The sequence below is a fragment of the Lynx canadensis genome, chromosome C1 (assembly GCF_007474595.2).
Source record: "Lynx canadensis isolate LIC74 chromosome C1, mLynCan4.pri.v2, whole genome shotgun sequence".
Taxonomy (NCBI): Eukaryota; Metazoa; Chordata; class Mammalia; order Carnivora; family Felidae; genus Lynx; species Lynx canadensis.
Genome location: NC_044310.1, coordinates 12,316,927 through 12,601,287, shown reverse-complemented (window position 1 = coordinate 12,601,287; position 284,361 = coordinate 12,316,927). Strand labels below are relative to the sequence as shown.

Genomic DNA, 284,361 nt, shown 5'->3' with positions numbered 1-284,361 from the left:
CCAGCGGCCACCGTGATTGGCCCAGGGATTGGCGAGTAAAGGCAGGTGGATGAAAGAGGTTGAGGGGCTTGTCTGCGGTGACACGATGATCAATGCCAGTGCTGGGATTACAATGACATCTGCCTCAAACACCAAAGCACATTTGCTTGTCTGCCTGTGTGGCTTTTTTTCTCCAGATAAGGGTCTTCAGAATCTGGTCAGGCTCGGACAAGTCAGGTGCCTTGTGCATTTCAGCCGGTCTACTTTGCACAAACTTGCCACCACAGTGGAGGTGTCACCTGGGTGGAGTCTCTAATAGTGACTTGTTACTGGTGGGATTTAGCCCTGAGAGAGGGGAGCTGAGTTAGCGGAGTTTGGTGGCGAGTTACAGAGAGCCTTGGCTCAGTTCATCTTCATCCAGGACATTTTTTTTAAGTTTATTTATTTATTGAGAGAGAGAGAGAGAGAGAGAGAGCATGCAAGCCGGGGAGGAGCAGAGAGAGAGGGAGAGAGAAAGAATCCCAAGCAGGCTCCGTGCTGTCAGCGCAGAGCCCGATGAGGGGCTCGAACTCACAAACCTTGAGACCATGACCTGAGCCGAAATCAAGAGTCAGACACTTAACCGACTTAGCCACCCAGGTGACCCGATCCAGGACTTTTGCCGCAGTGACTCCACTCCCTGTAACAGACAGAATGGTGGCCCCCCAAAATACCGGGACTTCATCCCTGAAAACTATAAATTGTGACTTTATTCGGAAAAGGGTACAGTGATACCTGTAACATTGGTGCATTATCAGCGGGGAGCCCGATGCTGGGCTTGAACTCACCAACCGTGAGATCATGACCAGAGCTGAAATCAAGAGTCGGATGCCCAACCGACTAAGCCACCCAGGTGTCCCAAAGTCACATAGGGTTTTAGTCAAGACCCTCTTATCTCTCTTATGACAGAAGCTGACCCCACACCAGCCTACATGAAAACAGAAACACCTGGTTCATATATGTGAGAGGCCTGGAAACACACCTTCAGGCTCGGCTGGATCTAGGGGCTTGGGTACAGGGCAGCTCTGGTCTCTCCAGCTCAGCGCTGCCCTCCTCTGCACTAACCAGACTTTCTCCCCCTGGCAGCCTCCAGGCTCACATCCTCTAAGCTTAGCAGCCTCTTTGCTGATAACAGCCGCCAAAGTCCCCAGGTCATGTGTCCACCACAGAGCCAATCACTGTGGCCAAAGAAGATAGAGTGTCCTGGTGGTGCAGGCCTGGATCACCTGCTGGCTCCAGGGGCCAACTGGGAGGATTAGCCCCACCCACTCTGCAAGGACTGGGAGTGGGGGAGGGGGGGCACCCCAAATGGGAAACCAGGGTGCTGCCACCATAGGAAGGAAAAGTGGATGGTGAATGGATAACGTAAACAATGTCCGCTCTACCCAGGAAGTTCTGGACAGAGAAGGGCTAGCACGAGGTGTCCTGGCTCTTGAGCCCTAGACTAGGGGCTCTCAATCTTGGCTGCAGGCCAGGACCACCCAAGGTCTTTTAAAAAGTAGAAGGGGGGGCGCCTGGGTGGATCAGTCTGTTGAGTGTCCAACTTCGGCTCAGGTCGTGATCCGCTGGTTCGTGACTTCGAGCCTCGCTTCAGGCTCGCTGCTGCCACCACAGAGCCTGGTTCGGATCCTCGGTGCCCCCTCTCTCTGCCCCTCCCCCACTCATCCTTTCTCTCCCAAAAACAGATAAACAGAAAACCTTTTGTAAATAAAAGTTCTAATACCTAAGGCCTGCTACAGAGACTGATTTTATGAGTCTTGGTGCCTTCTGGACATCAGGACTTTTAAAATTTCCCTGGTGATTCTAATACGCATCACGTCTGAGATGCACAACCGGCCAGTCCTTGGAGAGGGGAAGGGAAGGGAAGAAAAGGGTCTGGGGAAGTGGGGGGAGGGTCCAGGAGCAGGGGAGCACTAGAAAACCCTATTCACCTTTGATGACTGTGCTCACTGCTCCCCCTCAAGCCCAGTCTGTGCCAGCAAAGCCCCATAGGTCCCAGCCTCACGCTCAAAGAGCTCTCAAGTCCCATGGGGCGCCTGGGTGGCTCAGTCGGTTAAGCGTCCAGACTTCAGCTCAGGTCATGATCCCATGGCTCATGGGTTCGAGCTCCGTGTCAGGCTCTGTGCTGACAGCTCAGAGCCTGCAGCCCAGATCCCGCTTCGGATTCTGTGTCTCCCTCTTCAGATTCTGTGTCTCCCTCTCTCTCCGCCCCTCACCCACTGCGCTCTCTCTCTCTTTTTCTCTCTCTCTCAAAGATCAATAAATATTTAAAAAAAATTTTTTTTAAAGAGCTCTTAAGCCCCCATCGCCCTTCCCATGCAGCCACCTGTGCCTCAGTCTACCTTCCTTCTCTCTCGGGACCCTCTGGCCAAATCTTCCTCTGCCCTGCACGAACAGAGTGCGTCAGTTTCCTGCGGATGCTGTCTCCAAATACCACACACAACGTGGCTTGGAACAACAGGAACGCACGTATTTTCACACAGTTCTAGAGGTTAGGAGTCTGAAATCAGTATCACCGGGCCCCACGCAAGGTGTCGGCTGGACAGACTCCCTCTGGGGGGCTCTCGGGGAGCCTTCAGTCCCTGCCCCTCCCAGCTTCTGGAAGCTGCAGGCGTCCCTCGGCTTGCGCGGCAGGCCTCCAACCTCTGCCTCGGCCCCCACACCGCCTTCCCCTGTGTGTGTGTGTGTGTGAAGCCCCTCCACTGCCCTCTTTCTTACAGGGACAGGTGAGGTGGCGTTTAGAGCCACCCGGATCACCCAAATCATCTCCCCATCTCAAGATCTTCTGCCTTAAATCTTTTTCAGATCATTTTTTATGGAGATGTAATTGACATGCAACATTACATTGCTTTCGGGTGCGCAACATAACGATTCCATATTTGTACACATTGTGAAATAGTCACCCTGCTTAACACACATAATAAGTCACCACACTTAGTGACACGTTCCCTCCCCTCCCCCAATGAGGACTTTTGAGCTCTAACCTCTTAGTGACTTTCAAACATACAATACAGTAGTGTCGCCCAAGGTCACATGACATCCCCAGGACTTATTTATTGCATAATTAGAAGCTTGTGCCTTGTGACCACTGTTTCTCTGTTTTGCCCCTCCCCACCCCCACCCGCCGTCAACCACCAATCTGTCCTCTGCTTCTGTGGATCTGGGGCTTTTTGAATTGTATTTTAGATTCCACATATAGGTGCGATCACACGGTATTTGTCTTTCTCTGACTTATTTCACTTAGCATAATACGCTCAAGGTCCATCCGTGTTGCTGCGAATGGCAGGGTTCCCTTCTTTCTTGTGGCCAACTCGTGTTCCAGTGCGTGTACCCCGTTTTCTTCATCCCTTCGTCCACTCAGCGGACACACCAGTGGCTTCCACGTCTCCGCTCTTGTAAATAACGTTGCAATGAACATGGGGGTGCAAGCATTTTTCAGGTTAGTTGCTGTCATTTCCTTTGGGTAAATACCCAGCGGTGAAGTTGCTGGATCTCGCAGTAGTTCTATTTTTAATTCAAGATCCTGAATTTAACCGCAGCTAAGAGTCTTTTTCCAATAAGGTCACATTTCCTCGGGCCAGGGTGAGGACCCGCTGTTGCCGGGGGCCACTGTTCAGCCTGTTACAGGGAGTTTAGACTTCCATTCTCTAGCTGAGCACACTGAGGTCTGGAACTGTTGTAGACACTGCCCTGGGTGACAGGCAGCACCATCCTCTTAGCCCAGGGAGAGGGGGACGAGGCTGTAGATGGAGAGGAAGGAAAGAGATTCCCACGAGGGGAGGGGAGGGGAGGAGAGTATGTGGGATGGAGTGACCTCTGACAGATGTCCCAGACAAGCACACTTTGGTGGGGGGAGGGGGGTGGGCTGTGCTGCCCACTGGAGCCCTGGACCAGGCTGGCGAACAGCTATGGCACCAGGACCCCGCCCTGAGGCTCGAAGGCGGCTGCTGGCGCTTTGCCACAATAAGGTCTATTTATAACGTGTCTCGTCCCTGGTGTGCCTACCGCTAGCCTGGATTCATCCTCCAGAGCCCGGGAAGCAGAGCAAGAAGAGGGGCCCCTCGGCCGATGGAGACACTGAGGCAAGGAAAGCCTCTGCGATGTCTTCAGTACTGAGGGATGCAGAGGGCGGGGTGACATGGGCAGGGCCTTTTCCTTGGCTCCAGCCCACCTGTTCCATCAGCTAGCTGCGTGACCTTGGGCAAGTCACGGCATCCGGGACTCAGTTTCTCATCTGTAGAATGGAGCTCCTACCATCGCCCTGGGAGGGCTGGTGTGGACCCTGGAGAAGATGGCAGGTGTGCAGGCTCCTGGCCCAGGGCTGGTGCTCAGGATGTGGGTGTGGGCTCCGAGGGTGGAGGAGCTGAAGGGGGCGCTGAGGCCAGTCGGAGTGGCAGGGTGGGCTGGGACAGAGGCTCTCGGAAGGCAGGTGCGGGCATCGGGACACTTTCAAGGACAGCCACCTTGGCTTCCTGGCCCAGAGGCTCTCGGGGCACTTGAGGACACTTCCCTTTCCCTGCGCCCCCGCGGAGACCACCCAAGGGCAGAGGGGTCATGACAGGCAGCTGGGGGGACACCCCGTGGCAGAACCAGTCTGCAGGTAGGACAGAGAGCAAGAGAGGGCACCCCAAAGCTGCCTGTGCCGTGCCCCGGACAACCCCTTCTCTCGGAACTGGTCTTCTGTCCCCTCTGCCCGGGCACCGATGTGGGCCCCTCTATTTAGCCTCACCTGGTGGGCTGCAGGCACCAGAACGCGCTACACGGTGGCCCTTTGGGAATGAACACTTCGGTGTTTACATGTGAGTGTGGCCTGTGTCCCTCATCTGACTGGCTGGGGTCATGTTCTCTCCATCAGACTGGTGGGTCCCAGAGAATGGACCCTTCCCCACTCCCTGATGTGTTCAACCGGCCCTTACTGACAATCTGCTGTATTCCCTGCACTGAGCCCAGTGTTGGGCACAAGCCAAGATGGACATGAAGTGCATGTCTGCCTTCCAGGCCCCCGGTCAGCCGTCCCCCAAGTACATCATCAGCATCGTAATAATCCCTTTGTAGCACCTGCTTTATGGTAGGCCCTATGTAAGCTCTTTAGATACGAGGGGTGTGCTATTTACTTCTGAATTTATACATCAGGACACAAAGGCTCAAAGGGCTGGGTGATTTGCCCATCGCACCACTGGTAAGTGGGGGACCTGAGACAGCCTAGCAGGTGGCCCGGCCCCGGGTACTTGAGGAACTGAGCGCATGGCCTGGCCCGGAACTGCCAGGGTCAAGTGCGAGTCTGAGGGCAGGGATGAGAGGTGAGGCCCGAGGGGGGCACGGAGTCCACATCCCAGAGGAAGACCGTGTTCCTGCCATACAGGCCCTGGGGGTGAAGGATGGGCAGTATAGGGAAGTGGATGCGGGGAGAGGAGAGAGGAGTGTAGGGGGGAGGCGAGGAGGGGAGGAAGAAGGGAAGCAGGGAGAGGAGACCAGCTGGGTCTGTAGGGATTCCTGGTGCCGGGGGACTGACCCGGCTCAGGGGCCTCGGTGCAGCCCTCTTCGGTGACCTTGAACAACCCTGAAGAAGGTGGAGCCTCAGTTTCCTCATCTGGAAAGTGGCCATAAGGCCGGAACCAGCCTGATTCCAAGGCCACAACCCTCCCTGACACCAGGTCCCCTCACCTTCCCGCAAGACCTGGCTTTCAGGAAACTCGCCCCAGGCCCACCAGATGTGGCCAGCAGGACAAAATCCTGCCTCTCCCAGCGTCCGGCAGCCGAGATGAACGACCAAGAGAAGGCATTAGTTAGAGCAGTTCCAGGGGCCCCTCCTCTTCCAGGTGAAGGAGCCCCCCCCTTCCCTATCTGCCAGGAGCAGAGCCCCTCTGCCACCTGCTGTTTCAGAAGAGCTCTAGGTACCTTTTATATCCTTCCCCAGTGCTTTCTGATCACCCCACGGTCCTAGGAGCCGAGAGACAAAAAGCTCCACCTCCAAGCACTGCCTCCACACGAGTCTTTTCATAAATCCTCCCCCCACCCCAGGGCTGGTGTGCAACAGACCAAACAGTGTGCCTTCCCAATCCATTTGTTGAAACCCTAACCCCCCAGGTGGTATTTGGAGAGGCAGCCAGGGTTGGATGGGTCCCAAGGGTGCGTCTCCACGGATGCGCTTAGTGCCCTTATGAAAAGTGACACCACAAGGGCGCCTGGGTGGCTCGGTCTGTTAAACGACTGGCTTTGGCTCAGGTCACAATCTCACGGTTGGTGAGTTCGGGCCCCACGTGAGGCTCTGTGCTGACAGCTCAGAGCCTGGAGCCTGCTTCAGGTTCCCCACCCTCCTCTCTCTCTGACCCTCCCCCACTCATGCTCTGTCTCTCTGTCTCTGCCTCAAAAAAAAAAAATAAATAAACATTAAAAAAAAGAGACCAGAGAGCTGGCTCTCACTTTGCTCTCTAGGCCACCCCGGGACACAGAGAGAAGGTGGCTGTCTGCAAGCCACAGGGGTCCCTCACCAGGGACACCATCAGCGGCACCCCACTCAGATATCCCCTCTGCAGAACTGAGAGAGACAAACGTCTATGGACCAAGCCCTCAGTTGTAGTATTTTGTGACCAACCTGAACGTGCCCACAAACAGGCCCTGGTCATGTCAAACCACCTGCTGCTCCTAGACATGCTGGGCCAAGGCGAGGCAGCCTCTCAGCTACCTGCACATGCTGTTCCCTCTGTCTGGAATGCCCTATCCCTGGTCCCCGCCACCCAGAGCTGACCTCATACCTCAAGACGACAACACAGCCACCACCTCCTCCGTGAGTGTCTCCAGACCTCTCCCCACCCTGCAGCCCCGGCCCCCGTGAGCCATCCTCCAGATGCCGACAGGGGTGAGAGCAAGATGTCATCAGTCCCCAATAGAACCCAGTAACCTCGGTGCCTCAGGGTGCCCACCCGGGAAATGGGGCCATGGACAGCACCCATCTCGCTGGGCTCTTGTGAGGGTTAAATCACTTAATATACAAAGTGCTGGCACATACTTAGCTTATTATTCTTACTTACTATTATTTACCTTTAAAGCCCCATGGTTAATGATTACAGAGGTGAATCGCTAGCCCCATGATACAGCTGAGGAAAGTGTGACTGAGCCAGGGCAGGGGAGGGGGGACCGTTGTGGTCCCTCCGCCAGCTGCCAGCCCCGGGACCCGGAGCCAGCGTCCAGCTGCGTCTGTAGCTCCTCGTGCCCCCAGTCACGGACGGAGACACCGAGGCCCGACCCGGACAGAAGCAGGACCTTGCCCAGCGCAGAAGTGAGATCAGAGAGCAGCCCTGGGCAGCCACGCGGGGGGGTGGGGGAGTGCTTTTCTGGAGGTGACTTCATTCACCCCTCCACGCCCCTCCCCCTGGAACAGGTGACTGAGCGGGGAGGTGATCAACACATCCCCTGACTTCCCTGAACTCCCATCCAATTTGCTGTTCGGGGCTTGTGCCAAGAGTGTTTGTGTTAATAAACCAAATGGACTTCTCAGAGTCCACCCAGAGTGACGGATGGAGGAGGCAGCCAGGTGCCAGCCCGAGGGGGGAGGGAGCGTGGGGCACAGACTTCCAGTTGAAGCCTTCTGGGATTTCCCAGCCCCAGAGACCCTCGGGGGGGTCATCTCTCCCAACACCCTCTATGCACCGGGGAGGAAACGGAGGCAAGGACATTGGTGGGACTAGAATCTAGGACTCAAGTTCTGAGCTGGGTGTGGTCAGGTCTAGGGTCTGATGGCGGTGGGTGGTGGTGTTTGGATGAACCTGAGACCACTAGGCAAGGAGGCTTCCCTAGAGGAGGTCGCTGGAGGGGGCCCAGCCTAGATAATCCACAGGACCCACGTTATCTAGGGAGAGGCCGGTGGTAACACTCAAGTGTAGCCCAAGCGGGTCCTTCCCGGGAAACCCTGTGAGACCAGGGTCCCCTCCAGCCCAGGAAGATGGGTTCAAGACCTTTCAGGTCACCACGACCCCCCCCCCCCCAGTGAGCCCGGCTCAGTCCCCACTGAGCCCTCCTGGCCGCAGAGCCGGGGTGGGGGGGAAGGGGGGGTGGGAAGGGAGCCGGGAAGGGCCCACCGCCTCCTGACCACCCACCCCTCCTGCAGCTTCAGGCAGCCCCTCTCTGCTTTCATGTCTTTCCCATGGAGAGTTTCCGTGTAAGATTGTGTTTGAACAAAGCCTCCCTCCACTGCAAACACTTTACAAACCTGTGATCCGGCCCGCCCCTTGCATTGGCCACCAGCACAGGTCTGCAGTCAGGCTGCCTTGGGCTCGAGCCCATTTACAGCACTCCCTAGCTGGGGGAGGGGGGTCTGTTCCTCTGTCCGAGCCCCAGTTTCTCCGTCTCTAAGACGGAGAACTTTCCGGGCTTGTTCTAAGAATCTGAAACAAGGAAGCAAGGTGCCTGGTACACAGCAGGCTCCCTGGGACAGTAGTGAAATTCTATTTAGTGACAAATGAGGAACCGAGGATGCGCTGGGGGGGGGAGGGGGGCAGGTATCAGACGTCTGTCTGCAAGGTGACACAAGGTCCGGGTGCCATCCCTGCCCTAGGACCCGATGCTGGCGGCCCGGCTCCCCTGCTCCCCGGCTCTCCCCCAACTGCTGCCCGCACGTCCCATGCTGGTGCTGCATCGGAGATCCTCACTGGCCCTGACGAAGTGTGAACACTAACCGGCCCCGACAGGCTTTCTAGAACGGCGTCCATAGCGGGGAGGACAGGAGGCAGGATTCGGCCAATAAGCCTGCACATTGTTCATAGAGCCCATCTCGGCTGTTACCGACGCTATTTACCATTTAGATAACGCTCTATATTTCCGCGGGGTTTGCTGCCTAGGCCTTCAGTAACCAGCCAGGGGGGCAAGACGCTGGCTCCAAGCAAGGGGGAAAAAAAACCGCGTGGAAGCAGCCTGTCTCCCCTGAGCCTCACTCCATCCAGCTCATCCATTCATGCATGCATTCATTCAGCACACGGGAGCAAAGCTTCTAGCACATTCCACGGCCTGCACTGGGCACACGACACTTGGGCCCAACCCGTGCCCTCCAGGAGTACAGTCTAGACAGGGGGACACCCAGCCTGGAAAACACGGCTCAGGACCCGTCGTCTCTGGGAAGTTTCCTGGCCCTTATACCATTGAGACAAACGTATGCCTCACACACGCCTGCTAGCACTCTGGGGGAGTCAGGGGGCAAAGCCATCACCAGGAGGTAACTGTGTCCAACTCTTGCTCCAGGCTATTAACACAGACACGGAGGACAGCTCCTCCAGCAGTGTGAGCAGATTATGTGGAGGCAGCCGGCTGCTCTCGGCCCCCGGCAGGGCCTCTGCGTGCTCCCCTCCCCCCTGCTGATAACAGCGATGGTGTCCACGGAGTTTGTGGGAGGCAGGATCGTGAAGGACCAGCATTGCCAGACCTCTACTGAGAAGCAGGCTACAGGCCTAGCCCAAGAGCAAGGTTGGGGGGGTCAGTCTGTAGCCAGGGCTGGGGTCAGTTGAAGGGGGATGTCCTCTAAAATAGAAGCTCCGTGAGGACCAAGACATCATCTGTCTCGTTCTCCAGCGTGATCCCTAGGGCGCAGAGCGATGCTTGGTGCTCAGTAAATAGACATTGAATGAATGAATGAGTGAATGAATATTAATCAAGGTTCATTGTGTCGCTGGGGCTCTGGCTCAGGGACAGCTTGTGTCCCAGAATAAGTCAGTCTGAGAAGAGGGTCGGAGCCTTTCTGTAGCAAGCATCGAGCCAGGGATCTGAGCAGAAACCAAGGATCCCCTTGTGATTAAAGCACCACCCTGGTTTCCCAGTCCCAGCTCCCACACCAGCTCCCGATTTCACTGATGCCTCCAGCCCCTGAAGCCCCATCACAGGACAATACCCATTGTTCACTGGTCTCCGGCCCATCTAACCCTTCCCCCACCCGCCATCACCTGCCCTTGGGTGTATCAGCCATACACAAGAGCTGGTACCATCAGGTGTCTCTGAACTACCCCTAGTCCCAGCTGATCCAATTGTGTTCGGTGGTCAGTACCTTCCCCCTCGTTGTAAAACCAAGGCCAGACTCCTTGGGGTGGCATTCAATGCCCTGCCTTCCTCTCTGGCCCATGCTTACCACCCCAGTCCCAGCCCAGGTTTCATGCTTCAGTGACAGTGAACACCCCGTCCTGAAGAGTTCAACCTAACGTCCCTCGTAATCGCCCTTGGCATGCAGAGTATGGTAATTGCTGTTCGTGTGTTTATCTATCCTGCCCTTTCCTTTAAAGTCTTCTTGTCACCAGCACCAAATCCCAGGCCTAAACTACATCGCCGTCGTCACCACCACCGTCTCCACCGCCATCCCTGCCATCGCTATTGATACAGCTAACGTTGATCAAGCGCTAACTATGCACCAGTTGGTGTGCGAAGATATTCACATAATTTTGGCTGCTCCGTGACATCCTTGATGAAGAGGAGGGTACTCCGTCGTTACCGCCATTGTACGGATGAAGAGACTGAGGCTCAGAGAGATTCAGTAACTTGCTCAAGGATTCAAATCCAAGCGCTTTCCTTCTTATCCAGACCAGGGAGAGAGCCCGGAGCCTGGATAATCCAAACTTCCTCATAACACAACATTCACTCTCTTCGACTTGGGGATGTCTGGAGAGGTCAACCACTCAGAAGGCCACTAATTTCTGTGGACTCGGGTACAGCCTGGGGCACCACATCCCAGGTGGTGTAAACCTTTGGGACAGGACTCTGAGTTTCCATCTGCCCCCCTCCCCTCACTCCTGGGCTCCAGCATCAGGGCTGGTTGGCCCGCAGAACCATTTACGAGGGGCCCACACCCAGTTCTGCACAGCTGTACCACGAGGCACCCAGCCCTGGAAGCGGTCAATTCCAGGCCGGAGCCGGCAACTCGGGCGGCGTGATGGATGTTCCCGGGAAAAGGAAACCTCCCAGTCCGCCAGCCAGAATGTTCTCCTTCTCTCCTTCGCTCTCGGCCGGGGAGGGATGGGGAGAGTGCTTTCCAGCTGACATCATCCTCCTGTGCAGCATCCCAACATCCTCCGGTGCCGACTCCCCTACGTCCACAAGTCTGCCGAGGCCTCCTGCCTGCCCACGACCCTACCCCCAGCCCAGCTCAAATGCCAGGAATGTTCTTCACTCCAGGAGAGTGAGACAGGAGAGGGGCTCTGCCAACAGCTCTAATGTTTCACAATAACATCAAGGCTCCCTTTCTCCCTTTCCACTGATCCTGAGCCTTGCACAGCAGGGATGAAGCAGACCATAAAAGTAGAAGCTGATGTTAACTAAGCTCTTGCTTTGACCTAGACATTGTTCCAAGGACTTGACAGGTATTAAACCATTTCATTCACACCCAGACCTAAGAACGAAGATTTCTTGTAACCTCCATTTTACAGACGAGAAAACTGAGGCTCGGAGAGGCTAAGTCGTTTGCTCCAGCTCTCCCAGCTAGAAGGTGGCAGTGCCGGGTTACTTTTGTATACCTGTTGGAGGAATGTCCTTCCCTGGTTTCCAGTCTTCTGATAATCCCGCGTCCCCCTCCCCAGCCCTCTGCTGGTGAGTCTGGGAGCGGCACTGAGCATGTGCAAATACCCCCCTCCCCGCCCCCCCAATGCCTCCACCACCCGCTTGCAGGGGAAACCCTGGGGCCCCGGGAGAGGGATAGGACCAGAGTCGCCTACTCTGCCTGGGTCTGAGCAGCTCTGTGAGTGGGAGGAGGCCGGCTGAAAGCCAAGCCACACCTTCCACACGGCTTCATCAGGATCAGGATGACGTCCGGCCTCCTTCTGTCCGACTCAGGCATCTGTTTCTCAGTTGGTTCCAAACTTGGACACAGACTGAAGTGTCTTTTGCTGCCCTCCTGTAAGCCCCAGTAATGACAAACACGTAAATAAGTAAATGGATTGTGTTCGCCCCTATTGGAATGCATCGCCTTCTAAATATATCCCCTTCCAAACATGAACATTGCCATTCTACACTGAGTAGATCCTACTGGCCCTGTTTTCGCTGATGAGGAATTTTGGCCCCGACAAGGTAGGCGGCCTTCCCAAGGGCACATGGCTGGCATGTGACAGATTAGAATCTGTACAGGGCTTGCTAGTGGCTCCCCCGAAGTTTACGTCTACCTAGAACTTCAGAATGAGATCTTATTTGTTAATGGGGCCAGCACAGATGCAATTAGTTAAGATCAGATCCAGGGACTAGCTCTTCCAAGGAGACAGACTTGCAGAGACCCAGAGAGGCAGAGGGGCACCAGTGGCGGACACAGCCGTGTGATGAAGAGGCGGAGATTGGCGTGATGTATCTCCCAGCCGAACGATGCCAAGGATCGCCAGCTACCTGGAGAATCTCAGACAGGGAAGGATTCTCTCCTGCGGCCTTCAGGGGGGGAGCATGTCCCCACCATCCCCTTGACTTTGGACTTCTAAACTCTGGAACTGCGAGAGAATAAATTTCTGTTGTTTGAAGCCACGCACTTTGCTGTCCTTTGTTACAGCAACTCCAGAAACCTAATCTGGAATCCAAATGTGATTATTCTTTTTTCTTTCTTTCTTTCTTTCTTTCTTTCTTTCTTTCTTCCTTTCCTTCTGTAGGTTTCATGCCCAGCACAGAGCCTGACACAGGGCTTGAACTCACACCCCTGAGATCAAGACCTGAGCTGAGCCAACGGTTGGACGCTTAATCAACTGAGCCACTCAGGCGCCCCGACTACAGTGATTATTCTGATCTCTCTCCCAAGCAAACCGCCTCCCATAGCCACGGTCTCACTGAGAGTCAGTGGGTGCCCGGGGACTGAGGACACAGGGAAGACACAGCCCCTCACTCCAGGGGCTCACACACAGTGACAGCACAGTTGTCTCTTGTCCTAGTTGCTTTGGCTCCTGGTGGGGGAGCAGGAGGAGGTGGGGCCTGTGTGGATAAATCTTGCTTTTGAAGGTTGGCAACATCGCTTCCCGGTTGTGTGACCAATGGTGGGTCAGAGCCCACTTCTCTGGGCCTCGGTTTTTTCATCTGTAAGATGGGGGTACTTATACCCACCTGCCTCCTTCAAAGTTGGCGAGGGATACAGAAACACTGTAGAGACCGTGTCTGGCTGCGCGAAGGGCAATACTTTTTTTTGAGATTGAGGGAGCATACCCATGCGTCCTTACACTTTGGAGATGTGAGATAAACTCCCAGTGGTTAGTAAGCAGAACTTGGTTAATATCCTTTGCACCTGTCTGTGCATGGAAATATCTCATACAAAATTCAAAAGAGAAAAAAAAAAAAGGGAGGGGCATGGTGATAGAGGACACAGGGCAGTGAGGCATCGTCCTGGATCTGTGCTCTCAGGCACCGCTTCCTCCGGGAACAGAGTCATCCTCAAAGGGCATCTTGAATCCCAAACAGCCTGAGCCACAAAGGGAAGAAAAGGCCTGAGGGAAGAAGGCGTATTTGGACCAGTCCCCAAGCCCCGCCGATGCCAGCTGGCCAATTTGGGCTCCTCCTGCCTCCGTTGCCATCATCAGCCATGCCAGGGACTGTGCAGTAAGCCCGAGATTTGTCAGAGCTGGTGTGGGACTGCCGCCAGTCAGGCGGGGGGGGAAGAGACCCACGAGATCAGACAACGCTCCTTTGAAACCCCGCTCTGTGTGGGGAAAGCCTTGGGGTGGGGGGCACCAGAGTGAGTGCCTGTGGGCTGCCTTGAGATGGGAGGATGCAGAGAACGGGGTTCTGTAAGTGCTGGGGGTTCAGCCTGCAGAGACGGCTTGGCAAGCACCTGGCACCACTGATCCAGGTCTCAGCAGGGCATCGCCCTTTGGAGCCGCTGGACCACTCTGGGCAGCCCAGGCTCCGGAGCTCGGAGCGGCTGGCAGAGGCCACGCTGCTGACTCTGCTTGGAACCTTCTCAGGGGCTCCCTCGTGGGAGTGTGACTTCACTCCCGAATCACAGTCCAAGGGAAAGATGGACACGGTTGGCTCAGCCCCGCGGGGACTCACGAAAACTACCCCCAAGCAGTCCTGGCCGAAATCACTGGGGTGATTCAATCCAATTCAACCACTGTTTATTAAAGAAACGGACAGTTAAGCGTTGAGGCTAAGAGCAGGGACTCTGGAGCCAGGAAGACCGGGTTTGAATTCCAGCTCTACTGTTTGGCCAGTCACTTGGCCTCTCTGAGCCTCGGTTTTCCCATCTGCAAAATAGGGATAACAACAGCGCTTGCCTCACAGGGCTGTCTGAGCCCGAAATGCATTAGTACTCATAAAGCACTTAGAATCATTTCAGCCACACCGTAAGCGCCAAATAAGTGCTGCATTCAAGGGGCCAGTAAATGAAGCAGTGTAGGGCAGTGGGACACACAGAAGCCTTGGATCTCCTGCAGCGACCCCACACACAGACAGCTGGGGCTGGAGAGAGGAAATGCTTCCTCTGCGGGGGCACGGCTCCATTGTCAAGGCAGGATCTGAACCTACAGAGCAAGTCCAGAGACCCTGCCCCTAAACACTAAGGTACAGAGAACCCTCTTCTCCTATTGTCCCTCCCCCCCCAACCCCCCAGGAGTCTGGTGGCAGCGGGAACCCACAGAAGACACAAGCGCTGAGTGAATCACAGTGCCCCTGCATTTGCGTAGCATCCTTTCTCTTCCTCTTGACATGACCTTGAGCGTGTGACACAGTCTGTCTTAAGTGTCAGTTTCTTTGTGCGTAAAAATGTGTGTCCGAATATTCAATTCACAGGGCTGCCGGTGAGAACCACATGAGGGCTCGATGCAAACACGCCCAGTGGGGTGTCTGACAGTTAGTCCATGTTAAATAAATGTCATCTTGATTTCGTTTCATTTCCTTGGTTCTGCGCTCAGTTCTGCCCAAGGACCCATGGGGAACACAAGAAAAGAGAAAATACCTTCTCGTCCTCAAGGACTTTACGCAAGACAGAAGAGTAGGAAACTGTTCCTTTAAAGGACAGACTACAATTAGGTGCCGAAGTAGAAATCATCTGGGAGTTCAGAGAGCTCTGCGTGGACTGGGGCAGTCTGGAGGGCCTCTGGGAGGAGGTGTTTGAAAGAGCCATCCACCTCATTATCTGCCACATGAAGGGCTTCGTGGACCGCGTCCCCATTAGGCGAGGCCGGACCAGAGACGCGGGCGAGGACATGAAAACGATGCCTCTCGGGGGGAGAGGCCGGCTCTGATGAATTCCTTCCCATCAAAGGGTCCCGGATGGCAGCGGAACCAACCAGAGAGCCGGCAGCGGGCGAGCCCGAGCGAGTGATGTTCAAAACCGCACTCGTCGGGCCCAGACATTGATGTCCTTCCAGAAAGTGCCCTGCGTGGATGTGAGGAAGAACACAAGGATGGGGGAGATAGAACACGCTCAGCTGGGAGAGCCCAAACGAGCCGGTTCCACGACGTCCCGGTCGGGAGGAAGTTGAGCATCTCCAAGGCACGCATTTTCAAGGCTGGGTAGCTCTCTGGGCCGCTCCATCCCAAGAATCCCTCCACAGCACCCCCGTGGCCAGCACCCTGGTTGAACTGGAAGGATGTTGAAGCTCAGCGGGTTTGTCGGCACCGCCCAGGCTCACGGTGATGGGCAAATGTGCAGCGTCCAATCCCCTCCCCCCACATCCGCCCACGTGCAATGGACTCCCAGGGATAGACACGCCCTGGGCCGACCAATCCAAGCCCGGCAACCCCGTGGACGCAGTCATTCATTCGGGGATAAGCTCCCAAAGTAAAGCGATGAGTGACAAGGTCTGAGACTTTGTCCGTACTATTAGGAGGGTGGGATACAATCTCTTCTGCTCCAACCCAGGAAGCAGAGGTGTCGACCTATGCCATCCCGTGGAGCCAACAGAGAAGAAGGCAGAAAAGAGAGCTGGAGACAGACGAAGTCCTGGTGGTATCTGTAGTAGTTAGGGCAATGCCAGCTGCTGTAACAAATAAACGCCCCAATCTCGGTGACTTGGTCCGATAAAAATTTATTTCTTGCTCACGTAACAGTCTGACACGGGTCTTTCAGATGATCCGGGATCCAGGATCCCTCTACCTTGTGCCTCACCTTCCCCTAGTGTCTTGGAATTCTCTGGACTCAGCCCTTGGGGGGAGATGGGGTGGAGGAAGCATATCTGTTTCTCAAGCTCTTTAACCTGGAAGCCACACCTACCACTTCCCACTCCCTTCCATTGGTGGGAATCGGTCACATGGTCACGCCTGAATGCAAGGGAGGCTGGGAAATGTAGTTCCTGGCTGGGCTGCTGCTGCTCAGCCACAGTTCTGCAGTAGGAAAGAAGGCGACTGGACCTTCAGTGACTGGCCAGCCACCTCCCTCTCCACGTCACTGAGTGCTCACCTCAAGCAGCTTCTGAAGCCTGATCTACCCTTGATCTTTTTCACGTATATAAGCCATTACGTTTCCTATTTCAGCATGGGGCAGTTTGGGCTGGATTATGCGCCATTAGTGCCCAGGGTCCTGACTATTTGATGGAGTCCTGCAGCCCATTTAGACAGATCAGGATAAAACCCAGTCCTTTCCCCATAAAGCGCCTGTCCCACGATACCTTAAAACCTCCCCTCCCCAAAACTGAGAGCTTTTTCCCTGAGATCAGGAACACGACAGGGATGCCCACTCTCACCGCTGTTGTTTAACATAGTGCTGGAAGTTCTAGCATCAGCAATCAGACAACAAAAGGAAATCAAAGGCATCAAAATTGGCAAAGATGAAGTCAAGCTTTCGCTTTTTGCAGATGACATGATATTATACATGGAAAATCCGATAGACTCCACCAAAAGTCTGCTAGAACTGATACATGAATTCAGCAAAGTTGCAGGATACAAAATCAATGTACAGAAATCAGTTGCATTCTTATACACTAACAATGAAGCAACAGAAAGACAAATAAAGAAACTGATCCCATTCACAATTGCACCAAGAAGCATAAAATACCTAGGAATAAATCTAACCAAAGATGTAAAGGATCTGTATGCTGAAAACTATAGAAAGCTTATGAAGGTAATTGAAGAAGATTTAAAGAAATGGAAAGACATTCCCTGCTCATGGATTGGAAAAATAAATATTGTCAAAATGTCAATACTACCCAAAGCTATCTACACATTCAATGCAATCCCAATCAAAATTGCACCAGCATTCTTCTCAAAACTAGAACAAGCAATCCTAAAATTCATATGGAATCACAAAAGGCCCCGAATAGCCAAAGGAATTTTGAAGAAGAAGACCAAAGCAGGAGGCATCACAATCCCAGACTTTAGCCTCTACTACAAAGCTGTAATCATCAAGACAGCATGGTATTGGCACAAAAACAGACACACAGACCAATGGAATAGAACAGAAACCCCAGAACTAGACCCACAAACGTATGGCCAACTCATCTTTGACAAAGCAGGAAAGAACATCCAATGGAAAAAAGACAGCCTCTTTAACAAATGGTGCTGGGAGAACTGGACAGCAACATGCAGAAGGATGAAACTAGACCACTTTCTCACACCATTTACAAAAATAAACTCAAAATGGATAAAGGACCTAAATGTGAGACAGGAAACCATCAAAACCTTAGAGGAGAAAGCAGGAAAAGACCTCTCTGACCTTAGCCGTAGCAATCTCTTACTCGACACATCCCCAAAGGCAAGGGAATTAAAAGCAAAAGTGAATTACTGGGACCTTATGAAGATAAAAAGCTTCTGCACAGCGAAGGAAACAACCAACAAAACTAAAAGGCAACCAACGGAATGGGAAAAGATATTTGCAAATGACATATCGGACAAAGGGCTAGTATCTAAAATCTATAAAGAGCTCACCAAACTCCACACCCGAAAAACAAATAACCCAGTGAAGAAATGGGCAGAAAACATGAATAGACACTTCTCTAAAGAAGACATCCAGATGGCCAACAGGCGCATGAAAAGATGTTCAGCGTCGCTCCTTATCAGGGAAATACAAATCAAAACCACACTCAGGTATCACCTCACGCCAGTCAGAGTGGCCAAAATGAACCAATCAGGAGACTATAGATGCTGGAGAGGATGTGGAGAAACGGGAACCCTCTTGCACTGTTGGTGGGAATGCAAACTGGTGCAGCCGCTCTGGAAAGCAGTGTGGAGGTTCCTCAGAAAATTAAAAATAGACCTACCCTATGACCCAGCAATAGCACTGCTAGGAATTTACCCAAGGGATACAGGAGTACTGATGCATAGGGGCACTTGTACCCCAATGTTCATAGCAGCACTCTCAACAATAGCCAAATTATGGAAAGAGCCTAAATGTCCATCAACTGATGAATGGATAAAGAAATTGTGGTTTATATACACAATGGAATACTACGTGGCAATGAGAAAAAATGAAATATGGCCTTTTGTAGCAACGTGGATGGAACTGGAGAGTGTAATGCTAAGTGAAATAAGCCATACAGAGAAAGACAGATACCATATGGTTTCACTCTTATGTGGATCCTGAGAAACTTAACAGGAACCCATGGGGGAGGGGAAGGAAAAAAAAAAAAAGAGGTTAGAGTGGGAGAGAGCCAAAGCATAAGAGACTATTAAAAACTGAGAACAAACTGAGGGTTGATGGGGGGTGGGAGGGAGGGGAGGGTGGGTGATGGGTATTGAGGAGGGCACCTTTTGGGATGAGCACTGGGTGTTGTATGGAAACCAATTTGTCAATAAATTTCATATATATATATAAAAAAAATAAAGTGCACTTCATTTTATACTTAAAAAAAAAAAAAAAAAAAAAAAAAAAAAAAAAAACCTCCCCTCCCCAAAGTTGCATAGTCTAGGCCATGTCCCATGAACTTAGTTACTAATACAGTAATGCCCAAGGAAGAAGGAGGCTGGTCTGCCTGGAGAGCAGAGACCAGAGGCTGTCCATCGTGTTCTCCACTATGTTCCCACGTGGGAGAGCCACATAAGAGAAGAACCAATGGGCCCCCTTTTTCTAGTGACTTGTTTAGGTAATTGTTCGGTTACCCAAAGAGAAATGCTAGAGGGGGTGAGCTTAAGGACAGAAGTCCAGAAAGAACGCCAGGAATTTTCTGCTGCCCTGGGTACTCTCAGCATCTAGGTGAGGGCTGAACGTGGTGGTACTAATATAGGCCCACAAATTCTTTAACATCCCTCCCTTCCATAGCCCCTGAGTGCGGGCCAGACTTAGCAACACGCTTCTAATGTACAGACGATGGAGAAAATGGCAGAAAGTGACCTCCGAAGGGGGGCCCTGCTGACAGCCATGTGAGTGAACCTTCTTCAAAGCAGACCCCCAATCCTAGTTAAGCCATCAGATGACTACAACGCTGTCCAACATCTTGACAACAACTTCATGAGAGACCCTAAGCCAGGACGACCCGGTCCCACTGCTCCTGAACTCTGGACCCACAGAAACTGAAATAACGAATGCCTATTGTTTTCAGTCACTAAGTTTTGGGGCCATCCGTTACCGGACAGCGGACACCCGGTACAGCTGAGTAAGGGGACAGTTGAAGGAAGGTTTCGAACCTCGATGACACTTAGGAGCCCACAGACACGTTGGCTGAGCTTCGGCAATGGCTATGAAGTAGGTACTTACAGAAATGCAAGCCGACTTCACATATCCACCCCGCTCATCAAAACGGAAGCCAACGAGTCAGTAAATCATCAGTAACAAGGTCAAACTAAAACACCCAAATTAAATGGGTTTGCTAGCATTAGACAAAGGGGAAGTTGCGTAAGCCGAGCCATCTGAAGTGGTCAATGGACAGCCATTTTTTGATGTACAAAATGATGAGTCCATGTGTTTTATCATGATCCTTCACTCTCTGAGCTTCGGTTTCCTTTTTTATGAAATAGGGGTAATGACCCTTATCATGAGGATTAAGCTGATAACCAAATCGGCCGCCTCAGAGCACACAGGATGCCCGTGAGTGTTGCTGACTCACCAGCGCCACAGAAATAAAGCTAGTCGGACCTAGAGAATAAAAGTGAGTAGTTGCCTGTTTTTCCCCACCCAATCTTGTCGTCTCTGCCTGATGAATCCTATCTTTTCCTGTCATACCAGTACAGTCATACTCTAGCGAGGGCCTGGTTTCTGATCACAGAGGGCTGTCCTCTCTTTGTTTCCTCACATGGCGGAAAGGGAGCTACCCAGCTCTCTGTCCTCTTCTTTTAAGAGGCACTAATCCCATTCTCGAGGGCTCTACCCTCATAACCTAATTACCTCCCAAAGGTCTGTTGTACCTGCCCCTGACAGTTTCCAGTAGACTCCCCTCTCCCCTCCTGTTACTTGCTTTAAACAATATACTAATATTTTACTTGGTATCATTGGGAAAAAATCAATTCCACTTGTTTTCCACAGGCCAAAGATATATAGATAAATGGACCCGTAATATGTCAATAAGAGAGGAGCTTAATTGACCAAAAAACAAACAAACAAACAAACAAACAAAGAAAAAACCAGGTAGTTGCCAACACTCAGAAATTTGAGATCTGCCCCTGGGTCTCCTAAGTGAGAGAGAATTGGGATATGAATGAAGATCCCTGCCTCTGTCTTCCCACCTGTGTAATGGAAACAATCCACTGCAAAGGTGCCCTTCTTGAGCCAGACTTGCCCTTCAGGCCCATCTCTGGTCCTTGGGAGGAGGAAGCGGGGAAGTGGGGGGGACTGAGCCCAGACAGCCTGCCCTCCATCCCAGCTAGTGGGAGGGAGGATGAGGACAGAGGGAGGCGGCCGGGGCCCTCATTGCTGAGGCAGGCCTCATCCCAGAGGCCGGATTTAGCTGGATTGTTCCAGCAAATGGCTCAATTCCCTCTGGTTTTTGTAGTACAAACAATCCCAGACAAGTCTTAGAGGGTGGGAAAAAAAAGAGTAATTTGTGTGGCAGAAAACGTGAAGCATTGAGCATGGCCTTGCAAAGCATTTGCATTTTTAAACAAGAAAAGGCTGCCGCTGAGTGTGGCTGTCACTTAGTTATCTTGTTAACTCCCTCCTGGCCCAGGCCCTTGAAGCTGCAGGCTCCCAGCACCCCGAGAATCCAGGATTTGGAAGGAGAGGCGGATGGCCGCCCTGAAGACCGGAGTTCAAGTCCAGCATTGTCACTAAATCTGGAGGTATCTTTGTGTGGTCTTCTCTTTGGCCCTCAGTTCCCCTTCATTTCTGTAAAGCGTGGCTGTTGGACCAACTGAACCATAATGACCTTTAGAAGGGACAGTCGAGGGTTATAAAATCTGGGAGTCGGGAGACCTGGATTCAAATTGTGGCCCTGGAACTAACTTGACCAAGTGACCCCGAGCTTAATGCCGAAAGGAATTTCTGGAATGAAGGGGCGCAGCCCCCAGCATCCCTGAAAGATGGCCATCTAGCCTCTGTGTCAAGGCGCTCAATTCCCTCGGTGGAGAGGAGGACACCATTCTGTTGCCAGACAGCTCCATGAGTCAGAGAACACCCTCAGACTTGAGTTCAAATCAGCTCTCATGACACCTCTTACGACCAATCGGTGCTAGAAGAGTTGGAGAGCCAGATGGAGAAACAAAATCAACTCAGGCTTTGGCTTGCATCATATCCAAAACTTAACTCAAAGTGGGTCATAGATCTAAACATAAGAATTGAAACTATGAAACTTTTAGAAGAAATTATAGGAGAAAATCTTTATGACCTCGGGTTGGACAAAGAGTTCTTATGTATGATCAATAAAACATGATCACGCTGATCAATAAGAGAAAAAAAAATTGGTAAGCTGGACTTTATTCTAGCTAAAAACGTTCACACTTTAGAAGACACCAGCAGGGGAACAAAAAGACAAACCACAGACTGGGAAGAAATATTTGTGAATCATCGATCTGATCATGGGTTCGTAATCAGAATATATAAAGAACTTTTATAACTTAACAATAAGACAAAAAGCCCAATAGGCAAAAGATTGGAATAGACATTTCATCAAAGAAGATGTATGAATGGCTAACAAGCCCACGAGAAGATGTTCAACACAATTAGTCATTAAGGAAATACAAATGGGTACCACACCACAGAGCATTACGCATCCACGGGAATGGCTTTCATCAACAAGACAGATAATACCAAGCTTTGACAAGGCTGCAAGGCTACTGGAACCCTGATGTATTACGGGTGGCAATTTAAAATGGCACAGCCACCTTGGAAAACAATTTGGCAGCTTCTTATAATAGATAAAAGTGAGTTTACCATGACTCAGCAATTCCACTGCTAGGAATCTACCCGAGACAAAGGAAACATGTGTCCACACAAAGGCATGAATGGGAATGCTCGTAGGTACGTCAGTCATCGCAGGCAAAAACTGGAAACCATCCAGCTGGCCGTCAACTGATGAAGGGGTAAACAGGATGTGGTATGTCCATTCAGTGGAATGCTCCTCGGCGAATAAAAAGAAAGGAAGTCTTGATCCACTCGATGGATGAACATGGATGAACATGGATGAACCTTAACCACATTTTGCCAGGAGGGGGAATCCAGACAGAAAACGCTGTGTGTTCTATGATTCCATGGATATGAAATGATCAGAAAAGGCAAATGGATAGACAGAGAGCAGAGGAGTGGTTGCCTACGGCTGAGAGTAGGAGCTGGGATGCACCCTAAACGGGCACCAGGTAACTTTTGGGGATGATGGAAATGTTCTCAACTGGATGATGGTGGTGATCGCAGAACTCTGTAGATTTAGTAAAACCATCGGTGGCAGGGAGACTTTGGGGCTTCCGTGTTGGTGACATTTGCTGCCCACTGCCATGTCATGAGCCCGTGGAGGGGGTCCAAGTCAGAAGGAAAGGAGGCCTTCCGGAACTGCATTGGAGTGTGGCATTGTAGACCCCAGCCCCAGGGCCAGGCCCAGCTGACATCTTAACTGAAAGGGACCACATGAGAGACCCTAAGCCAGATCTTAAGCTGCTTCTGGATTCCCTCACCCTCAGAAATTGTGAAATAATAAATGGGTTTTTTGTTTGTTTGTTTGCTTTAAACTGCTAAATTTGGAGTCATTTGTTGTGCAGTCATAGATAACTAACACAAACTATGTATATGTCGTGGTGAGCTTCACAGCCAAGTTCTGGGTAGAGATCTGTATCCCCATTATAGAGGTACAGAGACTGAGGCTCAAGAGTATGCAGCTATCAAGAGGTAGGGGCAGGGACACATGGATGGTTCATTCGGTTAAGCATCTGACTCCTGATTTCAGCTCAGGTCATGATCTCACGGTTTGAGGGATAGAGCCTCACGTCAGGCTTTGTGCTGCCAGCACAGAGTCTGCTTGGGATTCTCTCTCTCTCTCTCTCTCTCTCTCTGCCCCTCTCCCCTCTCAAAATAAATAAGTAAACATTAAAGAGAGAGAGAGAGAGCATTTAAACCAGGCCAGCCTGAAGTCAGACCTGCGTTTTACAACAGCTCCCTTAGCATCCTGAAGCGGGTACCATGGGAGACACCAGGGAAGGAGGAAAAGCCAGACCCTGCCCTGTAGGGGACACTGAGCAGCAAAGCCTCTGAGGCGCGTCCAGCAGCTGCCTTCCTGCCTTGGCTCCTCGTGGCGCCCCATTCGGTACCACGGCTGCCAAATCCATTTCATTCGGTTCTGAAAAAAGCTCCAAGCACCCCGCGTGGGGGTTCCTGCCTCCCCCCTCGAGGCAGAGAGCAGCGAAATTGGACAGTAATGTGTTGTCGTTCAAATATTTCAGCCGGAGCCAGGGTGAATTATGATGCCGCCTCACTTCATTCAGTGTAGCATCTTTCATAAGAGCTGTGTCTCAGAAACACTTTGGAGAAGGAAATAATAAATAATTGCCCAAGGGGACAAAACACGGGATGAAAAGCTCCAGGCTGGTGAGGAGGGGAGGGGGAACTCGGTGTGGAGGAGCTGGCGTGACCAGGGAGCTCAAGCTGGGCGGCGGGGCTTTGGCGAGCAGAACTTTGGGCTTGAGCGCTGGGTTCCAGACACTTCTGGGAGAGGAGGCCACAGGACCCCGCACCTCTGTGCTGAGTATCTCCATAGGAGACCACTGGTAAGGAGTCCTGGAGCCCCTTCCATCCGACGTAGGGCCCTAGATGGGGTGACTCTGCCTCTCCCACACCTGTGGTTTCTCCACTCAGAGCCCTCATTTGCTCAGCGTCACTCAGAGTCAGGCCCAGGTCCTTCTCTGACTCCCAGAGCCCTATGCAACCTCAGCCCCAACGTTTCTCTTGCTCATTCCCCTCCAGCCCCACTGATCTCCGATCTCCTTGCTGCGTTTTCAACACGCCAGGCACATGCCTGCCCTCAGGGCCTTTGCACTGACTGTTCTCACAATCTAACACACTCTTCTCCCAAACACCCGCCCAGATAATTCCCTCATCTCCTTCAAGTCTTCGTTAAACTATTGCCTTCTTGGTTAGGCCATCCCTGCCCTCGCTATTTAAAATGTGTTCTCCTGGAGCACCTGGGTGGCTCAGTCGGTTGAGCATCTGACTCTCGGTTTTGGCTCAGGTCATGATCTCACAGTTCGTGGGTTCGAGCCCCGCGTCGGGCTCTGTGCTGGCAGCTCGGAGCCTGGAGCCTGCTTCGGATTCTGTGTCTCCCTCTCTTTCTGCCCTTCCCCACCTCGTGCTTGCGCTCTCTCTCTCTCTCTCTCTCTCTCAAAAATAAATAAGCATTTAAAACAATTTTTTAAAAAATTTAATGTTTATTTATTTTTGAGAGAGAGAGACAGAGCGTGAGCGGGGGAGGGGCAGAGAAAGAAGGAGACACAGGATCGGAAGCAGGCTCCAGGCTCCGAGCTGTCAGCACAGAGCCCGATGCGGGGCTTGAGCCCATGAACCGCGAGATCACGACCTGAGCCGAAGTCAGACGCTCAACCAACTGAGCCACCCAGGAGCCCTTAAAACAATTTTTTTAAATGTGTTCTTCCTTTTTCCTCACTCCTGACCTTCCTGTTCTGCTCTGTCCGCCCCCCACCCTTAACCCCCTCACCGACTCTTAGGTTCCGTAACGTATGTATTATTAAAATCATAATTGTTCTCCTGCTGCTAGATCGTAAGGAGCACAAAGGCAGTGCTTTTGCTCCCGCATATGGTGCCTGACACAGCCGAGGTGCTCAGCAAACATCTGCCGAGTGAACACAGGCACTGCTGAGCGGGGCCTCGAGTGCCCGGGCACAGGTGTGCACTTCCTCCCCACTGTGGACCCACCTGCAGTCTGTGCACATATGTGTCCCCAGTGCGAATCCATAGTAAGTTCCTCCTTTGGGAAGAATGGTCTCTGACTTGAAAGACTGCGACCCAATATGGGTAAAGAAGCCGGGCTCCGGGCCCCAGCACACCAGGGTTTTAATCCCAGCTTTACCACTTGCTTTCACATAACCTCGGCCGGGGCATGACGCCTCCATTGCAAAGAGGGCTAATCATGATGGTTGCCACTCTGTTAGGTAGGAACTATTGATTACGTCCATTGTGTCTACGGGGAAACTGAGGCACTGAGAGGCCAAGTGAGGGTGAGATCGGACACTCAAGAACAAAATAACTATCATGGCTTGGGTATCCGCTGAGCCTAGAAACGGAAGCTGGGAGGAAGCAGGAGGCAGATGAAGCCTGGAGCCCAAACCTCGAAATGCAGACAGCAAGGCTGAACTAGAACCATTTTCGCCCCGATCACCTTACCGTGGAGGATGAATTCACCCGAGCAGAGCAAAGAGCTAATGCCAGTCATCCGGACTAAAAACACCCCTCAGACATCAGTGCAGGAAGGGTCTTGGAGATAGACCGTCAACCCCCGTTCCCACGTTCCCAGCGAGAAAGTGGGGTTCAGAGAGGGAAAGTCCTTTACTGATGATCGCACAGCAGAGAAAAGTGTGAAATGTGAGATTTGGCCTGGTTCTGCCTGCCACCAGGGCCCTCGTGCTTTTCACTGTTTGATTTCTTTTTCATTCATTCTACACGCACCAGGTGTGGCCCGACTCCTGGGTCAGCTGGGTTCCCCCGGGGTCCTGGGGATGAGTCCCCTGGCGGCCGTGACAGTCCCCCATCCTGGGTCTGCGCTGAAGGCAGTAGAGGTGACAGGGCCAGGAGGAGGGGTCCCTGGGGTAGGGGGCAGGGGGTCTGCCCACCCACGTGTGTCCGTCAGACTCACAGCTCTGGCAGCGGGAGAGAGAGAGAGCCAAAGGGCGGCCGGGCCCCAGGAACATCTGGCTTGAGGCCTCCTCACAGACATTTTTTTCTCCCTCACTCAACAGCAGTGAGTTCTAGTTGGGGGGCGAGGGACGTTTCTCGGCACAGGCTGAGTTTAAAATAACTAAAGATGTCATGTTCCTCAGGGCCACCAGGTGCCTGGCACCAGGCAGGGTACCAGGACACCAGGCCAGGGGCCGGGGGCCCACAGATGAGCACTCACGGAGCCTGCAGTCTGTTTAGAAATAGGGTGCCCTGCGTGTTGGTGTCTCAATCTAGGCATCTGTAGGTCCCTCCAGCTCAGTGCTTCTCAGCTGGGGTGAGTTAACCTCTCAGGGGACATTTGGCAATGTCTGGACGCATTTTTGGTTGTCATAACTTGGTGGGGAAGGGGGGGCATGCTGCTGACATCTATCGAGGCTAAGGGTGCTGTTGGACATCCTACAACGTGCTGGACAGGCTGCGATAAGGAATTAGCCAACCCGGGCGCCTGGGTGGCTCGGTCGGTTAAGCGTCCGACTTCAGCTCAGGTCATGATCTCACGGTCTGTGAGTTCGAGCCCCATGTCGGGCTCTGTGCTGTCAGTCCAGAGCCTGGAGCCTGCTTCGGATTCTGTGTCTCCCTCTCTCTCTCTGCCCCTCCCCCACTCACGCTCCTTCTCTCAAAATATGAATAAACGTTAAAAAAAATTAAAAAAAAAAGAATTATCCAACTGAAACATCAGCAGTGCCTACATTGAAAAAAAAAACCTGCTTTAAACAAAGAGTTTTTAACCAGGAGTTCCGGGACCCTTAGAAGGCTTGGGGATGTCCTTGCAGAAATTCAGTCACCTCCCTGAGATCATAAAGCACAATTTGGGACCTCTGTGTCCATGAGAATTGTTCTAGCATGATCATTTGAAATCTCATCCACTTGGAGGCCAGGCATGTTGCTGAGTTGTCTGACTGTTTTCTGCTCGGTACCCAGCATGGGGTATGAGCATATGGTAAGTCCTTGGTGCGCACTGTTTGGATGAATGGCAGGGGGTCCTTAATAGACCCAGAAATAGTTCTCCTCTTCTCCACCCAAGTTCTGAACACGTTGGGAAATGAGACATAGGAGCCACGGAAGGAGGCCAACATATCACCTTCGGTGTGGAGAAAAAGCTCATTTGAATAACGCAACACAGCTCTCTGTGAAAGGCAAATGGGTATGCTCAGTGAACCCCAGAATTAGGCGGACCAACCCACCTTGTCACAGACAGCTCGGGGTGAGGGCAGGCCACCCACCTCCCGGCCCTCACCACAGGAACGAAGCCTACATCTAGGCTGGCATCGTCCAACAGAAGGATAGCACGAGCCCCAAATGCCATTTGCAATCTATTAGCAGCTGTATTAAGAAAATAAAAAGAAACAGGTGAAAGTACAACATAAAAAAATCTTAATGGGGTATTTTACCTTCTTTTTTTTTTTCATACTATGTCATCAAATCCCAAAGTGTATTTTACAGCAAAATGGCACATCTCAATTCAGACTCGCCACGTTTCAAATGCTAATAGCCACATGTGGTAAGTGGCTGACATATTAGATGAGGAAGGTCTTAGAGGATCAGGAAATTATTCTTTCTCCCACTGGATGAGCTCCAAGCAGGGAGAAGAGGGGAAGGACCAGGTCCCATGAGCCTAAGCCACCAATCAGAGAAATCACACTACCTCTCCTGGGATGGCATGGGGAGAGGACAAGAATTGTGCTAATTGCTACCTTCACATGGAAGGAAATATTGGAATTGGAGATGCTTCCCTTCTGAATGGGTGGGTGGGTGATGGGTGTGTGGGTGGGTGGCTGGGAGGGTGGAAATGATGGATGGATGGATGGATGGATGGATGATTAACAGATGATGTGAAATCCGGGTAAGGCATACCACACCAGGGCAGGGAGTCAACTCCTATTTTTAAAAAGTTACGAATGTCAAACTCAAGAAAGAGAATTCTGTGTTTTGGGTAGCACTATGTCTTTGTTTCGAGAAACCAGAATCCCATCCACTTCCACCTCATCCAACCTCTGTGGGTGGAGGAAACAAGAACATCTGCGTGGTAAAGCTAAATAATGTCAGTAATAACAATAATGTCTAAAAACAGTCACCATAATACTACATGGCAGGTAATTGAATACTTTGGCAAGAGCATAAGCTATATGCAAAGAGGGATTCTTGTCTGATTGCTTACTGCTCTGTTTCTAGTACCTGGAATATAGTAGGTGCTCAATAAATGTTTGTCAAGTGAACAAATCGTTTGATTTATTCAGGAGGCTCGATGAGGTTCAGTACCTTGCCTGATGTCACACTACCACCCAATGGTGAAATCTGAATTTGAACTCAGGTCTAGTGGAGGCCAAAGCCTGTTTTAACACCTGCTTCTCAAGTGAATGAGGCAGAAAATCACACGTTCCCCTCTGTTCTTCGTGAACATGACACTTGGTCAGCCCTGTAGACTATTCACCCTGGAGAGCACCCCAGCAAAGGTTCAAGGCCAAGGTGGCTTCTTCTGCTTCTCCCACTCAAACTGCTGTGTGATGACCCTCAAGCTGAGGATACTGGGAAACACAAATTCACTTGAACTAATGTAGGTAGAGCTGGCTCACCATGGCCCATGAGAGCCGGCTGCTAAATTTTCAGGAATGCTGTGAGCTGGTTGTTAAATGCAGCCGTGACTAAAAAGTTAAAGCATATAAAGCTACCATTAAACTCAATTACATGAGGGGCGCCTGGGTGGCGCAGTCGGTAAAGCGTCCGACTTCAGCCAGGTCACGATCTCGCGGTCCGTGAGTTCGAGCCCCGCGTCGGGCTCTGGGCTGACGGCTCGGAGCCTGGAGCCTGCTTCCGATTCTGTGTCTCCCTCTCTCTCTCTGCCCCTCCCCCATTCATGCTCTGTCTCTCTCTGTCCCAAAAATAAATAAACGTTGAAAAAAAAATTTTTTTTTAAATTAAAAAAAAATAAACTCAATTACATGAAAAACAAAGCTTATAAATACTCAAAATTCATCACTTCATCACTATTTTACTCTATTTTGTCGCCATCGATGCTCTTAAGGTCATTTATGTCTGTTGTACCCGTTTGGTGGAAATGCTCCTACGATGGTGTCCGACCGAGCATCTCTTCCCAACTCTGCACTCAAAGTCCCCAGCCTGAAATCAGCCATGGTGGGAGCATTTACACCACGGAAACTGGCAAATGTTGCAAACCAGGTCCTGCTTTTATTACTGTCCTTGAGAGATTGTTATTATACATTTACTAGTATCTCATGGCTGGTTTACACTAGGATGCGGTCACAAATCAAAGAGTGTGGCTTTAAGATTCCCCATTCCACCACCGGGTAATTAGGAGAAGGCCATCTTCGCTCAAAAGGGGCATCTGACTTCAGGAAAGAGAGCAATAGACTTTCTGGGCCTTCCTGTGGGAGGTGGGAAATTCAGTGCACATTCCCTTTGGGGTCCTGTTCATCTCAGCAGAGAACGTCCAGGACCACAGGATTTAGCTGAGGGGCTTTCTCACAGACATCCAGCTTCCTTTGGAAATAGCAAAGCTCAGCCCTCTGCAGTCATTGCCAGGCACGGCAAGCAGGTCTCTTGTCTCTAATGAGCAGTTGGCATTATGCCCATGGTTTGGTCCTGGGCCCCCTGCTGAGATGAGTTGATTTAACCATATCCTGCTGTCCACACCACCCACCCTTTGTCTCTGCTTTTAACACCTCCTGTGTGTATGTCGTTGGTTGGAGTGGGGACCGTGTAAAATACAGAACAAAAGCCTCGGGAAGCGTGTCTGCCCAGCCAGCCACCTCCTCTATACACTTGGAGAATCTAGGAGGTCTTTAATTAGTTTTGCATTTCCTCCTCAGGGGAGTCGAACATTTGTTGAGTACCCCCTAGGTGCCATGTATGTTTCCGGGCATCTTCTAGATAATCGTATTTAATGCTTTAACTACCTTCCAGAGTAGGTACCCCTAACTCCTTTTACCTATGAAGAAATTGAGACCTGGGAGGTTGAGCACCCACCCCTTCCCGAGGTCAAGCAGCCAATGAACGGCTAAACCAGAATTATGACACTCTTCTCTCTGGCTGCAGATTCTCATATTTCCTACTATGCTACAGTTGCCTGAAATAGATACCCTAGAATAAACCTTAACAAGTGGCTACGGTCTCAACAATCGGGGCTGAGTAGGAGGACACTAGTGGCTGGTGGGGAGCGTAAACACACTCACGGAAGCAGGAGATGATGGGGCTCATTGGAGAGCACTGGGTGGGCTAAAGGTTTACACAGAAGAGGAAGAAGGAATTCATGTGGGTGGAAGGATATGTGGCCAGACTGAGAGGTGGTAAGAAGGAGGGGCAGATGGGTAGAAGAATGGATGAGTAGATAGACGTGAGGGTGAACATGACATATGGAGAGATAGAGGGTGCCAGGGTGGACAGTGAACAGTGAGTGCTGGACGGGGGTGGGGACAGCAAAATGGCGGTGGGTGGATGAGTGGATATGAGAAGGAATGGATGCCCAGATGGGTAGAAGAAGGAAGAGAAGGGGAAGGGAGGGAAGAGATATGGGTGAAGGGAGAACTGGTAGGTAGGTGGGTAGGTGGGGGGGTAGGAGGATGGATGGATAGACAAGGAGATAGCGAAAACGCAGACAGGTGGAAGTAAATGCACGGGTGTGTGCTAACGTGGGCGCGGGGAAAGGCTATGGGTGAACACGTGGATAGCGGAAGACTGACATGTGGGAAGGGAGGCGATAGAAACGCGGCCATGGATGGGAGGGAGAAGGGAAGCAGGTGATCGGGTGGGCAGAGTGGACAGTGTGTGAGAGTGGATAGTGTTGGCTGCATGGATGGCGGAGACTGGATGGCAGGCGTGGGCATGTGGGGAGCATGATGGAAACCATGAGAGAAGAAGGGACAGAGGGAGGGAAGAAATGAGGGGAAGCCTGGAGGGAAGGGCTCATCCCTGCACTCGTGCACCACAGAGGCGACCCCTGGGGAAAGGCAGTCACCCTCATACCCAAGAACCAACCAGAACCAGGGCTGCCCAGGCAACACAAGCAGCTGACAGCTAAGCTGCCTCGGGAGCTCAGTCCTGGGGCAGCCCCCCCCACCCCCTGCCTGCCATGCCCCAGCCAGGAGCTAGGCTGGGTTCCTCGCCTTTCTCTGCCCCTCCTCCTCCCTTCCCGCCTCCCTGCCCCTCCTTCCGCTCTCCTTCCTCACCGGGCAGCCTTGTCTTGGCAAGAGGCTCACTGGAGTCGAGCAGTGGGACCAGACGCTTTGACCTTCTCTGTTCTTGGACATAATTACTGTTATCCCACATAATCGCTTTGAAATAACTCTGTGTCATTACACACCTTCGTGCTATGTCGCCCATTTATCTGTGAGCAGGCCTGTTCTGGGGAGCAGGGATTTGGGTAACAGCATGCTGGGTTGTTTCTCCCCCCCCCCACCTCCTCCTCCTCCCCCTCCCTTAACCCTTCCTGTCACTCAACATGGAGTTCAGACAATGGTGCAGACAGCCCCTCCAGGCCAGCGTCCAGGTACCTGTGGAGGTGTGACAGGCCAGTGGGTCCAGGCATGGATGTTGGTACCTCGGTGGGTGTTCCAAGAGGCCCAGGAGTGGCTAGAGGCGGGAGGGGCAATGGAAAGTCAAAAGCAAGAGCTGAGCAGTGTAAAGGGAAAAGCCAGGGTCAAGTCTGAGAGAGAACCAGAAGGCAGGTACCAGACAAGGAGGAGCCCAGAGAGGGCTGGATGGTGGCCGAGATTATGCAAGTGTCCTCAGTTCACTATTGTGAGCGGGCAGGGCTGGGTGTGTCTGGGGAACACCGCGAGGCACAGGGCCAGGGAGAGTGGACTTGAACGAATCTGACCAGGAACGGACACATCCCTGGGGCCCAAAGAGCCGCACCTTTGAGCCAGACAAGCCCCATCATACCTCTGGGTCTGTGGACAGGGGTAAAGGTACAGACGGGCCTGGCCAAGAAGAAGACGCCAACTTCCCTTGTGTTGGCCCTGGTCCCCGCACGTTGCCAACGTTCCCAGGAAGGTGTGACCCCAGCCTGCCCGCCCACTTTCCTTCCAGGACTGGCCTGCTTGTTATGCTGCCTTTGGCGATTTCCAGGCTTATATCTGAATCCTGGCTCCATTGCAGGGTAGCTGTGTGACCTGGGGGAAGGGGCTCACCCTCTCTGAGCCTCTGTTCCCTCAGCTGTTTAGTAGGGATAATAACTACGCCTGCTCAGAGGGTGGTTGGGGGGGGGGGGGTCTCAGTGCGATCGTGCACAGAATCAGCCCATGCCCGAGGCATAGCAATCGCTCAGTAGAGGAAAATTAGAGAAACGGGACACTAGGAGGCCTCCCCAGCTCCCGGCTCCCATCTCTGTCGAGACCTCTCTCCCAGCATGCCGGACTTTGGCTCTCCGACCCTCCATTCGGCTCCACCTGTCCCGGTGGTGGCAATGCCCACCACCTCCCCCTTGGGACCCAAACCACCCGTGGGGAGGGCTTGGGAGTTTAAATGGACAAGAGGGAATGGTAGGTCACCCGGGTTAGGGCCAGAGAAGCCAGCGAGGAAAGCCAATCGGAGGACCGTAAGCCCGCCGGCCGAGAGCCACAAAGACAGAGCTCCCAGAAGCCTTGCCCCCAGTCCACACCCCAAGACTCTGGGAGCTCCCCAGCTTCTCCCGCCTCTGCAGTCCCTGCTTGTGGCCTCAGCTCTCGTCCGTGGTGGGTGCTAACACTCCAGCATCCGCCGGCACGGGCTGACTCCAGCTTCCGGTGGGTCCGCACTGAACGTTGCCACGGCAGGTGAACACGACCTACTGGTGTGGCCACTGGAGGACGGATTCGCAGCTGAAGAGCGAGGGGGCATGTTCGAGTCTAATTCCATTATCAACCAGCAGCTCTGCTGGGCGTCTTCCATCCCCTTTAACGCCCTTCATTGCACTTTTCCATCACCACCTTTAAACACGTCCTCCTGCTCTGAATGTACCATCCCTCCTGAGCTGCCTGGTGCTACTGTCCAGAGGGCGTGAGGAGAAGCGGTGAGGCCCGGAAAGGCTAGAACGATCGGCAGCCGAGATCCTCCAGGGGAACTTGGAAGGGAGGCTGAGTCCTCTGAGTCCAGCCTCAGGGCTCTCCTCCTACAGGAAGCCCTCCACGATTTGAGCTTGCCCAAAGAAAATGAATCAGAGTAGCTATTATGATTTGAGTGCTCACAGCCAAGCGCTGCGCTTGGGACTATGCGAGTGTTAACTCGCTTAAGTAATATCCCTGTCTTGAGCGAGAAAATAGGCTCAGAGAGGAAAGGGCACACAGCTTGTCGTGGTTGGGCAGGGATGTCAATCGAGTCCATGGAACTCCCACTGAGCCACACTGCCCATCACGTCTCTCCTTGATGTAGACGCTTGAGGCTTTGTAATGCTTTTCTACTGTCTTGTCCGTACGACTGGGAGGTGTCCAAGGTCCAGAACCCTTTCCTGCCTCACTAGACCGGCAGCTCCTTGAGGGCAGAAGTTGTGCCTCTCCTATCAGATTAGGAGCCGAAGCTATGCCTACCCCAACAGACTGTGACTTCCAGCTCTCCCCTCCCACCCGGCCCCTGCCCTGCCCTGCCTTCCTCTGCCCTCCATCTGGCAGACAGCTGGGGCTCCACTCTCCTTTCCTGGCATGTGGCCCTGGCACTGTCCCCTCCCTGGGTGCCCCTCCCGTGGCTCCTTCTCGTCAAGGCAAAGAGTACATCCATCATCTCACTAACTAGAGCTGCACGCGTGCCCTGCTCTCTCCGACAGCTGGAGCAGAAGGGAACCCGTCCTCCCTCCCGCAGCAGCCCGGAGCCCACATCTGGACCGGGCCACGAACAGAGGGGAGGGCGGCTTGCCTGCCCCAGCGTCACTGCCCAGAGGGCACAGGTGAGTCCTCCCCGCCCCACAAGTATTACCTCAAAAGCCCTGCTTTGGAGTTGTACCCTCGAGTCTAACTTACCAGCTGTGTGGCCCCAGAAAGCTCCCCTCTCCGCCCCGGCCCGAAAATCCCCGTCCCAGCCTCAGCCCTGCGCCCCCGTCCCCCATCTGTGAGTTTCCCCATCTGTGACATGGGAAAGACAGCCCTCCTGCCCTTTTCTCACAGGCTGCTTCTAAGAATGGGCCTGGCTGGGCTTTCTGAGGCTCCGTGACGGGGCTCCTGCTGGCCTGGGACGCCAGCCTCCCTGCATCCCAGGACAGGACGCTCCAGGACGGTCCCCAGGGGTCCTGCGGCCATCTGTTTCCCTGAGTCTTCCTTGGGCTTTGGAGCTGGACATACTTGGACTCGAACTCCACCTCTGGTGTGTGTGAAGATGTACAATGTTTATAACCTTTGACCCCCAGTCCGGCTTCTAGAATTGATCCTCAGACAGAAAAGCGCCATCACCGACAGACGTCCATCCCAGGCTGGCTACCGCAGCATCATAGGAGCGGAATCCTTGAAACAGCCAGGATGCGCATCAGGAGGGGGCTGGTTGAATGAGCCGTGGAGACCCACGCTATTGGCCACTAGAAAACGATAAACACAACCACTCACATCTGTCACACCGACCCAAGATGTGCAGAACATATTGTCGAGCAAACAATATATCGTTAAGGGGGGGGGGGTGGAACGCATGAAAGGAAAACAAAGCCGTGGAGTGCCATGTGTAACAGCACCCCTCACTTCCCCCAGCGCCCCCGTGGACGTGCGTATACGGTCGTGCGTATTCGTGAGCACGGGAGGAGATCGGAGGCGGGAGGCGATGGAGAAGACAGAGAACGAAAGAAGGTTGGGAAAGTCTAATCCTATTTGGTATACTTGAGTACTGTCTAAATTGTTTTCATGAGCCCATACTGGAAAAAAAAAAAAAATAAAGCAACGGCAATTTTCAAAACTCCCATCTCTCACTGAGTTACCAAGGGACTTGGGCACATCGCAGCGATGAGCCTCAGTTTCTTCATCTATAAAATGGAAATAACAATGTCTGTGCTTCGGGGAGAGGGTGGAGCACAGTAAGTTCTCTTCCCTCATGGGGGGGTGGTTGCAAGGGCTGGAGGGGAGGCTGCGCCCCAGCAGCCAGTGACCCAGCTCTCGGGGACACTTTGATGGGTGTAGGGGAGTTTCTGCCTTCACCCCCAGCCACGCTGCAATGCACGCTCCCTGCCCTTCCCCGCTGTTGTGAATGCAAAGCCAGCCTGCCTCACTTTGCTTCCAAGTGACCTAGAGCAATGCCTGTCCCTCTCGGGGCGCCAGTGGCCCCGCCTGGGACTAGGGAGGTGCCTCCTGCCAACCTCGGAGGTTTGTCCGGTGCACCTGGCTTTCTTCCGTGCAGCCTCTAGATGGTGAATTCTGGCGGGAGAGGGCAGAGCTCCTGGGTAAACATCGCTTCTCATGCAAAAGCTCAGAGCTCTGCCCAGCGATGCTCACCTGAGGAGATGTCTGGAAGCAGCGAAGAATCCCGAAGCGCTTTGCAAACACAACTCGAGCTGGCAGCTGCCCCTCGGGAATTGGGGTTAAATTCTGGGCTTCCGCTCGGAGGAGCCTGGCGATTTCCTGGATTCCTCCCTGTCTTCTCCCTCAAGAGTCAGAGATGAGGCACGGTTCCCGCATTCCTGCAGATCGGAAAGGACCAGCGACACCTCAAGGGAGGAGTGGCCCCCCCCCCACCCACCTCCATGTCAGGCCGGCTGATGTCTGTCTCAGTGGAGACCCCCTTGGGGACAGACACTGAGGACCAGGCGCCGGACGTGGCCCCTGAAACGTCGCACCCTGAGGAGCAGGAAGGAAGGGCAGTCCCCAGTCAAACTGAGCTTAAAAGTGGAATGACTGAATTTACCTGGAATTGCCTGAGATTACATTTTCTGCCCTCGGGCAGAAAGGGAGCTTGGGACAGAAATTCTGTGCTGTGAGAGAAAAATAAAGTTACGGTTTCTGGCAGACCACAGTACACGGCTTGAAAATTCATACTCGCTATACACACAGCCCCTAGATTTGAAAATAATGAAAAGAGCTGCTGGAATGAGAAGCGGCCCGGACCCCCACCCACTCGGCCTCTCTCGTGGCCCCCCAGGGAGGTTCTACTGGTAGGTCAGGCCAAAGCGGGGGGGCTGCCTGCCATCCATCCCTGCTCTCAGGTGTCTCCTTTCCCCCAGTTTGAGTCGTCACCCCAGATCAGAGCAGATCGGGAGCCCTGGGACCTGTCCCGGGAGCAGACCCGGAGAGCACGCATCCATCCGGAACCTGGGGGTGCCCCCGGGACTGGCAGGGCAGCACTACCCACCCCCACCCCAGAAGCCACCCAGATGCCCCTCAGGATCTCAGCTCGCATACCCTGAAACGAGCTCCCCACTTTGCCCCTACACCAGCCCCTCCCCTGGTTTCCCCACCTCCCGTTCTGGAGCCACCTTCGACCCTGGGCCCAAGAGGGGAGCAGGGGCAGGAACCCGTGGGTGTCTCCTTGACCTTCTCCCCCCCCATCCAGTTGGCTACCAGGTTCCACCAACTCAGTTCTCAAACGTCTCCCGAATCCAGCATAGCCTGCCGCCCGGGCACATGCACTTACGTCCCCAGTGTGGGCGGGCCTCCCGGCCTCCAAGGAGTCAGGAGAGAGGAGTAGCTTCACTGTGACTATTGGTTGTAGGATACTGAGCTCGTTATCCAAACCTCCCCAATCTTCTCACCTTCAAGATGAGCATGAGAGGGGCGCCTGTGTGGCTCAGTAGGTTAAGCACCCAACTCTTGATTGTGGTTCAGATCGTGATTTATGGTTCATGAGTTTGAGCCCCACATCAGGCTCTAAGCTGACAGCACAGAGCCTGCTTGGGATTCTCTCTCTCCCTCTCTCTCTGCTTCTCTCTCTCTCTCTCTCTCTCAAAAATAAAATAAAAATAAAATTAGCAGGATTATAGTACCTATCGTATGTATCTTAGAGTTGTTCAGAGGATTAAATGAGTTAATAGGGTGAAGAACTTGGAACGATGCCTGGAAGAATAAATGAGCAGGAACCGTCAGCTAAGGTCATTCCTCACCCCGTTCTGTCCGTTGTGACCCAGGTGGCCTTCCTAACCTGCAGATCTGCCTTAACCTCCCATTGTAGGCTCCCCCCTGGACTCTTTGCAACTGGGGCTTTGCTAGCCACTTGTATCAGTTATCGTTTGCTGTGTAACAAACGATCCCAAAATGTAGTGGCCTGAAACGACAAGACACATCGATCATCTCCCTTGGGGTCTGTGGGTTGACATTAAGGGCAGCCCAGCTGGGTGGCTCTGACTCCGGTGTCCCAGACGGCTGTAGCCAACATGTCAGCTAGGCTGCAGGCAACCACAGGCTTGACCGGGGTGGGTGAATCCACTTCGAAGATGGCCCATTTATGTGGCCATCATCAGGAGGCCTGAGTTCCGCCCCACATGGATGTGTCCATAGGACTGCTTGAAGGGGCAACTGGCTTCCCCCAAAACAACCGATCCAAGAGCGAGGAAGAAGCCATAGTGCCTTTTAGGACCCAGCCCCCGGAATGACGTACCCTGACACCTGCCATGTTCCATCGGTCACACGGGCCAACCCCAGGCCAGTGTGGCAGGGGATACACAAGGGCATGATACCACTTTGGAGGCTGACTCCCACACCCCTCCAAGTCACGTCTTTCCCCAGTCCACAACTTTTGGGCAACAGTCCTGGAACACATTGGTAGTGCCCACGCAGCACCTCTGTGCCTTTGCACACGCCGTTCCCTCTGCCTGCAACACTCTTCCCTCCCATCTCAACCCAGCCAAGGTGTGTTTGAAGACTTAGATAAGGATTTCATTTCTGGAAAAGTGTTTGTGACCTTACTACCAGGTAAAGTCTCTTTCCTTGGCTTAAGATTGTCATAGCAATTGAATGGCCAACAGTGACAATGATGTTAACATTTATCAAGCACTTACTAGGTTCCAAGCACTGTACTAAATGCTCTACATGTCATAACTCATTCGGTCCCCCAACAGCTCTGTGACGGAGGTCTATTTTACAGAAGAGGAAACTGAGGCTCAGAGAAAATCAGTAATTTGCCCAAGGTCATGCCGCTGGTAAGAGGTAGAGTCCAAAGCCAAGCCCAGCTCTCTGAATCTTTTCCATTATGTATACAGAGCTATGTCTCTCTCCTTGACCATGAGCTCTGGGAGGGATGGCATTTTGACTGGTTGATCTCTGTACTTCCAGTGCCTGGCCCACATCTAAGAGAGGAGAAAAGCTTTAAGAAGAACGGAAAGGAAGTTTAGAGGGGCAGACAGACCTGGGGGGTAGAGGTTCAGGCAGGATCCTGAGCAGGAGGCCTGGGTTCTCCCTCATCTGTTCCCCTTCCCCCTTTCTCCCTCTCCCCCTCCTCCTCCTCCTGCTCCTCTCCCTCCTCCTCTCCCTCCCCCTCCTCCTTCTTCACCCTCTTCCTCCTCCTCTTCACCCTCTTCCTCCTACCCCTCCTCCTCCTTCTCCTCCTCTCCCTCCTCCTTGCCCTCTTCCTCCTCTTCTCTCTCCCCCTCCTCCCCCTCCTCCTCCTTCTCTTCCTCCTCTCCCTCCTCCTCCTCCTTCTCTTCCTCCTCCTCCTCCTCCTCCTCCAAACTGATTCCCAAGGCCCAGCCTGTTCGTTGAGCCCCTCCTCCTGGCGGGAGAGGGAAGTGCTCCCTGTCTCATCCCACCCGGTTCCTGCAGACTTTTGTAGCACCGGTTCTGAATTTTTATGTCTGCTTGGCCACTTGTCCTATCAAAGGAGTAATTTAATTAACTCCAAGAAGTGTAATTAATTTTAATTGTTCATGATAATTCATTGTTTAATACTCTATTAATAATTATAAAAAATCCTAATGCCCAGTTACTGTCCTATAATAAGATAATTAAACGCTTGTATGGGAGACACTTCATTTTCAAGTGCTTCCACGTCACTTCAGTCTTCGAAGCAGAGCTTCCTTGATTCACCCAGCGGCCTGCTCACGCGGAGTCTCCCGAAGGTGGCGACTTTAAATTTACTTTGGGGAAGGACGGGCCGCTCCAGAAGTTGGCACGGAAGCCGGAAGAGACGGAACGCAGCTGCATCGGAGGAGGGAGAAGCCCCTGGACGGGTGCCCTGTGCACTCCCCGAAGCCAGGCCAGGCCCATCCCGACCCGCCACACAGCTTCTCTGTGACCTTGGGTGAGCAGGTTAATTAGACACCAATTAATACACATTATGGAGCGTTTTCCAAGCCCACTGCCTGCCATGATTCTTGGTGGTGGGGTCATGTCTGTGATCAAGACGGATGAAATAACGCCCTAGTGAAGCTCAAGTTTTAGAAGGGCGAGTTAGACCACAGATGGGCGCATGGATGGACAGACGAAGGGACAAACAGACAAAAGAATGAGTGAATTCAAGGAGCACCAGTGCTACGAAGATATGGTAAAGCAAACTTGGTATGTGCTGGGTGGCGGTGGAGGGGGCGGGAAGGTTTTTAGCTAGACTCGTCAGGAAAAGGTTTTCAGGGAGATGACATCTGCCCCAGCATCTGCGTGACGGGAAGTCAGTCTTTTGAAGATCGGTGGATAGAGTATTCCAGGCATAAGGGCAAAGGCCTGGGGCTGGGATAAGCCTGGGATGCACGAGGGGCATGAAGGACAGAGGGGGCTGACAGACAGTAAGGAGGAGACGTAAGGTGGGTGACGAGGTGAGGGGGGCGAGGACTGGATCGTGCAAGACCCTGTAGGTCAGGGGTCAGCACCCTGCAGCCCCGGGTCTAAGTCCCGTCCGCCACCTGTTCTTGCAAATAAAGCTTTGTTGGGACACGGCCATGCCCACTCACGTGTGAATCGGGGCCACTCTTGTGCTACAAAGACAGTGCTGAATAGTTGCGACAGGGACCATATGGCCCACAAAGCCGAAAATATTTACTATCTGGTCCTTTACGGGAAAGGTTGCCAACTCGGGCTGCAGAGCCTCAGATTTTATTTTAACTGTAATGGGAGCCCCTGGAGGGTTTTAAGCAGGGGAATGTCACGGTCTAATTTATATTTTTAAACTATCACTCTGGCAGCTGGGTGGAGAGAAGACCGGAGGATGGCAGGCAGGGAGTGCGGTGGGGAGAGGCTTGGCAGCCTCCGCTCAGGCTGTTGGAGGATAACAGTCGCTCCAGGCCAGGGCGGAGGCGGCAGGAGGCCACGGAGGGGCGGGGTGGGGGGGGGGAGGCCCTGCAGCCTCCAGGCACGAGGTGATGGGTCTTCAGAAGGTGCAATCGGTGGGGCTTTTTGACGGACGGAGGTCTCAGGAATCCAGTCCCTTACTGCCACGCCTGTGGCTCGCATGGGGTGCTGCCCTTCACTCGGCCTTGGTCTCCCCCCTGTGGAAAACAAGGAGGTGGGATTTTCCAACCCGGCCTTCCTGGGTCCCTCAGTCTGGAGCAGTCGTTTTAACCCTCCGTCCAGTGGCGCCTCCCGCAGCCACGCACCTGCTACAGACCCCAGAGGAGGGAGGGGCAGGCTGGGTGGGTGGGGCCGGCTGGGGTGGGAACTTGTTGGGGCGGCTGCGCCCAGATGACATCAGAGACCCAGCTGGACGAGAGGGGTCCCCCACCCAGGCCCCCCAGAAGAAGGGCGATAGACTCAGGTTCTTGGAGCAAAGTTTCTTGGAGCAAAGGCAGGAGGAAGCAGCAGAAATCCCTCTGGACCTCTCAGCTCCAAAAACCTCTCAGGAGTGGCCAGTCACTCATTCGTTCCAGAAAAATCTGTTGAGAACCTAATGTGGATAACAACAATCCCTGCCCTGCGGAACCTTACATCGCACAAAAACCTAACAAGCACCTATCGTGTGTCAGGAGCTGGGTGCTAATGAAGGAGATAAACCCCACCTTATGGAGCTTCCACACTCACGGGGAAACCATTGCCACAGTTATAAGTACTGACTTAATGCCTGAGAAGTAGAATACAGTAAGCCCAAGGGGACGTGGGGGCCCAGAGCAGGCGCCATATCACCGAGGGACCACGTGGTCCGAGGAATAATCAGATCAGCTAATTAATTAAAAATTATTTTTATGTGTCAACTCAGGCTACGGCGTCCAGCCATTTGGCCAAACACTAGCCTAGGTGTTGCTGTGAAGGCATTCTTCAGATGAGAGGAACGTTTACGTCATCTAAAGCAGATCGCCCTCCATAACGTGGGTGGGCCTCATCTCATCAGTCGAAGGCCTGGAGAGCAATGACTGAGATTTCCGGAAAAAGAAACAATTCTGCTTCCAGAATGCAAGCATAAAAAGTTGCCTGGTTCCCAACCTGCTGGCCTGTTCTGTGGGTTTCACGTTTGCCAGCTCGTGTGTGTGTGTGTGTGTATGTGCATACGTACGTGCATACTTAGGTGTGTGTGTGTATTTATGAGTATGTGTACCCTACCCGTTCTGTTTCTCTAGAGAATTCTGGTTAAGACAAGGTCCTGTGGCCCATCCTCACCTGAGCGGATGAGCCCCTAGAAAACATCTGGCCAGGATGCAGGTTGAGAAACTGAGGCCCAGACCTAATATGGGACTTTCAGATCACATGGGCCTCCCACTGCCAGAAATGTCCCCATGCCTCCTCTGTCTGGAACATATGGCACTTCATCTGAGAGTCCAGGCGTCCCCGACAGAGGGAGACCCAAGAGCCCGGAACATTCAGTAAAAGGGGCCGAGCTGCACTTGCCCCAAGCCTGCCCACCCTGCCCAGGACGGCTGTCTCAGCTCTCAAGGACGGCTCAACACTTACCCACGGGCATAAATCACAGGTGCCAGGGCCTTGACTGGGTGGAAAGTGCTCCATATTTTCCCGACCCTTGGGGAGACTGTTCAGCATTGGAGACCACAGTCGACTAGAAGAGCGCCCGAATAGGTTGGTGTTTGGGCCTCATGGTGCCCCCCCCACCTCCCAGACAGACCCCCACCCCCCACCCCCACAGCCTTGACCCAGCCTGCCCATGGTGGCTGCGGGGCAGGCCCTAAATTGGGGGCTGGGAGAGGGCTCAAGGAGGGATTCAGCGAGGGGGCCGTAGGGGGACCTGGGCCACTCCTCTAGGGGCTGGTCTGGTAGGAAGGAGGGCATGTGGGGGCGGGGCTGAGGGCACACATCCAGATACAGGCGCAAGGGGCACACAGGCAGAGAGGGACAAACGTCTTTAGACACGGAGTCAAGACACAGCCCCAGAGAAGGACACCTCAAACACACACACACACACACACACACACACGCGCGCGCGCGCGCGCACGTGTGTCCCCGTCAGCAGCCAGCTAACCTCCCTGGAGTTATCTTCCTGCCCATCTATCCCAGGCTCTGGAAGAGAATGAAGAATTTGTACCTTGAAAGGGACAAGGATGGAGAGGCCTCCAGAACTTCTAGCCGCCCTCCCTGCCCCCGAAACAAACCGAGACCCTACCCTTTTCAAAGCAGGCAACAGGCTGGAAAGGCAGGACAGGGCCACACCCTGCACTTAGGCACCCGCTTCCCCCACCTTCAGGCGGAGTCTGGACCTGGGGTGGGAGCTGGGGGTATAGGGTGAAGGGAAGGGGACCGGCTGGAGGGGGAACTGATGGGCCCTGTGGCCCCGTGGGTCTAGCGTGGCCCACTCCCCACCCTGACCCAGAGGCCACATGGTGGACACAGGGCTGAGAGAGTCAAGGGGGCACAGGACCAACCGCCTCCCAAGCCCCTCCTGTGCACCGGGGGCTGGCCAGCAGTCTACAGGAAGCCCCTCCGTGGCTCTCTTTAGAAATCCCCCAGGGAAGCCTTATTCTCTCCAGTCTGTGTACAAAAGAACCAAACCGGGGATCTGAACGTGTCGATAGCACGCCCCGAAAGGGCAACAGAGCACGAATTACAGCCGGTTCTTACTACCCCCCTTCTATTCAGTCAACCCATATTTAGTGAGCACCTGCTATATACTCATGAACAAGCCAGATGGACCCCTGGCTTGGAGCTCCACAATGCCTGGAGACGCTGCTGGTCCCTGCAGACACGGGGGCAGGAAGGGGAGGCCCGAGCCCCGAGGAGACCCTGGGGAGACTGTCCCTTCCGTGGCGGGGACAGTGGAACGCACGCCCTTTGAAGCCTCCCATCCTGACCTAGCCTTTGGGGTCAGGCACTGCCATCTCGGGGGAAGGCAAGGGGCGGGCTCCGTCCTGCCTCCAAGGACAATATGGGGGATGTCATCTGTCCCTGCCTTCCCCTAGCTGGGCCGAGCAACTCCCCCACCCCCACCCCCCGCCCCCAGCAGGAGCTCCAGATACAAGGGCCCAGAGTCTTCTAATTTCCAAATCGGAGGCGGTGAGCGGCTGCGTCCCCACCCTAAGCACTGAAATCTACAATTTACTTGAAGGAATTATACACTGCCGGCTGCTTTTAAAATCGAGAAAAGACCCCCCACAGAACTGTTTCCTTTCCTCAAGTGGCATCATCTTCTGCAGAGAATCTGCCCAATTCTCTAATTGCACCATCTGTGCTGGGGAGGGCGGGGGCTCGGCTTGGCTCCTAGTCTGTTCCCTCCAATTTAGTCTTAAATTCCACATCCCCACCTGCCGGGCTTCTGCCGGGCGGCCCTCCCACTCTGACCCTACAGCTGCCAGACCCACCCCTCCAATGGGCTGGACACCTCCCACCCCCTTGCCTGGTCTCCCCTTCTTATGCAGGGCGTTAACCCCTCAGCCCCTGTGCCAAGAGACGCCCCCACCCCCCGCCAGCCCAGATTTGGGGTCAGTGGTGTCTCTCCTGACTTCTGCTGATTACAGAATCTTCTGGAAGCCCAGCTGGGCGTGACCCGCAGGGACCTTCTGCTTTTCCCTGTAACGAGACCCCAGTAGGCTTTGACTCCAGAGGCCAGGCTTCTCCTTCCTCTCCCCCACGTTAAGCCAGGCTCCTGCGTTCCTGGCTGGGGAAGCCACTTGACCTCTCTGAACTTGGGTTTCTCCATGAGAAACACCACCCATTCCATCTTTTTCTATCCCGACCACCTTTCTCCGTTTGGATCTCGCCCCCAGCCCCCAGCCCGCCACACCCCCAAAGCAGACCAAGATTTGGCTACAAGTCAGTTAGGAAAGAGGTGATCCCATCACACCATGGGCACAGCAAGGGAGTCCCAAAGTGAGAGAAGGAAGGGAGTCCATAAAGTGTGGGCACTGAGCGGTAACCACTGTGGATACCCAGGGCCCAATCCCGCGGGGACCCTCTGAGAGACTGGGTGGCGCACTGCTCAAAACCGCCCCCCAACCCCCACCCCAAGGGACAGGCGGGGAAGCTGGGCTGGCTGAGGGTCACTCCCAGAACACTGACTCCCCAGGCATAGAGGCCCGTCCCGGGCAAGGACTGAGCCTCAGGACAGGGTGCAGTGTGCGGGGGGAGTGTCTGGGAGGCACCTATGCCCGTGACCCACCTCATCTCCTGCAAGGCAGTGCCTAGTGCAGCACCCAGCACGTAGCAGGGGCACAGCTGCCCCATTGTCCACCTGCTAAATGGCCTCATTTGAAATTCTGATCTCATTAAGATCGGGACAAAGGAAAATGGCTGGTGCCCATGTCCCAGGCCACTAGGCCTCTCTCCTCCACGGGAGTTGGAGCCAAGCCGGGCGAGGGAAGCTGAGACCAGGCCCGTAGCCCCTGAGGAACTGTGTCTCCACCCCATTCCCCCCTGCCTAGGCTGGCTTCCTTTGCCACACCTCCCACCTGCGCAGGGAACTGTCCGCGCAGCCCTCTCCCTGCAAGCCCATCCCCGATCAGATCAGCCCCTCCTGTATTCCAGCCTCTTGCGACGGCTGGGTCTCCCCTGGGTGAAGCTCCATGCCTCCCCACCCCAGCCAGCCCTACTCACAGCGGGGTCTCCTCTCACTCCTGAGCAATCGCAGGGACCTACGTGGCCTCTTCCTGGGCGGGGAAGCAGTCAGCACCTCATTGGCACCTGCCCAGGTCACCCCCCTGCTTCTTCCTGTTTCAGCATCCACACTTACTTCCCCTGGCCCTCACGTTCCCTCTTGAGGTCTGAGCATCTGAGCCCAGCTCTGGACCCATCAGTGTAGGAGAGGACTCAGGGTGAGCAGGACAGGCTGACTCACGCGATTCTAACCAGCAAAGTCCCTAAGTCCCTGCTACCTCAGCCCCTTTGAGATGCCTTGGTGTCCTAATCAAATCCTATGGGCTGGACTGTGGACACCTTCAGCTGGGGCAGGGGAGTACACGACTCAGGGTGATGTGAGGTCACCAAGAGTCCTCAGCCACGCAGGGATCTGGGGGACAAGATATTCAGGCAGAGGAAGAGGGAGCAGCACGTGCAAAGGTCCTGAGGTGGGAATGCTCAAGGTATGTGTGAGGGTAACTAGATGGGGAGGTGGACGTGTTTCGGTCTCAGTTTGGGTGGGGCTCAAAGACAATCGATGCCAATTACACCCATATTTCCATAGGAGGTGTGAGACCACCCAAGCGGGATTTGCAAAGGAGGCCAGGAGACCTGGCCTTGACACCCTTAGCTTATTTCCCACCTCTAGCTTAAAAGAGGTTGGAAAAGCCAAGAGGGGGCTGGAGATGAGGAAGGGAGTTTGGGGGCAGAGGACTATCAGGAGTTCTGAGACTTGCCCCACCAAGAGAGAAGGGTGACGTACCTGCCCTTCCCTCAAGCCCAGGCAGGGGGGTTTTCAGCAAGACCACTTGGAGAGGTGGATAGGCGTCCCCTGGGTGCTTGGGTGGCTGGGGACGCGCAACAGTGATCCGTGACTCGTTCAGGAAATGTTAAGCTGATAACATGGGGGAAGATAGAGAAGCACTTGAAACCTGGTATGTGTCAAGGCCAAGGGTCTCCCAGGGACCGATGTGGGCCCCAGAGAGAGGGACTCATCAGGGAGGGTCCCTCGAGGGGCGAGGAGACCTTAGAGCGTGTCACTAGCAGAAGGCGGGTGGGGAATCCCACGGGCCAGTCCAAGGAGCTGTAGGTGGGGGTAACTGAGGTCAAAATGAGCTCCTTAACCCAATCTGACCGGTGTCCTTAAAAGAGGAAATCAGAACAGAGGAGGGCAGTACTTGTAAAGGGAAACTGGGTAAGGACACAGAGAGAAGGCGCCACCCGTAAGCCAAAGAGAGAGGCCCCCAACCTGCTGACACCTTGATCTTGGACTCGCAGCCTCCAGAACTGAGCAAAAACGAGCGTCGTAGGTCAAGCCCCCCAGTCTGTGGTATTTCGTCATGGCAGGCAGACTATAAACACCACGGTGCTGTGCCAGCCCAACACTCCAGGGGCAGGGCGGGGCTGGGCCAGGGGGTGAACGGACCTAATCCCCAAGCCGTCTCACCAGGCTGCGTACCACGGGCTGAAGCCAAGAACCGTGGAAGCTCCACCACCTTCGCGATAAGGACAGGCGGGCATCCAAGGCCCTGGATCCGCTTCTGTCCCCCACCGACCCTCCTGGGTCCCTTTGGCTCTGGATGGAACCGCCAGCCCGCCTTCCAACCCGGGGCTCTCCTCTGCACTTTTGCGTAGGCTGTTCCCTCCATCTCGAATGCCCTCCCTTGTCTAACTCCTACGCATTCTCTCAGGCTGGGCCCCACAGCACTTCCTCCAGGAAGCCTTCCTGGGCCCTCCCCTGTGCTTCCACAGGGCTCTGGGCTTCCCTCGTGTTGGGATCAGTTTCCCAGAAGGTTACCTCTACTGGACCGTGAGATTCTAAAGAGCCGAGGCCGTCCGTGCCGTGACTGCCTGCTTTCCGAGGGTCTGATGGCGTGCTTGGGGGTTGGGTGAATGGAAGCATATACACAGAAGCAAGCAGGACTGGGGTACACGGGGGCTGAGCACCGTGGACTGTCGGAGCTGGTGGGGGCTTTGGGGCCACCTTTTCTGACCTCCTCGTTGTGCATGGGGAGGCCGAGGCCCAGACAGAGGAAGCTGCTGGCCCAAGGTCACAGGGATCAGACGCGGGTCCCAGAACTCCGTCTCCCAGCCCGGCGCTCCCTGCACGGTGGCGCATTCTCACCAGCCCCCTCTCGGCCCCTTTGACAAGTGGAGTTTAATTATTTACGACGGCGCTTTATAGCTGCGGGTGAACCCACCGTAACATATTTTGTAAAAAGTAATGAAGGCTCAGTAATGCGAGACCTCACTACAGCTCCCGTCACTAAATCTTGGCCCGGGAGTCGGCCAGACTCTGCGTAGGCATTTTTTTTTCTCCCCTTCTCTCTTTCGGAGAATTACAGGGTTTGCAGATTAGGATTGGTTGCAGCAAAGGCATATCTGAGACATTTTTTCTCATTTAGGGGGGAAAAGAAGGAGGCTTGTTGGAGCCAGAGGCTTAGCCCCCTAAGTGGGGATCAGGTCAGCTACAGGCCCCCCACTGACGCCCCCCCCTGCCCCAAGGTGTCATGCGGGGCAGGTGGGATGCTGTCACAGAGGAGCTGAGGACTGAGGACAGGCCTGGGAGTCTCTGGGCCTCAGTTTCCCCATCTGTAAATTAGGAAGAGACTTTGCCTCTTTAGTTCCTTCCGTCACGTTCCAGTCTTCTCCCCAGCAATAACGATGGTGATGGTGAAACAACAGGTTTATTCCAAGAGGCAGGTGTGCCGTGGGCGTCCCACAGGCTCTCACTGAGGACCCCCAAGCCCCCTCAGGGAGGCATTAACTCCAGCTTGCAGAGAAGAGGCAAGCGACTTATCCAAGGTCGCCATGCTGGAGGGCAACAAAGTTGGGATTTGAACCCAGGCCTTCTGTCTCCAGAGAGCTCACCTGTACAAGCTTTGTGCGGAGCACCTGCAAAGGCCAGGGGCTGACCTTTCCAGGTGCAGGGCCAGGCGCTATACTGAGCGCCTCATGTACAAGGTGTGAGAAAACACGCCTTATGTTTTCTCCTCTCACTTTAAGTGACAACACTGAGGCTCCCAGTGAACCCTGACTTGGGACCCGGCTCTCCCACCTAACGACACAACCCAGGTCTCTCCACTCAGCGTGTCTGTCATGCCAGGACTCTGAGCTGAGTTCCCTGGACTCTGGTAGCCACAGTTTGGCCTCCCCAAATATCTAGGGAGCAAAGATGGTGTCCCCAACTCGTTGCACAGGAGGGTGGGGGACACACGCATATTCAGCTTGCGAGTGATGGTGTTTTGAGCCAGACTGAAGAGAAAGGCAGGGGAGGCCGGGCAAGGCAGGGGGGTGTTTGCAGGGAGGGTGTGCCTGGAACATTCCAGCATTTGGGAGGAAGTTTGCAGAGCTTTAAATAATAGATTCGGGGATGAAAAACTCAGACGGTGAGATGGAGAGTCTGGACAGTGAGCCCCTCACGGAGAGGAGGTCTTCATCTGTGAATTCCAGTGCATAAGACAGAGTACGTGCTCAGTAAATAGGAGTCGGGGTTGTCAACTAAGATGATTTGATTTGGACCTTGTTCTGCTACTAATAAGCGGGCGGCCTTGCGGGTATCCTCACTTCTCTGGGTGTCTCCCCTATCTCCACAATCAGGCCCATCTCCCCACCACCGAAAATTCTATCAGGCAGCTACCTAAACACAAAACGCTGCAGGTGAGAGGCTTTCAAAGCTCCTTGAGAGCCAGTTCAATAAACGTACCCGCAAGACCGTGCCAGTATTTAACTGAGTGCCAGAAAATTCCGCGAGCAGCTGATCTAAATACATCCTGCTAGGTATTGGAACCACGTGCTTTTGCTTGGTCCTCGGGAGAGAATGAAACGCCAGCTGCCTAGTCCCTGTGTTGATTGCAGACCTACTCTCAGGGAAAGAAGATTAAGGCATTCATTCATTTAGCAAACGTTAATTGAACCGGTACTACGTGCCGGCACTGTTGTAGGTGCTGCGGACATATGCGGCAGTGAACGCAACACAAAATCCTGCTTTCATGGAGTTTACGTTCCAGTGGAGAGGCGCACTTGTATTTTGAAAACTGAAGCAGGGAGAAGAAAGACAGGAGGTGTGTGGGGAGGGGGGCTGCTGCTTTTTGATGTGGGGCACGGGGGTCAGAGAAGTGCTCTGCTCTGAGCAGAGCGGAAGAAGCAAAAGAAGGAGCCCACAGATGTCTGGGGACAGTGCTCCAGGCAGAGAAAACGCGAGGCCACAGCCTGTGCCCGGAGCACGCCTGGCCAGAGGGAAGATCCCTGGGGAGGCCAGAGGACAGGGAGAGGGAGGCGAGGTCAGAGCGTGGCAACAGCCACACCAGGCAGGACCTTGTGGGACCCAATGGGGACTTTGTCTTTCGCTCTGAGATGGGAACCAATGCAGGGCTTTCAAGCGGAGTGTGATGTGACCGCACCTTCTGCGGGCTCCCTTCTGCCAGCAACAGAGGTAAGAATAAACTGCAAAGCTGGGGCAAAGCAGACGGTTGCTCCTCGAAGGGACCCCGGTGAGAGATGAGGGCCCGGGGTGGTCGCTGCAGAGGGGGTGAGAAGTGGCTGGTTGGGGATGGTTTTAAGTCAGAGACCACAGGAGGTGTATTTATCGCTACTCTGACTTATCGTCCAAGGTGAATCTGAATCTGACTTTCAAAGTCTTGGCCACCAGGTCCACAAGTTTTTGCTTCCAGGAGTCCTTGGCGCTGACGTTGACACTGTCTCTTTTGACTCTAATCCCCAGAAGCTAGAAGATGCTTCCGCTTTAAAACTGTGAAGTACCTCAGGGCAGGTGCAAACAGGAGAGGAGCAGCTTGGAGGAGAAGCCAGCCCCCTGTGCCGGCCTGAGACGTGCTGTGTAACTCCTGGGGGACCGGGGTCTTCCCGAGGGGTCCACCTACATCTGGCAAGACGTTGCTACACAGCAGCAAACCCACGGCCCCCAGCAAGGCCAATAACCTCAGAGCAACGACAGTGGCTGTTGGTGCCAATGACCCCCGATTTGACTAAGTGCCAGGCACTGTGCTGAGCACTTGGCTTACAGTAGCTCACATAACCCTCTCCACAGTCCATGAGGTTCGTACTATTATGATACCCATTTTGCAGATGAGCGTTGGAAGCTCAGAGACACTAAGTAATTGGCCTAAGCTCACACAGCTATAAAGTGACAGACCCAGGGCTAAAACTCTGGTCTCTAGAACTGCTCCTTCAGCCTTTACAGGCAAAGCCTCGCTGACTAGCTCTGGGTCATGGGGCAGCCGCTCCCGAGGCTCACCACCCAGACCCTCTGATGGTCTCACGGACCTGGGCCCCTTCTCTCCCCAGGCAGGGCCGGCCCTCAACACCCACCAGCTCCATTCACACACTCCCCACCCCCACTGCTTCGTGCAGCAAAGGCTCCATGGTCCACTATTTCCCACCTGCAGAGAAACCACCTCCACTCCAAGGCCAGGCAGTTGGAGATGGGCACCATCTAGAGAGCTGAGAGCCGAGCCGTTTGCTTATTGCAAAGACAACAAACTAATACCTTGGCAAGGCCCGAGGGAACCTTTTTAATGAATATGTAATGACTAAAGTGTTAGATAAAATGACACGACCATAGGGGATTCCCCCCAACCCCCGCCCCCCAACACTGGATGGCCTCCAGGGTGGGTCAAGAACTTTGCTGAGTGCACACTCACAAAAACCCTGCGGTACAGACAGCGTTGGTGGCTGGTCAGAGCCATCTTACAAATGAGGAAACTGAGGCTCAGAATGGCTAAGTAGCCTGCCTGGGGGTGCACAGCTAACAAGGGTGAAGCGGGGTCGCACCTAGGTTCACTGCCCGTATGGCACTCTCCCCACAACCGTTAGGCAGGCCGGGTGGGGGAAGGGCGCTGAGTATTTCCTTCAACAGGTTCGACATCACACCTGCAATTTTGCTCTATTTACTTTCAATGAACTCATTCTTTTCTCCACAAATCACACATCAGTCCTGCCCTTGTCAGAATCATCAAAGGCCCAATTAACCCTGAATACCGTGGCCCCTTCTCTGCAAACCTCCCCGCCCCCCCCCCCCCAGACCCACAGCTTTTCGGGCTGGGAATGCCCAGCAAGCAAGCACTTATTCTATGCCGGCCCTGTGGGGGGAGGGGCGAACCCACACACATACGAAAACCACCCACAGCAGCTAAATTCCGACTGCCAAGCCTTTATTAGTGGTGATAAAAGGCAGCAGAAACAGCACAGGGCTTTAGACTCCCAGGTGGGGGCTGCAGTCCCAGGAATTAGTCATGTTTTGACTGGTAGAGTTATGGAATTTATAATGGAGGCCCTGGAGAAATTAAACACGGATTACGGCCAACTCCCTCCCCCTCCCCCGGCTGAATGCCTCCTGCGGGAACAGTGCCTTGGGCTCCCTCGCCCCCTCCAGGAGCCTGGTTTGCTGGCCCTGGAGGGCTGGGTGAAGGCGGAGACCCCCTCAGTGCAGGGTCACAGAGGAGGTGGCTCTCACCTGCTCCCCACCTCACCGGGTGATGTCCACCCCTCATGGAATCCTGGGCCGTAGGAGTCAGGTCTATCCTGAGCAGCACCAAGCCCCCAGCCAGGGTTCAGTAAGTCTCGTCGAAATGAATCCGTGTCTCCGACCTTCTCAGCTTTGCCCTTCATAGGTGAACGTCATTCCTTGCCCTCCCCGCCCCCCGGGGGAGGCAATAGTCGAAGGTCAGGAGAAGCGGCCTGAAGTTGGGCGAGTCCAGCGAACTCTGCCTTAATTAAAGAAAAGAGTTGCACCCACCTTTCACACTCTGCTTTTAGGGCCTCTTTAAGAAGCCAAAGATCCCTGAGAGTGGTTGTATATCAAGATCCTAACATCTTAGTGGAAAAGTTCATCAAAAGGACAGGATGAAAAGGAATCTCTGTTAGCAGCTTGCTGGAGCTTCAGGGCGCTCTTTGTGATGCCTCTGTGTGGTTGACTGCCCCTGGAGTCTTTAATCCTGGCTTTTTGTTGGCAGACCAGTGACTGGGGAGAAACTTAACCTTTGCTGAGCACCTACTACGTGCCGGGCACTATGCTAAACCACTTTATAAACATTCTCCCGTTTAGCAGATCTTAAGAAAAGGGTTCAGCCCAGGGTAGGTGTCTAATAAATAGTCACTGAATGGATAAATGACTTTAAGCCCCCATATCAGCCCTGTGAGCTAGGGCACTATAATTATCATCTCTTTACAGATGAGGCAATAGAACCAGAGAGGGGCAGTTCTTTGCCCCAGGCAACACAGCATGCAGTAGGAAACAGAGATTCAAGCCCAAGTGTCTGATTCCCAAACCTGAGCTCTCTCCAGTCTCCCAGGCCGGGCTTCCTCCTTGCTCAGCAGGGATTGGCTCCGGGATTGTGGGAAGTGAAAAGCCCAGGAGCTGTCCAGCATTTGCATTGCTGAAAGGAGAACACTGGAGCCAAGCCCAGACTCCCAGCTGGGGCAGGGCATTCTCTTGCCCTCCGTAGGAATACATCTCCCCTCTCACCTTGGAGACTGCTCTTCCCGTGTCCCACACTCTGGGCCCCAGGCTCAGATCCCCTAAAACTGACAACTACCGGACAGCTACCGGATGACAGGACCAAAGATCTGCTGGTCCCTCAAACCCAGTGCAAATCCAAGTACCACCAATACCAAACCCCCCGTCTAAGGCATCAGAGCAGAGCAGGGTCCCGGATGACGCAGAACATTTCGCCTAGAGTCTGAATGCACGCTTTCCTGATTTGTGTTATCGTTCTTGTCTGGTCTCTCTCTAGACCGTTCTCCAAGCTATGCCCAGAGCTCCATTTCTTCAAGCGACGTCATGATTCTGCTTGCAATTCCCAAGTCTTCACTCCTTCATGCAATACTCCATGTCCTTCAAGAGCTGGCCCTAACTATCTCCATCTTCTTTTGTCCCCCTCCCCACCGCTTTTATTCTCCAGCCATTCTAAGCGCCCTGTCGGTTTAATCCCCCATACCAGGTTGTCAAAGACAGCCACGGGGCTGGTAGCAGGGACAAGTATTCCAAACAAAAGGAGCAGCGCGTGCTAAGTCCTGCTCCTCAGGCCAGAGTTATCTCAGGAATCACTTCCTACGGAAGATCCTCTGGCTGACCACCTCTCCCTGTAGCCATCAGTTGCTCCCCATCCCTATGATATTTCTGTGTACAGAATGGGACTCTGCGTCATGAATCAGACAAGAAATTACCCTGCAACACTTCCCCCTGGAAAGTAAGCTAGCCCCTTACGATGTTTTATCCATTTTGTGTCACCAGCACCTACCTGCCTGTGAGGAAGTAAAAATAAACAGAAGAGGGGCGCCTGGGTGGCGCAGTCGGTTAAGCGTCCGACTTCGGCTCAGGTCATGATCTCACGGTCTGTGAGTTCGAGCCCCGCGTCGGGTTCTGTGCTGACAGCTCGGAGCCTGGAGCCTGTTTCAGATTCTGTGTCTCCCTCTCTCTCTTTGCCCCTCCCCTGCTCACACTCAGCCTCTCTCTCTCTCTCTCAAAAATAAATAAACATTAAAAAAATGAGTAAATAAACAGAAGAGTCAGGCTTTTGCTTGAGGACTTGGTTAACAGAGGCTGGTGTGTATAGAACTAATGACATCTATAATAAAAATTATGATAATAATAGCTAACCCTTATGTGTCTGGGACCTGCTCAGTGTCTTTTTATGTTAACTCATCAAACCCATACGATAATCACCAAAACCACCTGAGGTAGGCATCTCCACCAGGTCCATTTTACAGATGAGAAAGCTGAGGCACAGGAGGCCAACTAACCTCCCCCAAGGCAACAGAGCCAGAAAGCAGCACGGCAAGGATGCCGGTCCAGACAGTCTGGCTTCAGAGTCTGAGCCCTTGTCCATTTCGCCATCTGTTTCTCTAAAGGGGACGTAGAGGTGGGAGGGGCAATCAAAGTCTCTTCTACAGCCAGGAGGACACCAGTGTTAACTTTAGTCTCCACATCAGCGGACCCTAGAGCTCCCAGCGGGGTTATCTCGGGGAACTTGGCCTTCCACGCCCCACCCACACCCTAACACAAGGGTGCCAAGCCCCAGCTTTGGAAGCAGAAACTGGCAGGACAGAACCCTCACGGCTGGGAACAGCCCCCCTTGGGGCCCTTCCGGTGGCCCCCTCCACCAGCCACGCCCAGCCCCCCCTTCCCCAGCTGCCGAGACCCTGCCTCCCACCCCCCTGCACCTGGTTGCCCCTGGCAGGCAGCCCCAGACCCCTCGTGGAGGATAAGCTTCCCCCAGCTCTGAGCAGCTGCCAGGCCATGCCGGAGCCGGCAGGCATCTTCTGGGCACCACTTGCCGCCCCGCCAGGCCTGGCTTGCCAGCAGTTGTGCGTGAGGTTGATGGCCCTGCACAGCCCCACGGAGCTGCTATTTTTAATTTAATTGGAGAGTCGGAGGAGAAAGATGGTACCCAGCGAGGGAGTTTTAAAAGCTTTCGGGGTGGGGGAGGGGGGAGAGAAAGCGAAGAAAAGTTCGTAATTATACACCAGGCAGCCAGATTTGATGCTTGAACAGAAAGGTTAAATGTTACATTCAGAATAAAATGAGAAAAAGTCCTGATGACAGTTGCCCAGAGCTAAATAAGGAGGAAAAAAAAATACCCCTTGCCCATCTCTTCTCCAGCTTCCTCGTCTCCCTCATACTCGTTTCTGAGTCTCCCCCCTCCGCTTCTGCCTTTTAAAGCTCAGAAGCCCACAAATAAGCCAGTTTGGAGCACAAAGATTACCACTTACTATGTCAACACTTGATTGCCACCCCAAAGCAGCTTTCACTCGAGCCTGAAAAAAATCACACATTTTCATTTCTCAGGCCAATAAGGTCTGACAGGGTCCAGAAAACTGGGATGGCAGTCTGGCACTGTGAGTAACCACATGGGCTTTAGTACGGATGGACCTAGGTTCAAATCCCTCCTCTGCCAAGGGACAGATGGTGTGGGTCATAAACAGAAGAATATAAAGAGACGGACTCAGATGGCACACTCCTTTCATCCTTCCTTTTCCCACGGGGAATATAGATGTGATGCCTGGAGCTGCTGCAGTCATTTTGTGACCATGAGGCAAATCACTAAAAGTGGAACAATCGAGAGACAGCATCCTTGAGGATATACCACTGTTCCCCAGGACTGCCTATTTGCAGTCAATAGAGACAAATCAATCCCACTGCGTTTCAGCCACTTTTAGTCTCAGTGTTCTCAAAATGCTGAATCCATTCCTAACTCTGACAATCCCATATTGGCCTGAGCTTGAGGGTCAACTTGAGCAAGAGCATCACATCACTAAGCTTCAGTTTACCTACGTGTAAGTGGGGACAGATGTCACTCACCTCACAGTGTGCACGTGGGGATCGAAGGCGACTCCATTTCTAAGGCACAGTGGCTACTCTTGTTGTTCACAGTCCCGGTGAACGGGAAAACAATATCAAGTTATAAAATGCCAAGTCAACTTTAATTCAGTAGCACTTTCTAGTTTTCCAAGAGACTTCACTCCCTTCATTTTAGCTCATCCTCCACCCCAAATCTCTGAGGGGAGGAAGTAGTATTCCCTATTTTACACCTGGCAGCCTCAGAGAGGTTAAGCAACTTGCCCAAGGTAGCTTAGCTAATGACAGAGCCAGCCTGTAATTCTAATCAGATCCCAAGTCCCCGGGGCCTCGGCAGGGCTGGTTCTGAGCTGTTCTACTAAAGGTCCCACTTCTCCTCCTGGGAGGAGCACTGACGTCTCAGGGTTGGGGACAAAGCTGTGTCTGAGACAATATGGTTCATGTGTCAACACAAGGTGAGTTGGACTCTGGCCTTCAAATTCCTACTCCCGTCCCTGAAGCCTCGAGATTCCTTGAGCTCTAATCCCCGACCCACTGCACTTGTGACTCTATTCACATTAGGGAACCAAGAGCCCTGTTCACAAGGAGCCATATGACACAGTGGTTGAGAACCCAGGCTGGATTTGAACACCACGCTTGCCACTTAGCAGAAAAAGATATGTTCAAATTTATTTTGAGAGAGAGTGGGCGTGCGCGCGCATGCAAGTAGGGGAGGGGCAGAGAGAGAGGGAGAGAGAATCCCAAGCAGGCTCTGCACTGTCAGCGTGGAGCCCGATGCGGGGCTCAAACCCGTGAACGATGAGATCATGACCTGAGCCGAAGTCAAGAGTTGGACGCTTAACCGACTGAGCCACCCAGGTGCCCCGAGAAAAAAGTATTTGATACGTAAATAGTAAGTTCTATGAGTCAGGGTGAGCAGAACAGCTGCTGTAACAAAACAACCCCCAAATCTCAGTGGCTGAAGGTGGTCGATTTTTCCTCAGGTCCCAGGGCAGTGTAGCGGGGTTGGGTGGGGCTTGGGGAGGGGGGTCTATGTTCCATCTAGTCATTCGGCCCTCTTCCCGCATCGGATTCTCTGCGTCCTGCAGGCTGGTGGAGCGATTTTAAGGGTCAGGCACACACTGAACTGGCCAGAGCCTGTGGCATGGTCACATGACCCTACCTAACTGCAGGGTGGGGGTGGGGTGCTGGGAAGTGTAACCACACGGCCGAGGAAGGAGGGGCGGTCTCCCACGGTCCCCAGCAGTCTCTCTCAGTCTGCCCCATGGAAAGTAGACATCCTCCTCCCCCCAGATCACATGACCTTGTTACATTTGATTATTTCAGTCTCCGTCACCTCAAACAGACTTCCTCAATTACTGCCTCCGTCCCCCCGGTAGATCGCAATCTCCTCGAAGCCAGAAAACCCGGCATCTATCCCTCCGTGGTCCCCAGTGCCTAGCACATAGTAGGTCCTCTAACGTGTATGAAATAAATATCACATGAGTAGAAACTCAAACTTTAACAGAATTTCGGGACATCTGGGATAAGGGAGGGAACGTGGCAGAGAAAGAATGAGAGGCTCCAGGCCCCCGACATGCCACCCGGCGGGTCCCTAGAGGCTGCCCTGGCCCCACCTGGGTCCTCATGGACTCCCGCTCCCCGCGTCTTCCCCAGAGACCGTCCATCCTGCCGCCACGCATGACAGAAGCCAGCTCTGGTTCCAAAGAAGTTTATTTGCATATAAAACAAAACCCTGGCCATGGAGGGAGGGCCCTTTGGCTCACCTGTAGCAATTTCTCCCTGGCCAGAAAGAATGAGTAAGACTAGAAACTTCACCTCTCCCATCCCACCCCATCTGGGACCCCAGCACAAGGTCCCATCTCGCTTGCCCCAGTTAAAACCTACTGAACGGAGAGCAGGACAGCCCAAGGGAGATGCCAGCGAAAAATTAAGTGGCTACGACGGAGACCGTAAGCGATCACTCCCCTCCAAATGACAGACCACCCCCTGGAGACACTGCCTCCGGAAGCCTTCCAGGGTCGACCCCCTGTCCTCCTATGGGCTGGATCTCACTCTTGAAACAAGATAAAACCCTAGTACCTAAAAAAAAAAAAAAAAAACCCTCATGAACTCGGAATTCCAAAACCAGCTGACCCCACCCCTGCCCAGGCCCCCGTCACTGAAATTAATCCCCTCTAACCCACGGGCGGGGCGGGACCCAGGGGCCCACAGGTCACAGCCTGAGACTCTCCTCATACTCCTCCTTGGTCATCCACTCGGACCTGTAGGTAGACAGATGGGCCACCACGGACGCTCCCAGCCAGACGCTGAAGTTTCTTTTGGAACCCACCCACATGGTGGCCTTGGAGGAGGAGAAATGATCTGCCATCAGCTCCTTGTACAGGCGCTTGGTGAAGCCGGGGTACAGGGTGTTGCCCCCGCAGGCCATCACGTGGGAGGTGAGCAGCGGGTGCATGGAGGCCTCGCAGGCCAGGATGGCATCCACCACGGCCTGGGAGATGCCGGGCCCTTGCAGGTCGAACACCTGGGGGCTGAAGAACATCTCGGGGGCCAGCCGCTGCATGGGGGTCAGCTCCACGCGGGTGCCGTCGGGGAGCTGGTAGACGTTGCTGTCGTCCGAGCCGCTCGGCAGGCTCTGGCGGAAGTCGAGCGCCTCCCCCAGGTTCTGCGGCACATAGCACTTGCTCATCTGCGTGGTGGCCACCGTTTCCAGCTGAAACAGGTTGTGGCGATTGCAATCCTCCTTAAAGAGGCTCTTGAAGAGATAGGCCGCCAGATCCTGGCCCGCGAACTCCAGCGTCTTGCCGCCGGGCTGTAAGGGGCGGCCCAGATGGAAGGGCTGCACGCGGGTCAGGCCGTAGCCGGAATCGACCACCACGCCGGTCAGGAGGCCCGAGGCGTACAGGGACATCTCCAGCTGGTCGGCCAGGAGTACGGACGGCACATCCAGTAACTCAAACATAATCTGCAAGAAGGGAGGAGAGACGCTGGGTTATCCCCCCCCCCCCCCCGAACCAAAGGTCCCGATCCAGCTCTGTCTTCCCCAAGACTGAGCCACGTGCCCAGCTCTCAGAATGGAAGCGGGTGCAGACCTGTGTCCCCAAGGGATGGAGGCAGGCGGCTGGGGGGGGGCGGTGCCCAGAGGAGGTGGGGCACAGGGCCCCCCCCCCCCCCAGAGCTCATGCTGTGGAAACCAGGGAGGCTCTCTACAGGGATTCGGAGTCGGATTTGCCCTGGGGAGTTTGACGACCACATTCGGGAGACCCGTTTGGGTGGAGGGGTGGGAAGGGGGATCAGCTGCGTGTCAGAAACGGTGCTGAGGCGCTTGGCTCTGTGAGCAGCGGTGGACCCAGGGGGGCTACGGCCAAGGGCAGATCCGCCGCCTGGACAATCTCTTTAGAAGAGGGAAGAAGAAATCAGACAAGAAGCAAGTGCAGGATATCCACCACTGCCTCCAGAAAAGGGGGGGAAGGAAGGGGAGGGGGGAAGGAAGGGGAGAAGGGGAAGGACAGGGAGGGGGAAGGAAGGGGAGAGGGGGGAGGAAGGGGAGGAGGGAAAGGAAGGGGAGGGGGGTAAGGAAGGGGAGAGGGGGGAAGGAAGGGGAGAAGGGGAAGGAAGGGGAGAAGGGGAAGGAAGGGGAGAAGGGGAAGGAAGGGGAGAGGGGGGAAGGAAGGGGAGGGGGGAAGGAAGGGGAGGGGGGTAAGGAAGGGGAGGGGGGAAGGAAGGGGAGGGGGTAAGGAAGGGGAGGGGGGTAAGGAAGGGGAGGGGGGAAGGAAGGGGAGGGGGGAAGGAAGGGGGGGGAAGGACAGGGAGGGGGAAGGACAGGGAGGAAGGAAGGAAAGAAGGAAGCGAGGGAAGGAAGGAAGGAGGGAAGCAGGGAGGGAGATAAATCCACTCACCTCCTGGTAAGCGAAGCCTTTTTTTTTTTTTCACACATGGAGGCAAAACTGGGATTCTGACATTTAGGGTTTGGCAAAATCCCTAGGCTGATTTTCTCCCCCACCCATCACCCCCTAGATCTTTACAGAGCCTCCCTCCCACTGCCTCCCTAATTGCCCAGTTCTGACTGCAGCCTCATGTTTCTGACCCTACACACACAGAAAGGTGGCACCAGTGGGGGCTCCCGTGGCCTTTGGCCACACAGCCACCACTTCCTGCCCCAGCGGGCCCATCTCCCCCGCTCAGGGGGAGAGGGCTGCCCCATCCCTGGACTCAGAATACTGTCCCACCACCATCCATTTCCCAAATGGAAGCCAAGGCCCTCTTTTTCAAATGGGAAATCAAATATGAATCCCACTTAGAGCTCTCCAGGAGCTTCCGATCTATTTAGAGCAGGGGTTGGCAAGCATTTCCTATAAAAGCTAGACAGCCGGGGTTGCCAAATTTAGCAAACAAAAATACAGGCTGCCCAATTAAGTTTGACTCTCAGACAAACAACAATGTTTTCGTGTACGTATGTCCCATGCACTACTTGGGACACGCTTATACTAAAGTATTATCTGTTGCTTATCTGAAATTCAGCTCAGACGTGCATTTTATCTAGCAAACCTACAATAAGTAGGTCTTTTAGCCTTTTCATGCTATATATGCAGTCTCTGCCACAACTACTCAGCTCTGTGGTATGAAAGTAGCCAAGGACGATATGTAAATGGGTGAACATGGCTATGTTCCAATAAAACTTTATTTATAACAACAGATGGTGGGCCACTTTGGCCCACTGGCTGTAGTTTGCCAAGACTTGACTTAGGTTGAAATCAAAGCCCTCCCCACCCACAGGCTCGGGCCTATAAGACGCAACCCCTGTGACTTCACCTTCCTGCCTCCCTCTTCCCATCCTCCCTGGTGACTGAAATCACCTCCTCAGAGAAAGCCTCCCTAATCACCGTCTCCCCACCAGCCAGCTATCACCCCATTTCATTTTGTTTCTAGCAGTGATCACTCTCCGTAATTCTTAGTGGGTAACTTACTCAAGGTCAAGTCTTCCCCAAAGATGGAACATGATCTCTGAACATTTCGGAATCCATGAACAAAGTACCCAGCTTCTCCCCATCTTCATAGACTATTTCTATTTTTTTTTAATTTTTTTTAACGTTTTATTTATTTTTTAGACAGGGAGAGACAGAGCATGAACGGGGGAGGGTCAGAGAGAGAGGGAGACACAGAATCTGAAACAGGCTCCAGGTTCTGAGCAGTAAGCACAGAGCCCGATGCGGGGCTCGAACTCACGGACAGTGAGATCGTGACCTGAGCCGAAGTCGGTCGCTTAACCGACTGAGCCACCCAGGCACCCCTTCATAGACTATTTCAACTGCCATGTCCCCATCTGTTGGAGGAAACTCCGTGAACCCCATCTTGCCTAGAACAGGTGCCAGGCACACAGTAGGTACTCAGGAGACCGCGATGGGGCAGATTCTTTAGAAAACGGAGCTCCCGACCCTCCTCATGTCCAAACACAAAGTGCCAGGCCTTACCTCCAGGGTCTTCTGTCGGTCCGCGGGCTCCCTCAGAGGGCACTCTGTGACCATCACGGGGGAGTCCTCATGCTCCCGCCTGTGTTTCTCCAGGACAAATGACCAGATGTGCTCCACGCCTTCCCAGTTGAGGACGCGGCCACGCTGGATGGGGTAGCTGAAGGTATCAGGGTGGCAAATGTCGATGCCCAGACTCACGCGCCTTCGGGCATAGCTGGGGCCGGGGTTCTCCCTGCACGGGATGTAGTTCACGATGCTCGGGAAGACCATCTGGGGCTCGTTCCACCCAGACAAGCCAGCCTTCAGAAAGCCAGACCCGTGGTCGATGATAATGGTTCTCGCGGCCATGGCGAAGGCAGGGATCGTCGGGACTTGACTGTGGAAGGAAAAGACAGGGAGGGAAGTTACTTGTGAACCCATTCCAGGCCACGGTGGGCTGCTTCCCACTCTCCGCCCCAGAATCAAACCTCAGGCTCCCCTAAACCCTGCCGGCCTCCCCTTCCAAGCCTTTACACAGGCTGTGCCTGCAATGTTCCTCCAGCCCCAAACTCCTAATCATCCTACAAGGCCCCGCCTGGGAAGTCCTGCCACGCCCTCCTTCCCACCCACTTCTCCCGTTGTACTTTGCACACTCTGTTACACCAGGGGCATGCTTTCGCTCCACAGGAGTAGAGGTTGGGCCGTGTTATTCTTGGAAGCCTTGGTGAGAAGCTTTGCCCCCAGAAGCTCTCGGTGGCTGGCTGCCCGATTCAAGGACTCAGGGACATCAGCCTCAGGGGCCACCGCCATCCGGGATAACAGCGTACTAGCGACAGCATCGTGAGCAGGGGTAACGACAGTGACAATGGCCACCGGCAAAGCTGCCTTCCTGGGGTACACGCCCTCTGTCTAGCTCTAGGAGGGAGTTTGCCTGTGAGGTTGAACGATGTGAAACTGCCATTCGTGCCTGCCAAGAATGATCAAACAGCAGCAGGCTTCCAATGGCTTGAGCTAGCAACCATTCCATGTTCATACCCACCTGTAAGGCAGGTAGCACGGTTGCACCCATTCTACAGGTGGGGATAGTGAGGCACGGAGGGCTTAAAATTACTTTCCCAGGGCCACACAACCGAGAAGCAGGGCTGACACCTGTACCCAGAGCAGATCCCAAAGGCCACACTCTGAGCATTAGGCACGAGAAGTGGGTTTTGAGTAGGAGCCAGGCAGCTGAGTTACTACATAAGGGAGGCCAGGCTGTCAGCAGGTTGGCTAAGCATGATCATGGACAGTTCCAACACCCGTAAAGTGGGGGGAATAATAAACGCCATGCTGGAAAGGTAGGTGGAGTCACTATGTGATTTCCAGACTTACTGCAAAACTCCAGCAGCCAACGCGATGCGGCATTGGTGAAAGGCTATGAGGAGTCCAGACACAGATCTTCGCAAAGAAGGAGAACTGATGTTTGGCAAGGCGCAAAAACAACGAAAGGGAGGAGGAACAGTCTTTAAAAGGAACGGTAGGGAACGATTGGATGTCCACACGCCAACAAAAATGAACCTTAATCCATACCTCACACCTTATAAAAAACTAACTCAAAATGGGTCATAGATCTACATGGAAAACCTAAAGCCATAACAGAACTATTCAAAGAAACAGAGGCGAAAATCACTGTGACCTCAGGTACAGCAAAATTTTCTTAGATGGAACATCATTAGCCTGGTCCTTAGAAGAATGAACTGATACACTGGCCTTTGTCAAAATTTAAGAAATTTTCACTTTGAAAGACACCGTGAAAAAAAAAAAAAAAGAAAGACACCATGAAGGGTACAAAAAGACAAGCCACGGACTGGGAGAAAGGATCTGCAAATCGTACGTCTGATAAGTCGCTTGCATCCAAGAACATACAAAGAACTCACAAAATTCGGTGTAAGAAAAACAACCCAAGTTTTCAAGGGGCCAAAAGATCTCAACATGTCACAAAAGAAGATACACGGATGGCAAGGAGCCATATGAAAGGGCGCTGGGCATCATGAATCACCAGAAACATGAAAATTAAAAGCAGCACCGCGTGGCTAAGAGAACGGCCAAGGTTAGAGGCTGACCAGACCCGGCGCTGGTGAGGAGGTGGAGGACCGGTGCCCTCGAGCACTGCTGGAGGAAACGCAATTTAGAAAACAGTCTGGCAGTTTCTCCTCTAAAGCGAAATACACCCCCGCCATCCCTAGGATCCCCACTCCTAGGTTTTCTCCCAAAGAAATGAAAACATATGTTCACCTGATGCTCACGTGAATAGTTGCTCTATTCATAACGACCAAAACCCCAGCGACTGCCTAAAGATCCCGCGGTTGGGGAATGGATAAACGAATCTCCATCCAGCGGACTAATACTCAGCACCGAATGACTGGTACGCATAATCACACAGAAGAAATCTCAAGTGCACCGAGGGAAGGAAGCCAGACTCAAAAGGCAATGACTGTATGATTCGAATCCCGTGACAATTCTGGGAAAGGCAAATTATAAGGACAGAAAACAGATCCGTGGCTGCCAGCAGCTGGAGGTGGAGTGAAGGGGGGGCGGTTGCCCATGAGGGGTCATGGCAGGATTTGGGGTGATGACGGAACCGTGCGATATCCAGGTTGAGGGTGAGTATCACTGGATGTGTTGGGCAACTCATGCAACTATACGCTGAAAGGGGTGACTGTTACTCTAAGTAAAAAATGTTAGGGGCGCCTGGGTGGGTCAGTCGGTTCAGCGTCCAGCTCTTGGTTTCGGCTCAGGTCATGATCTCCCAGTTCGTGTGTTCAAGCCCCACGTCAGGCTCGGAGCTGACGGTGTGGAGCCTGCTTGGGATTCTCTGTCTCCCCCTTTCTCCGCTCCTCCCCTGCTCATGCTTGCTCTCTCTCTCAAAATAAATAAACTTTTAAAACAAATGTTAAGGGAAAACCCAGTGGGCGTGAGGACAAATGAAAGCGTGTGAAATCACCTCGCAGAATATGAATTGTTGCACAGACCGCAGATGCGGTGTCTCAAATGCGCGTGGGTGTTTCCTGTTAGACAGACATCCAGGAAGGCAGCTGGGCCCGAAGGTTATTTCTGGGGCTGGTATTCCACCAGCTATATGCTCTGCTTCCGTTCTGGGTGGCCCGCAACTAGGGAGCACAGCAGCCACCCCCTGGCCCCGGCCAGCGGCTCCCCGCACCGCCAACCTCGGGGCAGTGACTAGGCTTCACCGCTTTGAAATCGCTCTGACATCAGATGGGGCAAAAAGGAGAAGAGAGATGGGGCCAAGGTGTCGGCCTCCTGCCTGGCGTGCTGCCAGGCTGAGTGACGGATTCCTCACACTGCATCACCCGGTGAGGGAGAGCGGCGGGCCCGGATGGCATTCCGGGAAAAGAGCTCTGCCCCCGGGTTCCCCGCATCACAAGAGCAGGGTAACCGGCGAACGCTTCCCTGGCCTGGGCGTTTGGAATCACACGACCCCACTGTGGTTGTGAGTCAGGAGGCTGGCGGGGGGGAGGGGACTCCAGGCCGGGGGCCCAAGTGACCTGGCCTGGGAGCAGAAGGTGGGGGAGGCAGTGGGCCATTCCTCTCCTGGACCAGAACACAGAAAGGAAGTAGACAGACATGAAACCTACATACGCAAAAGCATTTTTACAGTCATTTACTCCACAAGCTCCTACTGAGCACCCTCTATGTATACCAAGAACTCTCGTAGACTGAGTGGCTCCTGCCCTCCTGGTCCTTCCACCCTACTGAGAAAGACTGTCAGTCAGCACCAGACCAGATATATCATGCCGGGGGCAGGGGATGGGGGGGGGAGGCGATTAGTACAATGAAGAAAAGTAGGGGTGCCTGGGTGGCTCAGTCGGTTAAGCATCCGACTTTGGCTCAGGTCACGATCTCACAGTTTGTGAGTTCGAGCCCCGCGTCGGGCTCTGTGCTGACCGCTCAGAGCCTGGAGCCTGCTTCAGATTCCGTGTTTCCCTCTCTCTCTGCCCCTCCCCCCATTTGTGCTCTGTCTCTCTAAAATAAACAAATGTAAAAATTTCTTTAAAAAAAGTAAAATCTGGTAAGAGGGACACGGAGAATAAGGAACACAGAGGTGTGGTGTTGTTCTCAGTGGGGCAGCCAGAAAAGGCCTCTCCATCAGGTGACATTTGAGCAGAGGACTGAAGTGAGAGAATAAGGCATGTGATTACCTGGAAAAGCATCTAAGCCGAAGGAACAGCAGGTGCAAAGGCCCTGAGGAAGAAACTGCTGGATGTGTTCTAGGAACAGCCGGGATGCCGGGATGGTGGGGATGTAGCGGGCAGAGGGAAGGGTGCTGAAGGTCTTGGGTGGGCCTTGCAGGCCTTTGTTTGTTTAGAGACGTGGGAAACCACTGGAGGGGGATGAGCACAGGAAGGACATGATCTGACTCAAGATGTCCATACATCATTTGGGCTGATATGAACAAGGGACCGCAGAGATAGAAGCAGGGGATAGAAAGGTGGTGACAGGTGATGGTAGGTAGCCTGCACGATGGAAGCAGCAGCGACGAGGGTGGGAAGTGGCCGGCCCCTGGATGGACTTAGGAAAGGCCGTTATGGTGGAGTGTGGGACCGGGAGAAGGATAAAGGAAGACGTCAAGATCTGGGGCCTGGAAAGCCACAAGAACGAAGTACCCACTCACTGAGATGGAGACGACAGCAGGAGGAGCGGGTCTGGGGCAGGGAGGGAGTCGGGACGTTTATGTTGGATGTGCGAACAGTTTGTGATGCCTGCTGGGCACGTGTGACGATGTCTGGCGGCAGAGTCTGCAGATGTCTGAGCTGGAGATATAATTGGAACTTACTGAGTGGATGAAATTGCCAGTTTTGGGGATGGGTGAACTCACGAAGAGCCTCGAGGTAGATCAAGCCCGACGCCTGCGGGTAATTTAAGGTCTGGGAGCTGGGCGTTGACAGCAAAGAGGATAAGAAGGAATGGCCGAGGGGCTGGTGGGGCGTCTCAGAGGCCAAGCAGAGAAAGTATCTCGAGAAGAGAGAGAGACTAGATGAAGACCAAGGAAAAATCTGTGGAATTTAAGCCACACGGAAGCCACCGGTAGCCTTGGCAAAACATCTCATTGGAACGTCACCAATGGAGGAAAGCCTGAGGGGTGGGAGACGGGGTCTACAAAACTGGCTCTGGGGTGGCAACAACATCAGCGGAGTCCGCAACAAAAGAAATGTTAGGCGTTCCAACTTACAGGACAGAGTCACCCACATGATGTACGTTTTCTGATCCTGGGTCACAGAAAAAAATTACCATAAAGATTTTCGCAGGCTTCCGGTACCGGTCGGGATGGAGGAAGCCCAGCACAGCCCCGCCTGCCACTGAATGTAACTCACAACATCGGATAAGATGCAAAAAGCAAAAGAAAAGCCAAAGCGGCAGATGAAAGAATGGAAACTTGGAGGTGAGGTTCTCGGCCGTTCTATTTCCCTTTTCTCTGAGGCAGGTTCCCAGCAGGGCTTCAGGAGTGGGTCACTGACAAGTAAGACCAAGAGAAAACCTGTCTTTCCGGCCAGAAGATCAGGAAAGGGGGCCTCTGTAAGTCAGAGAATGTGGAAAGAAGACAGCAGAGGAGGGATCCCCTCGTTCTGCGTTAAGAACTGGCTCAGAGCCCAGGCTTGCCTGTGCACATGAGGGATTGACCCAAAGCAGCAGAGGGAAGGCCCTACGAGCCGACCCGACATTGGAACCACTGCCCCCCGGATGGTCCGAGCCCACCTGGGCGCTGGATGTCTGTGGGCCGCTAAAACAGAACCAAGAAAGCAAGCCGATCTCCAGGGGAGTTTCACAGAACACAGGGTTTCACGGATGACATTCAGGACACCCCACACAGAAACCAAAATTACTCAACACGCAAAGAATCAGGAAAATGTAACCAACCGCTCCTTCAGGGAAAACATGTCCATGCCAACCCTGAGCTGACCCGATGCTGGAATATTCCTGAAGACATCCGAGCAGCTGTTACAATGGACGTCAAGGTAGACAGGCTGGAAGTGAATGGACAGACACGTGTTTTCAGCGAGAAGTAGATACTATAAAAAGAAGCAAGAGGTATGCATAATAGCTGGAATTTGTCAAAAAGAAAAAAAAATCTGTGCAGCAGTAGAATAAAGGCGTCAGAACAATGAATAAGAGAAATTAAGATAGCAATAGAGGGGGCGCCTGGGTGGCTCAGTCGGTTAAGCAACCAACCGACTCTTGATTTCAGCTCGGGTCATGATCTCAGGATTCGTGAGTTCAAGGCCTGTATCAGGCTCTGTGCTGACAACACAAAGCCTGCTTGGGATTCCCTCTCTCCCCTGCCCTCTCTCTGCCCCTCCCCACTGGCATGCGAGGCTCTCTCTCTCTCAAAAAATAAATAAAAATGGTATCAATAGAAATTTTCCAAACTGAAAAACAGGCAGGAAATAATAAAAAAAAGCCTCAGAGACCCATGGGACTATATAAAAAAGTCTAATATTCATGTCACTGAAGTCCCACAGTAAAAAAATATTTGAAGCTGGGCACCTGGGTGGCTCTGTCAGTTAAGCGTCTGACTTTGGCTCAGGTCATGATCTCACAGTTCATGAGTTCAAGCCCCACGTTGGGCTCCGTCCTGACAGTTCAGAGCCTGTCAGGAGACAGTTCAGATTCTGTCTCCCTCTCTCTCTCCTCTCTCTCTCTCTCTCTCTCTCTCTTTCAAAAATAAATGAACATTAAAAAAATTCTAATAAAAAATATTTGAAGTAATAATGGCTAAAAACTTCCCAAATTTGGTGAATGACATAAATCTGCCAATTCAGGAAGCTCAGCACATCCTGAAGAGAATCCGTTAAAAAGTAAAACATATGTAGGGGCGCCTGGGTGGCTCAGTTAGTTGAGCGTCCGACTTTGGCTCGGGTCATGATCTCACCGTTCGTGAGTTCGAGCCCCGCATCAGGCTCTGTGCTGACAGCTCAGAGCCTGCAGCCTGCTTCGGATACTGTGTCTTCCTCTCTCTCTCCTCCTCCCCTGCTTGCACTCTCTCTCTCTCTCTCTCTCTCTCTCTCTCTCAAAAATAAATAAACGTTAAAAAAATTTTTTTAAATAAATAAATAAAACACGTGTAGACAACAGTGTAGTCAACCGCTGAAAACAAGGTTTTCTCTTGCTCAATGCTGAAAGCCTCTAGAGAAAAAGGAAACGCATTATATAGATGGGGGAGCGACAATTAGGCTGACTGCAGACTTCTCATCAGAAAGAAATGTCAACCCAGAATTCTATACCCACCAAGAGTATCCTTCAGGAATGAAGACAAAATAAGACATTCTTAGTTGAAGGGAAACAAAGAACATTCACCCCCAGGAAAAATTCTTTAAGAAATGTTAATGAAACCTCTTCAGGTTGAAGGAAAATGATGCCAGAATCTGGAACCCCCAGAGTGAAGGAAGGACAGCAGATTTGGTAAGTAGTTGGACAATAATGTCTTCCTCCTAAAAATCGGTAGGGCCATTGAAAGCCAAAAATTGTAACAACGTGTGCTGGGGTTTCCAGTGTTGGCAGATGTCATACGTGTAACCCCTATGAGGTGGGGGAAGGGACCTTTGTGGTTGCAAGTTTTACACGCTATGTGAAGTGTTAAATATTGACTCTAATTAGAATGTTGAAGGCTAGGGGCTCCTGGGTGGCGCAGTCGGTTAAGCGTCCAACTTCAGCCAGGTCACGATCTCACGGTCCGTGAGTTCGAGCCCTGCGTCAGGCCCTGGGCTGATGGCTCGGAGCCTGGAGCCTGTTTCCGATTCTGTGTCTCCCTCTCTCTCTGCCCCTCCCCCGTTCATGCTCTGTCTCTCTCTGTCCCAAAAATAAATAAAAACGTTGAAAAAAAAATTAAAAAAAAAAAGAATGTTGAAGGCTAGGCATATATGTGGCAATCCCAAGGACAAGCAAAATAATAATAATAATAATAATAACAATAATTATAATTATAATAATTATAATAATAATACAAATAGATAAGCCCCAAAATCCAATAGATAAAGTAAAATAGAATACTAAAAAACATTCACATAATCTAAAACATGGCAGGGAAGACAGAACAGAGAAATAGAAGCACAGAGCAGGGTGGGGAGACAAAAGTAGTAGCCCTATATCCAACCATATCAACAATTACACTAAAATAAAATGTCCCAAGCCATGCCAATTACAAGACAGAGACTTTCAGTTTGGAATAACAACAACAAAAAGACCTAACTGTAGACTGTCTCCAAGAAATCCACTTTCAATACAATGATAAAGATTAGTTCCAAGTAAAAGGATAGAAAGAGATAAAACCACGTAAGAACGAATCAAATGAAAGCGGCAACAGCTACCCTAGTATCAGACCAAGTTGGCTTCCGAACAAAGACTATCACCGGGAACAAAGACAGATGTTGCATAGTGGTAAAAGGTTAGCTCACCAAAATGTCATCATAACCCTAAACATATGTGCATCGAACAGGTACTCAAACTCTTTAAGCAAAGACTAAAAGACGCGTAAAGAGAAATAGAAAAATCCACCATTCAACCTGGAGGCTTCGATCCCTTTCCCAGTAACTGAGAGAAAAAGTACACAAGCCAAGCTGGCTGTTGAGGATTTTCACATCTTTGCTCATTTTCCAACTGACGTTTATAAAGCATTCCATTAAACAAAAGCAGAACACACATTCTTTTCAAAAGCACGTGGGACACTCACCAGATAAGCCACCTTATGAGCCACAAAACAAACGTTCACAGGTGTAGAATTGAAATCACAGAAATCACATTCTCTTATCCTAAAGGAATTAAGCTAGAAGTCAAAAGCAGAATGATATCGGAAAATCCTCAAACAACTGGAAATTAAACAGTACGAGTCTAGAGAACTAACGGGCCAAAGAAAAAAGAAATAGAAACTATTTTGAAATGAATGAAAATAAAAATATAACCCATCAAAATGGGTGGGATGCAGGTAAAGTAGTGCTCAGAGGGAATTTATAACATTCAGTATTCATATTAGAAAAAGAAGAAAGCTTTCGAGTCAATAATCTAGCCTTCCACCTCAGGAAACCAGAAAAGAAAGCATGCCTTAACCCCAAAGCAAGCAGAGGGTGGAAGTGATGAGTAAAGTCACGGAAGTTGAAAACAGGAAACCAAGAGAGAAAACTCAAGAAAACCAAAAGCTGATCCTTTGAAAAGATCAATAAATTAATAAACCGCTAGTCAGACCAAGGGTGGGGGGAGGGGCAGAAAGACACAGAGGGTTGATATCAGGAATGAGGGGACATTCCTTCAAACTCAGACGTGAAAAGAAAATATTACGAACAGCTTTCTGCCTATCAATTTGACAACGTAGGTGAAATGAACAAATTCCTTCAAAGATAGAAGCTGCCAGGTTTCACTCAAAAAGTACTATATAAGCTGAATAGCCCCATGACAATGAAAGAGATGAATTTTTAGTTTAAAAACCTTCCAACAAAGAAGATGACAGTCCCACTGGCTTCACCGGTAAATTTTACTGAACTCTGCAGGAAGAAGCAAAGCTAGTTGTGCACGGTCTCTTCCAGGAAGCAGAGGAGGAGGGAACGCATCCCAACTTGTTTTGATTGGACACCCAAATCAAAAATATTACAAGAAAACCCAACAACTACCAACCCAAGTCCCTCGTGAACGTAGATACAAAAGCATTCTCAGTGAAATGTTAGCAAACCCAGCAATATACAAAGAGGATAAGCCACCTCAGCTAAATGGGGTGTATCTCAGAAATGGAAGGCTGGCTCAATATTTTAAAGTCAACAGAACTCGACCTAGTAACAGATAAAGAAGAAAGACCACTTGACTATTTCACTGGCTAAAATCCAATGTGCATTCACAACAAAAAGTTTCAACAGCAAGGACTAGAAGCGGATTTCCTTAACCTGATAAGGGGCATCTACAAAGAACCGACAGATAATGGTGAAAGCCTGGAACAGTAAGGACATCACCTCTCACCGCTCCTAATCAACAATGAACCAGAAGTCCTACCCAGGTCAATAAGGCAAGAAAAAGAAAGAAAAGGCATAGAAATTGCAAAGGAAGAAAGAAAACTCTCCTATTTACCGAAGACATAATTATCGTGGTTTTTTTTATTTTTTTTAATGCTTACTTATTTTTGAGAGAGAGAGTCAGAGCGTGAGCGGGAGAAGGGCAGAGAGAGAGGGAGACCCAGAATCCAAAGCAGGCTCCAGGCTCCGAGCCGTCAGCACAGAGCCTGACGTGGGGCTCGAACTCATGGACCCTGAGACCCTGAGATGAAGTTGGATGCTCAACCGACTGAGCTACCCAGGCACCCCAGAAGACATAATTATCTATGTAGGAAATCCCAAATAACCTACAAAAAAAAAGATCCCACAACTAATAAATGAGCTTAGCCAAATCACATCACTCAAGTTCCATGTTTTAAAAATCATTCTATTTTATGTACTAGCAATGAACAGCTAGAAATCAAAATTTTAAAAACAGTGCCATTCATAATATCATCAAAAACCATAAAAGACTTTGGCATAAATCTAACAAAATGTGTCATGAAATATGCCGAAAACTACAAACACTGATGGAAGAAACCCAAGAAAACCTAAATAAATAGAGAGAGATACCGCGTAGTCCAGACTCCAACAAATACAGCCAGTGATTCGAACAAAGGTGACAGGTAAGACATTGCAGGGACGAAAGATGGTCTTTCCAACAAACAATGCTGGAAACAAATTAAACCTCTCTCTGGGGAAAAAAAATAATAACCTCACCCATTCCTCATCTCTAACACACAAAAAAATTAACTTGAAATAGATCATGCAAACTGCAATTACAAAACCCCAAACTATAAGGCTTGTAAAAGAAACCGTAAGAGAAAATCTCGTGACCTTATCTAGGAACATCCTGATGCCCTTAGATACCACACCACCAGTGCAACCCATAAAAGGAAAGATTTTAGATTTATCAAGATTTAAAAGCTCTGCTCTTTAAAAGACACGACTATGGGAATGAAAAACATTAGCCACAGGACTGGTGGACAATATCTGCAAATCACACTTCTGATGTAGGACTTATATCCAGAATATATAAAGAACTATCAAAAATCAGTAATTTAAAAAAATGAACGTTTTAAAAAGGGGCAAACATTCGGACACTTCATCACAGAAGCCATATGGATGATATAGAAGCACACAAAAAGATGCCAAACATCGTAAGTCATTAGGGAAATGCAAAGTAAAACCACAATGATGCTATTATATACATTCTAGAAAGGCTAAATTTTTTTTGAAAAAGAACAATCCCAACTACTGGCAAGGATTTGAAGAACTGAAATTCTCATACACTGCTGGTGGGACCATAAAAAGATTCAATCAGGAAAATAGCTTGGAAGTTTTGGACAGAGTTAAACACCCATCTACCAGTCAACCCAGCAACCCTATTCTTTTTTTTTTTTTTTTTTTTTTTAGTTTTTTTAAGTGTTTATTTATTATTTTGAGAGAGAGCAAGAGAGAGACAGAGTGTGAGCGGGGGAGAGGCAGAGAGAGAGACACAGAATCCGAAGCAGGCTCCAGGCTCTGAGCTGTCAGCACAGAGCCTGATGCGGGGCTCGAACTCACAGACCTCGAGATCATGACCTGAGCCCGAGTCGGATGCTTAACCGACTGAGCCACCCAGGCGCCACTCCAGCAACCCTATTCTTAAGAGAAACCAAATTTTATGTTCACACAAAAGCCTTTACACCAGTGTAAATTACCCAAACCTGGAAACAACCTAAATGTTCTCCAACTGAGCGATGAATAATAAATGGTTATCCATCCAACTGGTGAACCAGTCAGCGGTAAAAAAGGAGAAACTATGGATACGTACAATAGTACGGATGACTTCAAAAATCAGTGTGCGAAGTGCAAGAAGGCAGAATTTCTGGGTCCTGCAAAGAAATCTGTAAGTTTGAATTTCTAGGACATTCTGCAAAAAGGCAGAAACCATAAACACCGAGAACTGACCAGTGATCGCCCAGAGTGCGGGGCTGGTAGAAAGGGTTGACTACATAGGAGCCCGGAGGAATTTGGTGGCGGGGGCGGTAGAATTGGATTATATCTTGGTTACATGTCTGCATGCATCTGTCAAAATTTAGAAGCACCCATCAGAAAGGATAAATCTTAACGGCATGCAAATCTTTTAAGTGAATTTTTAAAAAGAACACTTTGGGAACTATTGGTGGTGATATTTGAATATGGGTTGTATCTTCAATGTTAAATTTCCTGCATTCAATCACTATATTGTGGTTTCGAAGGAGAATATCCTTGATTTTAAAGAGATACATGAAGAAGTATTTAAGGTAAAATGTCATGCAATTTACTTTCAAGTAGATGGGAGGAAAAAAAAAAACAGCGTGTGTATATAGAAGCAGCCTCAAAGCAAATGTGGTCAGAAGATAATGACTAGTGCATACAGGTGAAGGGTTTTTGAGAGTGCATTGAACTGTTCTTGCACCTTCTCGAAATATGAACGCTTCTTAAAATTAAAAGCTTTCAGGAAAAGAAAGGCTGGGAGAACAGAAATCAGAGACGGCAAGTATAGACGATTTTGATGAGTTCTGCTATGAAAGCAAGCAAAGAAATACAACAATAGATATGGAGGGATATGGGGCCCCAGGAGGCTTGGAGGGCTTTTTTTTTTAGTAGATGAGAAATAATATGTTAAGGTTTTGTGCTGATGGGAATAATCCAGTGGAGAAAAAAGTTGAACCAAATCAGAACAAACGGCAGTTAATTCTGGACTCTGTATTATGAAGCTTTTGCCTGCTTTTCCAATACTATATTCTACCCTCTCCCACAGAGCACAGGCCTCCAGCCTTTTTCTGGTCCTTCCGTCCCCGGGCCATAGCCTATGCTGTCCTCCCCAAGAGCCTTGGATTCCCTTTACCTTCCATCTGAAACACCTGTGTCAGCTCTTCTGGAAACAGGTGCTTCTCGTCAGGCAAGTCTGAGCTCAAGGGTTGCCCTGTCGGAGAAGCCCTCCCCTGTCCACTCGCTCTGCTCCCAGCCGTCACCACAGCAGTGACCTTTACGAGTCCCGCAGCCCGTATCCAAGTACACACGTTGTATGTCTTCTGGCCTGTTGTCTGTCTTCCAAGTGTCACCAGAGTCCAGGCTCTAAGGCGGACAAGTTGTTGTCTTTTGCTTCCATGGTCCCACCAAATGGCTGGCATGTTTTTGTTAAATCAACTTGTGTTGAATGAATACCGTTCTTTTTTAATATTTATTTATTTATGGAAGCGTGCAAGCGGGGGAGGCACAGAGAGAGAGGAGGACAGAGGACCCGAAGTGGGCTCTGTGCTGACAGGCTGAGAGCAGCGAGCCCGATGTGGGGCTCGAACTCGTGAACCATGAGATCATGACCTGAGCCGAAGTGGGACGCTCAACCGACTGAGCCATCCAGGTGCCCCGAATGATTACAGTTTTTAAAACACATTGGCATGCTGGCAACATGATGGTTCCATGCGGACTCCGCTTCTGTATCCCTAAAACATTGGTTTCCTCCATTAGCCTCTGGTAACTTCCCTGGTCGAAACCCTCCACCAGCTCCCACTGCCGACAAGAGAGGGTGTGAACTCTGCTGGAAGGCACCAGTCTCTAGCCCCCTGGCTGGCCTCACCTCTCGCTCTCCTCCCCATCCGTGCACCTGGGGCGAGAGCCACGGGGTGATATCTGCTTCTTGAGAAGTTTACCCATTTCACATCTCTTCTCTGTCTGAAATTCCCTTCCCTGAAATGTCTCCAGCCTTGAAGACCCAAAACCAAGGCTTTACTCCAGAAAGCTTCTAGCATCAGACAACTTTCACCGGGGAGCTCCCTCCTCCACGGACTACCACAACCCAGAACACCTGCTGGGGCTTACTATGTGCCAGGCACCGGGCAAGGCACTTCCCCCATATGATCTCATTTAACCTGCACAAGAAGCCAATGACAAGGGCATTGACCCGTCTCCAGTGTATGGATACAGTCATTATAGTTGACAGACGTGAAGGAAGGCATCGGCTCCAAGACACCCAGTCCACAGGGCGCTCGGGATTCAAATCCATGCCTGCGGTTTCCAGAGCCCAAGGTAAGCGCCGCCCTGACTAACCATGTGGCCTCAGGCTAACCAGTTCACTAAGCCTTCGTTTTCAGATGAGAACAAAACTACCTTTCACGGATGCTCCAAGGACGAGCGATATCGCCTCAAGGGCACGGCACAGAACCATCACACGTTAGCTCCCGTTAGTTGATGGAGCCTCTTACTGCTACCTGTCTACCTGGGGGGTCTTCGCTCCCGCGGGGTCTGCACGCTATGTGTGCACGAGAGCCCTCCAGGGTTTGTCCATCAAGGCTCCCTCTGGGGCCCATGCCCATTACTGCGTTTGGTTGGAAACATTTTGCAAGGAACTCGGCATCTTCATCCCCACTGTCACTGGCTCCTGAGGAACCCGGTGACGTGGGCAGCGTCACCCCGGCTTTACACCCCCGCGTTCGGATACTGGCACTTGACTGCCGCTCACCCTGAGCATACGTCCCAAGATCCCAGTGCCATGCGGGCGCTTCACTCCCCATCTCGTGAGCACAGCCACCCTGTGGGCTGGCCACCAGCATTGTCCTCGGGTGTTTATTTAAGGAAACGGAGGCACAGGTAGAAAACCTACCAAGTTCCCACAGCCGTTGAGCACTGAACTAGGGCATGATCCCAGAGTCTCTGGCTGCAGAGTTCATGCCTTGAACCAGACAGCCACGCTGCTCTCAGCCTCCCGATGCTACCTACGGTCGGCACAGCACAAAGACGTCCCTGTCCCGCTCCCCCGACCTGCAGACATGTCAGCTTATGTGGCGAAGGGGCATTAAGGTTACAGGTGGGATTTGGGCTGCTCATCATCTGATCTGGGCACGTACCCCGGATTATCCAGCCAAGCCCAAGGGAATCACAAGGGTCCTTTAAATGTGGAGGAGAGAGGAAGAAGGTCAGAGTCAGAGAAAGATCTGGAGAGGCAGCAACACTGCTGGGGAGCACGGGGCCGCAAACCCAGGAGTGCAGGCGGCCTCTAGACGCTGGGAAAGGCAAGGAGATGGGTCCTTCCTTAGGGCCTCCACGAGGAACACAGCCCTGCCAACAGCTTGATTTCAGCCCCTGAGACTCACTTCATGCTTCGGGCGTCCAGAACCGTAAGTTAATAAATCTGTCTTGTATTAAACATGAAGTTTGTGGTCATTTGTCATAGGAGCCATAAGGAACTCATACAGACGCAAAAGCAGCTCACGTTTCTTTCCTGTTTGTGGCTGACCAGGCCACGGGGGACCCATGGTAGGGCCCAGAGGCAGAGCGCCCACTCCAAGCACCCTGCCCTTGCCTCCCGTGGGGAGATCCACCTGCCAGGCAATCAGGTGAAACCAGACATTTCATCATGAGGCCAGACATGGCTCTCAGCTTCTCTGCAGATCAGAAACCAAGCTGGGGGACAGAAGCCGGGGACCGTCCATGGCTCCAGACTCCCCCCTCCCAGGGGCAGGGAGCTGAGCAGACCCCGCCTCCCGGAGGCAGATGGGCTGAACCTCTTTAGAGGAAGTCCAAGGACAGGGTGGAGCGGATCCTTCCAAGGAGTAGCTGGGTTCAGGGAGTCCCTTCACTGAGGCTGGGACAGGGGAGGCAGAATGGAGAGAGACAGAGACAGAGAGAGACATCAAATTTGCATGAGGAGAAGACAGGGTTTTAATTACCCCTTTTCTTAACTCCATTGTACCTTGAGGTATTCTAACATTACTCTCCCTGGCAGGGAGGATTGATTGATTGTCTCTTGGCATTCAGAAACCCTGATTAATGTAAAACTAACCAGTCGTTCTGAACTCTGGGGAATTAATCACTTAAATGTGGGAATTACTCAATAAACCATTCAAACATGCAATAAACCAAGCCATTAAAAATTAATCGCTCGACATCCTGGCCGTGTAAACAGGGCTAATAAGATCCTGGCAGCCTACGGTGAGAAGGTGGGGGGAAGCAACGCCTTTCCCCAGGTGCCCAGCTGCCCCCCAGGATCAGAGCAGACACACCGATGTCCGGGCCACGTGTCACAGATCATTGGGGCAGGTGACCTCTCGTCCCTGGAGCCTCCTACCCTGGTCCTCGGACAAGGCCGGCACGTGAGAGCGGAGCGCTCACTGGGCTGGTAGCAGGAGAGGGCGGGGTTAGAGCTACAGCCTCTGACAAATTATCGAGCGCCTACTGTATACCAGGCACCGTGCGGGGCCCGGCAATGGAGCAGCGGACAAGAAAAGGCGGCCACGGAGCTGCCCTTGGTGTGTGCGTATGTGCCAGAGGGAGGCAGGAAACAGATTTGTTTTATAAAATATCGGCTACAAGGAAAAATAAAGCAAGGGACAGGGGGTAGGTATACGGGAAGAAATTCCTATTTTAAACAGGCTGATCAGAAAAAGCCTCTCCAAGGAGGAGCCACTTGACCAAGACCTGAGGACATGGGGACACAAAGCATGCCGGTATCTGGGGAAGAGAGGGGTAAAGGCCCCGAGGTGGGAGGGGACACAGCGTGGCTGGAAGGGAGTGACCCGGGCATGTGGGGCGGTTTCCAGTGGGGAGGAGGACTGCAGTGGGGAGCACGGAGTGCAGAGCATGTAGGGCCTGGGCAGGAAACCATAAAGGAAGATGTTGCCCCTGAAGGTTTCTGAGCAGGATGAGAGGGGTCGTGCTCCCCATCCCCCACGTTAGGAGAACCCCACTGGTGCTAGACTAAGGATGGGGGGCGGGCACAGACGGAAGCAAGAAGGCCAGCTAGGAGGTGGCCACAATCAACAGGGGCAGCCACCGCGGCCTCACCCCATCCGGTCAACAGCCCCTGCACCTGGCTTTGGCCCCACCCTGTACTTAACCCTCAGCCCAGGGCTGTGTCCCAACCCCCTGACCACAGTGACTGGTTTAGGGAAGGACAAGTGACCCGATGTAAGCCAATGACGAGGAGACACTAACTCAGGGCTTCTGGGAAAGAACTTTTTTCTCTCATCGCAGAGGGCCGCCCCCACGAACCATTTTCTGCTGCTTTGCATGCACGTGTCAGATCCGAGACGCCCACGGTCCTTTACGCGACCGCCTGAGGATAAAGTGGGCCTGGGGAGAAGGGCAGAGCCGAGAACGTCCCAGAGAAATGGGGCCAGTGGGCAACGTCATACACTTCTGGATCAAACCGTTCCTGAAGCCAGGCTCCTTCTGGGGCTTTCAGTTCTCTGAGCCAATCAATGTCTTTGTTTTGTTTGAGCCAGTTTGGGTCGGTGGGATTCCTAACTGACACACAATTCCTATGCTGGGTGTATGATTTCACCTAGGCCTTACACATACCCTTTGAGGTCAGTATTATATCCAATTTTCCAACCTATAGGTAAGAAGACGGAAAAACTTCCCAATGGCATACCGCTGGAATTTGACAAAACTGGAATTTGAACACAAATCTCACGGGCTTTAAAATCCTTGCCTTGAACTACCTCTACAACCACAGGGGCCTTCAGCGGGACCGAATAGCTGAAATCAGGAACAGCCGCACAGCACGCAGTGTCGCCTGCTCACTCCCTCAGCACACACCACGGCCAACAGGCATCACTAACCTTCTGAAGAGCCCTTCCCGCAGGGACTCTCTCCCCCCGCTTACAGCCACCTGGAGGCCCCACATGACACATTAACCGTACACAGTCCTGACAAGTTCAAGAATGAATGCTGGCTGCTGAGTCATGGCTCCCAAGCCAGCCCAGGCCCCTGCCGGGAACCCCAGGAGACTGACCTCCATGCCGAAATCCAGGAGAAGCCACCAGGAGCCGGCGGTGGCCGGGCCCCTGCAGAGAAACCACAGCCCGGAGGACAAGACCGCGGCAGCACTCACAGGGGAAGCCAGGAAACCCCACCTGTGCCCCACACTGTCCTGGGCAGGTCACAAATTTGAAAACCAACAGAAATTTCCAGAAAAATATAAAACGCCAACATCGGTAAAAGAAGAAACAAAAAAGTTGAGCAGAATAAACCATTAAATTGAAATGGTAATTAGGGGCGCCTGGGTGGCGCAGTCGGTTAAGCACCCGACTTCAGCCAGGTCACGATCTCACAGTCCGTGAGTTCGAGCCCCGCGTCGGGCTCTGGGCTGATGGCTCGGAGCCTGGAGCCTGTTTCCGATTCTGTGTCTCCCTCTCTCTCTGCCCCTCCCCCGTTCATGCTCTGTCTCTCTCTGTCCCAAAAATAAATAAACGTTGAAAAAAAATTAAAAAAAAAAAAAAAAAACAGATCTGGGGCTGGACCCACAAATGGTGAGTTCATGACCTGAGCCAAAACCAAGGTGCCCCACAACAGCAGGTTTCTTAAACATAAAAATAAAAAAGAGAGGGCGCCTGGGTGGCGCAGTCGGTTAAGCGTCCGACTTCAACCAGGTCACGATCTCGCGGTCCGTGAGTTCGAGCCCCGCGTCGGGCTCTGGGCTGATGGCTCAGAGCCTGGAGCCTGTTTCCGATTCTGTGTCTCCCTCTCTCTCTGCCCCTCGCCCGTTCATGCTCTCTCTCTGTCCCAAAAATAAATAAACGTTGAAATGGTAATTAAAGATAAGCCCCCCCAGAGGGCCGTGGCCCCACGTAAGTGTAGAGGTGAGCACAGAGGTCAGCTCTACCGAATGGATTATCCCTCGGTTATAGAAAATAGGGAAAAAGCACCGAACTCATTTTATGAAGTTGGTACAAGGTGAATTTCACAACCGAGTAAGGATATGATAAGCAAAGAAAATCATAAGCCCATTCCACTCATGAACGTAAGTGAATGTAACTCCAACTTTAATATCAGCTAACCGGGAGTGCCTGGGTGGCTCAGTCGGTTAAGCGTCCGACTTTGGCTGGGGTCATGATCTCACAGTGCGTGAGTTTGAGCCCCGCACCAGGCTCTGTGCTGACAGCTGAGAGCCTGGAGCCTGCTTTGGATTCTGTGTCTCCCTCTTTCTCTCTTTCTCAAAAGTAAAAAAAATTTAAAAATAACATTAAAACTTTTTTTTTATTTTTTTTAATTTTTTAATGTTTTTATTTATTTTTGAGACAGAGAGACACAGAGCATGAGCAGGGGAGGGGCAGAGACAGAGGGAGACACAGAATCCGGAGCAGGCTCCAGGCTCCGAGCTGTCAGCACAGAGCCCGACGCGGGGCTCGAACTCATGGACCGTGAGATCATGACCTGAGCTGAAGTCAGACGCTCAAAGGGCTGAGCCACCCAGGCGCCCCTAAAAAACTTTTTCAAAAGGATCAGCTAACCAGGGCAAGCATCAAGTTAAAGCAACTTGGCAGAGAGGCAGCACGGGTCAGATCAGGTCGGACAGCCTGGGTTCCGATGCCAACGACCCCTCCATTCCTCGCTAGCTGCCTAACTCCCCTGGATCCTGCCCTGGACCCTGGGCTCCACCCCCAGTATGTGTGCACATGCAGACATGCACACACAACACAACACATGCATACGGGCACGCTTGTGCACACACATACACACGCGTATGCGTGCACTCACTCACACGCACACCTACCCGCGTGCATGTGTGCATCCTCAGTCACTCGGCCACACGACCCAACCTCCACCCTGATGACTAACACCGTCCAGGCCCCAGAGAAGCGCGTGCAGAAGCTCCTGTTCAACATCACAGAAACGAGAGGCCACCCGAGCGCAAAGGCCGGGGACCAGAAGGACCCAGCTTTGAGGGGTGAGAGGCACTGAGCAGCAGAAGCACTTTGCTAAGAGGAAACACAGATTAACCAACATCCCAAACCTCCTCCCAGCCCCGCCCCCATGCAATAGATGCCTGCGGAACGAAGGACCGTTCCCTCCCTTCCTTCAGGCTCCCATCTGTGGGAATAGAGGCACTCATGAATTAGCCGGACCACAGCACCATTCACAGCCCCTCATGTGGCAGCTCAGGGACACTCGAAACACTGACCAATTTCTAGGACTCTTAAACATCCCAATGTGCCTGGATCTCAATGTACTAAGGGTCAAAGCATGATACTAATTATTTGCATTGGCAACTGGATGGACATTGAGGGCCAGAACTATATATATTTTTAAAAATTTTTTAATAAATTTCATTTATTTTTGAGAGAGAGACAGTGTGTGTGTGTGTGTGTGTGTGTGTGTGTGTGTGAGCAGGGGAGGGTCAGAGAGAGAGAGGGAGACACAGAATTAAGAGCAGGCTCCAGGCTCCGAGCCGTCAGCACGGAGCCCGACGCGGGGCTCGAACCCACGAACCGTGAGACCATGACCTGAGCCGAAGTCGGACGTTCCACCAACTGAGCCACCCAGGCGCCCCTGCTAGAACTATGTTTGTAAAGGGCAGATACATTCAAGCTTCAGATAATTTTGAATTTAAAAATTTTATTGATGTACACTTTGCCACATAATGTGCACAGCTGATTTTGAATTTCAGATCAAAAACTTCTAAAAGCTAAAGAAATTCTTTTTATTTGTTTACATTTAATTTATAGTTCATAAAAGTCTAATTCTGTATACTTTGTACGTAATGTTTTGGTTTTTTATCTTTTATCTCGCTGCTATCAAGAGAACACAAATCGTGTGAAAGCCTTGATTACAATAAAATGTAGTTATTTTACTGAATTGGAGGCCATGGAAGTAAGTTCTATGAAACAAATAGGTAATGTATGAATTATGTGTGACTTCATCACTCATCCAGATATTTCTGACTTATTAATAGAATACTGAAATGTCTGGTAATAATTAAATTCGGTGATCTTGGTATCTTCTGGACTTGATCTTTATCAAGGTAGATTTCTCAGGCAGGAGGGCAGAATATATTTTATTTAACCGTTTGTTAACTCGTTTTATAACTTGATTTCTAAATTGAAATGAAATTTAAGTTATATATGAGTGGGTTTTTTTGTTTCAGGATAGTTTTCACGTTTTTTTATTGAAGACAGAGTTAATACACAGTGTTAGATTACTTTCAGGTGTACAATAGAGGGATTCCACAATTCTCTACACCACTCAGTGCCCTTTAATTCCTATCTCCTATTTCCCCCATCCCCCCCACCCACCTCCCCTCGGAAAACCACCGGCTTGCTCTCTACAGTTAAGACTCGGGTTTTTTATTTGGCTCTGTTTTTCTTTGTTCATTTGTTTTGTTTCTTCAATTGCACACACAAGTGAACTCATGTGGTGCTTGTCTTAGACTTATTTCACTTAACATTATACCCTCCAGCTCCATTCATGTTGCTTATTTCATTCTTTTCATGGTTCAGTAATACTCCATTGTATATATATTTAGAATTGATATATGACTATTCATATATACCCTTTCCCTGGCCCTACAAATGCTAAAGTTGGTCCCGACAAGCTGTGCAACTTTGGGCAAGTTAATTAGCCTCTCTGTACCGTCCTTTGCCCATCTAAGAAAGGGATAAAAAAACAATGCCTTACTCAGAGTTGTTAAAAGGACTGAGTTAACATTTATAAAGCTCACGTAACCCAGTCCGGCACACCGAACTTTATAATTACTTTTATTTATTTATTTATTTATTTATTTATTTATTTAAATTTTTTTTTCAACGTTTATTTATTTTTGGAACAGAGAGAGCATGAACGGGGGAGGGGCAGAGAGAGAGGGAGACACAGAATCTGAAACAGGCTCCAGGCTCTGAGCCATCAGCCCAGAGCCTGACGCGGGACTCGAACTCACGGACCGCGAGATCGTGACCTGGCTGAAGTCGGACGCTTAACCGACTGCGCCACCCAGGCGCCCCTATAATTACTTTTAGACACGGTAGGATTTAGCACACAAGTGCGAGAATTATAACAAGAGATTGGCAAACACCTCTGGTCAAATTTGACATCTATGTTTACAAACTCAACAAGGAATTGAAGAGAATTTCCTTAACTGGATCGATGCTACATCATAAAACCTACAGCGAATGCCATCTTTAGCTGAGAATCTTAGCCCTGTTCCTTTTTATACTTGGAATAAGACAAGAAGCCTGCTCTGACTGCTACTACATTTTCGATATGGCACTGGAGGTGCTGGCCCACGCACTAGGACAAGAAGAAATAAAACATAAAATAATTGGAAGAAGAGAGAGAAAACTATCACTGTTCACATTTAAGATAAGAATGTCAGCACTGATAGAACAAAAGCCCAACAGGACTGAAACATGTTCAAAACAATGAACTTAAAAATGAACTGCATTCTTCTGCACTGGTAATAACCAATGAGACATGCTGCTCATGTTATCAATTAAAAGATATAAACTAGTTTAGAACTGACCCAAATGCTCAGGACTTGTATAAGGAAAAGTCTTAAGGTATCAAATGACAAAAAAAAAAAAAAAGATATAAATGTCATGTGACCGTCATTAATACGTTAACTCCCCAAATCAATCCAGAAATTTTAATGCAACTTCAATAAAAATTACAGCCAGTGTTTTACAGAATTTGACCAAGTTATTCTGTTTTTTTTTTAATTTTTTTTCAACGTTTATTTATTTTTTTGGGACAGAGAGAGACAGAGCATGAATGGGGGAGGGGCAGAGAGAGAGGGAGACACAGAATCGGAAACAGGCTCCAGGCTCCGAGCCATCAGCCCAGAGCCTGACGCGGGGCTCGAACTCCCGGACCGCGAGATCGTGACCTGGCTGAAGTCGGACGCTTAACCGACTGCGCCACCCAGGCGCCCCCAAGTTATTCTGTTTTAAAGTTTATTTATTTATTTAGAGAGAGAGCAAGTGGGGAAGGGGGGAAGGGGCAGAGAGAGAGGGAGAGAGAGAATCTCAAGCAGGTTCCGTGCAGAGCCTGATGCGGGGCTCAAACTCACAAACCATGAGATCATGACCTGAGCTGAAATCAAGAGTGGGACGCTTAACCGACTGAGCCACCCACGTGCCCCTGTTCAAGATAATCTGGAAGAAGAAAGTTGCTGAATCTTGGAAGAGAAGAACGAAGTCTCTGGACTCTGAGGAATGAAGAGCTATCCCAGGGGAGTGGTAATAAAAACAGCTGTAATACTCGTATGAAAACAGATGGATGGCAGAACAGTGGAGAGAACTCAGAAACAGGAGCCTCCCTCATGAGCCAAGTTGAGTCCTGATAACGGTGGTCCCTAAACTGGAGGAGAAAGCCTAAAATGCGGGCGGTGGGGGGTGGGGCATGGGACTGATTTATGGCACAAACTACAGTACAGAGAACACAGGACAGGATCCACATGGATCAAAGTCCTCAATTTAAAAAATAAAACCATGGGGCGCCTGGGTGGTTCAGTCGGTTGAGCGGCCAACTTCAGTTCAGGTCATGATCTCGTGGTCTGTGGGTTCGAGCCCCGCGTCGGGCTCTTTGCTGGCAGTTCAGATCTTGGAGCCTGCTTCTGATTCTGTGTCTCCCTCTCTCTCTGCCCCTCCCCTGCTTGCTCTCTGTCTCTCTCTCTCCCTCTCAAATAATAAACATTAAAAAAAATTTTTTTAACTAAAACTATAAAGCTAAGAGGAGAAATCATAAGAGAATCTTTTTGGCTTGGCGTAGAGGGAAGGGCTTTTTAAACACACACAATTTCTAAGGCCAAAAACAAAAACCGGGAGAGATGTAACAACATAAAAGTGATCGATTTTTATTCTGTGAAAGCACAGATGCATTTAACAGACACATATCACAATGAGAGAAGAACCCAGTGATGTCTAAAAGTGATAAGTAAGGAACTCTCACAAACCAACACAAGAAAAAGGACCAACACATGGGGCAAAGGGGAAAGCATACGACTAGCCAGCTCGGGGACAGGCAATCCAGACAGCTGGCGTGCAGACAGAGGTGTTCACCCACACGTCGCTCAGCAACACCCCTGGTAAAGCAATGAGATGTTCTATATGTACCAGATGAACTAAAAATCACCAACAGGTGCAGGGAGGATGCAGGGGGGTTGGTAAGGGAGGGCGGGAAAGAAACCTCCGAGCCCTACTGGTGGAAGAGAGCCCAGGAGGACCTTCTGGAAGGTCATCCGGGGCAACCCAGTGACTAGGCATTCCCACTCTTTGGTCTACACCCCCAGAGAAACAACCCCACCAGGCCTGTGACGGGGCTTTACAAGGACATTCCCTGAAGCCTTGTTTGCGGAGCAGGACCTGGATGGAGATGTCACCAACATGGGTGCCCCGTAAGGACAGACCAGAGTCCCGGGTGCATCCACGGATAGCTTGCTGGTCCCTGGACTTTCCAGCAACAGACGGAACTTTGAAACAGCCGCTGAGTCGAACTGGTTAACAAATGAAACGAGCTCATCAGTAGCACAATACCGGTGACATAAGTTAACACGAAAGCCTACATGTTTTATATGGCTGCACACGCATCAGGACGGACCAGAGGCACGAGCGTTCCCCTGTGGCGGGTATAGCGGCCAGGCTGGAAATGAAAGATCTGTAGAAAGTGAAACCAGAGAAGGGCCTTGACCAGACAAATGATAGAATGACGTGAACTTGCCTTACCTGGGGGACAAAAATAGAAGACTTTTTTTCAACGTTAACCTAGTTTGGGCACGTGAAAAGCGTGTGAGGAATGAGCGCGAGGCAATTATGCCAGATTCAATCATTCCTGGTAGAAATTAGGACACGACTCAGACTAACAAATCTTGAAATCAGAGCTCCTAGTAAACTCTGTGGGCCTTTCAAATCTCAATCTCCGTCCAAGTCTTTCTCTCTCTTTTTCTCTCTCTCTTTCCCTCTTTTGCTGGCTTAATGTCCTTCCCGGGGCTCAGCACCCGCCAGGTAAGCGGTTAGCGTTCCCCTGAGAGCCAGCGCTCCCTCCCCGCTCCAGAGGCCACCCAGTCCTGCCTCGCGGCATCAGAGGGTCCCCCTGCCCTCGCAGACCCCGCCCGGGCTGCCGGTCCCCACTGTGCGTGCGCTGCGCGGCTCCCCCGCCTGACCGTGAGCTCCGTGGGCACCGTGCCCTCCCCGGAGGTGGCATGGGGGTGGGGGGAAGGGAAGCCGCGTGCTACACCCTGAAGTACCAGCACCCAGTCTGTGTCGTTCACGACGAGACAGAAGGCAGAGCCGTGGCCGATTAAGTCGGCTTAGTTCCCCTGCACACTTCACAGAATTACAAGCCAATACGACCTCTGCCTTCTAGGCAGAACCAGCCTAATTAGCTAATTCTTTGAGCTCGGGAGAGAGAACTCAGGTGCCCCTAAAGCAAAGTCGTGGTGGGGGAGGAGCTGGACTGTGAATCCCTGCACCCCCCCCCGCCCCGGCCCAGGATTTGGCACACAAAAGCCTTTATGGAGAGAGGAGAATTCCCCTCTACCCGCCCACCTCTGTCCTCTCCCCATTCAGACCTGGTAACTTTCCAGGTCTCCCCATTATTCCAGGTCCCACCTCATCTCCGTGGTGCCAAGTCCTCGGCTTCTTGGACCCCCTCTGCCCCCTCTCACACCTCCCGTCTGCTGGTAATAAGGGTTACTGCTTCCTGGGCCCCCACTGTATGCCCAGCCCTGTGCAAACAGCTTCAACATCCCTGCCCCGGTGAGACACCCCCGGAAAGCAACATGCCCGGCAGCTTCCGCCCCGAGCAGAGCCAGCTGCCTGCTGGTCTCCTGCACTCACTAGCTCAGCTTTTAAAGGCCCCAGAGGGGCTCCTGGGGGCTCAGTCCTGGCAGGAAGCGGGCGTCAAGGGAATGAGAGACTCCCCAATGCTGCACCCCGTGCCAGTTTGCTTGGTGTGCAGCCTTGAAACTGCCCATGCTTGCCTTGAGGGGGAAAAGAGCGAGACAGGCCTGTGCAAGCTCTGAGAGCCTATAGGGAAGGCAATCACGGCCATGTTCAGGAACCGAAGGGCAGATGCCGTCCTTCCAAGCTCATTGGGTCCCCACCCCATGTCTACACATATCTAACCGCTAGTGATCAACATGGGACCCGGGCCCTGCTTCTTAGTTTCTGTTTTACAGCCTCACTGATTGCAGCCAAAGGGAATCTGTTACCCCAGCGCTCCGGGTGTGTGTGTGTGTGTGTGTGTGTGTGTGTGTGTGTGTGTGTGTTGCAATATTTTCTCTTTTTTATTGCTCCTAAATCTTTCCAGTTGTAGCTAAAGCTTCCCTCTTCCTCCCAAGTAATGGAGGGAAGGGAGAACTAAAAATAGAAGGAAATTTACATTTGCGCAACACCTGTTATATTTTACTATGTTCTTATTTAATCCTCTTAAGAGCCCTACAAGGTGGTTGGTGTGTTTATAGTGAAGGAAAGGGGCTCGGAGAAAGCCAGGTTTGCAGGGATGAACCCTCCCTGGAGGCTAGGCGTGGCTGTAAAACGGGTCAGTGGGGAGAAAGATGGGGGGGGGTGTTCTATCTGCAGTTTCTAGAAGTATCTTTAATGGGAGAAAGCAATGCCCTTCTTCGTCCTTCCTCCCTTCCTTCTGCTGGCTGAAATGCAGACATGTTGGCAAGTTCCAGTAACCATCTGGGAGCAGGAGGGGCTTGGGGAGTAGAAGCTATGGCATAGCAGAAATAAAGAGGAGGACTGAGTCCCCACACTGTGGGCCCCGTGCCAGACCAGGATGGACCCCACCTCTACACTTTGCTTAGGCCTCTTTTTTGGCTTTTCTGCATCAACCTTAAGCTGATATGGGGACCTATAAGATAATCCTCCTTTTGCAGACCTTATCAGCGCATTGTCCTACCACCTCAGCATTCAAAGGATTAAAGGGATTTTCTAGTATTGCTCACCCACTCCTTCCCATGAGAGTGGTTCAGTTTTCAAACACCCTTTTCTCTGAGGGGGAAGGACTAGGCACCATCTGGAAGAGCAGCTTTCTAGGATCTCTACACTGCCCTCAACTTCCCCTGTGATGGCAACGTCAGTCTGCGACAACCAGGAGAATGTTATGTAACTTCATAGGGTAGGCAGTAAGACACAGTGACATAAAAAACATTACAGCAAAGGGAAAAGTAGAAAAAATGAGACCGGGAAGGTTTATATACCTGCAGCAATTTGACTGAGCTTCCTAGCAGCCAAAGCAAAGGGGGAAACACAACTCATGGTGACTGCTGGTTGCTCAATATCTGTTTCCCAGACTTTGAGGCTTGAAAGGCACTTCTCCTGTGGGACGTAGAAGAAGTCAATGGATGACGCCAGCAACAGTCCTTGTGGCAAATGTAATAAAGCGTCTTAAGTTATAACGTACTTATTCCTTCCAACAACCCTGGGCATTAATTGTCATCCATGTTTTACAGATGAGGAAACTAAGGCAAAGGAAGTTAAGTGAGTAACCCTGCCCAAGGCCACACAGCTAGGAAATGACCCAGCTGAGATTCAGGAACTTGGACCCCAGGCTTTTATGTGAGGGCCTTAAGGTGAGCCAGACCTGGGTTTAATTCTCATCCACTGCCTATCGCTGAGCAGCCTTGGACAAGTGACTGCACCTCTCCGAGCTTCTGTTTCCTCACCTGTGGTGGGAATAACTCCATAAACCAAACAGAGTGGTTGTTACGACAAGAGAAATCTGCAGGTAACCAGTATGGGTGGGACTTTTCCTGGTGCCTTGGAATTACCCCTGAAGCCAAATGAAAGATAAGGAGAGCTAAGCACTCTCAGATTCTGGAAAGAGCTGACAAGGTACCGCCCAGAATTGAGGTCGGACTACCCCTCCCGTCCTCTGCCAGGATTTACCAGGAGGAAGCAGAACCGGTCTTAAATGCCAACTCTCCCCACACGTGCTGTGCACAGAAGGGCAGCCTTACAGAGAGCAGGGTGTTGGCCATGGAGAGGTGGCCTTCCTTCCACCTCTCCCGAGGATCCTGGGGAAGCTCGGGGACTTTCGATGGGACATGACATCAGAGGTCCTAATACAGATCAGATGATGCTCTAATAATTGCCAGGGCCCAGAACATAGTGAACATTGTCAAAGACATTAAGGTCCAGGAAAGGAGAATTTGAAGAAACCCTATTAAGGGCAGGAAGTGGAAATGTCAAAATTGTTTCCCATTTTTATCCACGAGGCGCTAACTCTCCACAGCCAGCAGGCTCCGTGGGCAGAGCCCTTGGCACAGGGCCTGTGCACATAGCAGGTGGTCACATGCGTCAGCTCCACGTCCACAGGGTCAGAGAGCCCCCATCGGCCCCTGCAGACCCCTCCCCCAACAGGGACCCCACAAGGTCAGCCCCTCGCCAGGGAAGCTGCTGGACTTGAACATTCCCACAGCAGAAGACACGGAGTCCTCCCAGGGGACCTGTCCCTTGGGTCCACCTCCTCCCCCACCCCGCTGACCTCTGTTTGGCTCTCCTTGACCTTGAGTCTGCCAGAGAACGGGGTGACTAGTGGTGGCAGGATGGGGTCCTCTGTCCTCTGTCCTCACCTTCTTGTTTCTTGGGTCTCCCGTCTTTACTGCTACTGGAGAAGGTCTTGGCAAAACCCCAGAGTCAAGCCCCGGGGAGGCCGCCTCCATGAGCAGGAAGGCAGATGCTGCTCAGCAGAGAGGCCCATGGACTCTGGGAAGAGACAGGAGCCACTGTCCCCGATGCGAGCCTAAAGGTGGGGGCAGGGCAAGCAAGGGAAGGGATGCGTAAGAAGGAGCTTCCCACCATTCACCTGAGCCCGAAGGGGGCAGAGAATAAACGTTGGACACAGACCCCGGGTCTCCACGTAGGTTTACATTCAATTCTGAGAAAGACTGGGCTCTTTGCCGTGCCCAGTGCAACAGAAAACCCTCCCAGGATATCTGAAGGCAAAGCCACGCAGTCGCACAACACTCGAGGAGTTTTCTTAAATGCCGGCTCTTCCCCACCGGTTGGACCCAACTGGCCCCAGGCCTGTGAAACCTACCTCTGAGCCTCAGTTCCCTCTCCGTCAAGGACGGTTGAAAACCCATCCCATCTGGGAAGATGGGGATAAGGTGGGTGAGGCCACCAGGCAGGGACATCCACTTACAGTAGGAGCCTAATAAGTGCTTGGGCGGCCCTTTCTCGCACTCAGACCGAGGCCGGGGTCCCGGCTTGGCTGAGCTACACGCTGCTCTGATGCAAAGGAGAGGGGGTGCCGGGGCGCCGAGGGGGCCCTGGCTGCAGCCCAGCGCTGGAGGTGCGGGATCCAAGCCGAGGAAGCCGGAGTCACGCACTCGGCAGATGGCGGAAAGGAAGGTGCCGCGAACACGCGTCTCGGCTCTCCAGTTAGTTGGGATCAGCGTGGAGGGAGCTCTTTTTTCTCCCCCCCTTCCTCGTGTGATGTGTTTCTGACACTAATCAGGGATCCGTCCCCCTGGGAGCCAACAATAATGATTAATGGTGTTAAATATAGCCAGAGACTGCCGGGGCCAAATTAGGCGCCATGCATAAAACATCACTCGCCTCGTCAGGCAGGCAAATCAGCCGGGCGTTGAGGCCCGGTGCCCGTGGACCAGCACCCACCGTCAGGAGGCCCGACCCAGCCACCTCCCCGCCACTGCCCACGGGGGAGTCTGCTGGGGACCCCGCCATATAGCGTGTGCCCATACGTGCCCCCCCTCCCCCACCAGGCCCCTGAGTTGACCCAGAACAGAGGAATTGCTATCAAAGTGGTGGAAAGAAAAAGTGCTGGGGACCCAAACGGACGTGGGTTCAAGTCCCAGCGCTTCTACTTTGTGGCTGAGTGGCCTCAGGCAAGTCACGTCCCACGGCTGAATCTCAGTTTAATTTTTGTAGCCGGTAAGGGGGTATCGAGGTGTAGGGAGACCGGCCCTTTATTTAGTGGGCACTCAGAAACTGTTGGCTCTCTTCCTCCCCATCTCGGGCCCAAACAGCTGTGTGACTGTCAACAACTAACTTGCCCTCTCTGAATCCAAGTGTCTCAGCTGCGACATGAGGTCTCCTGCCGCGGGGCACGGAAAACACTTCGTACGTGCTAACAAACACATCCGTTCGTTATGCCGTGGCTGTGTACGAGCACCAGCTCTGTGCCAAGCACTGTGCTAGATGCTGGGTTACCCCAAAGACGGGGACATCCGGTGCCCGCTCTCACAGAGCATGCAGGCCAGTGGGGAGACAGGCGGTAAGTCAAACAGATGAAGTAACTACAAATTGTAAGATCCTCTCTAAAGGACACAAAAAGGCTAAAACAAAACGTGAGTGGGATTGGAAGGGGGCTGTGCCACGCAGGGGACAAGTGAGAAGGGGCCGGCCCTTCTAGAAGCGCGGGAGAAGTTACTCCCGTCTGGGCACCCACTCTCCCTGGTCTGCCCCACCCCCGGGAGGGTCCCCCTCTTCTGTGACATGGGTCCCCTCACTCTTAGGGGTGGCTGGGGCGGCGGAAGTAGCCCATCGCCTAGGATCGACGGTCTCCCAACTTCTGATTGGGCGCAGGACCCAATAAGCATTTGTTGACAATGATAAACGCGCACTCCTTCCTGACTTGATGTACATCGTTCAACATACATCAAAACACTCCTCGAGAGGAGGAAGTGAGGATATAAGCGGGAATCGAGTTCTGATTCTGTCTCCCGTGTTCTGTGGCTCTCTGCATGTGGGATCCACATAGCCCACGCTGGTGACCACAGCACAGAGGTGGCCCGTGGCACACCAGGAAGTAGCTGGCAGACGCACCGGCCGTCCCTTCCCGCCACAGATGCACCAGGAAGGGGGGAAGGCCCCGCACTCTCCTCCACCACACCCGCTCACGGGGCTTATCGACTCAGGGTCCTTCCCCAGCACGCCTCCCCGGCCCCCTGCAGCCATTCCTGTGGCCCAGGCGGGGACCCCTCCGGAGGACAACCCTCCTGCTGTTCCTTCCCCCTCAACACCCTGGTCCTCACCCGGCTAATTCAGCCATCATCCCCGACGCGTCAGCTAAGGCAGCCCCACAACATGGAACATAGAGAAAATGATGCTCGTAGGAGCTCAATGGATGAGGCTGCCCACAGCCGGCGGCCACCTTCCTGGGGACGTGGGCCACCCCGGGCCCCTCCTATCTGTGCTGAGGGCCTTAGGCCTTGACGGTCCTGCACCCTATATCCTGACCGGGAGGCTCTGAGCTGAGGGAGAAGCCCCCTGACCGTGGCCGCCTGCTCTGTCACGCTGGTTGCAAGTACCTATGTGACACTGAGCTCCTTGAGCGTGAGACTATTTACGCCACATCGCGAGGGCTTGGCCCAGGGCCTGGCCCAGATGATATGCAGGACAAATGTCTGTTCAACTGAATTGTCATAAAAGTAAAGCAAACTTTGTGTGAGTGAGGAAGGCTTCTTTTTGTTTTTTAATGCTTTTTATTTATTTTTGAGAGAGAGAGAGAGAGAGACAGACAGAGCACAAGCAGGGGAGGGGGAGAGAGAGGGGGAGACACAGAATCCGAAGCGGGCTCCAGGCTCTGAGCTGTCAGCACAGAGCCCGACGCGGGGCTCGAACTCATAAACCGTGAGATCATGACCTGAGCCGAAGTCAGACGCTTAACCGACTGAGCCACCCAGGTGCCCGTGGGTGAGGAAGCCTTCTGAACCAACTCTGGAGACCCAGAAACCATGGAAGACAATGTGGGTGTTTCTAACCACGTATCGATTCAGAACCTCGCGTGGCAAAAGGTACCATAAACACAGGTAACAGACAACTGAGCATCTCAGGCGAGAGAAACACTCTGCAGAGGCCAGGAGAGGGTTAATACCTACACAACACGGAATGCCAACAGGTCCACGAGAAGGGGACAGATGACCCCGCACACAAACGAGCAAAGGATCCGCAGAGGCAATTCACAGGCGAGAGCGTCCAAATAGCCAAACAGATAAAAAGCCACTCAGACCCACTGCTGGTCGGGGAAATGCAAATTAAAAGCAGTGATGAGCTTTCACTTTAAGCCTCTTGACTTGGTCAAAACTAACAAGGCCAATAACGACTCTTGCTGGCGGGATCCGGGGAAAGGAGAACTCTCAAATTTCCGGGGTAAACGTGAAGTGTTAAACCTCTGCGGAAATCAGGCTGCGACGGCTATTATAATTAAAAGCACACAAACCTCGTGGCCTGTTGCACGATTCGACTCCTGGAATGATACGCCAGAGAAAGATGTAAGGACGCACCTAGGGATGTATGCGTGCACGGAGCTTTACCATCATGCTGCTTATTATGGTAACAAACAGAATACAAATGACAATCAACCCGGGAACCAACCAGTCCAATGACAGTATATCTACACGCTGGAATATTACACGGTCGTTAAAAAGAATGTGCGGGAACTACAGCTCTCCGTGGAGAAGGGTTTCTACAGGGCGTGGCTGAATGAGAGAGGGTCCAGGAATCGGAAACCATTACCATATGTCTGGGCGTGACTCTAAGAACATGGGAAAATATGAGAATATCTATACAAGATGGTCTCGGGGTGGGAGGGTTAGAGGATAAACAGACTGAAGAAAAATCACGCTAAAACGTATAACAGTTACACATGTATATAAAACTGTCTGTAAAAAGGCATCGACACGCGTATGCAGAGGGAACGGACGTATGCGCTCCCCGCGCCCCTCGATCGCTCTCGTCCTCCCGCTCACTTTCATCCCCGATTTTCTCCACTCTTCCTCATACGTCGCATAATTCAGGCACGAAAAAACAAACAGATTTCCAAATAAGCGGCTAAATGCCTTATTTATCTGGCGCCTTTAACTCTCCAGAACACAGCCCAGAACTACAAAGCAAAACAGAGATCTGATAGCCAAAACGGATTATACATTCTTCACTCGGAGCGAAGTGCTTTGGGCTAATTACTCTTATTTTATATAATTTAAATAAGCTTATTAAGCTCAGGGTGGCAGACATGCCTGAAGGTGACCCCCGATGATCCACATCATTGTGTGTTCCCCTCCCCTTGCGTGGGGGTGGGGCTTGCTTCCAAGGGACTCCTAGGATGGCGTTTCATTCTGCCTTCGCAGGCTGAAGGGAGGGGCTCTCCTGGGGGCCTTGAACGAGGCATCCACGGGGTCTCCGATGGAGAGCACCACGAGGCTGACGACGGCCAGGACCCCAGGGCAGTAGCAGCCACCAGCCAGAAGAGGGCGTACGCCCTGGGTCATTTAACCACAAGGAAACCAATTCTGCCGACAACCTGAATGAGTCTGGAGGAGATTTTTCCCCGATCGAGCTTCCCATGGAGCACACAGCCCAGAGGAGACGTTCGACTGCAGCCCTATCAGATCCTGAGCAGAGGGCACGGCTCAACCGCGCTATTTTCTGCCTCTACGTCTGTCGTCAAGTGGTTATGCAGCAAGAGAAAACGAACACACTCATCAAATTCAGAAATGAAAGGTTGAATCGAGGAAAACCTACCAGGAACTGTAAGACACGACTGTATAGCAGATACAAACCAGCTAAGAAGTGTGGGGGGGGACGCCTGGGGGTGCTCATCGGTTAAGCAACCGACCCTTGGTTTTGGCTCAGGTCGTGATCTCACAGTTTGTGAGATCGAGCCCCGTGTCGGGCTCTGTGCTAACAGCAAGCAGCCTGCTTGGGATTTCTCTCTCTCTCTCTCTCTCTCTCTCTCTCTCTCTCTCTCTGCCCCTCCCCTGCTCACACTTATGCTCTTTCTCTCTTTCTCTCTCAAAAACAAAGGAATAAACAAATGGGGCACCCAGGTGGCTCCATCGGTTAAGTGTCCGACTTCAGCTCAGGTCATGATCTCACGGTTCATGGGTTCGAGCCCCGTGTTGGGCTCTGTGCTGATATCTCAGAGCCCGGAGCCTGCTTCGGATTCTGTGTCTCCCTCTCTCCGCCCCTCCACCACTCATGCTCTGTAAAAACAAGTGTTTGGGACCATTGTGCGTCACGGTCAGGGACTGATAGCTAAGACCCCGAGGGACCAGAAGGGGGAGTGAAGAGATGGACATTTGAACTCTCAACAACCCTGGCAACAACCTATCAGATGGGTGTCTTCACCGCCCCCTGGAACAGAAGGGGTGAATACAGATCCTGTCATCGTCCACCAGCAGCACCCTGCAGAACGAAACCCCTCTGGTGAGACTGCCCCGCACGTGTTTGCTGCACTCACTGAGCACCGGGGCGGGCGCTACGCTGGAAGGGACAGACCCTCCGAATGGCAGGGATGACTCCCACCTCACAGGTGAAGAGAACAGAGAGGCTCAGCGGTCACACAGCCAGCGAGCGGCCTGATGCCCACCGCCGGCCGGCCGCCACCCCCAGGCTGTGTCTCCTCTCACTCCGACTGTTCTTAATACACCGTGCGGCCTCCCTGGGCCTCAGTCTTCCCCATCCATAAAATGGGGTGAAGCGCAGTGCTCATCTCACGGGGAATATAAATGGTTCACGGGTGTAGAGCATTCAGCAGAGTGCCTGGCGGGGTGGGGGTGGGGGAGAGCCCGATCTCTTTCCTATTATTCTAGACTGCTCTCAAAAACGCAGATACAAAGAGCAAAAGTTCGATCTCTGAATACTGACAACTCCTGGGGAAATGGGTTTTTAGAAATCATTCTTCCCGACAGGTGGTGTTTTTTCTTCCCCTGGAGGGGTCAGTGCCACCAGCCTTCCAAGGCTCCTCTGAGGCACGTAAGTGAGGGGCTATCGTCCCACATTAAACACAAGACCACAGGGTCTGACACGGTTGAGCGCTTGACCCATGTGCACAGTGAGAGGCAGGCAGGCTGGAGGACAGACCCCTGTTTAGACCTATAGGGGGGCCCGGGCCCGCCTCGGAAACCCCACGCTCCCGCCAACGGCCCGGAACATCTCTTTGGATCAGCCCGAGCCAAGAGCTTTGTCATTCCAGAATTCCAGGCCAACAGGGCCTGGGAGACACAGCCCCCAGAAAACAGAGCTTCCCTTAAAATGGGGGTGAACGCTTGTATGCTGAAAACCCCAGGAGACCACAGACACCCCCAGCACACGCTGTGCACTTCTGGGTCCCCCTCAGGCTCTCGAGAGACCAAGAGCTCACATCTAGGACATGCCCGAGGGCCACGGTTGCAGGGCCTGCAGAGGGCCAAGGAGGACGCTTTCACCTCAACTCCCAGCCAACTCAGTCTTAGGCACAGCGTGAAGCTGAGAATGTCTTTTTTTTTTTTTTTCAAGTTTATTTATTTAAGAGAGAGCATGGCGGAGGGGCAGAGAAAGGGAGAGAGAGAGAATCCCAAGCAGGATCCTCGATGTCAGCACAGAGCCTGACACGGGGCCTGATCCCACGAGCCACGAGATCGTGACTTGAGCTGAAAGCCAGAGTCGGACGCTTAACCAACTGAGCCACCCAGGCGTCCCAGGGAATGAATGTCTTAAATGACCCCTTCACAGAGAGCTGGGCCCCTTCACGGGGACCCAGCGAGGATCCCAGAAAGCATGAGAACTGGTGCCTCACCCTCCACTCTAGGCGCCCCCGCGCCCCCCAACTCGCACCCCATGCCAAAGAACGGTTTCTGAAATGGGTGCCTCAGGAAGGTGCTCTGCGCCTTAGGATTTACGACACACCTCCCCCTCCAGAAGCAGGGACCCAAAAGACGCTACAGGGATGTTCGCAACACAATTGTTCATAAAGCAGGAAAGGGAACGGGGCGATGTGTCCAAAACCAGAAGACGGGTGACGTTATATGGAACGTCCAGACAGCAGACCCCCGTGCGGCCCATACAGATGCTTGAGGGGCGTTTCTTCGCACGAGAAGGTATTAAACATTTTAGGTTACAATGTGAGCTTCCCTATTATGTGTATTATCATCCCTTTGGTGTCAAATAAAATACAGAGAAAAGGGTTCAGAAGGTCACAGATCAAGGCGGTCACGGTGGCTGTCTGGGGAAGGAGATTAAAGGGATTTTCCTCCTTTTGCTTATCTGCATTTCCTCATTTTTCCCTACCACGAACAGATACTGCTTTGTACAGCTGAACAAAAAAAGAAAAAAAGACGAAGTAAGTACTTTAGCTTCTAGAACCGGGGAGCACTTTCACCCGCATTATCTCTTATAATCCTCAAACCATAAGCAGATACAGCAGCTACACCCCAGCCTCCTAAGTGCCGAATCCGACTCAGGCCCTCCGTGCCATCCACACCGTTTCGGGCTGTTTCCTCCCATTCTGTTCTACTGAAACTCTTCCGCTCTGGTGGGGGTGCTGACCGGGGTCTCTGGGTTCCAGGGGTGGGCACACGCCCCCGGAGTTATACACCAGAGGTGGGAGTTCATAGTGGACATTTTTCTGGGGAAGAATCTGGAAAATTTTGTATTCTTTTTTTTTTAAGTGTTTATTTATTTTTGAGAGAGAGAGAGAGAGAGACAGAGCATGAGCAGGGGAGGGGCAGAGACAGAGGGAGACACAGAATCCAAAACAGGCTCCAGGCTCTGAGCTGTCAGCACAGAGCCCGACACGGGGCTCGAACCCACGAACCGTGGGACCGTGACCTGAGCCGAGGTCGGATGCTTAACTGGATTGAGGCACCCTGGTACCCTTGGAAAATTTTATATTCTTAGAGATGCCTGTGACTCCTGAGAGGTACGACCCACTGTCCTGGGCCCTCCAGCACAGCCCCTGCCCACCTCCTGTGTGTTCCAGCCAGCTCCACTGGTGACCCACTTTCCAGATCCCGCCTTCTGCCTGGGTTTCCTGTGACCTGTCCTCTGTCCTAACAGTCCCACCTGCCAGAGATGTGTCCTGCCAGAGTGCTGTCCTTTATCTTGTCCCTTATCTTTGCACAAATCAAAGCAAGCTATGAGTCTTTCTAGAGGGAAACATACACAGTGAATTTTATTATGGATCTGGGTGATTTGCACCTCCTGAAGCCCACCCACCAACGGCCCCCTGCAGTCGGTTGAAAAGTGTCCCCTAAAAATTCATATCCACCCAGAACCTTAGAACGTGACCTGACTTGGAAAGAAGGTCTTTGTAGATGTAATTACTTAAGGATCTCAAGATGAAATCATCCTGGATTTCGGTTGAGCCCTTCATCTAATGACTTCTAAGTTCTTGGGATCCTGAGAGAAGGAAAAGACTCAGAGCCACATGGGAACAGGGGACAGAGACAGAGGGTGAAGGGATGTGGCCACAAGCCAAGGAGCACCCAGGAGCCACCAGAAGCTGGAGGCGGCCAGGAACGATCCTCCCATAGAGCCTTTGGCGGGAGCATAGCCCTGCCCACGCCGTGAATTTCAGCACAGTGATCCAGATCTCAGACTCCTGGCCTCCAGAACTGTGAGAGAACACACTTCTGTTGTTCGAAGCCAAGTTTATGGTCGCTTATAATATCAGCCCTGGGAGATGGACACAGCCTCCAATCCCAGAGGGCCCGGAGGCTCCAGTTTAAACGAACCTCTTTGATGCGAGCAATAGTCACCCGGTCTGCACATGCTCCCTGGACCCCTCCCTGTGGCTACCTCTTCACCCTTCAGCCTCAGGGCGCCCCCACCCCTGCTCTTCTCCAATGTGCCTGAGGCAAGACTGGTTGCATCAAGCCAGGCTCCGCAGCTAGAACCTTCCGCCACATCTCACACCCTTCCCTCCCCTCCCACGTCCTATTAATAAAACAAAGTAAAAATTAAATTACTTCTAACACACCCCCGGTCTGCTTTCAAGAGGGCTGGATGGTTTGAAATTCTAATTTGCTTTCCAAGGTCTTAAAATAATTTCACAAGAGCCCTGGCGAAGCCGCCCCCACCCCCGCCTGCATTACACAGCGGGATTAGACTGCGGGAGCCCAATCCACAGCATCGGGACCGGGAAGTTGGAAAGGACGGTGCCCGGACAACCGGACAAACGGGAGAACTGGGGTCCACTTCCGGCCCCCCTGCAGACTGCAGGTGCCGTCTCAGGGGAGACCCCACCCCTCTCTGGACCTCCGTTCTGCCGTCTGCAATATTCCGCGGGAGGCATTCGGAGGCTAATGCCACATCTTGGCCACAGTCAGTCTCAAAACCAGGGGTTCTAATCCTTTTTGATTTACGGACTATGAGAGTCCCTGGTGCTCGGCCAGACCCAGACCCCGCTCCCCAGCTCATGGAAGACTAACTTCCCGGCCCCAAGCAGGGCCTAGAGACCAGTTCTGGCCTGTGAAGGGTGAGCAGAGGACATCAGTCCTGGGCAAAGGCATCTCAAAGGCACAGGGCCATCTCCACAGGCTGCCCCTTCAGCAGTGACCACAGAGGCCCCACGGAGAGATGTGGGAGCCACAGATCCTCCCCGGAGCTCTGAGTTGCAAGGCGGGAGAGTCCCCCAGCTGATCTCGGATTTTGCACGAGCATAGAGCTCGTGCTCTAGGCTGGTTTGTTTGAAGCCACTGAGACTTCAAGGCGTGTTCATTAATGCAGCACAGCCCGGCCTAGCCTGACTAACATCAGTACTATTTCTTTTCAAGGATCCGATGATGAGAAACCAGGGAAGAAAGTAAAAGGGACTTTCCCGAATTCGCAGACGGACGGCAGGTGCACGGCAGGGGAGGAGGGGTGGACTAACTCAAGCCAGGTGCGTGGCACCGGGCAGAGGTCGGAGACAGCTTTCTGAGGAGAGCCACCCACGCTGATGCTGAAGGGGAGGGACAGAGGAAGGAAAGGGAGACACAAGAGGGGTCAGCAGGTGCACATGCCCGAAGAGAAATCCAATAGGAAGCTGCAAAGCGTTCAGCGTGGCTGGAATCTCAGGGTGTGTTGGGGTTGGAGAGGCAGAGAAGGGAGCACCGGGGACGCGGAGGCTCTTCCGTGAGTCTATCCCACCTCCAAGCAAAACCAGCCGTGGGGAGGCGGGGGCAGGGGGGGCGCCAGGGATGGGGCCGGAAACATGCCCAGCTTCTCCTGACCCTGAAGAGGCTGTGTCAGCAGTCCCTCTGTCATCTCCACACCAGCACTTCCTCTCCGGCAGCCCCCGCGTCCCCGCCCAAGGGAGCAGGAGCGCGCCAGCTAGCCCACCGCTAGCCTTCGACCCTCAGACACACCCCGCCCGAGGCTCATCAGACACAGGCTGGTGCCCAGAACGGCCCATTTCCACAGCTAGAGCAGAAAAGGCCTTAGACCTCTGGGCATACCTCTTTGCTCTACCGAGAAGAAACATGGGCCCAGAGTGGGGAAGCAACGTGCCTAAGGCCACACAGCAAATCCATGGTCCAGCTGTGGGACTAGAATACAGACTGTACCCTGAGTGTGCTGCTCTTTCTTCTACCCCTCAGCTGCTTCTTCTTCTTTTTCTTCTTCTTTTAGCGTTTATTTATTTTTGAGAGACAGAGAGAGACAGAGCACGAGCAGGGGAGGGACAGAGAGAGAGAGAGGGAGACACAGAATCCGAAGCAGGCTCCAGGCTCCGAGCCATCAGCACAGAGCCCGACGCGGGGCTCGAACCCACAAACTGCGAGATCATGACCTGAGCCGAAGTAGGACGCTTAACCGACTGAGCCACCCAGGAGCCTGTTTATTTTTTTTTTAATTTACATCCGAGTTAGCATGAAAAAGCAATTTCTTTTTTTTTTAATTTTTTTTAACGTTTATTTATTTTCGAGACAGAGAGAGACAGAGCATGAACGGGGGAGGGGCAGAGAGAGAGGGAGACACAGAATCGGAAACAGGTTCCAGGCTCTGAGCTGTCAGCACAGAGCCCGACACGGGGCTCGAACCCATGAACCGTGAGATCATGACCCAAACCGAGGTCGGACACGCAACCGACTGAGCCCCCCAGGTGCCCCTCTTCTCCCCCTCAGCTTCTTAAGATCCCAAGGCCCTGGAGATTTCTGTTTCACCAAAAACTGGCCCTTCCCTGAACCAGCAGCTTCACACAAGAAAGCTTCAGCCAACCGGGTGTCACTTCTACTTTTCACGCAGGAAGGAAGGAAAGGATCCAGGGTCTCGGTGGGAACAGCTCCACTCGGGGTCTTTTGTGGGTTCTGGTGAGACCCAGGCCTGCACCCCTACCCCCCACCGCTCCCCACGAGCCTGAAAGGCATCCTGGGGAGCCGCCCACGAAATGCTGCAGCCCTGCAGCCCCTCCGCCCCGTGAGACCCCACCAAGGACAGAGCAAGCCCTCGGCACCACAACTAGAAGAATCTCAAGGCTTGGTGCCTGGATAAACCCTCTCTGCTCACCCCAATCTCCCAGAGCTGCCTCAGCTCCCCTGTTGGCATAGGGAGCACGCCCTGGCTTGTTGATGGTGAGGCACATGCCTTTGGATCAGCCCGTGTCTCGAGACAGAGCACTTTCTACACTGTTCCCCAGACCAGCTGGGACCACTGTGTCTCCCACCCGGCCCCCCAGGCAGCCACCGGGGACCACTACCCGCTCTGCCAGCTTGATGAGCGAGGAAAAGGCAAGAGGAGAGTCCCCCAGCCTCAGAAGGAACCTTCTAGCACATACACCACCGCTCGGCTCCCTCACTGTCATGGCAGACATCGCAAATCGATCATCAGATTCTTTCCCGCCAAGCCCAATATCAGCCTGGGATCTCCGCGCGCCCCGCTCCGGTTAGCAACGGCCACTTGTCAGAGCAGGTGCACCGGGTGAAACCACCTCCCCACACCCGCTATCGCCGGCCAAGGATCTCCGACACTGGGCTGCTTTCCACCCCTGGGCACGCATTTATCTGGTGGCGTGAGCGAAAGAATATCAGGACACACTTGAGGAGCAGGAATGACGCACTCCTGGGGCCCTGGGGTAAGGAATTTCAAGAGGCACTCGACCAAGCAAGGGGTGCTGAACACGCAGGAGGCGCTGGTGGGGAAGGTGGTGTTCCTGCGATGTGAACAACCCGTCAGCACTCTGGAGAGGCGAAGAGGTTCCTCAAGAAGCAGCACGTGGTATCTTACGTTTCCTGGAGGTTCTGACCCAGCACAACGTGCACGTTGTTTGCATTTTTTAGGAGACGGGCTCGTTCCGCATGGTTAGGTTCCCGCCTTAGGAACAGAAGACAAAGAAAAGGGACAAATGGGTCCCTCTGGAAGGAAAAGCGTAAAAAAGGAGGTCACCCCAGGGATTGGTGCTAGAAGCAGTCTTATTTAAAACCCTCGCAAGTGAGCTGAGCAGAAGAACATATAGGAGGCCATGGGGGACACATGGCAGGGAGAAGGGGACAGAGTAGCATGGAGGGGAAGTCGAGTCTGCTCCGGAGAGACAGGCTCTGGGAGAACCCAGCTGCCCAGGCTCCTGGGGACGCTGCAGGGAGCCTCTCCCCCACCTCAGCGGCGGGGAGCAGACGGGCGCAGAACAGGAGGAAACAGAGTTCAGGACCCACACACAAGTCCTGGCTGCCCGCTCTGGGCACCGAGCAATCTGACTCATCGACCCAGAGAATCCTTGCTGTCTTCCAGGTCCGTGGCAGTGCCCGTCAGAGAGGACAGCTCTCACCAGAGCCCAGGGAAGGGGCAGGATGCAGGCTACCTGGACGGGTCCTCTCCTGCCCCGGATCCGGGTGCTGCCCTCACCACAAGCTTCTGTCCACACCTCTAAAGCTTGCTATGGCTCCCTGTGGCCCTTAGGGGCAGGACTCAAATGTTGCAGCTAAGGGGTGCCAATCCTGTCCTGTCATTTACAGGCTACGCGACCTGGGCCAGTGACCCACCCTTTGCGCCCGGGCATCTCCACAGTGCAGACTATGACACCTGCTCCTAGAGTAGCAGACAAGAGATGGCAGGTGACCAGCACCCTGTGGATACTCAAGGGGTGGCTGTTGGGTTATCAGTTTCCACAAGACCTTCAGTGAGTTTTCTGCTGAGCCTCCTCTCTGGCACGCCCCCACCCCCCCCCCCAGCCCTCAGAGATTAACAGCAGTCATATAGAACCCTCTGCAGTCTCTCGGGCGTGCCGCACTCATGTCTCCGTGCCCTTCTGCCTGCAGTGCCCTTCCCTCCACCCTGCCTTAGACTCCCACGTAACTGCTTCTCTTCCAGTCTTCTCTTTGAGTGACGCCTCCTCCAGGAAGCCCTCCCTGACTCTCCCACGTAGACCAGACCCTTCCCTCCACCGCCCTGGGAATCTCCTCTCCTAGCTCTAAGACCTCCCCTCCCCACCCTGGGTTCATCAGCCCTGGTCTGTCCACCCCACCAGCCTGAGGGCACCCAGGGCAGGTGAGTGCCGGGAGGGAAGGGGAAAGAGGGACTTAAGGGAGAAGCCTCAAGGAGTTCCAAAAACAAAAGTTCTCAAACCCAAACAGGGACACGGAGTTGAGGCAGGCCAGGAGACGGAGAGCGTACCTTTCGTGCCGAATCAGGATGAGGTCTAAGGCGGCTATCAGATTTAGCTCTCATTCGTGGCAGGTGGCTCTGGCCGGGGACAGCACACTCCCGATCCAGGTCTGCAGGGGTTTCCTTTTGGGTGTCACCCCCGGGTCCACCTGGGCTTTTAAGGCTGACGGCAGAGCCCTGGCTGGACATCCCGGCCTCTGGTACCTCCGTGTGGACTTCCCTCTAGAACCTCCCACCTCCCCAGTCCAGGGCTGGTAAGGAACTTCAGGGTCACTCCCCTTGGGCCCCAGACTTCCTGCCTGAGGTCAGTCCCGGGTCTCTCCTTTGCTGGGTGAACTCGGCCAAACCCTGCCCCATCTGGCCTCAGTGTGCCCTCCTTTTTTTGAGAGTCAGACTTGATTCTGCTCCGACCTGACAAGTCCTCTCCAAGGAGCCAGTAGGGCAGCCCTCCTGGAACTCCTGGGGGAAGGCATTTCCCAGGAACCTCTAGGCCTCTCGCCTCACCCCCAGGCTCTCGGGCCAGGCCTCCTGCATACAAACAGGTAAAGGAGGAGGGCTAGAGGCCATGTCAAAGGAGAAGGCAATGCCGGACCTGGTAGATACGTTCAAATAGGTTTTGAGAGGGGACACCTATTGCCGGATACAGGACACGCATACTGGCAGCAAGATTCCAAAGAAGGTATTCCTTGGCCTCCTTCCAGCTGCCTCCCTCCGGCCTGGAGTCTGGTGCCGTCAGCTGATGGCAGAGCAGGGGGCGCTCACGGCCCTCCGGGATCCCTAGCTCCCTTCTGTTCCTCAAACACTCCAGGCATGTGCCTACCTCAGGGCCTTTGCACTTGCTGTTACTTCTCCTGGAACACCCTTCCCCCCAGACAGCCTTGCTCCTTTACCACCTTAGGGTCTCTACTTGGATGGCACTTTGCAGTGGGCCTTCCTTGGTCCCTGGGGAGTTAAAATTGCAAACCTCCCTACACAGCCTCCAGTCTCCCTGTTCCCCAACCCCTGCTTTCTTTTTCCCCATTACACTTATCACCAGCCACAGACTGTAAGCTCCATACAGACCAGGGTGTTTGCTATTTACTGAACACCTGCTATGTGCCAGGCACCGTGTCTGGCCCTGAGGACACAGCAGTGGACGGGACGGCCCAGCCCCTTACCCTCAACTCAGCCGTGTCAGCTGGTGACAAGCCAAGACGCCAGGCAGGACTGAAGACGTGTGCCCCAAACAGCCCCTGCCTGCGAAAGGGAATGAAGAGACCCTCTGGAGTCACCGCGGGCACCAGAAGACCGCCACGACGATGCACAGACACTACCCCGCCGCGCCCTCCAAACGGCCCTGCAGAGGCGGCACCACGCCCCCCACTTTATAAAGTAGAAAACAGAAACTCAGCCAGTTGACCTGACGAGAACCGGCCTCTGTGCGGCGCGGGCCAAGCAGGGTCCTACACGCTGTGCCGGGTTTCCCTCGTTTGATCGTCTCCCTAACCCTAGGAGAGAGGCCCTCTTATCACCCCCATTGGACAGACAGGGAAACCGCAGCACAGAGAGGTCAAGAACGGTGCCAAAGCCACACAGCCGATGGGAGAGCGGAAATTTTGAGCCCCTGCGGTCCCATCTCTTCTCCAACCGGACGAGACTGCCCCCCACCCCAACACGCTGCGTGAGGGAGGGCAGAACCTGATACAGCAGAAACGCTCGTTCCAGATGTGAGACTGCTAGACCGTAAAGCACAATAAATGCGTAAGTGGAGGCAGAGCCCAGTTCCCACCACACCTGTACTTGGCCATTTCCGACGCAGCCCGCATTCAACGCTTGCTACGTGCGAAGAAGGTGCTTCCCGGGCCGTCGTTCCACCGGCATGCCTCGTGTCCTCTCATTTCATACAGGAGGGACCAGAGAGGTGAGGCACCTTCCCAAAGCTCACACAGCAAGGCGTGGTGAGAGGTGAGCCCCTGACCCCCAGCCCAGTGCTCCCCTGACTTCCTCAGCTGGTGGCCGGAAGCTGCCCGAACAGAGACATTCTCCGCTTCCCTTAAACACATAAAACAAGTCCCTAATCCTTGTTATTAATGTAAATAATATTCCGGCAAAGGAAGCAAGCTCCCTGCCTCCCCAAGGGGCTTCGGGGATTATGTCTACGGTGCCCGACGCAGCAAGGACAATAACCAATTGACTCTTATTAAAACTCCAATAATGCTCGTGTGATTGCGGCTTTGATAAGAGCCCTGCTGTGAGCGGGGGTCAACCACATTAGGAAAATGTAATTAGACTAATAAATTCCAGGCAATCCTTTTTCTTTTCTTTTTTTTTCCCCCCTCTTTGCTCCAAGGAGGAGCCACTTATAAGACCTCATTACTCACATGGAGGCCCCATCGTCGGCTCTGCTGCGGAGGAAAGCGGCTTCTCAGACCACCCGGGTCTGACCACGGAAAGACCCGTCGGCTCCCGCAGCGCCCGAGCCTTTGGGACTTACTGGCCACACGGGAGAAAGTTCAGGGAGCCGCAGAGGCATGGGCGGGATGGGGGTTATTACAGACCCCAGGGGGGGGTCCCCTGAGATTCCAAAAGACCAGCTTCTGGGGGTCAGCGAGGGGCAGACTTTACCGGAGGGTCAGCCTCACCCGAGGCCCAGAGATCGTCCTAGCCCCGCACTGCAGAGGGCAAGGCCATCTTCCAGGGCGAGGCGAACCTTACGAGGAAGTCCCTATCTAGGAAAGGCCCGGCCACTCCTCCTAACTCCTGACCTTCCAAAGTGTAGTCAATTCTGCTGTCACGCGGGCTTTGAAAATGCAAACGTGCTCTGATGCGACCCGGATATCAGGGAACAAATGGAGCACTGCACAAATGTCTCGTTGGCTGATGCATCATTCCGTCCACCGGAAACACCGGGTAAACAGAAAACCACACCGGCTGAACGGAGCAGCCCGGGGACACACAGAACGCACACGCCTCCCAGGACGACGGCCCCGACCATCCACACCTGCGCTGATGATGTTCCACCCCATTTCCCATCACTTTTCCTTCTGCCGCGTCAGCAGCAACCTAATGCCCCCTCCCTATTTCCGTCCCAGCCTCTTTTGTGGTTTCTTTCGCTCTGTCCACGCTGTCTTTTTCTCTCTTTACCTCTCCTCTCTTCCTCTTGTACACAGGGTGACACGTGTGGGAACCGGGCGGGCAGCCGGCAGGTAGAGTGGGTGTAACTCCCACGTGCAAAAACTTCAGATCGTTTTCAAGATGAAGCACCACATTTATTTAGTACGTGGGTGTTTCCTGACCCTACACATGGATAGAATTCGGCTGCCTTTTCATTAGATTCCCGCCCTTTTGTGTGCGTCCCCATCGCACAGAAGGGAATGTAAAGTCCAGAGTGGGTCCGGACCCACCAGTCTCCAAACAAACTCACGCTGGCCCCTTGGTCTCGGATGTTTATGTTTATCGTGTTATCTGCTCTGTGTCTGACGATAGGCTAGGCACTTTACAGTCGAGTTTCAAGGCAAGAGAACGGGGTGAGAACCTGCTTCGGGGTTACGATTCCTGAGTTCCAATCCCAGCTCTACAAGTTTAGCTTTGTGACCTCAAGCAAGGCACGTAACCTCTCCGTGCCTCAGTTTTCTCATCCGTGGAATGGGAAGAGCTCACAGAGAGGTGGTGAGGGTTATGAGATTTAAAAAAATGTAAGAGGGCATGTATGGTTTTACGCTGCGACCTGGGCCAGGATCTGGGGCACAGGAACCACCCCAAAAGCGTTGGCTGCTCTCATGTTTAGGGCTTACACTGCACACGGTGAACTCCAGTGCCGGCCGAAAGGGGGCGGGGGATGGGGACGTTGGGTCGAGGGGTGAGGCTCTTGCGGTCAGACCCAGCTGCAAAGCCTGACTCACCAACTTCCTCCTTTGTGGCCCCGGACAGGTGACCTGGGCTCTCAGTCTCAGTCTGCTCATCCCTAAAATGGGGTAGCAGTTACATGCCCCTCATGGGGGGGGGGGTTGTGAGGATTCGTGGGATTCCCCACGGAAGTCACTCGTGCAGAGGGCCCAGCACACGAAGCAGAGACGAGGAGGGAGGTATGACCCTGGGCCACCCCCGCCTGTGGGCACAGGCCCGTCTCAGCTGAATGCACCTGTTCTCCCCATTAGACTCCCCGGCGGTCCCTCCCCTAGGCCCCCGCGTGTCGTGGCCGCACAGGTGCAGGAGGAGGATCCATGCTGGCTTTCTGGGCTGTCTGGAGGTCACCCTCAGGACCACAGACCCCCCCCCCCCCGCCCAGTGTAGATGTGTCTGTATCTCGGTGGAGAAGGTCCCTGGCTTGTGGGCCCAGACTCTGCCCCGACACCCATCCCTCCCCGAAGATGCCAGCATCCCAGGCCTGGGGGAGGAGGGCTCCCCGACATCAGACTGCTGGTGGACAGACCACATCCCAGAGGACAGGCTCCTCCCTGACCCTCCCAGGCCACCCAGCAGTCCCAGACCAGAGGCCGGGACTGTGGGGGACATGAATGAGCACTGTTGGAAAACCTACCGTCCACCAGGTACCACACTAGACGTTTTCCATACAGTAACAAATACTTTGTCAGGGAGATCCTGTACGTCCACTTTACGGATGGGGAAACAGAGGCTCAGAGAGGTTAAAGAAGCTTTCGACCCAGGAAACAGCAGAGCCGGGACTGGACCCAGATCCAGGACCACAGTCAGCAGGCAGGCCTCTCGGCCCGGACCAACCGGTTCAACGGGGGCAATGCTGGCCCCGTACACATCACTGGATTGTTCCGGAAGCAAGAAGACGGCAAGGGGCCTTGAGTATTAGGAAAAGGGACCATGGGAAACCAGGAAACAGGAACCATCTCCCCAACACCGTCCCCACTTGGCCAGAGCTGCAGGAACCCAGCTCAGACCCCACAGCCAGTGTCTGTTTTTCCCACGAGCCAGCCTCCCCCCAGCAGCGTGTCGGGGCCTTCTGGCCCCTGCTGGAGCTCTTCTGGTGACAGGAGCTCACTGTGCCCAAGGCAGTCTGTTCCAACTGGCTGCTAGAGGCCTCAGAGCCAAAAATTCATCTCCCTGTCAGTTCTGCCCACAAACAGCCGAAGATACCCCCGCTGGGATCCCATCTTCCCTGAGTGTAGTTAATATGCACCCTTAGCCCAAGTCATTTCTTTCTGGGCCAAATATTTTCCTGCCTCCAGTCCACCCTCCTAGGACGAAAAGAATAACGGCGAAGATAAAGGTAACATCAGTGACTGACATCTAATGAACGCGAAATCGGCAGTATTCTACATCAGGAGTCAGCAAACCACGGCCCGGGGGCCAGATCCGGCTCGCTGCCTCCTTTCGTACGGCCGCCCCAACACGGGTGGTTTTTGCACTTTTAAACGGTTGGGAAAAAATCAGGACAAGAAGGCTCTTTCGCGACACGTGAGAAGTATATGAAATTCAAATTCCAGGATCTATGAATAAAGTTTTATTGGAACACAGCCACGTCCATCATTTACATATTGTCTATGGCTGCTCTCAAGTCACTACAGCAGACGTGAGGAGTCTGGCAAACGGTACGGCCTACAAAGCCTAAAATGTCTCCTCTCTGGTCCTTTACAGAAAAGTTTGCTGACTTATGTTCTATGTGTTTTACACGTACCTTCTCAGTCCTTTCAGTAACCCGTGAAGAAGTTAGCGCGACGGTCTTCGTTCTGCAGACAAAGACGCAGAAGCTCAGAGATGTTCAGTAAGTTGCCCAAGGCCCCACAGCCTCACAGCGGTGGGGCCAGGATTCGAACTCGGGCAGTTGGACTCCAGCGTCTGTGCCTTACCCACTCCCCTCTTCTTCCTGGTCACTGCCTGGGACTGATAGTTATGGCACACCCCAGCCCCAGGGCAGCCACCTCCCTCCCCGGTCTCTGGGTCCTCTTGGCTTCACCTGGGCATGGTGGGAATGACCAGAGCCCCTGCTCAGCTCATTGGCCACTCTGACCCCCATATCTTCTTCGAACCCCGCTGGCTTTTTTCAAGTCTTTCCCAAGCCCACCCTAAAAAGGACCAATAAACCCATTGATCTCTGGATACTATGGGATTGATCCACAGGCACTCTCCAAACTGGGAACGGTAGCCGACGTGATAAAGTCAATAGCTCTAAACGGAGGTCTCGAAAAATTCCGGAGAGCCAATAAATCTCACTCTTGGGCTGCCTGCAGGCTTCAAATAAACCTGTCCCGCCCATGATCTTGCAAAGGTACGAAGCAGAAGTCCCTGGGTCCGCCATCCAGGTGAGGGAAATCTCAAGGCCACCCGCCCCGCTTTTCTCTCTCCGAATATACAAATCTACGAGGGGAAGAAGGTAGCATGCTCTGTTGCCATAGAAACCAGGCTAGGCTGTGTCTGCACCAGGAAGGATTAAAGACAGACATAAGAGGCAGAAGTAACCCAGAGGGACAGAGAGGGACAGGCCCACGGATTCCTAATCTGTGATTAAAGTTTCTCAAAGAGGTCTCCGCCCCGTCATTATTTCTGAGCTTAGATGCCCGTGATAAACCTCAGGCTCATCAATAAATACAAATCAATACCTCTAGAAGGCAAATAGTTGATTTTTATTTATACGCATGTTAAGCGTAGCTGTAGCTCATCCAGCTGGAGGAAACCCGAATGACCCAGTCCTGGCTTTGGCAGCTGGTGACCCCACAGGCCAACTTCAGCCCGTGAAGCTCCTTTTATGGGCCTCCGCAAATTTTTTCCCCCAAGATTTCTAAATAAGCTGCTGACATTTAAATTTTGAAATATTTTGGAGCGCAAGTCAGCTCCCTGGCTTTTCTTAAAATAATCCAAGGACCCGGCAATCGCTGCCCCACGCCAGCAATAACCGGTCGGCCCCGAGCAGCCCGCCGGACCACACATCCCCAGCACCTCTGCTCTCCCACACCTGGCCCGTTTCACACCTTTGTCTTTCTTGGTGGGTGGAGGGCCCCCGTAGGCACTTGACTTTGCAACACCCCACCCTGAGGACCGGTCCCTCGCATGTAGAAACACTGAGGCCTATAGAGAAGAGGCATCTTGTCTAAAATGCGACAGTGAATTCGCGACAGGGCTGGTGTCCCAGTGTCCAGGGCAGGACTCGGCTCAGACCCGTCTAGAGGGAAAGTCTAGAGGTTGGGTTAGTATCTGTCAGCTACAAACGTGTCTGAGGTGAAAATTAGATTTTTTCTGCTGACTCCAGTTTTGACAGCTTTGTTCCAGCTCTTTGCAGGGGGAAGGGAGGGAGGAGAAAAAAAGGAGAAATTCACCTCGGACCCGCCCCCAACCCGCCCCTGCACTGGCCACCCCTGCCCGCCCACAGAATACGGAGGAAGAAACGTGACTGGGGCAAAGGGCCAGAGCAGGTCAGCAGGCTGCCCAACTTCACAGCTGATGAGTCTGTAACCCGGACAAGGAGAGACCGTTAGCCGAGCCTGGGATCGAACCCCTTCTCGGCTACTTGCTGGCTGTGTGACCTTGACCAAGTCACTTAACCTCTCTGAGCCCCTGTCTCTTCCTCTGTGTAGTAGGGGTAAATAGCAGTGCTATCGAATAGGACTGCTGTAAAGGTTAAGTAAGCCCACGACAAAGCGCTTAGCGGAGCGTAGGTACATAGTAGGTGCTCCCCAAAGCACTCCTCCCCCCGCCCCCCGCTTCTGCCCCAGCCAGACGCCGTCACCCTCCCCAGACTGGGGCTCGGTTGCATGCTCAGTCTGCAGCTCCAGCAGCACTCCCCACTCCCTGCCAGTGACTCAGCGGCTGCCCCCACCCCCATGAAAGCCAGGAGGCCTCCCTGACTTTGCCTGAGCAGTGAGCCCCACTCAGAGCACCCCTCCCCCTCGCTCTCAAGACCACCCAGCCCTCAAAGCCCCGCCAGACCCAGCGTTGCCACAACCTCCCCCAGACCCGGGAACCTCTGTCCTCTCTGAACTCCACCCCACCATTCACTCAGAGGAATCCGGCCCCCTCCTCGAACATTCCACCCGGGACGGGCTCTGCCCTTAGCATCCTGAAGGCGAGGACAGCTCACCCATCTCTGAGATCCTTGCCGGGAACCCTGGGCCTCTGTTAGCAGCCAAGCACCTGTCTGTCCCCTCTTCTTTGGATACCGGCACCCCCAAATGCCCTTCCAGGGCTGACCGCGCCTCCAAAATGCACTCCCGGGGGGACTATTGATCATGAGGCCCTGAACACAAACTAGGACTGGTCACGTGGCCAAAGCCCTGTCTGTTAGAGGCCCTCTCTCTCCCCCCCACCCCGGACCTAGAATTCCAGCCTGTAGAATCATTCCGAGCTGACTGGGGCCACCCATCCCAGTGGGGTCTCAGAAGGCTTGCGGTTCCTGGTCTTTGCAAACTGGTCCTTCGGCCAAGCCTCCGATTCTGCAAGCTGAGTGGTCACTTCCTTTCCTGCTCATGTCAGCCAGAGCCTAGTCCTGTGGTGTGCCCCAAAGAGAGCTCCCACCTGACTCTCTAAACCTCACCTCACACACACGTATGCACCTGCCTCCCAGAACCAGACTTGCTAGAGGGACTTTGGCACAGGCAGACACGCTGAGACTTTTCCCACTTTCAGGGAAAGGCCAAGCTGCCAAGCGCTTCAGTAACACAACCGAACCCCCCACCCCCCGTATCGGCCAACGGAATCCAAGCGAGCCAGGCTCGTCTTCCCTCCCCACCTGTTTGAGCCCCCGCCCCCGCCCTGCATCTCCCCACTCAGCTTCCTGACATCACTTCCTACCACCCTCCTTGCAGGTCCTCAAACACACCTGGCACAGACCTACCACAGGGCCTTTGCACACACGGCTCCCTCTGCCTGGAATCTCTTCTGCGTGGTGTTCTCATGCTTCCTTCTAGTCTCTGCTTAGCCCGTCCCTGACCACACTGGCTAGTGTCCCCCTCCCAACACCCCGCATCTCTTTTCTACTCATTTTCCTCCATCGCTCTCCCAACCCGAATTTGTCATTTGTCTGGTTTTGTGATTTGTCTCCCCCAGCTGGAATGGAAGCTCAGGAGTAGAATGGAAGCTTGTACAGGACTGAATCCCTAATGCCTAGAACAATGCTTGGCGTTAACAGGGACCCACAAACAAGGCTGGATGGATGAATGAATGAATGAATCAATGAATGAATTCACAAGTGAACCAATGAGCAAATGGATTGATGAGGAAGAAGGAGAAGGAGGAGGAGGAGAAGGAGAAGGAGGAGGAGAAGAAGGAAAAGAAGGAGGAGGAGAAGAAGAAGGAAAAGAAAGAGGAGGAGAAGAAGGAAAAGAAAGAGGAGGAGAAGAGGAGGAAACACTACATGTTCAGGAATGCTGACTTTCTGCCATTTGCACAGCAGGAGAGACCGGAGGTTGGAGCTGGAGACTGCTTCGGCTCCAGTCTGGGCTCTATCACCTCCTGGCTCCCTGGCCCTCAGGTCAGCACCCCCTCTCTGGGCTTCAGGTCCTGCATCTGCAAATTGGGAAGCATAACCGTGATGGGCTGTGGGAGGTTAAACGCGTTCCCGCTTACAAGGCGAGGTGAGCGGCCCGGTGAGCCGTCAGGGCCCAAGGTCATGATTTTTGCGCTCATTATCGCTCTTCTCTAACGCACTTGAGCCCAGGTGGTAGAATCGTCAGAACATCCTCTCTAACAGGGCGTGTGAGCAGAAGGGATGGGAGGCAGTGAGCGAACCCAGGAGCCCCGGCTTCCAGCCAGGCCCTGCCGCTCCCACGCTGCACAATTTCGGGGAACGCGGAACCCTCTGCCCGACTGAGTCAGGGCCACGCACCGCCCCCCCCCCCCCCCCCGCTGGTTCACGGGGCTGCCACGAGGCTCCAGATTGGACCAGGGATGTGAACACAGCCCCGAGGACACAGTGCATCAATGCATCCCACTTATTCATCATAATTGCATTTGAAGAGGCGCCAGAGTCAAAAAGCCAAGGTTCAAAGGTGACGCCTCTGACACACGCCGCGAATCACCAGCTCCCTTTGGAGATGTCAGCAGCGCCTGCGAAGCCGCAATTACCAGGGCAGGGAGTGTTCCTGCTTCTCCCATTTCGGTCACAATACCATCCAAGAGCGGAGGGTTACGCGGGGGAAATTATAGTAATTACTCTGCGGGAGGGCTGGCTGCGTGAACTGCGGCTGATCTAAACCTGGGCTGAGCTCGACCTCCCTGGGAGCTGGGGGAGAGAGCAAGCCAGGGAACGTCTGCCTCACCCCAGGGCCCCGGGCAATGATGCCGATGTCGCTTAATGAACTCACAACTGTCATCAGGCCACGCGGGCAGGAGAGCCTAGTGGCTGAGAACACGGGCGTCAGGTCGGGGCAGCTGGTCCACCACGAGGCAGACCTTATCATCCAGGGCAGTGGAGACAGCACATGTACATAAGCTGTGAAGGCAGCAAAGATGATGGGGGTGTGTAAATGGCCCGGGGCTCAGAGCACACCCCTCCGAGGAGGCGAAACCTGAACTGGAAGTGGAGGGGCAGCCATGAAGAGGGACTTCCCTGGGCCTCGGTTTCTTCATCTGCCAAATGGGTGTGATCCTCGTGCCTGTATCCCGGGGCCATCGGGAGCATCTGAGGAGTTAATGCACCCAAGGCGTCCGGCATAGGGTCTGGTCCATAGCGCTCAAGCAGAGGTGGGGGCCAAAGGCAAGGAGGGGCTGTCCCGCCTTATGAAGTTCATTCCCACAAAAGTGGTGAGCCCCTCCTTCACACCAACCCCTGTCCTAGTCACTGGGAGACAGCGGTGACCTAAAGTGGTAAAAATCCCGGTCCCTGCGGACCAGGACCAGGACGGTAGGAAGTCACCAGCCATGCACTCTGCAGAGCCCCGGACTCACTGCCCTTTACCTACTGCTTTTCACGGATGGGGAAGCGTCCAGCACCCCCAGTCGGCCCCCTCCTCCCACCTTCTCTGGATCCCAACGGCACCCCTCCCACCTGCTCTCTGGCTGGAGCCCCCCAGCTGCTGCACAGCTGTCCACTGAGAGTTATGAGTCCCCAGTTCCTAAATCTGGGTCTCAGCCGTGATCCCCTGGGGAGCTTGTGACAAAGTACAGATGCCCAGACCCCACCCCAGGTGGCTAATTCTTTGGTTCGAGCAAGGCCAGGACTTCACTCGGATGCTTGGGAACCACGGGCAGAGCCCCCTCTCCATCACACTCGACCGTGAGCTCACCGAGGGCACAAATCTGCCTCCCCCACCAGGGGGTCTGGCACACAGTAGGTGTTCAGGGGAATATAAGTGCTTAGCAGAGTAAGTGAAGAAATAGTTGACCGGGTCAAAGCCCCCTTTCCCCACCCCCAAGGCCACCAATGGCCCACTATGCTGCCACCAAGCAAGACACGGGGCTGACATGCTCAGAACCCAGCCACCTGGGATAAGTGGAAGCAGGGGGAGGAACCAGCGATCGGGGCACAGAAATGCCTGCTTCTGAGCCTCAGTTCCTGTAAGTGGGATCACTGGCGCCATCTCCAGTAAGGAGCGGGGAATTCAAGACTCAGGGGACCGTGATCCTGAAAGGTGGACGCCCCTGAGACACCTCTCAGTGTCATCTGCGAAGGGTCCCCTCCGTCTCCCTGAACGACGGCCATCAGCGCCTGCTTGCCAACTCCCAGCAGTGGGACGCTGAGCACATCCACTGGTCCATGGCTGGAAAGTTCTCACTTGGGAAGCCAGCCCTGCCCTTCGGCCCCACCGCACGAGGCTGGTCCTTGTGTCACCTGAAGACACGTCACAGAAGTAGTATCACGTAAGGTCGTGGTGAGGACTGGATAAAGCAAGGCACGTGGGTGCCGAGCCCAGAGCTGGCAAATCTTAAGGGCTCAAGGCCTTCCTCTGCATCGACCAGAGGCCACAGGAGGGGAGGGGAGGACGTGGGCAGGTCACAGGGCCTTGAAAGCTGGGGTACGGACAGTGGGTGTGTCCTCAGAACAGCCATGGAGGGCCTCCTGTCTCTCCAACCTTCTCTCATGGCAGAGGGGTTGGCCAGACAAGCCACGAATAAATGACCAGGCCCCGGAACAGAGGGGCCCTCAGGGGACCCTCAGGAGGCTGAGCCGCTGAAAGACAGAGGGACCTTCAGGAAGGAGGACCACAGGGTCATCCCCAAGGCCTGCCCCACACCTGCCCACCAAGGGGAAGGACCCACCAGAGGCTCGTACACACATCAAGGCACCGGGACTTCCGTGAGCCCTGCCACGGGCCTGCGGGGCCTCTCTCGTCTGCGCCCACGTGGCTTTGTTTCCACCCACTGTCGTCTGGGTCTGGGGCACATCACCAAGAACCATGACGGGGAGTGTGGAGGACTCATGGCCTCATTTAACCCTGGTGACAGCACTGAGGTTACCATCCCCACTCAGCAATCAGGAAACTGAGGGCTCAGACTGACCATAGCTGGTGAGGCACAGAGCTCCGTCCCAAAGCCGGGTTCCCTGGGCGGGGGGTGGGGGGGCCTCCCCACCCCTCCACACGCTCCAGCTTGTCAGCCCCAAGGCTCCCAGCCTCTCATTCTTGGCAGGGGGGCGACGGTCAGGGGGGTGGGGAGGGACATTAAGGATCATTTTGCTCTAAGCCTTCTTGTGCCCAAGGCAGGCACGGGCACAAGCCCAGAAGTCCCGGGAACCCTCTCACAGAGAAGGGCTGTGGCTAACCAAGAACTGGGAAGAGGAAAATGTAACCAGCCCCTCACAACACTTCTCCACGCAGAGGAGCTGCGCTCCTCCTTTGGGGAGGAAAATCACCAGACTCTCCTCCCAGGCCGGAAGCAAGGGGTCCTGAGGGCGCCGGAGAGGGGCTGGGGTCCATCCGGGGTCCAGCAACGGGGAAGGGAGGGCAGAGTGTGGCATCAGGGGGCCCCTCGAGCTCCCTGGGGCTCCCAATGCCCTGGCCAGGAGGAGGTGGGGCGCACAGGACCCAATCTTCCCCCAAGTTTGAGATGGGAGAACCGAGGGGTGGGGGCATACGGATGTGACCGTGAGAGAATCAGGGATGCCATCTGCTCAAGGGGTCCTTCTGACGACCCCAGCACCCAAGCACCCCCTCCCCACCCACCTGCAGACATCATGAAACCCAGGCAGGGCTGAAACCACCAAAATTCCCGCCGTCCTGGAGCCCATAGGCACCTTTTCCCGGTGCCCACCCCATCACAGGACTGGGGAGAGTTCCAGAGACTCGGCTCACTCCAGCCCCAAAAGCCCCCCCTCCGCAGATGTCTCGGCCCCAGAGACAGGAGCCTGAGGCAAGGTTCACACCTCTGGGCCCTTCTCCCAGCCTGACCAGAAGAGAAGAGCGAGGAGACAGCCACGTGCTCGTTTCATTGTCGCCCGGACCCTATGACAAGCCCGTCTTATTATCCCCACTCACAGGGAGGGAAACTGAGTCCACACAAGGTCGGGGTCCTGCCCAGGTCACGCAGCCAGAGGCACGGCCGGAAGCCAGATTGTCCTCTCTGCAGCTGATGGAGTGACCAAGTCATCAGGGAGGATCCAGGGGCTGGGGACGCACAGGGAGATGACCTCCCTCGTGGGCACAACCAGGCCAGAGGCCTCAGCTTCTCATGCAACTCAGCTGCAAACCCGAACCCACAGCTCTGCCGGCCCCGCCCTCCTACCTCAGCCCCCGGCCTGTGGTTCCAGAGTCAGACACCAGGTGACCCCGGGCCCAGGGCAAACCACCACTAATCAGTCACACTGGAACCCCCCGGCAGAGAGGAAGGAACCCAAGGAGTGTTCCCTGCCCAGAGCAGAGCCATGGCGGGAAGGACTGAACTCTGATGGCTCCTGGCCACACATGTGGGTTTTTCTACAGCCGACTCTGAGGAATCAAAGTGTGGCCGGCCAAACCACGGGGGCCTAGGCATGTGCCTGTGGTTTTAAAGGGCCCAAGGGGCAGGGGGGCTGGTTTGTGCTTGACGGACAGGTGGGCAGGGGAGGCAAGGAGGAAGAGCCTGTCCATGAACAGACCCCTGGCCCAGCAGTCAGGGGACTGTGTGCCTTCAAGCATTTGAGGGTTTGGACCCTGCGAACCCCTCTCTCCGGGGGTTCTCAGTTACATTTGAGCCCCTTCCAGCAAAACCACCCACCCCACTGGCCCCCGTGAAGCCTCCTGAGTCCCAGGTGCCCCCAAAGTACAATCTTGTGTTAGGCATCACAAGACAAAGAAGGGGGTGGACTTCTAAAACTCTTTCCCCCCAAGAAAGCAGGAGCACCTGAGCCAGGTGACCTCAGATGAGCCCCTCAGCACCCCAAACCCTCCTGCCCACAATGTCTCCTCCGCACCGCCCCCCCCCTCCCAGGTGCTGAGGGGTCAAAACAAGTCAAGCACTACAGGAAAGCCATATATTAGCAGCAGAACGATGCTGGGCCCACATTCCCCAAAATCTCCCCGCCCAGTGTTCCTTTGGAATGGACACCTGCTAATTCATTGTCCCATTTTGAGGGCGAAGCTCGAGGCCCAGACCTTACGTGGAGCGGCCACACAGAGTCTGTGACAGCAACAACCCGGCCCCGAGAGACGCTGCTCTGTCCAGGAGCCTGGCTCAGGCCCCAGGGGGAAGAAGGAGGGAAGCAGGGAAAGCAGAAACGTGCATCCATTAAGCACCTGCAGTGTGCATCCATTAAGACCTGCCGGGCCTTTACTAGGCCCTCTGCATCCAGGGTCTTTCTAAACGCCACAACGACCCCCAAGATTCAAACACGGCGCCCCTCTTCTTCTTCCCTCTACAGAGAAGGACCCACCCCCACCAGCCCAACCCCCTCTTGCCCAGACAGCGATGGGGGTCTGGCTCACTCTGATAAGGACATCTGCAACCTTATTTAAAAGTCACTACTGCACATAATTAGAGGCACTTACCCCCTCAGATCCATCCTTCTCCTCCGATTGCTTTTATAGCCAGTAATAACTCTCGAAAATTCCTCAACAGATGGAAATTTTATTTGACTAATCATGGCTGTCTGACTAGCTGGGGTGCAGCAGCTCAGGGTTCAGCCTGGCAGGATGCCAGCTGAGGTAGCTGTCAGGGGGCTGGGCAAAGAGCCCAGAACCCAAGGCCACCTTGAGGGTCCACTCCTCAGAGGGAAGGCACAGGAGGGCGTCAGAAAGCGCCAGGCACTGGGCAGCCATGGCAGCCGTGTCCCAGCTTTCCTGGGTTCCGACAGGGCACCGAGACCCTTTCCCACTCCTCTAAGCTCTTAGTCTCTAGACACGTGACAGTCGGTGCCAGGGAGATACGGGGACATCCCAGCGTAAGCACCTAATAACAACGGTATGTTGGCTGCTGCCCATTGTGTACCTACTCCATGCCAGCCCCGTGCCAAGCACCTGTGCGCGTTATCCCATTCGGTCCCGCCAACAATCCTATGGAGGCACGAGAACGTTCCCATTTCACAGATTCACAAATAGACGATGGAGCAGAGCCACATGCACAAGGTCACCAGGCTGGGCTGCCACCTGCATCTGGGGAGTTAAGAGTTGGTTCCTTTGCCCCCATTCACCCAAGGCCGAGAGATCCTTCTAGAACCCACGTCGAATTTTATCACTGAAACAAAAAAAAAAAAAAAAAAACAGACCCATGGGACACCTGGGTGGCTCAGTCAGTTGAGCGTCCCACTTTGGCTCAGGTTGTGATGTCATGGTTCATGGGTCCACACCCCACATCGGGCTTTGCGCTTTCAGCCTGGAGCCTGCTTCGGATTCTCTGTCTCCCTCTCTCTCTCTGCCCCTCCCCCGCTCATTCTCTCTCCCTCTCGCTCTCTCAAAAATAAATAAACATTTTTAAAAATTTTTAAAAAACAGACCCACAAAACTCCCGGTGACCCCGCAGCACCCTGTAGGCAAAATGAGCATTTATCCACGGGATACAAACATGTGCACAGAAAGGCTGGTGCATTTGAGAATACGCATAGCAAATTATTCAGAACAGCCCCAAATTGGAAATACCAACTTGAAAATGGATGGACAAACAATGACTTATAACACACAGTGTGAGCCACTTTGCAACCAGTCAGGAGGGAGAATCCACCCAGTAATCTGAATGGGGAAAGTTCTGTGTAAAGAATTATTACCTAAACATACTAGAAGACCAGACAAATAAGGGACTGGCTAGAAAGAATTAGAGAGAACTCTAGAGAATAGTATCCAGGAAGAATCCCTCTAGGGCTGACACAGAACCCCTAAGAAGCAACAATCCCCCCCAACCTGGGCTGAATAGAGCCCCCAAGGAGGCACTCGCTACCCCAGACTGAGAGGAGCCCCTCCCCCGGCCACAAGGTTGAGACAGAACCCCCCAAGGAAGTATACACACACACACACACACACACCCTCCAGGGCTGCCAGCCAGACTCTGCGGACCAGGACTGGCTATGGCCCACCACATGGCAAGCACTTGGCCTGGTGCCATGCTGGTGGAACTTGCTAGAAATCCACCCCGGGGGACTCACCAGAAATCTGCCCTGGAGGATACCACAAAAGCCGCCGCTGGTGACACACCCCACGTCAAAACTGGCAAAACTGCCTCCAAGGTGGTGCCGGGGGGGGCTGCGGGCCGTGCACTGCAGGAGCCAGGAGCTGGGGAGGCAGAAGCCCGGGAGCACCCAGAATCAGGAAGCAGGGCCCCGTGCGGCCGCATGGGCCCCCCAGCGCCCTCTACTGACCAGGCTGAGCCGGTTTGCAGGGAAGAAATTTAAAGGGCCCAGATCCATTTCCACCCGGCAGGCAAGAAGGATGGCTTCGGGGCAGCACAGGCAATCATGGACACACAGCACGTTCCGTCCCTTGACTACTGAGCTTCCGTAGGAACCCTGCTCACACCATTGAGCTCCTGACAACACAACTCTGCATTCCCACCCAAGGAGACACAGCCATCATTCTTAACACTTCTCGTAAAATGAAACCAACAGCCCTAGAAGTCACCACTGACTGTATTTATTACTCCTCAAACCCCATCACAGTTCCCCAGGATAGTCTGTCACCTAAAGACAAAACTGTAAAGTTAACTTCCAAAACTCGCATATAAAATAAAAATGGAAAGGGGAGAGAATGGTAAGTCGCTAAGTCTGTCTATGTGTTGTAATCATTCGTTCAGGAACTGGAGGAATGACCTTGGGGCGGGTCCATGAGCCACCTGGACCCCTGTGTGTCAGCCGCCACCTTCTATCACCTGACCACCATAAGCCCCCACGTTGACCTCTGGGCCAGAGTGGCACCGTGGGTCCCCAAGAATCAGGGTTTATTCAGAACCAGTGCATAGCGATCCCTGACCTGTCTGTGTATGTCCTTTTTCCCAGTACACAGCCACCCTGGTAAATGGCCCCAGGTCCCTTTGGGGGAGGTTTGGAGGAATATTTACAGTAAGTGCTTGCAGAAATGAGAAGGCTTCTTCCTCAAAGGTACCTGGCCTCCCAAGGGATTTTTCTGGGCTCGGGAATTGACTGAGGTATAGAAACTGGAGGAGAGGCAGAGAGACTCTCCGTCACGGCGGAGCATGCCAGGTTTTGGCTAACCAGACCCAGAGCTTTTTATGTTATGTATCTATCAAGCTGCCATTTATTTCATTCCCGGGGACACTGTGATCCACTAGCCACCACCAAAGATCCCTGTGGGCGAAGGCGTTCCGATTGCCTGCACCTCCCTGCTGCCTTCGGTAGACATGCCCACCTCGTCCTTGGCAGTGATGTCCTGCCCCTTGGTCTCTGCTATTCCAGGATGCCCTTATACCTGCTGCAACCAGGGGGCCAATCCCAGCGGAGGCAGCCTCTGAGGTCACACCCAGCCTACAAAAGAGAAGCCATGCAGCGTTTCAAGGATGCTCCCCTCACTCGTGTATTTGTCAACGCCTCTGTCTCCCGCTCTCTCTCGTGGAACATTGTTGGAGGGGGTGCAGATCACACACAAAGTGCCCAGTCCAGCATTCCTGTCTTCCCACGCCTTTGGATTCCCTCTTCCGATCACGACGCTGCAGCGTCATTAACTGTAGGCCACCGTTGGGTCCAGATCTCAGCCAACCAACCAAGTAAGCTGTTTCAACCACCTCTAGTGCACATGCTAATAATCAAACCCAGAATCTCCAGTAAGTGCATGCGTGACAATTCACCAACCCAGGGTTATCGCCTGCCCTCTTCAGTCTAAAACCCTTGGAATCCACTCTTACATGGGTTCCCCAGAATTCTGCTGATATGTGTTAGTGAAGTCTTGCAATTCTTTAGGTGTGCTAGTGTGTCCCTGCCACGATGCTGAGATCTGGCCCTAGTTAGAGTCTAGTGACAACAGTAAGCAGTCTTTGTAAGCCTTGAGGAAAATGGGCATTTCCTCTCAAGGTATCTGTCCCCACCAAGGGTATTACAGGGTGTTTGTTTGTTTGTTTGAGAAAAAGAGAGAGAGAGAGAGAGAGAGAGAGAGAGAGACTGTGTCTGCACCCAAGGAGGGAAAGGGCAGAGAGAGAGAGGTGAAAATCTTTTTTTTTATTTTTTTGATGTTTTATTTATTTATTTTTGAGACAGAGAGAGACGGAGCATGAGCAGAGGAGGGGCAGAGACAAAGGGAGACACAGAATCCAAAACAGGCTCCAGGCTCCGAGCTGTCAGCACAGAGCCCGACGCGGGGCTCGAACTCACAGACTGTGAGATCATGACCTGAACTGCAGTTGAACGCTCAACCACCTGAGCCACCCAGGCACCTTGTCACAGGGTTTTTAAACAGAGGGGAAATAGCCTCAGACACAGGAGGGAAAGCCACCACCACCTACAAGGGAGGCTCAGAGCCACTGGGTTTAAGATCGTCCGTTTCATCTGGGCCCATCAGATAGATGTCCCCATTCCATGTTTCAGAACCCCTTTCCTTCCCCGTCAATGCCCTAATTTTCACATGAGCAATCTGTCAAGATGTGAATTCAATTGTGGTTGTAATTCAGCAACCGACACAATTAAATTTTCTGTTTGATTTTCAGCAATACCAGCCCTGCAGCTGCAAAATAATAATAATAATAATAATAATAATAATAATAATAATAGCAGCTTCTCGAAAGGCTGTCATGAAGGCTTTCCACTTCTCAGACCGTGACTTGAGCTGAGCCAATGGACCTGAGCTTCTCATCTTCTCTCTGTAAGCTCAAGAGCCCTCAAAAGAATCAATCCCACACCCCCATGGTCCTTATACTCGTCACCACTGCCATTAACGGTGAAGCACAGCATCACTCTGGCTCCCAAGGGACGTGCCTCGGTGGCACTTCATCTCAATCAACCACGGGTGATAGCTTGGTTAATTGCAGGGCCACTTCATGCCCTGGGTTACTAGCACCCCAGTTCCCACTGGCTCAGCACCACGTTCAAGCCCATGAGAAAACCAGTCTGGAAATCTCGTCTCTGCAGACCCACCCTCCCCCCGCCCCCCGTATCACTGCTGACACCAATTCTATACTGGTTTGGGTCTGATCAGGAAAAAGAAACCACACAGTAATTCCAACAGGGAAAGTTCCATATGAAGAATTATTCACTTCTAACAGGGGACCGAATGAACGGAGCATTGGCTAATAAAGAATAAAGAGAATTATAATTAATGTAAGGTTAGAAGCTAAAGGAATAGCCACGACCCAAAGAGCTGAGACAGAGCCCCCGAGGAAGAGACCCCACCTGGGGCAGAGACGGAGCCCCTAAGAATGCCACCCCCCCCCCAAGAACACCCCCTGAGGGGCTTTGGTGAGAGCCTGGAGGATGAGTTTCCCCACCCTACAAAGTTGAAATAAAGTTCCCAAGACCTGAGGTAGAGTTCCCAAGAAAGAACTCCCCCCCCCATGCAGGGGCTGAGACAGAGCCCCAAAAAGGAGCTTCCTCGGAAGAGATTCCCCCACATCAGGCTGAGGGAGAACCCACAAGGAGGGTCCCCTACCCTGGGGTGACGTAGAGGCCCCAAGAGGAGCCCCCACCCTGGGATGATATTGAACACAGAGCCTCCCCAAAAAGAAACCCCCTCCAGGCTGAGCTAGAACCTGAGCTCCCCCCAGAGCTGAGGAAAAGCCCCCAAGGAAGAGCCCCCACCCCCACCCAGGACTGAAGGCTGATACAGAGCCCCCAAAAAGAGATCCCCCCATGAGGCTGAGATAGCTGCCCCCCTGCAAGGGGAAACTCACACCCCAGGCTGAGATAAGGCCCCCAAGGAAGAGTCCCCTCCTAAGGCTGAAAAATCACTCCAAGGAAAAGCCCCTGAGCTGAGGAAATGTCCCCTAAAACACACACACCCCCTCCAGGGCTGCCAGCCAGACTCTGCGGACCAGGACTGGCTATGGCCCACCACATGGCAAGCACTTGGCCTGGTGCCATGCTGGTGGAACTTGCTAGAAATCCACCCCGGGGGACTCACCAGAAATCTGCCCTGGAGGATACCACAAAAGCCGCCGCTGGTGACACACCCCACGTCAAAACTGGCAAAACTGCCTCCAAAGCGGTGCCGGGGGGGGGCTGCGGGCCCTGCACTGCAGGAGCCAGGAGCTGGGGAGGCAGAAGCCCGGGAGCACCCAGAATCAGGAAGCAGGGCCCCGTGCGGCCGCATGGGCCCCCCAGCGCCCTCTACTGACCAGGCTGAGCCGGCTTGCAGGGAAGAAATTTAAAGGGCCCAGATCCATTTCCACCCGGCAGGCAAGAAGGATGGCTTCGGGGCAGCGCAGGCAATCAGTTATAATAAGCAGCACAAAATGGAACATTGCCCAGCAATGAAAAAGATACGTGGCTTAATCTTAGAGCTATTAGGTTGAATGAGAGAAGCCAGACTCAAAGCCAGCGCCTTCTGTAAGGTCTCATTTGCACCAAAGTCAGCAACAGGCAAACTGATTTACTGGGACAGAAAAGTGTTTAAAAACAGGGTGGAGAGGGAGGTGTTTTACTGGAAAGAGGCACACTGGGACTTTCTGGGGTGACGGATGTATTCTCCATGGTGAGTGGGACGGTGGTAATACAGGTGTAAACATTTGTGAAAACCCCTCAAACTGAATACTTAAGGTCTGTGCATCTCGTGGCAGGTAAATTATACCTCAATTTTTAAAAATCAGCCCCCGTGGGGTGCCTGGGTGGCTCAGTCGGTCAAGCATCCAACTTCGGCTCAGGTCATGATCTCTCAGCTCATGAGTTCGAGTCCCATGTCGGGTTCTGTGCTGACAGAGCCTGGAGCTTGCTTCGAATTCCATCTCTCTCTCTCTCTCTCTCTCTCTCTCTCCCTCTGCCCCTCCCCCACTCACGTTCTGTCTTTCTCCCTCTCTCTCAAAAATAAATAAACATTAAAAAAAATGTTTGTAATTAGCCCCTGAATTTTTGGTTTCAAATCCAGTCACTGTTGGGGGTGCCTGGTTGCCTCAGTCGGTTCAGCATCTGACTTCGGCTCAGGTCATGCTCTCATGGTCCATAAGTTCGAGCCCCGCATCAGGCTCTGTGCTGACAGCTCAGAGCCTGGAGCCTGCTTCTGATTCTGTGTCTCCCTCTCTCTCTCTCTCAAAAGTAAATAAACATTACATTTTTTTTCACATCTGTGTACCAACTTCCACACAGATATATTTACTCAAATATATTTGAGTAAATGAGTACAGGCGTGAATCACACGCTCTTTGCTTTCCTCCCATCAAACAACGTGACAAGACCCCCAAGTCACTAAGCTGCAGCGGTTCCCCCCCCCCCCACCTTACCTGCAGCATCACTTTTGGTTCCAGTTACCCACAGTCAGGCCCGGTCCCGTGGCAGGTGATTTTCCAACGCACTCCCAGGAGACCGGTAGCAGCCACTACCTCACATGCCTATGTCATTCCCCTACACTCCTCACGCGGGCATCTTATCATCTCACGTCGCCACAAGAAGGGTGATTACGGCACGTATCAGCTATTTTGAGAGACAGACCACATTCACAAAACTTTTGTGACAGTCTATTGTTATGACTGCTCTATTTATTATTAGCTGTTCTTAATCTCTTATTGTGCCTAATTTATAAGCCTTATCGTATGTATGTACGGGATAATTTGGTACCATCCACAGTTTCAGGCACCCACTGGGTGCCTCGACCTTCCCCCCACCCCAGATAAGGGGGACTACTATCTCGGCCTGCTTTCCCGCTTTTCCCATAGCTCTCTGCTTTGTGTTTAGTAGCAGCTCTTATTACGCTGACGTTAGCTTCAGAGAGGCAAAAATAATAATAATAATAATACTCCCAGAGTGACCAGCCTGTCTTGAATGTTCTGTGCCTGACCCTGTTTTCAATACTCTAACGTTCGTAACAACCTATGAAGTAATTACTTCTCTCATCCCCTTTTTGCAGAGGAGGAAACCGAGACCCAGTTTGTCTCAGCGTCTACACTCGTAACCACTCCGGAGTCAGACTGTCCTAGGTTCAAATCCCTGCTCTGCCGCTTGCTAAGTGCGGGTCTTCGGCAAGACGGCACGTCGCTCTGAGCCTTGCTCCACTCAGTCTTTGAAACAGGGATGCTACTCTTTCCCCCTCATTGTCTGAGGCGCAAGCAGGTTTACCCACATGGAATGTTTAGCACAGGGTCCGTCCCAGAGCAAGGGCTCACCGCCATGAGTGAACAGTGGATGCCACCAGTTCTGAGAATCAAAACACACGTTTTCGCGTTTGAACACCCCTGACATCGGAATGTGCCGTGCAACCAGTGACATCTCGCCATCTCCTGGGACGGTGCCAGTCCTGACACAGGGGTCAGAGCCGGGGCGAGAGCAACCCTGGTCAAAACCGTCCATGCTGTTGTCACTTCCACATCCAGGGATCAAATAGCTTTTGATAAGAATAAGATAAAAATATGATGAGCTGAGAAAGCATCATGTCACCCTTTAGTTGGCAGCTGCTTTGCCTTCTTAGAGACACCTAAATTACCGGTGTGTTTTACAGTTGATGGTTTCTTGGATTTGATGAAATGCACCCCGGTGTTGTCATCCCAGTCTGTCTTCCCTGCTGCGGACAATTGGATTATCGTACCCCATTCTTCCTGCCTCCCTGTTAGACAGTCAGACGGCCATGCCTTCATCAGGTGCCCGTAGTGCCTCCCCCCAGGGTAGAGCTTGGCCACGCAGCTCACTTTGGCAGGTCAGCAGCAGGACAGTGCACCGGTTCCAAAACAAAGCCTCAGGAGACATCCTGTGTCTCTGCCCAGCCATGGGAAGCAGACCCTGCGTTGCCACTAATACAAGGAGAGCAAGAGACACGTGTGGTCCGCCTGCAGCCTGAAGTAGAGCCACCCGGCTGCCCAACCACCCTGAGCAAGAGAATTGCCTGTAAGCCCCTGAGATTTGGGGAATGCTACTTGTTATGCGGCATTGACATCATAGCAATAGCTAATTCATCCATTGAACTACGTGTGAGGGCCAGTCCTCTGTATCTCCAGTTTCCAAACTGACCCCTAGACATAGTGGGTGTAGAGGGCACTCAGAGAGACGCTCAGAGGTGGGGGGGGGGGGAAGCAGGCTTGGGAATCACACAGACCTGGATTCAAATGTCAGCTCTTTGGGGTGCCTGGGTGGCTCAGTCGGTTAAGCGTCCAACTTCGGCTCAGGTCATGATCTCGCGGTCTGTGGGTTCGAGGCCCGTGTCGGGCTCTGTGCTGACAATTCGGAGCCTGGAGCCTGTTTCAGATTCTGTGTCTCCCTCTTTCTCTGACCCTCCCCTGTTCATGCTCTCTCTCTCTCTCTCTCTGTCTCAAAAATAAGTAAATGTTAAAAAAAATTTTTTTTTAAATGTCAGCTCTGCCCCTTCCTAAGCCTCAGTTCCCTCACTTGCGAAGTGGAGTTTCTAGATTACAGGAGCGATGGGAGGTGCAACAAAGGGGGGTTCACCCAGTGCCTTGTTCTACTGGGCACTCGGGGAACACATCACTTCCCCCTTCCTTAGTAGGTGCTTGTGAGTGAATGTATGACTGAGACCCTTGTAACCCGCTTCTGCACCCCAGGACCTGCCAGAAAACTCTCTTCCAGGTGTTGCTGGCACAGGGAAGGCAAGATAGGAGGTCTTAGCAGGAGCCAGGGGAGACATTTGCCAAGCTGCTCCAGCGGTTCACCCCCCACCCCCCGCTGAGGCCCCTGCTACCCATTGTATTCCAACCTGCTTGGCATCCAGGTGCCCGACTGGTGCCAGGCTCAAGCTTGGCAGGCTTTGTGCTCCCCCAGGATTTCCTGCCCCAGTTATTCCCTGTGATAAAGGCAAGGGTGAGGAACACGAGGGGTGAAAGGGCTGCCCATCTGGTCCACACAGGGGGCGGGGGGCGGCCAGCTCTCCTAGCAGAAGATCCCAGGCATACGGGCCCACGACCCCTATGGACCAACACATCCTAGGTCGCCCCACCATAGCCCCTATTCTGGGCCAGAGTGACCAGCAAGGAGAGCTGGATTCCTGCCCAGACTCTGTTCCAGCCTGTTGGTGACCTGAGGCAGGTCCCTTAACCTGTCTGTTACCTCCATTTCTCTGGTCCGTACCGTGAGTGTATCTGGAAAGTCTCCGTGGTTCAGGTCACAGCCTCAGGCGAGAACCTGGTGGAGCCATAGATACCCTCCCAGGAACTGTGTAGAAACATCTACGGCCCAGGCCCTTGGAGCAGGTGACCCCACAGGAGCCATCCGTTGGGCACTAGGAGCCCTGTGCTTCCTGGAATACTGGGGCTAGAGAGTCAGGAGCTTGTCCCCCGCCCAAACCCTCTCTGGTATCACTCTACCAAAGAAGACCCACAGGGCCAGGGAAATAAACCCCAGTGGACCTCCCCCCTGAACTTCTCTTCTCGTGGCCTCAGAGATACCCAGGTTCCCGGCCTCCTCCCTCCCGGTTCATTAACCATCCCTTTGTTGCCATGGTGTTTCTGAGCCTTCCTCAGACAGCAAACCCAGAAATAAGCAGCAAATAAGTAGCCAATCTTGGGCTGAAGGGTCCACAGAGGTGACCTACACGCACACACATACACACACACACACACCCTGTACACACATATCCATGCACATAAATGCACATATCTGTACACGTGCATGCACACCTACAGGGGTGCCCCATGCGTGAATGCACGTGTGAGTGCATGCAACCTGTGTGTGCATATTTGCAGACATGTGTACACATACCTGTGATCCTGTGCCTCAGCCCTGCACCACCCCGTGCATACCATGACGGCTCCAGAAGCCCAGTGACTGTCACCGCCACCGTCACATTTTCTGCCCCTCCACCCTCTGACTCTGCTGTTTTCTTTCTGGCAAAGCCTTCAGTGCCCACCAAAGTCAGTAAGGCGTCGGGGGCACAAGTAGTTAAAACTGGGCAGCTGGGAACCGTAGGATCATCAACCTTGTCACACCCTTGCTGTGTGACCTGGGTGGGGGGGGCTGTCAATGATAATATTGCTCAGGCGGTCACTGCTTTGTCACATTTCATTCAGCTTTCAACATGCGTCAGGTACTACACAGAGTGCTTACCTCAATTTCGTCCTCACAACAAACTTACAAGATAGACATTATTAATTTTTTTTTTCAACGTTTATTTATTTTTGGGACAGAGAGAGACAGAGCATGAACGGGGGAGGGGCAGAGAGAGAGGGAGACACAGAATCGGAAACAGGCTCCAGGCTCCGAGCCGTCAGCCCAGAGCCCGACGCGGGGCTCGAACTCACGGACCGCGAGATCGTGACCTGGCTGAAGTCAGACGCTCAACCGACTGCGCCACCCAGGCGCCCCAAAGATAGACATTATTATCACTGTATGTTATTTATCCACTACTGGCTACCAAATTATTCCAAAACTTAGCAACTTAAAACGACAAACACTCGTTACCTTATGTAACTTCCAAGGGTCAGGAACTCAGGAGCAGCCTGGCCAGATGGCCCTGGGTCTCCAGCGAGGTTGCAGCAGGCTGTCGGGCAGGGCTGCTGTCCCATCATAAGGCCTGACTGGGGCTGGAGAATCCACTTCCAAACTTGTCCATGCGGCTGTTGGGAGGCCTCAGTTCCTCACCAGTTGGACCTCTCCATGGGCTTCCCGAGCAGTCCCATGACATGACAGCTGGCTTCCCCCAGAGCTAGTCATCAGACAGAGAGAGAGAGAAGAAGAGAAGGAGAGGACCCAAGACAGGAACTGCAGAATCTATTCCAACCTAGTCTCCTAGCCTCACAAATGGACACCACCCCTTCTGCCGTATTCTGTTGGTCACAGACTCCAAGCCCGGTACAAGGTGGGGAGAGACCAATGAAGGGGGTAAACACCAGGAGATGGGGATCACTGGAGGCCATCATGGAAACCGGCTATCACATCCCATTTTACCGAGGAAGAAATTGAGACTCAGATGAAGTGACTTGCCTCAGGTCAAATGGCAAGTGACAGAGGGGACATTTGGAGGCAAAACTTTCCAACTCCAACATCTATACCCTTCACTCCAAACCTTCTCCTCCCTCTGACATCAAGTGCTTTCCCGAATGTTAGAGGTGTTAGAAGAAGTCAGGCTGGATTATCTTTAAGGGCTCATCTATTTAGAAAGTTCAAAGGCTTAATTAGCAGAGCGGGACCTGAATCTATCTCCCGCCTTTCAACCACCAGGCTCTTGTCTATCTCAACATAGCAGCCCTCAACCCCAGTCTCGAACCATCTCTGGGTGTTGGTTGCCTCACCCCTGCACACTTGCTAGAACTTCACAACCCCCGCCCCGGGGGAAGGACACGCACAGCTGAGTCTGGGAAGTGTGCAAACTTCCAAGAGCAAGCACAGCCATCCAGAAGGGAAAATGGTCTTGTCCCCACTTTGCAGGTGAGGAAGCTGAGAGCTGGAAAATTTCCAGCCAATGGGAACAGAGCCAGAATAAAGGTCCTGATCCTCACCCTGGACGCTTCCCACTCCTGCCCCTTGGGCTGGAGATTCCACCCGATCCTGGGTGAAGAGAGGTCACAGCCTGGAAGCCTGGTCCTGTCGCCTCCTCCATCGAGCCTGGTGCGTGGCCTTCTCCATCAGTCTGCCTCCTGCTGCTCACAGCCCCTCAGCCTCGCCGGGCTGTCAGCGGGCATATCAAAGGCAAGGAAGCCTGCCTGGTGAACACTGACCTTGTTCCAAATTACTCCGGGGGAAGGACACTCAGAATCAAGAGACAGCATTCGGCACAACAGCACGCAAACAGTTCAGAAAGAGGGGGAAAAATTAAGTCTTTGAAATAACATTAATCATGATAATGCTTTTGCTGGTTCCCTCCCTCGGTGTTTGTAGATGTTCTCTCTCGAGGCAGGCTTAACCCTGGAGGATCCGGGCTCCGCTAGAGTCCTCAGTGTCACATTCTCTCCCTCCCTCAGCCAAGAAGCTCTCCCAGTATTGTCTTTGCCCACATGCCACCAGCCCTTCGGGGTCCAGGTGTCCTTCCAAGCAAGGTCAAAACGCACGGGTGGGGCAGGGAAAGTCACTGAAGGAAGGGCTGAAATCAGGACAGGGGTTCCCCCGGCTCATCCCGGTTTGCCTCATTTTACGGCCGAAAGTCTGATGTCCCAGTCACCGCCTCTGTCCCAGGCAGACCACCCGGAGGAGCCACCCTCAGGCTGATTGCTAGCACGTGGTACCAGGGGTGCAACTGTACCCCCACCTCCATTCACATGCAGAAGCCCTAACCCCACCATGACTGCGCTGAGAGACAGGGCTCTAAGGAGGTGAGTAAGGCTAAGCAAGGTCAGAAGTAGAGGGCCCTAATCGTGTAGGGCGGGGGGAGAGACACCAGGAGTGCGCATGCACCCAGGAAAGGCCACGTGACCACCCAGCGAGAAGGCAGCCGTCCGCAAGTTCGGGAGGGAGACCTCAGGAGAAACCAACCGTCCTGACACCTTGATCTCGGACTTCCGGCCTCCAGAACAGAGAGAAAATCAGCGGTACTGTGTTAGGGCAGCCCAAACGCACCGACAGACACAGGGGAAAATATAATAGTAGCGAAAACCAATACGTAAGACCTTGGATCGCGAGGAACCTGTTCGAATGTTCCGCAAGACGAGCAGACATTTCCAATAAATTTTAACTTGACAAACGAGCCACGTCTTGCGACATGAGTCGTATGTGATGCCAAACGTCGCGTGATCACAACTGAGCCAATGGTTCTCGAAAGTCGCTTTGATACACGCGCGCTTTGGATGGCAAGCGTGTTTCCGGAGCGAATCTTGCTCTCAAACCAAGGTTTTACTGTACTTAAACACCCCTCACGGTGTTCCTGGCACTACTCTGAGTCCCTGCACGTGGTGACTTCATTGTGACCCCATGAAGTAGGTGCTATTATCGTCCCCATTTTGTAGATAAGGACAGTGAAACACAGGGTTTCAGTAACTTTCTCCAAAGACTCCAACTAGGAAAAGTCAGCGCTGGGATTTGAATGCCTTCGGACTTACTGCAGAGCTCGGCTCCTCCCGGCTATGCGAGGGAAATTGAAAAATTGCCTGATTTTCAAATGCCGGCTGCTAATTAAGGAAAAAATAATATTTATGGGCATGAACAAAAGTGTCTAACTCTCAGCTGCCAGCTTGTAATTGCTGCTCTCGGAGAATTTCAGCAAGTCAGAATTAAAATTTCGGCCACCGCCACCGCCGCGAGCTACCTCTGCCCTCCGGCGTGAGTGTGGATCTTACAACTGTGGGGTCGAGAGACGAGGAAAGCGGGGAACGCAGGAGCCCACAGGGAATTTGGAGACTGTGGCATCCAAGCCCTCCTTTTACGACTGGCACCACCAGGCTCAGAGAGGTTAAATGGATCACCGAGGTCACACAGCAAGCCAACGATGGGGCCACAGAGGCCTGTTCACCGGTCACCCATCAAGTCGAGGACAAAGGGGGTATTGTGTGGCCTCGTTCTGCTACTTGGCTTTCTCTAGGTCTCTGAATATGGCTTTCTATCCATTTGTCTGTCTGTCTGTCCATCCATCCATCCACGCATCCATCCATTCATCCCATCAGCCAGCCAGTCGACCCAGTGTAAGGCCTGCCCTGCCTGTGGCCTCCTTGAAATCAGGGATTCTGCCTTACCTGTTTTTGTGTTCCCAACTGCCACACGGTGGTTGTCCTTCACACAGTCTCACCCGAGTTAACCCCTTCCTGGCTGTAATCCTTGGAAAAGGCACCTTGCATCTCCAAGCCTCAGTTTCTCCGTCTACAAACCTGAGGGCGTAACCGCACCTGGTCCACGGTGTCATGAGGAAGAGGTAAAGTGGGCACGTGGCAGGTGCACAACCCACCCAGCTCCACACTGCTGGCTCTCCGAGGGATGGGACGGGCAGCTGGGAAGCCTCGCTGCAGGACGGGGGAGGGGAGTGCGGGGCTATAGCGGATCATAGAGAAAGGAGCGCAGGGCAAGGCTGCAGAGAGCGGACTGGAGATTCGGCACCGCGGGACGAAGCGGGCCTAGGGTCGGCCTGTCTGCAAGGGCCGCCGATCCGTCCAGGTCAGGGTCGACGCTCAGCCTCGGCGTCCTTGCTGGGACTGCACGGGCTCTGGGAGGGCCGCTGAGCCAGCTTCCAGAACCACACAGAACTGCGCCGGCTTCCCCATCACCAGCTTCTGCGGAAAATCGACTGTGATAGGTTAACGTCTGCTCCGTTGCTGTTATCGGCTTTTAATTATACCTTTTTGTTGCTGTTGTTTAAAACTCAGGGACCAAACTGGATCCAGCCACCTGAAATTAATCTTGGCATCACATGGTGGTGTGGAAAAACGGGCCATCTGCTCTCGGGCTGCGGGGGAAAGAAAGGCAAGAGGAGGCCAGAGGGGAGGTGGGGGCTTAAGGCCACCGCTCAGTGTTTCTGCCTCTGACACTCTCCATGGAGAGAGCCCTTCCTCGGGCATCTTTGATAGCTTCCTTCTTCCTGCAACTGCTTAACAGCCCCTCCTGGGCACTGTGTTCCCGCTGGGCAGTCGAGCTACAGCTAAGAACAACCTGGTCCAGTTTCTCGTCCGAGACGTTTGCCATCTGACTCACTCACTGAGAATCTTAAGACATCTGACTTACTCACTGAGAATCGTAAGATTCTACAGGACGGGGTAGGGGCAGGGGTGGGAAATGGACCATTCATAGTCACGGTTTTCTCCAGACCTATCAGCCCAAGATGTAGTGCAAGATTATGTTAATGTCCCCTGTGACATGTTATCAAAGGAATAAAAGCCACTCTACAAGGCACTCTACAAGGATCATCTCATGGGAGCTTTAGAGGGCTAATACTACACCCATTTTACAGACAAGAAAACTGAGGCTCAAATGGGACCAAAGTTGCCTCTGGGGAAGGAAGTGACAAAGCTGGGACTTGAACCGAGACCCGAATGATCCCCAAACCTGTTCTCATCACCACGAGGCTGCTCTACCTCTCACAGGAAACCATGGCGCTCCGGGTCCCTTCCCGCACCCGCATTGGACCTGAGCGTGATCCCAGAATGCCGAGGACTGGGAAGGAGTGAGTGAGGGCCAAGGAGTGTGTTGGCGGTAGTAGGGTTCAGTGGGCACAGATCTGGCTTTGGCGGGGGCAGTGCCCCCCAACTCCAATGTGGGGATGCTCAGCTCACCCGGTGGCACTTTGTTCCCTCCTCTCTTCTCCATCCTGTCACTGCTGGGAAAGGACGTTTTGTCCTCCGTGGAACTGAGGCTGAAGAAAGCCGGTGTTTGGGGATTTGGGCTCCTGGCTCAGGGCACAGATGGCATTAGGATCTACAAGGGGAGTCAGGCTCCCTGCACCACCCACCCCCCCCCCCGCCCCCAGGGAGCATGGGAGCCTTGGAGGACCATGGGAGCCCTTTTCTTGACCGGACTTCTCTCTCCCTCTTTGTGCTCTCTTTTTTCCATTTTTTGATGTATTTTTGCTCAAGGGGAAGGGTGAGGGAGGGTAAGGAGCTCTTTCCCCGGTATTTAGGGGTTTTCTTAATGAACACTCTTTTTTAGTTTATTTATTTATTTTTGAGAGAGACAGACAGAGGGTGAGCGGGGGAGGGGCAGAGAGAGAGGGAGACCCAGAATCCGAAGCAGGCTCCAGGCTCCGAGCTGTCAGCACAGAGCCCGACGCGGGGCTCGAACCCACAGACCGCGAGATCATGACCTGAGCCGAGGTCAGACGCATAACTGACTGAGCCACCCAGGAGCTGAATGGTTAATTAGACTGTGCCACCCAGGCTCCCCATAGGTTTTTCTGGAAAGGGCGTTCCTGCTCCCCCAGAAGCGGGCAGATCAGCCCAGGTCCCGGTATCCTTAGCTGCAAGAACCCCTCGGAGCAGCCAAAGAATCTGCATCCTGTGTGGCTCAGGATTCCTTCTCCCACTGCCGGGAAGACCACCATCAGGGCTGTGTGAGGGTCCCCACTGCACTGCTGGGCCAAGTTCTCCCTAGCGACCTCAGACCTCCCACTGGCCAGACAGAGCTGGCCTGGCTCGTCCTCCCTCGGCCTGGCCCACAGCACACATCGCCGAAGACCGCACGCAGTTGCCCAAGAAGGAACATTGCCAGAAAAAAAAGTCTGCGTGTCCATTTCTTGTCTCCCTGGGTTCATCTGCCAGCGCCCATCTCCAGTTTTCTTTTCGGCACGAGTCAACGTGGGATTCAAAATATGACAAACTCAGTAAATATGTTCTGCACGAGATGACCTTTAAAGAGAATACAGAATTCGGGGACGCCTGGGAGGCTCAGTCGGTTGAGCATCCGACTTCGGCCCAGGTCATGACCTCGCGGTCCGTGAGTTCGAGCCCCGCGTCGGGCTCTGTGCTGACAGCTCGGAGCCTGGAGCCCGCTTCGGATTCTGTGTCTCCCTCTCTCTCTGCCCCTCACCCACTCATGCTCTGTCTCTCAAAAAAATGAATAAACGATAAAAAATTTTTTTAAAAAAGAGAATACAGCATTAGGATGAAAATATATATAGACACTAAACTGAACAGTGGTTGTTTTTGAGAAGGAGGAAGGTTACGAACGACTTTCACCTTCTAATATATTATATATAAATTTTCACTCTAAGTAAACATTACTTTCCTAATCAGGAAAATGAAATCGAGCTGTTTCAAAAAGAGACAAGAACAAGAAACCCCTCGGTTTGACAATTGAGCGGTCTAGAAGAAAAGTCGGTAAACTATGGCGAGGGGGCCAAATCCGGCCCACCACCTATTTTTATAAATAAAGTTTTATTGGAACACAACTGCATCCATTCACTTACGGATTGTCAAAGGCCGCCTTAGCCCTACGGCCTTAGAATTGAGGAGCTGTGACAGAAATTGTATAGCCTGCAGAAACAAAAATAGTTACTGTTTGCTCCCTTCCAAAAATAAGTCTGCCCTGGTCCAGAAAAACAGAACTTTGTGAAGGAAAAATTAGTGTCCAGTGCCAAAGCGGGCGTCTAACGCATTTATAGGCTGACAATCCAGGCCTCGCAGAAAACTGGATCCTTCAGGATTCAGGGTTCATCCTCTGCCCTCTTTCCCCATAGATGAGAGTCTCCTGTGCTCTGACCAATCACCTAGGGAGAGCAATACCAGAATCACCTTCCGACAAGGTAAGTCCTTCCTTAAGTCTAACCTAAATCTTGCACGCACCTTCCCCCCCCCCCCCCCTCCAAATCCTCCTGCCTCAACAGCTCAGACCCTTGGCTCAACCCTGGGCACTTGACTGGGTCTCCCGTTGTTACTGGCTGAGTCTTGGATCTCGCTCAGTGCCCCATCAAGCCAGCAAGACCTCAGCTACCGGGAGGGAAGGTGGTACTGTGGACAGCCGGCCTCGCCCCTTCCCTTCCGAGGCTCCAGGCCCCCGGGGATGTGCAGAGGCAGGGGCTGACCAGTGGGGTCCACCACACCAGCACTAAGAGAGCGCCGATGGCTCTGGAGGCAAGTGTCACCACTTCTGGAAGAACGATTACTTTAACGCTGCATAAACACCCATCCAGACCCGTTCCACGGGGGTAAATGAAAGCATGAGAGCATCTAGGCTGATTTATCTCAGCCAGAGGAAGCCAGAGAAATTCATTTCCCCCTCTAAACGATCTGCTCCGGGTCCTAAATATTCAATAATTTCCTAGCTGGGAAATGGATTTCCTCCCCTTCCCCATGGCAGGCGGTTTGCATTCTTATGCACGACATCATCAGGGTATTAGGGGGTACACTTTATAGCAGGCCCTGGGCCGTGGCCCCTAACCCTTTCCCAACTCAGGGAGACTTAGGAGCATATCAAGACCTCAGATCCCCTTTCCCACCCCACCCCCCACCCAGCGCCGTGTCAGGGCAGCCCCACCCGGTCCCTGAGCCAGGCCTACAGTGACTGCCCCAGCCCAGCCCGCCTAGCCCACCACCAGATCAGCTCAAGAAGAGGTCTGGCTGGCCAGACCTGGAATCTGGTGGGGGCTCAGTGCCCCTTAACTGTCCATTTGCTTGTCTGTCTTTCCCACGAGGGGGTGACTCTGAGGGCAAGGATGGTCTCAAGTTCATTCCTGTATCCCCTGGTGTCTGTGCCACAGTGGGTGGGCAGTTGTGGAATGAGTGAATGGAGAGATGAATGAATGACAAAAGAATAGAGAGGTAGATGGATGGCACTTTGAATGTTATTCACTTGAGTCCTTAAAGAAAGGACTGTGGTTTATTTATCTTCCTATCTCAGTGCCTGAAACATCATAAGCTGCCCATAAATGTTCGGTGAATTAATGTAGCAGAGAATGAGCCAGCATCACTGCCCTAACCAGACTGGAGGGCTGGGCTTCCTGGCCCCACCAAGATCGGGAATCGGCTCAATGCAGACTCTGACCCTTGAGTAGCCCCTGCTCCCGTCAGGCCCTGGCAGAGGGTAGAGGCAGGACCCTGCAGTCTGGTCTGCGTGCCCTGGCCAGGGAGGGGGTTTTGCATCCACTGGCAGAGGAAGGGAAACAAATGCGTTTGGGGCTTGGAATCTGTTCATCAAGGAAAGGGATGTGGCCAGAGAGGAGAGGTCTGATAGGGCGAGATGTTTCCCAGTGTCCTAACGGGGTCAGGGGTCTAACTGTGCCTGGAGAGATGGAGACAGGCAAGCAAAGAAGAAATGGAAAGAGAACCGCAGAAGGAAGGGGTCAAAAATAAGGAGCAGAGGCAGAGAGTTAAATAAAAAAGGGAAACAAAACCAAAGAAGGACCAGAATGGGGCACGCGTGAAACAGAAGGGGCTCCCAGACCCACCACCCAGGGACAGGCCCCAGGGAAGTCCTGTAGTCGTCTTTGCTGGGGGCAGAGGGATTCACTGGATGGCCCCGAGGTGCCTACAGTCTAGAAGCTGCACCAAGGTCTGCCAAGAGAAGCTGGAACCCAGGAAACAGCTTCACCTCCCCTCTGGGCTAGGTTTTGGAGAATCCACCCAGAGCGAGTGCCGGGAGCCTCCCCCACCGCTCCTGTGCCCAGCCCCGAGCCTACTACCTGGCCTGGCCCAGTGTTTACGTCCCATCACTTTGCCAGTTGTGCGCGTGAATAAAGAGACGCTCAGGTGCCCCAGGCAGCTTTGGACCACACTTCGCAACATCGGTGCTGTGAACTGGAACACGAGCTTCACGAAGGCAGGGATCTCGGTCTGTTCCATCCACAACGGTATGTCCCAGGGTCTAAGCAGTGCTCACAGTAGGTGCCAAATACATGTCTGTTGGATGTGGGTGGATGAATGAACAGACCCCGTAGCAGTGCCAGATCTAGGAGAAGCCAGCCCGGTAGCTCCAAGAGGAAGAAGGTCCCGGGGCTGCCTGGGCCCTGAGTCTGGGGCGGCCCCCAGTGGGAGCGGGGCCCAAGGCTCTCCCCCAAAGCCCCAGATGTGTCTTTGTCTCCCCCCTCTCAGAACAGCTGTGGATGCAGGCTGCTGCTTACTCACCCCTCCCCCCATGCTCGGCTGAGATCAGCAGTTCTCAGCTCTTGACCGTATGCTGGAGCCCCACAGAGAACTTTTTCTATGCCCGGCCGCCTCCCAGATCAGTTAAGTCAGTTTCTCTGAGTGGGGCCCCGGACCTCGGCAGCAGTTTGAAATCTCCGTAGGTGATTCCAAGAGGCAGCCAGGGTCCAGGACCTAGCACCCAAATTCGGGGACAGGGGTGTTCACGCATGCGATCCGTGGACCGGGGAGAGCAGTGTTGCCCCGGAACTTGTCAGAAAGGTAAATTCTTGGGCCTTGCCCCAGACCTGCTGAGTCTGAAACTCCAGAGGGGGGCCCGGCTGTGTGCTCCAGGAAGCATTTCCGGTGATGACGCTGCAGCTCGGGTGGCAGGGTCGTGCTCTGGGAGTACGTCTCCAAGGCCCCTCCAGGGAGGAGGTGACTCACAGGGACCCCTGCCAGGCCTGGATGAGCTCCCAGGAAAGCCAGGTCGCTGAGAGCCTGGGGGTGTCAAAGGGCTATTCCTGGGGTGCCGACAATACAGGGAATTAATACTCTGGGAGTCTCAACGCTTCCCGAATAACGGTATTCTTAGATGACTAAGATCATCACAGTCCCCAGAGGCTGGGGTTCCGGTGATCCTTAAATATCAGTATTCCCAGGACACTAACTTTCTGGGGTATCAATAATCCAGTATCCACAGGAGGCCAGCAGGATTGGAACAGGCACCTCCTGGGATGGGCTTCCAGTCCCCCTTCCGTACCAGGTCTGGCGACGCCCGTCGCTTATGTCCAGGATACTTCTCTCTACTTCCTGTAGAGATCCCATCAGACGATCCCATCAAAACACTGGCTTCGTGGTGTGGGGGCAGGGTGTCCATCCCGATGACCTCTCGAAGGATTCTCACATGAAGATCAAATAAAATAACGAGCACAAACACACATACGACCACGCCTTTGGCCCGGGCCCGGGATGGGCACTTACACAGACGGACCCCTGTTCTCTCCATCGCCTCATGACGTATATTCTGCTGTCGGTTCACAGAGGAGGACGTGGGCTCAACGAAGTCAAATCCCTGGTCCACACACACGGGCTTTAAGTGGCAGAGCCGGATGCCACAAGGTCCGTCTGACTCTGGACTCCACGCTCCGGGCTGCATCGAGCCACCTGCGTGGGCCTGAGCCCGTGTTAGCGTTTGGCTGCTTTTCTCCCTTTAGCATCAGGGCCAAGTGGGTTCCTTTCACAGTGGAAGGGGTCTCCCCCACCTCTCACCGCCGCAGACCCTGACGGCCACCACGGCAGGAGGGAAAAGGAACCAGCCACCAGAGAGGATCCTGGGCGGTCCCGCTTTTCCCTTCGCTCACGTCCCGCACCAGGTCCACCACAGGCCCCGGTCTCTGCGGGCGGGAGCTCACAGTCTGGCAGTGGGCCTTGCCCCATCTCACAACCACCGCCCTACACACGGCCAGACGGAGTGCCATCCCTTCCAAGGCAACACGGTCAGTCCCTGCACTCGGGGACAGGGGACGGCACCCAATGACCCCTGCGGCCGATCCAGCCCTGAGATCTCAGACCAGCAACTCGCCGGAGGTTTGTGAAGAGAAGGCCCAGGCTTTGGGGAAATCCCCGACAGTGGTCAGGCCCCGGCGGCGGCAGCTGGGGACAGAGCTGGGAAGCGGCCAGCGGGTGAGATCACTGTGCCCTCCCGTCTAGGAGGAAACATCTGAAGGCTGCCCGCAGCCTGATAAAGAAGGCTTCTCTCGCCCGGGGCCCAGACGTGCCGTGGCCCCAGAGTTGGCTGGAGTGCGATAAGGTTATTAATTAGCCACTTGAGCCTTATTCAGTGGTTCTTATCCTTAATTGCAATCAGGGGAGGGAGACACCCACAGCACCCGAACTGGCCCGAGGGCTTTGAGGGTGTCCCCTGACCCTTAGCGGGTGTGGGGAGGGTAGGTGAGCTCGTGACCCAGCTGGGTCATGTCCCCATTATGCAAACGCATTCACCGTCAGATAAATGGGGTCCCAGTCCCAGCTCTGCCCCCTGGTCGAGCTGCCGCATCGGCCTAAGCTGCCATGCCTTCACCCAAAAGGGGATCATAATAACCCCTCTCCGATGGTCGTGGAGAGATTAAATGAGATAATCCATTGGACTCACCAAGCGCAGCTCTGCCCTGGGCCCAGGGTCAACAGGCGAGAGCCTGCCATATTTCTGAGTCAAGAACAAAATGAAGGGTGCTGTATTTTTAAATAACCACCTCCACAAAATGCCGTCATTTGATGGCTCTGAAGGGAGGCTGGTGCCTTTAAGACAGGAATCGATCCGGCCCTTGGCCAGGCCAAGAAAGAATATCAATCCTTGGGCGCATTAGGAGTGGGATTGATGGGGAGCTCAGAGGTGTGATGAACGGAGGCCAGAGGGACCCGGCCCTGACCCCGGCTGGGCCCCCAAGGACTATTCTCTGCAGGAGGCTCCGGAGAGAAACCTATGGGACCTTCGGACCTGAACTATGACTCCTGGGCCTTTTCCCAAAGAAGCAGCTGGGATGCAACCCCCTTACACACACACACACACACACACACACACACACCTGCACACTTACACACTCACACACCCATGCCCATGGACAGGTGCAGGCTGGGGGACAGCACCTCCCAAACCCAGTGGGGTTACATTAGTATTTACAGAGCACCTGCTGTGTGCCAGCCTCTGGAGCCACGGAGGTGAACGCACCCCCAGAGGCTCACCGTCCGGTCTGGGAGACAGGGAATAGAGAATCACTGCCCGGGCGACGAGAGCTCTGAGAGAAGCCAGTCCAGGGCCTGCAGGAGCCCAGAGGAGGGGCACGCACCCAGGCTAAGGCCAGGCTGAGCCCTGGAGGCGGGCATTAGGCAGGGAGGGAAGAAAACGTTCCAAAGGGAGCGGCACGAGAAAGGGCCGGCAGGAAGGAACAGGGTGTGTGTGCAGGGACCAGCAGCCGCCCTTTAGGGACAAGAGGGACCCCCACCCCCCACCATGTTCTCCTGTGAACAGTCAGGAAGCGCTGAGGGTACTTTAAATCCGTTCTAGACCTTCTGTTTGGAATGGGTCCCAGAAGGGAGAGCAGGTAAGGTGGGCTCCAGGGCAACACTGATGAACGCCAGGTTCTCTGGGGCCCGGGGCCCAGCCCTCGGGAAGCCGCGTGACCTCTGCTGGAAACCCACAGTGCAGAGCACCACCCTGGACCCCCAACACTGTCTCCACAGCTGACCCTCGTCCACAGGACTTGTGTATATGAAAGGGAGGCTCGGCAGAACCCGACTCCTACCCAGGGCAGCTGTGTGACCCAGAGGCTCCCTCTACCCCATGAGTCTTTTGCTCTCATCAGGTAAACCCCCCTCCCTTGGCTTGACTTTGGCTACAGAAAGGAGGAAGGAGGGGGGGAGGGAGAGAGTGAAGGAAATGGACTTACATCCACAATGTGCCAACTACGGGCCAAGAGCCACGCTTCCTTTCTCTGTTGATTCCTAGAAAACTCATTGCCGAACTGGCCCCGTGACCTGGGGCAAGTCACGTCCCCCATCGGGGAATCTATTTCCCCACTGTAAAGTGCCATGGTTGGTACTGCTTGCCTTCAAGAGTTCACCCAGTGCTCGCAATTTGGGGAGTATAAGGCACCCGCTTCCTGGCTCCTGGCTTCCTGGGCTGTGTGACCTCAGGCAAGTCCCCCAACCCCTCTGGGCTTCCCGTGCTTCTGCAGGAGGAGGACAGGAACTCTCCCCAGGCCGCAAGTGGTGGACGTGGAATGAGACAGCGGATGCAAAGCACCCAGCCGGTCCTGGGCACACAGAGGTTCCCCCCCCCCCCCCAACGACAGTACCTGCCGTTGGTTCTGCCCCGGCTGGGAGGGGGAACCAAAGCTGCAGCAAAGAACGGGGCGGCAGAAACGCACCCAGGCGCCAGCTGTTTGTTCAGCCATTCCGTTTGGAATGAATCTCCTTTTATCCCTGCGAGTGAAGTCTCCAGCGCCGGGCCGCTCGTCCAAAGCGAGTGTCTACAGCGGCTCCGGCCCCCATTTATCACGCGGCGTTTGATGGAATATTCCTCCTCGAGGAATTGCGCTCCTGGACACTATTCACGCTCGGCCGGGGTCTTTGAAACTGAACAGCAGGTTCTTTAAAGGGACAGGAGAGGCGCGCTGCATCCCGATATGCGGCTTTTGAACACGGCAACATTAATAGAGGTCACTGTTCCAGGGGACGCGGGGCCCTTCCCGAGAATAAATCAACAGCTGGTGCCGCTGGCCAATCGTCCCGTTTTGCTCACGTTTCCTCTTTGATCTTCGGCTGCTGCTGGAGGTTAGGGGGGTGGGGGAGGCAGGCATGTCTGCACCCGCTTTACTGGGCCTTGCGGGGAGAATCCTGTCTGAACGAGGCCCAGAGAGGTCATCCGTCACCCTGTCCCTTCCCCGGCTGCCAGGATCTCGGAGTTTCGACGCAGGATGGCAGTGAGCTTTCCAGGGTGGGGGTTTACCAGGAGTCAGGCGTCGGGCTCAGGGGTCTCTGTGCCTCAACTACCTACTACTGCTGGTCGGAAGGGCTTTGGGGTCAGAAATGCAATTCACTGGGAATTCCTGACCTGCAGACCCACCGGGTGCGGTCCCTCGTGGCCTCCTTTTATTTGAGGGAGGAGAGGCAGAAGGCTGGTCCGGCCTTCCGCCCTGGTCCAGCCTCCTCGAGAAAGGCTGCTACAGTATAAAGCCCAGAGGCAGCTTGGCTCCTGAAGTACCCCCTGGGCTTTGCAACCAGTCGTGGTTCCAATCTCTCCTCTGCCATGTCCTAGCTGTGTGGCCTTGAGCAAGTGACTTGACCTCTCTGAGCCTCAGTATGAAAACGCAGCCCCTCCAGCAAGGTGTCTGCACAGTCGTGGGAAGGGGGCTAGCGTCTGTGTGACGGTCACCCCTCCCCTTGCCCCAGGACCCCCTGCCTCCTTTTCCCAACGCTTCACTGTCTGCGATAAGGCAGGCACAGAGCGGCTTGCCCCGGTGCTGGCCCTGCCACACTTAAAACTCTTAACAAACGCTCAGATGTATGATGTTTTATGTTTCTGTCGTTTCTTGGTTACTGATTGCTTTATCAATACTGCTGCTCATGTGAGTTCCGTGATTTATCTGGTTCTGCCCCCCACCTCCCTGTGTGGCCCTAGGTGAGCCATTCATCCTCCTGGGTCACAGCACACGGGAGCTGGAGGGAGGGACCTCAGAGGTCATCAATTCAGGCCTTTCACCGGATCCGTAAGAATCGCAGGAATGACCCAAACCACCTCCGAGCCCATGGTAGACCAGTGCACCCATCGCCCCCCCCCAGCACCACGGCTCTGCTTATTCCTGCCTCATTCCTATCCCTCCTGCACCAACTCCGGGTTAGGCCACGTGACTCCTTTTGGCCAGCGGGACGTGAACAAGCATGAGCAAGCCGAAACTCTCTCTATAGGTGCTGGCTCTTTGGTGCTTTTCTTTCGGGAAACCCCCTCTTGGAAGGCTACCTTGAGACCCCCAGGCTGAAAGGAAGCCCGGGCCATCGAGAAGAACCTAGAAACCCCAGCAGAGAACCCCAACTGAGCTCCCAGCCCCCCACCGGCACCCACTGCCAACCATGTGAGTGAAGCCATCCTGGGAGCCCCAGGTAGGACGTCAAGGCCACAGCCACTGGCCGCGGCTGGCCAGCAGCACTGACCAGCTCATCTCAGCTCGCCTGGGACCTTCTGGGTTTCAGCGCAGAGAAGTCCCCCTCCCGGGAACACGTCCCCTGCCTCCCCCACCCTACCAGAAACAGATGGAAAAAAACCCAAAAACCCAGCCTATCAACGCACAGTGTCAAGAGACACAGCAAACAATTACTTTAACCTCTAAGTTGGGGTGTTTGGTAAAGTGGCAACAGACAACTGAAGCAGGGCCCTCGTGTGTGCCAGCCCCCCTGACGTGAGTTCAGTCTTTGATGCGAGTCCTAATCTTCACAAAAGCCCTTTTGAGATGGTCTCCCGGAAAGAATCTGAGGAACAGACAGGTCAAGTGCAGGTTCAAGATCAGGGGTTAAGAAAGCAGAGTAGTGAAGAATCCTGTGATGAATAACAATGCAAAGATTTTCAAAGGAAGGGGCTCGGAGAAAAGGGAGGGGATGGGAGGGGAGGAGAGGGAAGGGAAGAGAGAAGGAAGGGGAGGGGAGGGAAGGGGAAGGAAGGGGAGGGAAGAGCAAAGGGAGGGGAGGGGAGGGAAGGGAAGAGATAAACAGTAGGGGAGGGAGGGGAGAGAAGAGGAGGGGAGGGAAGGGAAGAGGGAGGGGAGGGAAGGGGAGGGGAGGAAAGGGGAGGGGAGGGGAGGGAAGGGAGGGAAGGGGAGGGGAGGAAAGGGGAGGGGAGGGGAGGGAAGGGAAGAGGGAGGGGAGGGAAGGGGAGGGGAGGGAAGGGGAGGGGAGGGAAGAGAAAAAGAGTAGGGGAGGGAGGGGAGAGAAGAGGGAGGGGAGGGAAGAGAAGGGGAGGGGAGGGAAGGGAAGAGGGAGGAGAGGGAAGGGAAGGGAAGAGGGAGGGGAGGGAAGGGGAAGAGTAGGGGAGGGAGGGGAGAGAAGAGGGAGGGGAGGGAAGGGGAGGGGAGGAGGGGAGGGAGGGGAGGGAAGGGAAGAGGGAGGGAAGGGAAGGGGAAGGGGGGAGGGAAGGGAGGGGAGGGAAGGGAAGAGGGAGGGGAGGGAAGGGGAAGGGTGGAGGGGAGGGAGGGGAGGGAAGGGAAGAGGGAGGGAAGGGAAGGGGAAGGGGGGAGGGAAGGGAGGGGAGGGAAGGGGAAGGGCGGAGGGGAGGGAGGGGAGGGGAGCTAGGGCTTAAACCTCAGTCTAAACCTAAACCTAAGTCCAACATCTAAGCCACAATTGTCCCCACAAAAGCCCTGATGTCTTTGCTGCCATCTAGCAAACAGGAACGCACAGTTCCGGAAGATGCGACTTCCCCAAAGCCACACAGCAAGCGGGTCCACAGGGCTACCTGTGACATTCTCGTCATATCACACAAATACCTGCATCAATGACACCTAGTGCCACGATGCTGCTGCGTAACAAACCACCCCCAAACTCAGTGGCCTAAAACAAATGTTTATTGAGCTCATGAGTCTGTGGGACAGTCGAGAGGCTCTGGGCTGGGCCCGGCTCCCGTGTCTGGGGTTGGCTGGCTGCGGGCTGAGCCAGCCGGGCAGCTCAGCCCCTCTCTGTATGTCTCCCATCCTCGGGCAGCCTAGTCGGGGGGTGGGGGCAGGGGCGAATGCTCTCGCGACAAAGGCAGAAGCGTGGGAGTAAGGCACGAGACCTAGACTTGGGACAGGTGCGGTGTCGCCCCCATTCCGCCAAAGCGGATCCCAAAGCCAGACCAGGAACAAGGGAGGGGGTCCAGACTCTGCCTGTTGGGGCAGCTGCAAGGTCTCCTTGCAAAACACGTAGGTACAAGAGGGACTGAAAGATCAGAGTTGTTAATGCGACCGATTTATCACAACAGCCTTCACCATGTTTCAGGTGACGCGCGGAATATTTTACACTTATTTATTTCTTGAACCGTTCTGATCATTTAATCGGGCACGATTCTCAGCCCCCCTGATCTGGTTAGGGAAGCCAAGTCCTACGAGGATGAAGCGGCTAGCCCGAGGCCACACGGCAAGTAAACGGTAGAGCCGGAACCCAAGGCCGGGTCTGCTTTGCTCCCCAACCCTTGCCCTTATCCACTGAGCCACACAAACACGCCAGCTGCCTGCAGCCGGCCCCAGCCTTGATTTTCCAGAGGACAAGAGGCTGGGGTCCCCGATGCCTCCCGACGGGGCAGGAGCCAGTTTCGTCCCCGGCCAGAGGTTTCTGCCAGGGCCTTACGTCGCCTGGTCCTCACGTCTCCAAGGGAAAGTCAGGTCTTGGGGCATTTGGGGCCCGCTGAGCTATTTCCGTGTCTTTTCTTCAAGGAGATTCAGCCGAACACGGTGCTGATCAGCAAACCCCATTTATTACCTCCGCTGCTCCTGGAGCTCCGTTCTCGGAGACAGATAATGCCCCTTATCTCAGCCTGGAGAGCTGGGTGGGGGGAAGGCCCAGAATGACGATCCCTGCTTTAGCGATAAGGATTTGGAAGCGCCAGCCTCCGCAGCCTTGAGCAAACACAGCACCAGGGGCACGCGTGGCATTTGCATAGGGCATTTTACAGATTGCAGCTGGGGGAGGCTCTGCGGGGGCCCCGGCAGCGTAGAGGGCGCAGAGGACACACAGCGCGGACGCCGTGCAGTCCAGGCCTTGCCTCAGCCTCTGCCTCCCCGGGTGACCTTGAGCAAGTCAGGTGATTTCCTGGGCCTCCTTCCCCCCATCTGCTCAAGAAGGGTATGGTTGAGATTAGGGGTTTTCGAAGTGTATTCCTTGGGACCCCAAAGTTCCCTGGAATGGCATCATGGGCATTACTGAAGGGGGGGGAAGGGGGCAGAAGGGGGAGCCGTGACCCTGACCCCCAGCTGCCACCAGACCACTCGCTTTCGTCATCTGCTCGATGAGCTGGAGTCCATGGAGGATGTCATTTCAACAAAGGGCTTCACTCATTCCAAGGAATCCGTTGAAAGCCTAGACTAGATGAGCCATGAAGCCCCTTCTAGGAGCCTAAGGGGCGAGGGTGGGGGACGGGGAGACGGGATTGAGGGCTGCATGACGGGGAGGGCGTCGGGACTAAGACAGGGTGTGGCCCCCCCCCCCCCGGCAGCTACTGATGTCCACCCACGTCTCCTCCTTCCAGCCCGGTGTCTCCCCCATGGCTTTCTCCCTCGAAACATCTAGCACCTGCCTGCCACTGAGCAGTCTGGCTCAGCCACGGGGAGGATGGGGACCGGGGAGGAAAGTGGACCCAGAAGGCTGAGCTGCAGGGACAGGGAGTGTGAGTCAGCCGATGGATGGAGGCAACAGCAAAGAGGTCCGGCTGCCAACCCTGCCCCCACTCTTCCCGGCTGTGTGATCTGGGGCACGTGCCTTCACCTCTCTAAGCCTCGGTTTCCTCCCCTGTAAAATTGGGGGGTGGTTTATAATGCCTCCCCCATGGAATTATGAGGACCAAATAAAACGCTCAAGCACTCAGTATGGAGCCTGGAACAGAACAGGTGCACATGAAGAGACACAAAACAATGGAAGCCCAGCTGTGGTCTTGGACTCCCGGCCATTGGCAGAGCAGAGCACCCCTGGGTGCCCCTGGGCCCGGTGAGGGGACAGGGGATGACAAGGCGGGGCAGAGACGGCAGTCCAGAACACCTCTGCAGGGCCTCTGCAGACCCTCCAAGGCCCCTACCCCCAGCCCTTCCAGCAGCTTCGCGCAGGGGCCGCTTCACAGCACTGAGGACGCTGCCCTCTTCTCGCCCCTTCTCTGAGGCTATAGCAGGACTCACATGTCACAAGTGCGGGGGAGCTGACGCCCCTGGGAATAGAGTCTGGCACACAGTAAGTGCTCGACACGTGTTGGCTGTCCTCATTTGGGATTCTAACCGAGGTTCCCCCAGGTCATGCACCAGCACCTGCCCAAACCCCGCATCTGGTCCAGGCGACTGTGCTAACTGCCTGGGCTTCTGACATAAGGCCGACGATGTGGAAGAAAGCGGGAGGGGGAAATGCGGGAGGTCCCCACCCGAGACCGGCTGAGGAGTCTCTGAGCCAAGCACAAGAGTCAGGGAGGCAAGAAGACGCTTAGATTCCACTGGATCCTCCATAAAAGTGTGGGGACCTGAGACAGAGAGGACCGGCTGCCACTCCCAAGGAGGCAAAGAGACTCCAGGTTTGCCACATGGACACAGAACGAGAGCAGGAGAGATGTCTGGCTGCAGGGTCCAGGCAGGAAGCCTGAGCTTACTGTCTACCGGTTCCCTCATCCCCGAGGGAGAATGTTCCCCACGTATCATGGCCACGGGGCTGGGAGAGCCTGTAGGATCAGGCATGGGGGTGGGGTGGGGTGGGGAGGGGACAGGCAGTGACCAAATGGACCACGAACCAACCACGACACAAGGCCAAGGACACGCCAACGGGGGAGAGGCCTGAACCAATAGACATTAGGCTTCTGCCCCTGGTCGGAAATAGAAACTTGAAATAGAAATTAAGCTCAGTTTTAGAAGAATAGAGAGGGTTGCCTTTTTTGCACGCTGCCATTGGCATGCAAGGTGTCTACCAACAAAGACGGATAGGTATAAAAATTTGAGATTACGGTGTTACCGGGTCTCCCCTGCTGCCCGAAACCAGGCCGGGGACAACTTCCCGTATCGTGGTTGAAGGGTCCTGTCTCCCATCGCGTACGGTTGGGTCCCTGGAAGGAAAACTGCTGGAAGTCAAAACACGGACGCACTCTCTTCCAGAAAGCTCGTACCTGTCACTACTCCGCCAGCCAGGGATAAACAGCCTGCCTCACTCCTCACTCCCCAGCTTCGAGGAGCATCATTTGGCCCACCTTTGCCAATGTGATGGGCCAAAACCTAGTCTTGCTGTCTCCATTTGCACTCTTCGGTTAGCAGAGTGAGGTGCTCCGGTGCGCTCTGGGAAAGCCAGGGTGTTAGGGTTACGTGACCCTTGTTAAGCACGTGCGTGTGCACAGGGTTTTTGATGTAAGACACCCTGGGGACACTCCCTCCCCGGTCAGAGAGCGCCTTCCTGTAGCTTGGCCGCTCTGATCCTCAGTTTCTGCATCCACTAAATGGGGAGAATGATATCTGTCCTGTAGGAAGGAGTAGTGGGCATTTATTTGTCATTTGCTTCCTTGGCATTCTCTCTCCTCTCCCCTCTCCCACCCACTGCCCTAAATTCCTGGCCGCATGGTTTGGTCACAAGAAGTCTTGACTGACTTAGACCAATCTGTCTTTCATCCTCCTGGCCACAGTGACTGATGCAGGAGTGGGCACATGACCCAAGTGCCCACAGGCCAAATTCTGGGATTTGGATTGAGCTGTAGGGGGATGTGGCCTCTCATTTACTCACAGGTGTGAAGGAGGAAGCCGCTGGTGGCCATCCCAGAGGCAGAAGGGAGGGGCCTGCTGTGAATAGTGCAACACCGAGGACATAGAACCGAGTGGAACATGCACTGGTCCTATGCCTACCAGGGTACCGAGGCTGGATCAACCCTTGCCTGAAGCAGGCCTTATCTCTTTTTTAGTTCTATAAGCCAGCGAGTTTGCTTTATTATTTAAGCTCCTTTGAGCCAGGTTTTCTGTCACCTGCAATGCAAATGACAGTACTGAAGATATGCTTCCCTGCAGGGACAGTGCCTGGGTTGGCACACAGAGGGCACTCAGGAGATCACAGCCTTGGGCACAGAAGCTGGCACCCAGATGCATAGAACAGACCCATGAGGTTTCAATCACAGCTCCGCTTCCTCCGAGCTCCGCTGTGTGACCCAAGCAGCTTCACCCCTCTGAGGGTGATAACATCTGCCTTCTCAGGTTGTTGTGAGAATTCAAATAAAGTCCATGAACACACTTCACAGTTCCCAGCCCATCATTATTATTTGTTAACGGTATTGCCGTAAAGGAAATGTTTGTTCCTACTGTCTCCCAGGCTTGACGTGAGCTCCTTGGGGATAAGGCCGAGTTTGGTCGGCGTCTTAGTTCGACAACCCAACCCATCACTCACGTGTTGATTACCTGTTGCATTTTGCCTCCTTGGGCCTGGTGGCGAGTTCCCTGCAAACAGGGGCTGGGACCCACCTCTGTGCTCCGCAGAGGGTGGACGGACGGGTAAGTCACGTGTCCCAAATCCCTTGTTGGTGCATAAGTGAATCATGAGACCTGCCGTGTCGAAGGGTTACAACACCTACCAGGAGGTCCTGCCCACGGTGCGCTTTGGGCGGATGATAAGCCGAGGCCCGTCGTGGTGATGGGGAGGCCGAAGGCTCCAGGGCCACAGTGGCAGTGGCAGAACCAGCATTTGAACTTGGATCTGTCCGACTCCTGAACCTGTAGTTGGTGAGACACACCCTTGGGCCTGTGACACGCCCCGATGGGTAAAGTGGCAAAAGGCCGCCCCGGAGCAGACAGGACTATGGCGTAGAGGCAAACGGTAACACGGAATTCATCAAGGCTGCTCTCGGTGGCTCATGTATATAGTACTAGGTGGTTGTCGCAGCTCGAGGGAAAAACGGAGAAGGCAATGGCCAAGAGTGTTAGCGGGGAGGGGGCTCAGGCAGGCGAGACACAGGGAGCGAGGGCTCAAGGCCTCTTGGGCGGGGGCTCCGGGTCTCTGGCTCCTGGGGAGCAGGGCAGGAGGGTGAGGCCCCTGTGCCCGGGACCTCACTGCCCCCCCTTCGAGGCAGCTCCTTCACCCTAATTCTTGGGCAGACACCGTGAAGATGCGGGGTGGGGGAGGGGCTAGGAGGAGACCGAGGGGGACCTGGGAAGTTCCAGAAATGAGAGACTGGGGAGGTTCCCTACTGGGACACCAGGAAACAGGCGTCACAACAGCCCTGGCGGCCAAGCACCTATGTCAGAGAAACTGAGGTTCAGAGAGGTTGAACCCAGTCTGTCCCTGCCCCTGGTCCCTCCTGGGGGACCCCACTCTCTGCCCTCCCCCTGCAAAGGGGAGACCGCAGGCACCTCCCCACAAGGCCTGAGTGTCTGACAAGGTGGTGGGGGCAGGGTGAGCTTCCCTAGATATGGAGGCACCAGAGAGGTGGGGGTGGGGGGGGAGGTGAGGCCAGATACTCCCCTTCCTACAACCACCGGGGACACGGGGGACCATCCCTGCAGACACTCAGCGTCCCTAAAGGCCATTTGCCTTTACGCCCCTTCCCCTCTCAGGCTTCCTCCGCCTTGTCGCAGGACGTCCACCTCTCAGAACGGCTCCCTCATCCGGAACCGCAGAGGACAAAGCGACACCCACGGGACCGTTGCGGGGACGATTCCCAGCAACAACAACAACAACAAAGCGGCCAAAGGCTCAGGCTCCCCTCCATACAGCAAGCCTGTGAGTCCCTCCCCGTCCTCAAGGCGAGGCCCCAGGGACATCCTCGCTGCCCCTTGGCCTCCTGTCCCCCCTCGCCCCACCACCCTCCCAGAACCCAGAGTCAGGGATGCCCCTTTCCTGGGGGGGGGGGGGGGTCAGGGCTCCAAACGCTCTGCTCAGGTGTCCGCTGGGTTAAGAGCGGGACCCGGCCTGTTCGCAGATCTCGGAAGAGTTGTTGACTGACTGACTGACCAACCGGGAAAACCAGGGTCCAGGGAGTTGCTCCCCAGAACCCCCTCTCCCCGGAGGATTTCTCTGACCCTCTGCCCAGGCTGAGTTAAGGGCTCCTCACAGGAGCTCCCTCAAAGCCCGGAAACATCCAAGACACGAAAAGGTGTAGGTTCTGCGGTTCAAGCCTCGGCTCTCTGCACGGACTAGCTGTTTGCCTCGGGGCAAGTGACCTAACCTCTCCACACTTCCCTGTCCTCACCCGTAAAATGAGGGTAGCTGCCGTGGAGAATGTTGGCGAGGCGTCACGAGGCAGGCAGCACACGCAGCACGGCACCCGGGAGGTCCCGAGCTCCCCCAGACCACCGCGAGGATCTCGCCATAACGTGTTGGTCACCGATCTTTCGCCACCTGCCTGTGAACTCATCAACACCCGTAGGGACGCCTGTCGGGCATTTTCCCAGAATCCCACAGGGACCTCCTACTGCTTCCTCGAGCCCGCCAACGTCCACACCCGCAGGTCTTACGCAGAGGTGGGGGGCCCCTTAGCCCACGTCTACAGGGAGCCGGGCTGTCCGGGAGTCCCCAACCCCAAGGCTGGCCCTTGGCCAGCGACAGACAGGCCCCCAGCAGGGCCAACTCTGAAGTTAACTTCTAGTCCGGAGCCCCCGTGGGATGCGGCTGAGGCCACTTTCTGTGGGATTTTGCTCGAAGTCATACCCCAGCGTAGCTGCACCCCCCCCCACCCCGGGCCCTCCCTCACCCTGCCCTGCACCTGAATCCTCCTCTCCCGCAGCCACAGTGGCAGATGTCACACTTACCTCTACCCCCCCACGCTTAGCACAGTGCCCAGACAGGGGCCGCTTGGTCCGTATGGGTAAGTGCTGAACTGAGTGACGTGGTCAAGAAAAGGATCTAGGGAGGGGCACCTGGGGTGGCTCAGTCGGCGAAGCGTCCAACTCTGGATCCGGCTCAGGTCGCGATCTCACGGTTCCTGAGTTCGAGCCCGGGGTCGGGCTCTGTGCTGACAGCACAGAGCCTGCTTGGGATTCTCTCTCTCCCTCTCTCTGCCCCTTCCCTGCTCCTACGCACAGGTGCGCTCTCTCTGTCCTCCCTAAAATATATAAAGAAACTTTCAAAAGGAAACAGAAAAAGACTTAGCCAAGGCACGACTTCTGAGAGGGAGAATGAGACCGAGAGCCGGCAGGGCTCCCCCAGACCCCCCAGCTGCCTCCCTTCCCCACGCGGAGAGCCATTTGCAGCTATAAATGTTCAGTGGAACATGTGGTCTTTAATGCACAGGCTTGAGCTGCGCAAACAAGGTTATAAAATGTCAAGGCAAATCAAGCCGGGATCCCGGGGCGGCCACCCTGACGTCACAGCTGGGGGCGGGGCTTGCCCGGAACAGGAAGGAGGAGGCTCAGAGCGCACTGAGTGTGGGATGGAAAGAAGGGGCGATCTGGCCCCCAATGATGATTGATTGCTTCGGTTGTTTTGTTGGTAATCCTTTGCTCTGACATGATCAAAGATGGGCAAGCAGGCCCACATCTAGAACGTGCCACGGTCAAGGGGCGGGGGCGGGGGGTGTTTCCCCCTCTTTTCCTCCTCCTGTGTGCAGGTACACAAGGGACCCGGCACTCGAAGGTGCTCGATGAGACCCTTGCCCTCCTGGAGATTACATTCTAGAGGGAGAAAAAAAGCCAGTCATACATAGTATCTGTATGAGGACGTGGCAGCGGCCCAGGGCTGGGGCTCCAGCAGCAGGTGGCCCCGGCCGTCTTCCCCTCCCCCCCTTCCCTCCACTGCAGACCAGGCAGTGTTTTGCAGACCACCGTCCTGCTGCCCAGCCTCAGCCGTGGGGATCCCTCACGGGATCCGGGCAAGGGGGTACAGGGAGCCCAGTGGGGCCGCACCACCTCATTCAAGACACGCCACAGAGGGGCTGTGCATGGCACCCAGGGTGTTCTGGGGTGTTCAGGCACGCCTGGTGGAAGTTACCACAATTTGTAAGATGAGGGAGAGGGAGAGGGGTCCGAATCCTGGCCTCGGCCACTTAGGGGCGGCGTCACAAAACTGGGCGCTCCCGAAGCCTCAGTGGCACCATCTGTAAAACGGGGCCAAGCCTGGACTCCACCTCTCAGGGCGGCTGCAAGGATTGGATGAGATCCTGGCACGAAGTCAGCCCTCGTTTCGTGGCAGTTGAAATTACAGTGAAGAGTGTCTGATTTTAAGGTTCAGTGAACCCCTGGCTCGTCAGCTCTGTGAGAACGGGGATCTGGTCTGTTTGGTTCATGATTTTATCCCCAGTCACCTGGCACCCAGGGCCTGGCATATAGGTTAGCAATTTGTGTATGTGTGGAATTGCGCGTGTGCGTGCGTGTGTGTGTGTGTGTGTGTGTGTGTGTGTGTGTGTTGGATGAATGAGTGAATGAACGAATGAATGAATGGCCAGGCTGACCGCTCTGTCCAGTTGCCCAAACCAGAATCTAGGATATGTCCCTGCCCCCCTAGGCATCCCGCCTCCTGACCAGCAGCTCTCGGTCAGCCCCCGAGCCCCTGCAGACAGCCCCTCGCTCACCTAGAGTGACAGCCTCTGAATGGGTTCCTCCTCCCCTCCCAGCTCAAAAATCTCATTTCCAGAAAGAAAAGAAGTTCATTAACCAAACCCCGGGCATTCTGCCGCAGGGCTGACCCATCATCAGGCACAAAGGAAAATCTTATCTTAGTCACTTACAAAATTAACCACCAGGAACTTGGGCCCCACGGGCCACAGCACACCCTCCTTCTCAAGGAGCAGGGGGATGCACGGCGGGACCGGTGGTAGTCACCCACAGCCCTGGGCTGTGGCGGAGCAGGAACCTCACAGCGGTCAGGTCACACTCGGACACCTCCTCCCCTCCTCACCCAGGACACTGTGAACCTGAGTCCAGCCACTCCTGCCTCATTAAGCAGCCGGCACAGGGCCCTGGGAAACGTCTTAATTAGGTGGCCACACTGGCTTGTGTAAATTAATTTGATAAAGATAATGAAGTTCAGCAGAGCAGAGCTGACCATGTTTCTGAGAGCAGCTGCCCTGAGGCCTGAGCTCTAGGAACCAGGATCTGGGGAGGGGTGGAGGGGTTTGCGGGGCGGCGCCTCCCGGGCTCGCTGCCCCTCCCCTGCCCTCCCACCCACACCCCCACACCCCTGCCCACGCAGTTCAGCCTCTGGAGGCTGAAGGACCCAGGCTGTGGAGGGGGTGGGGCGTTACCTTTCTCCAAGTGCCACAGGAATCAAATCACCTGACCTCTGAGAGCCTCAGTTTTCTCAGCTGTAAAATGGGTATGACAATCCTGCCTCCTAGCGCTGATTAAATGAGATAAAATATGCAAAGCATTTGGCCCATGCCTGGAGTTTATGGTGGGTCCCCAGTAAATCGTAGCAGTTATTTATATTACCGAAATAAAATAATGGAAGCCGCCCCCCTCCCTGTCCTTGTGTGTCCATGGGGAAAATGGTTCTTTTGGATAAATTGTTAACCCCTGATTTTCCTGAACCCTTCTCATTCTGGACTTCCTGCTCCCTTTGGGGTTCAGAGGGCTGAAGAATTTGGTCAAGGTCACACAGCCGGTAAGTGGTGGGTGCAAGATTCAAACCCCGTTTTCCTGGCCCCAAAGCAAAGGAAGGACAGCTGTGTAGACTTAGGAGTCTGCAGATAAGTGGGCTGGACCGGTGCCCGAATACATCCGATGCCTCTGTGTTCCCTCTGAGCCGGCTTTGCTTGCCAGTCTAGGCGGCTGCACAGGAGACTTAAACAACACTGAGCACACACTGGCCATCGGTGGCGGGTGGAAGGACTGTGACACCGGGGAAGGAAGTGACCTGGGGCTCAGGCACAGCTCTGCCAAACTATGGCACCTTAGCCAAGTCACACCCCTTTGGAGACCTTTTCCCCATCAGTAAAGGAGAAGGAAAGTTTCTGACTCTGGACACTTTTCCAGCCCCAGTCATTCGCCAGATCCTCCCCTGAGTCGCCTGCTGTTTGGTATGAGGATGCCTGAAATTTCTCCCCACGCCTTCTGCCTCCTGGCATAGTGCCATCTCAGGGGGGGGGGGGGGCGGCTGAGCACATGGAACCACCTGCACCCCATCCCTCCCGAGAGCGGCAAGAAGGACTAAGTATGGACAGCAGGGTTCCCGGACTCTCCACAAGGAAGTATCACGGGGACACGGGATCCTGAACGCAGAAGTTCTCCTCGAGATGCAAAATCCCCAAGCTGGGCTACATGATAACCTCTGATCAGCAAAGAAGAAGGACGATGATAGTGTGAAGGATTTTTTTTTTCCCTTGCTGTAAACGAGAGAGACGCATTGGGCGTCTAATTAGCAAAATATTAGGTAATTGGTGTAATCTGGGACTATTCCCTTTTTGACAGCTTCTACTGTGCTGGCCCATTTCAAGCCTGAGCTGCTGGTAACATCAGCTGATAATTGTAATACTGAAAATGAAAAATCAAATCAGAGTCATCGGAGGCTCCCATTAAATTGATTTAGGACTGGAAAAATTAATGGGATTTCCCCTGCCTCCCTCCACCCTCCCCCCCCCCCCGCCTTGCCTCCTCCCTGCCTGGTCTCTGCCTCGCTCTGCCGCACAGAGAGAGAGAAGGAGAGAGGCTCGTGGATGGTTGGGGCTCTGCCACTCCGCCTCTCACCTGCTGTCTCCCTGCAAGATGGCCAGGAACCACCCCCCTGAAAGCCAGCTGTGGGAGGTCAGTAAGAGAATGGAGGGACGTACGCAGCCTCAGAGCAGGTGCACTTTTCCTCCCCTTTCCCAGGAGCACCGAGCCCCTAAGATGAGGCACAGAGCAGCCTCTGCTATTTCTAAGTTTGATGAAGCAAGGAAATAGAGTCAGTCTGATGTGTGTCCCATCAGTTCCAGTGACAGAAATCAACCCAAACCAGCTTAAAGGGAAGAGAACACGCATTGGCTCATGAAACCGGGAAGTCTGGCGGGAGAGCTTGCCCGGAGACGCCGAGAACCCAAAGGTGTCGCCCCACCTCTTCTGTCCCTGCCTCCCCTCCTCCCCTCCCACCGCGGCTAGGGTCGTTCCACACTGAGCTAGGGTAGGGACGGGTGTGCGGAACGCGGCCACAGACAGCTTCCAGGCTTACGTTCTCCCGGGTTAGCAACCCCGGAAGAAACAGAGCTGTTCTCCCCCAGCATCCGTACATAAAGCCCAGGGAAGGGTCCCCATTGGTCTTTCTAGAGACACGCGCCCTTCTCTGCCCAATCACTGTTGCCCAGGGTGGGGAGGAGACATTATACTGACTGGACCTGGGTCCCAACCCACCCCTGTGACTAAAAGGACAAGGTCTGATCGTGACCTTGCACCCCACGGTGGGAGCAGGTGAGGCAGCATCCCCAAAAGCATGCTTTGACTACTGGAAGAGGAGGAGGTGTGTGGTCAGGAAACGAACCGCCCCCAAACTTAGCATCTTAAAGCTTTGCTACGATCTCTCATGATTCTGCGGGTCGCTGGGAGCGGGTGGTTCTCCTGTAGGACAAGACCGGGTCTGGATCTGTACCTACCTGGGGACTCGACCAGGCGGCGTGTCACAAGATGGATCCACGGCCTGCGTGGCGCCCCCGTGGCCAGGGCTCTTTCTCAGGCCCTGTCTCCACACGTGTGTCCTGTGGTCTCTCCATCAGGGCAGCTGGACCGCTCCCATGGCAACCCAGGGGCTCCCAGAAGCACAAAAGCAGATGCCATCAGGCTGACGGGCAGGGTCGCTTTCATCACATTCCCTCCTTAAAGCATAAAGGCCAACCGAGACTCAAGAGGAAGGTACGTAAACTCCACTTCTCAACGGGGGAAGGGACAAAGAGTCTTCACTGTCTTTTGTTGTTCTTTATTTTTTGAGGGGGGGGAGGGGCAGAGAGAGAGGGAGACACAGAATCGGAAGCAGGCTCTAGGCTCCGAGCTGTCAGCCCAGAGCCCGACGCGGGGCTCGAACTCACGAACCCTGAGATTCTGACCTGAGCCGAAGTCGGACGCTCAACCGACTGAGCCACCCAGGCGCCCCTAGAAGCTTCACCATCTTTAACCACTCCCCCCGGGAGGGTGGGGCAAACAGTGGCGAAGCAGGGATACCCATCCCATCTGTGAATGAACTGAGGAAGCACTCACGGGGACCCTGCTCAGTGTTTGGTCTATGCCAGGGGCTGAAGTTCCTTCCCTCAAAGGGAGACGCCCCACCACTCCGTCCCTGGGGACGGCTTGTGACGTGGCTGTGGTACCTTTGTTGCTATGGAAACCAAGCCATTCTAGAGGCACAGGTGCCCTATGGCTTCCTCCTCAAGAGAAAGTCCACTGAAACACAGGAAAGAAAGAGGAGAGGGCTTCTGTCTGGCAGAGAGAGAGAGAGAGAGAGAGAGAGAGATGCTCTTGGAGCTGCCAAAGGCTGGGTTCCTCACTCTGCCTAACCAGGGCTGGAAGGCTCTGGAAATAAACTGGCCTGTATCTGAGTCTCGGACCTCCAAAGACCGATCATGTGGCCTTGAGGGGGTCACCTCGCCTCTCCACACTTCCATTTCCTTATCTCCAAGAAGGGCGGGATAACAACCCACCTCGTCAGGGTCTAAGGAGAAAATGGGCCAAACTGTGCAAAAAGTCTAGCACGGTGCCCGGCGCAGAATAGGTCCTAAATGATGACAGGGCAGAGGGGTTTTCATCACTGCCCACTGTATGTACCTGTTCGAGGTGCTGCTCTGGGCGGTGGTGGACACTCCGTCCTTTGTACCCAGATGCCCGAAGTTCTCCTCCCCCACGTCAGTCCCGAGTATCCCTAGAGAGAGCTGGCGGGAGGCCCTCCCTGGTCGAACCATCTCCGGGAGACCGCCGGCCCTCTGAGCGCCTTCATCCCAGCCTGTGGGCTTCAGGCCGGCTCGGGGGGAGTGGGGCTCAACATACGTATTTCATTTTACACGCGTTGAGTTCGGGCCCCTCGAATCTCACATCCGGAGAAACATGCAAATGAATGCAAATGATGCCCTGAGTTATGCAAAACAGCATGCAAATGCATGTCCCCGGATTCACCACACAAGAGGACCCGGTCACCTAATTTAGCTGAAACAGCAGGGGAAGAAGATCGTGTCTGTCCATCGTGTCTTAGTTAGGTTCGGGCTGCAAAGAACTCAGGAGACCTTCTGGAATGGAGCTCAGGGGTCTCCGGCCACACCTGGGCCACCGGCACCCAATCTCTAGGACCAGGAGCCCGCGGGCCCGGCTCTGCCTGCAGACGCTGGCTTCGCAGTGTTTGTAAAGCTGGACCTTCCGACCCCCTGACCTTCTGAGGGGAGGGCACTCGTTTTAGGGGCAATCACTGCGGTGGGGTGTTTGAAGTCTTAGCTCTCTGACCTTCCGCAGCTCCCTCTATCCAGGTAGAGGGACTGACATCGCCAGGCTACCGAGGGTAATTGCCACAGGGCAGTGGCTGGTATCGTGCAGGCCCAGCAATACCCGTGGCAAGGTGACTTTCTCCAGCCGCTCCTGAGCCCAGTGCTCCGTGTAGGCCTCCAGGTGACCCCCTGCAGCAGAGGACCCTGAGTCTCCCTTCCCTCCAGGCGGGCCCTGAACAGGGCGCTCCCGGCTGCCCCCGCCCACATACAGCCACCTGCTCGCTGCTGGTCAGGCCCGACACTGACATCCTCACACTGAGTGAGCAGGCCCCGGGGGCTGAGCACCGTATACACATCGGCTCCTTGACCCGGGACGTCCCGTGACCCTGGGACAAGGGCCTCCAAGAACCTCATCTTTTCAAACCTTTGTTGCCCGTTGGCCGTGAGGCTGGGGGCTCAGCCCCGGGAAGCCAGGGACCGCGTGGCCTCCTTGGCTGCCCAGGCGCCGGGCCCCGGCGGGAAACTGGCTCGCCGTGGCCAGCAGGAGACGCTTGCGGACGGGCTGAAATCTACTCCGAGGCCGTGCACGCTCAGACTGAGGCCCGTTTTCTGCAAACGTACACGGTCTCTTTTCTGGACCCATTAAACAGCCCACGACAGGATGTCGACTTATCGGTATGGTGGTTACCGCTCTTTGCCATTGTTTGCCCAAAAAGCTCGCTGAGCAGCTCCAGCATTGCGGCCCCCCAAGCCAGCAGAGCTGATAGAAGTTTCTGCACAAACTGCTGTGCTCTTCAAGCTGGCTGGAGCAGAGCTGTGCCTCTCTAAAGAAGGTACTGGAGGCACCCAGCAGGCCCGGGCATTTACCACTCTAAGGAGGAGCATCTAGGATACAGACACCTGGCAGGGCTCCTGTGTGTGATGATAATGATCAAGTTGATGAGGGCTTCCTATGGGCCAGGAGCTGCTCTGAGTATCCTACATAAATTAACTCATTTTATCCTCCAAACTGCCATGCACACAATGCTGTTAAAGTCCCCCACGTGCTAGAAAGAAAGACCAAGGCTAAGGGTTTGCAAACATTCCGTGGCTCGGATCGGCACTTGCGCCCCTGTTCTCATCCAGGGTCCTCAGGCGGCAGAGCGGAGGGGTGGGGCCAGGGAATGGGCCCCAATTTACCACCAAGTTGGGGGGTGGGTAGGGCCGGGTCAAGGGTGTGGGCATTAAGGCCGTAGCCCTGGGGTCCCCTCCTGTGCTGTGCGACCCTTGGCAAGTGACTTCACCTTCCCGAGCGGCCGTCTTCTCATCTGTAAAGTGGGGGGGTAAGGAAAGAAACCCTCTGGGAGTATTGGTGGTGATCCTTTGTGAGCGAGGGGACAATGCACTTGACACGGCGCCTGGACCCGGAAGAAAGTTGGCACGCCTGGATTAGTATCGGGCAGGACTTGAGCGCCCAGAGGTGCAGGGACCCGGGAATCCCACGCAAACCAGCGACAGGGCCAAACCTCAAGCCGCGTCTCCCGACTCGAGGCCCGCAGCGCCCTCTCCGCCACGCACGCCGACGCACCTGTCGGGCCTGGCTTACAGGTGCCCCGCGCACCTGTAAAAACCTGTTCCCCGCGGAGGGGGAGGCAGCTGTCGGCCTCGCTGCTCACCGGGAAAGGTTTGTGGTTTCTGTTGATATGAAGGGAAGACAAGAAATAGCTTGGGTAATTATATTAATTTTCCTCAATTTACACATTCTTGCTATTTGCCATTTCCCCAGGAATGTGCAAATGAGGAGTTTAAGTGGTTCAGCAGCGCCGTAATTGGGTCGGCATTGTTGAAAAAAAGTTTCCGTTGTGTGTCTCATCATTAGCTGTCTTCACGGTTGAGGGTCCTGTCTCCCCTCTCGGACTGGGAGCACTCCGGCCCAGGAGCCTCCACCATCTGACCGGAGAACTTCCGAGGACAGAAATGTATCTCCCCCGTCAGACGAGGGTCTCCTTCTGTGCAGAAACTCTATCTTTCCCAACAAACTGGCAGGTCCCTGAGGGTGGGGCTGGGTCTCCCCCCTCAGACTAGCAGCTTCCTTATCAACCTAGGTGATAGGGGGCTTTGAGTCCTCCATCAGACTGGGAGTGCCCTGAGAACGAGGACGTCCCTCCCCCATCAGTGGCTCTGTCTCCCCCATCAGGCTAGTAGGGTCAGTGCTGTTAATGTCCCCACAGTGTGCGGCTGAAACTCTGATTCCACCCTTGTGTGACCACCGCCCACGTGAACACACATGCCCATGCTTTGCGATCCAAAGAAAGCACATATCGGGCCCCCAGGAGGCAGGTTTCAGAGGCTGTCGCCCCCACAGAACAAGGGGACAGTCCCTTCTCGTGTATGTGTGTGTTTTGGGCTTCCACAGGGCTAGGGGCCCGGCAGGGGTCCACAAATCACGTCGGTGGCAGGAAGACTGGTCCCTCTTAGGGCAAGAAGCCTGTACCCAGGACATCGGTCTGGCCCCAGGGAGGGACAGCCGGGGTCTCCTCTGGCTTCTTTCCAAAGCCTGACTCCAGAGGGACCCCTGTCCCAGGACAGGGGCAATCTTATCTCCCCAGTGACTCTAGCCGAACGTCGAGCCAGCAAAGCTGGACGCCGTGGGGTGATCCGTTTGTGATAGAAACCTGGGGTTTATTTTCATCCTCTATAAATCTCCATGCGCTGATGGCTCCCTGGTCCCCACCCCACCGGACCGATGCCAGATAGCGTGCGTGTGCGTGCGTGTTACGGGCCGAATGTTCGTGCCCCGCCCCCGAGTTCATGTGTGGAAGCCCTAACCCGCGCTGTGATGGTATTCGGAAGTGAGGCCTTTGGGAGGTAATGAGGTCATGAGGGTGGGGCCCCAGGGTGGGATCAAGAACGGGAAGAGAGACCAGAGCCTCCTGTCTGCATCATGTGAGGACACAGCAAGAGGGCAGATGTCTGCCAGCCAGGAAGAGGGCTCTCACCAGACACCAAAGCAGCCAGCACCTTGATCTTGGGACTCTCGGGCACCCAGAACCGGGAGAAACAGATTGTTTAGGCCACCGGGGCCGACTGAGACAGGGAGGCACAAGCTGAAACGGACAACCAGCTTTGAGTTCCAAGTCTGATACTTCTGTGTCCATAGCAAGACCATCCCTCGAAAGCCTGGCTTCGCTGGGGAAGAAAACATTTAAAATCATAAAAGCCGCTTCTCCCATATGTTCCCTCTGGCAGTACACGCAGTCCTGGGGGTCTCAGGATTCTCTCTCTCGGGCTGGCCTGGAGCGCCAGGAACTAATGCCTCTGGCTGAAGCCTCAGCTGGGGACACCCTGATGGCAGTGGGGGGACAGATGGTGGCCAGGGTGACTGAGGCTTGCTCTGTGCTGTCCCAGAGCCCCCACTGCAGCTCACCTGCTCAGTACCGCACCCTGTTCTGGCTCCCTTCCCTTCCCTGTCCCCACATGTCCCCTCCGCTGGTCCTTGGCCTCACCTCCCTAATAAAGGATTCGAATCAAATCCTCGTCTCAGGCTCTGCTTCTGGGGGAAACGCCGAAGCAAGAGCAAAGCTCTGGGAGCGCAGAGATACCCACAGGCCACTCAGGCACTCTTCCCCGGCCAGAAATCCCATTTTAGGCAGCAAGTCAGAAACAGGACAGACTGGAGGGGAGAAGCTTGAGCTTGGCCCCACACCTGAGGCCTCACAAGTCCAGGAGGAAGTCAGGAAGCCTGAAGGGAGCTGGGCACCACGGGCAGGGGGGCTGCGTCTCCAACGTGCCCACCAGGTGGGAGAGCGGACAGGGACAGCAGGACAGGGGAGGGTCCAGGCCTCCAAGTCCAAGATGGCCCAGCTGGTGAGAGTCCCGCGGATAGGAGTGCAGAAAGGCGGCAGGAGGGGGTGGCAGGCTGGGTTACACACAGGTGGCGGGGCGGGGGGGGGGGGGGGGAGCAAGCGACCTGTCCTCAGCCTGAAATTCTCAACCAGCGGCTGCGCGGATCCCATCTGGGAGGTGGGTCCGGTGCACCTGCTCCTGACAACAGGCCCCCACCTTGTGCCTGCTCCAACCTGCCCCACCTGTGCCCCCACCTGTGCACCTGCCTCCTGACAACAGGCCCCCACCTGTGTCAGGGGTGAAGCAACAGCGCTTCTCCTTCTAGGGCAAGGGCAGGGGACAAAGGCGTGCGGCCCACCTGGGCCCCAGACCCCACCCAGGCCCCCTGCTGCCCTCATGCCCAGACCAGTCGGTTCTTTCCCTCCTGTTCCATCTTGAACCCACTGCCATCTGGCTGGTCCCCCACGGCTCGGCCCCCCTTCCTCTTGTCAAGGTCACCGGACAGCCCCTCTGGGCCTAAATGCAAGGTCACTTCTCTCCACGGCACTGGACACAGAAGATGGCTCCCTCTTCCTTCTGACGCTCTCCACACAGCTTCCAGGACGGCAAGCCTTCCAGGTCTCCGCCTCCCCCGGCTCCTGGCCCCTCCTGTCCACCTCTCAAGCCTCCAACCCTGGCCTCTTCCCCGCGCTCAGGCCCCCCACACCTCCCCGCCCTCCTCTGCGCCCTGGAGATCTCCCCGCTCACCCCTGTCTCTCATGCGGGACCGCTCCCTAGAGCTCCAAAACTCCCAGTCACTGTCCTGCCTGCCCAAGATGCTCGGCGACAACTCAGTGTAACGCCCCAAACCCCCTTCCCAGTCTTCCCGGGAAAAGCCCACCCCCCCCCCACCTCCTGGCAACTCTGTCTTTCGAGCGTCCCTGACGCCCCTTCTGTCCCCACCCACCCAGCTGCACACCACACAGGATCTGACACCTCCTCGCGCCTCCACCGTGGCCACTGGGTCACCGCCACGGCCCCCTCGGTGTGTGCTCTCCGGACTCCCACACTTCTGCCCTTGCCCTCGACGGATCAGCCTCAACCTAGCAGCCGAAAGTGATCGTTTGAAAGCACATGACAGATGGTGTCACTCTTCTTCTCCAAACCCTCCCACGACCTCCCGTGTCACAGAGGAAAAGGCCAAGTCCCTCCGTGATCTGAACCTGGTACCGCGTGACCATCCCCCGCGCCCGCCCCCCCCCCTGCAGCCACCCACTCCCTCCGCCCCAGCCACCAGCCACACTCCTGCCTCGGCCCCTGGCACTCGCTGTGCCCTCTGCCCAGAATGTTCTATGGCCTGATGTCTGCTGCTCCTTCAGGTCTTGGCCCAGATGTCACCTCCTCGTGTGGCCTCCCCAGACACCCTGGCTTTTGACATCACAAGCCCCTCTGCAGCCTCTCACCTCCCGGCGGTCTGTGTTCTCTGTCCAGAGCACAAACACCACGTGACGTGTTGGTCCTTACTTACTGTCAGTTACCTCTGTGCCATCCAAAACGGGGGCACCACACTCTACCCAAGTGCCTACCTGGATCCGGGGTCCTGGCACACAGTAGGCTTTCCGTAAATGTGGAATGACTGGCTGTTCCTATCTCCTCTCTGAGGCACAGAGAGGTTAAGGTGCTCGCCTGACATCACACAGCTGGTGAGCGGGGAAAGCATCGTTGGAACTCTGGTCTGTCTCCAGTTTTACTCTTGGAGGCAGGGTGTCTGGGGGCAGGAGTCCGCCCTGATGCTGCCTTGGGGAATTACTTCCTGAGCCTCGAGTCCCTCACCAGCGGAGCGGCCACGAGGACACGTGAGTGCTTCCAAATGCTTACGGTTATTGTTACTCTGATCAGCCCCTTAAAGCGAGGGCCTCTCTCCCTCCCATGCCAGGCACGTCCTCGACGTGTTTCCACGCCTCTGGAGCCGCCAGACGCCCCCAGCCCACCCTCGCTCTGTTGTCAGAGGACTCTGGAGAAGGCTGTTGACTGATGTGATAATTTCAACCGTGGAGCTAAGTCAGTCACTTGAGGATCTCCCGGGTCCCCTTCAGCTGAGCGTTCTGTAGGGCTAGGATCTAACAGACCCGCAGAGCTCCCAGACGCCCACTCCTGCACAGAAGGGGACTTCTTAATAAGACAGTCCTTCCTGCCTCAAATCGTTTGGAACAGGCAAGCTGCGGTGATGTAAGGGATAATCGCAACGCTGCTGTTGGAGGATGTCCCCGGGTGCCTTTCCACGGACTCGTTACCGCTTGTCCTCGGCAATTCCCTGAAGCGTCGTCGCCCCCGGTTTAGAGGTGAGGATTCCGAGGCCTGGAGGCGAAGGGACGCGCTAAAGGACACACGACAGGCCTTTCATGGAGCGGACTGGAACACAGGCCTGCCAGATCCTAGCCCCCAGGCTTGGTCACCGGCCCAACGGCGCAACTTACCGGTCGATCGCTGTCCTAGGAAACGTCTCAACCAGCATTTGACTAACGGGATCAAGGCCCCCCCATGGGAGCCCCACCCGGACTGCATTCAGTAAGTAGCTCAGGCGCAGTGCACTGATTTCCTCTCACACCAGCAGGGGGCAGGACAGTGGTGAGTCTCCCCTTGGATACTAAAAAGGGAAACTGAGGCTGAGAGAAGATGGGCTCGTCTGGAACACAACGTCCGGCGTCCTGAATGCCGCGTCCACGGCCACGCTTCCTGCGGACACGGCTCCCTCCCCCCCCCCTGGGGACCCCCCCACCCAGCTGCGCACTGCCTGCGGGCGGAGGCGGCTGAGGCCTCGCTCACCTCCGCGGCCCCAGCAACTAACACGGTGCCCGAGGATCTAACAGGAGCTCAAGGGGTTTGCGGAAAGGGGTGAGTGAGTGAGTGGCTCCTCCAGTGGGCGAGAGCCCTCCAGGTGGTTAGGACCTGGCTGCCGTGGCCTCTCCGTGGTGGCTCTTGTCCCCCGGCTTCCCGGGGCGTCCGTGAAAGCCATCGAGCTGCACAGCGGGTCTGGTTGACAGGTCCGCCTCCCGCCCCGCCCCCGCTGATCTCTGCTTACCTCCTCCCCGCCGCCTGGTGGCCTGGTGCCGCGAGGCCGGGACAGTGTGAAAGGGAGGACGCACAGGTGGGCGGGTGTGGGTGGACAGACAGGTGGACAGATGCCAGCGAGGTGGTGGGTGGGGAGACGGAGAAACACCTTTTGTTGCCTGCAGGCAGCTCCAGACATCTGAGGACGAGAGACTGAGCCAGGAGAAAAGGAAGCCGGGGCCCCAGGCAGCCCCGCCCGCCAGTCGCACCCCACAGCCTGGGCTCTGCCACCAGCATCTGGAACTCACCCCTTCCTCCCTCGGCCCCCTCCCTGCCTCGCCCCTTGCCCACAGCAATAGCCCCAGACCCCTATCCCGCACGCGGTGAAGCCCTTCGCCTCCCTTCCTTCCCCGGGTCGGCAGTGACAGGTGCCAAGGCCACCTGCCTCCATACCATTCCAGAGCGGGGACGGCAGCCTTGGCTTCAAAAACTGTTCGGAGGCGCCTGGGTGGCTCAGCCGCTTAAGCGTCTGACTTCAGCTCAGGTCACGATCTCGCGGTTCGGAGTTTGAGCCCCGCGTCGGGCTCTCTGCCGTCAGCACGGAACCCACGTCAGATCCTCTGCCCCCCCTCTCTCTGCCCCTCCCCCTGCTCGCTCGCTCTCGCTCAAAATAAATAAATAAACTTTAAAGAGAAACTATTCAGGAAAGAAGCTCCCAAGAGCCCCTTCTCGAGCAAAAGAGAACTTTCCGGGATGATGGAAATAGCTGGACCTGTAGTGCCCATTGCGGGAGGCACACACCCCGTGGGGCTCTCCAAGACCCTTCTCCAAGACGCCCCACCCCGTGGGGCTTCTCCAAGAAACGTGGCTATGGGACTCAGGACCTGGATTTGTGATTTCATTTCATTTTAATTAATTACACGAATAAAAGCGACACGTGGCCAATGGCGAGGTGCACCGGGCGGCTCACTCTAAGGCCTGTGCCATGGCGGGGTCCCCCTGGTTCCGGAACAGCCCTACCTCCTGCCCTCGTGCCTCCGTCACACCTCAAAAAACAAAAAGTCAGTCCAAGCACTCACGTTCTTCTTGCCTTTTATTCCAGCATCTCCCAGAGCTCCAATATGTACAGACTTCATTTATACACATAATGTACACCATATATACGTATTTATATATATTCACACACCAGCCCACACGCTCTCATACACTCACACGCACACGCCCGTCCAGGAGAGGCGCGCGGCCGTCTCTGAGCCCCGCTCGGCTCCGGACGAGAGGTGCTGGGCTTGCCAGGCAGTTGTGAGGTTTTGTGTTTGTTTTTTGCTTTTAAAAAGAAGGCCATTTCCTCCAGAGGTATCCTCTCCCCGCACCCAAACCCCTGCCCCAAAACTCTGAAATATTTTCTTTCTTTCTTTCCTTCTTTCTTTCTTTCCTTTCTGTCTTTCTTTCCTTTCTTTCTGAAATATTTTTCTTTCCTTCTTTCTTTCCTTTCCTTTCTTTCTTCTTCTTTCTTTTTTTTTTTTTTTAAAGGAAGAGGTTCTCCTCTGCTCGGCCAGGTAGTTCCGGGAGACCCAGGCCCATCCCCACGGTCCCTGGAAGGCGATCGGTGCTCCCGGGAGGGACCCCGCATGACTGTCGGTCGCCGCGCCCGCGGCGGTGCGCCCCCGGTGGGGGCTATAGCGTCAAGGGCACCTGCCAGATGAGGGAGGGCGCTGTCCGTCTCCCCGCACGGGCTGGCCTCCCGCTGCCGCCCGAGGCGCTGCCGAAGTTGCGGTAGCCTTGCCCCCCGAGATGATGGCCACTGAGCAGATCTCCTTGCGGTGGGCGTCCCTGGGCGGCAGGGCCGGCTGCGCACCCAGACATCCGGGTCATCGGCCATCTCGTAGATGGAGCCGTCCTCCTCACTGTGCTCCAGGGCCGAGCCGTCGGCGGGCGCGGGCTCCCGCACGGACAGCAGCGGGCCCGGGAGGTGGGCCGTGGAGCGCAGGCGGTACTGAAGGAGGATGCCCTTCTTGCGGGTCAGCTCTCGGCCCACGCGGCTCGCGGGCGGGGGCTCGTGAGCCTGCCCGTCAGGCTTGTCCTCCTCCGCCCGCGGCCCTTCGGCCTCCTCCTGGTCGCTCCGCAGGATGTCGGGGGCCAAGATGCTGGTAGCCACGGCCAGGAAGGCCACAGGCCCGCAGTGACCGTTGAGCGACACCATGCCTTTCCCTGTAAGAGTGGGGCAGGGAGAAGGGGCCCAGAGGCCCAGCTTTGGAGGGGGCACCCAGACCTCTCTTGGAGAACGTTCTGGGTGGTGTTTGGTTTTACTAACGGCAGTGGATGCTGGAGCCTCCGGGGGAGGGGCTCTCCCACAGCCTAGGGCTATTTTCTGTGGAGGAGCGGGACAGGTGACAGCAGCGACCTTATCAACCACTTGCGGGGGGGTGGGGGGGCATCAGTGTGAAAGCGCCAGCCACACGTCTCCGAGCCGTTGGCTCCGCCCAGAGAACCTTCCCCACCCACCTGCCGCTCCGCCCCATCCCCTAAAGCCCAGCCGAGCCCCTCCGCCGCACCTCCTTCTTGACCCACCCACAGATCGCTGAGCGCCTGCGTCTCTGTGCCCCGCGGGCCCGGAACACCTGCCGGCATAGCACCCGCCACCCCAGACCTCAGCTGCCTCCACCAGACTGTCAGCGCTGGGGGGCAGGGTCTCTGCCCGATACGTCCTGGCAAACCCAAGGACTGACACCGGGGGGAGCAAAATGATCTCTGTGATGGAAACAGGAGATCTTGGATTTAGGAAGAGACTCTTCCTTAGCAGGGAGGGCGGCTCAAGATCCGGCTGGGCTGGTCTACCCTCAGGGCTTCCCCCCTCCCCCTCCCCACCTCGGCCCTCCAGGGGCCCGGCCACTATTCAGGGGTCCCCACGAATCCTGAAGCCACTGGACCAAGACACGCTATTGTGCCCACTGGCCGGATTAGGAATCTGAGACTAACTCAGAAAGCAGGTGGGAGACAGAGGGGGAGGGGAGGACATAATTCCGCCGTGCCACAGCGCCACCTGTGGTGACAGAGGACATTGGAGAATGATGCCTAAACACCTGGGCACGAGACACGCCCTCCCCGGCCACCTGCAGCTGACTGTCCCAGGCCCTGCCCAGACGGGCTCCCAGAGCCTCACCTGTGATCTTGGGGATGCCTTCCAGCCGAGGCACAGGCAGCAGGACGATAACACCCTGGTCGGTGCCCACCCAGAGCAGACCCTGGCAGATCAGGAGGCTGGTGACACACAGGTGCTTCTGGCCTGCGGAGAGAGAAGTCAGCGTGAGCCGCACAGCATCCCCTGGGGACGGCAGTGGGTTCTGGGGGCTTCGAGGTGAGGAAACGGCTCCTCCTGTGAGACCCGCAGGAAGCTGGATGGGGCTGTGGTCGGGACACGGGCTTGGGAGGCTGACCTGGCTGGATCCCCCAGCTGAGTGCCCCTCTACCCACCCTGTTTCCACCCAGGGAAAGTGGGACTGCCCGAGGAGGCAAGGGGGTTGAGCCACTGGCCACGGAGCTGGCCCGTGGGGGCCCTCCGTGGCCAGGGGGGGAGCAAAGACAGGGTTTGAGGGCGACGCGGATGTTGGCGCACATGGGATGCCTGGGAAGGGAGCCGGCGTGGACGCAGAAGCGAGGCGAGTCGGCAGTCTGCCGCAGTCCCTCGGTCTCCAGCCCAGGCCTGTCCTTCCGCCCACGCGGGCCCTTCCCTGGGTGAAGGCACAGCGCACCCGGCAGCCCCTGGCCTGACGTGCCAGGAACCAGCATGTTACTGATGGCGGTCCAGATTAGCGCCTGACCGTCCCCCTGGTGCCGTCTCTTCGTTTCATCAAGAATGCGGTGACAGGGACAGTGCGGGGGTCCCTCTGCCCTTTACAGGCAGGAAGCGCAGCATGAGCCACGCCCCACAGCGGCCCGGAGCGGGGTCTCCAAGGCCAGGCGCTGGGCTCAAACCCGGGCTCTGCCCCTTCCCAGCTACATGACCCAGGCTGGTCCCTAACCCCTCTGTGCCGTGGCTCCCTCACCCGCAAGAGGGGACAATGACGATATTCCACAGCCTCGTCCTGAGGATGAAACGAGTCAACGACTGAGCGGAAATCACCTAACCCAGTGCCCGGCACACGGCACACACAGAAAGGTGCCTTCGGACGCTACTGCCGTTGCCCTGTTGACAATGATGGTCGCCGGAAACGGGTTCAAGGGACAGGCGGCACCGACGCCCCCCTGCCTTCCTAAAGGGCCGTCTTGCTTCTTGCCCGATTCCTCCTGCCCCCCTGAGAGGAGCCAGCTCTTCCCTAAAAGGAAATTCGAACTCATGCCACGTGCCATGGCGACAACAATGCCACGCGGTGTGTGAAATGACGCTCGGAGCGCCGGTTCGCGGCCTGGGCGTGTCTCAGCACCAACAGCAGGGCCAGGAGGCCCCCAACTGCATTTCTGGCAAGTACCCGGGTGCCACTGACGCGTGCTGGTCCAGGGACCGCACTCCGGAGTTTCTAAAGCACACAGAAACCCGGTCTGGTTGGATGTAAGCCTTGCAGCGGCCTGGGACACGTGTGAGACACGGATGTCAGGCCTGTTTTCCAGATGAGGACAGGAAGGCCCAACGAGGTCACCCAGCTGGTGAGTGCGGGGCAGGGGCAGGGCTCAGGTCTGCTGGTTGCAGTCTGTGCCTCTGTTGCCTCTCCGCTCTTGAGCACATTACTGCGGTTCCACGCGGGTAAGGGTACGAGCTTCCTGTGCACGGCAAACAGCCTCCGAGCCGAGCAGGGTGGCTCCCCAGGGTTACCATGTCGGGGTTCACGCGGCACCGTCTAACACAATGGACTCTACCATCACTGACCCACTCACTTGGCACTCCGGGACACCCCAAGCACCTACTACGCGCAGGACTCTGCACTCAGTGCTGGAGGCACAGTGGGAGCCACACACGCAAAGTTCTGCTCTTGAGGAGCAAACACTCTAGGACTTTCTGTGATGATGCACATGTTATGGATCACGCTGTTCGATGCGGCAGCCACTAGCCACAGGTGGCTCGTGGACACGGGCTATGTAGCTGGTGGGATTAAGGCACTGAATTTCTCATTTCATCCGGTTTTCATCATCATAGCGGCTACCGTATTAGCACAGTCTAGAGAGCGGAAAGAGGAAGTGAAGACATAAACCAGGAACATAAATACCAGGCAGAGGATTCAGATGGGAGCATGGGGCAGGGAGAGAGTGGGCAGGAAGGTTCCTGAGCTTCCTGACTTACCCCCACATTCTGGAAGGATAGGGAAGCAGGCGTGGGGATGTGAGTTTCGAAGGACAAGGAGGAGGCAGCCACCCCGAGCCCCGAGCTAAGGCCTGGGGCACAGCACATGCAAAGGCCCTGTGGCAAGAATAAGAGGGTGGCAGGAGCAGACTACAGCCAGCGCAGCTCGGGGATTGGGGGCGGGGGGGTGGAGCTCAAGACGAGCAGAGAGCGGGTAGGCCAGGGTAAGAACAGTGACTGTTCGTTCTGGAGCTACATTCTAGAAGCTACTGGAAGGTCTGAGCAGAGGCGTGGGTGGCCTGGCTTGGGAGCGAGCGCTTTGGCCTCAGTGTGGTGGAGGGCAGGGAGGGAGCAAGCAGACCAGCCAGGCAGAGATGTGGTGGCGAGACGCCATGGTGGCCTGGAGGACGACAAGAAGCCAGCTCGTTCGAGATCCGGTCCGAAGTCGAATGGCAGAGAGCGGACAGGCGTCGAGGGCAACTCCAAGGTGTTTGGTCTCGAGCAGCCGGGCGCCTGGCTGTGCCTGGGACTCCGACGGGAGGGCGGGCCTGGGGTGGAAGGCCACGCTGCCTCCCGGATACGCGGACGCACGTGGTGGGCCTGGCCACGCGACACGAACGGAGTCCCACTCGCGGTGCTGATTCAACGCGGGAACGCACACCCGGAAGAAGAGCCGGGCCCGTCTCTGGACAACAAGGGCCGTTTCACGAACGGTCTGGGTGTGTGCAAAGCTGGGGCTCCTGCCCACGCCCGCGTCAGCTCAAAACGCGCAGACGCCAACCAGGAGGACGGGCTCCCGGCCGCGGCGGGTGCTCCCAGCCCCTCCTCACCACCTGGCCCCCCGCTCGGCCCTGGTCAGGGTCTCCATCGCCCCATCTCGCGCTCTCTCTCTCTCTCTCTCTCGCCGCTTGCCTTTGCAGATGGAAGCCTCGTGAGGGCAGCAGCTCATCTGCACACTCAGAGTTGAGTTGATTCCCCAGCTCGCGGCTCAAGCGCCCTCAGCTCGTGAACAAATGAACGAGCGAGAGCAGAATAGCGAAAAAGGACACGGGTGCGGGTGTCACGCGCGGGGCGTGCGAACTGACAAGTCATTTTCTTTCCCTTCTCTATCCGTGAGTATTATAAACCTGCCTCGCTCAGTTTTATGATTATTGGAAATACACGTGTGTCTGTATAATACACACACACAGTTGGGCGCAGCTCTTAGCCCAGAGTGTACAATCAATAAAAGGAGGCCATTAGGATAACGTCTGTGATTATTAAAAGGACCTAGACTCGTGGCTCAACATCAGCTCCATCAGAGCCATAAACCCACAAAAATAATTAAGCCCAGAGAGCGAGCAGTGGCAAATTTTTCATCTCGCTGCCTCACCTCCTGTTCCAGGGAACCCTGGGGCCGTGAGCCCAGCAAGAGACGGCTCCCCGATGCCCCCGCATCCTCCCGGCCCCCACTGGACAGCTGAGACCCAGCAGACGAGAGGAGGGCAGCAGGAAACCCAAAGAAGTGCCACCAGCATTGAGAAATGACTTCATCTGCAGACCTCATTCTAGGGCCCTTCCTCCTCCCCGTCTGCCTTGAGGAAAAGATCAAGACACTTCACAAACAGTCCGAAAGGAAAAAAAAAAAAATTCTAATGGTGGATAAATATTTTATCACAGAGACTTAATGCAGCAGTGTTCGACTCACCCAAGCCATCTATCTGGAGATATACAACTTTAAAAGGCTCAGGCTCTTGGAGAACATTTTATTAATGACCTGTCTAGTTAGGAGGAGGGGGGGAGTTTAGGTTCAAAAAATGCATTAATACCAGCCGGGTACACGAGAGGAAGAAAGGGGTCGGGGGAAGGAAGCGTGATAAATTTTTAACACGCCCTTAAAAAAGTCCACACTTAGAGGAGGAACAAATTTATTACTAATTATGCAATTATTTCATTTGGTGGTGTGGGGGAAGAAAAAAAATACTTAAAAGCCTTTTAAAAATATTTCTAATAAAGAATTTACGAATCCTGCTCTGTTGTTCTTCCGCCAGGGGCACAGTGTGAAACGGGTCTGAAGCCGCCCTCTCCCTGGGGCAGCTCCGGCCCGGCTCTTCTGGGGTTTGGGGGGTCCTGGCCCCAGCCCCAGGCTCCACGGTGTCGCTGACTAGGAACGGTCAGGCCTGGCAGAGGAGGCCCAGGGCACTAACCCCTGGGGAAACTAAGCCTCCCCCATCGCCCAGATGTCCCAGGGCCCAGCCCCAGGGAGGTCTGGCCAGCGAGAGGTGGCTTCTGTCTGCTGGATGTAGCAGGTGCAGCCGGAAGGACATGGGCTGGAGAGTGGGGACCGAGCAGGGAGGCACCCTGGGAGATGTGCAGCCCACAGGGCGGGTACGGCGAGGGGCAGGGATGGCCACGAAGATGAGAACGAAGATGATGCCAATGAATGACACTGCCGTGGACCAGGACTCACTCCAGCCAGAGACTATGGGGTGCTGTCCCTGCCCCGCCTCAGGCAAGGCCCAACCTCCCTGGGAGGCAGGGACCGGGGATCCCAGGGGTTCCCCACCCACCCCGGGTCACGGGGCTGGGCGGCAGCAGAGCCAGCCTGACTCCAGCTCTGGTCTGCCCTGTGCCCCACGGCCAGGCTCCGACTCAGATCTCGGCCCCTCCGTGTACAGATGGGGCAACTGAGGCCTGGGAATGGGGACGCTGCCCAGTAAGTCTCGGAGACGCTGCAATTAGGGGCCTGGCTCTGGCCTCCTGGGCGTGTGACCTTCCAGGAGGTCATTTAGGCTCCGGGGCCTCCGTTTACCTGGCCCTGACATAATCATAAGATAGCGAACGCCCTTCCTTCTTCAAAGGGTAACTGCGGAGAACAAGTAAGCCAGTGGGTGTGCAGATGCATTTTGAGCTCACGTGGTAAAGTCACAGTTGTGCCCGAGGGGGCTGCGGCTGTCCACCTGCATCCGGGTCTGCCCACCAGTCCCGCCTCGGATGGCCTGACGGGCTGATTCTTTCTCTCCCCTCCTCTGCCCCCAGATGAAGCTGAGGAGATTTAAAAGGCCAACTTATTTTGTTGTTCCACTAACTTGAAGTAATTTAGCTATCAGCATAAATGTGGAAATATTTTTGTGATAGAAATTTCTATCATAGGTAAAATAGATTTACCTTGTATAATGGCTAAATACTGTGAAATGCAATGAAACTGAAGAAGGAGGGAAGGAAGGAAGGAAGGAAGGAAGGAAGGAAGGAAGGAAGGAAGGGAGGGAGGGAGGGAGGGAGGAAGGGAGGGAGGGAGGGAGGGAGGGAGGGAGGGAGGGAGGGAGGAAGGGAGGAAGGAAGGAAGGGAGGGAGGAAGGAAGGGAGGAAGGGAGGGAAATCAGGGATGAAGGAGGGAGGGAAGGAGGGAAGAACAGGCAAAGAGCCATAACCCAGGTCCCACAGAGCCCACACAGCACACCCTGGGAAGTGTATTATGGCCCTATTTATTCTCCTCACACACCTACCATGCTCCAAGCCCGTGCAAGGTGTCTTCCCATGCCTGAAGGCATTTATCCGGAGCCAGGAAGCCCTCTGTCTACTCCCACAGACGGACCACAGACCAGCAGGCAGAGAGACCTGCCCAAGCCCCACAGTGGCCGAGCCAGGGCTCTGGCCACCTCTGAAACCGTGGCTTCCCCGTTATACACCGTGGGACTCTCCCACAGACTCCCGGCCCTGCCTCTGGCCTGCCGCGTGACCACGGACAAGCCACTTCATGGGGTTACGGTGAAACGCGACCCTGCACGTAAAACACTTGGAACCCAGCTCACCGCAGGGCCTGTGGCAGGCTACTGCCACTGCTGAACGTGGAGCAAGCAACCACCACCCCCTGTCGCCACCAGGCCAGACTCAGGGACCATTGTTGTGCCTGGCCGGGAGGAAGCAGGATCTCTGGGGGTGATCTCTGGGTCCCCTGGCTGGGGTCAGGGACCAGGCCTCTGTGGTAAAACAGAGGCCCCCACGCGGCCCCTTAGGTTTTGGCTAACGTGCTTGTCCTTGGCCCAGCCTCACAGGACGGGGAGATCAGTCCCTCAGCTCAGCACACAGCCACTTCTGGCCTCCACACGGCCCATCTGCTGAGTCCTTGTAACAATTAGCTCCCCACCTGCCATGCCGGGCCCGTGTCCCTGGCCCCAGGGCCCCTCGGCTCTCCCAGCTGCCAAACCTAGCCCAGTTTGGACAGGATGGAGCCTCTACATCCTCCCAGACCAGTCTATTTGTCTCCTGGGGGCTGGGCCAAGCTCTAAAGCCAGCCCGGGGGTAGGAACGGGCCCTGAGCAGGTGTCTGCCCTGGTTCCCTCCGGCACGGCCTGCAGGGTCTGGGCAGCACCTTGGACAGCAGACGGTAAGGGTTCCACAGAGGCAGATGCAGGAGGAGCAGGGTATTAGGCGAGCTCCAACCTTACTCCTCTCCACTGAGCATCACCAGTAGCTCTGCAGGAGGAAGCAGGGCCCCAAGGGGATGACATCCAAGCCCTTCGCCCTCCCCCTGCCCCCAAAGCCCAACCAGCAAACTAAGAGAGACAGCTGCCTTTCTTAGAAAAACCTCTAAAGAAATAGACCCCTGTCGGCCTTCTCTCTTGCCCCTCGCCTCATGTTCCGAACGTGATGGGAGGCAGAACTGGGTGTCTGGTCAACCTGAAGGGCGGCAGGTGTAGACGGGCCTGGGTTCCCACCCAGTATGGCTTTTTAGCAGCTTCCTGATATGGAAGTCTGCTGAATTTGGAGCCTCATTTCCCACGAGGGGTGAGAGGGAAGAGCGACGACAGCAAGAGAGGTTTTGGAACGATGCCCTGAGTTCGAATCCCGACCCTGCTGTCTCCCCTCTCGAAGGCCCAGTTTTTGATGCCGGCCAAACACTCCTATGAGGGTTGACAACATGGGCTGACCAGGAGGCACCTCCGCCTGGCCACGGAAGATGCTGCACGGGTATCAGCATCTTCCCCGCACAGGCCCAGGACAGCAGGGCGCGATGCCCAACAGCAGCCTCACCCGGCAGGAGGAAGGTGGTCCTGGTGGCGATGTTGATCTCCTGCAGATGCTCCAGTGTCTCAGTGTGGAAGAGGCGGATGGAGGAACCAGAGGAGAAGGCCATCCAGACGCCGCTACCCGCCTTCACCATGTGCGTCACACTCACGGCCTCGTCCTGATGCGCCTCGAAGCTTTGCTGCGGCACAGAGAGAAGGGTGTTGGTGCTGGGCTGGGCCTGCCAGCTGAGCCTCGGGAGGCCAAGCTAACTAACCCAGCCTCTGCCTGAACCAGACTCAGGGCTAGAAGGGACCCTCAGAAGCCTAGCAGTGAGTAGTGTGCTGGAAAGTGTTTGACTACTGGTGGGGAATCCTGGTTTGCCCTGTCTGCCGATTCCCATGGTGTAAATACTTCCAACATGGGCCATCTCAAGCTACCCACATGACATCAATGAACAAGGAACTAGGAAAGGGATAACAGACCAAGCTCTAGCATGCCCCTGTGACACAAGGGAAAGTCAGGGCCAAAAGGCGACACAAGAGGAAGTGGCACCTTATGAATATCATCTAGAGTTACAAAGGCAACAAACGGAACAATCGGGGAAGGGAGGTGGGTCGTGTGAGTCAAATCCTAATCCTTTACATCTCTGCATCCGAATCTTTGCATCTGTGGGGATGCAACACATAATGTCCAAAAATTGATGAGAAACAGCAGGGAGCGGGGTTCAAAATGGTGACGCAGCAAGATCCTGACCTCACCTCCTCCCACGGACACAATTATCTACACATACTCGTGGAATAATTCCCTCTGAAAGGAACCTGGAAACTGAATGAACTGAGCCTCCACAAGAAAATATAAAAGGATGGTGTCAAGACCAGATGAGAGGCAGAGACACCGACGCACCAGAGGAAAAAACCCAGCCGTGGCGAGTCACAATCAAGAGGGATATCAAAGGTAGAGAACTTCCCTGAGGAATGAGGAATTCAAGCTCTACATCAGGCACCCCAACCCTTGGACCCTGCACAGGAGAGATGAGCCCCCAAAACACCAGGCTTTGAAAATCAATGGGGATTATATTCAGAGACTCTAGAAAACCGGAAGGAACAGGAAACTTGCTCTTAAGGGGCTTGCACACACTCACTCAACCTGGAAACCAGTTGAAAACGCCAATTTGAAAAAAGCATACACCACTGATAAAGAAGATCCATTTACTACAAACCTTAGAGGGTCTGCCAGAGTGGCAGAAAACAGCAGGGGCTCTGCCCATGCACTGAGACGCTGGTAGGAGCCCTTTTGTCCATCTCAGTCTATCTTACTAAGAATGGTACTGGTGGGCGCCATTTTGGAATTCTCCCTGTAACCTACGTGTGCCAGTGGGTGTACTCCACTGAGAACCTTGTCCACCAATGTGCCCCAGTAGACGTGGACATGCCCACAGCCAGGCCAGGAGCCAGCCCCACCTACCAATGTGTCACAGCCACAGTCCCACCACAACAGGAGGGCACACACAGCCCACAGAGGAGACAGTCCTTGAGCACCTGGCTCTGGAGACCAAGAAGTTTCCACTTCTGGGTCCCATACATCCTCCCCTACATAAGGCCATTCATTTGAGACTGGGAGAGGTCAGTGATTTACCTAAATACATACAGAAAAACACAGAGTAAGGCAAAATGAAGAGACAGAGGAATATGTTCCAAATTAAAAAAAAAAAAAAGACAAAACCTTAAAGAAAGAACTAAATGAAACAGAGATAAGCAATCTACTTGATAAAGAGTTCAAAGTGATGGTCATAAAGATGCTCCCTAAATTCAGGAGAAGGATGGATGAATACAGGGAGAACTTCAACACAGAGAGAGAAAAATAAAAGAAAATACCAAACGGAAATTATAACTGAACTGAAAAATACATGAGAGCGGTCCAACAGCAGACTGGATGAAATACAACAAATCAGCAAGCTGGAAAATAAAGCAATGAAAAACACCCAGGCAGAGCAGCAAAAGGAAAAAAGAATTAAGTAAAGTGAAGACACCTGAAGCGACCTTTGGGACAACATCAAGTGGAATGACATTCACATTATGGGGATCCCAGAAGGCGAAGGGAGAGGGAAAGAGCCAGAAAAAAAAGAAATAATGACTGAAAACTCCCCTAACCTGGGGAGGGAATCAGACATCTGGATCCAAGAAACCCGGAGAGTTCTAAACCACATGAACTCGAAGAGAACCACACCAAGATACACTGTAATTAAGATGGTAAAAGTTAAAGGAAGAGTCCTGAAAGCAGCAAAGGAAAAACTTGTCAAGTACAAGGAAAACCCCACAAGGCTATCAGCAGATTTCTCAACAGAAACTTTCCAGGTCAGAAACGAGCGGCCTGACACATTTAAAGTGCTGAAAGGAAGAATCTCCCAACCAAGAATTCTCTAACCCAACAAGGTTACCATTCAGAATTGAAGGAGACATTAAGAGCTTTTCAGATAAGCAAATGCTAAAGGAGTTCTTCACTACCAAACCAGTTCTACAAATACTGCTAAAGGGACTCCTTTAAGCTTAAAAGAAATGGCACTAATCGATAATAAGAAAACATACAAAAGTAAAAATCTCACTGGAATAGGTAAATGTACAGCAAAGGTAATGAGCCAATCACTTCTACAGCAAGCATAAAGATGAAAAAATGTAGGGCCGCCTGAGTGGCTCAGTTGGTTAAGCGTCCGACTTCGGCTCAGGTCATGATCTCGCAGTCCGTGAGTTCAAGCCCCGCATCGGGCTCTGGGCTGACAGCTTGGAGCCTGGAGCCTGCTTCCGATTCTGTGTCTCCCTCTCTCAGCCCCTCCCTTGCTCACGCTCTGTCTCTGTCTCTCAAAAATAAGTAAAAGTGTTTGAAAAAAAATTTTTTTTAAAGATGAAAAGATGGAAGTACTAAAATTAACTAAAATCACAATAATTCATTGAGGGAAAAGCATAAAACAAAAAAATATAAAACGTGTCATCAAACATAAAACATCAAGGGTGGGGAGTAAAAAGGTAAAGCTTTAGAATCTGTTTAAAATGACATTGTTATCAACTTAAAACAGACTGCTATTGCCATAGGAGATTTTACATGAACCTCAAGGTAAGCACAAGGAAAAACTTATAGTAAATACCCAAAAGAAAATGAGAAAGGAACCTAAACATAACAGGAGAAAACCATCAAACCACAAGGGAAGAGAGCAAAAGAAGAAAGGGACAGAACGGGAACTACAAAAACAGCCAGAACACAATTAACAAAATGGCAGTAAGTATACATTTATCAATAATTACTTCAAATGTAAATGGACTGAAAGCTCCAATCAAAAGCCAGAGAGCGGCTGAATGGATACACAGCAAGACCCATCTCTACACTCCCTACGAAGGACTCACTTTGAAGTAAGGACACACACAGACTGAGAGCAAAAGGATGGAAACAGATATTCCGTGCACAGGGGAATGAAAAGAAAGCTGGGGTAGCGATACTTACACAAAGTAGAGTTGCAAACCAAGCCCGTAATAGACGACAAAGAGGGGCACTACACAAATGATAAAGAGGTCAATCCCGAAGGAGATGTAATTTTTATTAATATACATGCATCCAACATGGAGCACCAAAATATAGAAAGCAAATCTTAACAGACCTAAACGGAGAAATTGACAGCAACCCAATAATAGTTGGAGACTTTACTACTCCACTTTCCTCAGTGGACAGATCATCCAAACAAAACAAAAAAATCAATAAGGAAACATCGGCCTTAAATGACACATTAGACCAGATGGACTTAACAGGTATATAGAGAACTTTTCGCCCCAAAGCAGCAGAATACACATTCTTCTTCGCAAGGGCACAGGGAACATTTTCCAGGGTAGATCACACGCTGGGCACAAAAGAAGTCTCAGTAGATTCAAGAAAATTGACATTTTATCAAGCATCTTTTCTAGCCACAGTGGTATGAAACCACAAATTAATTATAAGAAGAAAATGAGAAAAACCACAAGTTAGGAAGACTAAAAAACTATGCTACTGAACGATCAACAGGTCAAAAAAGAAATCAAAGAGGAAATTTTAAAGAATACCTAGAACACTTTTCCAGAGAAGACACCCAAGATGGCCAACAGACACATGAAACGATGCTCAACGTCGCTCATCATCAGGGAAATATAAACCAGAGCCACACTGAGATACCACCTCACACCAGTCAGAGTGGCTAAAATGAACAAATCAGGAAACTACAGATGCTGGCGAGGATGTGGAGAAAGGGGAACCCTCTTGCACGGTTGGTGGGAATGCACACTGGTGCAGCCACTCTGGAAAACAGTGTGGAGGTTCCTCAAAAAATTAAAAATGGAACTACCCTACAAGCGAGCAATAGCACTGCTAGGAATTTACCCAAGGGACACAGGAGTGCTGATGCATAGGGGCACATGTACCCCTATGGTTTTTTTTTCAATTTTTTAATGTTTATTTATTTTTGAGAAAGAGAGACACAGAGCATGAGCAGGGGAGGGGCAGAGAGAGGTGGGGAGCAGACTCCAGGCTCTGAGCTGTCAGCACAGAGCCCGACACGGGGCTCGAACCCACGAACCACGAGATCATCATCCGAGCTGAAGTTGGTTCCCTCACCAACTGAGCCACCCAGGTGCCCCACTAGAAAGGAGATTTTAACAGCAATCAAAAACCTCCCAACAAACAAAAGTCCAGGACCAGGAGGCTCCCCTGGTGAGTTCTACCAACATTCAAAGAAGATTTAATACCTACCTTTCCCAAATTCCTCCAAACACTTAAAGGGAGGAAAGCATCCAAACATATTTTACAAGGTCAGCATCACGCCACCAGACATGGACACCACACAAAGAAAGAAAATTACAGGCCAATGCCCTTGATGAACGTAGATGCAAAAATCCTCAACAAAATATTAGCAAGCTGAATCCGACAGTACGTTAAAAGGGCCATACACCATGACCAAGTAGAATTTACTCCAGGCATACAAGGATGTTCAACATCTGCCAATCAATTCATGTGATACAGCGCATTAGCAAAATGAAAGATCAAAATTATATGATCATCTCAATAGATGCAGAAGAAGCATTTGGCAAAATGCAACATCCATTTATGATGTTGAAAAACTCTCAAAACAAGGTGGGTACAAGAGAATGTACCTCAACCTATATGTGACAATCCTACAGCTGATAGCATCCTCAATGGAGAAAAGCTAAAAGCTTTTCCTCTAAGAGCAGGAACAAGAGAAGGATGTCCACTCTCACCACTATTATTCGACATAGTACTAGAAATCCTAGCCACAGCGATGAGGCAAGAAAAGAAATAAATGGCATCCAAATCAGAAAGGAAGAAGTAAAACTGTCACTGTTTGCAGATGACACGATATTGTATGTAGAAAACCTTAAAGACTCCACCCAAAACCCATTACACCTAATAAATGAATCTAGTAAAGTTGCAAGAATAAAAAATCAATATACAGACATCTGTGACATTTCTGTACACTAATCACAGCTCATCAGAAAGAGAAGATAGGACAACAACCCCATTTCCAATTATTACCAAAAAGAATAAAATACCTAGGGATAAATTTAGCCAAGGAGGGGAAAGACCCGTACATTGAAAACTCTAAGACATTAATTAAATAAACTGAAGAAGACACGAATAAATGGAAAGATACTCCATGCTCATGGATGGGAAGAATTAATATTATAAAAATGTCCATTCCAGGGTGCCTGGGTGGCTCGGTCAGTTAAGCATCCGGCTCCTGGTTTCAGCTCAGGTCATGATCTCATGGTTTGTGGGTTCAAGCCCCACATCAGGCTCTGCATTGGCAGCACGGAGCCTGCTTGGAATTCTCTCTCCCTCTCTCTCTGTCCCTCCCCCACCGCCTCTCTGTCTAAATAAGCTTTCAAAAAATGTTTAATGTCCATGGAGGTATCATACTCTCTGATTTCAAACTATACTACAAAGCTATAATAATCAAAACAGTATTGTTTTTGCATCGGTACAAAAACACACCCAGGTCAATGGGACAGAACTGAGAGCCTAGAAGTAAACCTGCATAAATAGAACCCATACAACTCAACAACAAAAGCCCCAAACAACCCAATTTAAAAATGGCAGAGGACCTGAATAGACAAGTCTCCAAAGAAGACTTACAGATGGCCAACAGACACATGGAGAAGATTCTCAAGGTCACCAATTATCAGGGACACACAAATCAAAACCACAATGAGGCCTCACCTCACACCCGTCAGAATGGCCCCCAGCAAAAAACACAAGGAACAACAGTGTTGGTGAGGATGTTCAGACAAAAGAGCCCTCATGCACTGTTGGTGGGAATGCACACTGGTGTCACCACCGCAGAAAACAGGATGGAGCTTCCTTGAAAAATTAAGAATAAAAATATCATATGACCTACTTCTGGGTATGTATCCAAAGAATACAAAAACACTAATTCAAAAAGATACTGTGCTCACTATGCTCACTAAAGTTGTATTTACAATAGCCAAGAACATGGTAACAGCCTTAAGTGTCCATCGGGAGATGAATGGATAAAGAAGATGTGGTGAATTTACACAATGGACTATTTGCTACTCAGCCATCAAAAGAATGAAATATGCCATTTGTGACAACATGGATGGACCTAGAAGGTATTATGTTAAGTGAAATGAGTCAGACAGGGAAAGCCATCCTGCAGAATTCCACTCATATGTGGAATCTGAAAAACCAACACCAAAACAAATGAAATGAAACAAAACCAAACTCACAGATGCTGAGAACAGATGAGCGGTTACCAGAGGGAAAGGGGGGTCGGGGACGGGCAAAATGTGTGAGAGGTCAACCGTATGGTGATGGAGGGTGAGGCGACTTTGTAGCGCGCACAATGCCAAACTATAAAGCTGCGCTCCTGAAACTTACGGAATAAAAACAGTTATGGGATGTCAGGCACTTACTATGTTGAGGGTCTCTAACTCTGACTTTGGGTTTGAATTCAAGAAAAGGAAAAAGAAATCGCAGAGCAGACAGATTGGAGCCGGAGGGAAGTTCCTGGCGATTAGAAACAGAACAGGTGCATTTTGTCCCAGGGAGCAGGGCCGGGGTGGGGAGTGGGGAGGCCCCTCAGGAATGAGTGCGCGTGTCAGGGTGCAGCCCGTGGTTAGATGGAGGGGAGAGGGGGGCAGGCGCCGGATCACCCCGGGGCCACCGCCATCCGGTTAGGTGCGGGAGGGGCTAGGCTGGGAAGTGACAGGGTCAGGTTTAGCCCCGAAGGACGTTTGCTTCCCCAGTGAACGTGGCGCTAACACTGCTCGGTTTCTCTGGCCGCAGCCCCGACTCCACCCGGCTCCGATCACCAAGACCTTCACGCGTTTTCCCCGTTGAGATAAGGAAGCTAATGGTGGAGGGGAGCCAAGCCAGGGAGGGCAAGCCTGTGAGAAGGCCAACAAAATTGCTTTTCCGAGCCAGCCCCTGGCGGCTGAGCTCTGCACAAGGCTGAGGGTGGCCTACCAGGTTGGGGGGGTGGGTACAGGAAACTCCAGGGCCCCAGGTTAGGGGAGGAGAGAGGCAGAGCATCGTCCTCCTTTCCCTGTGTGCCAGGCTGCCCTCGAGGGGCACGGTTCTATGGCACAGCTCGCCCCTGACTAGGGGCACCCGGAGAGCAGAAGCTGAAGAGGCAGTAGAAACTTCAGAGCCAGGCCCAGTCCACGCCGTGCAAGGGGAGAGGAGGATCTTTGATCCCTCTGGCCCTCACCCCCAAATGCTGGCTTTCAGTACTCCTTTTCTCCTTCAGAGAAACCCCGAGCAGCCTGCTGTCCTGAACAGACAATGTTCCAGAAGGCCCAGCCCCGGGCACAACACCAGGTTCAACAGGACACCTCCCGAGGGGCCTTGCTGGGAAGGGCCAGCCGAGGACTCACCGACCCCCATCACAGCCAAGCCGCTGAGGCTGGACCCGACTGCCCACAGTGCCCACCGCCAACGAGCAGACAGACGGACGGACGGGGCAGCGGGGTGGGAGGGGCCCCCAACAGGCTCTGGCTGCAGTCTTTTTTCCAAAAACAGCACGCACCCGTTTGCACACGAGCGCGCACACACACACGCGCGTGCTGCACGGGAAAGCGTGGGCATGCTCGCCCCTGTGTGCAGCAGGGCTCCTGCCCAGCTCCTAAGAAAGGGCCAGAAGCGTTTCCTGCCTCCCAGAAAGCCAGGCTGCGCTGGAACCGCGAGGCCTAGGGCTGTGGAAAGCCATACCTGAGTCTGCAGGCACTCAGCCCCGCATGCTGTTGTCAGAATCCAATTAAGAGAGAAGTCAGCAGTGGAAATCCGGGCTCATTTCTCCAGAGGCGTGACAAGTCTGCCCCCAGGCCCGAACGACTTTACACAAGGCCTGCGCCAACCCGCCAAGCCCAGCGGTCGGGCGGGTGGGGGAAAGGGCAGGATGTATGACCAACGACACGGAGGCCCAGCCCCTCACCCCTCGGTGATCTCCGGGCTCCCCGAGACCCCTCCCCACTCCAGGAGCCTGCCATGGAGCCAAGTCCTGGGAGTCCTGGCCGGGCCTCCTGGGCACACAGGCGGACTCGGTGGCATCCCACAGCATGGGTCCCACTACCCCTGGGTGGGGGCAGGTGGCAGGGAGGCCCGGCCCTTGTTGCCCGTTGGGCTCGGTGCTGGCATCCCACTTGTCACCTCTGGACCCCTCCTCTATCCCTAGCTGGTCTTGGAGCCCAGGAGTTGGGGTGGGGGCACCTTCTCTCTAAGAGGACTCTATCCCCCTTGTCTTTGAAGAAGGCCCCCTGCCCAGCTGCCACGGGCACAGCCATGCCCCTGCCTCTGAGCTCTGGGAGGCTCCGTGCTTCCTGCCCACTTGACCCCCATGGTCCAGGCATGGCGATTTGCCAGCTGCTTATCTTGAACCAGGAACTGCTCCGTTGGGACGATAATTCTGGACCAGTGGTCTGCAAACAGTGGCCCTCAGACTATACCAGCCTGCCACCTGTTTGGGGAAATTAAGTTTTCTTGGAACATGGTCACAGCCACATAGAAAAGAATCCATTCCAGTGGCTTGGGAACTCAGCACTCTGACCATACACCACCCCAGGTCCTTAAGGACAAAAAGATCTGCAAAGAAATCCTGAACTTTACCCAGTAGGCTTGGTGTGGGTGGTGGGACAGGCACAGCGATCCGGAAACTGTGGTGTGGCTGAAGCTCACTGATGTTGGGGGGTGGAGGTCCGTCATCTGGGATCTGAATCGGAGCTGTCCATATGAACCCTGGCCCTGTGCACCGAAAGGGTCTGGAGCAATGACCCCCAGCAGTGGAGGGCACACCAGGTCTCGATTTCCAGACACCGTTCCCCACAAAAGGGAACCAGCCTAGGCACCCCAGAGAAATGGCCGATCAGGGCAGGGGAGATAACAGGGGAGCTTAAAAGTCCCGATGCAGAAAAGCAAGGAAGTGCCCAACGAATGACGGGGAAGGTGCCCAAAGGACCCAGGAGCCAACACAAACAGCTCCTGGTGGCCACATCGGAGACAATTTGAGTATCAAAAATAATAATGATGGTCTTGGATTACAGTACACTGGGTTTAAAAAAGAATCTAGGGGCACGTGGGCAGCTCAGTCAGTTAGGCATCCGACTCTTGATCTCAGCTCAGGTCACGATCTCAAGGTTCATGAGATCAAATCCTGCATCGGGCTCTGTGCTGACATCGGAGAGCCTCGGCATTCTCTCTCTCTCTCTCTCTCTCTCTCTCTCTCTCTCTCTCTCTGCCCGTCCCATGCTTATGCTCGTGCACGTTCTCTCTCAAAATAAATAAAAACTCTGAAAGTTAAATCAACATAAAAAAGAATCTATAAACATGTAGAGGTCGTACAGGAAGGGGGGAGGGCTGAGTCCGGGTAAGGAAACCCCTCTTTAAATAAGGAAAGTTCAGGATGAAAGTTTGCTGAGGAACAGGATGTTCACACATTCTGGAAGAATCACCTGCAGGTGACCAAGGAATTAATTACACAGGGAAACCAGTCCCTTTAGGATGGGGACACCTGAAGGACCCGCCTTCACCGAGTGACAGAGGATGAGGACGGGCCAGCCTGCGTGTCCTGCCCCCTCGTGTGACGCAGCGAGAAGTGCACAGCTTCCCCACGCAGGATCTGGCCGAACACCCCAAGCCCATCTGGGGGAACACCAAGCAATTCCTGGGTGTGAATGTTTTATGAGACCCTGGCTTGGATTTCTCAAAAAAGTCAGGATCATGGAGACCAAAAAAATAAATAAATATGGCAGAGAGATTATTCTAGATTAAAAGGAGACTAAAGAGGCCTGAAAAACAAAAGCAAGGTTCAATCCCAGCTGGAGGGGTCGGGAGAGAAGCTACGAAAGATACTTGGGCACAGCTGGGAAAAGCCACTCTGCTGAAGTTAAATTCCCGGGCACGATAACGCTGTAGAAGTTACGCAGGAGAGCCACGCCGCCCTTCGCTCTTGAGGGCTTAAGCCTCATGATGTCTGCAACGGACTTTTAAATGGTTTAGCCAAAAAAGGGAGCGTACGTATAAAATGGGGAAAGAATTATAGCAAAATGATAACGGTTGGTTAACTAGCTAAAGAATATTTGCGTGGTTTTGTACTATTCTTTCAACTTTACTGTTGAAATTTTAAAAATAAAAAGTTTGGGGGGGGAGGGGGCGACGCCTGGGTGGCTCAGGTAGTTAAGCACCGACTTCGACCCACGGCATGATCTCACAGTTCGTGAGTTCGAGCCCTGCGTCGGGCTCTGTGCTGACAGCTCGGAGCCCGGAGCCTGCTTCATATTCTGTGTGTGTGTGTGTGTGTGTGTGTGTGTGTCTGCCCCTTTCCTTCTCATGCTCTGTTTTGGTCTCTCTCTCTCAAATATAAAAAATAAACATTAAAAATGTTAAAAATAAATAAAAAGTTTGGGGAGGGGAGAATTTATTTAAAAAAATAAAAAAAAAAAAAACAAAACTGGCAGCCAGAGGGAAGGGCCCGGGTTGGAGCCCGGGCTTCTAGCTCATCTCCGTCCAGGTAACTGGCTCTCCTCGCACGCCTGTCAACGGAGCCTGGAGGAGAAGCCGCCGTTTGGGGTCCCGGAAGGCTCCATGGGGAGGGCAGGGCGGGCCTCCGTGAGGAGCTGGTCAGGGAGCTGGGAAGAAACCAGGTGGCCTCACCGGCCCACGACGGCCCGCCTCCCCTCGCCCCGCGGCAGGGGTGCACACAGAGGGTTTCAGGTGACTGACACTGCTCCAAATAGTGCTGACACAGCCCAGCCTCCATCCTACAATATTTATGTGCCTCCAGGTGCCGTTTCTGTGCTTGGTTTCTATAAATCGCCAGGGTGAGCAGCTCAGCACTCAAAGTCATTAGAGCTGGGATGGTGGAGCGCGAGGGTGGTCGGGGCCGGCCGGGGGCTGCCGAGGAAATGGCAGAAGGCTGGCGCAGCTACGGCCCGTGGGCACCTACTGTGTGCCAGGCCCTTCCCGTGCTGTAGGACTGCATCCTTGCAGAGACCTTTACGAGAGAAGAGGGACCACCCGGAAAGGGGAACATGAGCACAGGTGACCCCACGGGGCAGGGGCAGGGGCGCAGCTGGACTCCAAGCTCAGGACTCACCCCCAGACATCTCTGACCGAACGACCCAGCAGAATGGAGGCATACGCGGGGCCCTCCTCCCCACCCCCTGCTTGGTCCCCAGGGCGGGCTGCCTGGCAGGCACAGTCATGGGCCCCTCCAGAGATCACCCATGGAGCACTGGCCAGCTCCTTGGCCAACGCTGCCTCCGCGTAACGCCCCAGCCACCTGGGATGAGGGCCCCTCCCTGCCGTCCCCATCTAACAGGCAGGACACAGAGGCTTCGAGAAATCAATGGTGTGGGGTCACTCCACCAGCCTGGGGCCGGGCCGGGAACGGAGACGCAGGGGTCCCGCTCTGATCCGCTGCTCTGGGCAAGGCACCGTCTGTGGTTTAAAGGCAATCGGCATGACGACTCCCGTCCCTTTCTTTATCTGTCTTATTCTTATCAACACGTCACAGCTGAGAAAACAGAGAGGCTGAATGACACTCACAAAGTCACGGCACAGGAAACGGCGGGGGGGGGGGGGGAGGTGGTGGCCAGGATTCCAGCTCAGGGTGACCAACCGCCCCGGTCTGCCTGGGGAGGCACCTCTGTAGCACCAGAAGTCCAACGCCCTGTCCTGGGCAAGCTGGGACGGTTGATCACCCCAGAGGGACCCCACAGGCCACACCTGGTCTCCCGGCCACGCACAGACACCTTTGTGCCTCCACACACCTCCAGAGTCCCACCTGCTCACGGCCAAGGGATCACGTGTCAGAAGCAGAGGGGTCCTTCCGGCGCATTTCTCAGGGGGGCCCAGGACGTGACACCCACTTCCCCCTCTCACCAGCAAGTCGGTCAGCACGCCTGGAGCTCAGCCAACTCATCTCTAAACTGGGGGTGAGGTCGTGTCTGGCTAACAAGAGACCTGACCTGGTCCTGGGCTCTTCCCGAAAAGGGAGGGACGGATGGGTGGAGGTCCCCGCACAGCTCTAAGACTGCCAGCCTGTCCCGAACTTTCAACAACCCATTTTGGAATCAACTGTGAAAGACTTGGCATCCCTGGTGCATTTTTTCCAGAAAGACGGTCAACTGCTTAGTCTGCAAACCACCTTTGCCCGTGCCTCTAAAAACTAAACTAAAATCCATTGGTGCAGCGGCTACTCTGGAGGGAGTGGAATATGAAAAGCACCTCCGAGCGTGGGCCACCGAGAGTCCCCTCATTAGTTCCTATTTAATTTCCTTCTGTTGTCCTGGGTTACGTGAGGCGGCAGGCGGTTCCTCTCCACCTGAGGGGGGACGCCGGGCTGTGGGCCACCCGGGGCCACCCAGCACCTTCAGAGGGAGTCTGGCCCTAGCACGTGCCCCAGCCCTGCCCTGCCCTGTGCAAGCAGTGCCCCGGCTGAGCCTGCGGTCTGCCTCTGCCCCAGCCACCGCGGGGCCCCCAGCAAGACAGGGCAGACACAGGACACGCACCTACAGCACCCACAGCACCCGAGCACGTCTGGGCCCCACTCACCGCAGCTCAGCTCAGCTCACGGAGTCCCCGCAACCCCCTCCAAGGGGTAGGACCACTGAGCATCTGGGCAGACAGGGGAACTGAGGCTCGGAGGGGGCGTGACCTGCCTGGAAATAGCCGGGCTGAGCTCAGTGTGCCTGGCTCACCTTCTGTGTGACACTTTAATCAGCCGCTTCCTGCTCAGAAGAGGCAGTGAGGTCACGGGCACCGGGCCAGACTGTCAGGGGCAGCTCCCCGACTTCCTGCCTCTACCTCCCCGACTTTGGGGTGATAAGGCGAATGCCACATAGGGCTGCTGTAAAGATTCCAGGAGTCGCGACTGGCAAAGGCCTTGGAACAGCCACTGGGACGAGGGAGTTTCAATGAGCGTCCACCCCACGGCCCCACCCCCACCACCGCACCCACGCCAAAGGAGCGGGTGCACGACAGCAGGGTGGCCCAGCGCAGGGACCGAAGTGCCAGTCAGTGCCCAGCCCTGCGCCCGAGGGCTGCGAGAGGCGGGAAAGAGGCAGTTCTGGAACAGGTGTGATGGGAGCTTTGTTCGGGAAAGATCCTCCAGCAGCAGCAGCACCTCCAGCACCTCAGAAACAGTTCCAGGTGCCCGCTACGGTTGCTCTGCCTTCTCTGCTTTGCTTCCCTGCGGGCCCCACCTGACCGAGCCTGAGTGATGCCAATCCAGGCACGTCACCTCACCGGGTGTCCCGAGAGGTCCTGACCAAGCCCTTCCTGTCACCGTACAACAGCTGTGACACTTAGTGTTTCACATACATTGAGCCGCAGGTCCTGGGCTCCGTTCTGTAATTATCCCCATTTTACAGGTGGGGAGGTGGAGGCACTCAGCGGCGGAACCCAGGGCTGAAGCCAGTCAGCCCAGCTCCCCAGCCCACATGGACCGCGATGCGAGCTCACCCAGACACGGAAGCAGGACGGCCTCCTTGGAGCTTCCAGCGCAGCACACCCTCCCCCAGCCGGCTGCCAGGCTTGAGATGACCATTTGAATGTGCGAGGCACTGGCCTGAACCCCTTCCTGTGTGATCTCAATCTGTGATTACACCCGGAGTCTGGTTCTGGGCTTAGGCTCCCAGCCTCCACTGCATCAAGGCCCAGCCTGGGGCCCAGCATTCAGGGGTCCGTCCGCGGCTCTGTGTGTCTGGGGGTTCTGGGGGGCTGGACAGCTGGTCCAGTGATGTCTGTCCTACAGGGCTCAGAGCGGAGGGTAACCGCAGAGGGGGTGTGGGGGGCACATGGGAGAGCCAGATAGACCAGAGGACAGCATGACAGCCAGAGACGCTGGGGGGGGGGGGGGCGGGGGGCAGGGGCTCAGAGACAGAGGACTGCCACCTGCCGTCATCGTCTGTCCCCTCCCTCACCTGCAGCCCCCATCTGTTCTCTCCGTAATAACCTCTTCTATCTGTCTTCCCCTCACCACCTCCCTCCTCTCTTCCATGGCTTCACAGAACCTGCTCCCTGAGCCGACAGGTTCTTGGGTTCAGCCAAACAACTTGTTTTTAAACCATGAAGTCCTTTACCAACCTAAATCTTCTAGGACAGGGGGAGACCAACTATGGGATACAAGAAAGATCTGAGCTCTTCCCGGTGAGGGGAGAGGGGGCCTGGAGCCCTGCCCCCTCAACCATCCCCAGGCCCGTAGGACAACCCTGGAGATCCCTCCTCGCAACCCCCCGATGCCCGGAGCAGGGTCAGCCCTGAGCTATGCCTGACCCCTCGACGCATCCCCCAGGAGGGGGGTCCCGCAGGATCCCCAAACCCACCCCCACCCCCTACCCTTCACAAGCTCCCTGAAAGGAAGTTCTTCTAAAAGTCTAACCTCCATTCTTCCTACTGTTGGAAAACGCTCGCTATCCTTGTTACTGTCTGAGCCTCCTGGGAAGTCTCTGGTCTTTAGAAAATCAGTGTCTCAAGTTTCACCAGCCAATTTTTAATTTAAAAAATAAATAACAGGCCGACAATAATAATGATGCGCGCACTTAAAAAACTAAGACAAAACCGTGGAACAGAGAGGACTCAATGCAGTGACATGAGCCCTGCCCCGCACGCTCAGGGGGCCCCCAGCACCCCAAGGACTGGGTGAATCTTTCCGCCCTCATGCTAATTTGCATACCATTACCCAGGAAACCCTGCGCCTAGACTTCGCTTTTGCAAATTCCCACCCGTTTCGTGTCATAAATAAGACGGGAGACAGAAAACTAATACAGCCCAGGGATGCATTATTCATACCACATCACACTGTTATGATAGATTTACAACAGCTAATACATGCAAACTAAGTTTGGGCACTAAACGTGAAAATTAAGGGTGGGGAAGGTGGGTGTATGCGGGGGTGGGCAGGGGGACATCTGGGAGCTGTCGGTGTCCAGGAATCCAGAGAAGTTTCTTCTCGGGCATGCTTGGCGACAAAAAGCATCGGTGCCTGTATCGGAGGCCAGCGCCTGGGTGCCGGGGGGGCGTGGCAGCCGCAGGAAGTTCGGGAGCCAGTGCGAGGTGGGAAGCACCTTTCATGGGCTCGGTGCTGAGCTCTGAAGCAGGCTAACATCACACCCCCTGTTCCGCACATCCCCTGCCCAAATCTGCCCTCCTCGCTGAGCGGGCCCGCCACACTCCAAGCCCATTCCCCCGAGGGGGCGTGCCCAAGGCCTTCACGGCCCTTCGCTGAGCACCTGCTATGCGTCAGCCTGGTCTCAGCACCAGCTCTGCAGCGGGAGCCAACCGGGCATGCTCCTGCCCTCACTCAGCCTCGGTCTGGTTAATCTGGTAGCTGTCCCCAAAACATCAACACGCGGCTGTGGCCAGTGCTACAAAGGAGAATGGCCTGGTGTCACGGCAGCGGGTCACAGGGGTATGACCCAGTGCACGTGGAGGAGGGGAGGTGGTCCAGACAGGCTTCTCCGCGGGTGGGAATGGGGGAGCCAGGGTCTAACGAGAGCGACGCTGCCCCCATTAACCCTCTCAACAGCCCTGCGGGACAGGCGCCAGGCCCGGTCCCCAAACACGGACACAACTTGCCCGTGTCCCAGCATTCTCCGGGCAACCTGTCCCCAGTAAGGTTTTTTTGTTGTTGTTGTTTTTTGGTTTTTTTTTTTAATTAAGATGCAACAATCATCCCACAGCCGGCTTCCCCTCCAGCGATCGGTTAAAATGAAGTCCATACGACTGGATTAGACTTTGAAGGTGCCGATCTAGATAATGAACAGGAGGACGCGGTGTTGACACAGGCCCTGGTGAGCTACATGATTATTTAACAGGCCTCGCTGCTGTTCCGCTGGGATCAAGGAGCTGAACAAGCAGTTGGTGGACAAGCGTCAAGCCAAGAGACAGACTGTGGGCACTGGCCCCGCGGGGGACAGGCTCAGTGAGGTCAGGGGCGGCTGACGGGGCGCAAGCGGGCCTAAATGGAGATGGCTGCAGGGGGCGGGGGCGCAGCTCAGGGGCCTGGTCCCAGGGAGCCCTCCGAACTGTGTCTGCGCACCATCGGGCTGACTGCGGCCCGGCTCACGGTGCCTCCCCTGCTCCAGCATCATCCTCGCCTCCTCCCTTCCTGCCCTCATCACAGACACGCGCCTGCCCGGCCCGGCTCGGGGGTCCTGACCTCCAGGAACCTCGCCTGCTCCTGTCCCTCCTCTGGCTGCATCTGGCACCCCTCGTGGCTCCCTTGGGTTCCCGCTGGGCCTGGGCCTGCCCCCTCCCGGTCTCCCCACCCTGGGTTGACACTGACTACCCCAGGTCTGCTCCCCACACTGGACTCTGAGCTCCCCGCGAGCTGAGAGCAGGTGCTACTCGTGTCCGTCGATCCCTGCAGCACCCCACACAGAGGGCCTGGAAATCAGGACACCCCCCTGTCCGTCCACCATGACTATTTACTCAGATCACTGCTATGTAAGCTGGACACCGGGGAAATGAAAATGAACAGGCAGCAATCCTTAGCCTGGGAGACGTGTTGGCGGAGAAAGCAAGTATATGAACGAATGACAGTTCCCAGGAGCTACGTGTAACAGGACAGAAACTGCAGGGGACAAATGCAGCCCAAAGGAGACAGCCTTCCATCTACCCAGGCGGCCAACACAGAGGTCAAGAGCAGACTCAGGAGTCAGATGCCTGTGCTCAGAACCCAACTCCGCCTCCTTCTAGCTGTGTGACCTTGGGCAAGTCACTTAACCTCTCTGTGCCTCTGTTTCCTCATCCGTGAAGTGGGAGCAATAACAATGCTCATCTCATAGGGTGACTTGAGGGTTAAACAAGTTAATTCATGCAAAATACTTAAAACCCATACCTGATCCACACCAAGTACTCAAGATGTTTCGGTTATTATTATTTCCTGGGGGTGGGAGAAAACCAGGCAGAGCCTCTCAGAGTCGACGCGAGGCCGACGTTAACTCACTGTGTGTTCACATCTGGCCCAGAACCCCGCTCACCACACCTGCAGCCACCAACGCACTCCGGGGCCTTCTGGCTTGGAGCACCGAGCAGTTGTAAGTATCTCAAATCCCCATCGAAGGTTTTCTCAGGCCTGGGGCAGAGACGCACGCCGGGCCCCGGGCGGCTGTGCGAGAGCACGGCAGCCCGGACGGCAGCCGGGTCTCCAGGCTGCTCCCCCAGGCCTGGCTGACCGTGTGCTGGGCACCAACGAGAGCCTCACTAGCCGCGGCCGGACGGAGCTTGCTTCCAGAGCCCCGGCGCTGAGGTGGGCAGGCTTCCTCTATTCCAAGCGGCAGCGGAGTGCAGCTTTATTAAAAATGTACGGCGATCACCTCATCGCTGGAGGGTTGTGGGGACCGCATGGCACAGCGCGCGAGCTTTCCGGTCTCCCTGGCCGCAGAGGGGGCGCGTGCTCCCTCTGACCCGCCACCCCTTCTTCCGTCCAGCCTCCTGCACCCGACGCCCCCCCCGACACCCCCCGTGGCGTGCAAAGCAGATGAAAGGCCATATTGATCCCCTTCTTGAGAGCAGCTGATCCAGAACTAATCTTGAATCATCACGGCCTTGAGCTGCAGCGCGGTGGCCGCGTGGCCCCAGGGCCGGTCGGGCCAGAGCGGGGCTCCCGGGGCCTGGGTAGGACTGTGCTGCGGCTGGCGGGCGGCATGATCGGGTGAGAGATGGCCGGGGCCCGGCCTCACCCATGTCCTGCCCTCCGTCCAACCGTCCCACCCTCCCAGGACCGCCGTCGGCAGGAGGCGAGGCCCCTGCCAGTGACCCAAGACGATGGCGCGCCCGGGGTGCGGACACGTGCGACACCGACCCAAAGGGAGCTGGATTCTCCAAATAAGCCACATATGCCGTAACGAGGATTTAGGTTAGGGACCCCATTACGGGGATGACTCATGCTCACTGAACACCTGCTGTGTGCCAGGCCCCGAGGTGAAATAACCGTTTTCCATAAATGTTCTCACTCAACCCTCTAGAAGTACTGTTAACATCTCACTTTACGGATGAAGCGACTGAGGCCCAGGAAGGCTCGGTGCCTGGTCCAAGGGTGCACAGCTTGGCAGAACAGAGCAGGGCCACCCAGCTGGCCGGCCAGCTGCACACCTCCAAGGGCTTGGGACGCCCAGAGAACCCGGCGTGCGGGGCGGGGGGTGTGGCCAGGACAGAGATGGGGCCACTGCCTTTGGTGATGGCCCCCATTCCCTCTCCAGGAAGTCTCAGGGCCCGGGGGAGGTGGGTGGAGAGGGGAGGGGAAGAGATACGTTCTGCTGTGCCGCTCAGGCCCCACTGCTCACACCTTCTCCCCAGCAACCAACTGACGCCCCCCCCCAGGCCTGTGCTTTCTGGGTCCTCAGGACCCTTCCTCAGACAATTCTTCTTCTGAAACACCTCTTCGTTCACATCCTGCCTCCCAATGTCCTCAGCTGCCTCCTCTCTCCCACCCCTGCCCCATTTCCCCTGTTGGCATGAGGAGCAGGTCCTCTGGCCAACAGGGGACTCGAAGAGCCTACACCTTCTCATCTCATCCTCTCTCTGCTCTTGGCTTCTTCATATCTCTGGGCTCACTTTTCCCATGTAGAGAACAAGGTTGTGTCTCCCCCATCGGACTGGAGGCCCTCAAGGGCAGGGCTGGGCCTTCCCCCATCAGACTGGAGGCCCTCAAGGGAGGGGCTGTGTCTCCCCCATCAGTCTGGAGGCCACCATGTGCAAGACTGGGACCCCTCCTCCCTTCCCCAGCTGCCCTCAACCAGGCCCCAGTGCTCAGCTGCCGGCCGAGGGCCCCTCACCACTCTCCTCCGAGAGTCAGAACCTGCACAGGGTTCGAGCAGGGGAGAGCAGAGGCGGCACCCGGGCCTGCTGTGAGGACAGTGCAGGGACACTGGGGGAGGGGCTGCAGGAGGTGAGCCAAAGGGTCCAAGACGGGCCTCATCCTTCCTCCTGCCTGGGGGCTTGAGACCCAGGAGTTTAGGGGACCCCGAAGGCCCTGGGGAGCCAAGTCTCCCTGCTCTCCTCCCTCTCAGAAGGGGGAGGAGGTGAGAGGCCCTTGGAGCAAGTGCAGACAAGCCCCCAGAGCAAATCAGGCGCTGGGAAGGGGGCCTGTGGCTACAACAGCTCAGGGCTCCCCTCCCCGCTCTGGCTTTCCCCCCAGGAAAAGGAAAAAGAAGAACAAGAAATCCAGAGCGGGAGGTAGCAGACTCCTTCCTGCTCACGCCTCCCTGGCCCCTCCCTGGAGTGTCCCTCCCCCTGCGTCCACCCTGCCCCTGGCCAGGCCCAGCTGCACCAGTGAGGTCACAGGTCCTCAGGCTCTGTCCCCAGAGCGGAGCCCAGGAGTCACCTTCAGCCCCCAACCCCCTTCTCCTCTAAAGGACAATTAGAACTCAAAGCCTCAACCCTCTGGTTCTATTCACCCACAGCTCCCTGGGCCTCAGTCTCCCCCCTCTGACCCAGCTCCCATCGCCTTGATCTTACGACGGCAGAACTCCCGTAGTGCTCTCGCCTGCCTGTCGAGTAGCCAATTTACAGCCGGTCTGTAGAGATGACTGACCAGGCGAGCAAACAGTAATGGTCCCCCCTCACAGAAGCTCGCCCAGGGCATCGGTCTGTTCCGACCCTGAGCCTGAACCCAGACCTCTCTTCTGGGCCCGGTCATCAAGGCCTCACTCCAGACAAATCAAACGATGGCAAACGTCACCGAAATACCACTGGGGAGCCACACCCAAGTCTCACGCCTGCCACCCAGGATGGGCCCTGGGGTGTGGAGAGACGGGGTGGGCAATGCTGTTGGGCGGCGACAGGCACGGGCCCAGGCTGAGTCCAGACGGAGGCCCCGCGTGGAGGCCCTCATCCTAGGGGCCAAGGCGCAGGCTGTGCTCCGCCCGCAACGGAGCAGGGAGCACCCAGCAGCCTCCACACTATTTAAAGAGCCCAGCCCCCGGGACAGCTGCATCCACACTGGCCTCCCCTCAGCACAGCCAGGCCCCAGGTACAGTGCAAGGCAAGGACCCCAGTTCCAGCCCCACAGGCAGCAGGAGATCACGGCTCAGCCCAGTGGTCGTGACCCTTCCCCTCCAGGCAGCCCATCATCCAGGGATGATGCCGGGGCAGAGGGCAGAGCCCGGCAGTGATTTGGGGGCCCCTCTGCTTCTCAGCAAACCCTCACTGATCCCTGAGACACAGCTGGAACCATGAGAAGGGTCTGCCGGGCTCTGCCCGGCAAGACGGCCCGCGGGCCGGCGGCCTCGAGCCACAGGTAGGGCCAGTACCTGAGTCTGCAAGCTAGTGGCATCTAACACAGTGACCCGAGGCCCACAGCTGGCCCACACGGCATCCTCCAGGCTCAGCAGGGTGCGGACAGGTCCTGGCCCCACAGTCAGGCACACGGGAGGGCTCTCCAGGTCCCAGGGGACACCACCTGCAGGGAGAGGAAAAAAGCAGGTCAGAAGGGGGGAGGGGCACTCCTCAACCCTTGGGAACGGATGGGAACCCTCCGCAGAGGGAGCACCTGCTCGACCCTCTCTGTGGCCCTTCTCCCTCCTCCAGAGGGTCGGGGCTGTTCGTACCTGCCTCCGTTGTGCCCCACCCCCTCTGGGGGCTGAACCCCCCAATTCGCCCTCCTGCTCCCCTCCTTTATCTTTCCCGCTTTCATTGCCTCCCTCTCTCCCTTTCCCTCTCTCTTCTGTTCATCCCACGCACACTTAGTGAGCGCCAACTCGGTGCCAGGCCACGTGCTGCGCCCTGGGAAGAGCGCAGACCCTGCCCTCAAAGAACCCCCCTGCTGGCTGGAGAAGCCAAGGGGCTGGTTGATCAGCAGTCCCCATACAAGGTGACAGGCAAAAGTGACCGGGCACGCACAGCGGGCCTTGAGGACTTCGAGATAAAGGGGAAAATTCGGCACAGGGGAAATCCCAGGAGGTTTCCCAGGATCGGTAGCATCCACACAGTCCTGCCAAGAAGGCCGCACACAGCATGGTGGGAAGTGCCTTGACCCATCTCTGCCCACCTCTCAGGGTCTCAGTTTCCCTATCTGTAAAATGGGGCAACCACCAACATGGACTCCGAGGACTTTTTCTACACGTTTCTGGCCGACTCTTGCCATCTCTGAGACCTTGCTGTCTCCAGGACACTCTGTCACCTGTACCAAGAGCTCTGATGACCTTCCTCCTCCAGAGATGCCTCCACCTCCAGGTACAGAAGAGGAAGTCTGAGGGGCAATTAGTCCACAGTCCACCACCCCTGAAGACGGAACAGAACGAGAGACCTGACCCGGCTCTGGACACGATTCTCCCCTGCCCACCCCAGGGGTGCTCGGCCGACCCGAGAACATGCCTGGAATATCCCCGGGTGTGTGAGACAGGCGTTTCTCTGAGGTCACACTCAAGGCCACACAGAACCCCTGGGGCCACCCTGTCTTGCCAGCATACCGGGTGAGAAGTGGGGGGCGTTGAGAGGGAATCTGGGGCACACTATGGAGACAGGCGGCAGTGGCTGGGGCCTGGGAAGAGGGCAGAGGCCGCTGCTGGCGTGCCAGTGCCCGGCCGCCCTCACAGCCCCCCCACCGGGTCCCTGTCATAGCCCTTCCCTCCGAGCCAGCTGCTGGGGGCCGGGGCGGGGCATGACGGGGCACAGCTGTCTGCAGGGCTGGGGGGGGGGGCCACCGGGGCACCCGGTGGAAGTCGCCGCTTGGGTGCATCGGGAGGAGCCCTCGGAGGACAGACCAGATGCCCTACCACCCCCGACCCCCAGCTTTCCCTCTTCCTCTACCCCTCCCCCACCCGTAAAACGGGGTCTCCTCTCACCCTTCTGTCCCACTGACAGCTGGCAGACTCCCGGGTCAGCTAGGAGGTGGGGGATAGGGTCTTTCCAGCCCATGAACATGAACACACGGGGAGAAGGCTGGGCCAGAACCCTGGCCGCAGCCCCCCAACCTTCTGCAAGACCTTGGACAGGGGACTTCACCTCTCGGAGCCTCATCTGTAAAATGGGCGTGACAGGCGTGCCTGCACGTTGCAGAATCAGAGGAGACACGCAGAACACAGCACGGGGGTGGCACCCAGTCAGGAACACTGACAGCTTTGACCTGCCAGGTCGGCACTGCCAGGCGCTCGGCTCGTGAGTCGTTTCCTGAACTCCTGGCAAGCCGGTGTGGAAGGCGCTATTCTTATCCCGGTTTTATGCCGAGAAAACAGACACAGAGAATTTAAATAAGTGGCCCAAGCGACGCGGCCAGAAAGCCTGCAGTTGCCCGTTAGCTCTTGTCGGGTGTCATTTGCTACAAAACAGCAGTGTGCAGAAGCAGGTGTGGACTCCCCCTGACTGACGTGACAGCAGAGACCCAGACAGCTGAGAGGTTGTGCAAAGCCACCCGAAGGGTGACGGGCCAAGCAGGGCTTGAACTCCGCTCACTGATCCTGGCCTCCTTCCCCAACCCTGGCGCCCTCTCGGCTTCCCAGAGTTTCCGACGGGCTCTGGGATCAGGACTGGGGTCTAGGATGGTGAGTGACCACATGGCGGCCGGGCCTCCACAAGGGATGCTGACCCCCTGGCCCAGACACCAGAACCACAAACTGCAAGGCTTCTGGCGCCCCCCAGTGGCCAGAGGTGAGTAGTGCGTGTGTGTGGCAGAACTATGGCTCGGGTGGGGCTGTGACCTCTTGGTGGTGGGGAGGGGTTGGTGAGCAGGCGGGGAGCAGCTGGGGATGCTGGGACCACACGTGAAAACAAGGGAGTGGGGGCTCTGCCCCGTGGGCACACTGGTGAACTGTCTACCCTGTACTTTTCTAGCACAGAGCACAGTTATGGCCGCCTGGGGTGGGGGGTGGGGTCTGAGCCCTGAGGACCACATCACTCTGACCCCTCCTCCAGAAACCCCCCAAGGTCTGACTCCAGGACAAAATGATAAACTGTGGCAAAATTTAATTAGATGTTTGTCTATCAAAAAGGGCACCGGACAGGCTCCAACAGGCTCTAACGAGCTGAGCCTCAGTTTCCCCAAGTGCACCACAAGAGGCCAGAGCTCAAGGGCTCCTCCCAGCCCTCCCGAGCCACAACCTTAGGATTTTAAATGCAGTCACTGTGAGCTCGGGGCAGGGCTGACCCCGGCCCCCTCCGTGCCCTGCAGCGGCTCTGGGTAAGCCCGCACACGTCCTGGCACACGCGTGCACACTCACATGCACACGCCAGCCCCGAGTGACAGCCTATCCGTCTGGGCCCAGGACCGGCTCTCACGCCAGATGAAGGGAGATGTCTCAGCAAAGGCACCTTCAGGAGGCAGGAGCCCCTCCACCCCCGCTGGTCTCCCTCAGGGACGCTCACCCAGCCGGAGTCACGGGGCAGGACACAGAGGGAACGTCCTCGGGGCCGAGAAAGGCCCAAAGGGCAGCCTGAGCCCAGCAATAACGACAGTGACGACGATGGTGACAGGAACTAACAGGCGCCCGTCCTGATACTTCCCGGGCTCCATCTGGGCACCTGACTCATCACATGGGGCCTTCACATCCATTCTGTGTGCGGCTGCCTTCACACCCATTTTACAGGTGGGGAAACCGCGGCTCAGAGAAGGGAGGCAATAGGCCCAACCTGTCACAGCTGGGACTCCATCCCAGGCAGCCTGACTCCTCAGTCCATCCCCTTACACATTCCATCATCTGCCTCCTCCAGGGGGTGGCCCTGGCCCTCGTCCCCAGCACCTAACCAGGGACAGCTCCATACCCATACCCCTCCTCTGCCTGCTCAGAGATGGGGTGACAGAGGGTACCTGGAGGTAGCTCCGCTCAAACACAGGACTGGGCAGGGACAGCAGCCACCTGAGTCATCTCTGGGTCCCAGTGCCCTGCTCAGGGCCTCGCACCTCATGGGCACTGAATACATACTTGTTGAGTGAATGGAAGAACGAATGACCAAATGAATGAATGAATGAATGAATGAATGAATGAATGAATGAATGAATGAGTGAGTGAGTGAATGAATGAATGAATGAGTGAGTGAGTGAGTGAGTGAATGAATGCATGCAGGTATGCAGAGGCTCCCGGGGAGCAGCAGAATGACTGCCGTGACCACACTGCTCTTGGCCTTGGACTCCAAGGCCCCTCCAGCTCTGCCGTTACGGAACTCCGTGTGGCCTGGCGGCCTTGGAACCCTGTCATGTCTCAGCCGCTGCTTCCGCAGGTCCCAGGACTTGGGCCAGTCCCCCGTTGGCTCTGCACCTCTTCCTTAATATTTCTGGGTCTTCCCTTCTGCAATGAGCCAGATCACAGGCCGGAAATCCCCGTTTTACCAGGTCTTGGTCTCAGCCAAACCCAGGCAGGACGGTAAGCCTGACTACAAACACGAATATTCCGTCCGGCGCTGGCTCCGAGCCCACGAAGGGTCTGTGTCCAAATTTCCCCTTTTTATAAAGACATCCTTGCACTGAATCAGGAGCCCAGTCTACTCTACTGTGATCTCATCCTAACTAATCACATCTGCAACAACCCTACTTCCCAGCAAGGTCACGGTCTCAGGTTCCAGGGACTAGGACTTGAGCCTCTGGATTTGGGGAGGATATAACTCAACCTATGCTAGAAGATGTGGGTCTGACTATTGGCTTTCAGCCCAGAGCTGAACCAGAAAGGCTCCACACCCGGGGCGCCTGGGTGGCTCAGTCGGTTAAGCGTCCAGCTTCGGCTCAGGTCGTGATCTCAGAGTTGGTGAGTTCAAGCCCCACATCGGGCTCCATGCTGGCAGCTCGGAGCCTGGAGCCTCTTCGGATTCCGTGTCTCTCTCTCTCTCTGCCCCTCCCCTGCTTGCACTCTCTCTCTCTCTCTCTCAAAAATAAACCAACATTAAAACAACTAAAAAAAGAAAAAGAAAGGCTCCAAACCCTCATTTTTTCTAGGTGGGAAGGGACTTCCCAAAGGCCCATGGGTGAGCCAAGCATGAACCTAGGTGTCCTCAAGTGGATTATTCACAATTCCCAGACTCTCCAGGCCACCAGGAGCACCAGAGGGGGCTCCACCAGCACAGGGCTGCAGAGATTGGCCCAGGAGCTCTGGGGCTGGGATGGGGTATAGGTATCTGAGGCCTCAGTGAGTCTGGAGGGGGCCCCACAGCTAGGTCATGGGCCAGGATGATGAGTCCAGACCCTGCCACATGCAGCCGAAGTGAAAGGTCATGGGGGGGACCCTCCCCCACCCTACACCGTGAGGCAGGTCCTGAGAGCCCCTCCGCCCGCCCCCCCCGCCTTCCTGCCTGGGCCACCTCTGGAGGATAGCACAGAAAGAATGGGGGAAGGGGGAGGCCGGGCGAGACAAGGCCTCTCCCAGAGGCCTCCCTGGCCAAAGCCAAACCGAAGCCCCAGAGGGTGGGCTCCAGAAAGAAAGAGTGAGCCCAGGCCCACTTGGCCAGCCGGGTGTGACGGCCTCCCAGCCAGCCTCCCTGCCTCCTCTCCCGTCCGCCGGCCACAGGGCAGAGTGCTCAGCCTCTTCCAACATTCTATTTCCCATCGACTGAGACAAACCCAAGGCCCACCCTATCAGCCGTCTGCTCCCAGACCCTGCCCCCTGCCACTGCCCCCCTGGTTACTGCCCAGCTTCAGCATCCCGTGCTTCGGAGAGGCCTTTGCCCACCAGCCCACCCCATGCCCGGGGGTCAGGCCCTCACGTGCCACCCTGTTTCCCCCCAACGCCCCTCAGCGTGATGTATAACCATAAGCTCCCTACCTGTCCACTTGACTGATTCTGTCTCCCGCTACAGGCTATATACATTCTCCAGGGCAGGGTCACACCTGTTTTGCCGGCCGCCATATCTATGGCACATAGCAGGTGCTCAGCAAATACCTGGTGACAAGCGTCTGCAAGGCAGCAAAGCTGGGAGAGCGGCTAGCGGATCTCAGCCCCTCCTCCCGGCCCGATGGCCTCCAGCTCCGCTCGGGGAAGCCCAAACCCCCTAACGTCTGGAGAGGGCCCTGGCCCTCGCAAGAGGACTTGGGCTCGGGCTCACCCACGGCACTTTGGGAAGTCCCTTCCCACCTGGAAAATGAGGGCGTGGAGTCCAGTGGTCCCCAGTGGCCTTTCTGGTTCTGACAAAGCACCAGGCTCTAACCCCGGGCTGAAAGCCAACGGTTAGACCCCAGGCCCCCGTTATGGGTGTTGTGTCCCCCACAAATTCGTAAGTTCACGTCCTAAACCCCAGGACTTCAGAATGTGACCTTATTTAGAAGTAGGGGTGTCGTGGATATAACTGATTAAGATGAGGTCACGCTGGGGTAGGGTGGGCCCCTAATCTAATAGGACACAGGGGAGGCAGCCATGGGAGGGCAGGTCCTGTGGCCAGAAGCCAAGGAAGCACCAGAAGCTGGGACAGGGACCTGGAACAGACCCTTCCCTCCCGGCCCTCAGAAGGAATCGACCCTGCCAGCACACTGGTCTTGGACTTCTGGCCCCCAGAGCAGGAGGTGGTACAGTTTGTGGTGTCTCGTTAAGGTGGCCCCAGCGATCTCACCCCCCCCACCTCCTCCCACCCCCATGCCCAAACTGGTAAGTCGGGAACCAGGAGGCAAAGGGCCAAGGGCAGCCCCTAGTGGGGACCCGGGCGGCCAGGGCAGGGCAGGGCAGGGCTCGCGGGATTCAGCAGGAGCCACAGGGTACAGGTCCCCTTGGAACCCCCCGTTTAGATCTCCAAAAATCAGAGTCCACGTTTACACTCTCACACATGCAACGTCTGTCGGTGAGAGGGATTTTTTTTTCCCTCCCTCTTCCCCCTTTAATTAAAAACTATAAATGCCTTATCAAAAGCTAATTAAAAATACCAACACAGTGCCAAGTGGCAAAAAAATAGCTCAGTGCAAATATCCGTTTATATCCTTGCAACAGGCAGTGATGACGCAGCAATTAGAGGCTCTCTCAGGAGGGAGGGGAGGGAGGAGGAGAGAGGGAGGGGGAGAGAGGGAGGGGGAGGGGAGAGAAGAGGGAGGGAGGGGAGAGAAGAGGGAGGGAGGGGAGGGGAGGAGAGAGGAAGGGAGGGCAGGAGAGAGGAAAGGGGAGGAGAGAGGGGAGGGAAGGGAGAGGAAGGGGAAGAGAGAGAGAGGAAGAGGGAGGGAGGGGAGGGGAGGAGGGGGAGAGGTCTATGACTGCTGAGCTTCAGACCCATCAGCCCTCTCTGGGCGCCCTGGGGCTGGCTGCCCTCCCACCCCCAGCACATATCTTGGAACCGGGAGCCGAACGAGCCACAAGGGCACAGGGGCCACGGCCTTCTGTGTGCACAACCCACACCCCCTCCCGGACTCCCAGGATCTGCAGTTCTAGAGGCTTGTCGGGAGAATTCAGGTGATGCGCACAAATCAAACACTTCTCCCGTTCCTGGTGCACAGCAGCTCAGACCTGTTAGCCTTGCCCTCCAGACACCATCTGTGCCATCCGTGGCTTGATAACGTGATAGGCGTTCAAATGCTTGACTCCATCTAAGCACTCCCCGTGCCAGGCCCTGGGCTCCGCCTTCGCCGGGTTGTTTAACCCGCCGGGACCCGTGCACAGCGGGTACAGACATATGCCCATTTCACAGACGAGGAGACCCGGGTGCAAAGAGAAGCCGATCGCCAGCGGACACGGCCATCGACAGGGCAGTGAGGGGACCCCAGACCCCAGAGTCTTTGTGACCCAGAGTCCCTGCTCTTCCCAGAGCCTCCTGCTAACGGGGTGAGCTGCCTGCACGGTAGTGAGCGTCCTGTTCCCGCAGGGACCCCCGTGGAATCTCGAAGTACCCCCAGACTCCCCGATTTGTGTCTGAGCTGCCTCCTCGGCCTCCCTCCCGCGGCCGCTCGCAGGCAGTGCCCGGGGCCGCCCCCCACCGCCCCCAGCACCGCCATCCTCACCACTGGCCCGAGGGTAGGCGGCGACGGTCCCATCCTGCAAACCAGCGAACAGGTGGAAGGGGCTATGCCGCAGGCAGAGCACAGGCTGCAGGCCTGGGCTCCCGCAGGTCGCCAGGCACTGGGTGCCCGTGTCCACGCTGCCGTAAACCAGGATGCTGTGGGGAGAGGCCCGAGTGACTCACGGAGCCCCCCCCCCCCCCGCCGCCCCGCAGGCCCTCCCGCGGACAGGGGTCTCAGCCAGGCCTCCCTGCCGTGGCAACAGGCCGTTGTCCCACTCTCTGGGAGCCTGCACTTGGCCGTGGGCGGTTCTTTGGAGGACGGCACGCTCCCCACCCCTGGCGCCAGGGAGAACTAGGTGGGAATCTCGAGAGGCGGCATGATCGAGGTGCCGAGAAGACTGTTTTCAGGGGGCACCTGGGGGGCTCAGTCGGTTAAGCGACCCACTTCGGCTCAGGTCGTGATCGTGCAGTTCGCGGGTTCGAGCCCCACGTGGGGCTCCGTGCCGACAGCTCGGAGCCCGGAGCCTGCTTCCGATTCTGTGTCTCCCTCTCTCTCTGCCCCTCCCCACTCACACCCCGTCTCTCTCTCTCTCTCTCTCTCTCTTTTTTTCAAAAATAAATAAACATTTGGGGCGCCTGGGTGGCGCAGTCGGTTAAGCGTCCGACTTCAGCCAGGTCACGATCTCGCGGTCCGTGAGTTCGAGCCCCGCGTCGGGCTCTGGGCTGATGGCTCGGAGCCTGGAGCCTGTTTCCGGTTCTGTGTCTCCCTCTCTCTCTGCCCCTCCCCCGTTCATGCTCTGTCTCTGTCTGTCCCAAAAATAAATAAAAAAATAAAAAATAAATAAATAAATAAATAAACATTTTAAAAAATTTAAAAAAGAAAAAAAAGTGTTTTCAGGACCCCACAGACCCGAGTGGGAATAGCGGACTGACCCCAGGCTGTTGCGCCTCAGTTTCCCCCATGAAATGGGGCAATGATGCCGGCTTCACGGCCAAAAAGGAAACGAGGCCGTGACACGCGCCTCCTCCCCAGGCCCCTCACCTGCCATCCTGGAGCCCGAGGCAGATGGTCGGATGCACTGCAGCTGAGGGCTCGGCGGCCACGTGGCCCTCGTCTCCGCTCTCCCCCTCCTCCGGCTCGGGAATGTACTCCATGCAGAGCACAGGGGCTGCCAGCGGGAAGGACTTGACCGTGCGCGGCGAGGGCCGGTTCAAGGAGAAGATCTCAACCTGGCCCCCTGCACCTTCCTGCCCGCCCCCGACCTGTGTCAGAGACCCGGAGAGGCCGTCAGGCACAATCGCCAGAGCGGGGACAGAGCTGGGCCCCCGCCCTCCCAGCGACGTGCCCCAAACTTCAACTTGTACTGAGGTTAGGCATCGGGAGGAGCATTCCACCCGCCTCCTGCCCCCACACGTCCTGCTGTCACTGGAGGTCATGCTTCCCCAGTTGCCATAGCAACAAGTTAGTCCAAACGAAATCAGTTAAGGAGCTAAGGTAGACTAAACACCAAGTCAGCTCTATTTCCCCATCTTTAGGGTAGATTTCAACCAACAAATAGTGAACATACATGTGCTCCTTCAAAATGTTCTTCTCTGTCTTGTTTACCATTCTACTTCTGTGTCACGCACAGTAGGCACTTAATACACACTTGCTGAATGGATGGACAGATGAATAAACGGATGGAAGCAAGGGATAGAAAAGTGGGTAGATAGATGAGCAGATGGATGGATAACTGTATGGATGAGTGGGTGGATGGATGGATGATTACACGGATAGGTGGATGGATAGATGGGTGGATGAGTATATGGCTGGCTGGCTGGTTGGATAGTTAGATGGTTGGTTGGATGGATGGATGGATGGATGGATGGATGGATGGATGAATGGATGGATGGATGGATGGTTGGATGATTGGTTGGATGGTTGGATGGCTGGCCGGCCGGCTGGCTGGATGGATGGATGGATGGAAGGATGGAAAGATGGATGGATGGATGGATGGATGGATGGATGGATGGACGGCTGGATGGATGGATGGATGGATGGATGAATGGATGGATGGATGGATGGTTGGATGATTGGTTGGATGGTTGGATGGCTGGCCGGCCGGCTGGCTGGATGGATGGATGGATGGAAGGAAGGATGGAAAGATGGATGGATGGATGGATGGATGGATGGATGGACGGCTGGCTGGATGGTTGGATGAATATACCACATGCCAGAAACTGGGCAAACAGTGAGAAACAAATCACCCTCAGAGGACACTTGGGTTGGACTCTCAAGAGTGAGCCAGAGTTCCTGCCTGAGTGCCTAGATACAGGAATAAGCAGGAACTGGAAAGTGGCCAAAGGGGTGAGGAGGTGGAACCCCGGGCAGCCTACGGGAGAGCACAGGCTGCGTCACAAGGAGCGTAAGGGGACCTGTTTGAATTGAGAGAGGCTTTGCCAGGAATCCCAGGGGAAAAGAGGTGGGTGGGGCTCTCTGCCAGAGATGAGCGACATCCAGGCCTGCTTCCTGACCCCCAGGGTAAAAGACCCTGACATCCAGGTACTCGGCACAGCTTTGTTCGTTTCCTTCGTGGCACATGGCCATTTGCAACAGCCACGCTCACTTCTTCGTCACTTGGTTTTCTGTCGTCCCTGGTGAAGTCGCATGTGCCAACTCTGAGCACACAGCCCAGCACAGAGGTTCCCAGGAAGACCCTCCTGGCTGAAGATGGACCTAACGGGGGCCAGCAGGCAGGCAGCACCCTCCAGCACCCCCTTCCCGGTGCCACCCTCCCTGCTTCTGTCCTGAGGCCAGAGTCCCTGGCTGGGTTCAGGAGTGACTTACCCAGAGGTAGCCCTGTGGAAGGGACGTGCTCACCGCCGAGAAACCCAGCAGGGGACAGCTGACAGGACTGTGGACCAGGGCCCCAAGCTGTGAAGACACACAAGGCACACACATCTGGCAGCAGGATCTCTGTCTGAACCACCACCTGTGGGGTTGTTAAGCCTGCAGATTCCCGGGCCCCATCAGGCCCCAAATGTGAATCCCTGAGGGGGATGGGGCCGGAAAAGCCCCATAGGATCTCCAGGCAGTTCCTATCCACTCACGTTTGACCAGCGCTCTTCTAGAACCTTCTGGCTAGGAGGCGCCCGAATGATGCTCTGGGCCAGCCACAGATTTCTCAGACTAAGCAACGTCCAGATAAGATTTGATGGAAACCACTGACGCCTGCCACGCCCTAATTTCACAGATGGGGAACTGAGGACACATGATTGCCCTAGGCCACGAGAAGATGAGTGCCAGGGCCCGGCCTGCGCCAGCCGCCCTCCTAGGTCTTCCTGAATCCTTCCAGAAAAGCACGGTGGAGGAGGGAAGGGGTGCCAGACATCTGGTACCGCCCCACTCAACGTCAGAACCCCTGTGCAGACGAGCTAGACCCGGCCAGTCCGTCTGTCCGGCCAGGGCAGCAGGGTGAGGAGATGGCCTGGCCCTGTGGTGGACGCTGCTGGAACCCGGGGCCAGGGGAGGGGAAGGAGGCCAAGAAGGGACAGTTCAAGGGTCCCCACCTGCAACGCGGCCACCACGGGACCTTTGCTGGGCAAGTGCTGCCCTCTGCTGGTGGTGAAGGCCCTGGCCTGCCCCGGCCCTGTTGGGATGTTCGAACAAGATGTCCCATGGTTAAAGGTGAGGAAGCCCAAAGAGGTCGCCTCATCCAGTCCCCTCATTCAGAAGTCAGCACACTGAAGCTCAGGGGGTGGGCATGGGAGGCACATGACTGGCTCAAGGTCACATAGCACGTTAGCAGCAGAGTCAGGGCTGGAATTCAGAGTTCCAGCTCCCTGCCCAATGCCCTTCCCGCTCTGGTTAATTCTACCCAGAGGCCAGGCCGCCCTACTGGAGGCCTGGGCAGTCGCCAGCTCCCACCTCTGCACAGCTGGGAGCTCTAGAGGCTTCCCTCGCCCCGGCCCCCGGGGCCCCGGGCCCCCTAGGCCCCTGCTCCCCAGTCGTTTTGCTTCATGGTAGGCCACACCCAGCTGAGGCCGCCCAGCACACAGACGGGCACGGGGCAACCACAGCCCAGGCTCAGGCATTTCCATGGCAACCCCAGGGGGCCCGGAAGTCAGCCAAATAGAGTCCAGGTCCAAAGTGATGGCAAAAACTCAAACGGCTCGTTGGACGGGCAAGGGCCCGGACCCAGAAGTCCCACCTGTACCAAGAAGCCAGCTCTCCCAAACCACGGTGCCCCGCGCAGCACAGCGGAGAGCGGCTCGGGGCTGGGGAAGGAGACGGGCCGTGGAGGCAGCCAGCCTGGGCTCTGGTCCCAGCTCAGCCGCTACCAGCTGGTGACCCCACAGGCCAGTTCGTCACACTCACGGGGGCCCTGACATCTCATCAGGATGGTTGTGGGGACTGGAGAGGCAGACAAAAAAGCAGCGGCCGCTGCTGCTTACCAACAACCTCCTGTGCATCACCTTACCTCACGGGCAGGCCCAGGCCAGGAGGGGAGGGCTGTGGCAGGGCTGGGAGGCAGGGGAGTCCTGGCTAACGATGGCCAGGACAGAGGCTCTCGGCCAGCACGCTGAGGCCTACGCGAGCCTGGAACAGACCCTCTGCAGGTCGGGGCCGCAGCCCCGGCCCCCCTGAGGGGCTATGTCCTAGAGCACCTCAGTGCAGGGGGGCACCCCCACCCCTCTCCCCGAGCCCCTGCCCCCAGGTAGGGCTGCAGCTAACGGTGGGGACACCTTTGCACTGAACCCTCCAGGGACAGGCCCCCAGCCTGGATGGGTGCCGCCGGGGTGACCCCGCGGCCGTGACGCCTTCGGAAACCCTCCAGAACAGACGCCCGTGGGGGCCTAAATGTCCTTGGATCTTTGCTTCCATCTCTTGAACTCTGCACACACGCCCCGTGACAGGCCTGCCAGTGCTCGGCGTGAAGCACGCTGCCGGCCAAGGTGGCATTCCCAGCATCACTCGGCTGGAGCTCAGGCCCAGGGACGGCTGTGCCCCAATGACGCCCCCTCGAGGAAGGTCTTGGTGTGGCCCAGCCTGGGCCCCAGCCACCCGTCGGCACTGAGAGGAGAAACGCTCCTTCCCTCAGCCCCCATGTCTCTGCTCCTTTGACGGGGAGAACCCCACGCACGCCCTCATCCAGCTGGCAGGACATAGCACGGACCTCGTCCACGCTGGGAGGGGGCTGGGGCCAGCGAGCGTTCTCCCGGAAGGCAGACTGAGTCCTGGGCTCCCAGGAGGCCAGCCGCAGAGCCCGAATCCTGGAGAGAGGCGGCGGGCCGGGAGGCCCAGACAGCGGCCGACAGGCTCACATCTGTTGCCACGCTGGTTGGACAAGGCCCTGGCACTCCGGGCCCCTAATTCATCTGGCCGCCTGCACAGAGCTGATGGGGCGCATCTGCCCGGTCCGGGGCGGGAGGCAGGTGCAGGCGGAGCGGGAGTGGTGTCTCGGGACCCAGCAGATGGGCACACGCAGGTTCTGGTATGTCCCTCAGGAGCTCCACAGGCTCGCCGCCCCCGGAGATTCACTGGGGGTTCTCTTCGCTCCCACAGGGGGCTCCTCAGGAGGTGGCAGGCGGGGGGCTTGGAGGGGGCTAAGGATGCTCCCCAGCCTACACACCCCCAGACCCTGAGGGCTCCACAGAAGGAGTATGAGGCGGACGATGGCTCCCCAGACAGGTAGGGGTTTCTTTCAGGGAGGCCCTGGGAGCCGCAGCTGGTCTCAGACTTTACTACCCATGAATAGCCTGAGCCCTGGCAGTTGGGGAAAGGGGAAGGGGGGTTGGAAGTCACCCCAGATCAGCCTTCTCCGCAGGAGTCCTAGGACCAGATGAGCCACGGGCAGGGTGGACCCTGAACAGCCTGCACTCCATGGACTCTGCCCTTCTACCCCACCCCTGCCTGGCCCGAAAGGTACGTGAGAATGCCCGCCATGCTGGGAAAGAGCTCACGAGACTCAGCAGGGCCTCCCCATGAATCAATAAATAATCAATCAATAAATAAAGGCCTACAAAGGCTGACTTCCCCAAGCCCTATAGAAATGAACAGCATCTGTCCTTCCCCCCCTACCCCCCGAAATGTTTGGTGGGGGGACCGACACCAGGGAAAACATCAGCCAAGGCCGTGAGAGGCAGGAAAAGCAGGATGGGGCACGAGTCAAGAAAACTCTCCTTCCCCAGTGGGCGTGGGCAAGCCCTGCCTCTGAGGGCAGCTGGGGGGACCAGAGTTAGCCGTGGAGAAGTGCCTCGAACAGAGCCGGGCACAGATGCCTCGCGAAAGGGCTTGCCACCATATTGTCGCTGCCGCTGCCCCGGCCGCTGCCCCCCCCCCCCAGCAGCGCTGGGAAGCTCACCCGTCTCTCTCACTGCACCCCTAAATCAGGCTGTGGCACGGGGAACACACCCCCATCTCCCGACACCACCTGCGGGTACACAAGCCCAAGACCCGTCACGTCCCTCCTGCCCCCCCAGCCGCCCTCTAAACCCTCATCAGATCAGCCAGCCCTACGCCGGCACACTCCCCAAATGTGTCCCCGTGTCCCCTGCCCACTGCCTCCTCTGGGACCAGGACAAGAGGGAGGAGAGTGGGGCCGACACACTCCCACGTCAAAGGGAATATTATATATAACACAGTTTGGGGCAATAAAAATTAATGCCAAAAAACCCACGGTGAACAATCAGTGAGACTGAAATAAAGACAGCAACGGTCTCTGCCCTGGCACGACTGTGCCTCACCCTAATCCCCGCCTGTCACTCACCCAATAAATGCAGCCAAGCCAAGGTCACAATTTGCTGATTTGACTTTGTAAGTATTATCTTGAGAATTAGGATCAGGTGAGTTCTTGCTCCCCTTGCTCTAGTCTGGCCCTACCTCCACTTGTACCACGTCCTGCCACAGCTTGGCGGGACAACCACCCCCCCCCCCCCCCCCGGCCGCCAAGGTCCATATCGGTCTGTCTCTTGCCCCCAGACGATCTTTCCAAAATGTACATCAGATCGTGCTGCTCCCCTGTGTGGAGCCATCCTTGGGGTTTCACTGTCCTGAGAACAAAACCCAAACCCGACGAGCCGGGGAAGCTGGCTGGCCCACTGTGCCCACATCAGACTTCATCGACGGCCTCTCCGCCCGGCTCCCCGAGCTGCAGCTGCCCAGACTGTTCCTCTGGGCTGCCCTGTCTGTTTGGAATATCCTTCCCCTGGGCCCTCAAGGGACTGCAGCCTGCTTGGCGTTCAGGTCTCAGTTTAAAAGCCACCTCCTCCATGAGACCCTCCCTGCCCCCTTGTCATGGGGCCCCACCTCTGTATCCATCACAGCTGACTTATTTTCTCTATAACACACATCACTCTTCTGCGTTTCCCTGTGTTAGCCGGGGTGCCGCTGTCTGTCTCCAGGTTAAAAGCCACAGGAGGGTGGGGCCCTTGTATGTTTTGGTCACCACCATAAACCCAGCGTCCAGCACAGGGCCTGGCACACAGTAGGTGCTCAAAAATTATGTACAGAACAGACAAAAGAACGAGTGAATGAGTGAATGAATGAACGGACATCTCAAGGGCATGTGTGCTTCGTGCCCCAGTCTACACCCCAATGAGCTTGTCTCTTGGGGCTTACGTATCTGGGCCGAGGTCCCAAGCCTGCTCCCGCTCCCCAAAGCTCACATGACCCCCTCACCCAGGGAGGAGGACGGGCAGGGATCACTCCAGATGGAGGGGCCAGGACATCGGGGACGGAAGCCAGTGGAGCGAGCGTCCCGGTGGTTATGAACATGGGGGCTGGAATCAGGCGAAGCGAGTTTCCAATTCCTGGACCCATCACTACTGGCTGTGTTTTTAGAAACTCACGCCGCCTATCTGTGCCTTAGTTTCCTAACCCGTGAAACTAATCTAGAAACATCTATGCATGGGGTTCTTATAAATATTAAAACAAGAGAGTGGTGGCAAAGCAGGGGGGGGGGGCGGAATACAGTAGGTGCTTGACAAATGGAGGCGTGGCGGCTGCAGCCAGAGACCAGCTCCCGGCTGGCAGCCTCATAAAGGGTCCAACCCACAGTCTGGCAGAGCCCCTTGGGCATATTCCGGCCTATCTTCTTAGCTGGAGTCGCACCATCAACTGATGAGATCACTGCTATTCGTTAGCTCAAAACCATGGAATTTTTCCATTCACTTGACCCACAGAAGGCGTCTATCCTCTTTGGTGGGAAAGCGGGCTCCTAGAGCAACAAAAGGTCTTGACCGACTCCGTCAGCGAGAGGTGGGGAAGCCGGGACTGCAGCCGGGCCCTCTCCAGCGGTGGGCACACCCTGGAAACTCTGGTTCCCCCGGGAGCCACCTTCGTGGTGGGCTCGGGGAGATAGATCCATTCCACACTCACCTGCAGGCTGAGGCCCCGGGGGGAGAAGGCAGGAATGCAGCAGGCCAGGATGGGGCACCAGAACGGGGCTCTGCTTTTCTTGTCCTCGTCCGGACACAGCCAGCCCGGCTGGTTCTCCTCCCCTACAGCAAGAGGAAGGAGGTGGGTCAAGCCGGTCAGAGCCCCGCAAAGCCCAGGGGGCCGCCCCCAGCCCCACGCCTGCCCAGCCAAGAGGAAAGGTGACCTCACTCCATGGTCATGGCAAGCAGCGAGCCGGGGAACCTAAGGCTTGGGTCCTAGAGACGAGAAAGGGTTTCAAAAAGCATGTGACGCTGAGCACAGTCCCCAGGCCCTGCTGCCTTCACTGAGAGCTTCCGGACATGCTTCTAGAGGTGGGAGATGGCCCCCCAAACAGGCTGAAAGATGATGCAGCCATGCCGCTCTCCGCCTGACTCTGAGGATGACGGTCAAGAGGATGACTCCCTCCTGCTCCCTTCGAGACCTACCCTGAGTCCCGGGTGGTCATCTGCCTCCAAGTCCCCAGGCCAGCTGGACACTGAGGCCCCGACCCTGGACTCACATCCGCCAAACTACACCCTGCCACGTCTCCTCCCCATGGGTCAGGGCTCCCTCACACGGCACCACCTCCAAGAAGTCCTCCCTGACCACCCTGCCTACGATGGGCCCCTCTCTCGGAAACCGGTTCTAAAGACTACATCTTACTTCCCGCATCGCCTCACCTCAATCTCAAATCATTTTGTCTGTTTCCTGGTTTATGGTCTGTCTCCTTAGGTCTCTGGAATGTGACCTCGAGGCAGCAAGACCTGGTCTGTCTCGTTTGCCACGGTCTCCCTGGCACCCAGCGCGCTGGAATGTTCCGCGAGCACGGACGGATGGGGTGAATGAAAAGCGGGGGCGGCGGGGGTGGGGGGGCGTGAGCGAGCAGGTGGAACTCTCCCTGCACAGGAGCCCAGCCTTCTTTGCACCCCACGTGGGGACAGCAGGGGCACGGTGCTACAGACACGTTCCCAGGCCTCGCTTTCACAACAATCGAGCACAATCAGGATCACGATGTTCGCTTTAAGGGCAACGACGCCGAGACCGACCCTTGGGGATTAGGTAACGGGCTAGGTCACGTGCATGGCCTGGTGGCAGAGTCCAGGTGGGGACCTGGGTCTGTCCGACACAAATGCCATCTCCCAGCAACCAGCCCCCCGCTGAGGCCCGTGGGTATCACCGACCCTGGACAGCCAGGAGGTAGCTCTGCCCTGGAGAGGCACAGGACAGGGTGCCCCAGGGGACAGGGGCCACTGAATGCAACGCCAGCAGGCTGAGCTTCGGGCCTGGGAGGAGAGGTCTTCCGCAGAAGGGTTGTGACGGCGGCCATCCCCACCCACACAGTGGCAAGGAGGAAGCTGGAACCCGGGCCCACCCCGGCCAAGCAAGGGTCAGCTCAGCCAGACGGGCTTCCCGTGCTCACTACTGTCCCCTACAGTCGTCCCCCCCACGACAGCCACTGGACCTCGCCATTCCCGCATCCATCGAGTCCCATCCACTTGGAGTAAGATCCAACCCTTCCAGAACTGTGAGGACACTCCTTCAGGCTCCACTGCCCTAGGCTCTCCTCAGCAACTTAGGCCCAGGATGTTCCCTCTCTGCCCTCCAGGCCCGGCTCCTCGCCTCCTGTCACCTTCTGGGAGCAGCCCTAAGTGACCATCACCCTCCCCTGCCCCTCCATCACCTGCCATCTCAGCCCCTGGTCTGTCGTGGCCCTTAACACAGTTTCTGGCGCTTTTACTGACTTGCCTCTTTTTTCCTCTGTGTGCATAAATGTGTGTGCATGCGTGTGTGCACGTGTGTGTGCATGCGTGTGTACCTCCATAAGTGTGTGGGGGTGTGTGTGTGTGCATGCGTGAGTGTGTACCTACATAAGTGTGTGTGCGGAAGTGTGTGTACAGGAGTGTGTGTGTGCATGAGTGTGTGTGTGCAGGAGCATGTGCATGAGTGTGTGCGGGAGTGTGTGTGTGCATGAGTGTGTGCACAAGTCTGTGTGCATGTGTGTGTACCTCCATAGGTGTGGGTGTGCGTGCGTGTGTGCATGTGTGAGTGTACCTACATAAGCGTGTGTGTGGAAGTGTGTACAGGAGTGTGTGTGTGCATGAGTGTGTGTGCGCGGGAGTGTGTGTGCGGGAGCATGTGCATGAGTGTGTGTGGGAGTGTGTGTGTGCACGAGTGTGTGCACAAGTCTGTGCATGCGCGTGTGCCTGCGCAAGTGTAGGTGTGGGTGTGCGTGCGCGTGTGCGTGCACGTGTGTGCGTGGGTGTGTACCTACATAAGTGTGTGTGAGTGGGTGTGCGTGCATGAGCGTGTGCGTGTTTGTGCTCATGTGTGCCCACGGGCTCCCCGACTACGCCTGTGTTCTGTGTGAGGCATGTCAGTCGTACCTCAATAAAGTGGCTTTTGAAAATGCCACCGCCACCACAGAAAGGTGGCGTCTCCGTGTGGGTCACGGCGAGAGCAGCTGGGACGAGGTGGCAGGTGACGATGCTCGTCCAAGACATCCGTAAATGTCGGGCATCACCACGTGCGCAACCTGCTTCGCCAGAGGCGCCAGCCCTCCGCCCCACTGGCTCCTGGAGGCAGAGTCCAACGAAGCCGGATCCCGTCACTGAGGAGACGAGGCCACCACGGAAAGGCCAACTACGGCAGGGCCCAGGCACCCTCACAGCAGTGCCGACGCGCACCACACGGCACGGTTTACAAGGCTCTGCCCCGCGTGAGGCTTCGTTTCGTCCTTGGGGCCGCCGGGAGCGGTCGGTGATCGCGTCCCCCTCCTACCCCGGAGGGGACCGGAGGCCAGGAGGAGAAGCCCAACGCTGGGCCCAGGAGGCAGGGGACCGACCGGCGGGGGCACCCTGCCTGGGCCCGCAGCACGGGGTGTGACAGCCCAGACGGCCCGCCCTGCGGGGCAGCCGCCTCCGCCTCGGCAGGGGACATCACCACACGGCGTCCTGGACAAGCCCCCGGCCGGCGACAAACGAAGATAGATGGGACTCGAGTCCGCCCTGCTCTCAGGGAGCTTACAGTCACGCAGCGCCCCCCCCCCCAGGCCCCACGAGAGCCCTGCAGGCCACTCAAACCGACCGCCCCCCACCCCCCCGGAGCTCCAGCTCCTTCCGGGAGCCCAGCCTGTGAACATCAACCCTTCCCCCCATGCCCACGGCCCACCGAGTCCCGGCAATTTATTATTATATATTTTTTTAATGATCTGACCTTCTCCTTCCAGATGGTGCCTTCCCTGCCTGCGATCGCGAACGTTAAAGAAAATGGAGTTGTTGCTCCCCATCTGCCACTGCCATTGTTCCTGTCACAAAACCAGAGCGGCTGAGACCAAATTAGAAGGCTGTTGCGGTCGAAAATTGAGAGCCCGCTCGGGATAAGTGACATTAAGAACTGGCACAATCGGCAAGGCCTCGAGTTCCAACTGACATTAAGTGGGGGCTTATTTAGAGCCCAGCTCTGTTTGTCAGCACCCACCGAACACGAGAGCACCCCAGGGGGCAGCGGGGGGGAGCTCCGGGGCTGGAGGCCACGTCCCTTTCCACTCCCCCCACCTCACAACCCCACCCGCAGCCAGAGGCCGACTCTGCCAGGAAGCCCCTGGCAGATCCCCCAGCCGCCTCCAGCTCACTGTGCGACACAGAGCAGACACTTAACCTCTCTGGGTCTGTGGCCTCATCTGGAGGACGGGGGAAATGCCTCCAGCCATTCAGTGTCATCGTGAGCGCTGGGAAGAAAGGATTTGATGCCTGGCATGTGCCAGGCCCGCAGGAAATGAAGCTCACGGAGATCACCGTCCCCGAGGGGAGGAGTCTAAGGGTATGCTCGAGGGCGGCCACCCCGCCTCCACCATGCTGAGCCCCCGGCCCCGCCCTGCTTCTCTACCCCAACCTGCCCCCAAAGCCTTCCTGCGCTCATTCCCAGCGCTGTGCCTATCCTGCCACCACTAGCCCCAGGGGGACAGGCCGGACCACCCTTCTCTACTTTCCAAATCCGAGGCTGCCCTCGAGGCCCTCTCATGCCCCCGGTGCCACGGAGATGCCGCTGGCCGCAGTCACGGACGTGGGGGGCCGGTGGGACCTCGGCACCCCTCTTTTCCCAATACCCCCCATCGTGGAGATGGAGAGACATGGTGCCCCGAGAGGCCAGATGAATGGCCGTGGTCGGCCAGCTGGGCTAATACCCCTCCAGAGGGCAGACCCGAGGGCTGGGGCAGGTCCCGGCACCCGCCTCTGCACTGGTTGAGGGTTAGTGGAGATGAGAGTTCAGCACGCGGCCTGGGCCACACTCAGGATCCTTCACTGGCTCGCAGTCAGGTGGAACAGAGGCCGGGTAGAAACCAGATTAGGATGCTGTCCAGCTCTCACTGCCACGAGGAACAGCCGCCCGTCCCATCCAGAGTTTAAGTTCCACGCGCCTGGCCCTGGTGTTCTGGAAATGCGGCCCGTTCTTCCACCCGCCTGCTTCTCTCCCCATCACTCATCAGCTCTGGTCACCACAGGACCTTTGCACTTGCTCTTCTGAAGCCTAGACTGCTTCGGCTTCGGATGTCACCTCCTCAGAGGCCCTCCCTGACAGCAGCCCTGGCCCCCAGGCTCGGTGACCGTCATGCCGCCCAGCTGTGTCCCCTAAACAGCACCGCCTCCCCCTGTTGATTTGCCCCTCGTGTAATATCTGTCTGCCCCTCATAAATTATAGGTTCTATCCGTGAGGACGAGGGCTGGAAAATTAACCAAGTCAGACACAGTGAGGAGTGGGGGCCCAGGCCGTGCCTTCGAGGATGTACCCTGAGAACCTGGCGGCAGCCGGCAGCCTGCCCAGCCCGGGTCCTCTGGGAAGGGGAGAATAAGGACTGTGGTAGGAGAGGCCCCAGGGGTCCGTGGAGTGGAAAAGCCAGGAAAACAGCACTTGGAGGGCTTCAGGTGAGGGGACATGGGAAGGTGGAACCAGAAGCCCGCAGCCACGCCTCTCCCTCCTCTGGGGGAAAGAGGTCCCAGCTCTCTTCTGGAGCCTTTATGAATAGGGAACTAATTGGCAGAGGGTGGGAAGGTGTCCCACCCCCATTCTGTGCTGAATCGTATGCGACCTCAGCCCGGTCACTTCCCCGTCTAGGCGACGCGGGTGCCCCCTGTCCTCAGAGTTTCTTCCACGTGCCAGGTGCTGGCCTCCCTGAATATGCACAAGAGCCCCGTGAGGGCACTGGCTTTATCCCCCCTTTCTGGTGGAGACGGGCCTCTGAAGGCTCAATCATCGGCCCAGGATCGCAGAGCTGGTAAAGGGACAGAAGTGGGAAATGAAAGCCAGGCAGCCCGGATCCATTTCACAAGGCCCGAAGATCCCCAAATGTAAGAGGGGACAGGACCACGGGAGCCCTAGTCCAAGTTACCAGGAGCGCACGGCACAGTGGGGTCCCCACTGGGATGTGAAACGGGTCCCCAGATGCCCCGGGCACCCTGGCCTTTCCTCCCAAGGGGCAGAACTGACCCCCCCCCCTGCCCACGCTGAATCCCAGGCACCCCCATTCCGGTCCTCTCCTTTCTCAACGTGGTAGTCAGGAAAAGAGGAAGACAGGGGGGAAAAATTAAAGGAATCACATCCTTTGTGAATAAATGTTTTTAACATATTCTATTACTAACAGGCTCGTATTATCCCCCACCCCACCCAACCAGGCACTGCAAAAAAAAAAAAAAAAAAAAAAAAAAAAAACGGGCAAAATAAAAGGAACAAATTATTCAAGCCCCAGGGGAACCCAGCCTTTCAAATAAGATTTCAAATGACTCTCTTTCCATTAAAACTTTTGCTGCAGTGAAACCGCGTGGAGATAAAGCGGCTGAGCGTCACAGGCAGCCGAGAAAGGAGAGGCTCACCCCGTTCAGCCCGTCTCCCTCCAACGCCAAAGCCCAAGCCCCACTCAGCAAAGCAGCGGGAGACTGACCCGCCTTTAGAGCAGGTGTAAAATCGGCCCAGGCGCGCCCGAGACCAAAGTGCTCCCAAAGTGCTCCGCGGGCCTGCGGGGAGTCACGTCAGCCTTCCTGGGGCGAGCGTTCCCACAGCAGGGCTGGCTCTGCTTGAAATCCTCTCTCCTCCCTCCGCAGCCCTCCTGGTCACCCAGAAACATCCAGAGGAGGCCTGTGCCGCATCAGCAACAGATCCAAGAAGGGCCTGGCTCCCCCAGAGCAACCATCTCCTCCCCATTCCCTCCCGCCTCCACATGCCCTCTGGGCCCAGCAGGCAGAGTGATCCACTCAAGTGGAACCCAGTTCAGGGGGCTGTCCAGCTCTCACTGCCATGAGGAACGGCCCCCGTCCCATCCAGAGTTTAAGTTCCACGCACCTGGCCCTGGTGTTCTGGAAATGTGGTCCGTTCTTCCACCTGCCTGCTTCTCTCCCCATCACTCATCAGCTCTGGTCACCACAGGACCTTTGCACTTGCTCTTCTGAAGCCTAGACTGCTTCGGCTTCGGATGTCACCTCCTCAGAGGCCCTCCCTGACGGCAGCCCTGGCCCCCAGGCTCGGTGACCGTCATGCCGCCCAGCTGTGTCCCCTAAACAGCACCGCCTCCCCCTGTTGATTTGCTCCTCGTGTAATATCTGTCTGCCCCTCATAAATTACAGTTTCCTTGACAGCAGAGATCTTTCAGTTTTCATCACCGCTCTTTCCCCCCAGGCCTAAACTCACAGTAAAGACTCACTCAATATTTTTGAATTGATGAAAGCCAGTGACAAAGGTCCTAACCTCTTCCCAGAAATGTTTCAAAGCCTAGAAAAAGATCACTAGAAACGACAACCAACAATGAAAAAGCAAACAACAACAACAAAAATGTCCCTGCCACCAGCCAGAGGCAGCAAATAGGAATGCTATGCGTCACAGGATATGGCAATGCTGAATGACAAGGACCCAGGCCTTTTGTCAATTCAAAACGAGGACAAAGAAAGTAATGACAACTTAACAGATGTGTTTTGCAGACAGAAACTCTCCAACGTGAGAAGGCAGAGAGACAACGGTCCAGACTGGGCTCTGGGGGCCGAGGGCCCAGGGTCTGAACCCCAGCTCGGCCCCTTCCTTCTAGGTGAGCTCGGGCAAGTCACTGGCCCTCTCTGGGCCTCAGAACCCTCTCCGGTAAAAGGGGGATCACGACAGACCTGCCTCCTAGGGTCATCGTCAATGTGAAATGAAAGAGATGTGTGTAAAATGCGCAGAAAAATGCCCCAGAGGAAACGCTGTCCACACATGTCTGGTATTTACCTACGTGATTATCGCAGGGGGAGTAGGAGAAAGAGATCACAAGGAGGTCCTGCTTGAGAATCAGTTTAATCTAACCCGCACCGTGTGGCGTTTTTCTTTTGGTAGCAGCTTTACTGAGACAGAAGGGGGTGACCACGAAACCGCCCTTCTCTAGCGTTGACGTCACTGGTTTCTAGCACGTTCTGAGTGGAGCGACCATCACCACTACCTACTTCTAGAACACTTTCGTCACCCCCCCTCCACCAAAAGAAACCCCCTCAGCAGCCACGCTCCAACCGCCCTCCCCCAGGTCATTTATGTGGTGAACTGCCATCACTTGATAGATGGGGAAACTGAGGCTCAGAGAGGAGCAGTGGCTTGTCCAGGGTTACGAGGCAAAGCCTCAGCGCTCAGAACTGGCTCCAGTATTTCTCCACCGCACGACCTCCCTCCAACTCAGAAGCCCCCGCCCCCACGTGCACGCACACACACACACACACACACACACACACACACACACACACAGGCCTCCCGGCTCCGCATTCCTCTCCGCATTCCTGTCTCCTGCGGCCCTCTCCCCGGGCCTTTACTCACGGAGTCCAATCTTGGCCAGGTGCAACCTGTTGACCCAGGAGATCTTGCTCAGGGGGTTGGGGGTGATGAAGACCACCATGAAGCTGATGGGGCGGCCAGATCTGCGGCAAGAGGGTGACGAGCGTGAGTGAGTGTCCACAGCGAGCACCCAGCTCTTCCCTCGACCACGCGCACTCTCAGTGTCACTGACTCTGCTCGGAGCACCGAAGGGTGGCCAGAAAGGCTGGCGGCCGGCAAAGCCAAGGTCTCCTGGGGGAGGGGTCCCTCCACCCACCGTGGCCCCGGAACGGAGGTCCCTCCCCAAAGCGATCAGGCCGCGTTCCGCAGCCCAGCCTCCAGCACCTGCCCTGCCCGGGCTTCCCGGTCAGCTCTCCACGGGCCTGTCAGACACACGAGCACATCCAACCAGGAGCCCGTGCAGGCAGGAAAGGGCCCTCTCGGACTCCCAGGACCGGGCACAGTGTGGGTATCCGGCAGACATTTGTGGAATGGACGCACGAGTGAATGAAGCCGTGAATGAATGAGGTTGTGCCCAGGCTTGGGCAGCTAGGGGCCGCTATGGTCACAACACTGTCCCCTCACCTTGGAGCAGCGCCCTCAGAGTCCTCTGGGGCAGGCTCTCGCCAGGAGCCATCCCGGGAGGCAGGCAAGGCTAGTGTCACCAACTCCGCACAGAGAAAGGGGTGCGGGGGCAGGAAGGGGCTGCGAGAGGCCACTCAGCAGGGGTGTGGCAGATTGGGATTACGGCTCAGGGCCCTGCCTCTCTGCCTCTGAGACCCTAGCCTGGAGCCTCGTCTCCTGGGCTCCCGGGCTGGTGGCCCTCCCTCGAACGACAGTGCTCCCTCTCCATGCAGCCAGTGTGCTTGGAACCCTCTGTCCCCCACCGTCCCCTCATCCTCGAGGTCAAACGCAGGCCGTGGGCCCCTCATTGTGCCAGCCCAGGCTTCAGAGCCAGAGCCCGTCGGAGCCTGGCTCGACCGCCTGTTCTGTGGCCATGGGGCGATCCGACAGCTCTTTGGGCCTCACCACCCTCATCTGCAAAATGGGGCTCAGCTACCTTTCCTCACCCCTGCTAGATCTGTCATCAATTCCACAAACATCAGTGGAGGGTCTAGGGAGCCCCAGCGCCTGTGTGGGCATCTGGGGGGAGGCCGGAGACCCAGCCTCGGTCCAAGAGGAGACCCAGGGCCCAGTCCCGGGGCTCTGCACAGTCTGAAGTGAGTGACAGGGTCACAGCACAAACAGAGCCAACCGACAGCAGAGGGTCTGAGTCCTCAGTCTCCTAGGAGGAGGAGCCCAAGTATGAATCCGTCACTCATCTGTTTGTGCATGCGTTCATTCCACAAGGAGCACCCGCTCCGCGCCAAGTGCCGTGCTGGGCAGGGCCCACATCGTGCACACACCCGTCACCCGTCACCCGTCACCACCCTGATGAGCAGATCGGCTCCAGGTGCCGCCTCTCGGGACGACCCCCCCTTCAGCGCTGTCCACTCCCCATCTCACTTGTCAGGTTTTCCAGGAAGCAGGAGCCTGAGACGACACTTGTTGGCCGAGTGGATCTCCTCCTCCTTCACCCGCATTAGCCTCTGCAGGGCCAGGCACCAGTCTTGAGCCACGGTCATGTTCAGGTTCTAGGGTTGAGGAGGCCAGTGAGGTCACCACACAGCCGGCCGGCTCCCCAAAAGCCACACAGGACCCTGCAGCATTCAGGGTGCCCAGAGGGACAGGAGCCGGGAGGTCCGAGAGCTCGACAGGGGCCACCCGCTCAGCCATAGCGGGTGACCGGCTCCCCGCTGCAGACCCCGAGTAAGCTCCCCCAGCCCGGGGTTCAGACCCCACCTGGCACCCCTCCTTTGAGAGGGACACCGCACACCAGACCTCCAGGGAGCCACGGGGAGCTTTGGCCACTCGTGCTGCCTGTGGGAATTCAGAAGCCAGGAGCATGCCTGGGGCCTGGGCTAAGACAGGAGCCCTCTCCCACTTTGCCTGCTGAGTCTGGGCGCTGCCCGGAGCCCAACGAAGCCGGGCCAGTGCTGCGTACCTGGTAGGTGCCGTGCAGCGTGCTGATGAGGAAGGTTATCTGCTCTACGACAGCCAGGTCCTTCTGCAGATCCTGCAGCTCCTGGAAGAGGCGCGGGGGGCCGAAATACACCTTATCTGGACGGAGAAGAGACCCAACTCAACTTCAGGGGTGGAGAAGGTGCCAACAAGGACCCAAGCGTCCACTCACCGCACAGGAGAAGACCTGTCGCCCCGGAGATATGGCGCTAGAGACGCAGAAGGAAGCATTACCAGGCTCTTGCCCCGGTGGAGCCCCTAGTCTACTAGGGGGACAGATGTCACCACAGGTGGTTTAGCACCTAGGGTCCGGGCCACACTCAAAGGGTCACAGGAGGCCAGAAGATCGAGACCCAACTGTGCCTGCAAGCGGTGAGGAACCTTCACGGGGCTGGGGATGTAATGGGCACGGCCAAAAAGGAGAACGGCACGTACAAAGGCACTGTGGCTAGAGGAAACCCAGAAAGGGCAAGTTGTTCAAAGATGTGCCGGGGACCTACTGGGTGCCAGATTCTCTTGCAGGTGTTGGTGACATAGCTGCAAAGCAGACAGACAGGGTCCCTGCTCTCGTGGAGCTTATGAACCAAGTGACGGGGGACAGGGGCAGCAGCCAATTAACAGCAATTAAGAACAATGATGGAAGGCACTAGGGAGAAAGACATCAGGGCGCTGGGACGGTGAGGGTGTCCAGACCTCTGGTGATCACACACATGTGGTAAGTACTGGGGCCACGTGGGGAAATCCTTGAATGCGGAGACAGGGAATGTGGGCTGTAGCCTCTAGGCCATGGTTCCTCAAGCTGAGGTCTTATGGAATCCCAGGGGAGGGCTTATCTGGGGGTTTAGATGACTATCTAGAAAACAGATGCACAGGGGCGCCTGGGTGGCTCAGTCGGTTAAGCGGCCGACTTCGGCTCAGGTCACGATCTCGCGGTCCGTGAGTTCGAGCCCCGCGTCGGGCTCTGTGCGGACAACTCACAGCCTGGAGCCTGTTTCAGATTCTGTGTCTCCCTCTCTCTGACCCTCCCCGTTCATGCTCTGTCTCTCTCTGTCTCAAAAATAAATAAACATTAAAAAAATTTTTAAAAAAAGAAAAAAGAAAACAGATGCACATCCATGGGGCGCCTGGGCGGCTCAGTCGGTTAAGCGCCCAGCTCTTGCGTTCGGCCCAGGTCACGATCTCACGGTTTGCGGGTTCGAGCCCCGCATCAGGCTCTGTGCTGACAGCATGGGGCCTGCTCGCTCACTCTCTCTCTCTCCCACTCTCTCTCAAAATCAAAAATAAACACATTTTTTAAAAATTAAAAAAAAAAAAAAAAGACCAGATGCACATCCTGAGTCACCCGGATACCGTGACTTTCAAGCCGCATTTTGCTGCGTGGGGTCAGGGCTCCTGTGGACTCTGGTAGTGAGTGGTCAGGCAGGGACGAGCAGAAGCGAGGTGTGCAGGGGAGGGAGGTAACGCACTCACGCCAAGAGGGGGGCAAGAACAGACTCGCCAGCGGCCCGGGCGGGTGAGCCGGTGGGGAGTGCGGGTCACCGTCCACGTGCCCTGGGGTGCGTGCAGGTGTGGACAAACCCAAAAGAACCTGGCCCAGAAGAGGGCCACGCCCAGGGCGTGAGCGATTTGGTTCCAGCAAAACAACATCATCCATCACGTTCACGCTGTTAATTTGAATTTCATTGTTTTGAGGCTTCATTTTTATTCCATTTGTGATTTCGTTTTGGCTTTATGGTTGTTCAAGGGACATACGAGCCTAAGGAGCTTATTAGAGCTAGCCTTATATGTGCACCTATTTGAATAGCAACGTAATAAAAAAAAATCAGTCGAGGCCGATGAGGCTTCAGCAAGAATTCTTTTTTCTTTCCCCCTCTTTCAGGGAGTCTGGCCGTGGATGACTCTAGTTTGAGAAATGTGGCCACGGACAAAACAGCCACCGAAGGGGGGGCCCCAGAGTGGTAGCGGTAAGGCGGAGTCAAGCTGGGGTAAAGGCACCTCAGAGGAAGACAAACGGGGCCGATGAGCCCCTCGCCGGGGGCTTCTGTGAACCACGGAACAGCCTTCCTGCTCACAAAACCCAGGGGAAGAGGCACAAATCTGGGAGCAGGCGCGACTCTGCAGCCCAGCCCTCCTAGGGCAAGAGCGCATGATGCAATCACTCCCTCAAAGTTTCCAGAATTGCTGGCGCGGGACAGAGTCGGGCCGAGCAGCCTCCTGCCTGTGGAAGGTGCCTCAGGCACAGCTCCTCTCTGCCAGCCCTGCAGCGAGGCCCCCTTCACTCATTCGACAAACATCCCTTAACCCCCATCGCACACCAGGCTCTGGGGCGAGGGCTGCAGCAGAACCGTCACCAGTGATGGTGACCATAAAACCAGGCCCCGAGAGGGGCGCCTGGGCGGCTCAGTCGGCTCTGGTCATCATCTCACAGTTTGTGAGTTCGAGCCCCGCGTCAGGCTCTGTGCTGACAGCTCGGAGCCTGGAGCCCGCTTCGGACTCTGTCTCCCTCTTTCTCTGTTCCTCCCCACTCTCTCTCTCTCTCTCTCTCTCTCTCTCTCAAAAACAAATAAACATTTTAAAAAATTTTTTTAAAAAATTAACAGGCCCTGGGAGCAGGGGACAGGGGGATCTGCCCATCCAAGGGAATCAGAAAAGGCTCATCTGCAGAGGTGCTATCTGAGCTAAGAGGAGGAAGGGCAGACTAAGCCAAAATAGAACAGCAGAAGATTCTGCAGGCGGAGCCTGGGAGAAGGCCCTGCGGCCGGAGGGGTCTCTGCCCCTCAGGAACCCAGAGGCCCGGTGTGGCCGGCCCAGGGAGGGTGGGTGGACAGGTGCCCAAAGGAGGGGTGCACGGAGCCCGCGAGGACCTGGGACTTTACCCTGAGAGCAATGACAAGCCACGGGTGGGTTGGGAGCAGAGGGGGACACACACAGATCGGATCTGCATCGCAAGAGCCAGCTCCGGGGGTGGGTGGAGGACGGACAGGAAGGGCACAGAGGTGCAGGGAGGGACGGCAGCCCCATGGAGACGGCTGGGGGCGCGGGGCTGGGAGGCTGCCGGCCACACTCTGCGTTCTCGATCTCCTTGGGCCCCGAGCCTGTCCCTGAGGATGTAGGGGCCTCAGTGAGTGTCACCTGAGCCCTTCCCCGCACGGAGGGGCAAACTGAGGCACAGAGAGGAGGGACAGCCGCCGAGGTCCCGGAGGAGGCAGGCAGTGGCCAGGTAGTGGTGGAAGTCTCACCAGGCACGGCGCACGAGTGCTTGAATGGGCACAGACGTGCTGGAGGGGGTAGGGGCGGGGCGGGCGGGGGCGGGGGCGGGCATGCCATCCCTCGTGCGGCAGGACGTGCCTGCAGGACGCGCGTGCGCAGGTGGGTCGTGGGTATGCAGCGTGCAAACCAGCAAGGGCCTCTTGGCCGAGTGGCCCGTCGTTCTGGGGTCCCCACACAGGGCCCCCAGGCCTGGGCGGCAGCGGGGCGGGTACTCACTCTGGGCCTGGCCTGCGGCAGAGGCCTTCTTGGTGCCAGCGTGCTGGATGAGCACGTTGTCCTTGTCGTAGGAGCTGCCATCCTGGCCCACCTCCACCACCTGCACCTGGGGCAGTGCTGTGTTCCACTTGACCACGTACTTGGGCCCCAGGGGCACCAGGCTGCTGATCTCCAGCTGGCCCCTGCCAGGACACAGAGGAAGCCCTGCAGGGCCCGCGGCACCCCAGGCCCAGGGCCAGCCCAGGGCACACCAGCTCAGCCAGGCACCTCGCGACAAGCGTAAGACCTCAGGCCAGAACCAAGCGAGGCAGAGCAGGGACCCACCGATGAGGCCAAAGCACCGGGGTGCCCAGGCCCCAGCCCAGATCCAGAATCACATGCCCCAAGGCCCCGAGCCCCCAAACCCCTACCTGTGGTTGGCAGGCCTGAGGAAAAAGACAAGACAGAAGGGAAGGTCATTACCATTAGTGAGTGACTTCTAGGGGACTGAGACAGCGGGGCCAGGTGTGGGCATCGGGGGTCACAGGGGGCCTTCTCCCTGAGCTGGGCACCAGCCTCTAGTCACCTGTGATTGCCACAGCGGCCCTGCTGGGAGCTTGTATTATTCCAGACAAGGACACTGACGCTCAGAGAGGTCATGCGACTCACGCCGAATCCCCCCCACACGCTCCCTGCCACAGTGGGCCACCAGCATCCCCGTCACAGCTCATACCAGGCTAGTCCCTGAGCCACAAGAGGGCAGAGCAGGTGTTCATCGGCTATGATGCCTTAAAAATCACAGGGCTTGAGTGAGTGAGGGAGAGAGGGAGGGAGGGAATGGATGAGGCAGCCGTAAGCACCACCCACACTGATCTAGAACAGAAGCTTCTCTGTCCAAGTCCGCTCTCCTCCAGTACCGGCTCTCCTCCAGACCCGTGAACTGGCATAAAGCAAGGACCCAGGAAGTATCTGATGGATTAACGGATGGATGGATGGGTGGCTGGAGGGTGATGGGAGTCCCAGGACAGCCCCACTTGCTCCCGTTCCAGGGCGCGTGAGCCCCAAGCATGGGGACCGTCCCCAAATCTGCTCCGTGGCCGTGCCTGCACCAGGTACAGAGCCTACGTGAGTCCCCTCAGGCGTCCCCCACCCCACGTGCGCTCCAGCGGGTGGGCAATAAGAGAGTCGGGCCGGGATTCAGATTGGAGTACAGGCGATTTCCCTCTGGACCTCAGTGATCGTTGCCATGCTGGTGTTGCCCTGATGTTGGTCAAAGTGTTATAAAATACTGAGAGCAAAGAGCCTCCTCTGCTTGCTGGATGGGTCACAGCTGGCGGGTCACACAGCTGGAGCTCACTCCGTCACAATCCCTGACACGTACAGGGCCAAGCAGGGGACACAAGTGAGTAAAGTGGGCCAGGTGGGGACTCCTCCCCAGGAAGGGGGCCAAGTGGCCCAGCTCCAGGCCCCAGTGGCCCGGGCAGTGTAGGCCCAGAATGCCGGAGCCTCAACTTTTCCAGAGAAGTCAAACGTCTCGGTCCTTGTGCGAACTCCCGGTGCGAGCCTAATAAGAGATTTCTGGAGGTCTGACGCAACCCACGGGGCACAATCGCCCTCACCCTGTCCAGGCTCTGATTCTTTCCGGCACAGTCTGGAAGCCCCGCTCTGGGCATTTCCACCACCTCTGACTCAGAACGAGGCAGCCAGGCTCTGTAGGGAAGACGATGCCCTGGGCAGTGGGGGGGGGGGGGGGGGGGGGGCGGAATTTCTTGAATTGCAACGTGGCTGAAACTCAGGAGGCTGTTCAGTTACCAACAGCAGAGTTCCAGAACAGACCAGTCCGTACAAATGGACAGCTGTTGGCCCAAAGACCGGGGGTTGGCCCAGATGACCCTTCCATACGCTCCCCAGCTCCAGGGACCGGGGACAGAGGAGGCCGAGAGGGCTGGGAGAGGAAGCTGGAATGTCTGAGACCTAAGCCGAGCCCAGAGGGCACCCCATCACAGAGAGGCCGGTCTGGGAACTGGGACACAGCAGGAGGGGGTCCCTAGAGAGTGGTCACGGCCCAGACCCACTTACTTGAAGTTGATGTTGGCACAGACCAGCATGTCATTGAGTAGGAACACCCTACGCTCCTTGGACTTGATCAGCTGCCCACGGTCACCGTACACGGTCTCTGTCAGCGTCTCACATAGGAGCAGCTGCCGCTGACCCGAGGTCAGTAGCTGCGGGAGGGGGACAGAGCAAAGTCAACACCCACAACACACACCGGCTGCGACAGGGATGCCAACGCACCAGCGGGCCAGGGTCCCCTCGTTGTGCACGAAGGGGACCGGCGCAGGGGGCACCGGGGAGGAGGCCAGGGTCCCCTCGCTGTGCACGGAGGGGACCGGTGCAGGGGGCACCGGGGAGGAGGCCAGGGTCCCCTCGCTGTGCACAAAGGGGACCGGGGTGGGGGGCACCGGGGAGGAGGCCAGGGTCCCCTCGCTATGCACGAAGGGGACCGGCGCGGGGGGCACCGGGGAGGAGGCCAGGGGACCACACGCTGGGTTCTCTGACCGCCCGCCTTGCCCACAGCCAGCACCCCTTCTCGGGGGTGACCGGTCCTGGCAGCCCACCGCCCCCCCCCCGTGAGGAGGTGTGGCCTCCCTCAGGGAAGACTCCCAGCCTGGAAGAGGTCTCAGCCCTGCACCCTGAACCGAACGGCCTGGACCAGCCTTGCCTCACGAGGGGGTTGGCACAGATCTGTCGTCCAATGAGGCGACCCTCCGAGGAGGCCGGAGACCTTCGAGCCTCAAGCACCTCAGCAGGCCTTTGCCAATCTCAGGCTGGGCACCAAGAACCCCCTGCCCGCACCGGGACCACCGTCCTGCCCAAGGACCCACTGGGAAAACACCTTTTTACTGACAAGGATTTTTTTTTTTTTTTTTTTTTCCCAGAGAGAAGGAGAGTATTCAGCAAAATTCATTCCCAAAACCCATGACTCCGATGACAAGAGTCATCCTCCCCTCCCTCCTCACCCCTGCTGGGAAAGGGCAGATCACCCAAAGCTTCCCCGCCCCCCCCGGAGAGAACAGCCTGTCATTCTCCACAGAACCATGTTTTCCGATCAACGCCAAAGCCTGAACGGCACCAATGCCCTTTGCGTGTTGGGCACTGCACGTGGCCCTAAGTCTCCCACTTCCTGTTTCACGGGCTCCGCAGCCCCTGAGGCCATCCCTGTCCCCAAAGGAGGAAGCCATCCCCAGCCTGGGCAGCGCTGGGTGCGACAGTGGGGAGGCCCCACCGCTCGCAACACAAAAGGGACTCAGGGGTCCCTCAGGAGTCCCCGCGTAATGGCTAAGGCTGGGCTCCCCTGTGTCACTACCTCCTCCATCAAGCTGCCGCCAGCACATGGAAACAAGACTGGAGGCCCGAGGACAGCAGGCCCCCCAGAAGGTTGCCAAGAGCGCCACGACCCGAACCTTGGAAGGAAAGTCCCCTGGGCTTCTGGAAACCACGCCCCTGCCCCTCAGGCAGATGAAAAGAAAAAAAGAAGAGCGGATGTTGCACAAACCCCCCTCTGGAGGGTCCTGAGCAGGCACATTTTGAAATAGCCGGCAGGGTTCCGTTTGGGGCGCGCCCAGTTTCAATTCTGCTTTTCCCCAGGGGATGGATGGCAAGAGGAAAATCACCGGACTGGTCTCAGAACTGGCTGAGATTGTCCAAGGTGGGGGGGGGGGGTGCCTAGCTCGAGGCAGGCGCAGTGCGTGGCCACCACACCGCCACCACATCCCACACGTCTCAAAAATGCCCCCACTTGACAGGTAGAGAAACTGAGGCTCAGAGCCTTCTGTTCCTTGTCCAACACCAAACAGGTCTTCCCGACCTCCAGCCAGTGACCCTGGCCCCTTATTGCCTGGGTCCCATCAGGGACAGAGCTGAAGAGAACAGTGATGCTGAAGAGAGGGATTTCCTCCTGCCCAGCCAGGTCTCCTTGCACCCCCCCCCCCCACAGGTGCACAGGTGTGCGAGCAAGAGAAACCCCTTGGTTACAGACAAGGGGGCCAAAGGAGGGGACAGGAGAAGACCCCTCCCAAGTGCAGCCTGTTTTTCAAGAGACATCCTGAAACAGAAAGCTGGTGTGGGGCAGGTTAGGGAGGCCTGCCTGGAGGCGGGGACAGACTGGGGACTGCGGGGGCAGCCACTACTCAGGTGACCTTCCTGGCAGGAAGGCAGGCCAATGTGCCAGCTCTTCCAGCCCCTCAAGCAGACCTACAAGTCTGGACTTTCTAGGACATCCTTCCATTTTTGAATGATGGCAACCGATTCCACCTTCTTGAAAATACTATGTGGGCCTAAAAGCATGTGTGTACGGCCTGAGTTTGGCCTGAGGAGGGAGAGTCTTAAGAGGTGGGACCTCTGATGCCTAGAACTGCAGGGAACCCCACAGGCTACCTCGCCCGGGTTTCCAGGCTCATGGTGAAGATCAAAGACGACAGTGTAAGTTAGTATCATATACTGTAAAGGGCAGTCCGCCTGGAAAGGGCTGTTGGCCATCTGGCAAGAATTCCCGTGCTCTCAGAAAGTTCTACCCCATGTGGCTGAAATCTCACTGGCCTTAGTCACTAACCTTACTTCTGCTTTCGGGGCCCACAGAGCCAGGAGGCTCCCAGTCTTGCCCCAAAAGATCTGAACACCTCCTATGATGACCTCATACAATGTCTCTGCCCCAAAGAACAGCCACTGTCCTTGCCTATGTCCCCTGACATGGGGGTCACCCCACTCTGAGCCATCCCCACCAACCTCTGCCCTCCAGTGGGAGAAAGGAAGGTGGGGCCCAGGGGGCAGGGCCTCCCAGATCTAGGTGCGGCTTTGAGCCGCTCATGTCACGCGCACCAACAGGTGACTCTAGGGGACTCCGGTTTTTTGTGCTGGCTTTTCATGTTGAAAACAAGGTTCTCTACAGACTCATTTGAAAGTTTTCCAAGGTTTTGGGGGATTTTTTGTTTTGTTGTTTTTACTAGAATGTTCCTGAGTTACAGTCCCAAACCATGGCCTGAATTTCTCATCTTTCTTCTTTAAAAATAACACCAGGGGCGGAGCGCCTGGGTGGCTCAGTCGGTTGAGTGTCCCACTTTGGCTCAGGTCATGATCTCACGATACGTGGGTTCGAGCGCTGGTCAGGCTCTGTGCTGACAGCTCGGAGCCTGGAGCCTGCTTCGGATTCTGTGTCTCCCTCTCTCTCCGCCCCTCTCCTGCTCGCACTCTGTCTCTCTCTCTCTCTCTCAAAAATAAATGAACATTAAAAAAATTTTTTTTTTTTAATAATAACACTAGGAGCGCCTGGCTGGCTCAGTTGGCTAAGTGTCCAACTCTTGATTTCGGCTCAGCTCACTATTCCAGGGTTGTAGGATCAAGCCTGATGTCCCTGTTTGGGATTCTTTTTCTTCCCCCAACCCCCCTCTCTCTCTCTCTCACTCTCTGCCCCTCCTCCCCCTCTCTCAAATTAAATAAATAAACATATAAATAAATAAATAAATAAATAAATAAATAAATAAATAAAACACTAATAATGACAACAGCCACCTTGTATTAAGAACTCTGGGTCTGCTGCTTTGCCGACGCCTCCGTTTGCCTCACGGCAGCCCTGGGGTCAGGCCCCACTGAGTTCTCCTCGTTTCAGAGGGAGCAAGTGAGGTTCAGAGAGGTTGGGTGATTCCCCTGAGGCCACACAGTGAGCACCACTGGCAAAGTCTGGATTCAAAACCAGACTCTTGACTCCACAGCCTACTTGTGTCAAGCACGATGCTAGACTCTCATTTCTGGTGTCTTTCCTGGCAATGACACTGGTGGACAAAATCGGCTTTTATCCTAAAATAATGTGAATGGTAATGAATGGGGAGGAGGCAGTCAAGACCCCAATCCTCGGGGTTAGGTCTGCGGGTCTCAGAGGGGAGCCAGGAATCCCTCCCTCGGAGAACACTGCCATCTGGTGGGTGGCCGAGGGGAGGAGGCAGAGTGACAGGTGATAAAAAGGCTGCAGAGCAGGTAAAGGCGCGCAGGTGGGGGGGGAGGGGGGACCCTGGCACTCACCTTGTTGAGGCTGCTGCGGTCACTGACGCTCTTGGTCAGCTGTTGGATCTCGGCCACCTGGTCGGCCAACCGCTTCTGCTCGTTGAGCTTCTCGGCCAGCGTCTCCAGCTCCGTGAGGGCGAGCTGCAGGGACAGCCTGTCCGGGTGGCCCCTGGGGGTGTTCTTCAGCATGTCCTGCCAGGACCCCGAGAGAGCCGGGAATGAGAACCGCACGCCGGCAGACCCTCCTCCCCTGGCCTGGGGTCAAGGCCTCACCCTCCCACCTCCTGCAGAGACCCGATCTGAAGGTGCCCAGCTTTCGGCCAGGACAGATGGTATCGAACATGGAGTAAGGACTCCAGAAATAGCTAATGAACAGAAAAATAAAATAAATCTCTGGATCAATCCCTAATTCACTGATCAGCAGTTTCCTGAGATGAGAGCTCCCTCCTTCAGCTGGAAGCTCTGAGGACAGAGAAGAAAGTGCTGGGGTGGCCCTCGGCCTGGCGACCCCCCCCCCCCCCGCCAAGCCACCCCAACTAAGGGCCCTGGGCGATCAGGGAAGGGGTTCCGAGCTCCGGGAGCCCTGCGTGGGGACCAACGCTCCCTCTGGAAGCCTGACAAGGCCAAAGCCAGCTGACTGAGCAACTCCCCACTGCCGGGACCCCTCAGGCCCCGGGAGGCCACAGGCTGTCACTCCCTTCCGGTCGCCTGGGCTCCTGCCCCCGCACCCTGCAGGTCCGTGGCAGCCCGAACCCCGCACAGTACCTGAAGCAGGAGGATGAACTGCGGGAACCTCTGGATCGGCTTCACCATCAACCCGTAGAGCGTGACGCGGTCAGGGCTGCATACCTGCCGACGCTGTTGGAGAAGGGGCGGAGCCGTCCGCTGACCTCCCGCGGCGAGGGCCCAGCCACAACCTGAAGCCCCACCCGAGCCAAGCCCGACGGAGGAGCACAGCCCCAACAGGGCCAGGTCCCCCCCCAAAGGACCCGCCCCTCACCTCGCCCATCTGTTCCACCTGACAAACCTCCAGATTCCCAGGCTGCTTACGGATCTGTCCACCTCGTCATCACCCTCCTCTTGGGGGGCAAGAGGGACCGATCCTCTCCCCCCAGGACGGGGGATGTCCCAAAGGAAAGGGGGGGTGGCATCCAGGCCACAGCGATGACGTGACACCCGAAGCTGGGCCGCAAGGCCCTCTCCCTCCTGAGAAACCCGTGAGAGGGGCCCACCTTGAGGAACTCGAGGAAGGCAGGCTTGGTGAGACAGGCCTTCTTGATGATGGACATGGCGTTGGTGAAGTTGTTCACATAGTCGCTGTAGACGTCTAGCACCATGGACTTGGAGAACTGGGATGGGCACGGGGGCAGGGAGGGAGGGTCACTGTGACGTGAGGGGAAGGGCGGGCGGCACCCCTGCCCTCGGTGCCAGGTACCCGGAGGCTCGCAACCAGCCCTGTGGTCAGGAGACCTGTCGCCCCGCTGAGGGGACGAACCCAGGCTCCGAGGGGTGGAGAGATGCCCACGGTCCAGGGAGGGAGGGGCGGTGCTAAGGAGAGACCAGGGACCCTCCTCCTCTCCCAGCAGGGTGACCCGGGAAGGCGAGGGGAGAAGGGACAGAGGTGGGGGCAGCCACGATGCCCCTTTTTGCATTTCCTCACCACCCCCAGGAAGTAAAATGCCCTGGGCCTCCAGCCCCGAGGACGGCACTCCTGACCCCAGGTCCTTGTCCGCACTGACCAGGATATCAGATCTACTGAATGCTGGGGTTTGCAAAACCATATATATTTTTTCCTTTTAGCAGAACCCAGTGATCTAAAACAGATCCACTGACTTGATGCGCCCACCCCCCACAAATCTCTTTGGGGTTCACAGACTGCAGTTTGAAAAACAAGAGTCCCCCCTCAGATGGGGGGCCTGAGCCCCGAGAGAGCCCTGGAGCTGGCCAAGGTTACAAAACTGAGCTGGGACCCAGCCGGGCCTCCTGGAGAGCAAGCCAGTGCACCTGCCCCTTGCCCTGTAGCATAGAGTCCTCTGGGGGCCAAGGCCATGGGATGGGAAAGCATCTCATATGGTGAGCACCCTGTGGGTACTCAGACCAGCCGCCCCAGCAGGGCCAGAACGGTGAGCTGGCTTCCCCAGCACCCTGCCCGCAGACATCTCCAAGGACCCACTAGAAGCTGTCATGTGCACCCCAGCTTGGGCCAGGCAGACTCAGGCCCTGCTTCCCCCTGACCCTGTCAGCTTGGACAGGTGACCAGGTGGAGGCAGGAGGCTGGCCCGGATGACATCCGGGTCAGGGCTGCGGTGTTCACCTTGGTGGGGGCCGGGGAAAGAGAATCTGGGATACCTACTGAAGCCACGAAGAGGTCCCCAATCTTCTCGGTGGAGTCCCACTCGGCCACCCGGGAGGACAGGGCTATCTGGAACATGGAGTGGCAGTGTAGGATCTCCTTCACGCGGAAGAACACCACCTGGCACTTACGGGCGCTCAGCACCTTGGGTTCCATCTCCATCAGGGGGTTGCGGTAATCCTGCGGGGCGGGGTGGGGGGGCCGGCAGCGGGGTGAGCACCCCAGGGCCCGGCCACAGCCCCTCCCACCCAGTTGCCCTGCCAATCAGAACTCAGCAGGCCATGTGTGGACCTTCCCGGAGGCAGGAGGTGGGAGGGCACTTATCCCTCACTCCTCACCGTCCTTTGGGAAGGGTCTCCATGAATGTAACACTCCTGGCCCCTCTTTGCCCACCCACAACCCACCCCCGTGACTTAGGTGTCACGCTGGACTGGGGGAAGAGGCCACCTGCAAACAGCCACGTGGAGGCAGGCCCCGAGGCCCAGGCCGGCCCTGGGCAGCTCTGCCCGTGACTGAGCCCGCGTGTCGAATGGAATAGTGGTGGCGATGCCCCTCTGGCAAGTCCCCTGGCCCCCAGCCCTAGAGCCACACCCCCACCAGCCATCAGGAACACGATGATATTGTCATCTCTCCCTGCCTGCCGCCCGGGCTGCCCTTGTGTGGCTCCGAACTCAGGAGGGGCAAGAGGACGGTGTCATCGACACCCCACGACCCCCAACAATTCCCTTCCCCGCTGGCCTGTCTTGGAGTCACAGCACCCCCAGAGGAGTCACCCCTTCGGGAGTGCAGACGACAGACCGGGGCGGCAGGGTTACTCCAGTCACACGAGCACTGACAGAGCACGAGGGGGTGCATCCACTCCAGCCTCGGGCGGGGGAGGGGGGGCCCAGGATGATCCCGGATGATGGGAGACGTGGCCCCTGGCCCGGGGCTCCCGGACTGGTGAGGAAAGCACGGTCCCTTCCAGGCACAGAAGGGTCCACACGCCCTCTACTCTAGAGGGCACACCTCACTTCACAGACCCGCGACTCTGGTTCAGAAATGCAGTCTTCCTGCCAACTCCCAGGCATCCCCATAAAAGCGCTGGCCTGTGGCTCCTTCCCCTTAAAACTGCCCATAACCTCCCTACGAACCCTCCTTACAGAGTGTCCCTCTGGGGTCCTCCCTGCTGTCTCCCCAGAGGCCCCCGGAGTCGTACCTGGAGGACCCGCTTCAAAGACTCCACGTAGCTGCCTTCACTCTGCACGATGGAGCCCAGGATGTGCCTCCGGACCACCTGCCCGGGCCAGAAAACACAGTCAGTGGCCGCACCCGCCATAGCACAGAGGGAGCACCCGATGTGTGCAGAGGCCCCGGGTGGCCGATAAGGAGTCCTGGCGCCAGAAGAGCTGAGGGGCTGCAGGACGGAAGGGACTCGTCCCTCCCAGAGCCCGCTCCTGGGACCACCGGGGCCCGCGGGCCAGCGTTGCCCTCCAGAGCCCCGCCTACAGATGGGGGCTGTGGGGTGCTGGGCTCGAGGCCCCCGCCAGGCCGCTCCTCGCGTACATCCAGGGATAGGGAGTCACCACCCCTCCTCCAAGGGGTCAGGTGGCCTCCCACATCCTGGGACAAATGGGGGAGAAAATTCTTTCTTGGACGGAACAGAGATCTCAGCTCCCACCCCTCATAGCTCCAACCCCTTAACCAACCCCCCTCCCTCAGACGGGATCCCTCAGGGTACTCTCCACCCCACCGGGTGAGCTCCACCGCAGGCCAAACAGCCCAGTGCCCCCCAGCCCCCCTCTCGCTGGCCCCTTCTCTCCTCGGCCCACATCAACACCCCCCTCAGGTGCAGCCTGGCCGGCAACAGGCTGGGAGCCCTCGCCTGGGCCCAGCAGCACAGAGGGGGCAGGTGCATAAGCAAACCCCGCTGCACAGTGGAATCACATGGGCGTCTTTAAAATGCTGTCACCTAGCTGCCTCCCCAGACGTTCCGACTGAGTCGGTATAGGGCACTACCTGGGTATGGGAGGGGTGGGGGGGAGGGGGTGGTGAGAGCATCCCAGGTGATTCCTCTGTGCCCCCACAGCCGTCCTGGGCATCGATCCAGCCACTACCCTCTCCCCCTGCCCCTCTGGACACCTCCTTCCCACCTAGCACACCTCTGTCAGCAATTCCCACGGCCCCGCCTGGGACCCAGGCCTGACTACGGCCCGCACAGCCCCAGGGCCGCAGGATGGGCCAGGCCCACTGTCCTTCAGGCCGCCCCACAGCCAGATGCACTGTCACGGTCACCGATCCCCAGGTGCCCAAGCCGTTCCCAGAGCAGAGTTCTCGACCACAGCACATAGACACTGGGGGCCGGGTGACTCTTGGGTGTCGGGGACTGTCCTGTGCACTGTAGGATATTCAGCAGCATCCCTGGCCCCCGCCCACTAGATTCCAGGAGGACCTCCAGTTGCGACAACCACAAACGTCACCAGACACGGCCAAATGCCCCTGGAGGGTAAAATCACCTCGGCTGAGAGCCACTGGCCCAAAGTAACTCATATTGCCTGACCGGGAAACACAAGAGGCTCCGGAGGAGAGAGACGCGGCCAATGCCAGCAGGAGCAGCTGGGACTGTGAGCCGGAAGCCTGGGCTCGCGCCTGGCTCTGACGGGGACTCGCCGCGCGCGGGCAGGGGGTCATCACCTCAGTGCTGGGGGCAGGGGGGTCCAGGCGGGTAACAGAAAAGGAGGAAGCAGGCGGACGGACTCACGTCCTGGGACGTGAGGTGTGGCCACCACATCTCCTCTCCCTGGTTTTCAAAAGAGGCCAAGCATCTCCTCTGCCAGCCAAAAGAGGGGCAAATCCTTTTTCGCACCTGCTGCCCCAACGCGACTCACTCAGTGTCCCCACAATGGGGGAAGGCAGGGGTCTCCCCCCACCCCCCCACCCCCCGTTTCATGCCTCATGGCAACATGCCTGTGCCTGAGGCCCGGAGCAAAGCCCCCGGGGTCCTGGTCCCCTGTGACACTTCAGGGGAGGGGAGGCATGGCCCAAAGACCCCCGACGCCTGGGAGAAGCCCAGAGATGGAGGGTGGGCTGGCCCCTCCGTAGTCTCCCAAGTTGGAATAGCTCAATGCTTTCCAACCCTTCTGTCACTGTGGTCTTCCCTGCAAATGACATCTCCCGTGTGAAATGATTAAGCAGGAGCTGCTCTCGTCACCCTGGGGGTGGGAAGAAAAGGCTCTGAATGCCGGCCCCCCCGTCCCCACCCCGGGACAACGGCATGGGACCTGCTGGGCCCAGTCTGGAAGTCTGCGCAGCAGGTGAGGAGAGAACGAGCTGAGGCTCGGCCAGGAGGCCCCGCTCACCCCTTCCCCTTCAAGACCCAGACCCGCGGGGTCCCCAACCACCCCTTTTGCCCCCAAAGACCCCCGGCACCCCACCCTACCCACAGACCTGCTGAGGGCTCAGGCCATCTGGCATGGGGCCCAGCTCCGGGGCCGGGGGCTTGATGTCCGTAACGCTGACCTCCAGGAGTCCCATGTCCTCCTCCTCCGAGTCACCTGCAAAGTCAGATGGGCTGGTGACACACGCAAGCGAGGATGACCTAGACTGTTCAGCCCCCCAGGAGTTGGGAACCACCCTGGGCCAGGGTCCTGGGGCCGCACAGGGTCAGAGCCCACAAGCTGCACTCACTGCTGCGCTCTGCTAGATCGGTCGGTCCGTAAATTAACGGGAACGAGCAAGGGGCCACAGAGCAGCACGTCCGGGGCCTCCAGCTCGCCCGATCAGCTCTGCCAGAGTCCCTGTCCCTGCTCAGACCCGCCCACTCCTGGCCCGGAGTAAGCCAGGCCGCCCGTGTCTCCATCACTATGCACTAAAAATAGTTTTCTTCTGGATGCCCAAAAGGGGGAAGAAAGTAAGCCCCAAGAAGAATGGGGCTCTTTGGCTGTGCGTTTTCAAGTTTTCATCACAACTAATGCAGACAGACCCAAAGGGAAAAAGTTCAACTGGGCGATGCAGACCCGAGTGGAGGCAGCTCTCGGACAGAGAGCAGGAGACAGGCCAAGGATCAGGCAGAGAGAGAGAGAGAGAGAGAGAGGTCAGGCAGAGTGTAGGGACCTGGCTTTGACGGGTTCTGCCCCCACAAGAGAGACACAGGCACAGGGAGATGGGACCCTAGCTGCTCAGGACTCTGACACCCAGTGGGGGTGGCCGTGGGGAAGCTGAGCAGAAAGAAGGGGCAGCGACCCCTGAGCGGGGGGCCGAGGGAGCAGGGACACCCGGGCGGGCCCTTACCTGAACAGGAGACAGAAGAGGAGGAGGAGGAGGGACAGCGGACGACAGTGTGGGGGTGGGGGTGGTGAAGGCCCTCCTGCCTGGCCCACATGGTACCCCGGGCATCACTCCGCACCCACCCCAGCCGCCGGCCCCGCGGCTTCCTCTTCCCCCATGCGCCACCGGGCAACATTCTTGGCCAGTGATCCGAGCCCTGTCGTGGCTATTAATAACACCCGGGTGGGAGGGTCACTTTGGGGAAGGCTCTGGGCCGGCGGGCGGGGCGGGGGAGGGCCGAGGGAGAGCCCGCTGGCAGCCTGGCCAGTCTGGGGGTGGGGAGGGTGACCAGGGACCGCTCGCGGCCAACCGGCCTGTCACCCTATCCACCCTCCAGGCCACCCCACCGAGTCTGAGAGGACCCCTCCGCCCATCCGCTCCCCGGTCGGGGGCCGGGGCTCTCCCAGAGGTTCAGGGTTGTGCCAAGTTCACACAGTGCTGGAGTAATAAGCCTATTTCACAGATGAGGAACCTGCCGCTCTGAGAGGGGCAGAAGCCTACGCAAGGTCTTGCAGCCAGGGGGCCGGGGAGCCGGGACCTGAAGCCAGACCAGAGAGCTGCACACAACTCCACTGAGTGACTGCCCACTGAGAATTACACCTGCCACACAGGAGCCAGGAGCCGTGCCGGGCTCCTTCCACGCACTGCCTCGCTCACTCTCACCCCGGCCCCTGAGGCAGATGCACAGATGAGGAAACTGAGGCACAGAGAAGGTAAAGCACGTAACTTTTCAAGAGGGCACAGAGTCTCGAAGGCCTCCCTGGCCTGAACGCCTGTGCTGACCTGGCCCCCGTCTCTCACTGGTCTCCCGGACCCTCACTCCAGCCACATGAAGCCTCTGCTTTATCCTTTCTGTCCCTGTGTGTCCCCAGGCAAGCCACTGAGCCACTCTGTGCCTGTTCGCTCGTCTCCAGATGGACACAGGACAGCCCTGCGTACCGTCCGGTGTTGATGAGGATTGAGCAAGGAACCACAAAGACCGTAAGAGACTGCCTCGCGCACAGTAAGTCCCCGATACATGTGGACGATCGCGACAATCCTTTCTCGAATGTCTCCTACTTCCCCACTCCTGGGCCTTTCCACACGCTCGCTCCTGTTCCCTGCCTCACCCCCCCCCACCCTGCTACCTAACTGACCCGCGTCCTCCTGCTCCCAGCCCTTCCCTGACCGCTCATTCGCACCGCACTCCTCCCTGCTCCTGCCACATTTCCCCACCACTGCTTGTCCGCCTCTGACCGTCACTTCCTGTTTATATTCCTGGAAGAAATGCTGCTTCATTCATCTTGGTGGCCCTGCGCCCGGCACGGGGTGCGGCTCTCAGTGGGTGTTCAGTAAGTACCGGCTGCCGGGCCGATGGGTGACGGATAAAGGAAAGGGTGGGAGCGTCCAAAGATGAGGCCGGGTAAGCTGCACAGCATAAGAGGCGGGGGGCCCAGACGGCCAGGACAGAGACCAAGGGCAGGGCCGCTGGGCCCCAGACCAAGGGAGAGGCCCCAGGGCCCCCAAAACGAGGTAGACCATGCCTGCCAGAGGGTGGGAAACTAACTGGGACCAGCCAGAGAGGACTCCGACCACCGAAGGAGCCCAGAGCCCGAGTGACTTCGCCCACCGTCCCCGTTGTCACAGAGCCGAGTCCTGACCCTCCCGCCAGCCAGGCCCACGGCGCCTCACCGAGGACGTCCTTCCTGTGCAGAAAGGACACTTTGCGCATGACGGCCATCCTCGTCTTCTCCAGCCCGTCCCTGGTCCCGCTCTTCGCAGCCTTCATGAGCTGGGTCATCTGAGCAAAGGCAGAGGGGCTCATCAGAGAAGCCGAAGGAGAGCCCAGGACGCCTGCCACCAAGGGCCACGCCGCCCCACGCAGGCCTCCCAGCCGGGGCCGCGCACATCATGACCCCAGGGCCCGTTCACTCCCAGGGACGGGGCGGCAGAGGCCAAGGGGGACAGCCAGGCAACGCCGCCCAATGCATCCCAGGAAGGGGTGAGAAGGGGCATTTGTGCCCTGGAGATCACCCCGGAGGAACCCTGTTTACTGGCAAAAGGAGGTCTTAACCCGATGTCTCCCTTCGGGACAAAGTGCACGGGTAGGCGTCAAATGAAGGCAGTGGCATGACACAGGGGAAAGACCTGAGGCCTGGAGCGCCAGGCCTGGGTTCAAATCCCAGCCGCGCCTCTTGGGACAAGTCACTTAGCCTCACTGAGCCTCAGTTTCCTCACTGAGATGTGCCAGGGTCTATGAAGACTAACGGGGGCCAGGGAAGCACGCTGGACAGTAAGATGATCCGCGCAAACGGCAGCGGTTACTTTGGGGGCAAGCAGAAGGAAGTGAGTTCACACCCCCACCCCATCTGCCAAACCCAAGTGAGGCCCCCGTCCCTTGCCCCCCAAAGCAGCCAAGTTTCTGACTGCGCCGAGGCCCGGGAAGGGGAGGGAAGGCCGGAGCTGCCACGGAGCCGAGCACAGCTTCCCCGGCGTGGGGACGGACCACGGCCACCACACCTCGCGGCAGGCAAAGCAGGATGTGAGGCGGGAGAGGACGCGTGCCCAGGAGGGGGAAGCCGCGAGCTGAGCACTGGGGGAGCCCGGGGCCCACAAACAGAGCCACTGTCCTGGAAGTTATCCCTGCACCGCCCCCCAGCCCCCAGCCCTGGCATCTTCCCCGACACACAGTCAGCCCTATCCCACAGAACTTTTCTCAGTGATGGAAATGCCGACTCTCGGTGTGCCCACAGGGGGTCCACCAGCCACCAGTAACTCCTGGGCCACCTGAAAAGCGGCTCTTGTCACTAAGGACCTGAAGTCCCGGTTATATTTAATTGTAACTGATTTAAACGTAAAGAACCACATGACTATCATAATGGGCAGCGCAGTTCTAGAACACTCTCTCCTTCCAGAAACTCTCTGCTGAAGGCGGAGAGCACTCCCCTGGGGGGCTCTGGTCCCTGGAGGAGGAGGTCACCTTCCTCCAAGCAAACCCCCTGGTCCCCAGTGGAAGGGCCCCGAGCAGCCGGCCTTGCCAAAAACCCATTGGGCGTGAGGCCTGGGGCACGGGGTGGTGGTGGCTTTTCAGGAACAATGCTGACTTCTGGAAACACCCCTCGCCCCCCCCCCACACCCCGCAGGAGGAAAGGGAAGTCCCCTGGGGCCTCCCTGCATGGAAATGGTAAAATTCTTCAGTGGTGATTCTTGGCTTCTAGGAGTGGGGCTCGGGGGTCAGAAACACCTGTGATAATCTAAGGAGAAGCACGGATGTCCGACCCCAGAAACTACACAGAGATGCTCGTCCTCCTCTGGGGGTTGGGAGGGGTCACAAGCCCCAGATTGGAAACCTCTGCTCTGAGCCCAGTTCCTTCCCGGAAGAAAGCTGGGGCAGGCGGCTATCCTACAAACTCCCAAAGCGGTCTTCTCTTGCCGTTTTCCTGGGCAAAGAAGAGCAGCAAATGAACATCCCGGAAGGTGTCCCCACCATCAACCACGGTGCAAAGGCTGGACCAGGCATCTGATTCCAGGGTCACAGCCAGGGCAAGAACAGTGGTCATAGAATCTTCCCTTCGAGGCTCCCTCTCCTCTCGGGGCCTTCGCCTTCTGAGAAGTTAAACCTGCCCCCCTCAGGTCACAGGCCCCCCAAGGCGTGTGTATAGGAACTATAAAGTGCCTCCCCTCCCCCGCCGCCGCCTCCTCCTCCTCCCCCTCCCCCTCCGGGGAGGCCTCGGGTTCTGATGAAACAGGACGTGGCACAGGATGGACAGCAGACCCCGGTTTGAATCCCGGCTCTGCCACTGACCAGCGCTGTGACCATCAGCCAGTTACTTCTCTCCAGCCTCACTGATGCTAAATGACAGCAGTAAGACAGCTGCCTCCCCGGATGCCCTAGGGACAAAACAGTCAGGTGTGTAAGTAATAGTGGCCACCACCCACTGAGCTCTTAGGTCACACCGAGCACAGCACTGAGCACCTTATAGATCTGAGCTCACCTAATCTTTACATCTATCAGGGGGCTGGTAGTCTTAATGCCCCCATTTCACAGGTGAGGAAACCAAGGCTCAGAGAGGTCAAGAGACCTGCCCGGGATCACAAAGAGAGGAAGTGGTGGGACGGGGATTCAGAGCCAGGCCTGCAGGCCTCCACAGCACATAGTAGGTGCTCAACTAAGAGAAGTTCCTGCTGTCGGTGTCATCGTTATCCAGAAGTCTGGGTCTCATCTAAGACCAAGGTGTTATGATTTCTCCTACAGACTTCCTTACCCTGGATCTCTCTGAACGGCTCAGGGCGGGAGGAACGTTCAGCATCACTCACTAAGGCTCACATCTCTCCAGGCGTCACCCAAACCCACCGCCACAGTTACCAAATTTGCGGATTCCTGGGCCTCGGTCCAGACCTACAGAATCAGCATCTCTGGGGGTGCAGCCCAGGAATCTGCATTCTCCAAAGCACCCAGGTGATTCTGAGGACCCCAGAGTTTGCAGACCGCCCCAGCCCAGCCCAGCCCACCCCCCAGGAATTCTGGCACAGTGACAGTTTCACTCGGAGAGAGAGGCGAGAACGTGGAAAGGAGCAGGTGCCGGCACCACCGGTCCCGGCACAGGTGCGAGAGGCGGCCAGGCTCCGGCGTCGGGGCGGGCCCCTGCCAGGCCGCCGGGGGACAGACAGACAGTACCTTACAGTCGTACTTGTGCTTCAGCGCCTGCACGTCTCTCCCCCCGGCTCTTAAAGCCAAGATGTCTCTCTTAGTCCTGGCGTATCTCTCCTTTAGCCTAGTCAGGTCTGGAGAAAGCTGGAGCCCCCAAGCAGCCAGGCAGAAGGAGAGCAGGTGCGAGGAGCAGGCGGGACGGGAGGACACAGACAGGACAACAGAGGAGAAAGGAGACCAGGTGAGGTGGGACGTGGGGCCTGGGGATGGCTCCCGCCAGGGATCGGCTCCAGCAGCGTCCCACCCCAATGCGCAGGCAGCGGGGACTGGGAGTCCTGGCTGCTGGGGGGCCAGGGGCAGGGGACCAGCCGGCCCCGCTCAGAGAAGGGGAACAGTGCCTAGAGGACAAGGACTGTGTCTCAGGCATCCCCCCATATGCCAGGGGCCAGCGAGGGGCTGGTGACACAGGAGGTCCTTGGCAAGTTTGGGAGATGGATGGATGGGCAGGTGCGTGGGCAAATGCACAGGAAGACGGGTGAATGGACAGAGAGCTGGTTGGACAGACAGATGGACTATAAACAGAGGGGTGAGTGGTTGGATGGACAGACAGAAAAATGGCTGGATGAGCAAATGGATAAACTTGGGTGGAGGACTGCAGATCTGGGTAAATGGACGGACAGACGGACAAGAAGATGGATAAAAACCCAGGGGGACCAGGGGATGGATGGAAGCAGTGCCGTGCCGGTAAATATTTAACACGCGCTTCTCCAGGAAATAGACCCCTGCTTTGTTGGCTTTCCATGATGTCACTACGCCACCATGGCAAATTTCAAGCCACTAGTGTGACGTCGCTGAATGCGGAGTCGGAAAGAGCGCGCAATTGGTTCCTAGTTCTCGTGAGCTAGGAAGAGCGGACTCTGGCACGCCGCTGCAGGAAGGAGTGGGCAAACAGAGCAAGGGACGGACGGACGGACAGACGGACGGAGGGCAGGTGGGCGTCTGGATGGAAGGAGGGGTGGCTGACTAGCTTACACGCCACCTGGGAAGACGGATGGATGGAGAGACAAACACAGACATTCAAACGCATGAGCAACACTGACATCCGGTGAAGCATTCAGAACCCCAAGAAGGTACTACTTCCGGAGTAGACCAGGAAGGGGACCACGAGCAGGAGCGCTGGAGGCAGGCGGGCCTGGGTTTAAGTCGCCACCCCCCGCTCACTAGCTGGAATAGTGTCTTCACCTCTTGGAGGGACACCTTCCTCACTGGGAAAGCGGCCCGGATGATAACCACTTCACGGAGTTACTGAGAAGATGGAATGGGAAACACGTGTAGACCCCAAGACTTAGCAAGCACTCAAAACATGGAAGCTAGTATTACGCTATCTTTCAGATTATAAGTGCTCAATATTTGTTGAATGGGTGGATAGTTGGTAGGATGGATGGACGGATGGAAGGATGGATGGACGGATGGATGGAAAGATGGATGAATGGATGGATGGATGGATGGATGGATGGATGGATGGATGGATGGATGGTTGGATGGATGGACGGATGGATGGACGGATGGAAGGGAGGGAGGGAAGGAGGGAGGATAGAAGGAAGGATGCTTGGATGGATGAATAGATGGGTGCATGGATGCATGGACAGAAGAACGATGTATGTTCTTTCAAATCTTGTGTGATGTTGAGTTGTATACCACTTACTGGCTGCGTGACCGTAACCATATCATTTAGCCTCTCTACACTTCTGTGTTAGGGTCTCTGATCAATAACATGAGACTCTTAATCCAAATAACACCAACCACTTTAGGGTATCAGGAAAATCACAGGAAACCGCTTTGTAAATTGTACCACACTATGCAGAGGCTCACTATTGTCAATGCAAAGAAATCGCAGGACAGGGGGCACCTGGGTGGCTCAGTCGGTTAAGCGTCCGACTCGGCTCAGGTCATGATCTCATGGTCCGTGAGTTCGAGTCCCGCATTGGGGTCTGTGCTGACAGCTGAGAGCCTGGAGCCTGCTTCAGATTCTGTGTCTCCCTCTCTCTCTGCCCCTTCCCTGCTCGTGCTCTGTCTCTCTCTGTCTCTCAAAAATAAATAAATGTTTAAAAAAATTTAAAGAAAAAAAGAAAGAAATCGCAGGACAGGGATCCTTCTGAGAGTTACTCAGACTCCCCACAACTGGAGAGAGGCTGGGGTTTGTCCTGAGCCCTGGTTCACCTGTAAATTGACACAATAAAATCATAAAGCCCCTGGTTTTGCACTTCCCCTCTGCCTCTCTCAGGATTAGAAGAACCCGGATCAGAGATCGATTGCAGACTGGTCCGATCTGAGCAGGGGAGTGAGCAAGGCTGAGGTCAGAGGTCAGAGCTGGCGTTTCTGCCCAGTGCCCTGGCCAGCTGGATCATGGTAACCTTAATTATGAAGAGGTCACAGTCAGGAAAAGGAAAAATCCAATGCAGCCCAATCCACAACTGGCTAGAAAAAAAAAAAAATCCCAAGGACCCTGGGTGGCCATCAGCAGGTACTTATTAACATAATGGGATCAGGCCCCTGCTTACATCTGGGTCAGGTGCTTCTGAGGGGGTCCCTCTGAAGACCCCTCGGTCACTTTCTTTGGCAAAAATCCACTCGCTGAGGGCTGGCCTTCTAAGGCACCTGAAGCAGGGACAGCTTGCAGCTGGACAGGAAGCTAGGCCCCCGTGAGACTCCAAGGACAGGGCAAAACACCACCAGATCTCTGTGGCCCCATGCCCCACAGCACACACAAGACACGGCCAAGCAGCGGTGGCCCCAGAACGTTCAGCCACGGCGGTGCCAGGCACGGAAGCAGGCGGGCCCCAAGCGGCCCAGGAGGGCAGAGCGCAGCAGGCAAGGTGCCAAAGGAAAGGTCCCTCCACAACCCTCACCTCCCTGGGGGCCTGCTGTCTGGGGAACAGGCAGGCCGTGGCCCGCAGCCAGACAAAAAGTCCTCCCGGTTAGAAATTCCAAGAACTCTGCCACACTGTTTGTCTGCTGAGGAAGGGTCCAAAGCCCCTCGCTTGAGGGTCTGAGGGACAAACGCTAATGGTCGGCCGCCAGAGACTCCTCCCCTGGGGCCCGGCCATGGTGAGGGCCAGCCCAGGGAGGGGGCGCCTGGGTGGCTCGGTCGGCTGAGCGCGAGACTTCGGCTCAGGTCACGATCTCACAGTTTGTGGGTTCGAGTCCCACGTGGGGCTCTGTGCTGACGGCTCGGAGCCTGGAGCCTGCTTCGGATTCTGTGTCCCGCTCTCTCTCTCTGCCCCTCCCCTGCTTGCACTCTGTCTCTCTCTCTCTCTCTCTCTCTCTCAAAAAGTAAACATTTTTTAAAAATTTAAAAAAATAATAAATAAACTTGAAAAAAAAAAAAGGTAAATTGCCAGGCTCCCACCCCCCCCACCCCCAAACCATGAGCTGGAGTCCCTGGGAGTGAGGCCCTGGCATAGCACCAGCAGTGGGAAGCCCAAACTCAGCATCTCCACACCTCCTGCCCTCTGAGAAATGTGTGGCAGGGGCCTGGGAAAGTGGCCCAGGGGGATCAGGAGGGACAGCCAGAGGATGAGAACAAGGGCTGGCCCAGGCCTCGAGCTCCCCCTGCCCGCACCCTGAGAAACGACTGGGCACAGGGTAGGTATCATAGATGCTTAACTTCATCCTAGTGAGATACCAAGGCCATCTTCCGCGGCCCGGCCCACGGAGGCCCGGCCACAAGACCACATTCGAGAGAGACCTGCTCCGCCCCCAGGCTCCTCGAGGACTCGTAGGCGTGGGTGCCGCTCTGGCCGGCAGCCTTCCCCCAGAGGGGATCCTCAAACTCCGAAAGGGGCAGGATGCACTAGGAAAGACATGGGGTGCCATAACCCCAGCCTAGTCCTGGGGCCCCTGCCTTCTCCCTGCACCACCTTTGGGTATCTGTCATGTACGTCTTTTCACAAAGAGGCTGAGAGGGACCCAGTCACCTCTGGTCGGGCAGGGCCTGCCTGTAAGGAGTGGTTCCCATTAAACCCCAAATCTCAGCATGGGTAGAATCTGCTTTCTGCTGGCTTCTGTAGAACAAACGGGAGGAGCAGTCTGTCTCAGGAGGAAGCAGTCCGTCCTCCTCTCGGCTTCCGGCTCCTTCCACGAAGCCAGCAGAATGAACCCTGTTCCAGGCAGAAACCAACGCACGGATGGCATCTCAAAAGACCTCGGAGGGGCTCAGTAGGTTGAGTGTCTGACTTGATTTCGGCTCAGGTCATGATCTCACGGTCGGGGGACTGAGCCCTGCGTGGGACTCCACACTGGGGCACAAACAGCAATGCCGGGGGGTCGCTTCCTATGCTTGGGGTACCCGGGCCACCGCCCCTCTCACTGTACATTCCTGGGGGCGGGGGGGGGGGGTTCCCTAACAGGATACGAGTCTGAGGCCAACCCTTCCCACCCTCCTCACCCCCTCCCCAGGGGGTCCCGGAGCCCTGGCCGGGGTGGGAGGTGCCCACCCCTTACCTTGGGCTGGAAGGACACTCGGTGCTTGGCGGGCTCGGCCTCTGGCTTGGCCTCCTCCCCCGAGTCCTCACTGTAGCTCTCAAACTCACTGGAGCTCCAGCCTAGGTCCTCGGGCTCCCTGGGCGCTCCGTCCCGATGCACATCCTCGTAGAGCAGGCTCCTCTCCGCCCCTGCAGGCCAGGGAACAGGGCTGGTGAGGGGAGGCCCCGGCACCAAGGCCACCAGACCTGATTTCTGACCCAGGCAGGCAGGTGGGGCTCCGCCCCCACTTCCCGGTCCACAGAGCAGGGGTGAGGAGCACACAACATCCACCTGGTAAGCGAGGAGGACACGAGAAAGACCGGAGAGGCACAAGAAACGAGTCGGGAACGCAACAGCCTCCTTAACCCCCTCCCCCCACGCCTCAGTATTGCTCTTCTGGGATCTGAGTGCTCATCCTGGGCCTCGGGGCATGTTTTAGTGGGAACGACAAGACCTAGAACCAAGTCCTGAATCGGGCCCTTGGCTCCAGCCCCAGCATCCTCGGAGGGATCAAAATGGAAATTGTCGGGAGCATTAAATTGGCGTTTCCCACATCTGAGTTTCCCGTGCAGGTCCAGAATGGCCCAGTAGGGGGCGCACCAGGCCCAGGATCCAGGAGTGTTCCCTTGTCTTCCAGAGCCCCACTGGAGAAGTAGGGGACAAAGAGCTGAGAGTCCACTGGCCAGGAGAAACAGGTCCCCTCAGGGGCCGGGGTACTCCCAGGGTCCCTGTGAAATCCGGAGTGCGATGCTCAGCTTTGAGGCTGAAGTGGGAGAGCTGCTGTCCAGGTAACCCCAGCTCTCCCATCCCGAGACCTTGGCCTTCGCTCCCACCCCTCTGGGCTGCACTTCCTGGCCTGTCACCTGAGGGAGAACCGAACTGCAGGCCTCACCGAGGCCAGACCCCCAAAAAGCGCACCAATATGAAAATGCCTTTGTCAACGCACAAGAAATACAGCACTGGGAAGGGTTTTTAAAAAAAATCTGCTCAGAACAGGGAGCTTTGGTTATCGCAGACCTCTCTGCAAAAACGGCGACAACAATAAGCCAGAAAAGGTCGAGTAAATAAAATATGAACCAAAAGCTCTAGCAAAGAGTGTAGCACATGGCAGGTGCTCAGCAAAGAGCAGCCGATCCTTGCTTTGGGGGGGGGGGGGGAGGGGAGTGTCTGCGTGGGCCCGGGAAACATCCCACTGACCCCAGAGCCCCTACCGGAAAGCTGGGGAGTGTGGGGTCTGGGAGACTGTCACCCAAAGAACAGACACACTGAGGCTTAGCTGGGGGCTCAGGTCTCAGGATGAGGAGGGAGCGTGAGGTTATTTTTTAAGCAAAAGATAATAGTGACTAACGTCTCCAGGGACAGGAGCAGCTGGTAACCAGGCTCTGACCTTTACAAGACTGGGTCGACTGTCTTATTACCGCAGGGGAGGCCCGATGACCGGGGAGTAAAGGGGCAGAGCCCAGTTCTTGGGGCTCCCTCTGAGGAAGAACCCAGGCAGCATCTCGAATGCCCACCTCCCCACGCTTCCATGAGCCCCGGCCTCCCACCCGCCTACGTCCTCAGTGACAGCCACCTCTCTTGCTGGATTCTCCCGCAGCCCTAAGGTCGGCCACCGCCTCATTAGAAACACAAGAAAACAGGGGCCTGGAGAAGACAGGTGGCTTGTCCAAGGTCAGACAGGGCACAGAGAAGGAGCTGCAGACTCAGACAGGCTCCCTCCACGCACCACGCTGCCTTCTATGAGGCCGGCTAACCTGACCACCTCCTGGGCTCATTTAGAAATATTCTCTCCAGTGGAGACAGTGCCACCAGAGTCCTGAGCCTGGGCCAAAGCCTCAGCCTTCAGGGGCCTCACAGGGATCCTGGCTCCCACCCTCCGCTTCCCGGGGCCTCGGGCTTCACGAACGGCTTCCCCCTGCAAAGCACGGACCACCACCGGCTCAGTGCTCTGTGTCAATTACCTCACGGCAAACTCACAAGCCCAGGATGCAGCTGTGACTGTCCCAAATTTACAGATGCGTCAACTGAGGTCCAGAGATAGGAAGCGGTTCTCTGATGTGACACTCCCCAGAGCTTCAGAATGACAGTCCATGAGGTCAGGATGATATTCTGATGTCATATGAAGAAGCCAAGGCCCGAAGGCACGGAGCTCTGTGCCCTAATCAGCGGCAGAGCTGGGATTTGAACCAAGGGCTGCCGTGCCCACTGAGCCCACATCGGTCCGTGAAGGTCAGTGCTGGGCCCTGGCAGACGTGGTAACGACAGCACCATCGTTCGTGCAGTGCACCTACTGAGGGCCAGCCCTGAGCTGACCACCCACTGAGGGCCAGCCACAGCCTCCTGGGACTCACCCTCCCGAAGCCATGAGGGTGGGGGCCCTCGGATGGGTGTCACGGACCCCCACTTGAAGGCTCAGGGGCTGATTCCCAGGCTGCCTGCTTGTAACCACCTCACGGTCAAATGCAGGATGGCCTGTCAATGAAGATCCCTGTTCAGCAAAGTAATGTGTTGCTTGATTTGATTCAGGCGGGAAGACAGCCCAACAGGGCTAAACAATGGACTGCAGCCACTCGGGACCTTCGGCAAGACCCCACTGCCTCCCAATACAGCGTGCCCTTCCCCCTCCTCTCCCTGGATTCAAAGCAGGGATGTTCCAAGCACCTCCGGGACTTGCTAAAGGGATGTGCATACCATCAGCCCACCTGTCCCTGCCCCTGGTCGCCCTGGGGCCTTGTAGTGCTATCCGCGTGTCTCCCCCATTGGACTACGCACAGCCCAAGATGGTGATGGCCACCCCTATCAGACTAGAAGCCCCTCAAACACGGGCTGTGTGATCTGGAGCTGGTGTCTTAACCTCTCAGATGCAACTGTCCCCGGGAGCCACTGGGCCTGCCTTGCTGACCTCAAGGGGTTGACAGACCGGTGGGAGCAGATGTGCGTCACCGTTCATAAGATGCCACCCAAATCCTCCCGGGGCAGGGGACAGAGCAGCGGACTTGGAGGCAGAATAACCAGGTTCAAATCCCAGCTCTGCCTGTAGTTTCCTCGTCTGTACACTGAGGCCACGATACCCCAAATCAAAGTTTCTAAGCAGATTCCAGGAAATCAAACACGAAGAGTCGCTACCCCGATGTGTTTGGGCAAAGACGGCTCTGACCGTGAAGTTACTAACCATTCCTCCTCCCTGGACCTGAGTGATGCTCTCTCCTGCTGGGTGACTGACTCTATGCTGGGGACTTGGTTGGGGGGGGGGGGGGCAGCTGGGGCAGACTTACCCCCACCCCACCCTGCTTCCTCTCTACAGCCACAATCCCCCCCGCCCCGGCCTCCCTGGGCCCAGAGCAAGCAAGGCACAGGCTTTCTGGAGCCCTCTCTGCCTCAGCGGTCAGGTTTAACGAGCTGCCCTTCTCCCCAGCAGCCCTGGGAAGCCCGGACTATACCACCCCGTTCTCCAGAGGCAGGAATGGAGGCTTGGGGAGGTGAAATGCCAGGTCCGGCCTCGCCGCCAGGGGGTCCCGGCAGCCAGCCGGGGGTCCCTGCCCCCGAAGCCCAACCCCGCCCAGCGGCCTGGCCACGCCCCCAGCCGGCACCATCCTCTCCCAGGACGACCGACCGGAGGTTGGTGAAAAAGCTGGAGGCAGCGGCCAGGGCCGGGCGGGGCGGGGAGCCAAATAGAAGACGACCCTCCCCAGGCCCCGCCCCCCGGCCCGTCCCCGAAGGTGGCACAGAAGCGCGGAAGAGGCGTACCCGGTTGATGGGCATCCAGGTTCTCGCAGGGCACGTCGTCGTAAATCACATCTTCTTCCAGGGCGGGGAAAGTGAATCGGTCGACTGGGAGCGAAGGGAGAGGACAAGAGCGCTAGGGGCGGAGGCGGCTGCCGGGCTGCCAGCGGGACTGCGCCAGCCGGCGGCTCCCTCCCGCCGCCCCGCAGCCCTCCGGCTGGGCCCGGCCAGCAGCCCGAGGCCCGGCCCCTGGGGAGCCCCTGCCGGCTGCTCTCCTCTCGGAGGACACGCTTCCGCTGCTTCTCCCCGCCCTCCGCCCCAAGGCACCCTCCTGGCGAGCTGCCTCCCTGCCACCCACAGGCCTGCCCATCTGGCTGACGCCGCAGCTGCTCGCGGCACCTGCAGGGAGCATGAAGCCGACCCTGCGCCTGTGCCCTGGGGCCCGGGGGACATCTTCAGGGGCCCAGAAGCCCTCACGGGACTTGCCCAAAAGGAACTACCTCCCACCCAGAGGTGGCCGGGCAAGGCGACCCTACTGAGGACAGGGAATGGGGGGAGGGGAGATGGATTTGGAGAGTGGGGTGAAGGAGAGGGCCCCCCCAAAACTCAGCCAGCAGGATCCTGACTGCTGAAGAATTCAGCAAACAAACACATCCCTCTGCTAGTATTTTGCTGGGCTGGAAGGGGGCAGGGCAGGCGCGCACTCTGCCGCTGTTAGCAGCTACCCGGATGGACACATTAAGGAGGTCTCCCCTCAGGGCGCCTGGGCGGCTCAGTCGGTTAAGGTTAAGCCCCTGACTTCGGCTCAGGTCACGATCTCACTGTTCGTGGGTTCGGGCCCCGCCTGGCGCTCTGTGCTGGCAGCTCGGAGCCCGGAGCCTGCTTCGGATTCTGTGTCTCCCTCTCTCTCTGCCCCTCCCCTGCTCGCACTGTGTGTCTCTCTGTCTCTCAAAAATAAACGTTAAAAAAAAGGAGGTCTTCCCTCAAAACTGTGTGCCCAACCTCTGCCCTCTTTAGGGGTGTGCCCCCCTCCACAGAGCCAGGGTTTGGAAAACCAGTCCCCACCCTGATGGGAGCCTGTCTTCGCCCCGTCGCCCTTCGCAGAAGACACAGGACCAGATGGGCTCTGAAATCCCCACGGTCCTAACTGCAGTGCTTCCGGCTGTCCCAGGGCCCCCAGGGCCCCCAGAGCCTGGTCAAGCCTCACCCTCGACCCCCTCCTCCACCCCCATACGGACTCTGTTTCCCACATGGCTCTGAGACCTGCTCACCTCTCTTCAGGTCCCTAGTTCTGGCCATCAGCCTCCCCGCTGGGCTGCAGGCACCCCACCCTGTCTTATGGCTTTGCCCCTCTCTGGCTCCCCTCTCGTGGTTCCCTGTTGGCCTTCGGAAAAGCAGGGCTGGACGGCCCCAGAAGGAGCTGGGGACATGCAGCCTCACCTCGCCCCAATCACCCCTTGGATGCTACCCTCCGTCACACCAAGGCCGTTGCTTCCCAGGGTGCCAGATGTCCCCCCTCCACCCTGGGGCTGGGGGGGGACTGGGGCTCCTGCACAGGTGGACCCTGCCTGGATGCTCTCTCCCTGAGCCCTGCTCCCGCCTCTCTGCCTTCAGGACTCTCAGGTTCTCCTCACTCCCGCCTCCCCCTCCTGGCACCTTGCCCTCTGCAAGGTGACCTCCTGCCTACCTGGTGGCTTCTGCTCCCGGGAGGGACCTCGTCTTGGGCAGCAGGGCACCCCACTGCCAGCCCATCCGCCCTGCTGTAGGAGCTTCTGGGTATTCGGGGGAACAGATAAGCGGTCAAACACACGATCTACTCCTGGACCATGGCTCCCATCGGGCAGGAGACGGGGGCAACTCCCAGGCATGGGCAGCGGCCGGTCCCCCTCAGAGCTGCCACCAAGCCTGCGGCAGCCCGCCCAGTGAGGATGCCCCTGCGGCACGGGGGAGCCCACATCAGCCCTCTGGGCCTGAGGAAGGGGCTCTAAGGTTATCACAGTACCACCTTCCTGAGCTAAGATGAGGTTTGGGGGGGGGGGGGGATGGGGGCACTTACTCCGGCGGGAGCTCTTCCGCTTCCAGCTGGAGCGCCGGACCCCGGAGAGAGCAGCACCCAGAGCATCCCCGTTGCTCACCACCGGTGGCACCCTGCGGGCCAAGAAACAGAGTCAGGGAGCCAGCGGGGACAGGGACGGTGCCGCTGAGCAGGGAGGGACGGGACGGCCGGCTCCTCGAAGCCTCTGGTAGCCCCTCACCAGGACGGCAGGGTGCGTGAGGTGCAGGGGCGGGGGGCTGAAGCCCAGGAGCCCCCGGCCCCCAAAGCCGTGAGTCAGGAGAGCGGGGGAGGCCGCCGCTGGGCTGGCCTTGAACAAGCCCCTCCCTCTCTCAGTTTCCCCATCTTTGGAAAGCACCCTAAGACCCCAGCGCTGAGGGCCAGGTGCCTGGATGCAAGGGCACCCGTCTCTCTTCCGGGGCAGACTCAGTGGGCTGGCCATCGCCCATTCTCCTCTGGGCAAGATGGGGGCTGGGGTCGGGGGACCCCTGCCTCTGTGGGAAACGAGGTCTTGGAAAGCTTCACAAAACCAGGCACAGGACGCAGAACTTCATCCCCCACAACGTGAGGATGGGCCGGACCCGGAGGCCAGCTTCCCGGCCGCAGACACTCAGAGGGAAAACTAGCCAGGCAGCGAATGCCAGCTCAACCAAGAGGCTGAGTGAACATCTCCCGCGACATCACACGTGACGCCGTGTACCCCGACGGGATGTGACGAGAAGCCGTCTGTCCTCTGCAGCACTGTAACCCCACACCCGTAGCCCCAGTCTGATCGCAGGAAGAGCGCCAGACAAACCCAGGCATTCTACAAACCCCTGGCCATGACTCCCCAACACTCCCAAGATCGTGAAAAGCAAGGGAAGAAAGACTACGAAACTGTCACAGACCGGGCTAAACATACAACAAGTACGTGCACAACGTGGGAGCCTGGACGGCATCCCGGAACAGAAAAGGGTGTAAGAAGAAAACCTGGCTTGACTCAGATAAAGCCTGGAGTTCAGTGAATGGTCGTGTGCCCGCACTGCCTTCTCACTTTCAAGAAATGTTCCGTGGTCGGGGAGGCTGGGTGGCTCAGTCGGTTAAGCGTCTGACTTCGGCTCAGGTCATGATCTCAGGGTTCATGAGTTCGAACCCCACGTCGGGCTCTGTGCTGACAGCTCAGAGCCTGGAGCCTGCTTCGGATTCTGTGTCTCCCTCTTTTTTCTGACCCTCCCCCACTCACACCCTGTGTGTGTGTCTCTCTCTCAAAAATAAACAAACGTTAAGGAAAGGAAAGGAAAGGAAAGGAAAAGGAAAAGGAAAAGGAAAAGAAAAGAAAACATTCCGTGGTCATGTAAGAAGTTAACCACAGGGAAAACGGGCTGTTGGGTATACCCAACTCTGCATGCTACCCTTGCAACTTTTCTATAAATCTAAAACTATTCCAGGAAGAATTTGGGGGTTTTTTTATTTATTTTTTAAGTCCAGCCTCAAAAAACTAAAGGCCACACCTGCCGATCCAGAGGGACCTGAAACAGTCCAAGACAGTAGCCACGGTTGCCAAGAATTCACTGGAGAGCCCTGGGAGGAGGAGGGGAGGCACACATCAGGAGAGTGCAGGAGGAGGGGAGGGAGGAGGCAGCAGAAGGGGTGGGGGGGAGGAGAAGGAAGAGGGGGAAGGAGCACCTCCCAGGAGCAGCCAAGAGGTGAATCCTGCATCCACCTGTGGGCGCTGGGCCCACGGGGGAACCTGGCCACGGTCACACTGCCCGAGTGGCAGAGCCAGACGTGGGGCCAGCTTGCCTGGCCCCGCGTGGGCTCCTACACCTGCGGCTCAGGTACGAGAGCACGGACGGCTGTGATGCTGTTAATGTTCTGTCCGTGCCGTCCGGCGAGCCACGCTGCCGGGTGCTTGGAATGTGATGAGTGGAACTTCATTACTGGAGCTAAGGGGACTAAGGGACTTCATTTTTAGTTCTGTTCCACGGCAAGTAATTTAATTTTAAACAGCCACCCGTGGCTGGTGGCCGCGTGCAGGACAGTGCAGGTCTAGGTGATGGGCAGCCCTGGAGAAGCAAATCTTGGCTCACGTTTTACGGCCAGAAGTCAGCAGTGTCACCCCGGGGTGAGGAAGATGGCATATTTCAGTCCAGGGTAGCACTTTCCATGGGCCAGCGAGGGACAGGGCTGGGCTAGACCAGGACGGGGTGCTGGGCTGACGGGAGCCACCTTCCCTTCCCTGACACCTTCCCTTCCCTGCGCCCCCCACCTCCTCAACCCAGAGACATCTTGCAGGTGCTCGGACGGCACCAAACCCGTTCCAGCCCCCGTCCACGCCTGGCGACTTGGCTCAAAAGTGGCCCAACCACAGACTCTCTCTGCTTCGATATGTTGACCACGGCAGGCGGTGACCATCACAAAGCACCTGTTGCGTGCTTCCCGGTTTGCTTTGTATTTTCCGATTTCACTTCGCAAGAACGCAGGCGAGGCAGGCTCTGTGATCCTCATTCCGCACGTGGAGACGCAGACTCGCAAAGACTCCATTTCACTCGCCCAAAGTCGCTCAGTGCATCTGCGGGAGCTGGGATCTACAGCCCAGCCCGTCTGCCTACGAAGTTTTATCATCTTTCAACCAGACCACTTGGAAGTAGACAGCGGCATTTAGATATTCAACTACATCACATATTTGCTGTGTCATAACGCCACTGAGCCTGGCTTGAGTGTGCAGACTTTTTAAAAGGAAGGAGAGCGGGGCGTCCGACTTCGGCTCAGGTCACGATCTCACGGTCCGCGGGTTCGAGCCCCGCGGCGGGCTCCGTGCTGACAGCTCGGAGCCCGGAGCCTGCTTCGGATTCTGTGTCTCCCTCTCTCTCTCTGCCCCTCCCCTGCTCATGCTCTGTCTCTCTCTGTCTCAAAAAATAAATAAAAACATTTGAAAAAAATGTTTAAAGGAAGGAGAGAAAGAGCACTGGGCCTATGCAAGTTCAAGTCTCTGTCCAAGAGAAATCCTAACAGCCAGCCCCAAGGCTGCATCGCGATTCAGCCAGAGAACACCCGAGGAGGCCCTGGGTGAACTCTGAAGGTGACATCAAAAGGCAGTGGGTATTTTTGGGTGAGGTCAGGCAGCTTTAGGAGGGCTCTGGAAATAATACATGACGTACTAAAAGCCGGGAGTGGCTGAAATACGAGCCTCCGGGCTGAGCATCACCGAAACACAGCGAACTTAAGTTTTCATTTTATTTCATTCTACGTCATTTCATTCTAAATAGCCACACGTGGCTAATGGCCACTGTACAGGACAGTGCAGGTCTAAGCCACCTCCACTACCGGAGAAGCTAGTCTGTGCCCCTGGGCTTGGGAGTGGGGATCTTCCAGCAGAGAGAAATCACCTTCGTGCCCACCCCTGCTGCCTCCCCGGCTCAGGCAAGCAGAGCGACTGGGAGCCCCAAGGGAGGGAAAAGGCCAGTGCCTTTGGGTGTACAGGTCTTCCTAGGCCGGGCTGGAGACAATCACCCACCCCCTGCCCTGCACTTGGCTGGTGCCTATGCCGTACCCCATGCTGTGTTGAACGCTTGAGACCCCTTGAGCACAAGTGTATGTCTCATCACGACCGTTTTATAGATGAGGAAACTGAGGTTCAGAATGAACCTCCCCCCAAGTCACCTGGTCAGCAAGGCTGAGCTGCAATCTGCCTGCGAAGCCTCGCAGGGGAAAGTACCTCCCGGGCAAGGGAAGCGGAGGACGTGGCAGGAAATGAGGCTGAGGGTACCCGCTCTGCAGTCACCCAGAGGACAGCCTCTCCCAGCTTCTGCCTGGCCACAATTCTCCGTGGGAGCAAACCCTCCCTCGGGGGCCTCCCCAACGCTTCAAGATAAGCAAAGAGCCATAAAAGTCAACGAGAGGCCAACTATCTCACGCTTATCTGAGCTTCCGGCACTTTCGATGCCTCTCAGCTTGCACCTGAGAAACAGGCCGTCCGCTAACAGGACTCCAGTCTCACGAGGTGAGCCCACTGCCACCAGGATGCAGGGGGAAGGAGCCCGGTTCGCGGACAGGAGCGGAGAACAAGGAGCTCGATGGAAACGAGGGGGCAGGAGACAGAAGAAAGGACGCCTCCTTGGTCCCCCAATGCCGGTGTGCACTCTCCACCGGACTTGGGCCACCACGCAGCTCCAAGCAGCCTCTGTGCCCATCTCCTTGCTATCCAGGGAAAAGCCGGAGATGAGAGGGAAGTGAGTGCCCCGGGACAGCAGGGACCTGCTCTGTCCTGGCCGCCCCATTCCGTCAGCCCCAGCACATAGGGGGCACGATCGATGCTGACGGGTGCCCTCCCCGGCCTGTTTTCGATCAAAGCTCCACTCCGGACGATGGCAGTGGCCTCACCCCTGCAGCTGCTGGTCTAGCCCCCAGTTTCTCAGTGAATCTCCAGGCACAGCTGATTCCACAGGGTCCCTTCCCCAGGGGCTACGCGGTGTGGAACACCACCCAAACCCTAACGGCCCGAGGATTCCCGCAGGCTGGGTTTGCGCCCTGTGCACACACACATACACCCCACGTGCACACACGGGGCATTCCAGGGCCTTTTCCAGGGCAAAGTGTGAAAAACGCAAAGGAGGAAAGAATCCCCCGTTGGGGAATAGAAAGAACCGGAATACCGACTGCCTTATCGGGCCTTGACAAGAGGGCTTGCCCGGGACGGTCCTACTCAGGGCATCACCCTCCAGAAAGTCACCACTGCCACCATCCCTACATCCAAGAGACACAAAAGAATGACAAAAACATTAAGCCCAGATTAACCCTGCTACCAGATTTCTCTTAAGCGCTGGCCACTTTCCAGTTTATATAACACATTAAAGCTGGAAGGGCCTTAAAGATCATCTGGTCAGATGACTCACAGCAGTGGCCCTCGCAGTTGCCCAGGAAGCCCCCAGCAGGTACCGGCCAGGGCCCGGGCCCAGCAGTCCTGAGCTGGTGGTCCGGAGGAGGCCAGGCATCGGCGTTTCTAAACTGCCCGCTGCTTCCCCTGGGCAGCCAGGGTCGGGAACCGGGCTCATGGGCTTGTCAGCGTGTCCTGGGCGGCCAGGACAGTCGCCATGTCCCACAGCTACTGTGGAATGGGCCGAATAACGGTTTCTGCTTCCTGTAGCAAGGATTAACGAGACAACCTATCTGCGAGATGGGGCCACGATACCTCCCGGGCAGGGTTCTGGTAAGGAGTAAACAAAGCGAGCACTTAAAACACTTAGCAGGGGGGCTGGCGCTTGATAAATCCTGCCAGTGTGCCACCTCCCTTCCCCACGTTCCCCTCCGTCCCTCCTCCAGTTACAGGGTCCTGGGCTGTGGGTCCCAGAGCAATGCCTCCAACCTGCAGGCACGTGCCTCTTTGCAGCCACAGCCGGGCCGTCCCTCTCCTACAGAAGGGATCGGGGACCCAGTCTGTCTGTCCTCTGCCACCCCCTGAGAGGTGAGAAGACGCCAGGGGGAAGTCTGGGGGGAAAGAGAACCCCTGACTTGCTATCCATAGCACAGCTCTCACTGGGGACAGAGTGCCAAGGCCCCCAGGGACACCCTCCACAGCCACGGATGCTGACACGGCCCCCCCATTACGTTCCGTGCCGCACGCACCCCTCTGACATCTGGAGGGCCCTGGGCTTCGGGGGTCAGATCACGGCAGGCACTGTACCCCCCAGCAATAACTTATCAAGAGCCATGTGGGGTGCTGAACAAGAATACAGGCTCTCACAGGAAAACGCTCACAATATGCAATTAGGACAAAGAATGAGCCATGAAACAGCATGTGCAATAAAACCACAGTTCTATAAAAAAAAAATATTATGAATACTTGCATATCTGCGTAGCAAAGAAGCTGGACAGAAACACACGGTGGTGGAATTAAAGCTCGCTTTAGTCTGTCATTTTCTGTACTTTCTCATTTTTCTAGAGTAAACATGTATGCCTATTATAAGAAAGCAAAAGAGGAAGGAGACGCATCTCTGGAAATGTTAAGCAGCCCGCTGGCCAGCACGGGTCCCTCATGCCCTGGGGTCAGCCCCAGACAGACCATCACCCTGTGGGGACAGTGACAAAGAGCCGGCTTGCTGGCCTGGCTGAGCATCCGATCCCTGCATCTCATTTCATCCCCGCCTCCACCACACACACACACACACACACACACACACACACACACACACACGGCTCCAGCAGCCAGTCTATCTTCCCACTTTACAGACAGGAAACAGAGGCTTAAGCAGATAAGGCAACCCACGGGTCCTGGGTCACGGAGCTCATGCGTAGGGCGGGCAGGATCCAAACCGGATCCGGGTGGGAGACCTCGGCAGGTTAAACCCCGGTTCTGGAAGCTGACTGGCCTCAGCCCCGGCTCTGCCTCATCTCAGCTCTGGGCTGACATTAGGCTGACGCCATGTCCCCTCGGCATCTGGTTCCACATCCGTAAGATGGGGATTATAACAGTGCCCGCCTCCGAGGGGGTCATGAGGATTAATGAGATAAGGCAGGTAAAACTCTTAAAACAGAGCCTGGCATGTGAAAATAATACAGCCTGGCACAGAATGTCAGCGCCCCCTCCCCCCGAGGGCAGGGACTGTCGGCCTGGGCCACTGCAGCGCCCGGCACATCACAGGCATGCCACAAAGACGTGCGAGCTGGAGGCATGGGGGTGAGGGGCAGGGGGCGCCCAGCCAGCCCGCCAGCCAACAGAATACCGGCCACCTGCACCCCAGCACTGTCCTGCACAGGCGGGGAGGGCTGCAGGGTGGGGGCGGGGGGGAAGCAAACAGAGCCCTGCCCTCCGGCTTGGAGCTCAGGGGCCAGCACCACCCCGGGGCCAGGAAGTGCACCCCTCTGGGTCTGCACAATGGGATCCATAATGATTCCCCTTTTCCAGGTGCGTTAGTCTCCTTATTGCTGCGGGACAAATGATCACAAACCTGGTCAACTTAAAACAACAGACGCATTATCTTACAGTTGTAGGTCAAACCTCTAACATGAGCCTCACTAAAGATAAAAAGCAAGGTGTTAGCAGGACTGTGCCTTCCTGGAGGCCCCCGGGGCGGGGGAATCCGTTCCCTCGGCTTCTCCAGGCCTCTGGAAACACAGTCTGTATCCCTTGGCCCGAGGCCCCTCCTCCATGTTCCACGCCAACAGCGTGGCATATTTTCTTTAAAAAAATTTTTTAATGTTTATTTACTTTTGAGAGAGAGAGAGAGACAGAGCATGAGCAGGGGACGGGCAGAGAGAGAGGGAGACACAGAATCCGAAGCAGGCTCCAGGCTCCGAGCCGTCAGCACAGAGCCCGACGCGGGGCTTGAACTCATGAGCCATGAGATCGTGACCTGAGCCGAAGTCGGACGCTCAACCGACTGAGCCACCCGGGCGCCCCCAGCATGGCATCTTTCAGTCTCTCTCTGACTGGGGTCCCTCCTGCCTGTCTCATAAGGACCCTTGTGACTCCACAGGGAGGACCTGCCCCCTCTCAGATCCTTAACTTACACCTGCCAAGTCCCTCTGTCATAGACAGTAACATGCTCACGGGTGCTGGGGATTAGGACATGGCACTCTTTGGGGGGGTGGGGGGGGCATTATTCTGCCCGCCACAGCTAGGAGATGCGTGGAACGGACCACACAAAGTCCGTGCACACGGAAACTATTGGGGTTGCACCTTCTCTACGCCAGGGACCAGGGATGAGAGAGGAAGAGCGTCCTGTGGCTGCAAGGATCCAGGGATGGGCTTCACCAGATTCCTGAAAGGGGTACTCAGTGCAATGAATGGGGGTACGCGGGGACCTTTCTTCAGGAGAGACCGTGTGGCTCTTATGCCGGGTACTTTTGTGCTGGTACTTTTGTGCCGGGACCCAAAGGCTATGGCTCCGGATGTGGAAACCCCTCGTAACCAGAGGTGGGGAGGAGGAAAAACAAAAACAAAAACAATACAGCTTTTCCACTTCGGGACTGGCAAGGAGCCAGAGAGAGGTCTCTAACGGAAAAGGGGCCTGGTCCCCATAACCCTGTCACGAGGACATCTTCCTCTGAGGGGCAGTGACCTCTGCCAGGGCTCAGATTTCACACAGAGCCCTCGGAAGAGGACGCGGGAGGCTGAGAATGCCCCAGATTTGTAGAAACAGTGAGTTTGAGGGCAAGCCCGGGAGCGTAAGCAACCCCAGACTAGGGCTGCAGCCAGTCTATAAAGCCTTGAGGGATAAGCCGGTGACTGACTTCCGCCAGGGAGAAACTCCTCCGGGGCTGGGGGCACTCCAGCTTTGTCCAGCCGTCCCTCCCAAGACCCCCGTACTCCCCACATCCATGAGCCTCAGAAGCCACAGGCCGCCGCCAGGCCCTCCAGTGCCCTGGTTCCATCCATTCTGTTCAAAGGCGGCTTCCCTGTGCCCGGCCAGATGCTCCCAGCACCGGAGGTGTCCAGGGAGGACGGGGCTCCCTGGCACCTCCGGGAATCCAGCTGCCCAACTGTTTCCCTGGCGTCCAGGCCCAGGTGAGAGCCTCTGACCAGCCCATCTCGTCTGGATACCCAGGAAGGGGCAGGACAGGTGCGTCCAGGGAGCCAGTAAGCATCCCTGCGGCCCGGACAGGAGCCAAAAGCCTGACCCAGCAGGAAATACTAAGGCTGCAGGGGGCCCCGTTGGGAAGGCAGCAAAACCGGGCAGGAAAAGCAAACAACCCCAGAGGGGGCCGGTGCCCTCAGAGGTAAGAGGCCCGGGCCTGAGTCCAGGGAAAACACAGGAAGCCAGCGACCCACACGCCCTTGTTTCTAGCAGGCACTGGTGCTCCGGGCTGCTTCGTCAGCCGGACTCCCCCGGCGAGAGCTCGGGGTGCTTGAGTGCATGGGCCTCAAAGTCCACCAGGAAAGGCCAATCCCACAGGCTCCAACAACAGACAGCTAAGCCGCTTCAACTCTAGCCTCCGCTCCTCATCTAAAAAGTGGGCAAGATCAATCATCCCATCTCCCGCGGCCGCGGTGCTGGGAGAGATCAGTTGCAAGATGATGTTAGCTCGCGGTGTTAGCTCACCACCACCACCAGCATCAGTGGGACCAGCCACCCAGCCACGGAGAGCCTGCCTCCCACCGGCCTCCGTCAGTGCCAGAGTCGAAGCCCGGGCTCCAAATTCCCATTCTCGTCTTCATGGAGACACGGAAGGTTGCCTTTCAGACCCCACTGGTCCTTCTGTCCGCCCGCGCCCACCATTCACTCCACACGATGCCTTCAGGACTCCCCTAGGCCGGGCAGTGTGCTAAGCCAAGAGGACCCGACAGCAAATACAATGCGTCCCTCCCCCACCCAAACCACCAGCGCCCAAGGGAGCCAACGTGCAGGCGGGAAGACATGCCTCCACACCCTTCTACCAGAGGGGAGGGGGCCGCTGGTACTCTGTTCCCCTTTACAGGAAGGGACCTCAGCCAGAATCACGTACAGGCAGTGCCGAGGCCACCCTGCTTGGCCCCCCAAGAGCCAACCGCTCGCAAACTGCTCTCTAAGAACTCAGAGGCAAAGTTAAATCCCCTAGCAGGCAAAATCCTCACCCCAATTAAACACACGCACAATCAGCTCATCCATATGGAACCGGCCACAACCCCCACCATGACCCGAAGCCTGAGGTTCTGCACCTGGAGTCCCCAGCGCATCCCTGGAGGACAGCCTGGGGCCAATGCCCAGCCTCTGGTTGGAGAGGCCCAAGGTCCTAGTCTCCGGGCTGAATGAACACGTACCATCTCCGCGTGACCCTGGCCGCCTAACTTCCCTGAGCCTCAGTTTCCCCACCTGTGCCATAGGTAAGGACAGGGTCTACTTCCTGCAGATGGGAGGCATCAGCGGGAGTGGGCACTTAGCTCAGTGTGCCTGGTACGCAGTAAACAGGATCATTATCACTGCCGTTAACTTTGCCGCTGTTATCGTGGTGGTTTTCCAGCAATAGATATGTCTCGTGCCACGAGCAGAAGCGTCACCAACGCCGAGCACTTCGAAGGTGGCTCTTGACCAGCAGCAAGGACGGACGAGACCCCGGTTGTTCTCACTCCTTGGGACTGTTGGGCAGGGTGGCCTGACCCTCAAATCACCCCAGGGGCCTCGGCACCGTGCGCCCAGAAACACCAGCAGCTCTGTTTACCCCGTAGACGCCTGGCTGCCCCCCCTGGCCAAGCCGGTGAAGGGACCAGGAAGTCCACAGGCCTCAAAGTCAGACACGGACCCAGTGCCCCCGCCAGGGTACCCGGACTGCCAGTCAGCCTCAGCCAGCCTCGCCACCGCCCACCCCGCAAGTACGATTCCCCTCCCCGCGCAGACTGGGAGAGCTGGGGTAGCTGGTTGCTGAGAGCCCAGTCAAACCCAGGTCGGTCTGGCTCCCAGGGTACGGAGCCCAGCCGGCTCCCTCGACAACCCAATCTCAACCAGGACCCAGAATAACAACAGCAAACACATCCGGGGCGGCCGGCGCATGCCAGCCAGACTGAGCACGGGATCAAGGTTACATGCGCCTCGTGCAAGTCCTGCAAGAGAGTAGATTTATGATCCCCATCTTACCCCTGGGAAGTGAGGCTCGGGACAGGAAGCCAGTTGCACAATGACGCACAGCTAAGCGCAGAGCAGGACTCGAGGCCAGCTCCGCGTGGCTCAGGGCCCAGGCTGCCGGGTGATTCGGGCCCCGGACGCCAGCCCTCACTTTACCCACCTCGCTCCTGCCTGGCAGCTGGCCGGCGGGGACGAGGACTGGCCCGCTTCCCTCCCCCGCTGGGGACGAGGGCCCGGATGGGAGTGCGGTGGCTCTGAGGCTGCAGCAACTCCAGGACCTGGGCGGTGACCCCAACTCTTGTCAGGAACCTCCCAAGGCCAGGTAGGCAGAGGGACCATTTCCAGACCCGCAGACAGGGGCCGTGGAGGAAATGCAAGGAGGACTGGTGAAAATGTCCTCCGCTCGGACGTCCGCTTTTTCAAAGCAGCCTCTGCTGAGAGACTATCGTTAGGAAAGTCTAAAAACAAAAAAAAAGGACAGCAAAACTTTTTTCCTCTTTCCCTTAGATAGAAAGGAGGACAGTGATCTGAACGGATTCTTCTCCCAGAGGACTCCAAAGTAGAAAATCACCCCCCAGGCAGGGAGCTGGAAGTGAAGTAAACAGAGACCCGGAAGGGAGGGGTGCCACTGGGAGCAGACAGAGAGCACTGGACGAGGAGTCCGAGGCTGCCGGAGTCTCGCCGCATGACCTTGGACAAGTCCTGCCCCCCAATCTCTCCATCCGGGAAACTAAGGGCAGGAAGAGAGGCCCCTGAGGACTCCGGCCAGGACCGAGGCTCTGCAGAGGGCTTTGCCCAGTCAGGGAACTCAAAAGTGACATTTATTCAAGCCAAGTGTTGGCAAGACTCACCGGGCAACCCAGGCCCAGCCCAAGAGGCTGAAGCACTGAGCGCACAGTCTCCGTCCCTCGGGCCCCATCACTGGGAACACCCAGACAGGAGGCGGAGTAGAAGCAAACACAAGGTGCATATTTAGCGCGTCCTTCGACCAGCCTCTCCTATTCCACGATGCTCCTAGATGGGTATTACTTCCGCCTTACAGATGGGGAAAGTGGGGCTCAGAGAGGTTCACGGGCAGCCCAAAACCACCCATTTGGAGAAGAGCTGAGTGGGGATTTGAACCTTCGAGAGCTCACGCCCTGGCGCCACCAGGAAATGGTGTTCAAGGGGGCTAGGGCTGCTCCAGGGCGAGTCCCAGGACAGGTAAGGGTGCTGCAGAGGGGCGGGCGGCGGGTCAAGGCCGAGGCTGGGCCCCTGTGCCTGAAACACTCTCTGAGCTACCTGCCCAGTGGGGCTGATGGAAACAACATGGTAATTAATGGCAGCAGCTCTCAGGCCACTGGGTCCCCGCCTCGGCACGGCGCCAGCACTGGCCAGACATCCAATCCGGCCTCCTGGACCCACAGAGAGAAGGCGGGCAGGGACAGTCCCGAGTGGGCAACGGGGTTCTCCTGGAGGGTGGTCTGAGGGAAGCAAGAGCACCAGACCTGGAGGGTATCGGTGCACTAGCTCATGGCCGGCTCCCCTTCCCACCCCCCTGCCTTGGCCAGTAGCTTCCTCCAGTAAACTCTCTTCCCCTCCCCTCCCCTCTCCCTGAGCTCTCCTCCTGGGCCCCCTCCCATCGGTGTCCCCTGTTCCCTGTGCATCCTTCTCTGGGCCGCTCTCCTGTGACTGCCTTTCTGGCCAGCTTCCTTCCTGGCCCACCCTGGAGGGCTCTAACCCCTGGGAGAGCAGAACTCCCCGCGCGTGGGTGCAGGGCTGCCGATTCAGTTCAGATCCCCCGCCAGGGAGGAGAGGCGGGGCCCATACCTCTGGCCCAGCAGAAACCCTCCCAGGGCCCACCCACTCCAGATGGCAAATGCAGGGACATTTGCACTTGAATCCAGGGCTGCCTTGGCTCCCGGGGGCCCAAGGCGGCAAAATGCATCTCTGAGACAGCCAGCCTGGAGACACCTGCCTCAGCCTCAGTCCCCCTGGCTCCCCGCACCAAGAAGACAAAAGGAGACTCGAATACCCCTCCCCCCAACCAGGGTGGCCAGGATTTAAAGCCCCGGCCCCCCAGGCCCTCAATCCACCACTCAGAATTCCTTTAGAGGAGTGCTCTCTAAGGTCCCCGAAGCCAGGCAGCAAGCAGCAGTGAGCCAAACCCTGAGAACCCGCTGCTTGTAAGACTCCCAAGCCCCAAATGTGAAGCCCGCCCCAGAGTTGGCTGGGGAGGCCCCAGAGGGGATGGCTGACGGATCTTGAATGCGTCCCTCCTTAGCCAAAGACCCATCCAAGCCCTCCTGGGCACAGCGCCACCCTCTCTCACACCTCCTGCCTGGTGTCTCTTCCTCCAACCGCCAAAGCAAAGGAACAAGGCTCACTTACTGTGTCTGGGGTGGCGAGGCTACCAGGTCTGGGTCTGGGTCTGGGTCTGGGTCTGGGGGAAGAGAGCAGAGGAGAGCCCGTCAGGCCCGAGGCTGGTCTCTACCGACTGGGCCCATCCCCGCCCCCTTTCCCGGGTGCCTGCTGGGCTCCTGCCTCCCCTCCCCCAGCCACTGCACCGGCTGTCATTAAGCTCCCCAACCTGTCCTACCTGCACCACCCCCACTCCCACCCCCATGGCCCACATCCCAACTCTGACCAGAACCAGCCGCCCTACCTGCACTGGGCCTGCCCCCCCCCCCCCGCCACCCCCAGCTCCTCAAGGAGCCTCTTGTCCCCAAGCCTGCAGGAGGTTCCTGCTAGTCCGGTCCCCAGTCTCTCCCAGATGACACAATACGAGAGCCCAGAAGCTGCCATTTAACATCAGGCTTATCAGGGCACTCCCACCCCTAGAGCCACCCTCCGGGACTTCTGGGAGCCTCCTTCTCTGGTTGGTGTGATTCCCTGGGAGCAGCTGCTGAGGAAGAGGGGCTCGGGAGACACAGCCCTGGGCACCCGCTGTGTCCAAAGCACAACCCCGGGGCCAAAACCACTTCCAATGCCTGGAATGTCCAGTCCCCAAGGGAAGCGGTGGAATGCAACTTCTTCTCAATGGTTTTTCCCTTCCTGCTTCTGGGGATCGTGGTGGGGCCTGGGAGGCATCACTGGGAGCCTGGATCTTCCACTGGCTCTCTGTAGCCCCGGCGGACCGGAAATGGGAGGCCCCAAGGCTCCCCCAAAACACCTTACCAGCGATGGGGGCGGAGTCCCAGTGGATCAGTGGGGCATCGATGTCCTTCTCGGGAGCAATGCCCGGGACGGCCAGGCCAGTGCTGGTGTCCTCGTCATCGTCACTGTCGTCAAACTCAAAAGCCTCTCCGGGGTCGTCCTCCGCCTCAGGGGAGGGGCCAGGGCCTCCAGGAACCAGCTGATCTCCTGGAAGGGAGGAGGAGTCAGCGGCCACAGGGCCTGGGGTTTGGGCAAGGGGGGTATCTGCAGCGGGTGAGCAGCGGGGGTCTGAGCGAGGGCAGTTCCCAGAGACTACAGTAAACCCCTGCCCGGGGCCAGCCGGCCCTCCTGTGCTCCAGAAGTGACCTGTGGTTCGGTGAGGGCTCGAAGCAGGTGGGCAGCGGACAGAGGGGAGGGAGAAAGCCTTCACGGAGAACGCGAGCACATCCACACTCGGACGCACGTCTTTCATGCCCTTGTTCCCTATTTCCCCATTTTGTAAGCAAGGGGGGCCTTTTAAATGCATCTGCTCGCGTGCGGCTGGGTACGCACCTTTGTGCGTATCTCCATGTGTGTACCCATGTGCTTTTCATACGTGTGAGTGAGCACACACGCGCTTGGCCTGCACACCGCAGCGGCATAAAACACGGCCGGCCGCCTGCAAGTGTTTGGAGCCATGCCCCCTGCCATCCATCAAAGCTCCACCGAAGCAGAGCCCTGCCCCACCACACCCCCTCCTCGACTCAGCCCTGTTTTCTCCATTCCTGTATGACCTGCAGTGATGCGACTTGTGCTCGTTTGTATTCCCAGACGGACCTCAGATCCCTGAGAGCCCCTTTTACCGTCCCCTTGAAGGGGACAGGGCCTGGCCTGGCCTGGGGTAGAAACCCAGAAACTTCTGTTAAACAAGAAAAGGAGCAGATCGTCTCTCCCAAAGAGCTGACCAGGCGCTCACCTCTCCACCTACATCACCGAGCTGAGGTTCTCAGTCTTCCTCCGAGGGCTCCCTTCCTAGAACCTGGGGCTGGACAGCGCCTCAGGCTTTCACTTCGCCCTCCCCTCCGGCCTCTTGGAAACCCGCTCCAAAACCGAAGGGCAGTGTGGCCTGGTGTTAAAAGTCTGCAAAGCTGACCACCCCTCCTCCGGCCGCCCTGAGCAGTCCCGCTGTATGCAGCTCACACCGTATGATTGAGAGCATGACCTTCGGTCCTGCCTGGGACCCCAACGTGCTGTGTGGTTCCGAGCAAGCCACTTCACCTCTTGGAGCCCTGACGCCTCCCTCTGTAAACTGGGGAATAAAAACACCCCATGAGGCCGAGAACGTGAACTGAGAAGCAGGTCCGGGTCTGTCAGCCTCACTGCTACTGACTTTGGGGTCGCAGGGTCCTTGTGGTGGGGGCACTGGAGGAGGACGTATGGCCACAGCCCCGGCCTCCACCAATTAGAAGCAAGTACTGCCCTCCGGCTGTGACAGCCAGAAACGTCTGCAGACATTGCCCAACGTCCCCTGGGGAACAAAATCACCCCAGGTTGAGAACAGCCAGGGTAGATGGAGCACTCGGGCACCTGTTGTAGGTACGGCCCCTCCCAGCCTGAGATCCTTGAAGACAGGATCGCCTGGTCTGTGGACTCGGCCCCAGCAGGTGCTCGGGGCGGGGAGGGATGAGTAAGAAGGCAGCGAGGTACATGGAGCAGAGAGACAGCTGGATGGAACAGCAGACAGACTGATGGGCATATCCAGTTCCAGCAGTCTGTTGGACTAGAAAACTCCAATCCTTCCCCCCGCGACCTGGGAGTTTGCAGAGCAGAACATTCCAGGTGCAAATGTACCAAATCCAAGAAGTCCCCTCGTCAGCTGCACGCCAGCTCATCCTCCCTCCCCCACCCCCAGCCGGAGACCACTGAGGCGGGGACCCACCTCTCCTCCTGGGAGCTTAGGGGGCCCCCTGGGCCAAAGTCAGCAGGATGGACCCTTCCAGGCCATGATGTGGCCAGGGGCGCAAGCCGCTCCCCCAGGTCAGGGAACCAAACCCTGGTGGCGAGCCCGAAAATGCCCGTTCTGTCTTAGTTCCCATCCTACATGCTCCACTGAGCCCTGCTGCCCCCTTGGATGCTGGGTGGGCCCTGAGATGATGAACCGACACGAGAAATCCCGGGGCTGAGTCAGAAGCCAGGTTAGTAGCTTTCATGTTCTGGCTCTCAACCCACTGGTGAGTCACAAAATCAATTAGGGGATTCCCCGGGCAGCCTTTTGTTTCATTTTTGAAATGCTTATTTGAGATAGTTTTAAATATTTTAGGTTTATTAAGTCACACTTGGGACTACTCTCGATATTGCTTTTGACAGTTCTGTTCCAGGGTATATATACACACACACGTACAGGTGGTCTAGAACCTTCTACCGCTCTCCCCTCGCTCGCCCCACACAACCACACTGGTCTCCTTGCTACACCGTGAACGTGCCAGATGTGCTCCTGCCTCAGGACCTTTGCACTTTCAGTCCTGGGGTCCGGAATGTTCTTCCCCAGGCATCTTCTCCTGCTCTCACCTCCTTCAGGTGTTTACTGCAGGTCACCTGCAGGTGAGGCTGCTGTGAGTGAAACTGCCCACAGAGACACCCTGGGACTCCCCATTTGACTCTCCTGCTTTACTTTGCCCTATGGCCCTCGTCAGCAACGAGGTTTGACGCTTTCATTTTACTGGGTCCTCACTAGAACATACGTGAGCTCATGAGGAATTCTGGTCTGTTTTGTCCACTGTCACATATATCCCCGGCATCTGGTACAGTGCCAGCACACAGTAGGTGCACAACAAGCATCTGTTGAACACACATGCACACACATACGTGCACACACACACTCCTGTTGCCATGTCTGTGGGTCGTGGTATTAAAAGTTTAAAAACACCACAGGGCGCCTGGGTGGCTCAGTCGGTTGAGCGTCTGACTTCGGCTCAGGTCATGATCTCGCGGTTCGTGGGTTCGAGCCCCGCGTCGGGCTCTGTGCGGACAGCTCGGAGCCTGGAGCCTGTTTCGGATTCTGAGTCTCCCTCTCTCTCCACCCCTCCCTGGCTTACACACACACACACACACACTCTCTCTCTCTCTCTCTCTCTCTCTCTCTCTCTCTCGGTGCCCTTGGCCCCTGCCCACTCGAATCTGCCTGAGAGGCGGCAGGGATACTGTGTGCATGACCAGTGTCACAGGGTGACTAGGGTGTCACAGCCAGACCACTGGGCTCCAACCCCAGCTCTCCTAGATGCTGCCTGAGCATCAGGTCATTTTATCCCCACAGGCGGCGGCTTCCTGACCCATAAGGAGGACAGTGACAGTGAGTACCTCACAGGCGAGCAGCGGCTTCCTGACCCATAAGGAGGACAGTGACAGTGAGTACCTCACAGGCGAGCAGAGGGGGCGGGGTGAGGACGGGAGGGCGGAATGAACTGATGCATATAAAGCACCCAGTGTGAGGTACGTGCTCACTGACATTAGCTATTCTGATAATAATGGTCCCACTCATTGTCCTGTGTCATTGCATCCTTACCATTATCTTCGTTGTTGTTATTATTATTATTATTCAGTCAGAGCCCAGCCCCAGGCCCTAGGGGAGATGGGTAGGCCTTCCCAATCACAGGCCTGGCCCGCCGAGCCACCGGCCCACAGGCTGTGTGCAGGGACATCCGTCAATACAGTCACGCCTGCATCCCGAGGACTGTTCCCAGCAGCCCCTGGGCCAGTAAGACGGGACCCCTCACGTCAAGGAGCTCACTGCAGGTGAGGCGGGCGGCAAATATGGCAAGAGATGGCCATAGCACACAAGGGACTGAGCCAGTGCCCAGCGACAGCAGAGGCGGGCTCAGGCTGGCCGAGGCTGCCCCTTCACAGGGCCTTGCGGGACGAGTGAAGGTCCGACAGGCTCGTATCGAGCTGGTGCTCCAGAAGCTGCGGCCACGGCCGGAGCGGGGAACGAACGGCCCGTGAGCCAGTGGGGGCGCAGACGCGAGCGAGGAGGAGGGCAGCGACGGGACACTGCAGAGGTGTTTCGGGGGATTTGAGTTTCATTTAATAAGACAACAGGAAGTTCTCAGAGAATCCGCAAGTGGCAAAGAGCCTGTCTCCACCAGGTGGCACTGGCCCCAGTTTCAGATGCAACCAGAACAAGGAAATGCCTGTCAAATGTTTGCTGAATGGGACCGAATCGGTTTAATCGCAAAATCATTGTGTTCCTCGTTGTTGCTGGGCAGGAGAAAGGGTGCAAAATGCCCACGGCAGCAGGAGGCAGGGCAGGGGGCATCCTGGGATCAAAGCCACAGTCGGGCTTCAGAAGATGCCCTGGTCCCCATAGCCCTGTTCCCATGCTCCTGAGACCCAAGGCAACCAGACACGGCTCCTTATCAGAAGGAAAAATCAGAAGGCCCCTCCCTGGATAATGAGAGCTGAACTGAGCCCTTCCCACCCGTCCCGACAGGTGGCAGGACCAGAACCGGCCACATATGCCTTTGATGTTCCTGGACGCACTCCCGTCCTCGGGAGAGCCAACCCCGGCAAGGCCGGGGGAGGCAGGACGCCTGAGCAGCCACCCTGCACCGTGAAGGTGGGTTCACTGTGCTGGTCCCCACCCTTCGGAGAAGAACACGAGGGCTCAGGGAGGAAGGGACTCTCCTTGGTCTCGGCCCGGGGTTCAGAGCCCGGCACACTTGGCCGTGTCCCGCAACACCCCATGGTGATAATAGCCTCTATTCATTGAGCGATTGATCACCACACACCCGGGCTTTACATATATTTAAACCTTGCAACAGCACAGGAGAGGGTGTCATTACCAACCCCATGTTTCCGGCTGATGAAACAGCCACGGAATCACCAAGTCGTTCAGCCAAGCCCACGGTGTCAGTGGCAGGGCTGGGCTGGTGAAAAAAAAGCCCTCAGGCGGGACCTCTCTGCTATCTGCGTCCCCCAAAGGAGATTAAAGGACAGGAATCTGGGCCCAGTGGGAGAAGGGTGTCCAGCTCCTCCAGGATTCTGGATTCTGGATTCTGCCTACGGTGTCCGAGGCCCCACTGCCAGGCTTTGCCAGATAAACCACAGGACATCGAACTGAATCTCAGATTAACAACAAATAATTTGTTAGCATAAGCATGGATTTTTCTTCTTCTTCTTCTTTTCGATAACTCTGATGACCCTGCCGCTGCTAGACGACCTGACCTCGGGACCTTGGCAGATGGAGGCGGGCGGCCCCAACGCCTTCCCCTCCAACCTGGGGTCGCTGCCCTCAACTCATAAGCCTCACTCCCCTCCGCCCCCCAAGCACACAACACGGCTGTGGTCACGTCTAAGGGTTGTGGCCTTCAAAGTTTAAAGTCTCCGGGGCATCTTAGATAAAGACTCAAGCTTCGTCTGGAGCCTACTCTGTGTGACAAGGAAATTATGATTTCCCTGTTGCAGGCGAGGAAACTGAGGCACAGGGGTAAAGTCACTTGCCCAAGAGCACACAGCCAACCACCAGCAGGGCAGGCTTCACGCCCAGGGCCGGTGGCCCTCGGCCAGCCCCGGGGCCTGTTCAGAGAAGGGTCGGGCGGGAAGCCTGGGGTACCTTACCTATGGCAGCCTGTGGAGGAGGGTTGGAGGAAGCCATCAGACAAGGTCCAGCTCAAACCAGCACCGTCCCAGCCGCTCGCCTGTGGGGGAAAAAAAAAAAAAAGGCCAGAAATCTAATTAGCTGGCGTTTAAGGGCAAAGTTTCGTCAACAGAAAGGGGTCACTGGCTCACGGCCGGGTGCTCCAGCCCGCCAGTTCTCCGGCTCCTTCCCCAGCGGCTCCGGGAGCACAGGACAGCCCAGAATGGGCCCAGCCCCCACCCACCATAAATCATTAACCCAGAACACCAGCAGCTGCAGAGCCGTAACCCCATCTTCCCAGAAAACCCTGGCCACCCCAGACCAGAGACCCGGGGCAGTCCAGTGGGTCCGGCTAGACAACCCCTCATCCCTTCTGGCTTGCAGGCAAACTCCAGCCCCAGAGGCCAGGATCACACTCAGGCCCCTGTGTTCCAGAAGCTGGATCATGCCTGCACGGTCATGGATGTGACTGGACACTTCCTCCTCCCGCTGCCCACTGACCACAGCTCCCTGGAGGCCGGCCCCTCGCACCAGCCCCGCCTGCAGCCCCACTGAAGGCCGTTCACTCTTTCTTTGTCTCTCCCCGTCCTGCCCCACAGGGTTGGCCAGCTGGCGAGGGGCCACTGGCCTTGGCACATGGGCGTAAGGGAAGTAAAAGGCTGCAGAGAGGCAGATGGCCAGAGACAGGGGTAGAATCCCAAATGCTTGGAGCCGGGAGCGCAACCTCAAAGTGGGGGCTCTGCTGGGCTTCCCGGGCCCTGCAGCCAACCTTGCCAGGAGTCCCGCGGTGAGAGAAAGAGCTCTCCCCACTCCCCACCGGCACTCCCCCGATTCCGAGCTAAGGGCTGTCCTTCTAGACCTTTCTGTAGAGGACAGAATCAGTCCTGGAGGGAAAGCACGAGCCCTCCAACCCAATCAGCCCCTGCCACAAACTGGCTGTGTGCCTGTTTTTTCCCTCTCCGGTCCTAAAGCCTTTATTTTCATTAAATGGCTTTCTAAATAAATATAGGACACATGTAAATAGCAATTAATTGATAACAGCAAACATTCCCATGGTGCCTGCTACGTCTCAGATGCTATTCTAAGCACTTTACAAATATTAACATCTGTTAACCCAAACTATGAGAAAACGAAGCCCAGAGTGGTTAAGTAAGTTGCCCAGCATCACACAGGTACTAAGCGCCGGAGCCGGGGTTTGAACCCAGGCCATAGACCCCTCCCCACCCGGTCCACACTCATTAAGTAGCCACCACACTCTAGTGCCTCTCGAAACCCAAGCAGTATAAAGGTTGCACAGCAAAAAGTAAGTCTCCCTTCCCCCAGCCACCCCGCCCCCCCCAAAGTGACTGCTGTCACTAGGTCCTTAGGAGTCCCTCTAAATGTCCCACGTGTGTGCCAGCTTATACCTGTATCTTGTTTCACGTGGGAGGGAGCATGCCGCACCCACTGTGCTGCACCCACCTTTTTTTTAAAGCTTAAGAAGCTTGGGGGCACCTGGGTGGCTCAGCCGGTTAAGCATCCGACTTCAGCTCAGGCCATGATCTCGCGGTTCGTGGGTTCGAGCCCCGCGTCGGGCTCTGTGCGGACAGCTCGGAGCCTGGAGCCTGCTTCGGATTCTGTGTGTCCCTCTCTCTCTGCCCCTCCCCTGCTCGTGCTCTGTCTCTCTCTCTCTCTCTCTCTCAAAAATAAATAAACATTAAAAAATTTTTTTTTAATAAGTAAAAATAAATATAAAAAAGCTTATGAAGCTTGGCAACCATTTCAGAACAGTACAGACATCAGTCTCCCTCTGCTTCATGACCACAGAGTTGGGGATTTTTTTTTTTTTTTTTTGGATAGATCATAATTGATGGGATCTCTATCGTTGGACACTGAGGTGTTCCCGGGGTTTGGGCATTATGAACAACACAGCCTCCATATGTAGGGGCTTGTGGAAATGGACGTGAACCCACAGGGCACCTGCCAGGTCGAAGAGGAGAACGGCAGTTTCCATCTCAGTTGAACGCAAACTGCTCTCCACAAGCGGGTAGCTGTGCCTTCTAACCACGCGCTCAAGACTGTCCGGACTAAAATTTTATCTTCAGCAAAGGGTTTGGGGAAAGGACCTCAAATGTCTGCAAACTCCCTTGCGAGTCAAGAGATCAAACAACAGCCAGAGAACCTTCCTCATGCAGGTCCGTCCTTCCGGAGCAGGGAGACTGACGCCCATTTCACAGGAGGACAAAGGGAGGCTCTAACCCAGGCTCTCGTGCAAACTGCTGCTTAAATATGATTTTTTCATGTCGCAGAAACCCAGGGTCATTTCCCTCCAGGCCAGAAAGCCCACTGTCCTCCCTTTTCCCCTCACCCTCAGGGTTGATTCACACCCTGCCCTCCTCCCTGAGCCCAAGGCTTTCCCCAGGAAGGGAGGGAGACACCAGCATTTATGGAGCCTGAAGCTTCATCTGCATGATTGTGTTTACAGATGAGGAAACCAAGGCACAGAGAAGTGGGGATCTGCCTGAGGTCACAGAGGCAAGGGAACGGGTGACAACACTAGGGTTCAATGGGGGCCTTGGCCCCTAGCCGTCCTCTCCCTCCTCGAACCACAACCCCTCCCTGGACTTCGAGCCTGGAATCTGGGGGGGTGTCTGCTATAGGTTTATCTGACGGGGGGGGGGGTGCCTGCTATAGTCTAATTTGGGGGGCACCTGCTACAGGCTAATCTGGGGGGATCACTTGCTATAAACTAATCTGGGGGCACCTGCTACAGGATAATCTGGGGGGGGGCACTTGCTATAAACTAATCTGTGGGGCACCTGCTAGAGGATAATCTGGGGGGGGGGCATCTGCTACAGGCTAATCTCGGGGGATCACTTGCTATAAACTAATCTAGGGGCACCTGCTACAGGATAATCTGGGGGGCACTTGCTATAAACTAATCTGGGGGCACCTGCTACAGGCTAATCTGGGGGTGGGGCACCTGCTACAGGCAAGGACCCGGACCCGCGGCCCCATGCACACCCATAGCCTGTGGCCGTTGGCACACATGCGCCCCTTGTCTCAGAAGGGTGCATGTGAAGGAGCAGCCATTGGAACAGCAGTTAGGAAGAAGTTCAGGCTACCTGACTGGGTCCTGCCACTCAGTAGCCATGACACGTTGGATGAGTTCCTTAGCCCCCATCTGAGGGCCTCATTTACTCACCTGCAAAATGGAGACTAAAAAATAGCCAGCTCACCAGGTTATTAAAAGACAATTAAGAGTAAATTCGAGGGCACCTGGGTGGCTCAGTGGGTTAAGTGTCCGACTCTTGATCTCGGCTCAGGTCATGATCTCAGGGCTCGTGAGTTCAAGTCCCACATTGGGCTCTGCGTTGATGGTATAGAGCCTGCCCAGGATTCTGTCTCTCCTCCTCTCTGCCCCTCACCTGCTTACCTGCTTGAGCTCTCGCTCTCTCTCAAAATAAATAAATAAACTTTAAAAAAGAAAGAGTAACTTCATGGAAACTCTTGGAAGGGTCCCCCAGGGACACTGGTAGATGGCTCTCATTAACACACATAACAGGCTGTGGTGAGCACAGCTCTACCTTGGGAGCTGGGGACCCAGGCCAGAGTCTCATCTCCACTGGCAGGTGAGCTGAGCCTCAGTATCCTTATCTGTAAAATGGGGTCCCACTGCCTGCCCCACGGGACTCCCAGCAGCATACACGAGGTCAACCACAAAACCCTGGGAGGCTCAGTCGACACCAAGATGCCCGTCCTTGAAGCTGTCACCACCAAAAAGGGAGACAGCCAACGGGACCCTGTGTCTGGATTCTATACCCCCGGAGTGTCAGGGCCCCTGGGGGAGGCCCACAGAAGGACTTCGCACTAGGGGAGTCTGGGGCAACTGGATCCAACTGCAGGCTGGGCTCGGGTCCCTCCTCAGCCTCTCGGAGCCTTGGGCTGCCCTTCTATAAAGTGGGCAAGACCGCCCCTATCGAGACTATCTCCCGGGCTCCTACGAGCAAGGAGCCAGGCTGTGGGAGTGAACTTGCTAAGCAAACAGGTCGAGTGGCTTGGCTATTTCCTTTTCTTCTTCTTTTTTTTCTTTTAAGTCTTCCTTGAGCTATGCGTGGTCTGGGAGCTCTCAAGGGGGGGGAGCCTGAGCCAGAAGAAATATGTCGTGATGACCCCGACACGAGTCTCTCTCTGAAAAGGGCTCCAGAACCTTCTTGTCATGACAGTCTCTGGCAAAAGGGGCAGTCCAGCTGGTGGAAGAGAGCCGGCGGGGAACCACAAGTGGCCCAGCGGAGTAGAGGACTGTGCTTGAAAAGTGCACGGAGGAAAAGGCCCACGAGGAAACCCAGGCAGGTAGTTAGGATGTTTTCGGTTCGGGTGAGCGTTAAAATAAGGAAAAACAAAAATGAACACTCCCGTTTCTAAAAAAAAAAAAAAAAAAAAAAAAAGAAGATCAAGGCAAAAAAAATATCCTAGCAGGTCAGAACCAGAACCAGAAAGCACAGACACTGACCATGACCTTGCTCTGGCTTTTCAGATGTGGAAACCGCGTCACGGAGGGAAGGGGCCCTGTGCGGCCGCACTCCTGTGCCGCAGGGACAGAGACACAAGGGCCACGGTTAAAAGGGTGAGATCCGGTGTCAGCTCTGAGTTCCAGTCCCCCGGCTCTGCTGCTTCCCCGCGGTGCAGCTGACGCCTTCCTCACGAGGACCTGCCACGTACGGGTCCCGCATCAGTGAGACGAGACGCGCAGAGCATGCTCTCTGGAAACGCCGGTCGCTGCTATCCCTGTCGCGTTCACTGTGCTGAGCTCGGCAGGTGGGTCCTAGACTTCTTCCTCTTCGGGGGGGGGGGGGTCATCTCTTTGGAAACACCTGTCAAGACTGGACAGGCGGGCAGGCCCCCTCAACAGTGCCGTTTCCCGCTACAGGGTGCAGAATGGCTAGCCGGGGGCTGTGCGACAGAGAGAGGAGCCGAGGAGGAAGCCCCAGCTCCTGGGCGGCAGGAGGACCCCGGCAGGGTGAGCCCATGACGGGGACCACCCAAGAGCAGCCAGCATGAGCACCTCCCTCCACCGGCAGCCACCCTGCTCACCAGAGCAGGTACCTTCCGGGTCTCATTTAATCAAAGAGCTTATCACTTCCTCCTTCCCTCTAGAGTTCAAGGTCCATCCAGCCCTGAGGCCCGGTAGGAGACCGTCCTCCAGCCTGCACTCGCCTCCCCCTCACTAGCTCGCCTCCCCCTCACTAGCTCGTGAGGCTCACCCCAGTCGGAGCCACCTCCCACCCCCAATCCCTGAGCGGCCCCATCCCTCTTTCCTACAGGAGGCCTGGAGAAGACCCCTGGAGGGGCTCCGCAAAGTCAGGGAGGCTGCACAGGCTGGGCCAGGCGTTTGAGGACAGGGGAGGCTGGCCTCTGGGGAGAGAGGCCAGAGGACAGGGGAGGGGAGAGTGGGCAGGGGGTCCAGACAGGCAGGAAGTCAGTCCCAGAAGCTGGGGAAGCAGCAGATGCTGGCATAGCCGAGTCCGGCGGCCTTGCTCCACGACGGGGCCCGCCACCCAGTTTTGCTTGGAGGGAAGCAAGAAAAAGGTTCTAGCCCCCCCAGCTATCTCAAACCTGGTCTCGGAGGCACCTGTGTCTGTCTCCTGGAAGCCAGGAGAGACGTGTGGGACAGGCCAGCAAGGCCAGGCGCTTGGGCCGGGCAGGACCAGGGCTTCTCCACGCAACTGCACCCTTCCAGAGGTTTCTGTGACTTTTGGCCTTTTGTCAGACATACACTTGGCTGACCTGCCCCCGACCCTCGGCTGCCACAGTGACCAATTCCACAACACATACCCTCAGGCTCTTCCTTTCGCCTCCAGAATGAAGTCCAGGACCCAAGTGAGGCCCTCAGGGACCCGCCCCTCGCCCTTCTCCATTGACCTCTCTCGGGCCTCAGCAGCTCCCATGCTCAGCCCTCATAAGGGTCGTCAGGCCCCTGCCCCTGCCAACCTGGTTTATATTTCTGGGCCTTTTGCTCAGGCTGTTTACGCCCTCCAGCTAGAACGCCCTCTCACAGCCAGCAAGCAAACTCCTACTTAACCTTCAAAACCCACTGATTTCATGACACGGTTCCCAAGGCTGGTTGTGAAACTTAAAAAAAAAAAAAAAAACATGTGTCCCAAGTCCATGATTCTGACAGCTCAGGGATGCAGCCAAGGAAAGTCTAGTCTATTTTCAAAGGGCACAAGTGATTCTGGGACACACACACACACACCCGTTATAACTGTCTCCCTCAGTGGACTGTGACTTCTTGTCATCTCAGTGTCTGGAACACTAGACAGCATGCTAGACAACAGCCGCTCAACTGCACCGAATTAAGCCCAGGGGCTGCGAACCCGAGAGCCTGAGAACCTTCACCTGCCTGGGATCTCCTCACTGTGGACCCCATACGGCCGGCGTGTTCCCAGGCCTGGGGCAGCTGTGGGTGTTGGGCTTCCTGCCGGATGGAAAGAAGGGCATGACCCAGGGGGGAACCTCAGACCCCTCGGGTATCCTCGGCCCTGTCCGGAAAGACCGGAGCCGGGAGGGAGAGGCGGGGATGCCAGCTGGGCCGTGGGGGGGACCCGCAGCTACTGCGTGCAGGGAAGCAGGGCGCCCACAGCTCTGCCCTCAGAGCAAGCAGCCACCTGCTGGGGGCTCTGGAGGGAGACATCATCTCCCAGCACCCCTAGAGAGACACGGCGCCTCGTCCAAGAAGACGCCGGAGGAGCCACAGCAAGGGGCACACGTCCAGAACTCAGAGCCCCGGAAAGAGACCTACGGGAAGGAAGGACTCAGATGCTAAAGCTGCTCCTCTCCGGCCGCCAGACCTCAGGAGGTTAATCCTCTGGTGCCTCCTGCCCTTGACTCTCAGACGCAGGTGTAAACGAAATGGCACCTGATCACACCGGTGGGTTCGTAACGCGTGCTAGTTCCCTGCCTGGAGTCCCTGCTGCTCTCTGGGGACGGACAGCCGTCCCAAGGACAGACAGCCATCCCACTCTGCAGACTGCTCAACGAAGCCCAGACCGACTGCCCACCAGACTCCTGACCCCGTCCTTTTTTATTCTTAAATTCTTTTTTAATCTGTATTTATCTTTGAGAGACAGAGAGAGACAGAGCATGAACGGGGGAGGGGCAGAGAGAGAGGGAGACACAGAATCGGAAACAGGCTCCAGGCTCCGAGCCATCAGCCCAGAGCCTGACGCGGGGCTCGAACTCACGGACCGCGAGATCGTGACCTGGCTGAAGTCGGACGCCCAACCGACTGCGCCACCCAGGCGCCCCTCTTAAATTCTTTTTTAATCTGTATTTATCTTTGAGAGACAGAGAGAGACAGAGGAGGAGCAGGGGAGGGGCAAAGAGAAGGAGACACGGACTCTGAAGCGGGCTCCAGGCTCGGAGCTGTCAGCACAGAGCCCGACGCGGGGCGCGAACTCACGAGCAGTGAGACCATGACCTGAGCCGAGGTCAGTCGTTTAACAGACTGAGCCACCCAGGCGTCCCTGACCCTGTCCTTTGTGACCCTCATCACTCTCGAGATCACAAAATGACAGCTGACACGGCTGTGCACCAAGCTGCACGCTGGACACTTGAGTTAATTTCATTCCCCCGACAGACGAGCCCGATGAGGCTGAGGGATGTGTCCCAGGCCACGCAATCCTGAGCAGGGAGTCCCCGGGCTGTGAGCGGGGAGAGCCAGGGCAGGCCCCTCAGGCTGGTTCTAAGCAAAATCCCCAGCAAGGAGCAGGAGGCCGGTAACAAGTGAGGGCCCTGGGGGGGGGGGGGGGGCGCGCTTCCCTGCCCCTCACAAGCCTCCAAATGCCAGAGGGACAAGGAGGCCGGCTCTCTCACCCACTAGGTGCCAGGCCACTCAATGGGCTTCCCTCGAGGGATGGGGGAGGAAGGCTCTGAGAGGAGCTCCCTCCAGGCTGCGGGCAGGAGCGAGGCTTGGTCAATGGCTGAAGCCTCATACAATGGAGGCTCTGTCCCTGCCCAGAGTAGGCACCCCCAGCCCCCAGCCTTCCTCCCCCGGGGACTTCCTAGGCAGGTCCCTGGTCAATGATCCCCAGGCAGGACAGGTGGGGAGGAGCCCCCAGGAGGAGGCCCCTGGGCAGAAGAGCCCATCCACTCAGCACCCCTCGGGGCAGGGGTTGGGGGGGGTGGGGATCCCTGGGAGCTGCCGCCTGGGAAATGAGAGCCAAACCAGCCGGGAGCAGCTAGTGCATCGTATATAAACAGGGCTGCCCCAGGCTGGTCCCCGGTGCCCCCCCTCCTCTCTCAGCCCCTAGCGCATTAACTCCTCTGTCTGCAGGAATCCAGCCCAGGCAAGAGGCTCCAGGCTGAAGGACCCGGGGAAAAGCCTCCTACTATGGGCTGAACCGTCCTGCCCTCATCTCCTGTCCTCATCCCTGGAGGGCCCAGGCCCTTGGCCACGTCCTGGGTGGGCTGTGTGATGGGGCCCCACGGCCCACAGTCTGGAGGCGGGACAGGGGCAGCATTGACTTTTTGCCTCCCCTTCACCCTTCTGAGCCTCAGTTTCCCCGGAAACACCACCCCACCCCACCCCACCCCCACCAGGTAATGTTAGTGCCGGCGTGGCTTCAGTCGCTCAGTCTAGAGGCGGGGCATTTCCATGCCAGCACCAAACCTGAGAGGTGGGCTTCTTCCCCTGTCTTTGAGAGACGGGAAACTGAGGCTCAGATCGGCAAAGCCTTTGCCTGACGTCAGCGGGAGCACGAGGCGGGACCAGGAAAGCAAGGTGTGCCTGACTCCACCCAAGTTGACAAAGCTGACGTAGGGGAAGGATGGACTGTCCGGGCTGCAGAAATAGCCCAGGCCTCCAGACAGGCTGGGGGAGCTGGGGCTTCCAGGGAAGGGCCCCTCCATGGGAAATGGGGTGAGCCCGCCGGTGAAAGCGGGGGCGGGGGGGGGGTCAGGCTCACCTCCAGCAACTTTCCCAGTGACAGTGCCGGTGTTCACCCATCCCCCACTCAACAAACATTTCACTGGTCACCTACTGCCTGCCAGGGAAGGGGGGGGGGCAGCTGGGGCCTGGGGACAAAGGAACAAAGGAGAGGCCCAAGTTCTCGTCCTCAGGCAGCAAACCACAGGAGGTCTGTACCTGCACCTGCAGGGCAGGAGGCTCCCTGAGCACGGAAGGGGGGTGCCGAGCCCGCATTTCCCGCCAGGCTGTGATCCCACAGAAGCCCAGGGGATTCCGGGCCCACGTTTCATTCCAGATCAGAGCCTGGGGCAGGGGTTCTGGGGTCAGACTGATTGCAATCCTGGCTCCAGTATTTGCCAGAACTTGCTTAGCTGCGTATGCACTGCGGGGAGGGGGGCATCTCGGGTTAAGATGAGCCACGAACAAGGTAACGAACGTTGCAAAGTGGCGTGGCGCGCCCAGGAACTCGCCAGAAGGTGCGACTCGTTACCACACGACAGACAGCCCCCAGGAGACTCGGCACCCGGCTCCCCAAACACCACAGATGGGAGCCGACCCACGGCTCCGGCCCCCTCCACGCCGGCAGCCGCGACCTCCCAGACCGAGGGGCTGGAGTTGAGGGCAGCGTCCTGGTTCCTGACCTGTACCCAGCGGGCATCCCCCCTCTGGTGCCCGGCATGCCGCCCCCCTCCCTCGGGATGCAGGGGACTGACTTCCCCAAGCAGTGAAGTCGGGGTTCGGTCAGGGAGATGGTTTCACACGGCTGGATTCCAGCAGGGCTCCAGACCGGCCGTGTGCCTCCTGCTTCCCGCCCTTCCGCGAGGAGGGCAGTGGCCCTTCCCCTGGCCTGTCCCACCCCGGGTGCTCACAGCCCCACGGGCCTCCCGATGGGGGAACCCCGGCACCCTCCTCATGTCGACCCCGCTTAGACAACAAGACCCTGGACCCTGAGCTGATGTCAGAAGGGGAGGAACTTGGGGGCTGGGGGAGGGAGGGGGGGAGGGAGGGTTTGTGAGGAGGGAGGTGGTCCTTCTGGGGAGAAGATGACACAGCCAGGAGAACCTCAGCTCCTCTCTCCCGGGTCATGCCCCGCCACCATAAAGATGCTACGTGACCGCCCTTCTTAAAAATTAAAACACGGGGGCGCCTGGGTGGCTCAGTCGGTTAAGCGTCCGAGTGTTGATCTCGGCTCAGGTCATGATCTCACGGTTTGTGGGTCTGAACCCCACGTCGGACTCCGTGCTTACAGGGAGGGGCCTGCTTGGGATTCCCCCTCCCCTGCCCCTCACCCTCTAAATAAATAAACAGGCACTAACAGGGGCGCCCGGGGGGCTCCGTCCATTAAATGTCCAACTCTGGATTTCGGCCCAGGTCATGATCTCACGGGTTTGTTGAGTTCAAGCCCCGCATCGGCCTCTGTGCCGTCCGTGTGGAACCTGCTTAGAATTCTCCCACGCGCTCCCTGTCTGCGCCTCCCTCGCTTGTTTGCTGTCTAAATAAATAAATAAATAAATAAATAAATAAATAAAATAAAACAAACCTCCCTGATCTCCTCCACCCACCACCAGCTTCCCCTGCTCCCCTTGTGCAAGCATTACCTGCAACCCCTGTCCCGACCCAATCCCTTTCTCTGCGGAACCACGTGGGTGGGAGGAGGGGTATCTGCCCCCACTGCTCCGAGGTGCCCAAGCCAGTGGAGCCCATCTCTCCCTTCTTGCAACCCTCTCTCTGCTCTCCTCCCTCTCCGGGGCTCCTCTCCCAGCCCCCTTTCCTCCCACGGGACCACTGGGCTACCGCCAGGCTCATGACTCAGGCCTGACTCGGAGATGCCTCCCTGGGCGACCGCGCCTGTTTCTCGGTTTTGGAGACCGTTTCTGCAGTGACACCTCCAGCCTGACCTTCTCCCCACCGGCCTGCTCGGCACATCCGCTCCGCGGACAGCGGGGCACCCTGAAGTTAACATCCGCCCCAGCTCCCGACGGCCACCCGACTCCTCCTCGGCCGCCCATCTCACCCGATGGCGGCGCCAGCTTGCGGGGGGCTGGAGCTCAAGCCTCCGCCTCGCCTTGACCCCTTCTCTCTCCCACAGCCACATCCCAACCCCTCAGCAAACCTTGTTGGCTCTGCCTCCGACTTCTCGCCATCTCCTCTGCCGCCACGCTGGGCCAAACTGTCACCGCCTCTCACCTGGACCATTAAAACAGCCCCAGACCGGTCTCCTGTTTCCACTTTCACCCCCCTGCCCCACGCACTTTGTTCACGACACGGCAGCCCAGGCACACCGCTGCTCGAACCCTCCAGTGCCTTCCTACTTCGTTCAGAATGGAAGCCAGGGTCCCCACAAGGCCCTACCTGGTGTGCCCCCGACCCCAAACTGCAGCTCCTACCCGTCTCCACACAGCTTACTCTACCCCAGTCACAAGGACCGTCGTGCAGTTCCTCAGACGCCTCACGCACGTTCCTACCTCAGGACCTTTGCGCTTGCTGTTTCCTCTGCCTGGAACGCTCTTCCCCCAGACATACACATGGATGGCTCTGTCACCTGCTCCAGGGCTCTGCTCAAAGAGAGGCCCTCCCCATCCATCCTCTTTAAAATAGTACACACACTGGGGGCGCCTGGGTGGCGCAGTCGGTTAAGCGCCTGACTTCAGCTCAGGTCACGATCTCGCGGTCCGTGAGTTCGAGCCCCGCGTCGGGCTCTGGGCTGATGGCTCAGAGCCTGGAGCCTGCTTCCGATTCTGTGTCTCCCTCTCTCTCTGCCCCTCCCCCGTTCATGCTCTGTCTCTCTCTGTCCCACAAATAAATAAACGTTGAAAAAAAAAAAATTTAAAAAATAAAATAGTACACACACATCCCCCTCACGCCGCTGCCCTGCCTTCATAGCATTTAACACCTCTGGACATCTGAACGTTTCGGTTGCTTCTATCAGTTTCCTCCTACCGGGCCGTGCACTTGACAGAGGCAGGAGAATTAGCGTTTTGTTCACTGCTCCATCCACGGCCCCAGGGCAGTGCCTGGCCCCCAGCACGCCTCAACACACACCTGCTAAGTCAACGAAGGGATC

The 284,361-nt window shown here is 56.0% G+C and overlaps 2 protein-coding genes, 1 long non-coding RNA gene and 1 other non-coding gene across 5 annotated transcripts; 2 read left to right on the top strand and 2 right to left on the bottom strand.

Moving 5' to 3' along the window:
• Positions 1-57,524: 57,524 nt before the first annotated feature.
• On the bottom strand, positions 57,525-61,131 carry ACTL8 (actin like 8). Its single transcript, XM_030324172.1, has 2 exons — positions 60,784-61,131; positions 57,525-58,277 (listed from the first exon to the last, which is right to left on the bottom strand). Exons 1-2 carry the CDS (start codon positions 61,129-61,131, stop codon positions 57,525-57,527), a joined length of 1,101 nt encoding a protein of 366 aa, XP_030180032.1.
• A 105,500-nt stretch (positions 61,132-166,631) lies between these two features.
• ARHGEF10L (Rho guanine nucleotide exchange factor 10 like) lies at positions 166,632-272,517 on the bottom strand. The gene is given in 30 exon segments (XM_030324279.1): positions 166,632-166,849; positions 166,852-166,894; positions 166,897-167,267; positions 168,220-168,342; positions 175,345-175,519; positions 196,122-196,270; positions 203,705-203,859; positions 204,746-204,966; positions 206,531-206,617; positions 212,063-212,184; positions 219,920-220,020; positions 221,423-221,550; positions 221,961-222,076; positions 225,464-225,645; positions 225,874-225,888; positions 227,522-227,667; positions 231,518-231,691; positions 232,265-232,357; positions 232,732-232,848; positions 233,853-234,032; positions 235,051-235,128; positions 237,279-237,385; positions 239,829-239,937; positions 242,815-242,931; positions 247,291-247,460; positions 251,059-251,142; positions 253,091-253,182; positions 265,975-266,026; positions 266,761-266,946; positions 272,332-272,517. Coding segments are annotated over 30 exon segments (3,846 nt in total). The 5' UTR covers positions 272,369-272,517; the 3' UTR covers positions 166,632-166,733.
• On the top strand, positions 238,455-244,244 carry LOC115520168. Of its 2 annotated transcripts, XR_004343954.1 has the most exons (4): positions 238,455-238,870; positions 239,030-239,160; positions 239,784-242,046; positions 242,392-244,244. It is a non-coding gene; the product is annotated as an uncharacterized LOC115520168 (long non-coding RNA). The 2 variants fall into 2 exon arrangements; XR_004343953.1 differs by having other exon boundaries at positions 239,030-242,046.
• On the top strand, positions 269,653-269,737 carry TRNAR-UCG. The gene has a single exon. It is a non-coding gene; the product is annotated as a tRNA-Arg (tRNA).
• Positions 272,518-284,361: the final 11,844 nt, after the last annotated feature.

What these genes read in the sequence shown, in the direction of transcription:
- ACTL8 (XM_030324172.1), bottom strand. Translation starts at nt 61,131, where the DNA reads ATGGCCGCGAGAACCATTATCATCGACCACGGGTCTGGCTTTCTGAAG. An exon ending in ACCGACAGAAGACCCTGGAG is followed by an intron (nt 58,278 to 60,783) that starts GTAAGGCCTGGC and finishes CCCTTCTTGCAG; the next exon opens with ATTATGTTTGAGTTACTGGA.